This window comes from Orbicella faveolata, unplaced genomic scaffold (assembly GCF_042242905.1).
Source record: "Orbicella faveolata isolate gen_17 unplaced genomic scaffold, um_ofav_v1 contig_24, whole genome shotgun sequence".
Classification (NCBI taxonomy): domain Eukaryota; kingdom Metazoa; phylum Cnidaria; class Anthozoa; order Scleractinia; family Merulinidae; genus Orbicella; species Orbicella faveolata.
The window spans coordinates 16,462,501-16,697,500 of record NW_028301552.1 but is presented as its reverse complement, the minus strand read 5'-3'; the positions used below and the strand labels follow the sequence as shown (position 1 = coordinate 16,697,500).

General features: G+C 39.3%; 15 protein-coding genes, 2 long non-coding RNA genes and 3 pseudogenes across 34 annotated transcripts in view; 8 read left to right on the top strand and 12 right to left on the bottom strand.

Moving 5' to 3' along the window:
• The first annotated feature begins 3,706 nt into the window (after positions 1-3,706).
• LOC110069541 (uncharacterized) lies at positions 3,707-18,840 on the top strand. 2 transcript variants are annotated; one of them, XM_089291787.1, is made up of 9 exons: positions 3,707-3,792; positions 3,916-3,975; positions 6,490-6,591; positions 8,738-8,848; positions 9,823-10,071; positions 11,208-11,244; positions 13,790-14,077; positions 15,216-15,509; positions 16,657-18,840. In XM_089291787.1, the coding sequence occupies exons 3-9, from the start codon at positions 6,511-6,513 to the stop codon at positions 16,707-16,709; spliced, it is 1,113 nt and encodes a 370-aa protein (XP_089147913.1). In that variant the 5' UTR covers positions 3,707-3,792; positions 3,916-3,975; positions 6,490-6,510; the 3' UTR covers positions 16,710-18,840. The 2 variants fall into 2 exon arrangements, with proteins under 2 accessions (XP_089147913.1, XP_089147911.1); XM_089291785.1 differs by lacking the exons at positions 3,707-3,792; positions 3,916-3,975 and having other exon boundaries at positions 6,436-6,591.
• Positions 18,841-26,256: 7,416 nt separating this feature from the next.
• On the bottom strand, positions 26,257-31,034 carry LOC149110645 (uncharacterized). Of its 5 annotated transcripts, none has more exons than XR_016207974.1 (4): positions 28,508-31,034; positions 28,275-28,353; positions 27,881-27,961; positions 26,257-26,509 (listed from the first exon to the last, which is right to left on the bottom strand). It is a non-coding gene; the product is annotated as an uncharacterized LOC149110645 (long non-coding RNA). The 5 variants fall into 5 exon arrangements; XR_016207973.1 differs by having other exon boundaries at positions 28,275-29,972; positions 30,101-31,034; XR_016207975.1 differs by having other exon boundaries at positions 28,275-29,505; positions 30,101-31,034.
• Positions 31,035-31,087: 53 nt separating this feature from the next.
• LOC110069524 (uncharacterized) lies at positions 31,088-34,991 on the top strand. Its single transcript, XM_020777055.2, has 2 exons — positions 31,088-31,550; positions 33,937-34,991. Exons 1-2 carry the CDS (start codon positions 31,369-31,371, stop codon positions 34,901-34,903), a joined length of 1,149 nt encoding a protein of 382 aa, XP_020632714.2. The 5' UTR covers positions 31,088-31,368; the 3' UTR covers positions 34,904-34,991.
• A 996-nt stretch (positions 34,992-35,987) lies between these two features.
• Positions 35,988-44,966, bottom strand: LOC110069523 (endoplasmic reticulum membrane-associated RNA degradation protein-like). Of its 2 annotated transcripts, none has more exons than XM_020777053.2 (7): positions 44,359-44,803; positions 42,042-42,492; positions 40,052-40,309; positions 39,719-39,851; positions 38,038-38,703; positions 36,967-37,166; positions 35,988-36,241 (listed from the first exon to the last, which is right to left on the bottom strand). In XM_020777053.2, the coding sequence occupies exons 1-7, from the start codon at positions 44,693-44,695 to the stop codon at positions 36,088-36,090; spliced, it is 2,199 nt and encodes a 732-aa protein (XP_020632712.2). In that variant the 5' UTR covers positions 44,696-44,803; the 3' UTR covers positions 35,988-36,087. The 2 variants fall into 2 exon arrangements, with proteins under 2 accessions (XP_020632712.2, XP_020632713.2); XM_020777054.2 differs by having other exon boundaries at positions 36,051-36,241; positions 36,980-37,166; positions 44,359-44,966.
• Positions 44,967-45,072: 106 nt separating this feature from the next.
• On the top strand, positions 45,073-55,372 carry LOC110069526 (uncharacterized). Of its 3 annotated transcripts, none has more exons than XM_020777057.2 (5): positions 45,073-45,390; positions 46,719-46,850; positions 48,329-48,418; positions 48,818-48,868; positions 53,305-55,372. In XM_020777057.2, exons 2-5 carry the CDS (start codon positions 46,812-46,814, stop codon positions 54,214-54,216), a joined length of 1,092 nt encoding a protein of 363 aa, XP_020632716.1. In that variant the 5' UTR covers positions 45,073-45,390; positions 46,719-46,811; the 3' UTR covers positions 54,217-55,372. The 3 variants fall into 3 exon arrangements, with proteins under 3 accessions (XP_020632716.1, XP_020632715.1, XP_089147739.1); XM_020777056.2 differs by having other exon boundaries at positions 48,326-48,418; XM_089291613.1 differs by lacking the exon at positions 45,073-45,390 and adding an exon at positions 49,139-49,213.
• A 2,120-nt stretch (positions 55,373-57,492) lies between these two features.
• On the bottom strand, positions 57,493-67,946 carry LOC110069548 (uncharacterized). The gene is made up of 8 exons (XM_020777078.2): positions 65,343-67,946; positions 64,782-64,931; positions 64,058-64,140; positions 63,605-63,765; positions 63,080-63,165; positions 62,746-62,785; positions 61,104-61,942; positions 57,493-57,723 (listed from the first exon to the last, which is right to left on the bottom strand). Exons 1-8 carry the CDS (start codon positions 65,419-65,421, stop codon positions 57,611-57,613), a joined length of 1,551 nt encoding a protein of 516 aa, XP_020632737.1. The 5' UTR covers positions 65,422-67,946; the 3' UTR covers positions 57,493-57,610.
• A 146-nt stretch (positions 67,947-68,092) lies between these two features.
• On the bottom strand, positions 68,093-73,669 carry LOC110069528 (3-oxo-5-alpha-steroid 4-dehydrogenase 1-like). The gene is made up of 4 exons (XM_020777060.2): positions 73,298-73,669; positions 71,315-71,583; positions 69,433-69,583; positions 68,093-68,608 (listed from the first exon to the last, which is right to left on the bottom strand). The coding sequence occupies exons 1-4, from the start codon at positions 73,612-73,614 to the stop codon at positions 68,542-68,544; spliced, it is 804 nt and encodes a 267-aa protein (XP_020632719.2). The 5' UTR covers positions 73,615-73,669; the 3' UTR covers positions 68,093-68,541.
• A 1,049-nt stretch (positions 73,670-74,718) lies between these two features.
• Positions 74,719-96,346, top strand: LOC110069527 (CDAN1-interacting nuclease 1-like). 2 transcript variants are annotated; one of them, XM_020777058.2, is made up of 11 exons: positions 74,719-74,926; positions 75,232-75,277; positions 77,984-78,048; positions 78,567-78,627; positions 78,861-78,939; positions 79,489-79,571; positions 92,158-92,207; positions 92,838-92,905; positions 92,979-93,044; positions 94,906-95,011; positions 95,986-96,346. In XM_020777058.2, exons 1-11 carry the CDS (start codon positions 74,835-74,837, stop codon positions 96,119-96,121), a joined length of 852 nt encoding a protein of 283 aa, XP_020632717.1. In that variant the 5' UTR covers positions 74,719-74,834; the 3' UTR covers positions 96,122-96,346. The 2 variants fall into 2 exon arrangements, with proteins under 2 accessions (XP_020632717.1, XP_020632718.1); XM_020777059.2 differs by lacking the exon at positions 74,719-74,926 and adding an exon at positions 76,348-76,452.
• Positions 96,347-97,436: 1,090 nt separating this feature from the next.
• Positions 97,437-102,459, bottom strand: LOC110069510 (uncharacterized). Its single transcript, XM_020777040.2, has 2 exons — positions 102,318-102,459; positions 97,437-99,961 (listed from the first exon to the last, which is right to left on the bottom strand). Exons 1-2 carry the CDS (start codon positions 102,457-102,459, stop codon positions 99,663-99,665), a joined length of 441 nt encoding a protein of 146 aa, XP_020632699.1. The 3' UTR covers positions 97,437-99,662.
• Positions 102,460-107,481: 5,022 nt separating this feature from the next.
• Positions 107,482-146,628, top strand: LOC110069543 (homeobox protein Meis1-like). 6 transcript variants are annotated; one of them, XM_020777071.2, is made up of 11 exons: positions 107,482-107,560; positions 119,613-119,833; positions 138,330-138,529; positions 138,809-138,950; positions 139,146-139,196; positions 139,458-139,508; positions 139,879-140,040; positions 141,019-141,142; positions 144,236-144,384; positions 145,055-145,131; positions 145,446-146,628. In XM_020777071.2, the coding sequence occupies exons 2-11, from the start codon at positions 119,651-119,653 to the stop codon at positions 146,059-146,061; spliced, it is 1,755 nt and encodes a 584-aa protein (XP_020632730.2). In that variant the 5' UTR covers positions 107,482-107,560; positions 119,613-119,650; the 3' UTR covers positions 146,062-146,628. The 6 variants fall into 6 exon arrangements, with proteins under 6 accessions (XP_020632730.2, XP_089148983.1, XP_020632731.1 ...); XM_089292857.1 differs by lacking the exon at positions 107,482-107,560 and having other exon boundaries at positions 119,607-119,833; XM_020777072.2 differs by lacking the exons at positions 107,482-107,560; positions 119,613-119,833 and adding an exon at positions 129,104-129,350.
• On the bottom strand, positions 125,098-132,484 carry LOC110069545 (uncharacterized). Its single transcript, XR_002298906.2, has 2 exons — positions 130,091-132,484; positions 125,098-125,309 (listed from the first exon to the last, which is right to left on the bottom strand). It is a non-coding gene; the product is annotated as an uncharacterized LOC110069545 (long non-coding RNA).
• Positions 146,629-159,268: 12,640 nt separating the features above from the next.
• On the top strand, positions 159,269-197,722 carry LOC110069514 (WD repeat-containing protein 64-like). 2 transcript variants are annotated; one of them, XM_089290984.1, is made up of 35 exons: positions 159,269-159,549; positions 159,745-159,866; positions 162,170-162,278; positions 163,376-163,482; positions 167,281-167,310; positions 168,418-168,471; positions 170,119-170,175; positions 170,661-170,769; positions 171,451-171,562; positions 171,909-171,951; positions 172,711-172,808; positions 172,908-172,987; positions 173,883-173,936; positions 175,122-175,207; positions 175,702-175,743; positions 175,948-176,032; positions 176,489-176,577; positions 176,684-176,743; positions 177,456-177,579; positions 178,520-178,689; positions 179,026-179,110; positions 179,431-179,507; positions 179,784-179,905; positions 180,564-180,692; positions 181,723-182,101; positions 182,697-182,802; positions 183,353-183,477; positions 184,170-184,282; positions 184,943-185,060; positions 192,273-192,367; positions 193,120-193,207; positions 194,162-194,242; positions 194,561-194,641; positions 194,984-195,034; positions 196,736-197,722. In XM_089290984.1, the coding sequence occupies exons 1-35, from the start codon at positions 159,396-159,398 to the stop codon at positions 196,784-196,786; spliced, it is 3,486 nt and encodes a 1,161-aa protein (XP_089147110.1). In that variant the 5' UTR covers positions 159,269-159,395; the 3' UTR covers positions 196,787-197,722. The 2 variants fall into 2 exon arrangements, with proteins under 2 accessions (XP_089147110.1, XP_089147109.1); XM_089290983.1 differs by lacking the exon at positions 196,736-197,722 and having other exon boundaries at positions 194,984-195,178.
• LOC149110644 (uncharacterized) lies at positions 185,520-187,616 on the bottom strand. Its single transcript, XM_089290986.1, has 2 exons — positions 187,496-187,616; positions 185,520-187,376 (listed from the first exon to the last, which is right to left on the bottom strand). The coding sequence occupies exon 2, from the start codon at positions 187,368-187,370 to the stop codon at positions 186,513-186,515; it is 858 nt and encodes a 285-aa protein (XP_089147112.1). The 5' UTR covers positions 187,371-187,376; positions 187,496-187,616; the 3' UTR covers positions 185,520-186,512.
• LOC149110643 (uncharacterized) lies at positions 188,354-190,177 on the bottom strand. Its single transcript, XM_089290985.1, has one exon. It carries the CDS (start codon positions 190,173-190,175, stop codon positions 188,361-188,363), a length of 1,815 nt encoding a protein of 604 aa, XP_089147111.1. The 5' UTR covers positions 190,176-190,177; the 3' UTR covers positions 188,354-188,360.
• Positions 197,723-197,914: 192 nt separating the features above from the next.
• LOC149110642 (uncharacterized) lies at positions 197,915-199,364 on the bottom strand (annotated as a pseudogene).
• On the bottom strand, positions 199,262-200,240 carry LOC110069513 (uncharacterized; annotated as a pseudogene).
• Positions 200,241-202,123: 1,883 nt separating this feature from the next.
• On the bottom strand, positions 202,124-204,594 carry LOC110069521 (uncharacterized; annotated as a pseudogene). The gene is made up of 3 exons (XR_016207710.1): positions 204,139-204,594; positions 203,918-203,972; positions 202,124-203,467 (listed from the first exon to the last, which is right to left on the bottom strand). The product of XR_016207710.1 is annotated as an uncharacterized LOC110069521 (transcript).
• Positions 204,595-222,924: 18,330 nt separating this feature from the next.
• LOC110069529 (histidine N-acetyltransferase-like) lies at positions 222,925-224,756 on the bottom strand. The gene has a single exon (XM_089292854.1). The coding sequence runs from the start codon at positions 224,654-224,656 to the stop codon at positions 223,739-223,741; it is 918 nt and encodes a 305-aa protein (XP_089148980.1). The 5' UTR covers positions 224,657-224,756; the 3' UTR covers positions 222,925-223,738.
• A 4,485-nt stretch (positions 224,757-229,241) lies between these two features.
• LOC110069547 (uncharacterized) lies at positions 229,242-232,356 on the top strand. Of its 2 annotated transcripts, none has more exons than XM_089292856.1 (4): positions 229,242-229,465; positions 230,252-230,439; positions 230,725-230,805; positions 231,141-232,356. In XM_089292856.1, the coding sequence occupies exons 3-4, from the start codon at positions 230,749-230,751 to the stop codon at positions 231,837-231,839; spliced, it is 756 nt and encodes a 251-aa protein (XP_089148982.1). In that variant the 5' UTR covers positions 229,242-229,465; positions 230,252-230,439; positions 230,725-230,748; the 3' UTR covers positions 231,840-232,356. The 2 variants fall into 2 exon arrangements, with proteins under 2 accessions (XP_089148982.1, XP_089148981.1); XM_089292855.1 differs by having other exon boundaries at positions 230,670-230,805.
• Positions 232,357-233,949: 1,593 nt separating this feature from the next.
• The window catches only part of LOC149110641 (uncharacterized), a 1,493-nt gene continuing 442 nt past the window's right edge, over positions 233,950-235,000 (top strand). Inside the window, exon 1 of the mRNA XM_089292254.1 lies at positions 233,950-235,000. This exon is cut by the window's right edge and continues 442 nt beyond it. Coding sequence (XP_089148380.1) covers positions 234,143-234,964 — 822 coding nt within the window. The 5' untranslated portion in view covers positions 233,950-234,142 and the 3' untranslated portion in view covers positions 234,965-235,000.

The following is a 235,000-nucleotide window of genomic DNA, read 5'->3' as shown; positions in this document are numbered from 1 at the left end:
TTCGTTTTTTCTTCAGCGTCGAAAACAGCGATCGTGTAATCCTGGTGTTGGCCTGATTTACTTCCTTTTCAACTTCTCTATTGCATCTAGGGAATAAATATTGTCGTTTCAGTGACTACCAGAGCAGAATACGGACGCTGGTTTGTGTACGTCGCTAACGAAGAGACTTGAATATAACTATTCGCTCCTGATGATCAGATGAGAAGCTAATTAACTAGCGGAGAAACACTTTAACTAGAAGCCACAACAAAGACATCAGACTTCATAGCCAACTGGTCTGCCTCTTGCCAGTTGGGATTTTCAACAAGTTTCCGTTTAATTTACAGTATTTGTTTGCTTATTTCAGTGTCCACAATTAGTACAGCAGTAGTAAACCAATTCAACGCTTAAATAAAGTGATTGATTTATTTATTTTATTGAATGTAAAGCTTCATTACTTCATTAAACTTAAGCCAACTTTGCAATGTATTTTAGTCCTGTTGCCTTTGTCTCCACTAATTGTATCACCCGTTGAGAAGGGGCTTGAAGAGAGATGCATTTAGCAGAGTCTTGAGAAGAGAGCTCCAGCTAGCTAGGAACATAATGTCTATATCAAAACACCCTTTGGCACATATATGAGAATTAAGGAATGAAATGACTGCAAACCTTATGAAAGCCCCGCAACCGGTCCTTCCGCCTCGTGCTACCACCAGACATGGCTCCATTAAACAAAGAAGTAGAGCAAACAAAATCAAGAACTTGATCACACGCATGGCGATAACAGTTGTAAATGGTCTTGTTCAAAGCTGCTCTGAAATAAGACATTTTAAATTCGTTAAAGTCGTGGTCAAGACCCTTAAACTAATAGGACATATTTGCTGCGACTCCTTTTCATTACTGAATGTTATTTAAAACTGGAAACAACTTATCAGTGTCTTGGTCTGTGAACAACCCCGCGGCCAAACATGTCACTGAGTTTTCAGATGCCTGCTCCTTGTGACTATAATGTGTCTATAGTGGATCTAATCGTATGTGCTCACTTAGGAAAAGCGTTTGATATATATACTTACTGTGAGCGAATCCAAATTGAGACTAGAGACAACAGGAGACTTCACACAACAGGAGGGAGTAGCAACTGCCTCAAAATAAACGGCCTTACGTCATCCAAAAGTGCGAAAGCCAATCATATACTCTTGATATGAAGTGGGCGTTCTGACCGCACTGTAGCTATCATGGTCATAAATTATGTCAAAACAATGTCAAACTGAAAGCGGGCTTGGAGCCATGAGACGTGGTCAAGTGTATCTGCAGACTACTTGGACAATGTTTTAGTAGAATACAATAGCAGAAAAGAAAGAAGTGAGCAAGGCTTGAGATGAGACGAGAGAGAACGTTAGGTAAACGTTGGAGAGAACGTTGACTCTACATTCATTTAGGCAAAATGATCCCGAAACAGACAGTACGAGATGACCTCACATTCAAAGTGATTTTGCGTACCTTTGTGATTAAGTTACCAAATTTGGATACGCTGCAGCTCAAGTCCTTCTTGCGTGATCTGTATGAAAATAACTTTTATAGAGTTTAAGACAATCAAAAAATTATCTGCGCCGCTTTGCTTGTTTTATTTTGCTGTAAAACGTCGATCCACAACAGTTCTGTCGACCAGCGCTTCATGTAATACAGTTGTGGCTTCCTGTCCTAACGCCTCCACTAATTGCATATACACTCATTCCTTTTTATAAGAATATGTTTTACAAGAATATCGAGGTAAACTTTTTGTGCAATTTTAAGAATATTTTAAGAATAAACTCGAGGCAGCGATTTTGAAAAGAATATAATTTTGCGTCTAAAAATATTTGTAAACACAATACAATTATACGTTTTTAACCTAACCGTATAAAATTCGTCCTTGACCAAAAAGCAACAAAAACAGCACTAGCCGTATGTTTGATAACATTTCTCAGTGCGAGAAGCTTTGTGCGTGATATCAGGCTGCAGCTGGCTCCAAAATTAGTTTAACACCATCCAGACACCAAATACATTCCAAAACAGATATGTGATATGCTAGAATCTTAGAATATTCACAAGAATATTTTTAGTCTAAATTCGGCAGAAAAATCAGAATATTCAGCTAGCCTTGGCTGGGAAAACAATATTCTTATAAAAAAGAGTTTAACTCGCTGAGAGGGAGAAGCGAAACGTATCACAGAGCCGAGTTAAACGAGCTAGATCTAGAATAAAATATGTATATAAAAAAAGAAACCTCGGTACTTATATGCGACAAAAACCCATAAAATAAGTGCAAGCCTTCCTCAACCGAATGGGCCGCGGCGACCTCTATTGCGGAAACATTGCTGCCATGAAACACGGCTCCATTAAACACATAAGCAGCGAAAACACAAAGAAGAACTTGAAGCAATGCCTAGAGACTGAACAATCGTAAATGGTCTTGCTTGCTAGAAGCTGCTCTGAAATAAGACATGTTGAGTTCTTTATAGTTGTGGTCAAAGCCCCAAATCTAACTAAAAGATTTAGAATATATCATGTTTGCTGCTACTCCGTCAGTCATTTCCGTCTTAATTAGAGACAACACAGCAGTATCTCGAGCTGCAAGTGACCCCGCCAAACATGTTAGCTTTCAGATAGCTACTTGTAACTAAATTTATTGATAGCCGCGGAAGGGACCCGTGTGGGCTTACTTAGGAAAAGCATTTGAAATATACTTACTACGAGCGAATCCAATTTCTGGCTATGAAACCAATTTGAATGCTAAAAGAAGAAATAACAATGATCAAAAAGAGAATTAAAGCATAACCGGAGGCTGATGGTTTGATGTCAATTTCCATCACCATGGATTTATTTTAACCGAGTTGTGTCGTCTTCTATAACTAGCCAGCGGGTTATCTAGGGAGTGGTGAACCTTTTGCACCATCGAATGTTTTATAGCTCGGCGCCGTTCAGGAAATATATACAACGGTCCGCGCCTGAAGTTTTGAGCCTCACTCCGTTTAAGAAAATCGCTCGGATTTTTCTCCGCTTTCACGAATGAAAAAGGTTAAGCATGAAAGAACATAAGCTCAACAGCCAATATTTGTAAAGGAGCTGAAAAATGAAATTATGAACGCACAGCCACTGCTGTAAATAGCCTCAGTTTGGTGGAAATGTTATCATCGTGATGAAATGACCTTACAATGATTTCATAATGACGTCATAATAACATCACTGACTTTTTTTAATGTAATCTCACTCTTGGCCATTCGTGGTCATTCGTGGTCAGTCGTGGTCACTCGTGAGTACTTTTAGCCCCTATCCCATTACCATGGGTATCCATGTTATGGTTAATTGACAGCTGTCAAACCGAGCCATCCGCTGACCAGTATCACGTGACCATATCATGGGCTCAGGTTTAGAGACAGGTTATTGCTTTGGGAGAGAAGGAGGGAGTACGTGCAAAGGCAAAATTCCGACGAAAATCCGTGGCGAATTTTTGAGTTTTCTTCCGACATATTCCTTGCACAGTCGTCTCGTCAGTTTGTTAAAATTTAACTGGAAAAAATAGCGAAACCACGCGCTGAACAATTACATACTGACAATTGATCATTTTTTGAGTTTCTGATCTGAGAAAAACAAACCCATGCATGGTTAATTAGTTATTGCAATCAGTAGCTCCGCTTTTAGCCTTGGCTAAATCTGAAATTGATGACGTCACATGAAAACAGGCCAGTTCTAGTTCCCAGGTTATGCTGTGCCAACAAGACTCGAACGAACAACGCGAACACAACGAAGTTGGTGTGGCATGTATATGTGATACATGTAAGTACAACTGTCGTTTGTTACCTTCAGGGTATGGCCTTTCTACGTATTTCGTGTATGTCATTGTGTTGAGTACGAGATTTGTCGTTTAAGAACAGAAATATGCGGTCTGTTCCTTCACAGAAACGACGTGGCAATAGCACCTAGAGCTGATGTGATTGACTGATTTAGTGGTTTGTTCTGGTAAGTTTAATGGGGATTAACAGCAGATTTCCAAGACATTCGGCTAAACTACAGAATACAGGGTCACTTTGAACCATCCACCAAACGAGCCAGCTCGTTTGCCCCGTTCGCTCCTTTGTCACACTGCCGAGCCTAATGTATATTGATTTTCTTATTGAGTATTCCTTGTTATTAAAAACTGGATCATTGGATAAGGCAATTCGAGAGTTTTCATTGGCTTAGCCATCATGGGTTATGATCCATTATACCATGCTCTACGACTAGGTAGGCGTACGCGTGATTTTTTGGCGGGCGCCTTTATTTTTTATTGAATTTTGTTTGGTATATTTTGGCACTGTTATTGTTATTCCACTTGCGCTTGTTGGATATGAGATGATTATAGCCAACTCAGCGCTATGTGTCTTGTTGGCTATCTACCATTTCATATTCAATGCGTGCTCATGGAATAATTGTTATTAGTACAACTTCAGAGCTAACCAAAGAGTTTCCAGCAATCTGATTGGTTGAGCGCTTCCTTATATGACGCCATATTCACGGCACCAGGCGATATAACATTTTACGGCCTGGTTACTAAGCTCGCCACCGTTGTCACCTCAGCAAGTAAACATGGTGGACAGTTGCTGAATGAATTTTTCATTTATTCGGAAGACATCACTCCAAGTTCAGGATATTTGAAAGGATGCAGAATTTTCAAAATGATTGCAGTCTGATACAAGAGATGTTATGATGCTCAGTTTTCGAACTTTGTGATTTCTTTTTTCATCCCAAGTAACTCGAGATATTGAATATAACTAAACATTTTCAATTTCAGCAGACTATTTTGGACGCCCACTGAATTATTTTACCGTTTAAAAGCCTTGAGAAAAGTTCTCCCAAAATGAGTGGCCTTGAATATAAACTTGAAATGTCCAGGGACAAATATCCGAGGGTGAACATTTTCAAGCCAAATGGAGGTTAAAATAAGTTGACCATACCAGCAACACCACTTCTTGCCAAGTGTGAGAGCTTGGTTGGCAAAACTTTGTTAAGGATGACATTGCCTTAGAAAATTAGGGTTTTTGGTGTCTTAGGGATGCATAGCTGTTTACCAGAGGCAGTGTGGCTGAGTGGTTAGAGCGCCAGATTTGAAATCCACAGGTCCCGTGTTCAAATCCTGTTCTGACTGCTAGCTGATGTTGTTCTTGGTGGCCCCGAGGTCAACTTCTCAGCTGTGCTTGTAAATAGCCAACTGGTCTGCCTCCCGCCAGATGGGATTCATAACCTAGTTATGTTTATTTGAATATTTATTTATCATTGTTCATTTACATTGGTCCTGAAAAGCTCCAATGGGGAGTGGCCAATTAAGTATACACACAAGTATACAACTGGAAGCAAGCCCAGTGGAAGGTGAATCACTGCAGCAAAAAGATAACAGAAGGAGAAAAAGGAAAGGCAAAATAAAAATTAAAAAAAAAACGAAAAGCCTAATGATGTAGGTCACTTTCTCGTACAAAACTCTCAAAATTTTGATTTCTGCACGCACCCAAGCAAAAATGTCGTAAAACGCAAGGCTAGTGGAAAGAAAGGCATGCTGTCATGTTTCAAATGCCTTTTTGAGTAGATTGGAGTTAATTTGGCCTATATCCAGACTGAAAATCCCCAAAATTTTCCCCATTTTTGGCGGAAAGCTCTGGGAGTCAGTGGGTTAAGGAAAAGAAATAAAAACAAATTGTTCTGAAGGAAGAAAATACATCGCTTAATTAATAAAGTGTGACTGTACAAAACCGTTACTTACGGATGTAAATTATGACCTTGAAAACAACATTACTCAAGGACAGTTTGAGTCACTGTTGTTTTAAATGCTCAGATTTTTCAATAAGCTATTATTACATCAGTCAAAATAAATGTGAAAGTAGGTATTTCAAGCACTTTCCTTCATATTTGGGAGATTGTGTGACCCATATGGAGGACCAGGAGATTAGATCTGTGTCCCAGTTGGCAAAATTAAAAAATTATTTCAAACCTTTATCTTTGGAAGGAATTTGGGAAAAGGTGTTTGGGATGTTGAAATATGCCTTGTTCATACTGAGTAAATTAAGTAGTGTAAGCAAAATTAAATTTTGTCAAATTTCATTCATCATTTTGGCAAATTTTTGGCAATTTTTGGCAAATTGGGGACAAAATCTCACCTCAAACTTTATTCAGTGAAAATTAATAGTAGAAACTGCATGATCAACAATCTTGTTCCCAGAGTCTTCGTTCCCCTTGACCAGCGGTCGGAAAACAAGAGCTCTGGGAGCAACCATTTTGAAATGTAACCAAATTCTGGTGATTCTGCCCATCCGGTTTCACTGCGCAGTCTGCATCTATGGCACATGCCTGAAATGGAGCTCTCATTTTCCGACCGCTGGTCAAGGGGAACGAAGACTCTGGGAACGAGATTGCATGATCAAAGGATGATTTATGACCTGCCTGACTAGACGAGTGTAGATTTAAATGCTTAATTTTACACTCTTGTACATTTATTGTCTCAAGGTCAATTCATCACATACAAGAATGAGTGGTCCTCCCCCCCATCGGCACTATCCAGCTACTGGGCAGCATCAACCTCCACCCCCTGGACAGTATTACCCCCAGGTGAGTGGTAATATTGCTGTATGGTATAAAACATAAATCCACTAAGTTTGACATTGTTAAGAGGTATCTTTTGCTATGCCTAAAATGTGCTGAGCTTAATGATTGTTCAAAATGTACACAAGAGAGAAATTTTCACTGCTGTTAGCATGCAAGCAGGCTCTTCGCGTGGCAAGAAGAAGGCGAGGAAGCCAGCACTGCTTTGAATTTTGAATATTTAGGATGCAAAATACTGATTGGCTGCAAATAATATGTTGGCATGGTTACATCCAACTTTTACAAAGAATACTTGGACTACAGCTAACCACAACCACAACTATAAACTTTATGTAAAAGGAGCCAACCTAAACTGCTCTAGGAATTTGTTCTTTGTCTGGATAATAAATGCATGGAATAGTCTGCCAGTGAAGTTGTTCATGCTGGATCACTGACTCTGTTTAGATGAAGACTGAAGACCTATATGGACGTTAAGTAGATTTTAGAATATTTCTTATTGTAGTATGTAAATATCTTAATTCACAATTTTTAACCTGGAAACTTGATATTGCTTTTTATTATGGCTTGTAAATAGTTCTTATATTGTACATGTCATGTGCACTTTTTATTTATGGGAATTGTCATGTACAGGGCTAACCTCATGATTTCCATTTTAACATATTATTTGTATCTCTTGAATTAAGTATTGTATTACAATGTACTGTATATTGTATTATTGTTTAGAAAAGCAAAATGATGGCCCCGTAGAGATGAAGTGTTCAGAGCCCCTTGTGCCAAAATTTCAGAATATGTTTAATTTCCTACTTTGAATATGAAGGTTGAGCAAGGCAATGTAGTGGCCTCGCTGCTAGAAAGAAACAATGTTTTTGCTGTCTTACACTGTACCCAGAGGACTTGGGAAAAGTCTAATTTTCCAACGCTTTGTTATTGTGGCTGAAATTGAATGCCACATTAGTTGTCTGGCCTTTATAGAACATTATCCATGGGCAGATTTCAGAGGCCAGAAACATGGGTCCTTCAACTACATCAACTGCAGATTTAATATAGAAGGAGTGGAGGTTGGCATAATTTCAGCTAATGTTTGATTCAGCCAAAAAAGTGTGTGAGCAATGATCGCCGAATGTCCTGAAAGACAATTGTTCTTCGCTCCACCAAACTTTGGTAGCAGTTGTGATTTATGGTATTTCTTTTCTCTATTGGCGCACAGTTTACAGACTCCTTCTGACAGATGAGACTTTTTTCACTCACCCATGTACACTGATTCCCTTGTTTTGAAGTAGATAATGATTATGTGCCAAAACCCTTCTTTCTGGGTGAAACACATTTTCTCTGGAGACTATTTTCAGCAAGGTTTTACAACATTTGCAATAGTCGTTCAAATTTTCTGACCTAAGTTTTCTTTCTTTACATATTCTGTTTTACATTAGCCATCTCAAGCTCTATCAATTCTCTAGTGTGGCGTAAATGTTTACATCCATATCTGGTGCGAGTTGAGTGACTGATTTTTGACAACTCACTCCACGTCTTGATTATCTCTGAAACGTAAAAAAATATTTGAAAACAGTAAGCAGCATTTTCTTCCCCTACAGACTGCTTTTTATGTTTTAAAATGACTTACTTTAGATAGGAAGGATGCAAATGCCATAGCTGCACTTTAAATGGTTCAAGGTGTTGCTTTCTTTCCATTTCAACTGTTTTCAGAACCTCCTTAATTGGCCTTTTTTCGATTAGAGACAATGGCTTTGAATTAGCTAACATCTATGACACTGATTTAGCCCCCTCAAGACCCTAATGAACATGATATAACCCTCAACATTCACATTTTTATTGTGGCTGATCAAGTTTGGTTGAGCAGAATAAACATTCCACTTTTTTAAAACACTTTACTGAGCTCTGAGTGCAGAAAATTATTTTATATTTTAATCATGATTTCAGAGCAGGAAAGTAACATTTTTGATTGTAATTATAAAACTGTTTAAACATTCTGCTGAAGTATTTGTTATCCATTTGTTAACTGTTAATTTTTCCCTGTATAACAGATAAGCATTAGTGTATGTTTTTCCATGTGGTCACAAATTTATTTCACAGGTAGGCTTACCAGCCATTACTATATCATTGAATCAAAGTTTCCTTCATTTTTGATTATCTGCAGGGACCTGTGCCGCCACCTTACGATCCCTCTCAAGGATATTATTCAACCCATGCTCCGCCTCCTCAATACCAATACACCGGGCAGCCCAGTCCTGCACAGGCTGCATATCCGGTATGTTAAGCTACTTATTTTTCAATACCCTTATGATTATATTAAGCACATTCTGCACATCCTCTGACCAGTGCGTAGGGCTCTCATGGTCACTTGTGCACTGAGCTGTACCAGAGTCCATGTTTTTTGAGGTGTTGAAGTTGTTGAGGTGCAGATGATTTGTTTTTGTGGGCTTATGCATTATTCATAAAGCCCCAGGGTGGTAGGGTTGACCTTGTATACAGTATGACATGTGACAGACCTGCGGGAGCATGTTGTGCCCTAGATCATATCTGACCATGCTTTGGGAGAAATTAAATAAGTGCCCCTCTTGATTAAGTGCCTCCCTCAAATAAGCACTCCCATCCTGTCCTAATTTTGAAATATGCGCCCTGTGTGCTGATTCGAGGATTTACAGCATATATGTAGATTCTACCAACTAAAAAAAAAAATACTTGTCAATTATACACTTCAAATTTTTAAAAAGGAAACAACATTTTTCATTTTACAAAACATGTTTCGACATTCCTTTGTCATCTTCAGTTGCAAATGTTCAATGGTTGTACATTTGAATGTTCACTGTGCACATGACTACGCCATAAAATTCATGTTAACAATTTGAATATCGGAATACACTGGGAACAAAGGCTGCATGCACGCCAACAGCAGTTGAAACAGAAACAAAAAATTAAATAAAATAAACAAAACATGAAAAAGAATTTAAAAGAAAGAGACAAATCTAAGTGCCCCAGCTGTTTGTTTAAAGCTGGAATTTCCCACTTAATATACAGCACCTCTTTTATCTTAATTTGAAAACTCGAGGCTGCAGAATCTAGAATTGTGAAAGATTCTGTAGAGCATGAGTCACGACAAGGCCCTGATGACTGCAGTGCTTGTAAACATGAGAAGCATGTTTTTGTTTATGCAGCTCATTTAATGCATTGTAATAATTTACCTCATGTTTATGCTAGTGGTTGTATTTAATTGTTTCTCAGCCTGGCTATGCACCCCCTCCTGTGGCATCATATCCTGGACCAGCTGCAGGAGCTTATCCTCCCCCTGTTGGAGTCCCCCCTGGACCACCTCCACCTCACGGAAGTGCTTATCCTGGAGCTATGTATCCTCCTATTGGATTTCACCCGGGACCACATGCTGGACACCCGGGAGCACATACTGGACCCTTCTCACCTCACTCACATCCACACCCAGCACATTCAGAACCAAATCCTGGTCAGAAACATGTGGTGAGCATTGCTATATTGGGATCAGGACTGAAATTGTTTAATCAAAATGAAGGGATAGGTAACTGACAGGTCTCAGTTTTGGCCTGTCCGTAAATATGAATTAAGATTTTTATTTTAATTGGAGAAAATTCTACTTGATATATGTTCACATCCATGGTTAGTGCAGAATACATTATTATGATGGTTTAGTGGGTTGTGACTCACTCATCCATTACATGGTGTAACTGTCAATATTTGTAGTTCGTATAGTGTGATCATCCGTTTCGACAACCTGAGCGGAAGTGATCTTCAGCCTTGACTCTGAAGATGACTTCCGCTCAGGTTGTCGAAAGGTCAGTCACCAACAACAGTTCTTTTCAGAACTACACTCACCCGGATGATCACACTGTACGAACTACTGATACTCCTGGGTTCAAACCATTCACTATGTAAATATTTGATTAACTATTTGACATGAAATAATTATTCTTAGGAGCAGTGGGTGCAAGAGAGCACTAACAACATGAAGTGTTTCCCATGTTACTTCTATTTGTACACATATTTAAAAAAGCATACTTGCAATCTGTTTATTTTAGACAATCCTATGCTCTCATTGTAGTACTCTGTCCAAAAAAAAATTCTTTGTCTTATGTTTCCAGGTCTTAGGTTTTCATGTCCTAGGGTTTCATTTCTCAGGTTGCCAGATCTAAGGTTTCCAGTTCCTAGTTTTTCCGGTCTATTTCAAGTAGGTTTCCAGGTCTTAGGTTTCAGGTCTTAAGATTTGGGGTCTTTAAAAGTTTTCAGTTCTTAGGTTTTCAGGTCTTAGGTTTTCAGGTCTTGAGTTTTCAGGTCTTAGGTTTTCAGGTCCTAGGTTTTCAAGTCTTAGGGTTTCAGGTCTTAGACTTTTAGGTCTTATGTTTTCAGGTCATAGGTTTTTTAGGCCTTAAGTTTTCAGGTCTTGGGTTTCCATTTCCTAGGTTTCCAGTTCATAGTAAAACCAAAAAAGATGACCTGATTAAGACAAGAAACTTCGGATCATATCTTGTTTATTTATCCCCCCCACCTTCTTTTCCTAAGCAATCATTTTCATCTAGTGGTTTGTTTATATGTTTGTGAAAGGTCAATATAACAGTCATTGTATTCTGGTTTTATAACAGGACATAGAGAGTGAAGACAGTGATCCCTCTGAATATGGTAAGTTATAAATTTTATCTATTATGCCATTTGTGCTACATTCTTACAAAACATTGCTTACTATGAGCAACATGTGAACATTAATTTTGTGCTAGTTTGCATGTGTTATATGCAGGGGCAGATCTAGGGTGCAGATCTAGGTTGCAGATCTAGGGTGCGGATCTAGGGTGCAGGGGGTATGCACTCCTCCCCCCCCCCCCCCCCCCTGGGAAAGCCTTCTAGGTATTCGCATTTAAAGTTTGTTTACCTCACCGGTCAGTTATGCCATTCCTTAGTGGTGCACCCCCTCCTAAGAAAAATCCTGGATCTGCCCCTTATGTGTGCATATTGCTGATGTGTTACCATGTAAGCATGGTTGTGTATAATGTCTGAAGGTGTGGCCTTCTTTGAGAAGTTGGTTGATTTAGTTAAGATGAGTTTTATTTTTAAGCAACGGATGTTGTTTTTTTTTCCTCAAGAAGTACATGTAGTTTATTTTCTCAATGTTATACAGTAAACGTTCTTGTAGAATTTGAGGAATTGGAGATTTGAATAATAAATACTTACCATCTCCTTTTTTGGGCGAGAGGTTGACACTAAGGCATCGAGCTGAGTTTAAGTGACTGGGCTAAGAAAAAAATAGGTCCGCATTGCGTACAAGTGTGGGCTTAGAGTCCTATGGCGTAGGTGAATTTTTACAGCTCTTTAAGGAAGACTTGTTGGCAGTTTATTGGAAATGGGATTTTTTTTATCAGGATAGGATGCTGATTTTATTAGTTAGTTTGTTAAGTCTTTTGTTGGTAAGTCATTTTACCTGGAATATATTAACTACCAAAAACATATCATGGTGTTGTGTGAAGATTATTATTAGTTGCTGCTGTACTGAGTTTACGTTAGTTTTGAGTGCTGACAAACGCGATCGGAGCTTTACATCACGCACCGCCATAACTCTGAAATTCAAAATGTGCTGGTTTCCAAACCAAGCACTCTATTGAGCTGAAAAGCTGTAATCAGCACCTTTTGTGCTCGATGAGGATAAACTTTAATGGCTCTTTAGTTTTGAATTTTGAATTTGATGACGTCACATGAAAACGATCTATATCCAGTTCACGATGATGAATACAACTACCATGATTCCCTGCAGGCATGTTTCATATAGGGAGTAGGCCTTTTATATATAATTAATAACAATTTGCGCAGCGCGAAAATGCCTAGGTACGAGTTTGGCGTTATATTGTTTTACAGTACATGTTGGTAGAGGTTTTCCATATAAGTTCGCGTATAAAGAGATTGTAACAGGAGACAAAGATAAACTCTATTCGAAAAATACTAAAGTTGCAGCCCGGATTCATGATAATATATAAAAAGTGGTTTGACTGGCACTGACTTAAAAAACTTTCAAACAACCGTTTTGTTAAAAAGCTCTAAAAAGAAGTTTCGACCGAAGAACTTCGGTCTTCATCGGTTGTAAATGGAAAGTCTTTTAGTGTTTTTTTTTAACTAAACGTTTGTTTGAACGTTTTTTTAAACCACGGTCAAACCATTTTGATATATTGTAAACTATATTTTTTCTTTTCGTGCCTTTATTTACTCTCATCCTACAAAACTAGATTGTATGCTCGCTGTGTTTTCATGGCATAATTGTCTTTGCTACATGGGAATACTCGGCCGGCATTCAAACTTTGGTGTATCACTTACTCACTCGCTCACTCAATCCCGGTGTATCACTTAGCTTAGAAAAAAAGAATTGGAAGAGAAAAGATGAGCATAGCACTTGAAAGCACTTGGCAACCGATATCAATACCAGACAGTGAAATTATGAAACAAATGATGTAAAAGAACATAGAATGGTTACAAATCCCAACCGACAGGAAACAGAGCAGTTGGCTATTTACAAGCGTGGCCGAGGAGTTGAATACTGAACTACCTAGAACAATGGCAGCTAGTGATCAGAACCACGACCTTCGAATTTTAAGTCCGGCGACCTAACCACTCGGCTGGACTACCTTGCGGTTCTACAATTTCGGCCACGCTGTACAAAAGTACATATCTTGCGCGTTTGGTTTAACAGAGTGTATCATCAATGAGCATGATTCGCACCAGTCTGTAAATATTAGGACTCGACTGTCTTGTTCATAGAAAGATCAGTTTATAATCAGTATCGTACATGTATCATGAGCATAGGCTACGTGGAGCCTCTTGTTATTCTGTTTAAGTAAAGGTTGCATTTATATGATCAAGTCAGAAGGAAACTTCTTGTGGGAGATGAAGATGGCAAGGCGATTGTACAACGTTGGTGTTCGTTAAAAAGTTTAAAATATACGGTATCTTTTTTTGTCTTGGTTTGCTTTCTATAATTTCCAGTCTGCGGTTTGCATTTTACACATAGTCTAGATTTTATACAAACCCAGTGTGAAGTTTGCATTTTATAAACTGCAGACCGCTTATGGTACACAAACTACACAAGTTTTGTTTGTCATGCAGGGCGCAGCGCTCCCAGCATGGGACTGTATTTTGAAGTCATTTAAGTTGAATTGTAATCATTGTTTCGTTATGAATTTGCTAGCTCTGTACTCAAGGGAGGACAAGCATCCATTGACAGTGAAATTCACGAACAAGACAGGCAAAAAGATCCAGCTATTCTGGATCAACAAGAAAGGAAGACGGAAAAGAAAAGGAAAGTTGAAGGATGGTCAGTCTAAGACCATAGACACTTATGAGACGCACGTGTTCATGGCTGTCAACAAGAAGCTGAGTCGGGAGCCACTCTTGATTAATGGCAGTCCAGTGTTTTATGCATTCCCGCACAAACATGGTGGCAATCATTTGGAAGTTGAAATCAAGAAACCAACAGGTATGATGCATACTGCAACATGTTTCACTATTATGTACACGTACAGTTAACTAGAGTTTTCTCAACCAGTCTACACGGTAGCTCTAATTCGTCATAGGGAGAACACAGAAAGTGATGTTTTGTTTCTTAAACTGGAAGAAAATCTGATCCAGCACACAAAGAAGAGCACAGTTTACTCTTCGATAGCAGAGGGCGAAGGATAATGCATTACTGCAAAGCAATGAATCTTTTATTGTCTTAACCCAGTGTAAAACCCAGAGGACCCAGAAGTGGGACTTTTGAAGTGCGACAGCACTTAGTGTAAGATAGCAGGGCCATTTATACGGGAGATAATAAGACGCGACTTAAGTAAAACGCAAACTGATCGTTGAAACGGTACAAAATAAGTGTCTTGTTTTAGACGCGTTTTATCATAGAACAGGGTTCTCACCTGTTCTTTTTTTGTCCGCGTCTTAAATAAGACGTGATCTTTCTCGTATAAATGCTTTCGCGTGCAAAATAAGACGTCGAGAACTGTAAGTGCGCATGCGTAACAACATACGGGCTCTGGGTATGGGTTTGAGTCACTGACCACTCTCTCGCTGGCCTCCTACGTAGACTTTCGATGGGCTCGTCACGCAATCTTCCTGGGGAGGACGATTACGTGACAAGCCCAAAGAATATCTGCGTAGGAGGCCATTCTCTCGCTGGCCAACAAAATGATTTCTCAGTGCTCAAAAACACCAGCAAAGACACCAACAAAACAGAGGAATACATAGACTACAGTAGAGGAGAAAGAATTCCTTATCCGTTGTTGAAAAATGGCAATTGCAGAACAGCTTGGCAATTCTCTTTCATAAAATGCTCCGCCCTGCAGGATTTATATTGCATTCTTTCACAGCTAGTCAGATCCGTATATAAAGGCACCATGCGGTCAGGTGATTTATGAGGCAAAACAAGAGCTGCCTATACTCTAATTTGAATGGTTGTATATTTTTGGCAGGGGCTGAAATATGTGACAATTCATGAAAAAACCCCTAAACTTGAGGAAAAGTGACTTGTGAAGAAATGAAAATTTTCAGATCCAAATCATCCCATTTTATATTCTTACATGTCATGTTTAACATTTCAATAAGTATCGTTTTCCTTATTTTGACAGGAAGTTCTGTAAACAAGCTAAAATCAGATGCTCAGGTGAGCATTCCAGTGGAAGTAAAGTTTGTTAACCGTGCAAAGCAAGAAGTTCAGTTGGAGTGGATCACCCCTCAAGGTCGCCGTGAGAAAAAGAAAGTCTTGCGAAAGGGTCGCTGTTGGCGGACCAGTTCATGGGAAGGTCATTACTGGGTCTGCTGTGACCCTAAGCATGATGAGCATTTGTTTGCATTGAATTACGGCCTGCATTACAGAGTACACAAGACCAGACGAGCAAGGGAAAGGGTGGTCATCACAGCAGGTACAATGCTAAAGAGAATCTTAGCCTGCGTAGCAAGCGATCCCGTAGAAGAGCTTCTCTGCATTCTGGCCGCGCGTGAATTGGAGCGAGAGCAAAAAATTGACGAAGCAGGGAGTGGTGGACCCCACCAGCCCCTGCCTCGTTGATTTTTTGCTCTCGCTCCAATTTACGCGCGGCCAGAATGCAGAGAAGCTCTTCGTACGAGAACGCATGCTACGCAGGCTAAGATAATTTTTAATGTGAGCTCCTTTCAGTCACTGACCACGAAAACGTCAATGACAACTTTTAAAAGATTATGCGAAAAAACTTTGGAGTCGGTTTTGTTGTTAGCAGACAGTTGTAATGTAACAGTTAATATGACCTAATTTTAACATGTCAGGAGCACAAATTTTTTACTGTTAACTATATTGGTAATTTGATGATTATTGTCTCATGACAGCCGTGTTTCTCCGGGTATTTTACAATAATAGCGTTCACTAATTGAGATTTTGAGACGCCAGTTCGTAAAAAAACACATTTTTACTGTGTGTTAAACGAACCTGCTAAATTGCTCTATTGCCGGTCCAGTATTTACCAAGTATTGACTTGGCACTGTCCAGAATGATCTTATATTTTTTAATGCTAACTTTTCACAAAAGCTGCTCGGCCTCTCTTCATTCAGCTCGAATTTTCTTTTCCTTTTTGTTTTGAAAACGTCAGACCTAAGAAAATGGAAAGTCGGCTCTCTTTCTAGTGATCGCGGTGAGGTTCTTCTCAAACGTTTTCAGCCATGCTATAAATCTCGTAAAAAAAGCTTGTTAGGGATCATGCTGGGTGAATAATGGTCATCAGTCGTTTTTGTAGAGACTTCGTGCTGTCAAGGCCTTGAGCATTTTTATACAAATGTGCGGTATGGATCGCTTTTATTCTGCATCCTCGGAGACTCACAGGGGTGGTTTAGTGCGGTGGACATGAAGTAAGCGTAACACGTATGGATATCTGATCTTAATAAGCATGGATTTTTACGATTTTAATTCACGGTCTTTTGTGTTTGATATAATACACTCTAACTCGACTGCGCCTCGCTAACTGTTCACTTAGCGTAAACTCAGCTTCCCGTTTACTGTCCTTCACAGGCTGTGCAATGATTCTTTTTTTTTTGTTTCAGATATGAAGATCGCTGGCAGCAGTAGCAGCAGTAGCAGCAGTAGTAGTGATTGAGTGTTCATGGTAAATGTCCATCCACCAAGCATGTTACTGTATTGATGCCAACACTGAGAAGAAATAATTAACAATTAGTTCATACTTAGCCCGTACTCTTCTAGTAGACACTCGTCGTGGTCTTATCAGATTGCTTCTCTAATCGTTGGCTGTTTACCTTATTTTTACGAATTTTCGCGCGTACTATTTTTCGTGAATTTCGCTTTGTGGAAAAAAATCGCGAAAATTATATTCACAAAAAAATGGGTGCTCGAAAATTAAAAACGCTTAATTTGATACCAGATTATGTGAGAAAAATGCATGGATTTTAAATGCTCTTTGCCACGGGCTCGTTAGTAGTAATACTGTTCAATTTCTGTTCCTAAAAATATAGTCTTTATGGTTAGTTTTCAACTAGTTATCCCTCTTCCATCAATACCCAGTCATCTTCAACTTGTAAATCCGCCAAAACCCCTTCAGCATAGTGGTCAAATTTTCCATTCGTAGGCTCCTTAAAGTGAAACAAGGCTCTCGGATCAGGATTAGGCGGATTAAAGAAATGGCAAAACCGTGAAATTAAATCTACTTTTTCCTTTTTTTCTTCGGAGTCGCGAAAATTAATATTCAGGAAATTCAGCTCGCGAAATTTCGCGAAATGAGTACGCGTGAAGTTTTAAAAAATTCTGTACTCAGGGTTTAGAGCCACCTTAAATTTTCAAAACCTTAAAGTGGCTCTGAACCCTATGTACAAAATTTTAAAACTTTGCCAAAAGTTGCGTCTTATCATGCTTATTAAAATTTGATAATATAAAACAAATTCATCATGCCGTTTTTGAATTATAAGGAGGTAATATTGTTGCTATGGTAACCTATTGTGTCACGAAAATGATAACAATAGTTCACGAATGTTTGAGCAGTTTTTTGGTATCATGATTGTAGCATCAAGTGATAAAGAGTGGTTATAACGACCCATCAAAATATAACTGCTGGAAACTGCTCCCTACTAAAACTGCCTAAAGTTATGTTGTAGACGACCGCTGGCCAGGAAATTCGCATATCATGTCATATTCTTGTGTCAAAATACAGCAAACAACCTAACCTTTTCAATAATTTAAACTGTATTAAACTAGGACAGCTTTCAAGTCCCCTCCCTTGAATTGGGTGAAAAACTACGTCCATATAGTGGGAATGTGCAACGTTTTTCATCTAGCTTTAGTGTTGGTAGAGAGAAACCGTTTTGAATTGTTGAATAAGGTAGGTAGGAATAGTTCCTCAGTATTTTGTGACGCCAAAGCATCATGCACATGATTTGAGAATTCCGTGGCACAGAGACGAGGCAGTAATTTTCACGTAGTTCTCAAAATTCTTCAAGCAGCATTTAGTCCAATTCAAGTTATGCTATCCACCCTTTGCCGAATTATTGAAACAGCGCGCCGTTGGGGCTAGAATAACGTCTTTATTTAGTCTTTATTAGCCAAAATACTTTACTTGTAATACCTAAACTGAGGTTATCAGCGCTACCATTGAGCTGTGACGCGGGTGGCTGCGACGGAGGCCACTTCGTATCGCCAATAAATGGGTTGACTGCCAACCTCGTCTCCAGAGCCTTCTCCTCAACGATTTTCAAAATGGCGGCTCGTCTTCCGTCCCGTCCACTAACTATGTCACCAGTGTGTGGTCGTGCTGAACATGTGTAGAAAATGTTCTGCCTATTAGGGTTCACTGCAATGATTTCTGGATCCACCATTCCAAGGGAACTTTGTATAACATGTATAACACAATAACAACAGTAATATTAATAACATTTTGTTTGCTTAGTTTCTGTTGCAGTTAGTACGAATGCTGGCACCTTTGCAAATATGGCACCTAGCATACCTAGTTGGGCATATGTAGGCTAAAACTTCTTCCTGTAAATACAATGTATGCGAATGTTTGCTGATTTAACAATGATTATAATTATTTTGTGATCAGTGATAGCATACAAGTACCTCAGCCAACTAAATTTCCACATTTTGCATTAGTATATACTAGTGTATCAAATTGTCACAGACTAATTTTACAGTTTGAGAGCCACTCATACAGGATTGGGATTGTCTCAGTGCATCAATAAAATGGAAATGAGGATCACTTGATCCATGCCAGGAGTCAAAAACAAACGGTAATAACTGAAAAATCAATGACTTGCCAAAGCAGGTAAAAATTAGTGTCTTTCTTTTAAAACAACAATGTTCATTGTCGCCTCTTTCTGTTCAACACTGACGGAAACATTCTCCAAATTGATACCATTTACACCCGCTTTCAGTGTTACGTGCATAGGCGACGTCTTTCGACCATCTCTCGACATTCCATCTTTCGACATGCTATGTAAACGGCTTAAAGACCTTTTACCTGTGAAACTGGCAATTTTTCCGGTTATTAGCGGAGCAAATGACGAGTATATGAAAACACTGACCTCAAATGAATGAAGGAGACTGGGGACTCCCGATTTACGGGATAATTCAAACGATTTTAGTGTAGTCGATCGGCTCTCAATGGTGACCTCCGGTAGAATTGGGCCGCTACCGCTCAGTTTAATATTCGAAAGATGTGAACAATTTGTCTCTCACAGAATGACTTCTTGATCTCCTAACCTGAGTTTGATGTCAAATAAAACCATCTTTCATGACTAAAAGTTGAGTTTGACCATAAAGAAGTCCGTTGTACTTGCATTTTTGACGTAGGCAAGGTTACATAGCATGTCGAAAGATAGTTGCTATGCACGTAACACTGAAAGCGGGTGTAAGACCTGAAACAAAGATTCCTCGAATCCTGCTTCAAAGGCCGCCATTGTCCATCCCATACAGTATATAGAAACATCACGACTGCATACATGAAGACCGGAAGTCCCAGAATCTAGGACTCGGAAATCCTATGTCTCCAGAGCATTCTGGTTCCCATAGCCCTTTTCGCTTCTCTCAGCCGGCGGGGCCAGAGCCCTTCGACTCGTGCCAAGGCCGCGCCGGCTAAGAGAAGCGAAAAGGGCTATGGGGACGAGAATGATATGTCGCATGTTTGTTAGCTAATTAGCATATTTGCCGAGCCAATTTGGGATAAGGCTGATTGTCTCTTTCCCCCTTGAAGCAAGGTTTCTTACGTGTCACTATGGTTAGCACCCGCGTTTCAATCCAGTGGACCCAAGTTAGATTCCGGTATTCGTCGGCTTTTTTCCGTTTGGTTTTTTAAGCCACTGGTCTTTTTCTTTTCTTGTTCGACCCTATTTTTGGTGAAGAACATCCACAAGTAGCTTCATGTACTTATTTCAAGCTTGGAACCGATAAGAATACGCTTTTTGACGTTACGCGACCTTGCTGTGTCGCATAATCGACCTCAAATTACATCCGATCGTTGACATGTTGTGCATTGGTTTTGTCATAATAAAAAAAACTCGATTTCTTCAGGGCGCAGAAAGTAATTATTTTTTTCTGCGCCCTGATTTCTCTGAAGATCTTTCACAGCTACCCTGCGAACAGGGTTGCTTCAATTCGGTCTTATTCGCAACCTATTCTCACGCGATCTAACGGGGCTGAGTCGCGTAAAGCAGACTACGCTTTCGTCTTCAGGCGAGAAGAAAAAGATGTTGGGCAAGGCGACCAGAAATTTACAAAGTAGAGTGGCTCAATCGAGAATGCAGCTCATTTATGTATGTAGTGGAGGTTCGCCAGTTATTGTACTTCATGTAGTATGCACGAAAAGTATTTCTTTGTCTGTGGTTATAACAAGGAATCAATATGGTAACTCGTAATAAATAGATTTAGCCAAAGTTCCTGGGCGGCTTTGTTCAAAACCTGACCCCCCCCCCCCCCCCCCACCCGCGCGCGCATTAAAAATGGCGGCTTTTTCTTTACGGCTGGACCTCGCCATAGACGTAAATCGTTATTTTCTCGCAAACGAGTATGGTGACCTATCATTTTTTTTTTGTCGTGTTGAATTGAGTAATAAAGTTTTCTGTGTAAAATAAATATGGAACAATTCTCAGTGTAGAACAAAAAACAATCGTCGGAAACGTGAATTTAGCAAGCAATCGTGACTACAATCATGGTGCCATTATAAGGATTTATTGGATATAAACAAGGTGCTGTTGCGCCTAAACGAACATGGGGACCCCTCATTTTTATTTCAAAATTTAAGTTCCTATAATATAAACAATCAATAGGCAAAGTTTCACAAAAATCTCAGTGAAGGTTCTATTTCAGTGGAGTGACCTTAAGCTAACCCAGGATCGGCGAGAATTTTGATTTGAGTTTTGTAACTTTGCAGTGAGGTTTTCTGTTTATATTTTTGGCCTTCTGTTTTGATTTTGAATAATCTCAAATTACACCAGGAGCCATGACCCTAAAGCAGTGAAAAACACGTGTATAAAAGAAAAATTTATGCTTCGATAAACTTTCAAATTTTGGTTAGCGTTAACCCAATTTCCGAACAACCCGGCCCTGATAACAAATTGACCTGACACAAGCCCTGCCATGACGTCACGTGCTATCATTTCAGTTTCGTCCCTTGTCATTTTCTTAGAGCTGCAAGCAGGCTCCAAGCGATTTCCGTAATTTCGGCTGTCAATAAATGTAATTTAGGACGATTGAGTGAGAGAGAAATAGTCAAAAATTTCTGACGGCACCATGGAGAGGCTCGCGGGGTGTCATGGGACATTTAGGGAGTATTTAGGCTTTTGGCGGGAGATGTAGGTCATTCCAGGTTAGTCAGTCTTCGTGTTCGTAAGCTTTTGTTTATAACGGCTTATGTGTATACAATGGAACCTCATTTAACGAACCTCTATTTAACGAAGTCCTCGGTATAACGAACGCTATTCCTCGCTTAAATAATAGTAAAACGGCTTATGGAAAAGAACCTCAATACAACGAAACCTAGTTGCAGCGAACATATTTTGCCAGTCCCTTCGCCCTTCGTTATATCGAGTATAAGCCTGCTGTTTACTTCTCATTTTATCGCTTTTTTCATTGTTTGAACGGCCTAGTTCGAAGATAAAGAACTCAACCATAAAAAAAACCGTTCGACGATTTGAATGATTTAAACATCTACCGTGTGCGACTGTCATATTTGTACCGGGCCGAACAGCCGCAGATAAGAAAGCTTCGTATGTACTAAGCTGAGCTAGAATTGTTTATTGATGTTCAAAATGTATTTTATTAGAATCAAAAGTTTTGCTTTCGGGCTTATCACGTTGTACGAACGCCCTGCCCGAGCTGAAATCGAGCTTTTTATAAGCGTTATTTTGTTTTGTGGTTGGAATTACAGGTGGCCGTTTTAAAAACAGCTGAGAGGCAAATCTAAGTTCTGGGAGATGTCAGACGGGTACAGGAGGCGAAAATCCTCTACAATAATCAAGCCTGTGTCGTGTGAAAGTAGAATAAAATCCCTGGTTTCCGTGAACGAAGCCACTTTTGTAATACACTTATGAGGCTGCACACCCCGTTGTCGTGCAGGGAAATCTTAATCCGTTTGAGTTTTGCGGAAAAAAGGCGTTGTCGACCTAGTCCCTCACGGCCAAAGTAGCCGCCGTAGTGTATCTTAAAGTCCCTGAAATTAATACTTGTAATTTGTGGGGATACAGATTATCTTATTAGACGGAACAGATCTTTATTAGATGACTGACTGACGCAATAAACTGTATCACACTGAATGTCTCGCGATAGTGTGGTCAGAATCAACTACGTGCTCCATTTGACCAGGGCTTAAAAACTATACAAAATGTGATAATATTTGAAAAATTACCTACTGTGAAAAGAAAATGCAAAACATTCTCAGAGTAAAGCGTGCAAAGGCTATTGTCGTTAAAGTATGTGACGTATTTGTTAGCTGATTGGTCTAATCGTATTTTCCATATTCATGATGACTATTGCTAATCACTGGAGGTGCTTGTTTGTCATTTTGAGATGTTTGTTGTCGGAGTAAGATGTGTACAGTTCCCTTCTACACGAGAAACAAATTCTTACTTTGAAGAAGAAATGGCGACCAAGTTTGGGGTGGTCGCCACCCATTTCTTACAATGGTTAGTACCAATTTCTTTGCATTCTAACTTAGTAAGTAATAGGTAAAAAATACCGGCACCAAGAACTACCACACGCGCTTGACAAGCTCGGTTTACGTTTCGTGCTGAACTTAGAACAGCTTCATTCTTTTAGTGAAGGAGTAGAACTTACGGAAGAAGCTTGTTCAGGACCCGTACGGGACTCTTAAGTTCATGGCGGGATATTTCGAAGAGAGTTTGGCTTTCTTCGTGAAAATGGCGTTTCTTTGGTAAACGTTGTCCTGTAATTGCGTTTACTAATCCATTGTGAATTCTTTTACTACTCGTTTACTCGTTTGTTTCACACTTTGGGCCTGTTTCTTACGCAATTTTTATGTATTCTATTTTCAGCAAAGTCAAGAAAACACAAGAAGATCAAAAGCATTCAAGCAGGGAGGATGAAGACAAAGTTAAGAATGTTTAATAAGGATATCATTTGAGAATTTGGGTAAATCGAAATCTTTCCGATAAAAAAATGGCAGTTTTGCAACTAGCGAAGATATATTCGAGTTCAAAATTTCATAGTTTAATATCAGTTTGGTTGTTAAAAAGTTCAAATTGATTGTTTTTGTCGACTGAATATTTGCATTCGCGTGACATTCGGGCCCCACAGAAATTTCAATTCGGTAGTGAATGTTAACCAGTTCTGCCATTCTTACCAGAAGGGTTTCAATCGCTTTCAAGTTATCATTTAGTACATGATTTCAAATTGTGGGGAGTTTTATTTCTTTGATCGAGCGATCATCAACTTGATTGAATAAAATTTTGTCGGTCGGCATTTGCATGCACCGCATGTATCTTTTCAAAGTCGAGTATATTTTTATTTTTCTCAAAATTCCAAATTTTTGTACAATTGCTAACCTCTCCCAAGTTTTGAAGACATGTTACTAAGCGATGACATCTGTAGAGTATTTTATGGTGGCGCTGCATGTTGAAATCGTGATAGCAACTGGCATTTTGTAACTTTTGGTTATTGTGATCATGTCAATCATAACAAATTCTGTGAGAATAAATTAAAGACCGGGCCAACAATTCAACGTTAAACATTTTGGTTTGCCGTGTTCTATAAAATTGCATTAAGCACTGACGTTTTACCGACCTTGTTTTAGTTTATTATGTGGATTGTGTGTTAGAGGGCAATGCCCTTCCTCAAAAACAATGTTAAATGACTGGTCGTGGAAACTTGTTTCAGCTTGGAAACTGATCGTACTCAGTTTAGCTATCTAATGCTTTGCGTTATTGATATTTATTTCTAGTTCTCAGATCTTAGCATTTTCAGATATGAAATTAAAAAGTCTCGCGATCGATTCTTCGATTTATAATGAAATATACGAGAATTTACATTTTGAAAATTTTCCTGCAAGAATAATATATTGCAATTTATTTGAGATATAATTGAGCAAAATAGCAACTTTCCTGCTCGAAATTTATTAATGAACCAGTTCGTCTGACAATGCTGCCGCTTGAAGTTGATTAAAAGTGCTCAGTTCAACTATCAAACAATTGCTATCGTTTTTTCTAAGTCAATTGAAATTTTCAAACACTTAAAAATTATTCCAAAAAGAGTAGCAATCGTTAATAATTCGTGGGTAGATCTGAATGTATTGGCAACTTCATGCCTTCATGCATGTTAAATTCCTGAACATTCGCGAATATTTGTTGACATGATCACATCACATCTATCGCTTTCTTCCTTGTTTCGCTCGTGTTTATTTGGTTTTATGCATTATAGTAAAAAGCGCATGCAGAGCCACCTTGATGAATAATTCTAGAAGAGGATATTTGGTTTCTGGATTGATCTTCGTATTCTGAAACTATCCGGCAGACATAATTGTTTTATACATTTCAGTACGGAAAACGGTCGGTTTGTATTGTTTCTTCGCCGGGGAAAGGGGCACAGAACGTTCAAAAATCAATCGGAAACCAAATATTTCTCAACTTCCAGCGAGGCTGTAATAAATTCTGTCTGGTATCAAGCAACTCTTACCATAACTGCTTCTCAAAACTGTAAGTCCAATTGTCTGATTTTCCAATTTTTTGGGGCTGTCACTTGTTCTATCAGATCTATTGCTTTTTAGAAATGTAGCTTTAATTGTATGACTATTCTAAAGCTATCATTTGGACTGCCAAACATTTTTAATGAAAATAGTCACGATTAGATGTGCTACTTTTCAAAAATATAGCTGAAACTGTTTGTTTATCCTAAAATGTTATTGTTTTCGTCCGCAACTGACAGGAAGTTTTACTAAAAGTATTCGCTATTTAATAATACATTTTTGATATTGAAAATTTAGCTCCAATCGTCTGATTCCTCTAAAATTCTATCACTATCGTTTGCAATGAACAAACAGTTTCCAAACTCGATTACTTTTCAAAGCTTTAGCTTCAATTTCTGATTCATAAATGACAAAGTTTCACTACAAGTATTTAACAGAAGCCATAGGATATATAATGTTACATTTTGAAGCTTGATAACCAGACATTAATCTTCAACACCTCGCTGGAAGTAATTTCTAGACGATAACGAAGCAAGCCATAAACTGTTTCCTTTTAAATTAGCCTATGATTTGTCGGGTTTTGCTTTTTAATCTGGGTTAAAAGTGACGGGAGTTCTAAAATTTTCCAAACACGAGGACTAGATCGACGTTTTCCCTTTTATTTTAATTTCGTATGAGTAATTAGGTTCTCGGCTTGCCTTTGCTATCTTCTAGCCGCTTGTCGTTTTACGGCTCACTATTTAACAAGATAACATTATGAAAAATACCATCTTGAACACAAACAAATAATTACTGGATTCAAAATCTTAGTTTTTTGGCAAAAACTCGTTTGTATGTTTGGAATCAAATTTTTCCGTTCGTTTATGTGCAAGATGGTATATGTTGAATTTGTTTTGGCGGGAAAAATTGAAGGGGGTACCCCTTAAAATTTTTGTCAACAAAGTTGTCAGGGGAAACGCTGTGCAAAATTTTTCCAATTTTCCCGCCAAAAGTCTTAGTATATAAAGGGCAAATTTTTTGATGACACCGTTGTAATTAATTGAACTGAATTTTAATGAAGTAATGAGCAATTGTAAGTAGAAAATTAAAGATGAATAAAACAATCGAAGTGAAACACTTTTTGTGAGTGATTTATTGTTTGCTGATATTTTATTTACTAATAAAGACTACAAAAGAAAGACACGCCTGAATAAACTATTGCATTTATTGACTATTAAGTTAAGTGTAAGAGTAATAACGTAGAATTTAATGAGATCTTTTTTTAAAAAAATGGCGCATGCGTATTTTAGGCGCCGTATTTTTTCGAAGTCTTTTGGCGGGAAAATCAAAAATTTTCAAACAGATTTTAACAAGAATTTTTTTTAAAAAATTGGCGCATGCGTATTTTAAGCGCCAGTAGTTTTTCTAAGTTTTTTGGCGGGAAAATTGAAACTTTTTAAACTTAGTTTAATACGTGAGAGAGCTGAGCAAAAAGTTTCATCTTAGCAAGTAATCAAAACACTACAACTGGCAAAAAAGCTGAGAATTTATTCATCGAAAGTCTTTGTGGAAATAGGTTCCTTACAGAAAAGTCTCGGTAATTTGCATTTATCCTTCTAGAAATTCTCTGAATGTGGAGAATGAGCGAACTTCTCTTGGCAACATCGGGTTTTATAAAACGTAACTTCTACCTTTCGGAAAATTTATTGTTTGTCTTTGCTTGGCCCTCTTCCGTTCGATTAATCCTGGTTTGATAGCGCTCAAGAACGAACCCAGGCACTCTGAAAGAAAGAAATAAACAAAGAAAAATTAGAACGAGTAGACTAGATTAGATTGTACTAAAAGCAGTTTAGCTGCGCGAAAGCGAGGACATGAACGTTCAGAGCTACAGTCAAGGGTAGACAAGAATTTTCAGTATGCCTATACTCGAGCTTGCATTTAAACAGCGGTGAAATAAACATTTTAAGTTCATAACAAATTCCAGCGATGGATGTGAAATGCAAAAAAAAACATTCAGACAATTGCTCACTGTTGAAATATTTTTTCCAATCCCGTGTTTCCTTTTTTTTTTTTACTCTTTATAACTACATACTATTCATGCAGTCTTCTGAAGTCTTTAGGATTTACTATTTCAAAACGGGCACTTCTTCCCTGAAGAAATTTATATCCCTAAAGTCACATTTTGCTACAGAATCATATGTTAATTTTGATGGCAGTTCGAGTAAGAAAGAGCTAAATAAACGGAAAACGCATTGCCATTCTTTCAGGTCTTTAAGATTTGGGTAGAGCAACATCAAGTCTAAGCTAGTTTGTGGTCACGAACATTTTAAATATTTCCTTTATTAGCGTTTAACAAAAGAACAAAAGAACAAAAATATCGCCAAACAACTGTTTGATAAGCAGAACAATAGCCTTGAATTCATTATTACATCTTTTAGCACATTTTTCCTGACATACAAAACAAAAACATGCGATGTCTTCGAGTTTTAGGGCTTTTATAGTCTTTACCAGACATTGCACAAAAACACTTGAAGTTATTACAGAATTCTTGCTCTTTCTCTTAAATTTTCTTTTAAAATGTAAACTGTTTCAGAAGCTATGCCACGACATTTTGAGTCATTTTTTTCTCTTTATCACTGCAGCCAAACAGATTTGAGAAAGTGTCGCAAAAAAACCCAGAAACACATCTACATATTTCAATGGGCGTCGTCAAGATTTCCTCTAAGGCGTCTCAAAAGTTTCCAAACAAACGTGTTAAGGCTTCACAAAAATGACCTCAACTCTCAAAATCGTGTATAATGTTTAAAAAGAAAATCTCAAAATATCAAAAACTTTAACCAGTAACAAATGCAACTTCTCAAAAGAAGCAATCATGACTTTATTTAAAGCAGGATTAGACTTGCTTTGTTATTCTGGTAAATAATCATATAGTGGTTGCACGGTTCTTTTCTCAGACAGTCGAAAGCATTAAACACATTCAGTGAACTTCCTGGTGACATTGGTCCTTACAATTTGCGCACCCGCGTTAATACAACTGAACTGCTTAAAACTTTTTACTCATAAACGTCAGAAAAACCTCGATAACGTAGATATCAGCAGCCCCTCCTTTTACTACTGTACTACATTGAACTTAACAAAGTAATCAAACTTACCTAGAATTTTCATCATCCGGTTAATTCCATCTTTTTTTCCAATTTTTCAAGCTTTTTGTCCAAAAATGTTTTTATCTGTGCCTAAAAAAATATCAGAATTTTTTTCAAAAAAAAAATACGAGCACAAATGGGCGAACTTAAAAATTTGTAATAAGTTTCTACAGATCTAATTCCAAAAGACATGAAAAGGAAAACTAAATGAAAGGATGGTTTCGAAGTCTAAGAATCAAAATGTTCACTTGCCATACATTCCTTACAACTTACAGACTAAAATTACCAAGAAGGTGCTCACTATTTAAAAAAAAAAAAAAAAACTCCTCAAGTTGGGATCACTCATGTCTGGATGTACAAGTATCAAGACATTGTTTATACTACCATTAACAGTCATTGTTACCTCATAGTTTTGAGCTTTTTCCACACATGTGGTGCACAGTCCTCTTCGGCCAGTGTCAACATTGACATCTTTTATAAAACTGCAAAACAAATCAAGCAGGGACCCTTAAATACTTCTACCAGACACACCCTCGCCACTCTCTAAACGTAATTTCACCGCATGTCCAACAGACCTTCAGCCTTTAACACCCACCTCCTTCCGCTAAAGACTAACAATACAAATATGTTACTTACCTTTTGGCTTTGCGCTGGTTCCATAGATATAGCGGACAATCTGCTTCAGGCTTGAGGACGAAAATCACGAGTGTGATCGTCCATGCCAAATGAAAAAGTAAAACAAAGTGTTCTAAAATTACTGAAGGTTCGCCCTCGCTCTCCCCTTCTCGTCTCTGAAAGCGTTATCCTGCCCCGCTATGAACTAATGTGAAGATGACTGGAAAAAAAGAGATAAATGAATGGTTCGTCAAATTCCTGAAAGTATGCATCTCCACGCCTCCAACCCTGAAAATTTTAAAGTCTTTAAAAAATTGAACGTAGGAAGCACGTCAATAACGCACTAGTAAATTATTAACAACTTATCTGAACTAACACACTCATCAATAGGAAAAAATCAAGTCTCTGCCGGGTTAATGATGTCTTACTTGTTGAAAACAATGAATGACTTTTAAGTTTAAGAATCTAGCTTGCGTCAGATATAGTGAGGAGTGAGCAGTTTGTTCTGCGCAACAGTCCAAACCCGATCTTAGAAACGGAACTTTCATGTGGAAAATAATCACTTCAGTTTAAACACAAACAATTCGATTAAATCAGGGTTATCAAAAATACAAAAACAAAAACGAATTATGAATATCTCACTTTAAGACATTTTCACTGGCAGTGCATTCCAGGTAAATAATGTTTAAACATGCAAATATAAAGTAGCTAAGCGCTTTGACCACTATAAACAACAGCATCCGGTTTGGACGTAGTGGAGAGAACCGTTTGAATTCTATCACACGGTGCGAATATTAAAAAGTAAAGAAATAAACTTCTTTAAACAACATGCACAGAGAAGACTAAATGTAAGGAAGCCATGGTGAGTTACGTCGACACTATGGACGGTGTGCTTGAAAGTCTTCATCTCTGCCAATAGGTACATTAACCACTTGTTCACAGTCCTTTCAGTGCATGGTAAGACAAAGGCCTCCTTGCCGTCGTTCAAAACAGACACTTTCCACGGGGGAACTAGTTTCCTGAAGATTGTTAACGAAGAATAAACGCGAGTTTTACTTTCCCTTCACTTGGTAGTTACCGCGTGCGAAGGTGAAGATGAAATATGAATAGTAATAAGTGAATGTAATTTGAATTTCAAAAAGCTTCACCAAGCAGTAAATTTGCGAGAAGACTGGAGCGTTTTTTTTTTTTTGCTGTTTGTAATATCCATGTTTTTGTGTGTGTGTTTTTAGAAATTTGTATAAGAGTCAACAAAATTGAGGACTTCATGACGGGAAAAATAAACTTGTGGAAATTAGGTGTTAAGCTAACTCTTGTCCTTTACTTGTAGCAAAGCGAACTAACTTGAAGAGGTGCTTCAAGGTGGTCTAACCATGTACTTCAGTTAAAGTTTTTAAATCGTGTTTGTACGCCTAAGAACACTGAACCTGTTAAGATTAACATTAAAAAAATCTGTGTCAAGGTGCCTGTCTTCTTCAATGTTTACCTGAGAAAGAATGAGTTTAAAAATACGACAATTAAGTGTGTTCCTCTTCAAATCAAGAATTCCTTCTAAGATCAAAGCTAAGATAACTCGTTTTTGCAGTAAATGGGAATGACATTTGTGACACTCACGTGGTTTAACGAACAGTGGAGTGGCTCTGTCCGTGCGTAATACATCTTTGGTCTTGCCGTGTCATTCCTCTAAAAAAAACAACGTGAAATAACCAAAACCTGGGTTTTATTTCTTCTTATACATTTAGCTGGGAGGGACAACCTATATTCGTTTAGATAATCGCTAGCTTATCGTAGTTTCTTAAACTCTCTTATACAATTTTACTTAACAGAATAGTTCAAGTTTCAAACCTAGTTATACGACTAAGTGGGAGTCAGTATACAACATTTTTTTCTCCTTCTGGACCAGGCCTGTGGCCTGAAGCGTGTGGCCTTCAATTGAGGATTAGGTAACAGATAGTACGAGTGTCAAATTGTAAAGCCATTAATATAAAACTCAGTGTGAAGGTGTCGGTCTAAAAACAAACTAAACAGCATGAATATCGTATTAAACTAAGAAGGTTAAAGTAATATTATTTCAACCGTAAAAGGGTATTTTCGATGAATTTTTTAAGCAATAGACCACAAGTTCTTATGGTTTATAGGCTGATAAACCACGCGGGATGTTGGAAGAACACGAGAAGAATTCGTAAATCACGAGCCGCAGGGGAGTGATTTACGAATTCTTTGAGTGTTCTTCCAACGTCCCAAGTGGTTTGTCATGCCTCTAAACCATAATAGAGATATATTATTTTAAAACATCGTAATAGTCCTAATTTACAGACTGAACACCGTACAAAAAAAAAATTAGTTTCCTAGCATCGCTGCTTGATGACCATGTTTTACCGAGAATATTAGCAGCAGAGGTAGAATGGTAAGGAGGACATAACATTGAGCGGCATGAGTATTTCACCGATTCAGAGTCAAGATCGAGGACAGCACTCGCAAATAGGCGACGCACAACGATAGTGAAAGAAAATCTGACTACAAATGTCAGTTGTCTGTTAAATTTTTGGGTATTCATTGATTGTCAGGTGTTTGTTTGCTACTTGTCAGTTGTCAGTCAACCCCATCAGCCCCTCATAATGGCACTTCTCTGATCGTCTGAGAGAGGCTATGACACCCCATAGACGCCACAGCTTTCAGCACAACAGTGCTCTCATCGCACATTTCCTCAAGTGGTTCTTTTGAGCCAATCAGCCGTGTTTGTGGTCCAAATATCGAGTAAATCATTGGCTCGGTACTGTTCTAAGTGGTTTCATCGCAGGTCAGCTCCGAGTTTTATTAATAGCCGCCCACGGCCACAGATCGGTTGTTGCGTAACTCGCCGGCGTAGCTTGGCTTTCGGTATGGTTGTGAACTTCAAGGGTGCCTATCGGGATTCTGGTGAGGTCATGGAGAAATATGTGCTGTTTATAATACTTGTCTGGCTCGCTGCTTGTGTCGCTCAGAAACCAGATGTAAGGCCTTTGAATATTGCGCATCGAGGGAGCTCAGGTCGATTGCCCGAACACACACTAGCCGCATACAGGTGGGAACTGATCGCATGTGTGCGCGTTGAAACAATCAGAGTGCAAACGTTGTCGTAAACATCATATATGTTGGACTTGAATAACCGCAACTGAAACGAAACGAGATACATATGTTGAAATCAACGACACAAAATTCAACAATATGTTTGTGTTTGCCCCGGGGTTTGCATACTAATATAGCCTTAGCAACCCTCAGGGTTCCTGTGCTATCAAGCGATTGAAAGCTTTCAAGTTTTTCAAGTACGAAACAATTATTGGGAAAAAGCGGTATTCTGGAATCAGAGTTTCTGTGATATGGCTGAATTAGTGCAGGTGCTTGCTTTCTTTCCTTCGAAAGCGAATCGATATTTGTCTGTCTGAAGGCATGAAGGTTGACATAATTGGATCAGATTACTTACTATGACCCGAATAACCTGTTTTAGTGTAAACAAACCATTTTTCTAAAGTAGGCTTAGTTTTCGTCAGGGAAGCGAAACAGAAGTTAAATCACTCAGATTTGGCCACTAAACTTTGTCTTTCAAAATTCCAGTATCAGTTGTCTTCAAACCGGTTTTATGTAAAACATTCAAGACAGGAATGTGCACTTGTTTGTTTACGAGTATTTGTTTTTGTAAACAAGGTTTTAACCTGCACGAGAGCCGCCCTCCCACTACCGATAACTGCGGAAGGACTTTATTTACGACAAAACCATAGAAATTCATTACCGCAGTATAACTCCCTTAAAATGGGGAATTCGGACAAGACATTTTCACTTTCAAATTTCTTTTTTCTTAGTTGAATGCCGTGATGGCCTTACTATTCAAATTATTCTACTATAATATCTACCTCACCCGTAACATAAACGTTATTCTAATATGGCTCCGAGGTTTCCAGGACAAAATTGTATATTTTTAAAGTTTCTTTTGTCCCTCAATCCACCGTAGGAAAAGATGGCGGCTCTACATTTTACCACAATGCCTCGTGAACCTAACAGCCCAAAAGGCACAAAGAAAGCCTTATAATTACGATATTTGTCCCTGTACTAAGGACATCGAGTGGCCTGAGTTTGAAGATTTTATAACGTTTCTTTACGCTTTTACGAACGTTGTTTAGGTTTACGTGCGCTAAGAACTATGGGTAGATGTACCAGTCGCCATATTTTTTCCTACGGAGGATTCCCAATAGAGATTTGGATACAAAGAAAACACAACCAAATATAGAAGTTTGTCCTGAAAGCCTCGGAGCCATGTTAGAATATTGATATCAGTATCGAACGTGGCCTATTTCATCCAGGATCACCGTGTTTTCGCCTAAAACGAACAAAAAAATAAATACAAAAATACTAAACTCCCGTCACACTGCTTCCACTCAATAAATCACCTCATTGCTGCACATGATACACAGAAACAGTTCCAAAAGCCAAGGACTTAATTGAGCGTGATTGAATTCTCCTCATTGCTTTAAGTGAAAAGTACGTTGATTCTGAAAAAGTATTTCCTTGTTCCGAAGGGTGGAACATTATTCTCTCAAGAGAGAAGTGTTCAAACAAGCGAGAGACGTCATAGAGAAATCCTTTACCTCATTTTTTAAAGGCCTCATTTACATCTTGAAGCCGCTTTTAACGCATAATTTTTTATGCTGAGGAAGGTTACAATGTTTTAACCAAAACGTCCAAATCAACCCTTATTTAGTCAGTGACAACAAACATTTTAATATTTTTATCTTACAGTATTTTCAAAATCCTCTACCAATTCAGTTTTTTTTTGTCGAAGCTTCCATGTAAAGCAAATTTAGTCAATTTTGGTATTGTTCCCGGCTTTGTGATCTTAAATAAGGTAATATTTTCCCTTTAAATGTAAATTTGACCAAATCGTCAAAGCAGGCATTTTTAAAAGTTTCAAAAAACATATTTCGAAGTTGTTTTGACAAAAAAAAATATATGTAAAATTAAGAGAACTCGAAACCCCATCGGCAGGAAGCTATCAAAACTTGGAAAACTTGTTTTGTCGATAACGCAAAATTATGTCAAAAGAGAAGCTTTCGTCAAGCGGTTGCAAAGTTATTAGACCCAAAACTTCAAAAGTGAAAAAAGGATTTCGCTTGATATCTTTTTTGACATTGTCATGGCAACAAAGGCCAACCAAGAGCCCCAAAATTCTCTTTATGTATAGACTCTTCCAGGCGCTCAGTTAGTTGGAGCGCAGCGCGAAAAACGGCGCGCGAAAAAATAAAAAAAGCGCGGCGAGAGGAAGCTTCCATACGCTGCGCTTTTTTTTTTTTTTTTTTTTCCGCGCTGCGCGCCAACTAATTGCAGGCCTGGGAGAGGCTACTTTATGTACGCCTACACTGTGCTTTTATAAATACCAGGTGTAAAGTTTGATGTTACATTGTAACTGTTTCAAATAGGTTGGGTATCAAAGACGGCGCAGATTACATTGAATGCGACGTCTGCGTCACCAAGGATCTTAAACTCATCTGCCGCCACGAGAGCTGGCTGAATGAAACCAGCAATGTCTGGCAGAACACAAGCTTTCGCTCAAAACAGAAGACGTATAACATATCAGGCCATGGTGTGATCACTGATATCTTCAGTGTAGATCTCACTCTGGAAGAGATCAAAACCATCGGTGTCAGACAGAGGTACTCTTTCAGAGATCCAAACTACAACGACTTGTATACGATTCCAACTCTTGAAGAATACATCGAGGTGGCGAAATCCGCTGGTAGACCTGTAGGAATATACCCTGAAATCAAGAGCCCTGAGTGGGTGAATTCTCTAGACATTCTCCGCAATGCCAACACTACCTTTGAAGATCTGCTCGTTGAGGTTTTGCACAAGAATGGATATCGCGAGAAAGATTCACCTTGCTTTGTCCAGTCGTTCAGCGAGGCTAGCATCAGGTCACTGGCAACAAAAACAAAGCTTCCTTTGGTGATGCTGTATGAAGATCCCGTCCCCGAGGCCAAGCTGAAAAACTTATCCTCCATCTGTTATGGCGTGGGACAGTGGAAGGACAAGATCATACCAGTACGTGATAATTACCTTCAAAGTACCACAGATTTCGTCGCCAACGCGCACAAATACAACCTGAAGGTTCATGCGTACACCTTTAGGAACGAGGACAAATATTTGGCTTGGAATTACACTCAAGATCCGTTCAATGAGTATGAAACATTCTTGAACATTCCAGTTGACGGCTATTTCACAGATTTTCCAGCTACCCTGAAAAAATTCCTTGACATGGAATATCCCACACCAGCTGCTTCTTCGCCACCATGCCCAGCTGGCAACGCCCCTGGCTTATACAGGAGTGAGATTTCTTTGTTTTCTCTTGTTTGTATTGCATTGCTTTCCTACATGGCTTTTGTATAAACAATGATCCGCGGGTTAAAGCAAATATGCTTGAAGAGTCGCGGTGTACGTATCTGTGTAATTCTAGGAATTCTAGTTGAGTTATGTACCTTGTTTTGCCATGTTAAGTCTCTGATATTTCCTTATTAGTTTACCGCGTGAAGTTTTGATTGATATGTAAACTTAGTCATTGTGAGCTTAAGCTCGTAAGCGTTCAGATTCTTCACACAACGGAAAGTGAACCAGTGATAAAGGACCTGGGCTTTGTAAAGAATTGTTTACACATTAAACGCACGGAAACATGTGTGAATGTTATATTTGGGTATGCCAACATAGGGACCCCGCTGGCTCGAACTTGGTTCTTCGAATTCCCCGTTATTGCGTATTCAACCCCACCCTCCCCCCCATTTCCCTTAGATTTGCCCTTGTTTTTTCAATCATTTACCATCGACTATTTCGAATTCCCCGCTGTTTCAAACTGATTTCCGTTTCCTTGGCCTAAGATCAACCCTGTTCATTTCGAACTCCATCTGTAGAGTTGTAAAATAAACCGTATGCCGTGATAAAAATAAAAAAAAGTGTTGCAGTGCTAACTTGTGAATCAGAATGTTTGATCAGAAGAAACCTCGGACATTGAAATGAGGAAGCAATTCAAACTGAATCTTTTCAATCGCACCGTGCATAATGTCACGAATAATTAACGCGCGTGACCACCAAATCAACCCAAAACCGGTTTTCGTTGATATATTTGGTCCTGAAAGTTCGTGTTACATGTAAAAGAGTTCTTAGAAAGTTTCGTGACATATACACTCTTCTTAAGCCCTGTCCAAGCGTGAAATGTTTGGCGATCAAACACGATCAAACATCAAAATTTGAAATATGTCATTAAATATTTGATCAAACATTGTAGAACATTTTGTTCGGGGAACATGTTTGATACCGTTTGGCCACTAAGTGCAACATCAACATGTTTGATTGTGTTTGGTCGCCAAACATTTCCCGTCTAGACAGATACACGAAGAGTTAAAGATTCAAAATTGGATTCGATTAAATTGGATTAACAATGCCCAGAAAGATCCCTGCTAGTTATTAACTTATAAACATATCCATAGGCATCCACATATAATTTCAGTTCTCTTTCGTTTTAAAATATATCATATAATTTAACTTTTCTTTTTTTTAAACTTTCAAATTCTCCATGGTCATCACGAAACCATTTCGTGTCTACGTTTAGCATAATACTGTCCAACACACTCTACAAATGTTCTTCCTACGGTATCACATTCATCCCACTTGTTTTTTGACGCGCTGGATAAAGAGTCCATGTTCTCGCTGCATTGAAGGCATCGCTTCAGGAATCTGTTGCAAAAATAGCAAAACAAAGCGAAAAAATGATGAAATGATTCGTTAATCCGATATAACAATTGTGTGAATATTAGATTATCGGCCAACATTCGCTTAAATTTATTCCATAATGATAATGACTGATTCGCTAAATATGGAGAAATATGCGCGTTGTGAAAATACCAGTATGGCGGTAGTATGAGATTGAATACGTGACATCAAACCATGAGCCTGAACACGTGACCTCAAACCATGACCATAGCCATCCCAACCTCGATTCCAGGCTCTCACTCCGTTGTCTCCGTTGTCGTTGAGGGTAGAGAGACTGGGATCAAGGTTCGAACTTAACCGTCTTGAACCGCGCATAAGAATGAAAAAAAAAAGTCACTGAAACTCGGAGAAACAGAGGTAAATATTCAATTTTTTTTAGCACATCGGATTTTATTCAACTTCCTATCGAAGGAAATGATCGAAAATACGTTTCACTAACGTCAGCTTTTTTGATAACCCGCACTGCAAAAAATCCATGAAAGAAGAATGTAAGGTGTGTTCGAGGTTTAAAGAGTTCTCTGGTCTAGTCATGTGATTTACCAACACAATTGCGATTCCAAATATGGAATTTATTGAAATCAAGAAATGAAGTTCAGAAATCTCCCATAACAACAGCCTTCAGATTAGGGTTCCTCTTATATTAAATTGTTCAGAAAATTATTCAAAAAATTATAGAATAGTTTCAGTACTTGATGAAGTTACTTCTCTGTCCTTGTTCCCCACTCCTTGGAAGTCTGAGCAATTCTGTGATGACGACAAGCGCCATGAGCTGTAGAGTAGCACATATGGAAGGTACGTGGCACCATAGTCGTTTATAGTTGGCCCTCTGTCGCTGTCTTAGCTGCCTGTCTTTCCACTGCTGGTATCTCACTGTAGCTGCTTCACATACCTGGTTGACAGAACAAAACGTCGGGTACGAATGACTTAAAGAAGCTACGTCACAGTCTGCGCACCTTGAAAAGTTTATTCTTAATTTGTTAAGTTTGTCGTTTGTAATCCGTGTCAATCTTCTCCATCCTTAACCATCCTCGTTCTTTTATGGTTTATTTTTACCTCTTTCTTGGTATTTTTCTATCTTAGTAAACTTTCATTTTCAGGTTTCCCCTTCAATTCAAAGATGATTTTGCAAGAGGTCAACAACTCAAAAAAACGTGACCGAAAAGCAGATTCCATCCGAGCGAAGTTATTCATACAAAACGCACAAACAAACTGTGAATGATGTTTTCACTCATTTATATTGTTATGTCACCTCGATATTTTCACTCTCTGCCTCCAAAATGATCTTAGGGACATCAAAACGTCGGACTATGTACTATGATTTTTACAAACGTAGAGTGATTAATCATAGTGATGAACATCTTATTTCTCCTCACGGTATCATGACACTGTCAAGCAAACAGGTGCGGAGAAAAAAGAAATTCATCTAGTAAGTAACGAAATCTTGATGCAATACCAGTTTTTCAGAAGTAACAGTAAAGAATTGCATGTCAATAAGTTAGATTATTGCAAGTGAATTTTAAGTGTTCGAGTCTCAATTTGTCTTTCTTGTAGATGTATACTCTTGCATGACGTGGGTTAGCTGTTACAGTCCCAAATTTGAAAAGTAATTTTCCCTTACAGATTACCATCATGGTTAGGGCTATATGAAGACGATGTGGAAACGAGTTTCTTTCTTCTCATTAATTTATCAACACTGTGAGGTTACGTAAAATGAGATTAGGATAAAATAACGGCTAACAAAAAAAGAATGCTCTCCTTGCCTGCTCAGAAATCACATTGCCATGTTGTGCAATGCTCCTAAGCAACAGAGCTACCTCCATTTCTCCTTTCGGCCTGAACAGAGTTGGACACTGAGCAGAGTCCAAGGTTTGCACACAACCTTCAACAAAAGTTTCAAGTTGACCTAAATCAAACTGCCATTGTAGCACTTTGAATAAACTATCACCAGGTAATGAAAAAGATTCCATTAGCATTCGAAGGGCTTCCTTGAAATCTAGGAACTTAACACTGCCGTCACTCTCCAAACTGTCAAATTCTTCACCAAATGGTTTTGGTAAATCCTGCCATTTCAAGAATGATAGACAAAGTTCCCGCACTGTCTTTGACAAAAGAGAAATAGGATGAAAGACTGACTTGTATGTCGTTGCTGTTTCACAGATCCTTTCAACAAGAGGAATGCTATTGTCATTATGACTTTTATAATCAGTGTAGATATATAATCCTGCAAATGCAACACAAATACACAAAATGTGATTGGCTGATTGCTGTGATATTTCATGCAGATTCACTTCACCATGGCTGATATGGTCTCGAATCCGTGGTCCCTCAGAATGCACGAGAATATCAAGTAACATTTCAAAATAGGCGTCTCCTATTTCCTGTCTGAGAAGATTTTCAGAACCATCTTGCAAAACAGGTGAAAGGATCTGCAGAAAAGAAAATGGACAAATGATTCCTCTGCCAACTATTTCGTCAATACAAGAATTAAAGACAGCAAAATCAAGAAAGAGTAGTTGCTCACGCAATAACAGGTTAATTATAGCCAACTATCAAACTACTTCCCACACCAAAAGAATGTATGTTTTTTGCAGTGATTGCTATAACACTGTTATAAAGTTTCAAGAACCCCACCCCACTAACTCCTACCCCCTCCTGGACACAACTACCTTGAACTGACCACCACTGATCAGTCACTTGTTTTCCTTATCAACAACATTAACAAAGCTTAAATGTCACCACCCTGTTAGTTTAACCCTGTTTTGTGGCCAAATTAATGAGGTTTCACTGCATTTTGTGATGCCTCTCCCCACCAGGGTTGTCACAGTTTTGAAGGTTACTTTTTGTTCGAGCAGACAGCTGATTTTGCCAGATGAATAGCCTAGCAGAGTACCCAGCCAAGTCATAAGGTAGATAATGATTTTGCTTCCCTACTTTTGTCAATACTGCTCCATCAGGGCAGATAAATGGCTACTGTCAAAATGTTAACACAACCAGCCAAATGCTGGGAGGTGGAGTAATGCAGGAGTAACATGTGATGGACTAGCATCCAATCCGCAAGGGTCCAACACAGGTTTGGCAGGATGCAGGATGAGAGCTAAAATGGAGGAGGGATAAAGGATAAAAATACTTTGGTGGGAGCAGGATTTTTTCATTTTGATGGAGGGATGAGGGATAGTTTTAAAATTGATGGCAGGCTGTGGGATGAAAACAGAAAATCAAATGTTATGGACACTATGCAAGGAACTGAACTTTAACTGGGTGGGATTGGGAGAAACATTCTCATTATGGTGGGATGGCGAAATTGAACTAAAATAGAGGCGGATGCCAGACTGAAAAAGTCTATGTTGGACTCTTATCCATGGGAACAGTGACAGCTCTGTATGCTGGTTTGATCCACAAGTTTACTATTCTTACTATTACTCTGTGAGTGAATCTTTTTACCTCATCAAATGTTGTGTATAGTACCACAGATTCTGCTGTTAGCACTCTATGAGGACAGTTGTTTACGATGGCAAACACTCTCCTCAGGCCATGCTCCAGTTGAGGAAGCAACAGTATGATGCAGAAGTCAAATCTATAGCAGGAGAAAATTACAGATTGAATCATACTTTTAGATCATGTATGTTCCATCAACACTTAATCAATAAGTCAAGGTATCAATTAATCAGTCACTGTTGTACATGGTATTGGTCATTTGCTATTGTGCTGTAAGGAGAAAGGTAGAGTTCAGTGATTTTTGAAGTACACCAGTTGAAAATTGCAAACAAGGGTTACCTTTGTTGTTTAAAATATTCCAGTGCTAGAACCCACAAGGGAAGCATATTTGGAATAATGAAGAAACTTGAATGAAATAATTTGAGTATTTCTTCTGTAGTAGATGTCTCTAAAGGAGAAAATGTGTTGTAAAGGTGATCATCTGCACAAGTTGACAAGTTCACTAAAGGCCGTCTTTTGATTTCCCTTGAATTGAATGGTGGATCTCTTAACTTGGTACTCATAGATGCAGTAATAAGTAACAGCAGTGAGGCATACCTGAGGAGATAACAATGCCGTGTACAGTATTCTAAATTTACTAATGAGACTACATCGTTGCATAGTGTACTTCATTCTAATATTATTGCATACAAATCCAAAAGGGCAGTAACTGCTAAGTGAAATAGTGTTTGACATGATAGAAAAGTACAAACAAAATACCAGGATGGTACAGAGTAGCTTTTTACCAGCTAACTCTTACGCCTTAGGCACAAGTTTCAAGCTCGGAGGTTGAAAATTTCAATCTCATGTCTAGCTGACAAATGTGAGCTATTACAGTCTTAACTGACACACTTTTGAAAGATATATAAACTTGAACCAACTGAGGACGTCAGTCTACACTTCTCCCAATTCTGCGATTTTCTGAAAAGTATGGCAATGGCATTGTTTTTGGCAAGACACATATTGGGATCAGGACTGGGAAATGTTTGAAATGTATTCAGAAATCTTCAGATGTCTTTGGACATGTTTGGGTTGTCAGTGAAGATACTGACTCCCTTAGGATAAACTCTCATGCCTATTGAACTCGAACAAAGGTGGCATGTATAAGAGCACAAGACTGTAAATTATGTTGGAACGAAAAACGCTAAACTAGATTTCTGTAGCAAAGCTTAAGTTGCACTCAGGCCAACTGACTCACTCTGCCGTAACTTACTCTTGGCTGGTTTTTGCAACTGAGAGTTATTTTCACTTGAGTGTCAAAAGCAAGTGGTTTACCACCCTACATGTCATCCAATCAGAAGAAAAACAAAAACAAACCATGACTCATTTGCACATGTTTACCTGCACTTTGTATCAGCTATATTTTACTTACTTTACAGTAGTTCATGTTTACTTTGAGTCTTAACTGGTTCACTGGATTGTCATGTATTGTTTGTGATATTTGGTTAGAGTGACTCCTTTGGTTCTGGTTTAACAACACTCAATTGAAAACTGCTCTAAGACAATTAAGAGTGTTGTAATTACCCCTGATTACATTTTGTCAGGTTTTACTAGGTTTCTTTACAGGATTACCAGTACCCATTTATAGTACATACTCCTGAGTGGAGCAGAGGTGTGATTGTTCAGATGTGTCTTGCCCGAAAACATAACACAATGACCCCATTTTGGTCTGATGTTGGGTGCGGTTTTTAAGAAAACAAAATGATCTATTTATTTATCCCTTGTAATTTTCCAATAATCAAGAGTGACTGATAACTTTAAATAACTACAGGCTAGGTCTGAAAACTGCTGTGGGAAATACATGTAACAAATTTTGCTTTGAAAAAAACAACAACAAAAAAAACAAAAACATGATTTGGTGACCAGACAGCACATCTGGGATTTCATTAAGGGCCAGGCAACAAGCAAATTGGACAATTTTGCCTCTCTGGTTTGACTACCTGAAGGAAAGTTTTCATCATGAAGAAGTTCAGTTCAAAAAGTTTTGCCTGCATGAGAAAACCAATTGCCTTCCTTCTGAAAATCTTAGTGGAACCCCTACAGTACATCCTGACCAAAATGTCCAAGGTGTACCCTCCTTGTGAGAGTGTCTGGTCCTATACCCACTTGGGGTTATGATCAAAATCAATCATCACCCTCCTTGTGCACAGAGATCAAAGTTATGGAAAGAATCCTGTTTAACCACTAGATTCTCACAGCCTTTCTTCATGACTTCTTAAGTTAGTTCAATACTACAACTGGGGTGATCACCATAGGTAACAATGCAGAGAGTCATTAGCTTTATACTTACTGGAGAGGAACTTCTGCAGGAGCAGCAAATCCATGCCACAGGACATTTCTAAGATTAAGGCTGGAAGGAGGGCCAATTAAAATGTGCAGAAGGCTTATAACAGAGTCACCAAGCACTTCCTTCAGCTCTTGTGTTGCTAACAAGTCTTTCAACAAAGATGGGCACTGTGATGCAGAAGAGTACGAGAGATACACATCACCCAAGGCATGTTCCAGAGAGGACGTTAGAAGTAAAAGACACAAGTTATGATCAGCGGTGTTTGAGGACTTGAGAAGTGAAAAGCAGTCTAAAAATCTTGTGTCATATCCAGTCCACTGTAAGCTAGCTTTGAATCTCTGTTCAAATTCATGTTGTGAAAGACTGATAAACTCCTTATGAATAGCATGACATAATGGATGCAATCTTCTCACGGCACCATGATAGTCACAACTTGAATAGTTACTTATCATATCTAAAAGAGGAATGAAGCAATCAAGCATTAACAAGAATGGACTAACTATCGTAGTGAAAATAATTCCTTGAAGATTGTTATTTTACACTTACATGTCCATCTACATTTGGATTCTTGCAATCAACCATGCCATTGCCATGCTTTTTAGAAAATTGCAGAATTGGAAGAAGTGTAGAAGTCTTCAGTTGGTTCAAGTTTATATATTTTTCCAAAGTGTGTCAGTTAAGACTGTAATAGCTCACATTTGCCAGCTAGACATGAGATTGAAATTTTCAACCTCCAAGCTTGAAACTTGTGCCTAAGGTGTAAGAGTTAGCTGGTAAAAAGCTACTCTGTACCATCGTGGTCTTTTGTTTGTACTTTTCTATCTTGTCAAACACTATTTGAATACAAAAATAAATAGGGAAAGCTCATGCAATAAAATTAGAATAAATAAAAGTGGTCAGAGACGGTGGCCTTAAATTTTGTTGAAGAGTCTATTGACAAGTACTCAAATGGAAGACTGTTCCAGTCAATGATACATGTAGTTGTTGGCCAGAAACTACTTAGAGTTAGTGTCACAGGATGTCTGGGGTGGGATGAATTTCAATGGATGAGATGATCTAATAATCCAATACAAGTAATATTACTGTAATGTTGTTTAATGAGAGAACTCATCTTGCCATGGCAGTTTTCACTGGGGTCCTCAAAATAAATGAAAAATATTAAAAAGTACAGGAACACAAATGAACAGATATACACAAGAATACAAATGATGAAGCACATGTTAGCTGGAAACCCAGGGGGGGGGGGGGCACTGCCATATATGGGCTATATTGGTATGTGCCGCTGTGAAGGGTATGGTTTTCAAGTAGTTTACTCTAGGATAGGGTATATAAATCAGAGTGTTTGGGCCTAGAATAGTGTATAATTTTTCACAAAACTTACTAGTTGGTTGAAGATTTTATCTAGACTAAAGAAACAAGGAATTGCCACTCAAAAATATAAAAAAATCAAATTGGATAGTTTAAATTTACGCAAATCAGCCTCAACAGTGTCCATAGATGGGGGATTTAGGGAGTTTACTCTAGTATAGGGTGGCAAAATTCGGCTGAACTAACTCTGGTATAGGCTAAGGGTTCCAGGGTCCCAGGTTACATCCCCACCCAGAAATTCCCAAATTACCCCCGCTCCCTGGGGCGAGAAATAAGGGTGGCCTTAAACAATCTCCCACCAGCAAGTCTGAGGAAACACAGGAGTCATGAGGACTGAAAAGAGCAAGTAATGAGATCAGATGCCGAAGATGGAACTGGATAGGACATATAATGAGGAAGGACAGAGAGGAGTAATTTGTTTAACACAGCATTGGGAGTACGTGGAGGCCAAAAGGGAGGAGAAGACCAGGTCAACCAAAAAGAACATGAGGGAGAACGGGCCATTCCATTTAATATCTGTTCCCCCCATTGAGGAACATTGAATTTTACCCCTCAGAAAAGTAAACTTTTCACCCCACCAAGAAAGGAAGATCAAAGTGCCAACACACTTCCCCCTTCAGAATTTATAAGACCAAAGCAATGACCCACTTACCCACTCAGAAACAATCTTTAAAGAGCCCCCTTCCCCCTTAAATTTTATTAGACCCTCAACAGGAGGGGGGGGGGGGGGTGCAGATAAAAAAAATGGACTGGCCCAATGGTCAAGGATGAAGGACGAAGGGCGAACGGCAGGGTGGTAGTCACCCATGACTGGGGGGTCAGTCCTGGGAGACCGTGAGAACCCTGGCAGCATATCGAAGTGTATGGAAGGGGAATGTCTAAGCCTTATGTGCCTTATGACATAGAGAAATATAGCTCTACATGTAGGTAGGTTAACTTAAGTTAAGCTTACCTTCTCCAAGCACTTCCGTAATTTTTTCCCATATCAAATGTCCAGTTTCATGATCAGTAAAAGAGATTTCTTCATACTGGATACTGTCGAATCTTGCATCAGCGTCAAGTTGTTCAAAGTATTCGCATATCAAATAATGAACATATCGAGAAAGTGAGGTTTCGCTGTTCCTTGTAACTTTAGCAAAGTCTTCTAATGCATGTGACAGTTTGCCCGTCTTGTAGCCCTCCTGAGGTGATTTTCCAAGTCGAAAAGACTGGGCTAACATGCTCTCAGTCTCTAACTGAAGACTCGTCTGTCCCAGTGAGAAGTTATTTTTGAGAACGCTTTCCATCATTTTGAGAATAATGCCACCAAAAACGAACACATCCGATCAGATGCAAAGCTGGTGAGCGGCCGCCATGTTGGATTGATCGAAGGGACCTGGGGAGACTACCTTTCTCGTTTTTTCAGGGGTGGGCTAAATAGTCGTCGTCTCGATTCTTAATCATGTTTCACATCTTATGGTCGTTAATGAAAATCTTTTACGTATCATTATTTTTGGGAAGCATATCAGTATGTATTAACAATTATCAGACAAAAACTTAATTGCGTTATTTCGATATGTTTGTTGAGTGCATAAGTTATGATCCCCTACCCTACCCTAGTTTTCTAGGTTACCCTACCCATCACCAGCTTATACTACCCTAACTAAGTGAAAGTACATACCGTGATCATTCAGAAAGTACTCGGACTGTGCTCATGGGACGTCGTTTTGTAACTGGTATTTCCCTGGTATTTCTCAGATATAAACTAGAATATTTAACAGCATAACATGGTGTTCTTTCGTCGTAGAACAGCTACGATCGCAGTATTTGTACAGTTCCTAATTTTCATACGTTGTTGATGGCGTGTTGTTTTGTCGTGACGTTCTCGTGAATCGAAGAGGTGGATTTTTTTAACCGACTACACCAGCTGCACAGAAGTTACGCTTCCACGGGTTTTTCTTTCTCGCTGTGAAACAGTCAGAGGAGGTTCCTCGACGATCAAAAGGTACGAAATCATTTTGTGTTTTGTGGGTGACGACAAGCTTATATAGAGAAAAAGAGTCCTGTTTAAAGTCCACTCCTTTTATGAGAAGTGAAAGTAGCTCAACCGAGAAGATGTTTCCTGTTTGTCTGTAAGTCTAGTTACATCTTGTCTGGAGGCTTCCAAACATTTCAGACACTCAGTGGAAAATGTAAATAAGATCCCTACGAAGTTTAGCCTTGATCACCAGTACGAAAATTAGAGTATTATTGTGATCCCTGCGAGATTATGTGTGCATACAGAAGAAAGTGAAAGTGAAATTGAAATATTTCTGTTTGGAATAAAGTTTTCATCTGGCTGATGACCAACGCCTAACCTCGACTGTATAGTACTAGAAATTGTGTAATGACATTTTGCATACTCAAAACAGTTGAACATTCTTCCCATTAAACGTGCTTCTTTTCACTGTGCGTGGGCTAATAGTATAATGGGTAGTCTGAAGCCCAATGCAATGAATTTGAGTTAGCTTGAGCTCGCTGTAGCCTGTAGTCTCAAATTGCTGTAAAGTTTAAATGAATTGAGTCCTGAGGTCTTGTGAACAAACAGTTAACTAATTTAAGCAAGCCAGAACGAAGGGTAATAGAGTTAATCCCACACTTAGGTCTCAACTTATTGCCCAGATTATTTTTAGGTTACTCTTGGTTCCTGAAAATTATCCTGGAAAGGTCTAGAAAAATATTAGCCAATCCGGTGACATGGATTTTGCTCATGTAGATATCCCCAGTGGCGTTATACATGTTTTCATCCTCTACAAAAACACTCAGGCAATATGCAGGGTAAAACGAGCTGTGGTAGAACTGGATACTGCATCTAAAAATAACTTAGAGGGATTACCTTTGGAATAGGTTCTTAATATGAGGGATTAGCTCTCTTCAACCTGTCTTGATTTTAGTTGGTAATGTGGTAACCAAACACACAAGTTTTTGTCCCATTCATTGCTGATTTACTAGTCATCAGAGAAACCTAACTTTTATGCTGACTGTTTCCATGTGTTTGGAGAGTTGCTTTGGATCGCAGTTGATCAAAGAATCATCGGGCAAAAATTTGTCACCATGTTGAATCATAGATTTCTACAATTGGTTTAATGATCCATTGCCAATCATCTGCAATATGTCATGATTGCATGATCTCAGAAAATAGAAATGCTTGCTCAACTTTCACAATTATATGAAGTGAAACAAAGCGTCACACTTCTGCAATTTTAAACTCATTCTCTTACATTGTCATAATCTATGTAGGAGTTAAGCAATTCTTAGCAATAATGATTAACTGGTTTGTGCTATTATGCTTAGTTCTTATAAACAGTGACTGTGGCCTTTTGAGCAGTGAAGAATTCACAGTTGAAGTTATGAGATGATATTGTCTATTACACAATAGACAGCTTTATGACAGCAAAAGGCACCATGGAGAATCGGCCAGGAAAGGTAATGGTAATGATTAATAAGGAGCTGCATGGTTAATAACTGTTGTTCTTGTCCTCCCGTAAGCGACCACTTAAGAGATACCGGTAATAGAGCGAAAATTGGATAATAAGGTGCTGTAACATTATCACATTCTGGGAAGGGGTATCAAATGGTGCCATTCAATTTAAAAGTGCTCACAAAATTTGGCCTTTGCTTGAATTGTTCACAAAAATTCGATGAGTGCTCACTTGCTTGTGCTCACAAAACTTTTGCAACTGCTTACATGCTCGCATTCTGGTAGCTTTTAGCTTTTTCTTAGCATAAAACAAGGCATAAGTGACTGTAAGCTGCTGGATTGGCTGATCCATGATAAGATGTTAATGTGTTGCCTAGCTTTGCTTCTATTGTCCTATTTTGGAGGTGTAAGCCAGATTAATTGGTGCAAAACAACATTTCCTTTTAATAAAATAGAGATTCAGGCTAGCGGAAAATTTACAAAGTTCTTGCTGCTGCCATTTGCATTGTCTGTGCTCGCTGTTTGCAAGACAAACTTGATCACTGCTCGTGCACGTAAAAACAAACACACTGTTCGCATGCTCGCAAATGCTCACAAAGACCATTCGATGCTCCGTTGGGAAGTACAAGAGATGGAAATTTCTCAATGGAAAGTACTGGATTTTTTCTTGAAATTGACTTTTCACACGAATAAAACATTTAAGAGCATTTAAAACTTTAAAGAAAAAATGCAGATACACTGTAAGCTATCCATCATGAAAGAAATGAACCTTAAATGTCTTATTATTATGGTAACCATATGCCAATGAGGCAAAATTTTGATCCAAATTATATGGTCTAAGCTCTCTTAAGCGACCACCTCCCGTAAGCAACCACCTGGGCTTGACATTTTGGGTGGCCATGGTCGCTTATGGAAGGTTCGACTGTAATCAATAGTTTTCAGTAGAGTTAGCACATACACTGTACACTATATGCTTCTCTAGTAATCGCTGGTCACATGACTTTCAAATGAAGTTACTGTTTAATATTCAACTTTATTTTTTCTCTAGCTTCTCAGCGTTCCAGAATCCTAAAATATCCTTGAATCTGATTGGCTAATTGCATGTGCTCCAGTGGTCTGGATTTTCCCATTCGTTTCCCATTCGTTTCCATTCATCTTCTCATGTCAAATGCATGCGTATGCAAGATTTAAACCAAATGACGTCAATTAAAATTCAACACACTGAAAGCTACTTTCAAGGCAATTAACTGTTGAGAAAATAATAAACATGCTATTTGCTGGCCTTGGTCAGCCCATATTGGGAAAAAACTGTGCCCTTGTTCTTGATCACGGTGTGAGGCCTGTGGCCTCAGGCTGTACTGAAGACCTCAGGCTCAGGCCAGCAGATAATATAATTTACATATTTGAAGTCCAGTGACCAATGATGAAAGAATTGTAACTAACATACATGCACTTGTAATTTATAAAATTCTTGAACCAGCAGCAAACAAGTAATTCAAAACTGACTGAAAAATATCAAGCTGGACGTGGAAGAGCACTAAAAGAGTTGTCAAGGAGATCTCCAAAAGCAGAGGTTTGTAATAAAGATACATTGTTCGTGTTGTTTTTGTCATTTGTTATACAAACACCATGAGTGAATCACAGGAGTGCATCATAAAGGTAGGAACACTCAATAATTTATTTTTAAAAGACCCCTCTGGCCCAGTACTCACCCACCCTAACATTGCTGAAATTGGAGCCAATTTGGAGCCAAAAGGATGACAGTACACAATACATATGATACATTTACTTTTATCAGCAACCATTTGTTCATATTTTCGTGATTTTACACAATTTTGGGAAGTGTTCTACAAACCCCATACATTTCGTATAAAAATGTAAATGTGCACATTACACAGTTTGTCTGGGTTTCCTGTGACTTGAGTAGTGCTGACAACTACATTAATTTTTTTTGCCTGTTTTGTGTTTATAGGAGGTTGGAAGAAGAAAGCAATTACAGCAGTTAATATTCTCGCTGGACAAGGTAAATAAAATGTTTTTAAAATTTGTGTAGTATCATGATCAACAGGACTTAATTAGGGAGTCAGTTTAGTTTCTTGTGACTATGTAGCACTTCCTCTGTTCTCCTTCTTTCACTCACTCATTCCCATAGTACCAGGTGGTGCAAAGGGTGGCATTCCCCTTTGTTTGGCAAGTAAGATACAACAGTAAAGGGCATAAGAGGTAACAATCATTTTTCAAAATGCAATACAATGAAAAATGAAGGAGTTTCATTTTTCTGTGCATCTTGCAGCTGTTTTTTCCTCTTGCTGTTGTCCCACTTTCTTCTTGATAGACTCCAATGACGCTTGATCACCACAGACTTCAAGTGAGTGTGGTAAAACCAAAACCAAAGTTGCCACTCTAGCCAGTTGCAAGGAGTATAGGCAATCAAATGTTATTCAGCCAACCAATCATAACTCTAAGCATTTGCAAAGCACAGGAAGAATTGTGTGAGCCAGTCTTGATTGGTTATTCGATTTTACCCCTGATTGGATGAGAAAGTGACTTGAGTTTTCTAAGCCAATCTCTGAGCATACTAAAGCAAAACCGAAGCAAATGTAACACTTCATGGAGATCCATGACAGACAAATCAAAATTATTTGCTGGGTTGATGAAACAGATTTATGACATGATTTTTGAACCTTTTACTGTACTTAAGTTTATGGATCATGACAGATATCATGACTCAGTAGCTAAGCTAATATTGATACCAACAAATGCTTGTATTTTTTTTTTTTTTTTTTGAGAATGTGCAGTTCAGAAAATATCCATACTCCCCCCACAGAAGGGATTGGAATTTCCTGGGGGTTGGGTATGGGGCGCCGTTTGTAAATTTATTATTTAGACCGAATTTATGCCATTTTCCCCTTATTTATAAATAATTGGAAACGCCACAAAATTTGTTTATAAATAAGACACAAGAACTTGTCCGTTGATATGTAAATAATTATTTTAGGTACGTTCTGATTTATAAATAATCTTTTACCATAGAGTTATTATATATAAATAATAAACTAAACAACTTCAATTATTTATAAATCAGGTCATCTCTAAAATAGTTATTTACATATCATAAAGTTTGTAAATCCCATCATTTATAAATAAATTACTTCGCCGGGGGTGTAAATTCATTATTTAGAAATAATAAATTTCACCTCACCGAGTGTAAATTTATTATTTATAAATAATGAACTTCACTGAGTGTGTAAATTTATTATTTATAAATAATGAACTTCACTGAGTGTGTAAATTCATTATTTAGAAATAATGAATTTCTCCTCACCGAGTGTAAATTTATTGTTTATAAATAATGAACTTCATTGAGTGTGTAAATTCATTATTTAGAAATAATGAAGTTTCATTTTGCCGACTGTAAATTTATTATTTAGAAATAATGAATTTAACCGTGTGTGTAAATTCATTATTTAGAAATTCATTATTTAGAAATAATGAAGTTTCATCTCGCCGACTGTAAATTTATTATTTAGAAATAATGAATTTAACCGTGTGCGTAAATTCATTATTTAGAAATTAATTATTTAGAAATAATGAAGTTTCATCTCGCCGAATGTAAATTTATTACTTAGCTCTTATTAACTGAGCTGGAGGTCTGTATGGGAGAATCTTGACCGAGGTCTGTACACATGACCGAGGTCAAGATTCTCCCATACAGACCGACTTAGCTCGGTTAATAAGATGTTTATTATATGGCAAAGAAGAAAACTTTAATTCGTTTAATGTAACTGGTTTGCCGACAGTTTGCTTGCGAACGGCGATGAGCTTAACTTAAACCTGCCGAAATTTGCTCGTTCTTTTTACTTGTTTGTTTTGTCATCAGGCTTTTTGGCAGTGCCACAAATGATTGAGAAGAAAATAAAAGAAAATGGTGAACATTTTTGTATTTTAGTTTGCTACTTTGTCAATGCAAAATGAAACCGGTCTAGTTAGATGCCGGTCTAGATGGGAAAATCTAGACCGGGGTCAATATCGATTTCAGCCAATAATATTTGTGAATTCGGTAGTTCCTAGTGTTTGTGAGACACAGCCATATAATAATTAGAAATAATGAACTTCACTGAGTATGTAAATTCATTATTTAGAAATAATAAAAGTATGAATGACTGACCCAGCGTCTCTTGCCCGATCGATTTCGGAGGCTTTTTCTCGCGCTATAAGTGAGACAGTTAATGCTGCCCTTGCTCAGGTATGTATGCAGCCTGAAATTCAGCAGTGGCGGATCTAGGGGAGCCCCCCCCCCCCTATTTTGGTTAACTGAGTTTAAACGAGAATCACGCTTCAAATATCTATTATGTAGTTCTTATTCACTCAACAATTCGGCAGCTCACACTGCAACAGGAACAACGACAACGACAATGACAACGACAACAACTACTCAAAGGCTGAGGTAACAGGTAAATTTTAAGCCAAGAAATTGCTGCATGAAGAAAATGCAGAACTTTTAAAATCGGGAAATCGAATAATGTCTTTACATGTTTAGATAATTCTTTGTAGCCTGCGAACAGGCTCACGTTGGAGCACAAACGCGCTCGGCGTAGCTGAGAGCGAGAAATCCACGGGCGAGGCCACGAGAGGAGAAAGTCACTTTCTTGGCGCCTCTTTCCCGCCGATCGCTATTCCTCTTTGTCACTCGCGTGTTTGATTCAAATGTGAGCCCGCTCGCAGGTTAAATTCTTTGTGACCTTTGTGACCTTTGGACGGATAGCTGTGTGACACACTTTGTTTGGCTTGATGAAGTCACGGCTGGGCATGTCTATTCCAGGCAAGTCCAAAGATCGTACACGTGGAAAGCTAAATTCATTTACGTTTAAACCATTATTGAATTTCAATAGAAATCAGACCTTTCACTTAACATGCCAAGCGATTTTTATTTTCTTCATGCAGCAGTTTCTTTTCTTAAAATTCACCTGTTACCTCGGCCTTTGAGTAGTTGTTCCTGTTGCAGTGTGAGCTGCCGAATTGCTGAGTGAATAAGAACTCCATAATAGAGAGTTGAGGCGGGGGGTTGGGGGGGGGGGAAGAACGGGCTCCCCGGGCCCCTCCCCCAGATCCGCCAGTGCTGAATTTCAGGCTACATACCGCCGCCGTTACCTACTTGAGCAAGGGTAGCATTAACTGTCTCACTTATAGCGCGAGAAACAGCTTCCGAAATCGATCGGGTAAGAGACGCTGGGTCAGCCATTCATACTTTCATTATTTCTAAATAATGAATTTACATACTCAGTGAAGTTCATTATTTCTAAGTAACAAATTTACACTCGGCGAGATGAAACTTCATTATTTCTAAATAATTAATTTCTAAATAATGAATTTACACACATGGTTAAATTCATTATTTCTAAATAATAAATTTACAGTCGGCGAAATGAAACTTCGTTATTTCTAAATAATGAATTTACACACTCAATGAAGTTCATTATTTATAAATAATAAATTAACACTTGGCGAGGAGAAATTCATTATTTCTAAATAATGAATTTACACACTCAGTGAAGTTCATTATTTATAAATAATAAATTTACACTTGGCGAGGTGAAATTTATTATTTCTAAATAATGAATTTACACTCCCGGTGAAGTAATTTATTTATAAATAATGGGATTTACAAACTTTATGATATGTAAATAACTATTTTAGAGATGACCTGATATATAAATAATTGAAGTTGTTTAGTTTATTATTTATATATAATAACTCTATGGTAAAAGATTATTTATAAATCAGAACGTACCTAAAATAATTATTTACATATCAACGGACAAGTTCTTGTGTCTTATTTATAAACAAATTTTGTGGCGTTTCCAATTATTTATAAATAAGGGGAAAATGGCATAAATTCGGTCTAAATAATAAATTTACAAACGGCGCCCCATAGTTGGGAGGTTCTGGAAAACCAAAAAATTTAAAGAAATGTATGAAGCTTAACTGGAATTTCCAGAGGGGTGGGAAGGTGTTAGAAAAAATCCCTTGTGCGGGGGAGGTATGGATATTTTCTGGAACTACACAATATAATGTAATTTACTTTACATTGGTTTTAACAGCACTAATGTTAACATTTCTCTTATGTATAACTTAACTAATTTCGCGTAAGGTTTTGCACTTTTGCAAGGGGCATTTTTTCGTAGCTAATGACTAAAGCTTTCTATTCTGTACTGAAATAAAACTTTATTAACAAAGACAGAAAGGTAAATAGCTTGGTTATGCATCTTACTGGTGTATATGTAGTATTTTATAAATAGGATTGTGTAATTAAATTTCTTTAATATTTCTAATATTTCTATGAATGCATGTATAATGTAGTAAACATTATTAGGATGTTACATACATAATTTATTCTGGTTGTAAGCTGTTGCTGAACAACGATTTGCAAGTGATCAAGTGTTTTTCATTTTATTTTAGGAAACAATTGAGAAACACTTTCATTCTGGCCAAAATGGAAACACATTTGGGTCTGTATTGTCATCCAAAAAGTTTCAACTTGAAGAGGGTGACACTGATTCCTCTTTGGATTCAATTAGTGACACAAATTGTTCAAAAGTCCCTGTAGCAAGTGCTCAATGGCAAGGGGACTTTAAAAATGATACTTTATTTAATAATAACCTGGAAAAACATATGGAAAAAATAAACATTGTTGAAGACGGCAAAAATGCTGCTTCAAATAATGTTCCTCCAAGATTTCAGAACAGTCAGTGGGGCAGGAACTTCAAAAAGAATAAACCACGCCCCAACCAGCCGAAGCAAAATGGCAATAAAGGGCAATTTGAAGAGGAAGGTAGCTGCGGAGGAGGGAAGAATGATCAGGCAAAAATGCAGGAATTACCAGCAGTGGCAGCGACAGGATCTAGTAGTCAGAACCCTGAAACAAGTTCAGACCCATGGAATGACTGGGAGGAATCTGTTGTTGTCCAAGCGCCGATTATTGATGATAGAGATTTAGAGGAGCTTGTGGTTGTTGATGATAATGATACATTAGATGATGTAATGGTACAACAGTATGTTAATGCCCTTCACCAAGTACAGAAGGGTGGTGATGTATTACCTTCAAAAATAACTCCAAGTCGCATTCAGGAACTTGGCAACCTGAAGTCAACTACAAACGCTGACTCACTCAAATTACCTCCAGGCACTCTTCCAAATCCTCCCAAAGGCCCTGATCGTTGGGGTGGTAGTGAACTCAAGGATATTGAAACCCCAACAGGGTGGGGTGATATTGTTGAGGAGTCTGGCAATTGGTATGATGATGGGTCAAACCTTTGGTCCAATTCCAGCTTGCCATATGGGGCCAGTGGGGGATGGAGTTGGAACAGCTGACCTGGAGTGGCTCTAAGATAGCAAGAGGTACTTGCACCATATTAAATTAAAACTAGAAATAATGGCTGAATTTTTATGTTAATTTTATTGGGGATGTTCACATCCATTTGGTAGCTTTAAGGGTGTGATCTGCCTTTCACATCAGATTCTGTATTTCGTCCACTCTAAAGAGGATGGACATGTAGACATGGCATTGGAGACTGGCTGGCCATAACCATGTCTTGTACCTGGAGTTTTTGCTCCTTACGGCATGAGAAGGTTGATGAAGCAGACAACTATCAAAGGTTTCATTGTAGGATCAATATTGACTGGTTTTGAAAACAATGAAAATGACTTGAAGAAAACAATGGAAAGGGTTAGCCTCTTTTTGCAGCTAGACTGTAGACACATGCAAAACAACCTAAAGCCCAACTGCTGATCAAGGGAACAAAGATTCTATGCACAAGATTGGCCATGTCATAACTTATTATGAATCCAAAAATAACTGTGGCTTAAAAGCCATTTAAATAGAACTGAAAGATGTGGTTTAAGTAATTGGTTGCATAAAAGTTTTATTTTTTTATTTTTTTAAGAGAATTTCTTCAGAATTGCATCTGTGATAAACATTTGAACCCTAGTAGCTGCTGAATTAATTAATCCATAGCAACACTATAGTGGTGATCCGTGGTTAATAATTTGTTTTTAGTTTGCACAGCATTTATTTGTTGCAACTTTAACAGCACTGCTAGTACACTGCTAGTTGTAAGCAGCAACACTTTACAAGTCTTTTAATATGAAGGCTATCCTTAGTTAAAAAATTAGCTTGAAAAAATGGTAGTTGCATGTTTAATGTATTTAGTGGGACCTGCCTAGACAATAATGTGAAACTTGACATACAAGACTTTTGCTTAAACTTTAGTAACACACCAATGCTAAAGTGTAAGCACAAGTTCAAAGTGGTAGTGTACTAAGTACACACAATGCTGTGTCATTGCATGTCAAGACTAAAACTATGTTGATCTTAGGTGGGAATTTTGCAGAAGTGTTTCCATGTTTATAGCATAATATATTTTTTTAAAAAAAATAGATGAAACTAACTGAATGTCCAGAATGTAAGTAGTGTCTGCAGTGGTCTTCACAAGGTGAAGATGGAATAAAGTAGAAACTTATGTTTAAACACCCGACAGTCATCACTGACTATTGCCTTTATAAGGAGTCTTTGTAGAGGAGTAGCCAACACAGCCAGTGGCATTCTCACGTCATTTTGCGATTATTTTGCTTTTTATTTCTCCACCCCAGCCCTAACATAGCGGCTTTGACACTTGCATACTTAACACAAATAGTTAAAGGCCAGGGGCCCATTTCTCGAAGGTCCTGAAAAGTTTTCACACCCGAAAAGCCGTAGCAAAATCTCAAACCTTTTGACTACAGAGCTGTTTTATTCATATATTCTTAATACGAACAGAGGTTCTCTTCATACAAGAAGCTTCAGGCATATACACCTCTCTGCCTTTAAATACTGATCAACTAAAAATGGCTTTTCGGGCCCGAAAAGATTCTGGGTCTTTCAGGAAACAGGCCCCAGAACTCTTAGTGTTGGGGAGCCTGTTGGTTTGTGTACTTGTGATGGATCCCAAAGTTCTCCTGCTGTAAGTTGGTTCTATTTCAACCAAACCAATTCAATAAATATATGGGGGGGATACATTTTCCACTACAGTGAAACCTGTATGAAGCAGACACCCTTGGGACACTCTCTAGTATCTGCTTAATACAGGGTGTTTGCTCTGAACAGGTTCTAATATATATAATGTAGCACTGTGTAAGATCAAAGTCTGCTTGTAGCTCAATGTCCAGTCATTCAATGCATCAATCTGGAATAATCTTAGCTTTAAAATGACATCGCTGAACAAAGTTAAAGGAGTCTGAGCTGAGCTTTTAGAAGTAAAAAGCCCTTGAAGTGTCTGCTTATTGTAGGTTTTGTGCAACAAGATGGTTTAATAGTGGTGTCTGTGTCTGCTTAACAGAGGTGTCCGCTGAATGCAGGGTTATTTCATGGTAAATGTGAGAAGAAAATTTAGGGACTCAAGCTGGTGTTCATTGTTAGAAGGTATCAGCTTAATATGGGGTCTGCTAATACAGGTTTCACTGTAGAAACATTTATATCTTCCTAACCATGGCCAAGCGTAAGGACTGTACTAAGGTCACAGCCTAGGCCTTGACAATACAGATGAAGTACAACTAAGTCCATGCAGAAATGACGAAGTATGGCATGGTCCTGAGCAACTTTGGTTGATAAGACCTTTCAAAAGTATGGCTTTATGATGGAGGAGCTGATCAGAAACTATGGCCAATCTAAGACTGGATTGGAAATAAAGCAATCCCATTGATTTTAGTAATATCTGCCTCCTGGACTAAGTTGTGTAAAAAATAATTATTAGATGAGGAACACAACACTGACTGTACTTCTTTTTCTTCTCGCCACCACCCTCCACCCAAGAATAATTTGTGTAAAGGATGGCTGATTTTGCAGATGCCTTGGCATTAGTACAACCTCTTTCCTAGGGTCTCTCTTCTTCCCATCCCTGGAGTTCTCTCTTGCTCCAGGGGGCAGGAAGAAAAGAGACTGGGAATGAGTATTCAGCATGGAGTAACTGGTCCCACAGAGTAATATAGCCCTAACTGGTCAAAAAACACCACATGGTAGAGTGATTTTATACAGACAGGCCCTGGTAATTCAAACTCTGTTTTTTCCAATTCCCCAATTTCCCTTGGATTTGTTTTTCAGTCATTTACTATCGGCTATTTCAAATTATTTTTCGATTCCCCTGAGAGTTTGAAATAGTGAGGTTCCACGGTAGTTCAAAATGAAGTTCAGGTCAAGATGATTTCAAACTAGTTTGATTTGCATTCTTCTTTGAAGGATTACAGTTCTCAATCTGAAGCAAAGGGGAACACAAAATTACTCAAACCGGTCTATACTCATTTTGACCAGAAACTGATTCTAAAGTATAACATAGATGTTACTTAAATATCCACTGACTGTCTTGTATTTTCTGGCTCATGCAACCAGTGCCCTTGATGTATACTACCTACCAAACAGGATTTATCTCCCCTGAATTATTTCCTAGATGTTCTTCACACAAGGGAATAGGCAAGAGAGAACACCTAGAGACTAGGCTGCATCTCCGCACCCCCCCCCCCCCCACCAAAAAAAACTGTCTCCCTCTCCTACTGGAGTTATATTACCAGTAACACTTCTGTTATGTGAAAAAATGGAACAAAATCATCAAAACCAAGTCCTTTTGGATCAGTTTTATTCACTGTTATGTGTACACTGAGAAATGAATTTAATTCTTTGTACATGTAACAAATCACCATGGGAACAGAACTAGTGAAACAACATGTTTATTTCAAGTTAACTCTGATGCTTCTGTTGGGTTTGTGCCATTTTCTGTCTGCGACGATTCTGTGCCTCGAGCTTTTTTCTTTCTATGTCTTCTTTTGAACATTTGGTAGTCTTAGATCCCCCTTAAAAGAGAAAATTCAACAAAAGCAATTAAACTACCATTATTTTGTAATGGATCAAATTACAGGGTAAGAGAGCAGTTTTCACATGATTGTCACATAATTTGAATTTTTCATTTCATTCTGCATTACTGCTAACAGTGGGATTAAAGAACTCACCCTGTGCTGTCAGCCGATCAGGAGTACAGTTGAACCTCTCTACAACGGCCACCTTGGGAACAGAGGAAAGTGGCCCTTGTAGGGAAGTGGCTGTTAAAGGGAGGGGGGGGGGGGGGGAAAGAAGGGGTGTAATATGATACCTGTTTTTATGGGCAGTGCAACATTTTTATGTTTTTTTTTAAATGCTTATTTTAGCATATAAATACGTAACACAATCAAAGCATATCACAGAAAAGTAACTAGACCGAAACAGAGACCAACAACGCCTGGGGTGGATCAGTTTTGTGACCTTTTACATTAAAAATTGGGTTTTGTAAATGCCGTTCATTAGTCAATGATTAACTGGCTGCTGCTGCAAATTTATTTTGGCCATTGAGACCCACTCTAGTGGCTGCTGCTGTTGTACAGAGGTTAAAATCTGAGTGAATGTGTGGACCATTAGCCAAGACAAATAAGTGGCCACAAGTGGAGGTTCAACTGTAAAAACAAAACCAATCATAAATTGGTCATAAGTTTGTGCTTTGGTGTTGCATCAGCTTGGAGTTTTGATTAAATGGATTGTCTGTCTTTAGATTGTAATTGGCAACATTGGTTTTGGTTTTACAATACTCTAACTGCTCTCAAACAGTAACTACTAACAATGTTATCTCAATTTCATGAGCTAACACAGTCCAGAATTTAGTTTGTTCTACAAGGTATGTGTCATTCATGTTACAAAATTCAGTCAGCGTTGTTAGTGGCAAAAAGAATAGTTCTAATGGGTTGCTTGTTATATACATAATATTATTATACAGTACAGAGGTTTGTGATAGCTACATTATATCAGGTTTCCACAATAAGAGAGTTTTCAATCGAGAGTGACTATAAAACCAAAAACAGTGATGATGACCAATCACAACAATTGCAACATTGTGTACAAAAGAGCAATTTTCAATTGAGTGTTGTAAAACCAAAACTAAACTACAAGTAACTACTTGCCAATAGCTCGTTTTCACGTGACGTCATCACTTTCTAAGATCCAAAACTAAAGAGCCACCAAAGTTTTTATCCTCATCAGGCATAAGAGGCGGTATATTTATATCTGTTTACAATTTTACAGCTCAATAACGTGCTTTGTTTGGAATCCAGAGCATTTTGAATTTCAGGTTTATGGAGGTTCGTGACACAAGGCTACGATCGAGTTCGTCGAAAAATATATACTTATCTCATGATTTTGAGCCTTTTTAGAAGTTAGAGCATTAGGAAAAGTGCTTCTGTAAATGCTTGTTTGATCAGTACTGATAATCAGTTGCCTAGATAGCCAAAGTAAGTTCCAGATGTTTACACTATTTTCTGGCTGCCATATTGGTGTACCACGGAGGTACACCAACATGGCGTTTTCATACTGGGCTCTGTAAATATCTGCGAAACATTTCGACGAATATCTGAAGTTTGGGGAAACGCACAGGCCTAAAACTTGGAGAAGTGTCTTATTTACTGATCTTCTATAATATCATAATTTCATAGCTTTTTCCAATGGATGGTTTTCGATTTATTTTTTATTGCATGACAGTGAAACAACCTATTAAACTTCTCAGCCAATCTCAAACTGTAGTAAAACCAAAACCAAAACTGAAGTACATGTAATTGCCTGATTGCTTTTGACACTCAGTTGAAAACTGCTCTATGAACCAATGCGCACCCAGAGGCAAATACAGTTCAGTTTCACCTTACAGACCCTTTTATAATGTGGACACCTCTATGAGGGTCTCAATGGGTTTTAACCGTTAGCTGTAAAAGGGCCAAAAAATTGAACTGAATTGAATTTAACCATTAGACGTAAAACAAATTGAAAACAATTAACCGTAAAAAAAGTATTAGCACAAATGAAAGGTCTCAAATGTCTTGTACAGAACTCCATTTGTGTATCATGATGATCGGAAGAACTGGTCACTAGTACAGAGGTGATAACGGGTCAGGGAGGCAGGTCAAGGCATGGACATGTTTTGATGTTTAAGGGGGCGTAAAGCGGTAAGCCTCATCAAAAATGTATAAAGACGCATGATAATCCTAATTTCAAAAGAACAACATGTTTATAGTACCTAACCACATGCAGGCAAATATACAGTTGAACCTCCTGTAAGCGACCACCCAAAATATGAAGCCTAGGTGGTCACTTATGGGAGGTGGTGGCTTACGATTGCTTAGACCATACTGGGTCAAAATTTTGCCTCATTAGCATATGGTAACTGCAGAGACTTACCCCATGCACCAGTGCCAATCTAAACCTATGTAATAACTTTTATTATTATCCAGCTGCAGCGAATACCGTCCAAATAACAGTACAAATATACAGCGATATTGTACAGTTGAAAACCTGTTTGTTGTACAGGTTGGGGCATGCATGCAAAACTGTCACACTCTCCCTCTTGTTTTGGTGTGTAGTATCACTTTATATTTTTACTCGTTGTTTGTATTTTGACTCGCCCTACGGGCTCGTCAAAACATGGCACAACTTGTAAAAATATACAGCAATACTACAAACCAAAACATCTAATAAGATATATGTAGCTACAAAAATATTTAAGCTTTCCAAAGTATTTATTCAGAGTATCATGGTTCACTTCAGATAAACTACCTAATTATCCTAACACCTTATTATCCAATTTTTGCTCTATTATCTGTCAAGTGGTCCCTTATGGGAGGTTTAAAACAAAAGAAAATTTCAGACTTTTAGAGCTCTCTAAAAGTGGTCGGACTGACTTGGAAACTTTTGGTATTTTGGAATACTGGTCAGTGAGGAGAGGTGGTTGCTACCGGAGGTTTGACTGTACATGTTATTCCTTGTTCTATTTATTGGAAGTTAAAAGTTCCAAATTTCTACGTCCTGCAGTACAGGACTTATATGCATTGGTGGACCAGATAAATTTAATTTTTTGTCAACCCAGAATGTTCCCTATACTTTTCATGATTTTGCCATGCTGATCCATACCAAATTATGGAAATAAACTATCATATTTCCAGTTAATTATTATATTATAATGTAAAACAATGGTAATTAATCATTAAAATTTCAGTTAACCGTAACGGGAAAGAATTAACTGTTAGTCGTAAAAGGGCAAAAAATGTAACCGTTAAAATTTAACCATTAGCTGTAAATTAAAGCTTCTACCCCATTGAGATCCTCCTCAATATCAGGGACAGCTCACTTGGTCCCAAAAAACAGAATTCATCTGGATACTTACTTTGTACTATACTCTGCCCTGTGCTGTCTTGCTGTCTGTTGACATTTACTTCCACACTGTTGTACTGGCTTATTCTTTTGTCATTTATCTGTTCTTTCATTGTTCTTTGTGGGCCAGTTTGTGGCAAGATAAGACTGTCGGTTTTCTTTAGGTTACATTGTTTTACTTGCTGCATGGTGATGTTTTCTGACCTCGCAGAAGTACAGCTTTGAAGAGAAGAGCGTGGTATAAAAGAAAAGTTTTCTTTGCTTGAGCAATTGGCCCCTACTCTGTTATCTTTCTGCTTTGTAGAACAGTGGCTCGTTGAGCTGGTCAAAGCATAACTGCTCTTTCCCAGTGGATTTAGTGAGCCACAAAGTTCTTTCTTTTGTTTACCACTAATATGTGACAAGTCAGGTTTTATGTGTAAATGTGTCACCCTTCTGACGGTTGGAATAGAAACCTGCTGGGATTTTTCAAAGTCTTCAAGAGCACTCTGAAGCACATTTTCATCGTCATTATCACCAAATCCGTCGACAAAATCCCAACTCTCTGTCACTATACTGTCATTTGTATGTGCATGAACATCTGCAGCAGTTCTGTGGTCAGATGTTTTAAGTAATGGGTGCTGTGTCACATCACTGGTGTGAGTATCTTCTCCACTGCCCAGGTACTGAGTGTTGGTCATCACTTGAGTTTCTGGAATGTTCGTTTTAAAAGTAGGAATATCTACTTGACTCAAAATCAGGTCATCTTCATCATTGTCCCAGCCATCAAAGAAATCTGAATTTTCAGTTCCTTTCAGTTTTATTCCACTGCAAGCACCTTCCAAATTTGAGGCAGGATCTTGTTGTTGCTCCCTGTAACCAATCAACAACATGTGAAATAATATCTTAAATTTTCTTTAGCTAACTGCAAAGAAAGATTGCTCAAGTTACTCAACAAGACACATTTACACCAGGTGCCGTGGTGTGCATCTCATCTCACAACAAATTATGAGACATTAGGGAGCTGAAGCAAACCATGACGACAACAGCAACAAGAACATCACCAAACAAAAGGTAAAACAATAGCTGTGCATGTGCGTTATAAATATATTTGTACATTTCTTTGCCGTCCCAGGGGTTTTATTAATATTTTCAGTGGGAGGGCAACTGGTTCTCACAGGCAGGCAAAACTATTTGAACTGAACTTCTTTATCTCCACTAGATGGTCAAACCAAGTGGGCAAAATCATCCTTACAGCCACTCAATTTGCCTGGTGCCTGCAAAACAAGAACGTAAAATGACCAAGTGCTGCATATTCTTGGGAATGCGAATGATGGTGGTTAATTTTTGTATGCATATTTAGCCTCAGCACGGTTTTAAAGCCATTGTCATACTGAACAAAGTTTGCCGATAAAATATAAAGTTAAATTCATTTTTGACAAGGCATTGTCCTTGGCAATGCTGTCACCATTGCTTAAGCTCCCTTATGTCCACAGTCATTGTAACAAAGATGGCTCAAGTTACTCCAGTTACATATTTGCTATGCATCTTGTCTCACAACAGGTTTACATGAAACAATGTTCACAATAATTGCAGCAACAGTAGAGTACAGCAGGTAATTAGACATCTCCTTAGTCATGAAGACAAATGAAAACCAAAGCAAACACAAAGTCTACCTTGTCTTAGGCAGAGTCTCTTTGCTGACTGGTTTCTCTTCTACAAAGGAAAACAAGAAAACAGCATTAAAAACAAATTCAACTTTGCTTGCTAACTAAATTAAGAAGGAATCATACCACAGTCATAATATTAATTTTGAACTGAGCTTGAGTTGTAGCAACTCTTTGACCTTGGCACTAATCAAAATTGAGTAAAAGCCACTCAAGCAGTAACCTTTACAAAGGTAGTGCCAGCTGCAGAGAGCCTCCAGGCCAATTCTTTACTAGGAGAACAGACATTTATGAAAAAGTTACTCAGTAGCATAGTCCAGAAAAGGAAATTGAAAATCAATACCTATTTTCTCAACTGGGTGGACAAGTAGTTCAATGTCCTGTTGCAGAAGTTTCATCTTTGATTTGTTACATTTTCTAAGAACTCGCCTATAAAAGAAACAAATTATCAATGACAACAGGGTTCGTACCCTTTTTCAGAAACAAATTTCCAGGACTTTTCCAGGACTTTTCCAGGACTCAGACTGTTTCTTTTCCAGGACTCTAAAATTCACTTTAACCCTTTCGCTCCCAAGATCTTAATGTTAATTCTCCTAACTGTCTGCCATACATTTCATATTTTTTGACTTGAGTTTAACAGATTTCCAGAACTTTCCAGGACCAGTAGTCCTTTTCCAGGACTCTCCAGTCCTGGAAAATGCCACAATAAAATTCCAGGACTTTCCCGGTTTTCCAGGACCCATACGAACCCTGTGACAATGTTGTTCAAACACAACCAAAATAACAGAATGATCATACATTAATTTTATGCATACATCAGGCCACAACATTAAACTTTTACATGTATGTACAATATATTTACACCAACCTTGGTCGCCGAGATGGCGTTTGGAATTCCTTGCTCTTCTGTTTGTTAGAGTTGTTGCCTTCACCTGTGGTGTCATCCTTGTTAACTTGAACAGTTGTAGTGTTTTCTCTCGACATCCAGAATGCCAGTAGTGGAGGATTTGCTTCTGGAGTACTACCAGACTACAAGAAAAGTTTTTATAGCATGAAAATGTTGCCTTCACTGATTGTGAAGAACAGTGTCCAGTAGAGAGTTATGTCAAATTTTGCCTTCTGTGAAGTCATTAGAAGAAGAACTGCATGGTCTCCTAGTATTGATGAAGGTTTTCCTAAACTGAGGAAACAAAGACTCCTCTGTCAAGAACTTTGTAACTATTGAAAGAGATTCCTGTAAAAACTAGACCTTAAAAATTTGATACAGAATGGCTACATTCTAAATTCAACACTGAATATGGACTATTGGTCTGCTAACTACCTTGTCAGCTAACTTTTGTACCAAATCTGAAATTTCACCCCCACTGCTGCTGCTATCACTTCCATGATGTTTCTTCCGTTTTCCTTTGAAGACAAAATAACGTTCTGGTGAGTATTTGAGGCAATTTAGCTCAAGCAGACAAGACAGGGAACTTAGAGAAATTTAAGCAGAAAATTATGTTGTTAGAAAATGCTACTTCACAGTGAATTCGTTGTTGAGTTTGTGGTATTGCTGTATATTTTGGCAGGGTATTTTACTGCCCAAGCAAATTCCACAGATCTGTGTAGTCAGTTTCATGCATTTAAAGGTTTGCTTGCCCACTTGCCTAGGTAAATCTCATCCTTTTTGGGTCAGTACAAGTTGTACATTTTGGTTGCATTCTTGGGTCACTCGTCTAGATGGCATGAACTGTCAAAAAAATAAGTTACCGAGTGTAGGGCACAGTCTCTACATTGAAAACTTCTGTCAATTTGCAATTATTTTACGTCAGACTACAAGATAGAGAGGAGATATTTATTACTTTTTTTATTTCCACCATTTTGTCACTGGCCATTACCCAGTGGAAAAACTTGTCCAATGTTTTGAAACCATCTAGTGAAAATTGCCTTCACATTTGAACAGATTCTGCGCATTTGTTATGAAAGAAACCAAGAACGAGAAGTTGCACACTGAACATGTACTTTACTAATTTAACATATATTGGAACGATCAGAGAGGTGCGTACCAAGAGATAGAGTTCTTGTTGGTGATGGAGAATTATTATCCCACACAATCTCTAAGGACTGATCCAAAAGGGAGTTATTACAGCTGCTGCCGGTAAGACGACGAGGAGTGCGCCGTAATCTGGCAGTAGGAGAGGACCGGCGGGGAATCACTGAAAGAAAAATTATGGAGAGTTGAGAGTTTTTACATAGTGTTCCTGCAATTTATCTACAGCTGATATGATTGATGTTTGGTTGACATATGGGATTGATTTTACAACAAAATACCACCAAATGCGATTAAAAACAGCCTTCTACTCAATGCGTTTATTTAGTATTGCGGCAGGAAGCCCATCCATTCATATCTTTACTGCTTTACTAAACAAGCTTACATGTTCGCGCACGACTCATATAAGACAGATAATTTTTTAACTCGCTGGTCACCAAACATGCAAAGCCGAGAGACGAACTCTTCAAGAAGACAAGGTAATAATTTCCAAACCTTAAGTAACCTAATGACTGGAAATAACCAAAACGGCAAATGCAACCAAGAAAAAAACATTACTAGCAAACGTAAACTCAACCTGAAGCGTCATGGGTACGTCCGGGCGTCTTGTCGATGGATCGTCGTTTCCTCATTGGAAAACACTCTGTGATATTCATAGCACCGTTCTAAACCTCTCAAACTCCATCATATTCCTCCAAACAAACAAGAACAGAGAGACCTACGGACGAGAAAAGTGACAATTCACGCTTTCATGAAGTCTCGTCGTAAACATGGCGGCAAATTTTCGAACCACTTGCCTCGCTTTCGTACCGCGTTTTGGTTGGTCGTTCGGGATTACAACGCGAAAAGCGGGCCGCAAAGCGTGATAACGCGCGTTCTCGCGCGTGAATCTGCTGAATCCCTAGGTTTTTGTTGTGGTAGGTGGGAGGGGGGCAAGGGGAGAAGATTTTGAAAGGAGATTCCGTCTCGGACTGAAGAAGGCACAAACCAACAGCAGATTTCCAGACTAGGGTTGGGGGGGGGGGGGAGCGCAGTTTTTTTGCATTAGAGAATAAAAGATCTTGATTTTTCTGGTTGGTTGGTTGCACTCTTCAGAAAGAAAATTTCTTCTCTGTGGGGAAATTTGAAGCCCTCCTCAAAGTTTTACACACATGGAAGCCATTCCCAGATATTTACTACTTTCAGAGAGCTGCAATAAGGTATATGATTTTGAGTGAGGACTGAAACTGTGTGTTTATTTTCTTATATTTTGGTCTGAAATGCAGCAAGGCTTTTCAGGAAGCTGGTTACCCAACCTGCCCAGTTCCCCAGCTGCTCAAAGTACTTATGACCTCGTAATTGAAGACATTAACAAAACAATATTGGATAGGTTGTTCATTTTGCCCTACTTCAGTTTTCTTTCAAAAAGATTTGAACACTTTTGAGTAAAAATGGCATGTAAAATTTATTTCTCTTGACGTTGGGTAGCAGCACAAGACTGTGGAAAAATCAAGACAGTATTATAAGGGGCCTCACTCCCCTTGGTAATTTTAGAAATCAAAACAATATACAAGAAATGCATAGATGGGTACCACAGAATTAAATATAATTATTATATGCATTAATTATTCATGATTTGAATTGTATGTTGTTCTTTTGCTTTGTTTTTTGCTATTACATGTAAGCAGGTGCACCTGAAAGGGGTACTTTTTTCAGGCTTCAGGTATATAAAAAGGCAGGGATTTTACAAGTTTTAGGTGTATGAAAGGGTAGGGAAATCTACCACTTAGTCATTTTAAGGGTCTTTATAAAAAAATATTTTGAACAGACTGAATCATTTCATTATCATTATGGCTCACGAATCATAATGACTGAATCATTTAATTTATTAAGCACTGCATAAAAATGACATGAGGATTTCCTTCTTTGGCAGCTTATTGATGACACAGGCCAGTTTTGAGAGTATGTGAAAGGGATACCTTTTCTCAATTCAAGGTATATGAAAAGGGTATCTTTTCTGTCTAGATGGTATGCTAAAGGGTAAGTGCTTGGACCTCGGAGCGAAGCCTCCCTGTATAAAACTTTGTAGAGTAACCCCTGGAACTTGCGTGTCTGCAGCATGAGGCAATTAGGAATATTTCTTCTCTTCCTGAATGGTATGCTATCTCCAAAATTAAATTTGCTAGTACCTATTTATTCACTTGAGTGGAGAGAGGAACACAAGAACAGCATAACAAAATGACTGGCTGGGGCTGAGAAAAGTTTTGATCAACTTTTGACATCTTTATAGCAGACACATTATTATCAATTTAAGGATGGTGCCTACTTAATACAAAGGTTTTTGCACCAGACTAGGACCATGTGGAAAAAGTAGATATTTGCAAGGGCTATTGGAATCCACAAAGAAAAATGGGGGTAGCCATGCATTTTTTTGAGATAATTAGCCTTGACTCGCAGCAAAAAAGCTGACATCAGCATTTTTCAGAAAAAAGAAGGAAAAGAGGGCATTTCTTCACAAATTTCCTTAGAATTCACCTTTACATTAGAGAAAAGCAAGCACAATTGTTAAGATCTTAAAACTACTTGGTAAAAGGTAACATAAAAACCATTTTTGGTGATTTTTATAATGACAAAATCGTCGCGACAGCGCTTTTAGCATCTCTGACAGCCTTCCTCTAGTTCAGCTTAAATACAGTCTAGATAGCTTTTCCTCACAACCAGAAACTAATCACATGTTTAATAGGCTTGCCACTTCCATTTAGTAGGGGTAAACACACATTTTTTGAAGTTATTCATCTTTTTTGAAACTTTTAAGGTGCCTGTTACATTTTTTCCTGTCACCTACCCTGTAAGTAAAACATTTGCACCTCTTGCACTAGTTATGTGTGTGCACTTCGCCATCTGCAGGTACATCTTTACAATTAGACTTCAGTATAATTTTCGACAGATAAAAGCTAGTTTTTCAGCTGGAAGCCGTTAACAGATAGGGGTTAGTGATACCCTGCTATTCTGTGGTATTCCTGGTTTTAGTACATGTTCATTAAACTTGATTTGGTCACAGTAGAAAAATTTTGCTTTTATTTCAGTCGTGTACCTGGTAGCGTAGTTGATTATGTCAATGCCAACCCTAGCATGCTCTTGGTGGTTAAACTATGCATTGTGTGATGCGCAGAACATCTGCGCACTAACAATAGTAGGCACCGTCGTTAACGGATAGTAAAGATGCAATACTAAGAACAAAACTCTAGAACTTGACACAAACTCCAAGTTCATCTCCAACTAATTCTAGTCAGAGCAAAAAACAGTTGTGTAGCAAAGAAAATGACAGTCAACCTCAATAGTCCAGTCTTATTGACAAACCTGACTAATCTTCACACTTTATTCTTCAATTGTACAAGTAATTGGTTATTCACATGAAATATATATTATCCCCCACTATCCAGAAAATACTGATTAAGACAGTATACATTGAACATTCGAACAATAAAGGCAAAAATAAAGTTACCAAAAAAAACCCTCATAACATTGGCTCACAACAGAGGCAATTAACGAGCTTGACTGACTAGTTTCGTTGGAAAGGCGACGGCAACACCGTCTTTCTTTTGTATTTAAGGTCCAAAAAAGAAAAAGAGAAGAGCATAAAACTTATCGATACTGCTGAATTTACTAAATTAATGCTGCCAATAAAAAGGAGAAGAAATAACAGAAGATGATTCACCTAAATAAAGAGGAAATCTGAAAAAAGGTCAAGACAGAACCTAATATATCATTGGAATGCGTTGTTTTTTTGCTCTTTGTTATAGGACAAATGGAATCAGAGCTTTACGAGACTTTGGATAATCTTCAAACTTCTGAAGATACCAACTGCAAAAGAAAATTAAAACCAAAAATCACTTTCAATTGTATACTCAAACGAAGGAAAATACAGATTGAAATGATGCATTGACACTCAACACTCTTCATTGCCCAAAAGGATTACCAGTAATACGTCTGGGTGAGAGTTGACATGTGGGAATAAAGTGTCCTGTCCAATAACACTACAAAATGACCCCAACCAGTTGCTTGAATCCAGACTGCTGGATCTGGGGCCTGTTTCTCGAAAGCCCCGGAATCTTTCCAGGCCCGAAAAGCCATTTTTAGTTAATCAGCATTAAAAGACAGAGAGGTGTATATGCCTGGAACTTCTTGTATGAAGAGAACCTCCGTTCATATTAAGAATATGTGCATAAAACAGCTCTGTAGTCATAAGGTTTGAGATTTTGCTATGGTTTTTTGGGTGTGAAAACTTTTCAGGACCTTCGAGAAACAGGTCCCTGGAGTCAAAATTGCCCAGATATATTATCTACAAACAAAAATAAGGAACTTTCAGCCTCAGACCAACTGGTCCATACTGCTGGATCTTATCCTAGTTTCTGTGGATTTAAATGGCTAGCAGTGTTTCCACTGCCCCCTAGATAGCATTAATTTTGCCGGTATGCCTGGGTGGAGAGAGGCACTGTAAGCGTAAAATACCCTGCCCAAAAGCACAACACAATGGCCCTGACCAGAATTTGAACCTAGGCCACTTGCTTTGGAATACAGTATGCTAACCAAATAGGTTACCTAGTCCTCTGTGAAAACAAACCAACGAGCAAACAAACAAACAAAGAAACAAACAGAGATTAGCAGAGTTTGATTCACATACTTACTTGTGGTGTTGAATTGCTCTTGGACCAATATTAAAAAGAGTAAAAAAGAGGAAAGCTAAGCCAGGAATCGACCAGCAGGCTAATGCAAACCCACTCCATTCAACAATTTCACCCAAAAAATTAGCTCCGGACACATAAGTGAACATACCACCTGAGACAGAGAAAGAAGTTAGAACAGTCATGAGCTACTGAAATGTTATAGAGTGACATTTAATTGGATCATGTGTACTTAAGGCATCTGTCGGTTGGGTATCGGTCGATACTATTGACCGATACATTGACTGACAGTTGGTCAACATGTTGTTCAAGTTAATAGACTGTCAGTCGTCAATATTGGTCGACACTTGGCCGACACCTCGACTGACATGTTGCGATCAACAGTCGCTGGTGTATTGGTCGACTGTTGGTGGTATTGGTGTACTGTTAACCGTTGTTTTGCTGAAATAGCAGCCGTCTTCTTACCCACAGGAGACGCGAAAGAAGAATCTCTATCGTCTATGCTCACATGTTGATAGAGAGAGGATGCAGCTCAAACTGCGGTCATTTCGAATACATATTTAATGCAACTTGAGCTCTCAACAAGCATAGCTGGAAAAAACAGTCTTCGAGATAGATGAATGTTGCCAGTAAGAAAAGTCAAAAGTGGACGAGGGCTGCTGAAAGACCATCTCAAGGGGCTGGAGAAGATTATTCAATATTTGAGTAGAGAGGAAAGAAGTCAGTAACAAGAGCTGACCAATTGAGCATAGTGTTAGCCGAGTGTCGGTGAAGTATCAGCCAAGTGTTGGCCGAGTGTCGGTGAAGTATCGGCTGAGTGCCGGTCGATATGCGTGTCAGTTAATGTCGGTCGATATGGTGGCCGAGTGTTGGTCGAAATATCAACTGAGTATCAGTTGATATGTCGGCTGAGTGTCAGTCGACATATTGGCCGATACTATCGACCGATAGTCGGCCAACAGATGCTTTAAGTACACATGATCCATTTAATTTATGAAATTCTTCAGTTCTCATTTGTGACCTAAATTTAATTTCTCCGTACAATATAAAATATATCATCAATTAAGAGTAAAAGTAATGATGGTAAAGTCTTCAGCAGGCTAAGGTTGTTTATGATTTACTCTGAAAAACTGGTTGGTCGACAGTTGTAGTAAATGGGATGCGTCAAATCCTGAATGGAAATTTCCATGGGGATTCGCTCATTCCATATCCATGACTTTTTCCCGGAAGATAAGATCAAAAATGATCTAACCCAAAAGGCCTGGAACTGGTAAAAACTACCTTACCCTGGTTTTAAGAGCATAAGCAATTGGAAGCATTTGTACTCCCTTCTTGAAAGGGAAAAAAAGACAAAAAAGAGAGACAAAAATTTAAAAGAAAACAACGAAATGAAATATCATTGGAATTTCCAGGCGTTTAAAAGTTTAAAACGAAAAACCTTCTGTAGTAAGGACAAGAACACTTTGCAGAATCAGCACAATTGTCGCTAAGAAAGAGAGGTTCCCTTCTGGACTACTCCACTTCATTTGCAGGTATATGTAAGTTGGAAATACATTCAAAACATGTTAAGGTTGCACACAATTAAATTTCAACCATGACAAGCAGTGTTCGCTGGGAAAACACTCTCTGCAACAAGCCAGAGAAAATTGAATGGTGAATTAAAAACATATGTGATCTTGTAGGATATCCCTTGCAGCAAGTAAAAATAATATGTCTTGTAATAGAGTACAAGTACAACTAACAACAAGCTTTGCATGCTTACTGAGTTTACAGAGCACAAAACAAGTGTAAGACTTGCCACCGGCACAGCCAAGAGCAACTCTTACAACTCTAACTGTAATAAAACTGGATAAAAAAGTCACTAGTTATTTAATAAATAACAAACCTCTTGGAATCTTATAGCCAGTTTCGCCAGGTTTTCTCAAACTGCGTAGAATATGATCTGAGTGAATATTAATGGCCATTCCAGTGAAGAAGGATAATACACCAACAACAAAACACGGATTTGTCAGCCAAGACATCTCATAATAAGCATATCTTGTCAAATATCTTGCCTGTATGTATCCATTTATTGCGCAAAATGAAAATGCTAAAGATGCCAGGAATACTGGAGTTGGCTTTCCTCCTGTGATCAGCCAGGGATAAATAAGTGACCTGGAAAATTACAACTGTTAATCAGAGTAAAGTACTGAGAACAACTCCAGGTAGCAGTAGTGTGGAGGATTTAAACAAGGGACCTCCAGATTATGAACCTAATTATAAACCCATCTGGAACCTGAGGTCATCCAGTCTCTGCCAGGATTCAGGTTCATGTACTCCAAGTCTATCATGTATTCTAAATAATATGCAGTTTGGTTAAGGAGATTGAGAACATCTTTTGACTGATGGGCAATGTTAATATATAGATTTAGCCAAGCCTAAAAGTGGAGCTTTTGGGTCGGGTTGTTCAAAGCCTGATTAAGCTAACCCAGGATAAGGGAGAATTTTGATTTTAGTTTTGTAAATTTTCGGGGAGGCCCTCTCTTTTGAGTTTGAATAACCTCAAACTATACAAAACATAAGCAGTGAAAAATACTTTTATACAGGAATAATTTCTACTTCAGATAACTTTTAACCCTGGGTTAACGTTAAGTGGCTTCCAAAAAACCCGGTCTGATTACAACAAATAAACATCGGTTGAGCCCGCCATCCAACAGAAACCCAGTACTTGCTCAGTGATTAACTTCAAAAACATGTGACCTCGATGAGCTCTAAACTTGAGCCCATAATATGAACACGTGATACTGATACTCGTTTGACAGGTGTCAATGGATAATAACATGAATGTCCAATATCAAAGATGTACGCTCTAATGCATCAGTCAATTCCAGCAGTGCCCATCCCCCCCGGGCAACTGCAGGGTATTTGATCACGGTGTCAGTCCCCAGGGTGGGGCATCCGCAATTTTATTGCAGCCTGGGGGCTGGGCATTTGTGTACCCAGGGGCGACCTCTGAGCATTCGACACACGTGTTCTGGAAAGTGCCGTGGATGAGTTCATTGGGAAAGACGAAGGTGAACTATATTTTGTTTATCACAAAACAATCACTGACGTGAACATGACTATTTCGCATTTCGCATTCAAAACTAGCCTGCATTTTTTAAATTCATGAAAGTGGAGTTAAAATACTTAAGGTTTGTGAATTCAAATGATGCAATCTTCAAGGCAGATCTTGCAAGCTTAAAATGCAATGCATCATCATTTAAAATGTCTTGATTCTTCACAGAAAAAGTAGCCTGCCAATACAGGTGCCTATCATCGCTCGCGGGTGGGGGCACGTCCGACACAATCCCAGCTATCCTCTAGCAAACTGTTTAAAAACAAATATAAAGAAATAAATATAATCAGAATCAACTAACACGTACTGTTGTCCTTGAAGTCTTACCATTGCGTTAAAATACTGAACAGTTGACCGTTTTATTTACTGATCAATAAACTGCAAGGGTGTTCGAAGGTGACGATTCTGGGGGCGGGGCATTTGCCCTCTTTCTTTGTCCCCACCCCAGGGCATTTAGACAGCTTATGTGTCCCCACCCCGGGGAATTTGCCCATTTCTTCAAAAAAAATGTTAATGCCCGGGGTTAGCCTGGGGGGGTGGAAATGGGCAGTGCTGGAATTGACTGATGCATAAACCAAGGCTGCATGACTTGGTATTAGCTGGAGTGTGGCCGCCATTTTGCAGGATGTCTACTTTTTATATGGTTCTGTTCCTACAGTTATGGTGCCCCTCTTGGCGGCCCATCGGGGCTCCGCTATTACGTAACACCCTCCCTAGACCCACCACTAAACAAACCCCTCACCACCTTTCTGTTCCCATTCACCAACTTACCTGTGACTATAATGCAAAACAAATAACGAAAGGAGTATTGTATTAGGAGTCAATCCCAAAGTATCTTTGCGAGCGTAAAAGAGCAACGCACAAGGTATCACAAAGGCAGGAAGTTCTTGCACAAACCAAGCGAGCCTTGCGTCCGCTGCAGACAACCAGTTTTGCCATGAATTCGACCTAAAATAACGTCCATAGTCGGCTTTTAGAAAAATCAAACATATTTCAACGATAAATGCTAGCAATATGATTGCCCATGACAAAATGTTGATGAATTGGAGCTCATCAAGTGTTTGAAGAAAGGCGACAGAAAACTCCATGTTTCCTCGCGACAAAAGAAGTGTCTGCACATGCTCCCCAAGCTCCCGCCTGTGAAAAGTTATCTTGCGTAATAGCGGTCGTGGCGAAAATCCCAAGGGGCGGGGTAGGGGGGAAGCGGTTGGACTTGCCCGTATAAAACTTTCTAGAATACCCCCGATTGCGGCGAATATATAAGAGTTTGTTTAGGAATATTTACGATCGCTCCTAGAGAGTAAAAATACTGTCAAGTTCTCAATGAAATACTTCATCTTACTGTCGCTCATAGTGTATCTCTTGTTGTCTGACTGCTTGCTTTGCTTAATCGAGACCATTTTAGCGAGTTTGTTACTTCCTAGGTTTCCCAGTGGTATTCCCAAGGGGCGGCTACAAGAGGGCACTCGGACTCGTTCTCCTAAGGAGTAGGAAACGTAGAAAGCGCCGAGGAAGCGGCAACTCGCTAAAATCGCTAAAAATCAGCAGAAAATTAAGAGTGACCAGAGCACTGTAGAAGTAAGATAAAACGTTTTTTATAAAGCGTTGTCTAGTATTTGTATCTCCAAAAACCGATCGTAAATATTCCCATACAGCGTTTTAACAATTCCCGGGGAATACTCCCAGAAAAATTTGGTGGGGGTCTGAGGCCCGCTCCCTAAGCCTCTAACCCTTTTTATGACCAACTGTCTGCGATTTTCCCCTACCCCATTTATGACCAGACCCAGAACTCGATGCCCTACTTATGACCACTGCGGCTGACACAGTTGCCCCAAACAGTAAGTTTTGAAGGGCTTTTGCTTATGGTCTTATCGATAATGATGAAAAAGTAGCTTCTTCCAAACAACATACCTAATTCATCTTCAAGACTAGAGCACAAAAACTATACCCTATATAAGACCAAAATGGCCAAAATCGATACCCTATTTATGACCAAAACGGCTGAAAAACCATACCCTTTGGGCCGCACATACATATAGAGCCCATATAAGAGAGCACCCCCTCCCCCCTCCTTCCCCGCACCGGGTAAAAATTTCGCCTATTACGCAAGATGGCTTGAACTTTGGATTGAGTGCTTGCAATTGAGCTTGGACTGCCTGTGGTGGCAGGTTCTTTGGCGCAGTCCTGGGAACAAATCAATCGCGCGGTTACCAAATTTTCGTTTGGTCTCTTGGCGGCAAATGGGTCGATTCAGGCTGGGTTAGATTGATGCAATTTTCACAGTTTTAGCTAGTTGAGCGTTTTAGCCATGAAGCAGGAAATTTTTAATCAGATACTAACAATGATGCGTAACGATGGCTCTCGGGATTGTTTGAAGACCATAGCTTTGCAGTTTCCTGGGTAAGTATCGTATAAATACGGTGGCCCACATCTGTCACGGCAAAATAAAATTTGTCACGGCAAAATAAAAACTAAAATTCGAAACTACCGATCCTTTACATTGAATCCAAGATAAAAAACTCGAACAGTCTTTGAATTTGTGGAGCGATTTTACAATACCGGGCCACTTATTAACATATCTCTCAATGCCTCTAAAAACGAAGCTTCAAATTCAGTGAGATGCAAATGACTGGCCCGGCATTCTACAATCTAGCCGAAATTGTTTTGTGTACTTCACATTTTGTATTTTGCGTTTTATTTTTCAGTGTAACATATAACACTCTTGTTAGTATATACTCACAGGACTACCAAGTAAGTCAAAGTTTTAGACTTGTAGATATAAAATAAAACTAAAAAAGGGAGGATTGTTCTGTGGAAGTTTGAGTATCCAGGTACAAAACTTAGGGCCTCTTCATATGAGCCCGGTAACGGGGCTGGAGCCCGTTTCTCGAAAGCTCCGGAAACTTTTCGGGCCCGTAAAGCCATCTGTATCTAAAAACGGAGAAGTGTGTACGCCTGAAACTTCTTGTATGAAGGGAACTTCTCTTCATATTAAGAATATGTGAATAAAACAGCTCTGTAATTGTAAGGTTCAAGATTATGCTATGGCTTTATGCGCCCGAAAAGTTTCCAGGGCTTTCAAGAAACGGGCCCCTGGCCCGGTTACCGAGACAAATTTTGTTGTCTGTTCACATGGGAAATTTTAGCCCGGTCTACCATGAAAAAATCCAAGAAACACAACCAAAATGGTGGAACATAAACTTGTATCGTTCATGGCTGTCACAGCTTTGTGGACTCTTGTAACTTTACTAATAAAGCTAGTTCGCCTACTCCTAAATTGGAAATACATACAAGCAAAAAATTATGCCATTTTGGCCGCTATGTTGCAAAAGCGAAGCTATTTCGTCTAAAAAGTTTCATCCTGGTTACCCGGGCTGGAGTGTTCATAAAGGAAAATTTTCATCCTGGTTACCGAGATCTCGGTCGCAAAACCCGAGATCTCAGTAACTGGGCCAGTTACCCGTGTGGGAGGTGCAGTGGCCTCATGGTTAGTGCGCTCATCTCTGGATCAAGCAGTCTGGGTTCAAACCCTGGCCGGGGACATTGCGCTGTGTTCTTGGGCTAGACACTTTACTCTCACAGTGCCTCTCTCCACCCAGGTGTATAAATGGGTACCGGCGAACTTAATGCTGGGGGTAACCCTGCAATGGACTAGCATCCCATCCAGGGGGGAGTAGAAATACTCCTAGTCGCTTCATGCTACAGAAACCGGGATAAGCTCTGGCCTGATGGGCCACTCAGCTCGAATGCAGACTTTACCTTTTTACCGGTAACTGGGCCAGCCTGGCCTCTCATATGAACACATCGAAATTCTTACAAAGGAAAGAGTGGCGAGGCGAGATCTCGGAAACCGAGCCAGCCCAGTTGACCGGGTTCATATGAAGAGGACCTAAATCAGACTTCACCATATGGCAAGTGTGACTCAGGTAATTTTCTTATTTCTGTGCTATTACGGTAACAGAAGAAGACATGTATAACAGAATGAGAAAAGTTGCTGTTCAAGCCCAAGAAAACAAAATAGCCTGTTGTTAGCACATTTGCATTGGCACCCAAATTCGTTTTCTGTAGTACTGTCTATGGAGGAATTGACCACTTTAACAATATAACGCGATGTCAGGTGCTTTTTCTTATGAACAGAAAACCACCTCCATCAATCAATTTATCAAACAATTAAAAGTAATGAGACACTCTGACTTTGCCTCAGAATGCTGGAAATCCCATTTCCAAGGACCTCAATTTTAAAAAATTTCCAAGTTAGGATGCCACTGGACCCCCTTACAGGGGACTACCTTTGGTGGTCCATGTCTTGAACCCCCTACTCTAAATTCCTGAATCCACCCCACGTTTGAAACAGTAAAACCTCTCAATCTGCTAGAATCCAACATCTTGACCACTTGGCTGCTGCACCTTCCTCTGTGTTACCTTTCCTTAACATTCTGGTTTTTACAAGCACTTCAATAAAAAAAAAAAATCACCATCATTGCTCACTTATCATTTCAGCTTACATGTAGTAGCCATTTGTGTAGCTCTCTTCTTTAGTTAACTGGAGGAATTACTACTACTGGTCTGAAATTGGAAGTTTTGTTACCTAGACAATACTTATGGGAACCATTGTGAGAGTAAAGCATGTTCCCTGTTAGAACATTCAAACATTGGCCATGTTAGCCCATCATCCCTCCTTTAGTTATGTCTTAGTATGTCTAAAAACATAATTCTCAAAAAGTTGAAAACCCAAGTTAGGTAAACACCATATTAAGGTACTATTTGATTTATAAAAATATGTATAGGTATTCATACAGTTTTGAGTTCAATTTGGAAATAATTTGCATGAGTGAGTTTTTCAAAAAGCTGAAATTGCATGACCCACTTCGGTCACATTTAAATATTTTTTGTGACTGAATTGATAGTACCACTGTTACATTTGTAAATTACTGTACTTTAGATAATTTAAGATTGTAAAATGTATTCGTTAATTCAGTTGTTTTACTGCAAGAGAGTTTTAATAAACTACTTTACTTTTTGAAAAACTCACAAGTGCTAATTAATTCCAAATTGAAGGAGAAAAACTGTATGATTACTTATTAATAATATAAACATGAAAAAATTTGCGTGGGGGAAATGCCGGAAGATCTTTCTTGAAGCCACTTTTTCTCATTCAAGAAAACTTTTTTCAAAGTTTCCGCTCTAAATTTTCGTCATCATTTTATGCGAAATCATTGACTTAGAAAAATACCTATTTTCTTTCAGCCAATCATAATCTAGAATTACGATGTGCAATTTGCACTGGTGTTACACTTGAACTGCACTGCTCTCAGCCAATCAGAATCGAGTAATTTTTTTCATGTATATTGTTAAAAGAAGAAACAGTACTACTGCAAATTCAGACTTTTCACGATCTTCACAAACTGTTAGTGTTTCAGGTTGTTTGCTGATATTTTAATTATTTTTCTTTGGCAGAAAAAGACACGAAAAAACCATCATAAACACCACAAGCCAGATGTGATGGAGAATTACTATAAAAGGTTTGAATTTAGAACCCTTGAAACTATTATTTATATTGTGCTTGGCTACGTGTACTCTCTAATATCAGCAAAGTATTAATGACATTTTGAGGACAATGTACACATCCTCTATATATACAGGATTGCAATGGGCTTATTCCCGTTACCTTGGGAGCGGAAGTCTTCTGTACCTTCAAGGGATGGAAACCTTAACACCATCATGCCAACATTCAGTTCAATGATGCTTTGTATGAATGAGTAGTTTTAGAAATATTGATACACCCCCCCCCCCCCTATGAAAGGGATTTTTTTTTCTAAGGCACCCCCAAGACACCCCCTAAGACACCCCCAATTCTGATTAAGCTTCATACATTTCTTTATATTTTTTGGTCTTACTGAACCCCTACCCTCCAGAAAATTCCAACCCCTTCTGTGGCGGGAGTATGGATATTTTCTGAAACAGTGCACAGAATATGAAAAATATTAATAACATATCAATGATTTTATTTGGAACCTTACTTTTCCAATGTTGTGTTTAGATATTTGGCAGGTGTAGCTCAAGACTCTGGAGAGCCTGCTTTATTAAGGATTGCTGAGGAGGTAATGATTTTAATAAGTTGTTGAAGATAAGGAGGGCTATAAGGTTTTCCATGGCTACTTCCTCCTTTCCAGGGGAGCAGGATTCTACAGTTCAGCTGTAATGATAGCCTCCGTGAGATAACTGGACGACTAAAAGCAACTGGTGTCATCACATTGAGAAATGTTACGCTTTGTGAACATTTTTACTTGTAGTTAGCTACTGGTAATTTTATTATTGCTTTTTGAATCTTCAGGTTGATTTGTCTCATTCACTTCTGGCAAGAATAGTTCTAGAAAGGCATCTTTCCCATACTTGTTATGAAGGACAAAATCGTAAGTGACCTTGAGGTGCTGTCAGTGTATTGATACCTCTGAGTAAATGCTGTACATTATGTAACACTTCTAATTTCCCCTGTAATGCAGGGTGAAGTCAGTAGTAATAGAAGGGCAATGATGCTGACCACGTTTTCTGTAAATATTCATTCTGACTACTTTTTTGTTGCAACTTGGTTGGTTATGTTAAACTTTATTTCTAATGAGTGATAGCATAGCTAGATGGAGTTATAGCAGTAAGATTGGAAGAAATAAGTCACTAGCTCCCTCGGTTGGTCGGTTGGGCAGTCAGTCAGTCAGTCAGTGGGCCACAGACCTTTTTGGGGGTGATATTTCCTGACCAGGATATTTTGTGAGGGGGGAACATTTGCCCAACCACTGTGAGCAAAAAGGCTGCTAAAGTGATGAACTGATCTTTCACGTTTGTTGTTGAACAAGGGAGGGAGAGGGAAAGGAACTCATATGGTAAACTGCATGCAGAAGTGTGTTTCTGTCTCTTTTGGCTCTCTGCTGATTACTACTTACATTATATTTTCTATAATATAACAGCTCCAAGAGGTGTCGTCAGTCAGATGATGAAAGACCCTCTTTCTCTTATAGAGGACAAGACACTTGCTAATGAAGTCAACCAGGTATATGTAACCACGCAATAAAGAAATGAAGAAATGGGCAAATGAGGGAATGAGCGAATGAGGGAACAAGTGAATCAATGAATGCATGAGGGAACAAACAAAACAGCAAGGACTAAACAAATGACTAATGTGTCTTCCTTCAATAATCATGGTGACAGACAATGGTTTTGTAACTAAGCCTTTACGCATAGATACATTCCATTGGCAACAATTATTTTCAAGCCCCGACCAAAGGTCGCCAAACCATCCCAACATTTCAGTATAACATATCACAACATTGTTGGCCCAGCATTTGCAGCCAGCTCCGCCCAAACGATCACAACATTGTTGGCCCAGCATTTGCAGCCAGCCCCACCCAAACGATCACAACATTGCTGGCCCAGCATTTGCAGCCCTGGCCAAACGATCACAACATTTGAACGCAACATATCACAACATTGTTGGCCAAGTACTTGCAAGCCCCGGCCAAGCGATCACAACATTTCAATGCAACATATCACTACATTGTTGGCCCAGTATTTGCAAGCCCCGGCCAAACGATCACAACATTTCAATGCAACATATCACTACATTGTTGGCCCAGTATTTGCAAGCCCCGGCCAAACGATCGCAGCATTTCAATACAACATAACGCAACATTGTTGGGCGCAACATGTTGCGCGCGTGTTTGACAACCCTGTTGCGATGTGTTGCAAATCGAACTAGAACGTATGGCCTGGCGTAACAATGTTGCACGAACCTGGCCAAACGAGTATAACATCATGCAACATCCACTAATGTTGCATGAAAAATGTGACCATTTTCAAATTTGAGCCAACAACACCCAATACAGTCGAACCTCCGGTTGCGACCACCTCTCGTGAGCGACCACCTCTCCTCAGCGACCAGTTTTCCAAAAAACCAAAAGTTTCCCAGTCAAATCACTATATTTGGAACCTCTTGTAAGTGACTGTGACCACTTTTAGAGCTGAAAGTTTGAAATTTTCTTTTGTTTTTAACCTCTCGTAATTATAAGCGACCACTTGATAGAAAATAGAGCAGAAATTGGATAATAAGTTGTTGTGATATTATCGCATTCCTTGGTAGTACAAAAGATGGAAATTTCTCATTGAGAAGTCCCAGATATTTTTTCAAAATTTACTTTTTACATGAATCAGTAACACATTTAAAAGTTTAAAGAAAAATGGGCATACACGGTACTCCATCAGTCTTAAAAGAGACGACCTTTTAAAAATGTCTTATAATTACAGAAAATTAGAACTGATTTACTGTTCACTCAAAAACAGTTAACAGTTAGTCAGTTAACATGTAGATCATCAGCAACATCAGTAATCCTTAGTAGTTGATGTTCAGTTCCCTCTAACGTTTAGACAACATTAAAGATCTAATTTATAAAAATCGTGAAACTTGTACTCTAAACAGGAGCCATAATTGGGGACGGAGACCGTAAGCGCGTGCCATTTCTAGTATTGGGGCTGTCCCTATGATATGGGACAATTTTTCTTTTTTTTAGAACAAATTGCGCCATCATTTGCGGCACACGAGCGTACATGCTGCGAGGATTTCTGCGGATATAGCGCGGGGAAATGGCGCCCGAAATTCCCGAAATGTTTGGTGCTTTTGGTCCACAAATCAATACGTTCATGTCTGTTGGAATTTTACTTCAGTATATTCGTCGTAAGCTGCTTCAGTTTGAGTGAAGTAAGACAGTGTCGAATTTAGTTATGTCCCGCTTTATATCGCTGACCAAGTTGTGTTCCGCTGCTTCTTTTACAAGAGCTCCACATTACTCCACTCTAAGTTTCACATATGTTGAAGATTAACAGCTTTTCCATAACACAGCAAAAAACTAGTTGGATATATTTGGATATAGCGGCGTTTCAGGACTTCAAAGTTTCCCTCCTCTTGCCACACGCTCTCGAGGATTTCGCCAGAGTGTATCACGACCGAAAAGTTAAAAAAAAAAAAAAAATAATTGCTAGTTTGAATTTCGCCTGAATTGTAAGTAACGCTTGATGTTTTAACAAGGCCCAATAAGTGACAATAAAGTTTGTCTGTAGATGCTGCTCAGTTTTGTTTGTGTAAAAATCCAATAAATTGTCTATGAATAAGAGCGCCCGCCGATGCGTGCTTTGTACAGTCAGTAAAACATGACATATTGGACTTCCGCACTTTCGTGTGAAAACTTACATAATATAATATCTCTAGTTTTTAAATATGTGAATACACCAGAAATAATCGGCGAAGTTGCGATGACGCTTTCTTTAATCAACTCGAATAACGATTTCGATTTCGTTGGTTGAGTTATCAAAATTCCTTGTCTATTTTATTTTCGCAGTTTAAAATTTCACCATGTTAAAGAAACACACATAATGTCAGTAGCCTTTTGGCGTTGGTGAAAATTGTTGCAGCATCTCAGCACAAAAGACAACGAAAGATATCTTCGTCAAGATTTGTTGACAATTGAAAACACCGACTCGGATTTGAAAGTTCAAGTGCTGCACTATGCAAATGAGCTACTTAATGTACGCGTCAGACTTTCCTTTCAAAAACTTTTGCAAACTCGCCAAACAAACAGAAACAATGAGAAACTATTAACAACAGGGTTTGGTTATGCTTAAGCTTTGTTTGGGAAACTCACAAATTAACTCGATACCAGAGTAAAGAGTTTTCTTGCATAACTTTACTTTACAGAACAAACGCAAAATCGTACTCGTTCAACTAGCGCGAGCAGATATTCCTTCACAGCGCGAAGTTGAAGTCTTGTTTTCGATCCTGAAAAACTCACCCTTTCCATTAGCTCAGAGCATAAAACTACATGTAAGAGCCCTGGTTCTTATTCCCTGCCTTATTCCCTGCCATCGCTGTGAAAAATCTGCAAGAGAATCTCGCAATTCTCACCGTTTGATCAAGCAACGCTACTACATTTACGCGAGAGCCTCTGACATGTGCGTGGATCCGCGCGGATATATGACGTCAGGATGGCGCAGTTTGTTCTAAAAATAGCAAAATTGTCCCATTTCATAGGTGCGCGCCTCTCTCTCCCGCAGAGGCCTCTTTCGTGTATTATTCAATTTCCCATATAGGGAGCCTCTGCGGAGGAGAAAGGGTGCGCGCGGATCCCAAGACTTACGGTCTCCGTCCACGATTATGGCTCCTGACTCTAAATAAATACTTTGGAAAGCTTATTAAATATTTTTGTGGCCACTAAAAGTTATTACATGATTTAGATGCCCGTTGGCACATGGGGTAAGTCTCCGCGGTTACCATATGTACAGATTTTTTAAAACTTTGCCAAAAGTTGCGTCTTCAGCTTATTGAGATTAAATTAAAAAAATTTACCGTGCCGTGATTTAATTATAAGCTCCTAAAGCTGTAATTAAGGGTGTTTTAGCAGGTCATACTGTTGCTGTGGTAACCTATTGTGTCACAAAAATGATAACAACGTGTTCACCAATGATTGGGAAGTTTTTTTGATACCATGATTGTAGCATCAAGTGACGAAGAGTGGTTATAATGACCCATCAAAATCTAACAACTGGAAACTGTTTTGAGCTACCTTAATACTATTTTAAACGCACTCCTAACTTCTTTCGTATTACATATAGAACAAAGACAACACAAACAACTTCTTCTGTTTCAAATAATTTATTAATTTAAAGAAAAAGCGTGTGTCATACAACATTGAAAAAATAAAGAATTGAAAAGATGATTTAAATTCAAGATTGATGTACTTGCCATCTCATTAGTTCGTGATTTACACACATGAATATTTCACCTGAATTGAACAAGTTTATTTGAAACATCGATATGAGTCAGTTAAACTTTAATAACAAAGGAGAATACTCTATAAAATATGACTTCAGAAACAGATTTCAGCTTTAATTATAAATAATCAAACCTATTTCACACTCAAGAAGGCAAAAAGCTGTGTTTTTATAAAATTGCTAGTTTATAAGTTGAAGAAACGAAGCTGAATTCCTTAGTTACATGTAACAGTTAATTTCCTAAGACATGAACTTTATAAATTACCGTGAATGGCTGTTTTCTTAGATAAATTTCATAGATTACAGTTTGTTTCAATCACATGGGGTGACAACTTTAATAAGCTCTGTTTCCGACGAACAAAATATTTTGACCAAGAATTAAAGGAATCGTACTGGATTAGAATTCTGCTCAGAAATTTTGAGGTAGTAGATAGTAGTAGATATTACTTTTCAAACAACTTTCATTAGAATTGTCACACCCCGTGCTCATATTTTTATTATTCTAGCTTTACCATAAGGATTCAACTCAAAACTAAGTACGCTCTCTAATGTTACTGCTAAAACTAAGTTGGTTTTTATTTTGTACTTTTACTTTACTTTACTTAAATAAGAATTTTACAGGCCACTGTGTCTTATGATTTTGTATTTTGTATTTTTTTTACAATTTAGATTAATTACAGGCCAAGAATTTACACTTTTATTTGCCCGGGAAAACCTGAAAGTAGAATAATCAGCAAAACCTGATTAAAATGTTATGTAATAAATAATTCATCAAATAATTCGCTCGCGCACGATTGGTCTAAACTCGTCACGTGACCGAATATTCCCCAGCTAGCTAACACTGGGGAATATCCGAAAATATTCCGCAATTTTTAAAAGTGCGCGTGTTGCGAAAAATATTTAAAGGATAATAAACACAATAACCTCCATTTGACTTTGAAAATATGCTCGGATATTTGTCCTTGGAAATTATCTGTTCCTCAAAGCTCAAAGTTTCATCGAGCTACGCTCTTGGTAAACTGTTCGCTTCTCGGAACAGATAATGTCCGCGGACAAATATCCGAGCATACTTTCGCGCCAAATGGAGGCTATTGTTTATATATACTATAAAATGTATAATTCATTGAATTAAAGTGCCTGATAACCTATCAATAAAAATCGTTTTGTCCGTAAACTAAAAAAGTTTGTGCTGGTATGAGAAAACTGGCAGCCTTTTTAAAACTTGCATGACATAACTTCCATGAACAGAGTCACTGTTACCAGACAGGAAAAGAAACATTGATGATTAAAAAAATCTGTGGAATAATGGTTACCTGTCAGTTTGGCGAGTTCAACTGGATTCAGCGTGAATACAAACTGCTCCATCGCTGCCACGCTGAAATGAAAAGAAAACAAATAAAAAAGGTTGATTAGTTTCATTTGCACTTCATAGTTTAGTTTGAACGATTAATGCCAGGTTTCGCCAAACAAAATGAACAAAAATGACACGATTAACGAAAACGCAGCGTTTTGTTCCACTTCGGTTTAACGCACTACATAAGGCAGAACACGTTCATACGAACGAAGATGTGTTAGTACAATGAACAGCAATTTGACTTAGTTCTTGTCAATAAATTACTGAGATTGAAACTTTGCAATTACATGTAACTTGTAATTATATCTGCATAGAAAGCGTATGCATTGCCCAACACGTTCACTGGCACATTCCTTCCTACTTGTAGCTACTTTTACTCGTTTCGTTTACTCATGTGGGTCAGTGTGGTGCCAACTTTAGGATTATAAGAAGGCCTTGAACTTAATTAGACAGTCACCTAAAAAAGTGTCGACTTCTCCTGCTTTGTAGGTCAATGCAGACCTGAACATACCAAGAGGGATTGTAGAAATTGTAGAATACAATACGCAATAGTTGCTCGCCAAGCCTGAGTAAAATAGATAAGGAAAAAAACATAACAAGTTAATAAAGTATTAAAGCCGTTTTTTGGCAGGTTTCTTGAAGTGGTCCCTTGGACACAGGACCATTACATTCACTGAGCACAGTATTACAATATATAAAATACATGCATGTCCCTGGAAAAAATAATTCTTGAAGCCACTTATTTATAATTGATCTAATTTTAGAGAGGAAACTTGGGGAAAATAATCACAGAGGTAACTATGCTACGATTATATTCTTCGTTTGAAACTGGCGTTAAAATCAATGACAATTTTTACATTACAAAGATCGCCCTTGGGGGTAGAAGAGGTTTTGAGTGAAGACATTTATTTCATGGAAAATGACTGAAAAGTTCACATAATAACTGAAAACCTACCGGGTACATAGAGTGTCAAAAAGATCCCTGGCATAGGCGGATTGATCGGGCAGGTATGCAGTGTAACCAAGTCTGAACAATCAGGCAACTTATTGCCTCTGGTATGTAGCTGTGGAATGAATAAAAAAAGATCAACATGAAATTATAGCGGAAAATAGCTTTTGAACTCTTAACAAATCGATTTTTTTGTCATTGGCTGTTTGTAAACCAATAGAGAGCTTAAGCAAACCACGACGGTAACAGCAACGAGAACGTCACCAAACGAAAGGTTTAATGAGCAAAACAATGGCGGTGCACGTGCGTTACATTTCTTAGCCGTCCTCTGCACAACAACAACGTGAAATAACTAAGGCCCGAGTCAAACGCCGTACTTCACATGAGCCGAACCCAATGACAGTTTGGGTCGACTCAACAGTTTGGGTCGACTCAAATAATTAAAAGAACGCCTGTTTGAGTCAAACGTCGAACTTAATTCAGTCGAACCGATCTGCTACACCAAACAAATAACAGAAGCGGTCTTGTTCAGTGGTTTTTCAAGGTAAGGTCAAAATGGCGCCTTTAGACATTTGATTATGCGTTTGGATTGACTCATGTGACAATCGCCGTTTGACCCAAAGTCGGTCTTCAGGCGTTATTCACGGCTGGCCAGGCGTGAAGAACGCCTCAGCCGCTCCAAATAAAATCAGTCGAACTTAATTGGGTCAAACGCCGAACTTCACATGAGCCTAATTGGTTGAATTGGGTTCGGCTCATTTGAAGTACGGCGTTTGACCCGGGCCTAAGTTCTGCGTATTTTGGAGAACGCGAACGACGGCGGCTAATTTTTCGCATTTTCATTTGGAATTAAACGCTGGCATTACAATTTTAGTTTGAGCAAGTTCTGAGACCAATAGGCGCACTGAATAAATCTAGACAATTGCGAAATTTAATGATAAAATATAAATTGATTTTTTACTAGGCGTTGTCCTCGGGGTCGCCGTCGTCATTGCTTAAGCTCCTTAGTAGCTCTGACTAACACAACTACAATTACAATTTCCTTGGGCTATCAAATAAAATTAATATCTCCATTATCATCTAGCAAGGTCAGAAAACAAAAAATAAAAAACGAAGCACTTACTCTGAGCTCTCGACGGAGGTACAGTATTTTTCGGAATCGACCGTAAAAAGGTGGAAGCCATATTCATGAAGACCTATTAAGGCAAATAAAATGATTAGAAATTACTTATGAAAATAAGTAGGTATTTTTCTCGCAGCATCTCACGAATGCAAATCAGATACTGGTGGTGGCCCTGTGATGGACTAACACCGCATTCGGGCGGAGGGGGGGGGGGGGGTGGGGGCGCAGATAAGCACCGGCCTGATGGGTCACTAGATTCGAATGCATTTTTTCTTTTTACTTATATCTACCTTCATAAGTAAGACAATCCGGTAGCTTGACAGAGGCTGGGATTGTCTCAGGAACTTCATGAATGGCTGGAATGGATAAAAAAGAAGTAAAATTACACGATAAGTACAGTATGAGTACTCTGACAGCAAGAAATAGTTCTACATGCACACTTAGCAAAGTCAATGCTTGTACTTACAAGGACATAAAAATGCGTAGTTGAGGCTTAATACAATGAACAAATTAAAGATAACCACGAGCTAAATTTCTACAGCTAACTGACAAGTTCAGCGCGATTTTAGTAATCAATGTCAGAAAATTATTTTTTTACGATAACTGCAGAAGTTCCTGCGCGCTCATTGGCTAATTTTCATCGTCAATATGCGGACAGACACATGAATTTACAATTTATGCGATGCGTCAACGAGCGAGAGCGGACAATTTGACAATCTGTTATCGTAAAAAACGATAACAGATAGTATTAGTCTGCGGATCCACTCGGCCATCGCCTCGTGGATCCACAGCTACTTTGACAATGTTATGACAAATTCATCATCAATAACAGGACAGACGCATGAAAATCTGACGTCAATTTGTTAAATTGATGTTTTATATGTGATATTGTTTACCTGCCTGGCTCGTACAATCACCAAGTACAGTGTTGGGTGTATCAGTTGGCTGAGGAAGAACTTCAGGATTTGCTAAAAGAAGTACCACACATAGCAACATTAATGTCGATTTTAGAGAGCAAGAAATATTACAACAGATAGACTTAGCTATCAACAGCTGTCTGTAAATAATGAAATAATTTTAGGCCTTACGACCGGTGTGCTTCAAACAGACGCAGGCTCAACACCTGTTGGTGTATTTTGTGGTGTAAGTAACAGTTTATAACTAAGATTCGTACAATTACGGATAATTGCGGACATAGCCTGTCACAAGCGGATCTTCGGCGCTTAGTCCATCGAGCTACGAGCACTCAACTTAAGATATTGGAAAAAAAAAAAAAAAAAACCACATCGGAAAGTATTTTATAGAAAATCTAGGCTCCCTCAGGCGTGCGGTTAAGTTTTAGTTCTCAGTAATAGCTCCTGGCAGATAAGATAAATTATTTTTAAGTAAAGTGGATACCTTTCATTGTCGATGTTGGTTTGCTGAAAACCAATTCCTCGTCCGGGAAGTTCTTCCCCCCCGTCAAAAAGCCAAGCAAGGAATATTCTTGATGAATATTCTCATAAATATGTTTGATGTTCGTGACACCCTTAGATGGTGTGGGGTGATTTTCGGTTTTTTTAGGTGGTATGGGGTAATTTTCTATTGGCTTTTTGACGGGGTGACCGCCATATAAAGATGTTGTAAGGCGTTCACGGCCATGGTGTATCTTTGGTATCTAAGGATCGAGAAACAAATTTGCAAACGTCAGCACTTTAATGGACGAAGGAGCGTTGTATAGCCTTTTATTATATGGCTGTGTCTCACAAGGACTGGGAACTACCGAATTCACGAATTTGATTGGCTGAAATCGATATTGACCGCGGTCTAGATTTTCCCATCTAGACCGGCATCTAGACCGGTTTCATTTTGCGTTGAAAAAGTAGCAAACTAAAGTACAAAAATGTTCACCGTTTTCTTTTATTTTCTTCTCAATCATTTATGGAAGTGCCGAAAAGCCTGATGACAAAAAAAAAGGAAAGAGGACGAGCAAATTTCGGCAGGTTTAAGTTAAGCTCATCTCCGTTTGCAAGCAAAATGTCAGCAAACCAGTTTCATTAAACGATTTAAATTTTTCTTCTTTGCCATATAATAAACATCTTATTAACCGAGCTAAGTCGGTCTGTATGGGAGAATCTTGACCTCGGTCAAGATTCTCCCATACAGACTTCCTGCTCGGTTAATAAGAGCTAAGTATTATGAGCTGGAAATTTAGATTTAAGATAAAATCACAGGGAGCACACAATCGCGTTGAATAGGAAGAGAGTAGGTGAAGGAATGAAAAGAACGAATAGTTTACCTTTGTCTCCTGTTGTTATTTCTTACGCGACCTTACAGAGAAAACCGCTGCTTACAAGTCCTGCGTAACACTGTAGCGCTAAACTCGTACCTAGGCCTTTTCGCGCTCTGCAAAAAATTTTTTTTTAGCTTTACATATAACATTGACAAGGGAGGCAACTCTCAGCTCTCAATTTTAAACGCGGAATCTCGCTAAAACGCTTCAGGTATTTACCCGCGACATTTCATTTCCGTGCGGAGATCGGGCGACTTCGGACGCGCAAGAAAAACTGCGAACCGGGGGAGGGGTTTGTAAAGATTTGTCGTGTCAAAAAAGCATGTGTGGGAGATGGAGGGGATCTTGGGCGCGTGCTGGATGACGCAATTGGTACCGGTTCAACGGTACGATCATGTTGCGAAAAGCGATTTGAGAAAAAAAACTTTGCAAAAGACGCTAAAATTCTCCGACTGTCGTGAAAGTATTCGAAAACAAATTCGGCCAAGTTGTAGAAAAATCTTTCGACTTCGTTTTGCGTTTGTTTGGTTTCGTGGAAGCAACGCAATTTAGAGATTCGAGCGAATATTCGGATTGTGTTCAAAACGTTTGGGCAATGAGTTGCCTCCCTTGTCAATGTTATATGTAAACCAAAACCATGTTATAAACTTAAAGTTGTTGTCCATTTCTTTTTTGCCATTACTTGTATTAATTCAGCCGAACTTGTAAACGAATTCACAACTGAAAATGATCGTTGAACGATCGAAACATGTCTTGTTTTAAACTTAAGTTGTTGTCCATTTCTTAAAAATAGTCACTTGCCTGCTATTATCCAGACCATTTAAACCAAAAAAAAAATTTTGCACAGCGCAGGCCGGAATGCTTAGGTACGAGTTTAGCGCTACAGTGTTACGTAGGACTTGTAGGTAGTGGTTGTCGCGTAAGAAATGACAACAGTAGACAAAGGTAAATTGTATATTCTTTTCATTCCTTTATAACTCTCTTCCTACTCAACAAGATCGTGTGCTCCCTGTGCGTAAACTATTAAGAAGAGTAGCGTCCTCTAAATACAGTCCATGATGTTTGAACAATGTTACTACGGAAGGCAGACGTAATAAATATTATGTATTTGGTGTGATCAAAATGCAGACGGTTTTGTTTTATGCAGTGAACGTATCTTTTGTTCTGTGTTCAACAAAAGTTGCACGCGGATGTGACCGTTGGGTTTGAATTTATTTTGGTCACTAGGTTGCCAGCAAAACATTTTCGTCCCAGATGTCGCGCTAATTTCAAATTTGGATGGCGTGTGCATTGACCTCACAAAGCCTAACGGTTTTTTTTTAAAAATAAAAACCGTTTGAACAAACAGTCGTAGAAAAGCCCTACTTCTTCACGAATTCTGAGAAAAGTTCAGATTTATTTGAACTTTGCTCACCTTTCTCCTTTTCCGGAAGCTCAAAGCTTTATTTCTACTGAATACGCAGCCCATAATCTCTAAATTGCCAAGCGAGCGTCGTAAAGTTAACCCTGCAAGAGACAACGCCGAGAAAATGACGATTCTTGTCAACGCGCGTCCTTTTATACCTGAATCCATTGTGACGTAATAGAGCGCGCTGAGCTGACGACAACCTAGGTTTAAACTGACACAACAGGCGGCGATTGGTCGAGAAAATGCCTCCATATGACTATGACGTGAGACTGCAAGCCAACCAACGCTTTCACGGCGTTTCACCATGGATACTAACCTTAGTCTCACTTTGAATCCTATTTTTAGTTTTATTGCTTTTAATTTTGTAATAGTCTGGGTGTTTTCTAGAATGAAACACCGTACAGACAACTTTGTGTTGTAAAGCGAGTCCTCGATAACTAACGGAAGAACATGTGCTCTACTGGCATTCATTTTGGAGACTTGTAACTGTGTTTCAGACATGCATTTTGTATTGGTACGTACTCCATAAAAGCAGAAGTTTGACAAGATAATTGACACGACAGTCCTGCTTTTAGTTCTCTTTTAGTGTACTTTGCCGCCTTTCTAGATATTCTCCGACGTGTTTTAAGACCAAAGTCACTCTTAAAGAACAATCTCGTAAACGGACAGCTCTGCTTACGACCACCGTCACAAAATCCCGTTTGAACTCCCTATTTCTCATTGCCGTAAGCGGACATCCTCGTGAGCGGCCGCGGACACTTGGAGGGCTTACGATCTAGACTTTTCCTTTGTTTTTAAGCTCCCATAAACGGACACTTGAAAGGAATTGGGCGGATTTGGGCTTGACTTTGAAAGATAGTTATAAACATTTGTAAACTCTACGAAACGTATCACTGCTTTTTGTTGCAGCGAAACTATTAATATTAATGTTAATGCTGGTTGCAATTATGATTGCTTCTTTAATCACTAACGGCCAGTTTTAGTACTGCAGAACACAGAACTGTATACAGTCGAACCTCCGGTTGCGACCACCTCTCCTCAGCGACCAGTTTTCCAAAATACCAAAAGTTTCCAAGTCAAATCACTATATTTGGAACCTCTTGTAAGCGAGCACCTCTCGTAAGCGACCGCGACCACTGTACTTTTAAAGCTAAAAGTTTGAAATTTTCTTTTGTTTTAAACCTCCCGTGACAGATAATAGAGCGAAAATTGGATGATAAGGTGTTGCAACATTGCATTCCTGGGTAGCACAAGAGATGGAAATTTCTCAATTGATAGTACCGAATTTTCCCTCGGAATTGACTTTTCACATGAATAAAGCATTTAAAACACGGGGTAAGTCTCTGCAGTTGCCATATGCTGACGAGGCACAATTTTGACCCAGTATCGTCCAAGCTCTCGTAAGCGACCACCTCCCGTGTGACCACGTAGACTTGACATTTTGAGTGGTCGTTTACGGGAGGCTCGATTGTATGTCCCAACACGTCGTAACAGGGAAGCCAAACGCGCGCAACATGTTGCGCCCAACCATGTTGTTTTGAAATTTTGCGATCGTTTGGCTGGGGCTTCAGTTGGTTTAGTTGAAAGGGCTTTTGATTTTGATCCACCGTTTCACCGTGCTATTTTGTGAAGCTTCCACATGGTAGCACTCACTTGCTGTTGTATAGCAACAACTAAACAAGTTGACAAATTAAGCTTCTCTGTGTCTTTCAGTGTATACTCAATGATCCAAACTATGGACCCTTGATGGACAACATAAAACGGTATCCTTTACACGTGGAAGCAAAAGCAATCCGCATAACAACGGCTTGAAGTTACCTAATACTTTTTCCTCTCAACCTGTCAACCTCTTCATAACAGTTTCTAGACAAGTTCTCGTGATTGAAGGCAATATTTGAAAAGTATGCCCTCCAGCAAACAAATAAATAAATTTAGAAAACAGCCCTAAAACAGTGCGCGCGCTGATTGGTTAAAAATCGTGTTTCGGTAACTTGCAAGAAACACAGAACTAGCACGAGCTGTTGACGTGAAGATGGCGCGAGCAAAGAGATTTTACATTTTGATGATCAAAGTAAACAAATTGTTTTCATTTGCTCGTCGCAGCGTTTTCTAAAAGACAGAAAACATTCTCTGTGTTTCTATCAAGTTGTAGAAACATTCGTGGAAGTTTGAGAGAACTCGAAAAAGCTGTGGAAACACTCGCCTTTCGGCTCGTGTTCCCACAGCATGATTTCTCGGAAAAGGTTCTCTATTTCTTAAAAGCGGCATTAACAACACGTGAGAATAAAGTCAAGTTGCCTCATAATACTAAAAATAGTATGAGAAGAAAGCTTTAACCGGACAACTATGCTATGTAAAAGTGAAACACAAGTGTTCCTTGACTGTTGCTACAGATCTATTGGCTATGAATATGAGTTAATCCTCCGAGAGAGACTTCAAAATCGTGGCATACCTTTCCTTGGTGAGAATGGCTTTGTTTGAAACCTTGTGCGTATTCGATGCTTTAATATGTTTTCCGTGTTTTCATTTGAAAGGTGAGGATGACATGAGAAGTCGCGGGTATGACAAGACACCAGACTGCAAACTAGAAATCCCTATTGGTAAGTGTGAGCAATGTTTTTCTGAAGAAATTCTTGAGCTGTGTTGACAAACAAGCGAAAGTGGTTAAATTTAAAATGGGCTGGTACAGTAAAAATCCACGTGTAAGAATCTAGTCGGTTAAGAATCTGCTGGCAGAAATTTGCCATTTTAATACCCTAAAATGTAAGAACCTGTTTAGCTCTCTTGGGAATTCTTGAACTGGAAGCAAGCCCAGAAGAAGGTCAACTACTGCAGCAAAAAGATAAGAAAAGGAGAAAAAGGAAAGGTGAAAAAAACTGAAATTGAAAAAAAAAAACAGAAAGAGCCAAAAGACGTTGGTCACTTTCTCAAAATTCTGATTTCTGCGCATGTCAGAGCAAAAATGACGTAAATGGCGATGCTAGTGGGAAGACAGGCATGCTGTCATGTTGCAATGGCTTTTTATTTTAGTAGATTGGAGCTAATTTAGCTTATATCCAGGTTGACAATGTCAAGATTATCCAAAAAATGCGTTTTTGCCAAAAAGCTCTAGGTGTCAATGGGTTGATCGTTGGGGACTAAGCGGCAAGGCGCTAATCGACCTGGGGGCTAAACGACAGGTAACCCATTTGGCACGTGGTAAAGTCGTAATGAAAAATTCTTGTTTTCATTCCTAAAAGTAGTTTGTAAGCATCGTGCGCTAGGTGTTAAAGACAAACATGCGATCTCAGAGGGTTGCCACAGGTCGGGTAATGGCCAGGAAGAAATACTTCAAGGTCAAGGAATTTATTTTGAGTCAGGGAAAATTGGCATTATAACACTACCATTGCAGACTGGAAGAGACATTTCAGGTCACTGTGATCTCGGCGATATTTTTTCTTAATGACGAAGGCGAATTTGTTTAGTTGAAAACTTATCAGTCTTAAATAAATAAATGAGTGGAAAGGACCGCTGTAAGGGCATGTGTATTCATTTGGTCAGGGAAATTTTTTTCTTTTTTTTTTATCAGGAAAAAGTTAGTTCACCCTCACAGCCTCATATTATCGTCAATAGGCATGTTCGGTACATCAATATTTTAACATGGCTCTGAGGCTTTCAGGACAAAATTTCACATCTGTTAAGTTTCTTCTGTCCCTCATTTCCCAAGAGACTTTGATACAAAGAAAACAGAACCAAAATGTAGACGTTTGTCCCGAAAGCCCCGGAACCTCGTTAGAAAACTGCCAAACGTGGCCTATTGCTGCATCTAAGTGCAATTGCATACTGCAGTAAACATGATCTAGATGATCAAACGTAACAATATTTGCCACCATACAAAATCTTTTAAAAGGTCTGAATGTACTTTTAGCGAACTGTTCACCCGTAACGCTCCGCAACTAGAAACGAGGTCAGTTACAGACGTGTTTGGCAATGAATTAAATTGATCTATAGCTACTGTTAAGCGCAGTTTAATCCAAACTCCTGTCTCAGAGGCGGATCCAATATTTTTCTTAGGAGGGGTGCACCACTAAGGAATGGCGTAACTGACTGGTGAGGTAAACAAATTTTAAAAGCGAATACGAAGAAGAACGCTTCATCTCAGTGGGGAGTGCGCACCCCTTGCACCCTTCCCTTAGATCCGCCCCTGTTGTCTGCAGTACCTCCGTGCGCAAACGTTCGCATCGTAACTTTTTAAAAGTTTAGGCATCATTTCATTTGACTACTCAGTTAGGTTTGAGGACTGGAATGCAATCCCATAATGCACTTAGATGGTGTTTCGCGCCATTTGTTCACGTCAGTACTGGTGTTAGGTTACCTCTACTTCATTTAAAGTAGACACATCTTCAAGGCTGATTGTTGATTCTGGTTCCGACCGTGCCTATCACAGAGAGAGTTGATTGTATATTTTTGTTTTCTTTTCAGCTGTTGATGGTTTCGTTGTGAACTGGATTGAAAGCAAGGCGTCCTTTGGCGACGAGTATAATCACCAGACTTATTTAAAAGATCAGTTCTGGAGCTACTGGAACAGGTAAATGAGAGACAAGCTGAACTTCTTTACTCTTAGTTCGTCAAGCAAGAAGGGAAGTAACACTAAAACACAAAAAAGAAGAGCAAAAGTAGCTTCAACAGGAAACAAATAACAGCGCGAACGCTAAGGTACAAAAAGCGCGTCTTGGCCCTTGGCGCTCATGGTTTTTTTTTTTTTACTATTTTGCGTTTATTTCACTCCTTCTTGACGAACAAAGAGAAAAGAGGTGAGTTGATTTACGGATGAAAAGCTGCACAACGCACCATTGAAATAGAAGATGTTCTTTCAAGGTGTTGGAGGATAAACTAGTAAATTTTTTCTGAACTTCTGAGCTTTAGCCCTTGAAAGGAAATGAGAGATCATACAACGTAAGCCGGAATAAATTTTTTGACCTCGGTGGGATTCGTTGTAGCCTCCCATTTCCTTTGTAGGGATAACGCTCAGGGAAATTACAGGGCTATTTTCAAGCACGTTAAATTGGAGAAAAGCGGGACTGCTTATGGTGTAGAATTAGTTCACCGCAAAACAGTGCGGCAATAGGATGTACCGCTGAGATTTCAAAATACATACCTCACCCCACCTGTACCAACCAAAAAAAAACTGTCGTTTTGTGTACCACATTAAAAAACACACCCTCTGAACTAGCCCATTCCAGTTTGACGGGGCAAGAGAAACCTCTTCCGTATTTCGCACCTGAAGGGATTGAGGTGGTGTCACCAACTTGATATTGGTTTCTGTCTTAAGCTATGTCATCTTTCTTGGAAGTGCTCCTAAGAAATGATGAATGCTGTTTACATTCACGCATTTCCGTTCGTGTCAAAAAATCGTAACGTTACGTAACGTAACGTAACATAACATAACAACATAATGTAACATAATGTAATGTAACGCACCGTGACATAACGTAGCGTTACCCCAGCCTAACGTATCAGTTGTCAGTAATTCACAGTTTGATGGTTCTGTTTATATTCCAGATTTGGCCCAGGCATGGTAATTTACTGGTTTGGCTTCATAGATGAACTGGATTGCAACCGAGAACGAGGAATCATTTTGAAAGAAGACTTTCCTACCGACATCGTGACGTTGGAATCTCTTTTGGAAACTCCGTGAAGGGCCGGATCACGAGGCAAGAAAATGAGATCACTCTGAGAATGTAGAATGGAAAGAGATCCAGGTTAGTCCGCCTTTGATCTGAACCTTTGTTATAAAACGAGCGTTGACTCGCGAGGTTCGCGAGAAGAATGTGATAGCGTGACGGCCGCGCGTGGATGTCACCCTTACTAGCATGGCATGAAAGGCTATTAAAACGGCAAAGAACTTAACTGTGAAAAAAAAGACGAGGTTGAAAGAAGTACAACAGAAAAAACGTCCTAGTGACACTTGGTGCATTTCCAGGATTTTTTTTTTTTCATTGAAAAACCGTGGCTTGGTTCGTCGTGTTGGTTTACAGCGACTTCCTGTATTAAAGAGAATACTGTTTCAGAAACAAGAAAAGGATACAGAAAATATCTAAACTTGTGAAGTTTGGATTTACGTGGATCCTAACTGAAGCGCCATTGCGACGTAAATAGATTCCAGGAACAAACAACGCCAGGCAGTGTTGGCATAGAACAATGGACAGAGGAAAAGCTGCCTTTCTCGATACACTTCTGCTCACTATGAGCGCTTTGAGGGCAGTTTAATTCTTACATCTTTAAGTGGATTAGAGACAAGGAAACTTCTAAGACTGAAATAATATCTGGTTTATTGGCCCAGCAAATGGATTGGGTGAGCGACTTACTTCTAGAGAGACCCAGATATCTGAACACCCTATTTTACGCTGCACGGTAGAATATATTTTGTTATCTTGAAGCTCTTTCTTCAGAGTTTTGGGTTTGATATCAAGATTATCAAGTTATATTCTCTGATATTTTAAACTGAAGGATAACCCTGCTAACAGTAATTTTTCTACGATAAAATGACAAAGCATAAAACGTCTCCGAAGGTTGCTATTCAGTTCCAAATCATTAATCAGTTTGCACAAATGAAAACAGATGCAGATGTTTGAAATTCTAAATGGTAAATCGAAATACGCGTTTGTTTGTTTGTTTGTTTGTTTGTTTGTTCAGAAATTGGACTTGGGGTAAGGCGATGATGAACTTAAAGTCGGCACGTACTAAAACCATCCAACCATGCAACCATCCAGGAAAACCTTAAAATGAGATCGAGATCGCAAAAAGAGATCGAGACAAGAGTGCAAACTCTCGCTCCCGTTCGGCCGCCACCAGCTTTAATGCTTTTTAGGCGGTTTTTATGGAATTTGAACCAGCTCACATTTTTGCTCGTGAGTCGTCAGAGTTTTTTCTTGATTGCCCTCGCTCGCTGAATTAAAAATGAATAAAACTGTCATGCAACACTCACCCTTGAAATCGCGGCACTCTCGTACTCCGGTTTTGGTGCTCTTTTTATTATATTCACTATATATACTCTACTACAGCAGTCCAGGAAATAATTACCTAGACCTAGACCTAGACCTTGACCTAGACCTAGACCTGGAATCCAAGCAACGTATGACGTCTCCGCAAGGTGTCTTGCTGAAGTGACAACTTTGACAGCACTCGCTGTGTTTTGTTTGGATAAGGATCAAAAACTCGTCTTTATCAGAAGCCTTTTGGCAACGTGTTTACTCCCGACCGCGAAAAAAAAATGTTTTCCACAGACAAATTCCACAGTGTAGTTTCAATCTACCAGTCCGGTACAATTTCTTTTTTGGATGAAATGCGGGAGAGTTTGGTTCATTAAATCAATTTAAACGCTTTCTCTATCATAATTTTTAAACACACGGCATTCATGGAAATCAGGTTTATAAGTAGAATATTGTTGTAAGTTAATATAATATTAGGATTAGAATTTTAGGTTTAGGATCTTAGACATTTTATTGGAATTTATTATATGGCTTTGGTTTGTGGCCGATATAACGCGCGCTCTGATTGGCTAAGAGCGAGATCTGAGCGGTCATTATGCAGCCGCAATGCCCACGGGCCGATTACGGATTATGCAAATTAGGAAGAGCCCGGCTCGGAAAATTCAAGCGCATTGAAACGATGAAAGCCGATTAAAAACAGTAAGAGAAGTAAATTTAATTCCGAGTAGCTAAAAGTTTAGGGATTTTTTCCTAAATAAAATTTATATAGAAGTCGTTTTTGACTTACTGGTAACCTTGGCGAGCACTAGTGAAAAGCAATCAAAGTTTGCCGAGTGTTGAGTAAAGCTAAAATCGCTAAGTGAAAAACACCATCGGCAGATGTGTCACGTATCCTGAGCAGAAAACCACGAAGAAACTTATAAGTTATCATCTTAGTCACAATAATTACCGAAATATTGAACTCGGTTTCAGTTCTCATCAAATAGATTCCCTCGCTTCAACACAAGCAAGTGAAAATCAGCTTCCAGGATCATCAGATGTAAACAATCGAGCGGTTTCTGTCGGTAGCAGTGTTTCTGATACCTGCAGGAAGTTTTAGACGCTCACAAGGCTTGAAAAATTCATTCATAAGTCCCAGAATGAAGAAGGCCAAGATATGTTGTCGAAAGCGAATGCGAAGATCGAGTTATTCTGAGCAGTGCATTCTGAAGCATTAGTATTTTCTTTCACCGAAAGACCGTTGGTTTGGACCATTTTGAAGCACTTTCTGTCTTTTCTATATGCGTTGACGTTTCGCCACAAAAGTTGGAAAAACTCCCTCATCAAGTTGTGGCTCCACGTACTAAAATACCTTTTTGAGGGCTGTGACAAACATTTTTCCCGTAAAGAATTACAGTAGTGAAGTTCACTGACTGTGTAGTTTTGCCCTGAGGTTGAGACGATGAATGAATCGGTAAACGCGCGCATCGCCGGATGTAAATTGACGACTTCCGCTCGAATATTTTTTTTTTCTTCAATTCGTGAGCCATATAATAAACAACATAATAACCTCGACCGTTCGGTCGTTACGGGAAAATCTCAAACCTCGGCCTACCGTATTGACCTCGCTGTCGCTCGGTCAATACGGCAAGACCTCAGTTTGAGATTTTCCTGTAACGACCTCACTCTCGGTTATTAAGTAGTTTTATTGCACGTGATGAATTTTTTTTTTCCGTGTATAAATAACAATTAAAGATTAAAGATTAAAGAAAGAAACAATAGCGTAACGTAACAACATGGCGGTTGTCAATTATATTATCTATGAAACTCGTACAGGTCATATAAATTGAAATCAAGAAAACCTCTTATTATATGGCTAGCTCCGTGAGCGGGCAAGATGAATCAAATCCTGCGCTGTGATTGGCTACCCGAGCGGGCAAGATGGAGCTATCTTGCCCGCTCGGGACTACCCGCCGTGTCCCGCAAGAAAATTTTCGCCGAAAGCCATATAATAAATCCTTTATTGACCAAGCTTGTTTGGTCAAGATGGCTGGATATTGGCCTCGTTCTTTTTTTGCGAGTTTATGGACCTCGACTCCGTCTCGGTCCATAAACACGCAAAAAAAGAACGAGGCCAATATCCAGCCATCTTGACCTCACACTTGGTCAATAACCCGTGCTTAAAACTTTCTAGAATAGCACCAATCACGTTGGCCGATAATCAAAGACAATTCGAAAATGTTCTCCACTTTTTGATTGTTTAACAGGTCACGTTGTTTCCACTATACTCTTTCTTGATCTCAGTTTTCCCCTCTTTCCTCTGCTAGCAGTGTTTCTGCCGGCAGCTGATTGTTCATGCCCGGGCCTCTTCTCGGCAACTCGAGCTTCGTATCCGTGAAATGTTTCGTTGGGTCTTAGTAGAAGTGGTACATATTGGACTTCCTGCGAGAGCCCCGATTCTTTTGGTGCTGGGACGGTCCGTTTTTCCACCAGAACGTAATATCCTTTTGAGGCAAGGTACTTGCTTGCGTATTCGTTTTTATGGCTGCTAAGATCCAAGACTAGACCTGAACACAAGGAGCGGAAAAGAGGCACTGGATTAAAGTACCATAATGATTCATTTTAGCGCTCGGCTACTTTTGGTAGCTCAAGGGAGGGCGTTTATTAGGGACGGCGCTTATTTGCTTTTCAACAGTTCCATCCGAATGAGGTAAAACACTTCAATGAAATGGAACGGATACTTTAACTCAAGACCTGTAACAGAAGGGTGTGCAAGGTTACGTTCAGATGTGAAAGCAAACTTCTCAAACGCATTCATAATTGATCAAGGTAAAACAAAGAAAATTAAAACCTTGAACGAGGTTTGGATATTCGGTCTTAATTAGCAAAGATTTTGACGATTTTACGTCTCCGTTTACTCCTTAGTTTTTGTTTCGATTGAGAAGATATATCAAACACTTGAGACAGTGTTTCATCGGCTATCCAAACACCTCGAATTTCGTCAAAAATACTTCGCTGCGCGTCATATTTTCAATTCTCTTCTCGGTGTTTGGATATCCCGATGAAACGCTGTCTCTCGTGTTTGATATATTGCTTCATAATTCATCCATCCAATCAGTCTATTCCATGTCAATGTCTTGAATGTCTTTTTCGCTATGGGACGCGCATTGGAAGAAGGGCGTTAAATCGAATCACTACGGCATATAAAGAGTAGAAGTATTCCGGCAATGCAACGTTGTCACACAATTCCCTTATGATGCGTTGCGTGACAAAGCAGATTTCGAAGAGACTAAACTGTCTGCCCAGGGCTGTCTACCATTAAAATCACATCGGCGAAAACACGCGGACAAACAGAACAACACCGTCGTGATCTTCAACATTTACAATAACTGGGCCCTTTTTGCTCAGGTCCTCTACACTGTGGTCGGTACAGTTCATTGCATTGTTTAATTACTACTGCAAGGACGTGCCGATATTGGCCAAGCCGTTGAACGATAATTGCCCTGTTTGTTTTTTTGTTACTGAGGGTACTTAGCAGGGTTATTGGCCATTAGTTTTGTTAATCCAGGATTTTGTCATCCTTTCATTCATAATCCTGTCTTTCTAGTCTTTGTTTATGTCTGTTTGTGTTTTGTTGGAGTGTAATACGTTGCTGATCAGAGAAAAATTATTTCTGTGAGCTGCTATCATTGATAAAAGCTGTTAAGAGTGAGAACAAAACGACGATCCAAAAAAGGTAATTAATTCACATTTTAAGCAGCTTAAAATACCTCCGAGTTATGCTCTGGTCGCTTGTATAATTAATTTGCAGTAAATGTTCCTAAGCTGTTAAACTGACAGCCAGACGGTTTTGTTCGAGGAGGACAGGGCTTTCTGTTCTTTATACATATGTCTAAACTGCAGGTCTTTCAAAGATTAGATCGGACGACTGTAATTAAAAGAGGCTGTGCACGTGTGTTTTACATGTAAGATTGTGTTTTAATTGCCGAAAGTGGTTCGTGCTTGCTCATTGGACCAAGTCGTTAAACAGCCCACGACTCCATGGCAACTCTATGGGTCTGTAAAGATCTTTGCTTGGAAAACGAATAGGATCTTCTACTTTCCTTTTAGGCAGCTTTGAATTACCGTCTCTGTTTTTTTTAAACAGGCGATGGCTATTTTGTGCTTGCCTCGTGCTTTAGTTCCGCAGACGGAGAGACGTTTTTGCGTTTTTCATTAGAAAATGCATGACCGCATAAAACAAAAATCACCTGATTTTGCTCGTTTTAACTTTGCGGAAAATTAATAAACGTGTCATGGATACCTGCGATAACTTTAGAAACAAAAGACGACCGGGATAACGTTACGAATTTTTTCCTTAATTATATGCCTTGGTCATATAAAACCGCTAATATACATTTCAATAATTACTTCAAGTTTGGCAGTAATTCAAAGACTGACATCGGCGACGGTCAGTGTATAGAACCGAATCTCAATTTACTTTACCAGTTTCCACTTTCCAGGATAAAGTTTGTAATGCTGTTATCATACTGTTACGAGGTTAAGATGCATATTTAGGTTTGAACTTGTGTTTAATATGAAAATCGATTAATGGCCCGTAATTTCAGCTTTTGCTATGACGTTTGTTAAAATTTTCCAAGCCTGGGGTCATTTCTATAAGTTTTAAGATGTCGGTTGAAAATAAGCCTCATCTTGGTTAATTAACTTGTCGGTTAATCAAAATTCATTCTGAAATCTTGAAAATAAAACTGAGCTGAGAATTATTATCGGTTGTGGTAAATTTTCTGCGATGATAAACCAAGCGCTTCCTGATTTGAATTTGAATAAAACTAGGATCTGTGAGTTTGCCGACGATCGAGAACACCAAGCATTTGTGAATCCGTACATCGTGTTAGAGTGTGTCGAAAGCTGTGTAGCTATTACCTGTTTCGTCGGTTAGATCCAGCACACGGTCCGAGTCACCATAACCGCATCGTTCCTTGATTGATTTCAATAGATTTACCACGGAGCAGCTTGGATTAAACAGAAGCGACTTCTGATCGCCGTAATAAATCGTTATAAACATCTTAAGAGAGCCTGCTAGAACCTCCCAGAGGCGTCAAAACGTCCCCGAGTCCTTTCAACAAACCGTAGGACTCGATGGAAAGTTCTTAGACGAAAATAAACGAAGGTCTTGGTGAGGCGAACGCGGTTTTATCTCGCGCGGGCAAAATTCCCTGCGCTCTTTTGCCGGAGACAGCCAGACAAAAGACTTTTTACTTTTTACTGAAACCGCTTGTCAGTGTCGTCGGATGAGTGGATTTCGTCCCTGTAGTGACAGACAGGTGATTATCAGCGGATATTTAAGAAATTAGATGATAATCGTTTGAATAAAGCAACCAACTGTGTCTTCTTATCTTGTGCGCATTTCGTTTGTAACGTTTTCTTTAGTGCTGTCCAAACTGATCGAACCCCGAAATTTGAAAAGCGTGTTTGTGTTATTTATTAGTTTGATCATGTTTATAAACCACTTATTATTATGTTATTTGTTGTACTTCCGTTCCACGAAATCTTGCTTCCGTAGAAGTCGCAAGAGATCTGGGAACTAGCACTTTGTTCGTCACGCAAAGAGGAGGGCTGCGTGACAAACTAAATCGAAAGACTGGACGTAAAACATTGATTAATTTCGACCCTCTCCTTACCTGTTGAGAACAACTTTAGGTAGGAAAGTCATGAGAAGTATATCTGAATTTTCAATATCAATCGTATTCCTGTCGTAATACAGAATTTTGTGGTTCTGACTTTCAACTTTTATTATATATAAGTCTCGATGAAGCCATAGGCCACACCGGGGCTAGTCTCCTTCGCAACCATTATCTTAGTCGTCACGCAACGCTTCTCCGACCCTAATAACGGTTGGGAAGGAGACTAGACCGGGGTTAGAGTGGCGAACATTACTGAAAGCTACTGAGCAGTACTTTTATACCGATGTACAAGGTAGTTGAATACTACTATTTTAGTGTATGACCATTCAATTGAAAGTTACCCACCAAAACTTTCATGGGATACTATTTGATAGTTGTACAAAGTTGGTTTGAACTTTTTGATAACTCAGAATGGTTTTTGAGTTGAACTTTCATGTAGTACCGTTTATTTAGCAGTACAAGCGGTGGAGGTGGTAAGCCGTAAGTACAAGTTGAATCTGATGAAGCTTTTGTAAGACCATCCAAATTGAACCCCTTACAATGATGTAGTACACTACCACTTACATGTGGTAGTGTTTATTTAGCGCTATAAGATAGTTCTAACTTTTTGATCATTTAAATAAAGCTAGTATTGGGCAATATTTTATGCGATACTGTTTATTATGCTGTACCTATAGCCTAAGGTCAAGATTTCTGGATATTGGCCAAATTCGTTGTTTCATGTCTACGTGCCGAGACACAGTCGAGCTCCATGAACACGCAAAAAGAACGGCTTCAATATCTAACCATCTTGATCTCGGGCTTGGTCAAGAAATGACTTATTTTATGGTGTAAAGAACACCATTTGAAATCTTGGGAAAACCGCTGATAATCCCGAGCGCCTAAGATAGCTTGCGCGCTCGGATAACCCCAGTCACATGGTAGGGTTTGCGCCTTCTTCTTATGCACTCGGAGATAACCATACAATAAAAGATGATTCTAACTCCACCCCAGTGGCAAAACCCGATGCTATTGAGCGGTATTTTCACGTTATACTGTTTATTATGCTGTACAAGGTGATTCTAACTTCAAGTCTGTGGACTCGCAGAACGAGATAAAGACCTGCTCTTTCAAACCTCGTTCCCATAGCCTTTTCCCCTCAGTAAAGGGGAAAAAAGGTGAAGTCTGCATACGAACCATCAGGCCGGAGCTTATCCCGGTGTCTGTAGCATGAAGCGACTAGGAATATTTCTACTCCCCCCTAGATGGGATGCTAGTCTCTCGCAGGGTTACCCCCAGCATTTGGGTGGAGAGAGGTACTGTGAGAGTAAATTTTCCTGCCCAAGAACACAATACAATGTCCCCGGCCACGGCTCGAACCCAGACCGCTCGATCCGGAGTCGAGCGCACTAACCATGAGGCCACAGCGTGTCCACAAGTAATGGAAAACCGGCATGGGAACGAGGCTGCTTTCCTGCCTCTCTTCAGCCACTCTTGAAGATTTCTTTAGTTGTATGAAAAATGACGTGTTGCTTTTTTTGGAACTGAACATTCTAGGGAATAAAACTGCTACCAAAAAGTTGGTGGTGATGGTGGTGATTATACTCTGGTCAGGACGCAGCCGATTTGATTTGCTTTTCTGGCGTCCACTCGCGTGTAACAACGACGTGCGCGTTGTGCGCGCGAGTCGTTCGCGTTGGGTGGTGTTGAGTTGGCAACGTAGCTAACGATATCAGTTTTTTTTACCCTTTCTTCAATCCTATGTGTTAAAAGCATAAGTCATTCCATAAACACGAGGAAAACAGAGACATTGTCGCGGTCGGAAATTTTTAACCCTTTCTGACGTAAGTCCCGCGTGTTGTTCTTAAATGGGTGTTGGGTCTTTATATTTAGCTGCATAGATGTGTTTCATTGTAGCGATTTTCTATATAACTGAAAGAATTGTATCGTGCTGTCTCAAATTTTCGCAAGATGTGGTTTCTGGAAGACTTGACGTATCATTTCGACGTAAACATTAGCTATTTGGCTAGTATCGTAGCTACAAAGTAATGTTTAAAGAATGTTTTTAAAGCAGCAAAAATAACAAGACATCTGCATTAAACTGCATTTCTATGCCTTGCATCTAGCTTCTAAAAGAACATGTTTTCCAGCTGTTAATAAACAGTACTTTAGCATTATTTTGAGCTTCACATGAGAGAGAAATAAAAGTCTTTCTTGATAGCAAGGTGGTTTTTTTTCTTTTCACTGACGTTTTAGGGAGTTTGCGGTCTCCAGGAACAGGCGAGACGAGAGCTAAGGAAACCGAATTTTTCCTTGACAACCAACACGGCTAATAGCGAATTACGCACGTAACGAAAATAATACTCCCAAGCACTCATACGTTGCTTTACCGCGTGCAAAGGCTTAGAATTTCCTTATTTTTTGCTTGGTCATTGAGGTTATTTCCTCAATTAAACCAGATCAAGTTCAAAATACATTGTATTCACAAAGAAATACACCTTTTAAACATGAATAAACCACACGTGGTGAGATTAGCAGTGTTGTTTATTCTCAGTCGGAGCCCCGCGGTGTTTTCCATTTTAGACTTTTTTTTAAATTTTGCGCACAAGAGGGCTTGTTTGCCTCGAGGTATTGACGCAATTCGGTCCTATTCAGTCCTGGAGTTCTATGAGCAACTGAATGAATTGGACAATAAGGTTTGTATAGAAGATTAAGAATGACTAGAGGATGAAGCTTTTCTTCTTCCGTTTAGAAAATCGATTGTTAAATGATAATGAGGCATTTACGTAAACAGAGTGAAAAGAAAATTTGCCTTTGATTGAAACTTCAGCGTATAAACCGCGACGGGTTATTTCTATCTGTCTCTAGTTTTGCTGGCATTTGGTTCAATTCTGTCAAGAGATGTGTGCTTAAAAGATTCTAAGAACAAATTGGACTTTAACTAAAAACGCGGTTTATCATCAAAACCTGTAATCAATTTCAGTTGTCCCGAGTAATAATGTTTTCAATTGCAACTTCGGATAGGCGGAATTGTTTTAAGCCGTAGGCAAAATTTGGAGAACTTTTCCACTCGGGTCGATAAATCAATAGGTGTCAAAAATATGTGCTCAAAAATTAAGACCTGTACCTCAAATTTGAATTTCCATGCAAAACATGGAAAACACCATCACGAATTATTTTCGCATTACTTTAATAATCTGCTTTAATGCAGTGGCAGGTAGTCAGAAACAACGAAAGCGATTTTATTCAGACTTCCAATATATAGTATATTCGATATTAAAAGTTTGAAGAGCAAAAAAAAATATTTTAAATGATTGAAAAATTTCCATTGTTTTACGCTCGCGTGATGTCCTTTCCGTTTGAAAGTAAGGATATTAATTGTACGCGAGTTTCAGTCGGAGATAAGGCCAATATAGGTGTGTAACAAAGCACATGTTCAACTCTATTGCACGGCACTTAAAAGATGTCGGAGATTGAACAAGTCTTGTCTGATACTTGATTTTCTCGTGAACGCTTTTAAGAGTTATAAATCACATTTTTACGGGAATTTCCAAATCTTTAGTAGCCAACTTTTTTCGGGAACTATAGAAGTCTATCGCATGTTTCGACTCAGCCTTGTTTGTCCTTCCATGTAAATAAATACTGTCAATAGTCGTGCCGCCTTTTTGCTAATAGATTTTTTTCGCCTCTAGAGGGTAAATGCCAAAGCGCCATTCAACCTAATACACTTAAAACACCCGTTTCGACTCCCCCATAAATGTATCTTCTATTATTTATGTTCCTTTGTTATCGGTAACAGCGTCAACTCATTTTTCCTGCTCGCAAAAAGTAACAGATTGTCAATTCTGCGTTCAATTTTTGTGACAATACAGACTTTGAACGTGAAATCCGTAGAACTGTTTGAATTTGACGTAAAACGTTGTCTTGATACCTCACTATCAATACATGTTTACCGCCCTAAAAGCACAAGCGCCATTTTTTTAAAACATCTAAATTGACCGCATTTTAAGAGAGCGTTGTGTGTCTCGGTTAAGCTTTTTGCATCTATTTCTTGGTGACTTAAGGATGTGTATAACACACAAACAACATACAACTAAGACCCGACATTATCTTCACTTCTTATTCCATGCTACTTGTCTGATGTCCAAAGAAACCACGTGAAATTGTTTGAAAAGGTTTTCTGAACCGATATTTTCATTAACCGTTATGTGTTTATGAATTATCCATTAACTAAGGTTTTTAAGCAGCCTAGCGTGATAATAGCTAAATACACTTTTGAAGCTTTTCACGCGATCCAGCCTTATTTTCGATTGTTTTGATTGGAAAACAATGGGGACTTTTTGTTATGTAAATACGCCAAATATGCGCGACAGGGCGCGGACAGGCTAAAGGAAGTCTGACTTTGATATCACAAGTAATAGACAGTGGAACAGCTCGACAACTGAAGCAGGACCAGATTATCACGTCGGGGTTTACAAGCTCCTAACAACAAGAGATCCTCAGGTAGGCTTGTTTGAAAGCTATTGGTAAAATTTTAGACAGTTGTAAAGATTTTAATTTTGCAATCCGTTTTTCTGGAAAGGAGGCCATTCCACGAGGCTTTTAAAGTCAATCCACTGCTTTTAGCGACAGTGAAGTGATCGACTCAGGTGAATATTGTTTTTCGTAAACAAAGCATATTTCGTCTCCGCTCGTTACTTGGCTCCACAGAGTACCTTTTCAGAACAATTTTCACATCCAGTTTCAATAATTCCTGTTTAGTGCAAAGAAAGAAAAACAAATCTGTAGACAGTCATTATAAATATTCTTCACCTGTAATTTTGACCGCGAAAGGGAACGAAGTCGTATTCCTTTGGTGCAACAAGTTAAGTAGAAAAAATTAATGAACCATTTGCTTATCTGAGCATTGAAAAGCAGGACCATTAAGGATTGATACCGTAGACCTTCGCTGGTTTCCCGTACAAAATCTCGCAAGCGCACCTTTCTGAGCTACGTATCTTCCAGAGGAAAGATTATCAACTGTGGATTTCGATGAAAGAATCGCATTTTAATTTGATCACATTGGATGGAGCGAGTGGAGAAGTTTTAGGACAGTAATATGTCAAGCTTGTGACGTACCAGTCACTATAAGTGATGGGATTCAGAATTAATGCTGTACTCTGCGTTGAAGGTTTTTTTTGTTTTTGCTGGCCTTGTCTTTCACCGAATCAATGATATTTCACTTTCATTTTGTGTTCTGATTGAAGTTTTCAGCTATGAATGTCAATACATGTCTTCAAGTATGTCTTCAACGCTCAGTGATAACTCACTTGCACAGATAAACAAGTAACGTAGAAATACGTTTCTTTTTAAGTCGTTAAATTACTGACACTGGGGAGATGTCTAAACTGGGTTTTCTGTGGGCACTCATGGTGGGTGGATCATTTCCGCGGAGTATGCTTGAGTTCGAAAGCCAAGGCTTATGTTTAGTGATCTTAAATATTTGGATAAAAGTGAGTGATAAAAAGTTGGAGTTTCCTCTTATGAACGAGAAGAAATACGAGCTCCAGCAATCATTACTGAAATGGAAACAGATTGATGGTTTCGGTGAGATAAAACAGTTGGTTTGGGTACCCAAAAAAAGGCAAGTAAGATTTTATGAAAGATAACAGCAGCACATAAATTCGGGGACAAGAAAAAAACTAAACTAATTTCTGTCACTGTAACATTCGGGTGAAGAATTCCAATTAGAATAATCTGTTACTTTACACAAATGTCCTTTGAAAAGGCCACAGACGTTACGGGAAAACGGAGAGACCGCAATCGAAGTCGTAGTTAATTTCTTCAAGAATGCTCTTGAGTTTGCTACACCAAGAAAAGGTTAGTTGAATGTAGAAAAGCACTGAGCCGCTGCTATATACATAGGACGTAGGCTGAAATCTTTTTGAAACTGAAAAGGCCGAGGAAGTTTTCATGATTCGTTAGGCTGTATGGTACAGTGCATAATGTATTTGAGGAAAGTATCATCCTTATGTTGTTTATTCCCGCAGCTCCACGGTCGTGTTAAGAGAGTTTTTTGGTTGAAAACTTCTCCGGATACGTATTTACAGCTTCAACTCAAGGCCAAGTTAAAAAGTTTTGTCTTCAGTATTTCACTCAGTGGAACAGTGACCGTTTAGGCAAATTCCCGTAAGAACAGAACACACACCCGGAGAGCTTCCGATTTTAATTATCGAATAAGTAGATTGCACAAGCATTCACGAGTTCGCTGATCTTTTTCTTTGTGTGCGTCAGCTTGTCATCATATGAAAAAAATACGTTATTATGCAGTTTCTAAGCAATCGCTGCCCTGTTACAAAAACCGCGCTTTCGGATCAATCGATGACATGAGACAGTTTGTGATTCATCACAATACTCTTTCATCCGACAAGAATGTAACTTTTGTAAATCCTCAGTTTCAGCTTGGAATCCTGGTTACAAATCTTCCCGTGTCGAACTAACCAGGGAAAACTGCTACTTTGAGGTTTCCTTGAAACAAACGGTTTACTCCTTCCGTCCCGTCCGCAATCAAAGGCTTTACCGCGCCACAATGTCTATCAACTTCATGACGGAAGACATCCTTTAGAACGCCATTTGTTATTTTTATTAGATTATTACGCAAGTGGCTTCAAGATATCGTGTAATTGCCACGGTGTTTTGCGAATGCTTGCCGCGAACATGATTGGCTATTCCATGCATCTTTGTCATTTCTGTGACTAACATTCCTCGCACACGTGTGTTGTAGCATTCTGAGTATACTCGGGAATAAAACAAATTTTCTTATTAAATTATGCATGGTGGAAAAGTAAATAACATTTGTTTCTTGTGATATAAAACCACAAAAAACTGACCAGATGCAAACAAGTACACGATTCTCTTGTCGTTTGGTATAAACTGATAGTGGTAAATTACGCCTGTTGACATCCTCTTTTTAAAATGCTTGTTAGATGTGAAGAAAAACAAAAAAGTTCAGAATCTTCAAAAATATCTTCACGTGCAATCTCGACAAAGAGTTTCGCTCAATCGCTGCAAGAAAGTTGTAGTTTTTAACTAATTCAACGCATAAATAGCAATTTGCTTCTGACCTAAAAAGCCTATCCAACGCATCTTTATACCGTAAACTGTAGCAAACTTCAGAGAGCTTGATCATTGGTCCGCACTTTGAGAACTTCATATCTGCCAGAAAAAAGCTTATTAGCTTTTGAATGCGATGAAATTTTTGTATTTTAATTTGATTCCAGTGCAAAGCGGGTGAAAAACTCCAAGGTGAGTATCATTCGTTGGAGCGCTTGACAAAGCAGTCACGATAGGTGATACGATTTGGAATCAAGACTCGGACTCGGGCTAACAAGTTCCCTTGATCCCTTGAAAATTCCACTTTTCTCTCATGTCCCCCATTGATAAATTCCGTCGTTCTCTAAAATTTTCATCCCTTGTTCCCTCAAATTAATCCCAAAAATATCTCCTTGAAATAAATTATTATGTTCCTTTGTTCCCCAAAACCCCTGGGAGGCCCTCGTATGGGTTGGAAAGTCTTAAAAGCACCTCGTTGAGATTAAAGTGTGGTGGGATACTGGAGTTTTCTTTTATTAGTGATTAGAATTAGATAGGCCATTTGGAACTATCATGGTATGGATATAGAATGATGTTTTCGGAGATAAAATTGTAGTTTTGGCAGGAGCCCTGAGTTTTGAGTATGAAGAAAGATCACGTACAATTTTCCGATAGGTAACAGCAGTTCCCAAATTTAGCACTGACACTGTATTCAGCTATAGAAACCGAACAGATGAAACTAGGTTCAGGTCTACACACATCCCTTGAAAATGCGTTTTAACACGAAAACGACATTCTGAAGTATTGCTGTCATGTCTTTGTTGACTGCCCCTGAGATTAGGAAGAAAGGTAACTGCGACACTTCCATGAAGGAAGGCGAAGTTCGCATTGAAAATATAGACGGCATACTGACGCTGCTCTGTGCTGAAATCTCTGTAAAGCTTGTAAACTAAAAGCGCTAGAAGTTTCGCTAACGGGTTTCATGATTTGCTGGGCTGTTTGGTACAGAGGGTGATTCTTTACAGCCGGAAAAGTTGCATCCTAAAATGTTTATTTACTTACTACAGTCCATTTGAGACTGTTCAAATATTTTGTTTTCTCCAGCGCAATTCCAACGTAAAGAAGACATGAGTTAAAAAATACATGGTACAAGTTGCTATGCAAACTTTGCTCTCTTATGAAAACCGCGCTTTTGTAGACCGACTAGAGACATGCGATGTTTAGTGATCCAAAGTTATTCATACACGGTACTTATTTTAAGGCCCTATTCCCTCTGAGGAGAGCTAGGACTAATGATGATGATTTTTTTTTATTTTTTCACTTCCGATGCCTTTAAAAATCTTCCTGGGTAGAAAAATCATTTTGTAATTTCATATCATGGTAAATGGTTTGAGCCCAGGAGTATCAGTAGTTATTGAACTAATAATTTCATATGTTGTGTGGAGGAGTTTAACTGCGCCCTGTCCACGATAAAAGCCTGAGGTGTCTTCTACCTGTCTCCATCTCGGGAGACTTCGTTTAGATCGCCGTTTGTCATTTTAAATGTATCATTCTGAAATGGCTTCGAGATATTATGTAATTGCATCTGTTGGAAAGTTGCTATGGTCATTAGCGAATAGTGTTCGCGAATATGATTGGCTCTTCTATGCATCCTTGTCATTCAGCGATTGGCAACGCTCGCACACTCATGTCGTTATATTCGGAGCATAATCAGATTTAAACAGCAAAATTCTGCGGTCTCTTTACGATGAAAAAGAAGTAATTCAATTTTATTTTATTGTGATAATAAGGAAATTAAGCCTGGCAAAAACAATTGGACTGTAATTCGCTTCTTGTTTTCTACAGGCAAATAGTCAACTCTTTGTTTATTTTATTTCTCTTGTGTGTCTCACAAACTGCGGCGCTGGAATAAAAAACTGACTTGGATAGTGAGCTTATTCATCTTATTGATTTTGTTTAATTTTCATATGTAGCGGTTAATTTTTCCAAACTAAGCTGACAAGTTTAGTTAACCTGCCTTGCCGCCTTTCATCCGGACGTTATTTCAACCAAAGTTCAGAGACAAAAAATTACCAAATTCATTTTGCAAAAGATTGAAAAACAAGTACATATTACTGATGGTTAATACTTAAATGTTTAAAATGAAGACGTCCATGTAAAGACCTGAACTGAAGTTACTGAGTGGAGTAATTATTTACACTGAACTTGGGAGTAAACAATTTTAGGTAGAGCTTTCTTGACTTATGTCTTGACTAATGGAAATGACGCTTAACAGGCACATTGTGGATTTTTTGCTTTTGAGAGAAAGGGAGCATGACAATTCGGATAATTGGTTGCTTTGCTTGGACATTCGATTCAATTGAACTGTCTTCATTGTCTGCCTTTATCAAAAGCTCCCTCTCTCCGTGCATTCTTTGTAAATTACCTTGTCAGGTTGTTATACAATAAACCGCCTTGTAATAGGCCCATCTACCTGCGAACAAAATGTTACTTTTCTCCGGATATAAGTTCCCCTCTAGTTTAAAACGAAATGAATTCTATTATTATTATGCTCTAAAAACCAGTATATGAAATTGTATGTGTATTTCGATCAACACTATTGTGGGGTCATTTCGAAAAGTTTTGTTGTTCCGCTCATAAGGCCCCCCTCCCCCCAATTCAAAGATAAGCCCCTTTGTTTATGAGCCCATCCAAAACCCCTTACGAAGTTGTATAAGCCCAAAGCTTAAAAGCTCCAATTAATGGTATCCCCGCCTTTGAGTGGTTAAGAAAACACCTTCACACAAGCAATAATGACCGCTACACAGATGATCAGATAATTTTGTCACTTTTCCGACAGATATATTCTAGTGCAAGCAGAATTTCGCAACAAGGTTGATGAGGGGAGAGCACTATTTTAACACTCTAGTCAATCCTACTGAATATTGAAATAAATGAACATTTCTGACTGATTTTGCGGTACTTCTACTTAGATAACATAAAAAATTGGATTGCTTTGCCTTTGTCATTAATTTCTATGTGGCAATGTAGTGATTTTGGCGGGAATGTTGATTCATCCAGGAAGGAAGCGCGAGAGTATGTAGGGTGTAATAGGCCGTACTTCACTGTTTATATTCTGTATAGTACTTGAGACCAAGTTTTTGAAGTGTAGTGCATCTGAGGGAATTGTGCCGGAGAGATTTGGACAGGTTTCAACAACAGTGTGTTGCGGCTTTTTTTCGCTGAAAAAGAACTCCATAGTGATGTAAATAACAGATTTAACAATGCGCGAAGTAAAACTGATTTGACAATTTCAGTCAAAACCAGTAGGAACTGATATGGTTTACGGAACTTTTAGTATTTTTTAAGACATATGGCGGCCTAATCTAGACTCTTCTGCTGCACTCCGTATTAACCATTGGGCGAGATCTAGCCCTAAAAACAGCCAAGCTTATTCGTTCATTTTCTAATCAAAAGATATATTTGGACATTTTAGGCTGCAAGGGAAACAATTACAATGACGTTATTATTTGGAAAGCCTTGGGGCAAACGCGTCACTACTCACACAAAGTCGACCACAACGGAAGTCTAATATTAATTTTATTCAAAATCATTAAATATTCTTTTCACAATTGTCATGATGCAGTCATGCCTACGTATAAAGTATCAAATGACTTTCTTCCTTGGTCAAATGTTGTGACAAGCTGTTCTGCAACAAACGCTTTGATCTGGGAGAAGCCATATCAGAACATAACAACCTTCACGAGAGTGTTACAGGACGATATTAAGGTCTGTTCATTTTTTTTTTTTTTGACATGTTCTAAACAGTGGCATTCCTTTCGGGGTAAGAGAAGGAAGTATACGCAGAAGAATTTACTGTCATCAGTGGCCACCGTACAGGAAACAGAACATTTCCTCTCCCCTTTTTTTCAAGGATGGTGTATTCTTTTGAATTGAATGGCGATGGTCAAAACGTTTAGCTTATCTTTACAATTTTAGTGTGTACTACTCTAGGGCGGGTGATTTACACTTAAACATACCGCTGTAAAACTCAGAAGTAAGCTTCTGAAGAGGAATTTCTAAATTAGGCGAGCGAAATTCTGTCCTTCTGACAGACAATATTCATATAACAAAGAGAAAAGTGCCATGAAGTTTCCAGCCCGAATTTCTAAAAGTTACAAAGTTGGGCCTGGTCTTTTAGTTGACTGATTTTCAACGCAGTAGTCCTAACTTTCTAGCTTTACGAATGTGTGTGTCTTCATACTCTCGATTCCCATCATATAGTTTATTTGTGCGGTCCGGTGGCTAAAGATATCAGAAAGGTAAAAAGGTCGTTAAAAAAACTGAACCTAAGCTTCTGACGCGTGTTTAACAAGCCTTTTCCTATTTCCTGTTGATTACACTTTACGTTTTCTAAATGAAAAAAGATCATCTTCCCTTAAAACCGAACGATTTTGGGGAAGTAGTTATGAAAAATTCTTAGCTTAATTTCTTCTAACAGCATCAATACAATGTTAAGCGGACAATACAGTTCACAAAGAAAAATTGAAAATTCTCATCTAAGCGATGTTATCTCATTGGGTCTGACACCAAATTTGTAGAATTAACACCAAAAGAAACTGCATTTTAATCAGTACTAAACTAAACTTATTAACCTTCGTTGTTTCCTTAATATGACATTTTTTCTTCAAATAATGAGAGTTGCAGGAAAAAAAAATGGCAATTTACGACGTCGAGATTTTAAAACCCATCTATCTTATGGATTTCATTTACTCATTCCAGTCCTGCAGTCGACCACAGCGTAAATATTTAACACGCTCATCCGAGCAGAATTGCATAGTAATGCACAGGCTCAGATCACGCTAGTTTGGATTATTAAAGTGAGGACTCTACTGATTGTATGGCGACAGAACGAGGAGCACTGCGGTATGAGCAGGTGATTTTAGCGGTGTTTGTCGAGCAAGTGCTTGTACAGATGGAAGCCTGTCAGCAGGGAGTCCGGCGCAGAGGCATTTGTTCCGGGTTGTCATAAAACTAAGAAAACGAATGGCGACGTTGACATCGAGTTTCATGGAAAATGTTCTTAGTCTACGCACTCTAAATAAACATAGGACCAATTTCGTTTTGAATGACTGTCCATGTTATATCGTGACTTTTTAACGACATTGCATAAGCATTTATAACGTTAATTGTGAACTATTTACATCCTTGCCATCGCTCGAAATCCTCTCACTGCTTTGCAAAAATAAACAATTGTCGTTGAAGTTCCTACTGCCCACTGTCTACAGGTATGTTTTGGAGCTTTTCAGCGAACCGACAACGATAAAAATAGACGTAGGGACTTTTTCTTTTGCTTTGTTGGTGGGTGTAACCGTCTGCGTAGGAGGCAGGGCTTCTCCCGGTACCATTTAAAGTTGTGGGCGGATGAAAACAAAAGATAGTTGTCGCTTGGGAAGGCAGAAAGACTCGGATTTGTAGGCTTTGTCCAATACTCTCGCCAGCGTGCCTAGCTTTTTTCTTTTATCCCTTTGTAACTTTAAGTTCACGCGAAGAAAACGCACGTAAAGAAAACGAAAGACTAAAATACTGAGTTCTGACTCCATAAACCGTGACCAACCATCTTTAGATAGGAAACGCAGTAAAAAGTTGGCTACCAGTGACATTGTCACTAAAAGATAAGAGCTTGAAAAATACAGCGGAAGAGAGGTAAGCCAAGAGTTTTTCCCATTTTCTCTCATTGTAGAGAGTTCTTCGCCACTTCTCGGTACGTTATTTGAGATTCTGTCTCAGAAACACTTGTAGAATATTACGAAAAATGCTTCAAGGCAGAATACTGTTTAGTCAGTTATATCTAAAGCCAAATTTTTCACAGGGAACGTTTTAGATAATTAGGGGTGAGCTGGTAATTCCTAATATCGCCGCTATTTTGGATTAATCGTGTACTTTCAATAAATGTTTAACTAACTGTCAAGAGGTCCCGTAAAGGTGTGGCAGTCAGAAACTATCGAGACGCGAGTCACTTGAAAATCAATTCGTTTACGAGGCTTTTCGTGTTCAGAGCGTCTTCCATGTAGGCATGTCAATCATGGAATTTCCTCCAAGTTTTATTGTGAATGTAAAGGATGTTCTTGAGACAAGAATACTGGAAATTCTTGAAAAAATTCGGCTTCATCTTCGGGAATGCAAATTCAAGTTGTTGTTCAAAGACTTGAAAGGCATGATCTTGACAAGTTTGAATTCACACACACAATACCTCATTTCCTTCTTCAATTTATCGTCTGAAGGGAATGGTAAAAAGATCCCTCAAAAATAGAATCACAATTTATTGAACATGTGAAATAAATTTCAGTCAATCAACAACTCTTGTTTCTATTTTGAGCTATGTGCTTTGCTAATCATCCATTCATCGACCTTGGATGACCTCACGTAAGAATCCTGAAAACCACCCAATCAGAGCGAACTTTAGCATCTTGATATGTGCTTGCTAAATTTGGCCACTGTCGTTTGCTCTCACAGGAGATAGACTACAGTGCGACATTTTGTCCGGAATGTTTTCTATTCCCTCCCACCCACCCACCCAAAGCGCTTGCCCACTCATAGGTCGTAATTATATAGTTCGCCAAAGGGCTTTTCCAATCATCTAGGATATTTTGAAATACCACTTATATCGTAGGGCGACATCAGTTTTACACCTAGGTTTGTAATGTACACAATTAATAAAAACTCCTGGCATAACATGTAAATCTTGAGGGTTCAAGCATCACTTTTAGTTGTATTCAATAGATGCGTTAATTGTTAAGATGAGCAATGGGACTCTTAGAATAAGTACCTCTTTTGAGGTTTCTTTGTGTACACTCGAATTAAAATTACCAAAACGAACACTTATAACTTTTAGAGGAATAACATACCACATTTGAGGTGGTTTAGACATGTCAATTTATTGAAGGATCTTTACGATTCTCAGAGACACTAAGTATGTTACTTATCTGAACGAACTATAGAAACTAAGTACCTCGCTTAAGTTTTTTTATGTAGATTAGAACACCCTGCCAGTCTAGTAATAGATACTTGGGATCATAATTCACAATTTATACTTTTATATTGTTACCGTTCTTTGCAAGTTCTGTTTAGGTTGGTCAAATAAACATGGGAATGGGGATGAAGTGCTCCTCTCGTCACACTCTTACCCCCATAGACTCGACTTTCGGAGCCCAACTCCCTCCAATTTTCCCCCCTGGAGTTAGGTCAGTGGAGGCCCACTCCCTCCTCTCTACCCAGGAATGTTTACAGTGGCCCTGGGTGAAAGCTTACTCCCTTCTCTCCATCCACTGTCTACATCTCCTTGGGTTGTAGGTTTTGTTTTCTTGACACTCCAGGGGTCCATGGGGCTAAAATATTAACTGAGCACTCTGTTACCCACTTCCCCATTTTCAGCCACACAAAGTTGTTGTTGTCCTTATTTTAAAAGAAGCAAGGGGAGGTTGATTAATTATCTAATTGTTTAATTAAACAGATTTTCGAACCTGCAAAGCCTTAAAAAATAGCAATTACGCCTAGTAAAGCGTAATTGATAATCTATACAAACGAGGTTATTATGTTATGAAATGTGGTAGAATTTGAAGCCAGATTAAGATAAGACAATCTTAAGTGTCTAAGTACTTGAACTTGTAATCAAATAAAAGTCTGCCGTCTATCAACGCCCACTTTACAGCGATAGTGTGTATAACTTGCCACGGGCAGAGTGCAAAGTCGTTTAAATTATCGACGCAAAGAATTTTAGGATCTTTCGTCCTACTCCTTTCCCTAATCTGCACGCTAAGCTGGACCTTAATTTTTGTAATATAAATTATGTATGTTATTTATATACTTATTTATTTATTTTATTTTTTCGGAGATTCTACCATTGATCATTGTGCTAGTTTTGAATCGGAAGCAAAATTAAGTTCATGTATGTATGTAACCTTATGTCGAGCACTTCAGCTGTTTATTAATCGACCTTGAGCTGAATATGGAAAATCATACGTTCATAGTACCCAGACAGCCTGACTAAGCTTGCGATTTTCGACAAAGATGCAGCGGCGACTTCGGAGTGTTCGTACTAGGTTCTGATTGGTCAACAGAAGTCGGAAATTCTTCGGTACTTTACGAGGATCTCCAAAAACCGGCAGTTTCGCAACGTTTTATTTGGTGGTTGCGGCAACTCGTCTCTGGTGGAAAAAGAAACGTTTGTATTGGCAAGGTTAGGTTGCGCTCTGTTTGCTTTTAACGCTTAGTTGTAGTCATGTAACGTGGGTTCTGTGTATAAATTCATTTCGTTCTCCTGTATCTACTCAGTTTTCTGACTGAGCAACTTACTCGTGTCGGTTGAGCTGTTTGGTTAGTCAAAACGCCTTGTAAGATCAATCGGGATTTTTCTAGCACCAATTTATTCGTCAAAGGAAAGGATTTTTTCATGGACGACTGCGTTCACATCGCGTGATTCGATTCCCCCAGTCGACCTCAAATTGCATTGTCCATGGATAATTTCTTTTAATGGTTTTGAAAACATCGCAGCTTTTAGAAGGATAGAATATGGCTGGTAAAGGCAAAACAGGACGTGTATGCTATTAACGAAATAGTATTGGACCCATTGGTGGCAGGTGCTGGTAGATATTGGTCTTGCGTATTCAACGGATAACAACAACGTAGATGAACGAAAATGAAAGGTTTCTAATTCTGTCTCTAGTAACATGTTTAGTAGCTGCACTCAAACACAACAGCACAGAACAATGCCTGTCGCAAGAAGCTCGGAAGTTGTAGTCGAGATATGTAGATAGATGGGGACAATGGAGCAGATATTGAAGCCTGCACGTGGAACCAGCATACATTTGAGTTAATTTAAAATGCAACTCTAATATTTCCCCATCGACAGGATAAATATATGACATATTTTCCACGTGTCTACCGACATCCATATTTACTCGTCAGTCTAACAACAGTGACGGTCATGTATTTGGACAGAAAGATTCCAGATCATTCCTACGTCGTGGAGTTGATGGGCGGAGGTTCGAGTGCTCAGTGTTTTATGCTGCTTAGATCACTTTCAATGACTTTGCTTAATTTGCTTGAATTGTAATTCCGATGAGCCCACTGTTTCTTGTTCAAAAAGCATACAGTGTCTTTCCTTGGTACTGCAGGCTTTCTAAGTCGATAGAGTGGTTTTTATTTTGAATGACGAAAAGAAATTGGTTTTGCATCAACTATGCTACACGATTGGCTTAAAAAAAAAAAAAAACTCGCGCCACTTTCTCACCCAATCAAATGTAAAACCAAAACCAATCGAGACTCGCTCGTACTCATTTTCCCGCGCTTTGCGTCAGCTACATGTAACTACTTTTTCTGTCTTAATTGGTTCACTGTTTTGTCCTTGTCCTTTGTGATTGACCAGGATGATTACTTTGGTTTTGGTTTTACGACATAGCCAAGGTTTCACTCCTTTAAAACTCTCTTTAAACTCTTGTTTCAGCTGAAGGCGGTAAAGAAGCAGTTTTTCGTTGTTGTGCCATGTTTCTGAACGTCCCTCCCGCATGCCCTACAGAAGTGTTTCACTACTTCAAAGAACGTCCTATTCCGCTAACAAAGTGCCGCGATTGGCTGGATAAAGAGTTTTTTCAGCGTTGTGAGGAGCTACTTCAACATCAGTGGACGTCCAAGGGATCCTTTGTTACTAAGAGCAAAGAAGAAAAGGTAAATCCCGATAATTAAGACGAATTCCGCTTAAAGTTCGAACAATAAGTGCAAAAATTCTTTACTGAAAATCTACTCACAGCACGGTTACTTTTAAAATACTATTTAAAACATCTCGCTGTAATTCATTTCTCTAGGTGACCCCGCGATTAAATCCCCAAGCATTCTCGAGAAATTTAATGTCAAACCTCGCAAGAATGCTTAATGCGTGTGTTATTGTGTTTTCAACTAACGCGAAACGTCCGTTTTTATTGAAATACGGATAACTCCAAGCTCAATTTTCTTTCGCGGGGTCAGCTTGAGAGCTTACGTCTCGATAAGATCTTCTTACCTTTATTCAAAATTTTAGCATGTAATGGTGTTTTTTTGGCAATTTTATTTTTGCCATTATTGCTCGAATGTTCTGCGGAAATCATCTTAATTATTATAGTTACTGTAAAGCGAGACCATCACCGAATAATCCATTCGGCTAATTTAAGGTGTGAAACTGATGAGCACCTGCTGCGTTGTATCACACAAGTGATACCCACAGTCAGAAGAATAGACTAACAACGGAGATATTTGCGTCATTGGAGGAAACATTGCCGGATTTTATCACACATACAAAAAACATGGAAACCAAATGTGGATTCTTACCTGTCGCACTATCAAGTGACCCTTTCCTAGGCGTCATGACAACGGATACTGACTAGCCTGTTCTTTTCCCTTTCTTCTACAAATAAGGAAAAAGAAACAATCAAAACCACTACCAGTTTGAAAAAACTACAATGAACTGAACGATTCTGGTTCAAAAAGCATCTAATAGAGAAGGCCTTTTGCTGCATTTTTGGTCAAAACGCTGCTAACATTATGACGAAGTACCTTCTCTCATACACAAATGCGACCTAAATGCACCTAGTTAAAAGTTAATTCTTAAAGTAAATTGTGTTTCCTGTAGCTTTTCGAGATTATCCGGGAAACCACGGCAGTTTGAAATAGTCTCTCCGACGTGTCAATTTCAGATCAAAACCTCGCGCATGCGTAGCTCATGATGACACTCCTATAATAGCTTCAGTGTGCTTGCATAGTCATTTTTAAGAAACATAGCCCCTTAATTTTTGGTCTCCATTGACGCATACCGGTATATCTTTTGACTTGTTCGCTTTTCAAAGTCCTACCATGGTATGGTTGTTGTGCCGGGTCCATAGCACGAAGTAACTAGGAGTATTGCTGGAGTGCTCCTTGTCCTGTATGAACTGCTAGTCATCGTTGGCTATATCAGATCACCGGTACTCTTTAATACCTCCGGTTTGAGGGAAGCGCTGTGAGAGTGGTGTCTTAACCACTAGTTCAACAACTTTTTTCCCAGTTCTATCTCATTCATTTTAGACGTGGTGCAATACATTAACAAAAGTTGCTTTCATGCCACCATCAAATCTCACTCACAAATCCTAATAACTAAAGTGGTCTCAAAACTGGCAGTCTTCCTTATTTTTTCTCACTCTTTCTTTTGAATGTTATGCATTGACTATCGCATGAAGCTTCACTCCCTCCTCTTCTCCCTGGATGAGACATCTGGCGATATGCACAGGTGCACTCGGTGCTTGCCTTTTTTTAATTCACCTCTGCTCTTTCTCTAAACAGAACACTAAATCAAGACTTGCCAGGCCCGTCAAGGCTTGAAATCTTTTTAGCTAAATTGACGTTTAACTCCAAACATAGAAACTTGAAAAATAATTTTAGTTGATCTATCACTGTCTGGTTCAGTTAGTTGAAAGAGTACCAGTTGAAACTCTATCGTGCTTGATCTTGTAATTACATATTCATCCTACAGATTCAAGTACCTTCGTTTACCTCTTGATTTCATGGCATGTTTGTTATGCTGCTGTGCTTAACTCCCATTCAAGCAACTTCCGCTTATTTTCCATGAGGTCCATGGCACGATATACATGTAATTAGCAGGCAATAGGACAAAAACACTTGAGACATTTGGAAATAATTGAAATCATACTGAAAACTCCTCTGGCTGGCAAATTTACTTGGCGCTCAATCTCGTAAGTTGGTCAATTGTTGGAATTTTATTCCCTTTAATTAAACAACGTATAATCTAATTAATATCCCAATCTGAGAATCACTTGTCTGCTTTACTGTATTCTCATCACATTTCGGTCCCTTTGGGTTGACGCATTTCGCATCACGCGGCATTAAGATTTAAAATTGGGTGCGGGAAAAATTTCCTCAACAACGTCGAATAAGGGAGCGAAAATGTGTAAAAATTTTAAGCAAAAAGCCTGAATCGCTAACCACGCCCAAGTACTTGCACTATTCTCGTAGCCTATCGGGTGAATGGACCTTTCAACCAAAGTGGCCAGCCTCAGGAAAACCGATTGCTACGCGATTTTTGTTGTTCTTTCCACACAGCAGCCTATTTCGATACTTGTGTGCTAATGCTTTGGGGAGGACAACAAGTGGAGCTATCATCCAGGGCAGGATATAGGAGGCAGAATGGCTGGGGAATAGGAAGACAAATCGAATTACACCGAAAAGTTAAACGATTTCCTCGCGTAATTACGTGCGACTGCAACAAAATCACAGATCACGGAGGACTCCTTTCACGGCTAATTATTACGTCATTGTTAAAGGTTATTTAGTGGGTCACGTCCGTTTACGAGGGAAAAAGTGATTTCACAATTCACGCCACAAAATCTTATGTCAATTGACGAATCGCAAAAGTGCTCTTTACCATTTTCACTTTAGCGAGTTCCTGCGGGAGAAACAAACAAAAAAAAACGTGAACCTTTAGCATTGGAATCTACTTCGGCTGAATGAAATAGCGGATTATTAATTTCGTTTTTTTTCCCTCTCGAGTTAATCTGCTGAAGTATTTAAGACTCCGTGTTACGAATACCACTTTCAAACATTGTTAAGTCGAGCGCTTTTTTGTTTTAAGTAAAAATTGACGTTTTCACCGCGCATTTTATAAATTCGTGTCTAATGTTGGAGCGTTGGCAAGGAAAGACAAACTTTACTAGAAAAGGAAATGTTTTTCCTTTTTACTGAAAACAGCATTTATGGATTCTCAGTTCTACTGTCGACAAAATTATTTCTGATGTGAGCGACATTGTAACATATATTGTTCTCAACTCTATCAGTATGATCATAAGACGGCCGTTTTTCAAGTAGAAAACGTGCCTGATGAATTCAAATAACTTACACTCACTTGACAAATGATTGTCTCGAGACCAAAACATTCATTACTTTAAAAGAAAATTATGATCTTTCATTATACGCAAGACAAAACATACGAGTTAAGCATTATTACAAATCTGCACTCATTTGTAACAGTCAATAAAGCAACGTGGTCCAAATTGTTAGCAGTTCTTTCTGTCAGGTTGCCCAACGGCAAAAATGTCTAGAAAGATGACAAAAGAAAATGAAGATAAACATGTTTTTTTTTTTATCTGTTAAACACGAATTAATCACTTGTCAAAACTTAACTCGCGTAACATAAGTATGCAATGACGGGTAACGGTTAGCAAGTGGATAAAATATAAAATAAAAGACAAGTTTTAAGTTTGAGTTCTTTAAACTCTTTCACCCCACGCGGTATATCACATAGGTCTTCCAGCAACCCTCTTCATCCCTTCTATCTTCTGCTTCTCTTTGTCAGTTCAAGCTTGCCTCTCTCTCAGCTCTCTTTCCGGCGTCCGTCGCCAGCTGTTCGTTGGCCGCCCCCCTTGAAGACAGCGAGGGCAGTCTGGGTAGCGTCTTGGCCCGTTTCGTGTTCCATCTTTTAAAGTCTATAAAGCTACCGTCCCCTTGTTGCAAATTCTTATTTTAATACTCTGCGGCATGTTTTGTTTGTTCCGTTCGAGACAATGGACCATAACAGCCATGATCTCAAACACAGCCTGTTGCGGTTTTGAGCAGATGGTCCGGTGTAGTCATAACATGGCGATAGGCGGAGCAAGTCGAGTGCATCTCTTGAGTTACTTTCAAACGGCTCGTTTAGTTACATGACGTTAATATTTTTGCCCACTTGAAATGACGTTTGTTGACTCAAATTTTTCACGCTGATTAAAATTTATCTTCTTTACGTCGTTTTCATCTCGATGGCTGTCAGTTTCCCATCTTGTGTTAACAGTTGTTTCTGTTTCAAGCTGATCAACGCCGTTAGCCATATTCTCGGAATAGTGTTCTTTTGAAAATGTGCACACGTTACCCTAACATTAAAAGTTTAGAATTCTGTGTTAGATAGTTTGAATTTTCCTGTAGCAATGATAGAAAACTATTGATATCATTCCTATTAAATATTCATTAGCATTTCTACGCCATCAGTGTTTTACTAAAACAATGTGGCATACTACAAGAGCTCAAACCAGGCTAAAACAACCAAACTTCCACAGTGTTCCAAAACAAAAAGACGGTATTTCTTTTATAGGAAACCCTAGTCGTTTCCTTTATAATTAAGGTAACAGGGTGATGCATAATTTTCTTTGTCCTCATAACCTATATCGGTTTGAAGAACATCGATATTGTAACGAGAAAATTAATGTTCATCATTCCTGTGAAATAAATTATCGAGTAAAATCCTTTGCTTTAACTGAGAACACGATTATAACCGACTTGGCATCAAATTAAACCGGTAGGAAAAACAAAAAGAATCGATCGAGTGATTTCCCTCTCCTATATATTGATTACAACTTTATCACACTCACAAACCAATGCAACGTGGATTGTTGTGGTTCTCGACTTGCTGAATGCCGTTTATTTCCTTAAATGATAGTTCAGACAATTTGGTGGACTCTTGGCGGTCCACCTAATTCAAAGCCCTGTAATCCTCCTTTGTGGCAAGTCAAGAAAGTCAAAATAAGATAATTTTCAGAAAGAACAAATTTTCAGACATAATCCTCCTTTAATACTTCTTCAAAATTCTGACTCATTACAAACTATATACTGCGAACATGGTCAGATTTTTTGATCTTCCAAGGAAACGCTTCCCGTACAAAGGGTATATATAATCTTATATCAGAGACGCTTCAACAAGATAAGTGGGGGAAAAGGGTTTATACAAATGATTTAGTTTAAAGTGGTGTTCTGGGATTAAGGCGATGATTTCATTCTTTGGAGATGAAGGTTGAACTGTAACTTGTCTTGGAAAGCCAAATATCTGGTCACATTGTTGTGTATTGAAAACTAAGCTTTTGCTCTCCACAAAAAGTCTACCGCCGTGTCAAACAGTTATAAGACGGTTATAAGTGCGTGTTAAAATTTGAAGACATACATGTGGGCAAGTTTTAACTTTATTACCAATTTTATTTGAGACATGTTCTGGAAGTGGTCAGTGCGAAGACGATACGTTCCTTTTATGTTACTCTGTCATTTGCCATCTTTGTAATCAGTTTTCTTCGCCGCCTGTGTCAGTTCAAAAACGGACGCCCCATAACCCAGAAACGTTTTCTGGGCTGGTCAAACGGTAACCACGCATTGGCGTTTACTGAAAAATAAAACACGACAAAATGTTATCTTCCTCGCAGCAATATTTTTGTGTTTATTTTTTAGCTTACAAAGCCACGCCTTCATTGCTTTCGTATATTTGTTCCTTGCGCCAGTATGTATCGATTGCAGCTCGGAAACGTTTTCTTCAACCACCGAAGAGTGTTTACAAGATCAAAATACAGGGCAAGCTAGGCTGACTTTCTTTCGGTGTGAGATTAACAAGTAAACAAACATTCATGCTATGTAAAGAAGATATTATTCAACGCCATGTTGACATACCTTCTAGGCAAACCACTGCTTTGAGAACTTTAACCTTTGGTTTCAATATCCCCTGAGATTGTACTAGTTTTACATTCATTTTAATCGCTCGCAATCTTTCACATACTCCAAATAAGAATGAGGAAAACTGTCCTTAAGTCCCTTGATCTGATTTTCATCCATTACTTTTTACCACTTCAAAAATTATGAAAACCAACACAACGCGAAAACATTGCTACAAAAATAAAGCGTCGATAAATCGGTTGAGCTTGGAGAGAACCTCTGCTTACCGTAAAGCTTTCGACATAAAAGCTCTATTTTATCAGTGACATTCGTAGCTCACGTGCGTTGTTTTGATATTTAAAGGAATTTCTTGATCATATCGCTAGCGCGAATAAAACGACAAGAAAATGGGGCTCTCCTTGAAACTGCTCCTCCCAGAAACCGGTCAACCACAATAACAACTGACTTGTTTGAAACAGCGCTCAGAGACAATTATTTTGAATCTTGCACATTGCTGTGAAAAGTGTATTTCTATACTCTGATTTTTTTTTCTTCAACACGATAAAAAATGTAAAATGTTGCGACTGAATTTCTAGATTACTGCCGCGCTAGTGGCACAACGTGGCAAAATTCAATTGTTGCAGGTTGTCTTCGCTTGGATCATATAATAAATTGATAAAACACCGAACACTGTGTTTGCAGTTCACCGTGAAACTTTTATCTTAGCACTTCCAGCAAAAAGGAAACTTTGCTTACCCGGTAAATTTCAGGTTCGTTAGAAGCGCTGGCAATAAGCGCTTCAGATGTTGTAAAGCAGAAGGCTATTACGCCTTTTCTTGCTTAGTTTACGTCTATATTCACACGAATTCTCTTCGTCTAGAGCACACCACGTACCTCATCACACTCACTGAGCAATTTTGCAAAAAAGTCGTAGTGATCGAAAGGAAAAACAAGAAAAAGGTTACCAGTGAATGTTTACCACAGGGCCGCGTCATTTTACACAACAAATATCAAGACGTCTAATTCAGTGTAACCGTCCCGAAGAAGACAAGCAACCCAAGCAATTTCAACACTAGAGAATTCCGAAATGATCGGTTTGAAATCAAACGCCAAGACCAGTGAAAATTCGTTGACATGTTTGAAAAACAACTCAGTTATCTTCTGATAAGAACAGAAGTGGTTTCTTTTTATTTTCTATAAAATGTCATTTGTTGGAAACAAAAAAATAAACTAAACCCAGCGACACGCTTTCAAATTATGACAAAAGCAGTACTCTGATAAGTGTATATATGTTCTTCTAGATGACAAAATGAATTTTCGAAGACAAGCAGTTCAGTACTGATCAGAATGAGACATTGATTTTTTTTTTGCGTTTGTCGAGATAGCTGTAAATGTGAATACGGGGGAACTTTTAAGACAACAAAATAATAAAAAAATTCTCAGCTGATGGGTGGATTTTTGCCTCCAAAGGCTAAAATCAGTATGCAGAATGACAGAGTGAGAAACATTTTCTCCTCAACATTTGTAACAAGATTCTTCAACGTTGGGTAAACCCGAAACAACAGGCTTTGAACTGAAACCCTATCAGCTTCTCCGCCACTACTGACTTCTTACTTTTGTGGGGTCGTGATCTTATTTTTGTTGTGAATTACAATGAAACAAAACTTTTGCTGCTAAAATAAATAACGTTGTCAGTGTCAGTTAACGTCGTTACTTGAGGTCGTCGGACTAGACTGAGTGAAGCAGTTCAATTACGCTTTAGTCGAAGCAGGCTACCGGTAAAATTAGACCGCGCCACTGAAGGAACTCAGAAAAAACTTTGGAGTCTGTTTTTTTTTCTATGCGAAACAGAATGGCATTCATGGACGAAATCAGGCCGCGGACAGAGATAACAATCGGGGTGTTGTTCCTGTACACGTGGTGACCAGCTAAACACACACTAGCTTCGTTTTGTTTTCGAAGTTTCATCTAGATATACGATCCAAGCGTTGTACCTCAGCACAATACACTCGAGCCTTTGAAGTGTTTTTATCACCTCAGTTGCCAAAAACGTGAACCCTGTAAACTCATCCCTTTGAGATCGATTTTTCAATTTACAAGTATACTTCAATTAAAACGTGGAATACTGTGGACCTAAATCCGATACCTCGGGAATTGCGGTAGCCGCAAAGCTCCTTTGTTAGCGATCGAGAGCTTTATGATTTCGCCCAAGCTAAGGCGACGAAAACTGTATAGGTGTCTGTCGGTTTGTATTAGTTCTAGCGTCATTCTCAAAACCGGTCTGTCGCTTAAACCTAAAGCAAACCAAGTAACATACTCCACAATTAAACAGCACACACCACCAGCAAAGGTTAACAAAACGAAGACAGACCCAAAGGTTAAATGTAAGTCTTTATATTACTTGAACCAACTGGTACTAGTACACTATAGTCGTCTGCTTAGTTGAGGCTGTTAAGCCCTGCACGACAAGAAATTAAACAATTCGAAATTGCCTCTTCGCTGCTGTTGATTTGGATAAACTGAGGTTCACGTTCAAGGCACACGGCAGTTCACTGAGAACCAAAATTTTTCCAACAGCTCCGATTAATATCACTAATGCCAACAAGCCATCTTTTATTAGTTCTTCAAAACTAAATCTGCGAGAGCAAAAAAATCGGTTGATTTGTTGGGAAAAAATGGTGAAATGAGATGACGCTCTTTTGATGAAGTTTCAGACTGGATGATGGTGACAAACATGTATGATTCTAAACTGTCCAATACTTTAAATTTTTTCTCTTCCCTTCTTTGCGCTTCCTAGTGTGCGACATTTGTTCTAGCTAGTTTAGAAAAATACTGGTCTCTTGAAGTTCTCTTATTCGAAGACTTTAACCTAACGTATCCCAGTCATATTCCGCACGGAAATAGACTCCTTCGTGAGGCAGTTCAAAAACCTGGATGATTTTCATTTTATGCGTCGACTGGAAAGCTTCAGATTTTGCAGTGAAAATTTCAACCTAGACTAATACCACAATGTATGTTTTGCATGATAACTCCCACAGTTGTCCTTAAATAATTTTAGGAATTCAAACAAATTGTGCAAAGTCTCAACAAAAATAAAACTCTAAGATCATTAGTACAAGACACTCGAGTTCTTCGCACATGATTTGTCCATGGACTCTTATTCCCAATTGCGGTTTTTAAGTTCGTGTAAAGAGCTATCAGCAAAAAGTGTTTACCAGAAGAAACTTGCCAACAGCTAAAGTAAGTTATCTTGGTTATTGACCTATTTTAAACGAAAAAGATATATATTTTCTTTTATTGAAGTAGTCAACCAAAATGTAGTGTTCAGAAGCTTATATTGAAAAACCAAAATCAAATGTGTCCTTATCAAGCGCGCGAAATCACTCCTCGACAATGTCGAAACCAAACACGTTAAAAATGAGATTCTTCAGCGAATCTGTAGGATATGAGGAACGCATAGCCGCAGTGAACTATATAAGTCCGTCGAGATTCACCTCCTTCATGAGAGTTCAATCGGGCTCTTAACGGGGATTCGACAGGACCCAGCAGGGCCTTGAATCAAGCCACCCAATCGCCTCTTGAGTCACGACAATCTACCCTCCGTGCGTTGCTACCGAACGGTACTAGTACAATTGGACCTCGAATATTACAGCTCTCGCAGAAATACCAGTTCCTGTCTCAGAAAAGCTAAGAGGGAAAGATGTCGATGTCGCACTTTCAGGATCTTCACGCATTGCAAAGCCTGGCACTGTCCCCGGTACAGTTCGACGACAAGGGGGTAAGGTTCTGTATTGTATATCTTGCCAATATGGCACCCACTCGGCAAAGCAAAAATTGTTTACATGATACGTATTTGGATTACGAGAAAAAATTGCTGAACACGAGAGGCAATTACCTTCCTAAACTACGTTCGACATTATAGGTTGTTGTGGTAACTGTCGGGCGTCAAATATCGAAGTTTAACCGTTGAGAACATTTTAATAACAGTTTGGTGTCTGATAAAACTGGATCACAGTTTTTGTACTCGGTGGACCCATTACACACTTGAGCATACAATTTTAAGTACAATTCTCGAAGTATCACTTAGTATTGTATGGCAAGGCTTTCGCGAGAAATAAGTCCGTGACTATTGGCACAGTTTTCTTTTTCAATTGTAAAGAAGACAAAATGGCCGTGGAAAAATTAGCGAGTTGAGCCGCGATATCCGCCGGATTACCTCAAGCAAACTAACAAACTAAAATAGAAATTGACTTAAAACTTTACACGTTTACAGCACACAAAGTGAAAACTAATAAACACTAAGCTGACAAAGCATTCACAGATGATTAATGTTCGATTGACTTGCACTAGAATACCGTTCATCATATCTGAACTCAGCTCGAGGCATTGTAATCATGGAAGTGGATGTTCTGACAGCAAAATCAGTACATACAAGAGCGAATGGCACGATCTGCCGGCAATATTGAATGCTTAGACCAAACAACAACCCATTATGGTTGAACTGGAATTCTTATTTACCTGATATCATAGCTTTGCCTCCGCCACATCAGTGTCACTGCAATTCGAAGATGCAGAACAAACTTCTTCGGTGGTCGTCATTTCTCAAAGCATCATGATCATGAGCATCTCAGGTTTGACCCGTTTTGAAGAAAATACCTATCTACACTGTTTGAAACGAGAGCGAACTCAGAGTTTTCTGATTCTAACCTTGTAATGAGCAGAGGAGTTGAAGAAACGCGATGTATAAGCATAAAATATATTTTCCACATTTGCCTAGTGTTTTTGGTATGTTAAGTTTGTTTTCGGTCGCCTTTCATCCGCTTTCCTCAAGCCCGTGTTCTGACAGACAGATGTGGACATTTTAGACAGCTTCTTCGCTTTCCATCGCTATCAAATAACCAACCTCTCGAAATAAAGAACGTTCGGACGCGGCTTATCCTCAACACTTAATGAAAATGAAATATTCGGCATGAAATCAGCTTCACGCCTACTATGAAGCGAATAAAGTAGACCTGTACTTCAAAATAATGAGTCCACGTTTACGATGCTCTGAAGTGTCCGACGTCCTTAAAAAGTGTCTTGGCAACGAGCTAGTCGATGTTAAGGCAAGAAACACAATTCGCCACCGGCTCGTGAAATTCCCAAAGCACCAATGCAGTCTGCAGTAACGAACAGAGAATGTTTATGCCATGAAAGAAAAGCGTGATCACTTCTGTGAGTGTTTTCTTTTTCCTTTCTGTAAACATCAGTGGCGTCATTTATTCTTCGATGTCTTTTGAAGTTCCCCTTTGCTTCTTTCCGCTGAGGCAAAAACCTGATCGAATGCCTTTCGCAAGCTCATCATTCGTTTGCCGGTACAAATCCAAGCTCGGATTGCTGTTCGGCCCACTCTGTAATTGTGCGGTAAATGTGCATTGATCGCTGCTCTGAAGAAATGTCACAGCTTATAACTCAAGGCCTTTTCAAATTAAAGTCAACACAACCGACACACGGCATATTAATAGTCATGGCGGCATCGACAGTCGCATAAAAGAATAAAACTACACTTGTAAAGTGAACGCTTACGCTTGAAAAGGACCGCGTGCTTTTTATTTACTTATTTCAAGTTAGTTTCTATAACGCACGGCATGTTAAAACAGTCTGAGAGCGACATAGAATGAAGGTAACCGGCAAGAAATAAACGCGAAGGGGAGCGAAGAGGTTTCCAATCTTTAAGTGTCGACCACGTTTTTTATTGCCCAGTGTTCGATTTACAATGAGGAATTCGGCTTCAAATGTTAAGTTAATTTAACACCATGGACGTTATTGGCGCTGGACCATGTACTTTAGAACACATTGACGAACAATCACTACAGGAAGGAAGAGACTGTACCTTGCGAAAAAAAAAAGAAAGAAAGAAAGAAAGGGGAACATATCCACAACCACCTGCTCGGCCGCGTGAAAAAGCTAAGGACACTTGAGACAACTTTTCACTGAATCGTCCGATTTTCGCGCGTGAGGTAGATTGCCTCGGCTCGTCAAGCTCACCCTTGAAAGGCTTACTAATTTCCACCTTCGTTTGATGTCAACAGACTTTTATTTGAAACTAATTTCAAATAGTGTTTTCCAAAGTAGTTTCAGAACCATCTTTTGTTGACAGACATCTACCACAAAGATTAACAACGACAGAATGATTATTCAAAAAGCAGAACCCCCAAAAAGCCTCTAATACGATTTTACGGTAGCAAAACGGTTTATGAAAAGAAACGTGACTAATACTGTGCATTCACAAGGCAAATTTGGACGAACTTAAGACTTGGGTTTGAACAACAAGACCGGATTGGAGATTCCTTCCCAAAGCGGGAGAGCGTTGAAGTTTTGGGCGGGAAGATTATTGTTTGGTTATCCTAAATTTACACGAAAATTTGCGCTTTGATCTTTATTCTTGACGTAAACATAGCAATGGCACAGAATAACCTGGTACCTCGGCCAACGACAAAGCACTCCGCGAAAGGTCGACAGAAAATTCAAACGTGAATTGTTATCGTGTCACTCGTGTCTAGGATGCTCCAAAGAGAGACTGAGGCCGGTATTTGTCACGGATGCAATATCCACTTCTCATGCTTTCCTCCCTAAGCTGTTTAGCAGCTTTATTGATGGAAAAGTAAAGTTCATTAATGGTATTATAGTATGTTCTACAAAGCGTTTTCCGGTTTCGTGGACGGCTAACGTGTTTGACCGCACTACTGCACCCCGACCTGAAACTGACGATCATAATCGTCTGGTGCTAAACGTTCCCGGGCAGCAGAGTGACAAGTCCAAAGCTTTCTTAAATAAACCCAGGTTAACCTTCGGTTTTCCGCCTTTGCTCGCTGAGATAATTAAAAAAAGACAGTGGAAAGCCATTAGCAGTGCTGAGCGGTTTAGCGACGAAGTTGTCAAAATTTGACCAGTTGATTGAAATGGACTGAAATGGACTGAAATGACGAGCTATGGCAATAAATAACTCGACGAATAAAGAGTAACTTTGTTTCCAAGAAAAGATTTCACAAATATATAACCACTGTTCTTACATCAATTTATTTACACAACTTGTTTAATACCAGCAGTATGAATGCTGAGTGGTTTTAAAACCTAAAGCCACTCTTTCTAACGAAACTGCGAATTTAATACTAACCTACATCATGTAGGACCTTTTTCCACGAGTTCATACCCGATTTTGTGAAACTTAGATGCTGTCAAAAAGTACAGTTTTCTAAGGTTAACCTTTGTCCTACAGTTTAATTTGAGCAAATAGGATTTGTATGCAAAGATCCAGCGCAACGATTAAATTTAACATGCCTCTCTTGCGAACAGGCGAAACCAATATGGAGGGCAGATGTCAACATGGAAGCGAAGGCAACCGCCAGAAGTATAAGTAGTCTTTTCATCACCATGACACACATCTATGTAACACAAATAGGAGTGGAAAATAGGAGTGAAAAATTTCTTTTGCTGGCAGAGTAATTCCATGTTAAATCCGTGATGACTGACTCGTTTCCACAAACGGATGGGCCTACCTATGGTCGATATTGGCCGAGTTCTCACTCGAGACAAGGCTCATCTGTCTATTCATGTCTAATTTTCGCACCAAGCTGCGGCTGCAGTATTGTGTTAGTACGCCAACAGAGGTTCTTTAAGGCAAGCGAAGCTGAACGTACACGCGCAGTACAAGTAGCTTCGCTGGAGAGCAAACTTCCCTTTCAACTCAAATGATGGCACGAATATCACACAAGGAAATACATGCCAGTCTATGAACCCTTGCCTGATGGCCGGTCGAGCTGAATTTCAAAAACCTCTTCCTCTGAGAGCACTTTACCATCTTCGATGACTTCAGGCTGCTTTTTTTAAAACATAAGTGGTTTATTTTTAGGCGCGTGAATAATCTCTTCCCGAAAGAAACCCAGTTCACGGATCGTCGAGAAGTCGAAAAGTGTAATCCTAAACCGAATCTCTTGTCTGCAGAATATTGAAATCATATGTCGCTCACAACAGTAGTCGTGTGAAGTACCAAGAGGTCGATTTCGAAATAAACTGCAGACGTTTAAGAAGATCAGAACGCAGGCTGATAAACGTAACGAAAAGCCCAGCTGGCTCTTTGGGGATCGAACAAGTGATGAACTGAAGGTGAGGATAGTTTTATTGGTTCATTTTGTTTCAACAAGGGTTTTACCGCCTTCACTCGTTTATCCGCCATTAATATTCAAGGTTCTGTGGCAGGGTCACAAAGTTGAGATTGAAAATGTCTGTGGTAAATAGCTGCGGCTGGCTTTCCACGCCATAAGAATTCACAATGAACACAGGCAGGTCGCAGGGAAACTCAAACTTTTAAACAAACAAAGAGAAAAACTTGGACGATTCGCGAAAAGTGATTACAGTGTAAATCTTGAATCGCTTCAAAGCGGCAGAGTTTATTTGATGTTCGTATACAAACAAGCCAAGCAAGCTTTCAAAAAGCCACATCGCATGCTAAAACACACTTCCTTACCAACTGGACAAAGGCAATACAATTAATGGCGGCTTTAGCTAGTCGTCAGTTTAAAATCAGTTGAAGGCGGTAGTTGCCGGGTCGCTATGTTCTCAAAATGATGCTGTGTGGTGATTTTGAAAATAAAAGCACTGCTATTCTACGTTACTTATTAAAAGCTCAACGTGTGATAAAACTTCCTCTTTCGAAACCAGCTCTCATTTTTTCAAGTTTCCAGTTTAGATCAGTTTTCACTCCAGCATGACCTCCGTCGCCTTTATTTTGGCACGACTGAGCCAAAAATTGCGTATCGTGCAGATATGTTTATACACCATCACAACACCAGTTCCACCCTCTTTATCGATAGTATATACAACAAACCTCCAGAGGTCTCCTACCAGGGTTTAGTAACTGACCTACTGTCTCGTAAGAAGTTCCAGATCTTTCTAATACTCCACATACAGGTTATAATTCCTAATATCTGCACTCCAAAGAAGGCTGAATTCGTTCGTAAAGTGACTTTGAAGCGCATTTGATTGATGCCATAGTTAATCCTAAAATACTTAACCCATTTGCTAACCGCCAAGAGTGTTACAAAGCGTCCTAATGGACACGACATAGTTGTCATGCCTTTGTTGTGAAATTGAAGTATGGTTTTATTTTGCGACAAATCAAGGCTGTTGTGTTGAACACCGTCCTCACAGATACCATATCCTAGAGATGTAAATAAATCTGGTGGCAGTTTTAATGCCTATTAAAGGGGCAAAGGTTTTTTTAATCGGATAACACAAACACTCTGTTTTCCCCCCACATAGCGGTAAAGAAAAGCGTAAGCGAAAGAAATAAACAGCAACATGACATCCTGACACTTGGGCCATGCTTGTAATGACAGATTTTATTGTGAATATTGGAGAGCCATTCTAATTTCATGCATGATATACAAACTTCAAACAGTCCTTTAAAAGCCAGCCGAGTGTGGACGTCGCCTTGTCACCAATCCAGAGGCTGTTCGCCGATTATGCCATTATCATCCATAAAAGAAAGATGTACAAGAGTGTACAGCAGGGTGAGAATACAGGTTGAAATGACTGTGCTTCAAACCAACAACCCCCTTGGTCTGGCATTTAGAAAGGAAAGCGCAGGGAATGTAAACATTTTTAAAGCCTTTTTATTATTTGTCAGATAGATCTGTCAGAAATTTCGAGTATTGAGGCATAACTTCATTAAAGCAAAGCTGCCATGTTATTCAAAAAGAACAGAAACGAAATGGAGACCGCGGTAAATTTGTGGCGCGAAGGAAAATGCAAAAGGTCCAGTGATGCGTGACCAGACACCTCGAAGGCATCATATCAGACTGTGTGTTATTATAACGTGTCAAAACTTTCGTAGTTTTCAAGCCTCGCTTGTCACATACATCAACCTTTCGCGGTTTTAATAGTCGAGCAGTTATCACCCTGTCGAACGCTCTCATTCGCTGTCTTTCATTCTGCGTTTAAGCGAAACAAGATGTCGATAAAATAACAGAAAACAAGCCATGAGATTTTGATCAATGAAAATAATGCGTTCAATAACAAGGGTCCGCAATGCTGAGCAGATAAATTATTCTGATGCATAGCTTTTTCTGGAATGGAATGCCAGTTGCGGTTTTGCTTTGTTGATTAAAAAAATGCGTCTGTTTAGGCCCAAGTTAAATTATTTACGTTCCAAGCTCGTCGGCAATCTTGGTTTCTTGATCTGAGTATATTCTGTTTTATCTGTATTTATTTGAAATTCTTTTGCAAAGCAAAGCGTAATGATTTTAATATTATTTTCATGCGGCTAATCATTGTCGTGCGCTGGGTAGATAAGTACGAGGATCTAATTAGCAGATGTCAGCTTGGAGGATGAAGGTTTTCGCCAGAACGTCACTTGCTTGACTGAATGTTGAAATGTACGACAAGCCGAGTGACAAACAAATTTTCGTTACAGTTATTCGGTTCAGACGTACACATCTCGCGCGCTCCGCGAACAAAAACCACATCTTGCCAGGCGATAGCAAAAGCTGATTATGTTACACCGCGCGCTGTTTATCGTGCAAGTGAAACCCGAGGTGGATGCCAAACTTGCCAAGCTACGCCAGCATGTTTTTAAATTGCGTAAGGTTTGGTAATCGTTATGGAGATTGGAAACTGAAAAAAGTCACCTCGCATGGGATTAATTTGATAATGATTAAAATTACGCGAACAAATTTGTCATAACTTCGTCTTTTAATGCTAATGTTTACGCCATCTGGCCGGGGTGCCTGCAGTGTTATTGAGTGTTTTTTTTTTGTTGTTCTCGTTGCGTTTAGTTCTGCCAAAGGGCAATCGAAGGATCGCACAATCAGATGAATACAGTGTGAAGACTGATTTCAAAATTCAACTCTCGATTTATTTGGTGATCGCGCAAATTTTACTCGCATGGAGGGAGCACATATACAGCAGTGTCCAGTTTCAGTTGCTAATTATAAACTAAACTTCGGTCCTACATTCACCTCTCTACGCCCGCCACATCACGTATTTAATTTGCATGAATAAATCAGAGATTTTCAAGATTACGCTAAACCTGAGCGCTTAGTCTAGGGCACTTGCCTTAGTTGTAAACGAGCTTTTCAAAGTGCTGATGATAATAGTTTGCAAAACAACGGGAAGACGTGTACGGACAGGCGCGTAAACATTGCTTGGCATGCTGTCAGTAAACACACGAACACGATCGCCGCGAATTGTTTAGGATTACGCGAAGGATCAGCTTTTGAAAAGAGCGCAACTTTAGCTCACTTTAATGACAATAAACCTCACAGCAAGCCCTGACAAGTACACAGTATCTAATGCGGTTTCAAGCATGTTAGCTTGGATGTGTTGTTCTCAGGTGAATGTCGCTGTTCTCCGCCTTTCTGACAGCTTTTGACAAAAGGCGTCACGTTTCTTCGTTATCAAACAGACAAGGAAATTGATAGTGAAACACAATCCGTCAAAATTACTTTCAATTTACGACAAATTCAATAACGGCCACCAGAACGAGAAGGCGCAAATTTTTTGATAGCGCAAAGTCCAAATTGACCAGCATGTTCTTTCTTTTCCTTTGTTTCAGCTGTATTTGAGTTTTAAACGCATTTATTAAAGTTCATTTTGTGTTGTTTTGGGAAGCCTTTCCCAGTCAGGAACACTACAAAGCCAATTAACAGCAGGTGTTAGAATGCTGTCAATCAAGAACGACAATGGGTTGTTTTACATACTTCCCAACGCATCGAGACATTTGTAAATTGTTTTGTGTTCTAATTAAATGGGGGTGTGAAATGTGAAGCATGCAAGCACGGAAACCATGCCTATGGCAAGCCCACAGCGTGTTTTTAATAAACTGCCATTCAATCGGGGCTTTAGTTACACGGTCAAAATTGCACTCGATTACTTTGTTATAAGCTTTTGAAAAGAATGACACGCCCCAGATACTGCGTAAAGAACCACGATGGCGTAGACAATGGAGATTGAAATGTTTAGACACATTATTTGGCTTGGCGGATGAGATGGGCTCTGATTGGTCCGTCAAGCTAATTGGTTCCACCAGGTATTATTGAAAAGTGGCTGGTTTTTATGAAAATACCCAGGAGAATTGACTAATGGCTTTGCCTCCGCTCCAAAGTACTTTGCGTTGTTCTATTTTAAGGGAAAAAGCTTATTAATGTTTGAGACTCCTTGTCAAGTCTAATACAACCTTAAGTCCTTCCTGAATATATTTGCTGGTTCATAAAGCCTCCTGAGAGAGAGAATTCTCTCCGAAATCTGCTCGGCGAACCTGATCAACTGTCGAACTCTCTCACGCTCATTACGTGACAAGGGCCCATGGAGATTTTGAAAGGTGATTGACAGACTTGTGGCCAAAAGCCACGAGACAGGCTTGACAATTCGTTACTAGTTGTGTTGACGGCCGTACACATCTTTTCCTTACATTGAGTTGACGGGTTGTAAGTTTAGAAAGCTATCCAACTGTGTTAGCCCTAAACTGATTGTCAGAATTCAGGATTAAACATTTGCAGCAATTTTACGATAACAATCCTCCACAAAGCGGCTCGTAACCCTGGAGTGGAGCGAATAAGCAGCGTATGGCACAACGGGTCAGTAACCGAGCGTTCCGTTTACCCGTGATGCCGGCTTCTGGTGGTGTGTGTGCATCATTTTGTGCTTGTTTAGCGCTGCTGTTCCGCTCTGATTTGCAGGAGGCTTACGCAACAGCTGACAAAATCGTTTAATTTTGCAGCCTTATGATGAAGTGGGCCCTTACGCGATGGACGTTGCAACCTCAATGTACGATCACAGTCGCTCAGCTCGGATACAACACATGAACCATACGAGCGCCACTTCGCCGTACCATCACACGCCAGCCTCTGGAGGAGGAGTGTCGAATGCGATGAGCGCCGTTTCTGATATTCATAAGAGCGATAAGGAGTTAATATATGGGTACGTACGTTACGATCGGCTCACAGCTCAGATTTGCATGTCATGCTAAATGTATCACTCACTCACGATCGACTGATCTATCCGAGAATCTTAGTGATCGCTGTCAACTTCACATGCTAAAATAGGTAGAGTTACACATGACGGTAACAAGCGCACGTCTTGGCTATTTTACAGCTAGACATCCTGCAGGATCATGATCGCAGGCCTTTTCACTGCACCACACTAAATGGACGCTTATTAACTGAACTCTATTCATTAACATGAATGCTCTAATTCCAGGCATTCACTGTTCCCTCTTCTCGCGCTCATATTCGAGAAATGCGAGTTGGCAACGTGCACTCCTCGGGAACCGGGAGCTGTTGGAGGAGACGTGTGCTCGTCCGCTTCATTCAACGAGGATATCCAGGTATTTTCGAAGCAGGTATGTTAACAGTTTCTAGCTCAGTAGTTACAATTTTCCCCCAGGCCTTCAGGGGACGGGCACCCAGTGATATGCTAGTCTGACGTGATCGGTCAAAATCGTCCTTGAAGTGCTGCAGTTTTTATTCTCGAGTCACACACTAAGGATGATCGGCCGAAATCTCATAATGGTTTCCGTTTGTTGTTGTGTTTTCAGTTCAGGAGTGACAAGACGCTTTTCTCGTCCAACCACGAAGTCGATAGTTTGGTAAGTGTTGTTTTCGTTTACCCAAACCGTAAGGTATCATTTCAAAGGTGGACGTGTTAAAATATTAATACGAACCCGGTTGATTGAATTTAAATAACACAAAATGTTGCCACATGCTTCGACGCCTTTATACGTTGATTTATACACGCACAGCAGTCAGTCAGTGCTTTGTATCTTCTCGGTGTCGCGATTTGTAGCATGAAGGAATCTTGTTTTTTCTGTGCGGATTTTGGGCCAATTTTGGGGTTATTTTAATTCTAGATGATTCAATCGATCCAAGTCTTGAGATTTCACCTCCTGGAATTAGAAAAGGTAAGAAAATATTTATTTAAGTTTGCGATGTCGCGGGTGTCATCTTCTAGTCAGCCATGAGCAGTCAGACAAAAGCTAGCTCTGCAAGGAGATAGGTAAAGGAAATTTTTCGAGTTCTGTGAGGCTCTCAGATCTGTGTATATAGGCAAGAAGCTCCAGACATTTTTCAGACGAGAATTTGCATAATGCATACATTACGCTTATCTTTAGTTAGAAATTTAATCTCGCCCTGTCATTTGCTTTTATTCGATGGATTTTAAAGGTATTTCTTCGAGCTAACACTATAGTCAAGTTTAAATTGGGGGAGTTTGTTTCCGTTGTAAAAACAAATTCTATATAATCCAATACAGCTCTTGTTTTCTCGCTCTAGGTGCACGAGCTGTGTGACAACTTTTGTAAGCGCTACATTTCCTGCCTTAAGGGGAAAATGCCCATTGATCTTGTTATGGACGAGAAGGAAAACATAGGCAAAAGCAGAAGCGACAGCGATGCTTTGGACATCGATTCACCGCCAGAAAGCGCCCTGCCACAGGTACTGTAACCCGATGTGTCATCCTTTACGACCGAGCGCCACGCTAGGGCGCAGTTGTTTCTTTGGCAAATTTCTCGTCTCATGGACGACCTTCTTGAAGGTGTAAATTTCTCTCACAACATCACATTATCATCTAAGTGGATGAATGGCTATTAATAAGTCTCGAGAATGATACCGCAGTGTTACTGTCTTGGCGATCCCGCATCAAGAGCGAACTGCCTGCAGCGAGTGCGGCCCAGGGCGAATGGTTTAAGTGTTCAGGACACATTGCTTGATTGATAATTACTGACTGCAGTATTTACGTTGCGCCCCGCGGCGATGTTTTAAAAACTCTCATTGTCCAACAAGTTGGATAGAGAAGTGAAAACAATTTGTTGTGTGGTTACTGTATTTAAGACGGCCCGTACAACGAGCCGTCACAAGAAGTCACAAAAAGTCATCTTGTAAAACATCAATTGGACACTTGTGATGGCGTTGTATTTTGTCAAGTTGTTAGGAGTTTTTATTGCGCTTAGACAGCTCTTTTGGCGGATTGACGTGTTGAAAAAAGGTTCTTTCGTGTCCCAAACACTAGGCATTTATCTAAGATCAAATTCACACCTCTTCGTTTTGAACCTGACAAAATCACTAACAAATGAATGGTTACCTGTTTTCACCTTAGACAGGTAAAACAAGCGCGCACTCAGACAGAGCGCGGGGATGAAAGAACGAAATGGCAGATTAACTTGTAGAATTATTAGCACGACGGGCCAATTTTGTTGTAGGTGGGATTTTGTCAATTACCTCTTCACAATCACTACTGACAAAAAGTTTGTTAGATGTCGAAATTTTTACACCTCTCGCTTTGCTTTTCTTATTCACGCAATGTCAACTTTATGAAAGGATTTCAATTGTTTCCTCGTGTTTCGCAAGATAACACGAGCAGTTCTCGCGATCTATCTCTCATCGTTGTGCCTGTTTTTTTTTCGCACTTTGCAGCCACCGAACCCTCCGAACTGGCAACCCGGTCAAGGAGATGAAGCCACCGGTTCGGGCTCCAACTCTCAATCGTCTTCTCGACCACCGTCCAACTCTGGGGTCGATGGGCCCACAACTCCGGAAGGTGAGGAAATGACTAAAGCTTTTATTAAAAGCGACATTTCTATCACTTCTTTATTAAATTGTTTCCGTATTCGATGTGTTTTTAATAATGTCTTCAATAATATATCACTAAAAGGAGAATTTATCGGGGGGTACTGTTTTATCGCGCCTTTATTATGCTAAATGAGTAGCTCTTGGCCATTGTTGTAATCCACGTTGGCAATTATATAAAGAGTGGGATTGAACAGTGAAATTATTGGTTCAGCCCTACGTCTATTCTTGTGGGCTTTTATTGAGTTGAAAGCTTTATGTCTCTGTTGACACAGCTGCATAAAGGCTTTCTTTCTGTTGGTAATTAAAAAGAATATCACTTTACGCGTTTTACGACGCGAAAGGATAAGGCATATGCAAATTCTGCTACGTTTCCCTCATATGCATAAGGTTGTAGTCATTAAATGTCGTTTGCTAGCACAAGCAAAACATTGTACACGGAAGACGTTTTCCTGAGCGCTTTCGATTTTTTTTTTGTGTCTGCAAATGACAAACAGACAGGGATCGATAATGAGGCTTCGAAATGAGCCCTAAAAAGTTCGCGGATAGCTTATCGCGTGTTTTCCATTCGGTGAACGCCTTCTTTTGATTGCGAGGTGACAAGAATATTTTCTAGTACAAACATCACTAATTGTCAAAGAAAAGTTACAATTAGGGCGAGGCGAACGGCAAGAATTTTTTTCCTCCTAATACTAGTTCGCTTTGTGTGACAAAACAAAGGAAAAGAAAATCGTTTGGAGAAATTATTTTGACAATAAAGAGACGATAAAATTAACAGCTAGTAACAGATGTGCCATCTTCGTTTACAGAGTGTCAAACATGAAGTCTTCTGAAAAGCGAAAACTGAAGAAATCATTTATAATGAACAAAAGAATATTTATAAAATAGTCTTCGCCTGTCAGAAACGAAGGCTCTTTCGAGAATTTCGGCTTCTCCACTAATCAGCAATTTTTCTCCCAGGAATGGAGCCAAATGTTAATTAACCGCAGGACCATGTCAGTTATTCGGGCAATTTTGACAAGAGCTTCTTGTCTTTATACGACGTAAGCCTTCGTTGTCAAGATTTCATATAGCTCACTTAAGTTGGAAAATGTGTGTATTTTAAAAATATTGAAGCCGATAATAGCTTGCCTTTCATTTAAGTGCATGTGTACCATCCCTTTCTGTCATTGTCTCAATTCTTGACAGTATTTCTTGATTCTTTGATAAATCTGACAAGATAGCCTCTTGCAATTTCCTCCAGTAATTTCCTGAAGTAGTGTCAACCAATAATTCATTATGCTTTTGTCGTCACTTATATCTACAATCTCCGGGGTTTAGTTTCGGGATTCTAGAAGTGAAAAACAAAGAGGAACGAGCTCTCGCAAATTAGTGCGCGCCACTTCTCATCGAGCTCGCCTCGCTTCCACAATCGTTAACTTTTTAAAGACTTTTGTGGCTTTCAAGTGGTTTTGGAATTCGTACTTTCTATGCCCTCTCGAAGATGCCTCACGGAAAACAGTTTCAAGAGCTTTATTGCTGTCACGAGCGAATACCAGGTGAAAGAAGAGTAACATGAATTAGTATGACTAAGGGCTGTTGTAAGTATTTAAGTGAACCTGATGGATTTTGTCAGCATCCAAGTGCTGGGAGTGTCAAATTTCAAGCATCTAGCTGTTGTAAATTCTTCTCATGGTGGTGAAATTCTAGTCTTTTATCTTGGCAATGCCCCTTGACCAAATTAATTAAGCTCAAATAACGCGGGTTTTAGGCTTGGTCGGCCATTCACTGTCTTATCAACTTGTTGAAGTTAGTTTAAATCGTGCTCAAATTTCCCATCACGGTTTTGGTGCTTTTAGAGATAGGAAACAAAGCCAAAGTAAAACGCGGTGATAGCGTTCGATTAACTTAATTGCTTCTTGTCAAAGGATTTTAAGCAAGAACTTTCCTCGAGAACAAGCGAGAAGAGATAAAGATTTTAGTTTTTACTTCGGTGATAAAATTTCAACAACAAAGTCAAAGCCCTCGATTGAAATGTAGAAAATGATCTTTTGTTAATCCTTCGTTGATGTATGACGAATGTTTCTTATCGAGTGACATAAATGCACGCATGTACGCTAAGAAGGATTTAGTTTTTACTGCCACTAATAATCCGGTAGGCTTAGGTACCAAATTCATTGCTCCGCAGCATGCCTCTTATTTAGTGAGGTGAACGACCGCGTTTCCATGTTATTTTTCTCTTTCCTTCAGGTCTTTTCAATTTCCAACCAGATGTTTGCTTGCGTTTCGCCTCATTTTCATAAAGATGTCATTTTGAGAGAAAAGGAGTTTGACTTGGAGTATTTAGCATTCTTTCGTGATGTTTACTTAATCCAAGACACTGAGCTAACATTTCCTCCCTTTTCCACCCACTATTTACACTATCGCTTCTTAAGGGGCATAATGTGGCATACGTTGTTGTGAAAAAAAGGTGACTGGGGCAAAGCAGTTGAGGTACTTGAGTGTAGGGTGGTGTCTTCGCAAAAGGAAAATATTTTCTCCTTTTCTAACTGACAAAGGAAAACCGTTCCTCCCCATTGTTTCTCCGAGAAGTGCATATCGCGGCTCTCTTATCGCAGTCATCTATTCGATGGGAACTTGGAGTGTTTTCACTAATATGTGTTTGAAGGAAATAGGTTGTCTTGTCTTGAATGACACCAATAGCGCTATTGCGAAAAGTTCTGGGAATGTGTCAAGTAGGTCTTTGTGATTTTTGACAGGAAACTAGAGTAGCAGGTGTTGCTGTAAACCTCTTCTCTTTGGCAGGAGCCAGAGAGTGTTAACCTTCAAGCCTACACAAGAAAATTAGGCTGTCACATCGAGCCTAATCCTGCCTGTATGCAAAACTGCCTGTCGACGCTATTAAACCCTTTCAAGTGAATGAGGGGATAAAACTTGCAAATGTGATCGCCTTAACAACGTGTCGTATTCATTACTGTCTGTTTCAATATTCTCTCAGTGCTACGTGTAACAGAATAAGGTCTTGAAGTGGCTCTCGGTAACGACAGTATTTTCTTAGAAAACATGGCGTGCCTCTTCATTTCAGACCCATCGTTAAACACGTCTGTTGGCTCGGAAGATGGCACGGGAGACAACACCGACGACGAACAGTCGAAGAAAAGCCAGAAGAAAAGAGGGATCTTCCCTAAAGCTGCCACGAACATAATGAAGGCATGGCTTTTTCAACATTTAACGGTAAAAAATATTCCTTTATCCATGTTTGTTCCGTTTCTTTTAGCATTCACTAGAACAGACCCTAAGCGATAACCAAATTGCCACAGTTCATAGTTTGCGACAATAAGCAGCAGGCCTGTTTGCTTGTTTGGTGCTGTGCACTAACAGAACCAAACAAGCTGGTGGGAAAAAGCACTACATCGCCGAACGGGCATCTTTTACTTTGTACCAATTTGAGAAAAGCAAACTTCTTTTAATTCTCATTCTCTCTTTGTAATCTCAAAGAACGACTGAACCGTAGTAGGAAATTCTAATAGTCTCCTTAAACTCCAGGGGTCTTTAATTCTTGAGAGCAGAGGAACTCAAAATAAACTGGTGTAGGCATTGATCTTTGTGGCACCAGTTTGGGCCCCTTGTTTTTCTGAGAACCTGTCTCACGCAATGTAACTGCTTAAGAACCTAAAACCTAAAAGTTTCAAAATATTTTTTCACTTCTCGTTTACGTCTGATCTTATCAGTGGTATCTGTCTTTTAAAAACGGAAACGAAATCTGTTCGGGTGTCGTGTTTTTGTTAGAGTAATAACAATTTTTCCCTTTGTACTTACTTCTTGTAATTCCGATTGTCCTCCATCACAATGGATGGATGTAAAGCGTGGAATAAACGAGTTTTTAATATCTTTGCCTTTTTAGCATCCGTACCCATCTGAGGAACAGAAGCGATCTTTGGCTCAAGAAACCGGTCTAACTATCCTACAAGTTAACAACTGGTGAGGGTGCTTGTTTTTGTGTTTTATTTTTTCCAAATTTTTTTTTTTTCAGTTTTCATGCCAGCTTGACTCAATAAAGCCTGTCAGTGATAAAGGACATAGGAGTGAACAAAGCAAGGAAGCTTTAAATGCTGTTGTTCAGCAGCAAAGAAAATCAGGCAATGAAAAGAATTTTGCAAGTCTAATATTTATTTTCTGTGCCTTTTTCTTCTACCATCCTGTTCGTGTCTTGCCGGAAAGTTTTGTCACTGCATTTGTTGATGTTTCCCAACATCCAGGAGCAAGATGTTAAAACTGTTTCATTAATTTGGCAGGTTCATCAACGCCAGAAGACGTATTGTTCAGCCGATGATAGATGCTTCGAACAGAGCAGGAAAGTCACCGGTTGTCACGGTGTTCAAGTCGAGACGGCGCAAAAACTCGTTAGGACAAGGTCTTCCTTCACCGGGACCAAGATTTGGCCCTCCGGGAGCACCCCCAGGATATTACCCAGATCAGCACCACCCTCCTCCACATCCCAATTACCACATGGATGGTGGAGTCCCACAGCCGCCACATTTTGGACCAAGAGGGTACATCCAAACAGGCGATCCCTCAGTGAGTGGAGTTGGTACAATACCTCCTATGTCAGCTATGTCTGCAGGACCACATTCAATGCACGCTCAAATGCCCGCACACGCCTACAGATCACCTATGCCTCCAACTTCAGTCCACCAGGGTCAGCCCATGTATATTCCTGGTCACCCACATGCTATGATGATGCCCCCACCAGGGCACCCACACGCTCATCCTCATCACCCCGGTCACCCGGGTCATCCTGGACACCCGGGAGCACAGCTTATACCTTCCACACAAACATCGCCCACTTTAATTTCGTCTGAAAATGTGTTGACAATGACACAGCCCGTCATGGACATGCATTCGAGTTAAGGTTGAACGAAAATATGAACAAAGTTTACTGATTTACGCCTGACTTGTTTTGTTTCGCGTTGAACGTCGATAGCCCTTAGTGAAGTATTTTTAGACATACAGAAATATAATATAGAATTATTGATTATATTCGCAGAAAGTTTGTAAAACTTTCGGTTTATGAAGATTTTATAGGAAAAATTCAATGAATAGATATGCCGTGTTATTATAGAGTTCTATTAAACTTGCCCACTGTCGTGTGATGATTCCAGCCTGTACTCTTCCTTTCAAAAAGGACATTTTAGAGAATTTTAGACAATGAAATCAGTTTTTGTATGATTTTAAAAACAGTTTCTTCCAAGAAAGGTGTTAATGTTGATATGATGTACCATATTTGAGTAATGACGACAGTTTCGTAGTATTTTGTTTATATGTGATGCTATTTTGTAAATGCAAATAGATAGCCTTTTAAAATTAATCCAGATATATATATGATCATGATTCAAAATTATGTATTTGTTAATGAGAATTGAAAGAAGAAACATAAATATAATGCTCGCTCAATGCATCGCGAGACTTGTTCTTTTACCGCGTTTTCAGTGCTTTCTTTCTCTTTATAAATAAACAGTCGGGACTTGCCATTGCCACGCCTTTTATCCTGCCATAAACACCCTTAGTTCTAATGATGAGAGATATAAGGGCTCTCTAAACACGATAGACCACTTTCTTTGTGGTCGGATCGTGTTTGCCAACCGTCCAGGCTCCCCTTTTATTCAATGATTCTAACAAACCAACCCACGGAAGAACATATTTGGCACAAGAACCAACGATTCACCCAAGAACAAATCAAAAGCGAAAGAAAATTAATAGAACAGGAAAACCCCTTTGCTTTATAATAATGTGCAATATTCTCAGACTCACTAGAGTAGACAAAAATGCATCGTTTTTGTGAGTAGCAATGACACCAGTCAAAACATTTTGGGAAAGTTGCAGTTGCTACTTGGCAGGATACTCTTCGATTTTGGTTCGTTTAACAATGGTCAATTTTAACAGATATCATTTTTCAAAATAACTTCGCGCAGTAAAAAGTAAACTTACGGATATCAAGTGATCAGTGTGAGCGTTAAGTGATTGTGAAAATAAAGCGATCGCACGGTGCGCCCACAGCAAAGGAAGACCACATTTATGGGCACTAGAAACGGCGTAAGAAGCAGCAGGAAAGCAAGAATATTTGTTTCTTTTTTCTAAGTCTAGAACAATTGCACCTGTAGCTAACCACGATTCACTGTTACAAGTTTGAGAAACTTAGCACGTGAAGCGAGTAGGGAGGGATTGGATAGTAACAGATATTATGCCTGAAGTGACATACGTGACAGCAACCCAAGTGGAACGATTATTAAAGGCAAGCAAATAAGACAGTTCGACTTTTCAATGTACATTTGGGAATAATTGAAAATATAATCGTGACAGCCTCTCCAGAAAACCGTCTGTTTGATTCCATAATACCGGGAGTTGTTTGTCACAGACCTAGCTGTTTTCGTTTTTCGTTATTTGCATCCCAAAGAGACAATGATATTTCCCTACACCAAGAAAACGACGAACTTTTACACAGGAAACTAAAGAATGCGTTTCTAGGCAGAAATAATGTGGCCACAAGTAGGGTGACTTCATGAAGAGGAGGCGGTTTTGCTTCGCAGAGGCCCACAAGTCTTTCAGGTGGAACACTGGTGTTCTAAACTGCCTTCTTCAATTGTTTCACTTAAGAAACGGACACCTTTTATGACTACCAAACAAGAAGACAAAGAAAGGAAATTGCTTTGTTGACAGGCCTCGAACATAATGACAGTCTGTCAAAACGCAACACTTTTGCACTTATTAAAAACGACAATATACCACGCATGAAGGAGTAGAAAGGAAACAGACGGGCACGCAAGCGTTACTTCTCAGCATTAGTAAAAATCAACCTGAAGACTTCTTAACATTTTTAATCATAGAGTTGCCACCACTCTGTTGAACGAATACAGATAAATCAGAAGAATCTTTAAGAGTTCTGCCCACTACTTATTATAATAGCGCTTGAACAAGAATATTATGACAATTAATCAGTTTTGCGTGCAAAATTATTGACCATTATTACCTTGCCGATGTCAGCTCTGACAACTTTCGAGCGACGTGAAAATATTGTTGAAATGTAGAATTTGCGTCGGTGCTTTTAAATGAACGGGAAAACGAACTATAAACAATTAAACATACATTCTCGACGAATGCTGGATCAAGGCACACGAAAACTATACTATTCAAGTATTGCAGGAAATGTTTCCTTTTGTTCGCCAGACAATTATTGTACAAAGTCACTATATGCATGGAGGTTTAGGGGCTTTGTGAATCAGTGGAAACTAGTAAAAACTCCAAGGGCGTGGCTGAATCAGTCCTCTGCGCAGAATAGAAGAAAACTATCTAATTCTTGTTTCCCTTCACCACTCATTAAGCTTTTCGTGAATTTCAACTGCTCTCTAGAAAATGCTCTAGGCTTACGCTAACACGCTCCTTGGCCAAAGCACCTCTTGACAGTTGTGTTCGCTTAAGGCGGGTTGTTTCCCTGGGAAGTAAAAGTTCAGGGTAGTATAACAATGTCCTCGTGCGTGGGGTACCCTAGCGAATGGATGACATACAAAGAACATTGAAAGAAAGTGAACCATGCACGAATTTTCATATGAGAGGCGGAGCTGCAGAACTTTCCACAATTGTAGGATGCTGTTTACGACATTTTGCGACAACTGCACCGTTCCTGAGCCGTGAATGGTTTCTCCTTCCATAATCAATAGACACGACAATAGAAGACACTAAGAAGCCATTTTACAGCCTTCCTAATGCGAAATGAAAACTACAAAAGCCCTTTCACCATTTCAGTGACGGATAAAAATAAAGTCAGGCAAAATATTAGTATCATTTTGCAAGCTTAGCTCTTGGCGCTTTATTTGTTCAGCAATTAACAACCTGTTTTTTTCAAAATCATAAACACGTTTCCCTTCCAGAATAACAGACTTAAGTCCCATAGTGATAGTAAAATGTGGGAATTCCTAGTGTCGAGGCTTGAAATCGGTATTAAAGCATAAAATTTGTATCAAGATATTAAAGTAGAGTTGAGATATCACATCACTAAGTCGCCATCTGTTCAGACAATAAATCCCCTCCTACATGGTACCGCGTGCGATAAAAATGAAAAGCATACCAAAATTTCATTGAGCAGAACTACAGGGAACCAGCTGCGTAATATTGCACCTGTTCCACCAAGGTTTGTCAGTCTGATGGCATGTGGGCTCTGTGAAATAAATGCTGTGTACGCCAAAGTAGTTGCAAATCCATTTTTCTCCAAATTAAACTGCCCAAGTTTCTCTTTTCACTTCTTCATCCGGTAATCCCATCGACGCTTAAACAAACGTTAGGTGTATCTTAACCGATTTGCGAATCCTTTTTAAAAATAAACTTCTTTGTCTGCGTCTTTCTCCGCCCTATATTATTCTTTGAAGATTTGTCGGTTTATCTGAAGAAAGAAATACTTTAAATGTGAAAACAGTGTACGCAGGCCCTTTTATTTCGCTAAAAAACGGTTTTTTTTTGTCGAAACTTGAAACTTCAGAGTGTTCTTGAAAGTTTGTGTGGTGGCATGTCTTGTCTGACGGCACACGGTGCCGGGTTGAAATTGCTTTCGTGCCATTACATTGGCAAATCCTTTCTCCTCCCATGAATAAAAATAGCTTGAATATGTTTTTCAGTTCAATTCTTGTTCTGTACTGTAAAGATTTTTCACAAAGTACGTGGGTGTACTGGGAAACAAATGCATCCAACACGCCATTAACGGTGAGATCGTTTGCCTTCAGGCCCCCAGAAGTAAAAAAAAAAATCATCTCTGTTCACGCGTTCAGCTGATAAACACCAACAAGGCTTTACCAATAACTGAAGCTTTCCTTTACCTTTTGCTTGTCCTGTATCACACGGGAAACGTTCCTGTGCACCTAGTACAAGACAACCACCAGGTGTACGGAAACCAACTTTAATCCACTCATGTAACTTGTCTTCGCGAAATTGACTAAGGAGGGCTGTTTTTCAGTCAGGTTTTAATGAAATGTTTTAACGTCTTAGTTGCTGTTAGCGAAGCTACCTTCGCTTATGGTAAACAGGGAGTATTTTCATGGAACTACATTTACAAATGAATCCCTTTAACGCAGAGATAAAATCAAGGTTTTTACTTTTAATTTGGGTACTGAAAGACTACATTTCACCAGCTTAATGCAAGCTAGTATTGCTGAGCTATTAACAAGCCATCTTTTGAACTGAAAACTGGTGGCGTTGTGGATAAAGGCAAGCGTGGAAACAAACAGTCGACAAAAGAATTAGACGACGTTGAAGAGTCGAGAAGAACAGGGAAAAGAAAATCGGATAATACTATCATAATTGTGGAAGATTTTCTAACGCCAAAATTCTTACATGCCTCTTCCACTTCTCAAATCTTATTTGAACGATTGATTCGTTCTTGGTAGCTTCTGCTCCGGAAGGAAGAGACTGCAAAGGTATGTCTATTCTTTTGCGATAAGGCAAGTACTTTGTAAAGGCTATTTCACTTCCGTTTATCCAAAATTCAATTTTATACATTGTTTAGCGAATACACTGTTCAATAATGAACTTCTTTAAGGTCTACAGTATGCCTTGTCACAGACCCTGGTTCTCTTCGTGCTCGTCGAAAATTTTAAATTGTATTCTTTTTACTCTTTGTAAACGTTTTTGTAATTCTAATTTATATCCCCAGGTCTTTGTCATTATAATTTACATCCCACCTAGCGTTTGACAATGACTGTATCAAGTGAGAAATCGGCAAGCTCTCGACAAACGACTGATTGTCGAGTCTACGAATACACTGAAACATAACGATTTACGGGTCTGATGCCATTAATTTGTACCCGATCCCTTTGGGCCACATAGTGTGTTAATGTTTTTGCACTAGATTAGTTATACTGCTCACTTCTGTTCACTTGAAAGCCCTCGCGTTTTTCTTTGTATATGTACTAACCTCTCATTGAAGTTGAATGCTATCTGCGCGAATGCAAGTTGTGCCACTTCTCTACATTTCATCTTTATTTCTGAGCCAGTCTTAAATAGGCTGCAATGGAATTAGTCACCGAGAGGATCTCAATGTATGTGGTTTCAACACTCTTTACCGTAAAACAAAGCCCTTCACTTATTTCATTAACTCATTAACCTACTTTCACTCAGGTCTTTGGTCATCGAAAATCATACGATTTCCCAACTAAAACCTGATGCTGTTTTCATCCACTTTTGTTTCATAACTATGGGTGATTCTTTCATAAACTAGCTACAGCAGAAAATGAGAAGTGAATAGATTTTTACACATTAGTGTATGCCAATACCTGCCACTATCGAACAAACCACAAATCTCTTGAAAATATACTAGGCTACTTCCTTCTCCAAGAAAACTGAAATCTTGTGAAATTTGTGTCTCGTATTATTTCCTTGTTTTGGGAGAAGTCCGGACTGCAAAACTGTTGAAATAATTTTGGCTTCAGTAATGTCCCACCACACTACATAATAGCTCTCCATTTTTGATGTAATTGGTCTTGTTATAAACGAATTCTGCTCTACTCAGGAAAGCTAAACACAACTTGAAAAACGGAACACACCAATCTGCTCGAATGTTAAACTTTTTAGGTCATATAAGGGCAAGATTTCAAGCATGATTAAAGTTCTTGTTTTACAGTCTTAAATTCGTGAAACGTTTGCTTCGCGCGTCTTGCAGATTCCCCAACTGCCCCAGTCAAAACAAGGACGTTCAATTACAGTGGCCAAGCTATAACACTGTTTCATACAGTTTCTTTTTTCGGTGTCACTACTTCTCAAATGCTCGGAGGGAAATGCTTTCTTGCACTCAAATGCATTTTCGTAGATTTTTTCGACATAAATACCTTGGGGGTTGACGGACACAGGCAACTGTTGTGTAAACTCGACATTCTTTTGGTTGACGGTTACACTGGGTGGCACTGTTGTTATTTTCGAGTATGTTCTAGTTTCAAATTTAACCAGTTTACTCTTTATAGTTGGTCTTTTCAGAACTAGGGCGAATTTGCCTTCTAGGCAGAACACATTTCTAATATGAATAACTGTCAATGTCAAATGTTGCTCCTAAATCAAGATGAAAAGAACTTGAAAGATTATAGTGTAGTATGCCATTGCCTGTTAGCTACCACCGAGATAAAAAACAGAAAGAGCCTTTATAACCTGTGTACAGCGTGTCTTAAGTATAACAATGCATCAGTCTCAACAGTTTTCATTAGATTAACCATTAATGGTACATGGAAAAAAGAAAGAAAGGAAGTCAATAGTCAGGAAGCTAAAACGGTGAAATAGAAAGGACTCCCAGAATGGCGCAAATATTTTTGTAAATCATGTTCACTCATGCATCATGTTTTCCCCGTTTTCACTGCCAAGTGACAAGTGCTTTGACTAAACCACTCCATAGAATGAGGTAGATACTTCTACCAAGCAAGTTGCTTTCCAGACAAGAAACTTTAGAACCTTTTACTGGGTATTTCTTCGACAGAGAGAGAAAAAAAGAAGTGGAGAAAACTGTTTTCAATAGGTTTAACCAACCCCCACATCTAAGTTTGTTTAATTAGTTTTCCGCAAAACATTGCCGTAAGGACCTGGCGTTAAGAAGGTTCCTTAATTATTAATTTACCACGTTTTACACTTTAATTCAAGAGGATACTTGGCAACAGGGTTTCCCCTCTACTCAATCGGCTTGTGATAATTTTGTGACGTGGAAACTTGCATTTCAATGATTTTCTGTTCCTGGGCGTGTTCTTTGTTCCTTGTTGCTTGCTACATCGTTTTCCTCCTAATATATCAATGCGAACAAACACCAAAGGCATTGTTTGTTTCATCGGTCTATACTACTTAAAACTCCTCCCTGTTTTCTGGTTGGTAAACAAACTGTCAAAGGTGAAAACATTAAGACAAAGGTTCCTTGCTAGTCTGGTATCAAGATTCCTTTATTGCAGCAACGTAATCCGATTTACACCCTATCCAAAAAAATAAACTGCACGTCAAGAAACTAACACCAGCTTTATGAGCTTTCTGAAACCCATCGTTCATTGCAGAGGATATTTTTAGTAGCGACGACAAAGTGGGCGTATCACTAATTTCACCAAGGTCACAGGCATGTACCAGATCGACAAAACGAACTAGAAACTATTGTGGTTTATAAGCTATATATAAAAAAACACTATCAGCGACCGATATTCAATATACTGCGAAAAGGCTCATTAACTTGAAGACACGTGTTAAGTCTTAATGAGTGCATTTCGCATGCTGCTGCTTTGCCAAATATATTTTAATTAAAAAATTATATAAAGTAAACATCCCAAGTGCCTTGTCCAGTGCTTTTGACTGTGAAAACCCGTGTGTTTAAACAGTAATTATGCCATGAAAAAAGCAACATATAAGGGAAATAATTTTTATGTTCTAGTACGGAAAGTCTAAACGGAGTATGGGAGGAATGATGTACACTATTCTTACATTTTTGACATAAAATGTAATGAACGTTTACAGCATTAGCGAAACAAAAATGCAGAGATTTTAATGTGTCTGTCGTTCCGCCAAATTAAGCTAACTCATTTTTACATACCAAGGGAAAGAACATTGATAGTGTTGAGACATTCATAGAAACTAGTGTTAAAGATTCTAATAGAGCCTTACAATGGCTGCAATAGACGTGTAGAGCTGTTTGCCTTTATTAGGGAAATTAACTGACAACAACATATAGCGCATGGCGTGTAGGTTTTCCTTAATGTCGCACAGTTCAACGGTGGGGAGTCTCGTTTGTGTGAACACTGTTTTCATGGCTGCAATACGATTGACTATATAAGTTGTTTAGTATTCCCTTGACGTACGCTGGAATCCTTTAAAGAACCCCCAATGGACTGACCGACAAACGGAAAATCAAACAATAATGAAGCATGCTCTAGTGACAAAGGCGGTCAATCGTAGTTCTCCGTGGAATGAGGTTTGGCCACCATAACGAATGACCGAAAAGAACTATCTCTATGAAACCTCCCGAGTCCATCACCAGAACGTAGGAACGTACAAATGTTAAACACATGCCCAGATTGACTACAGATTTTTACGTGTAAATAGCGCACCAAAGGCTCTATTGTTTTGTAAATAATATGTGTATTAGCAAAGTTTCGATTCTAATGTTATAACCACATTAACAGTAGCAGTTTCCAACCCAAAATGGCGCATGTACGCGCAGAGTTTGCTCAAAGATCTTGCCAAGATATTTGAAGATCTTGGAAGATCCTTGCAACAATCTTTACAAGATCGTCCATTAAGGATCTTCCAAAGATCTTTTATGGAAGCTTTACTTCTTCATCCTTATGGATATCTAGATCCTACACGGTTTTTTACCAGGACTGGTTCAAATATAGAAGTATGCCGAGTATCCTAGATCAAGAAAGCGACAACTTCATGATGTTGCGTACTGCAATGTTTTCCCATGGCTGGACATTAAGCAGTGGAGACTTGGAACCTGTGAAATATCGCTGGATGTAGATAAATTGCCCAGTCGTTTGCTTTAGTGGAAAGAGAAAATGTGGGCATTGTCCAGAGGCAGGTAAAAACCATTCTTACACTACTAACCAGCCAGACGTTTGGACCACCATAACATGTGACGAGCTTCTGTTGTAAACATTCTCTTGGCTCTTTAAGGTATAGATCCTTTAGAGGTTATGTAATCCTGCTGCAGAGGGTGACGCCTGAATGTTACTACGCATTTTGATAAAAAAAATGAAGGTAGTATTTAAAGTTGCAAAAACCTCTCGCAAAATTCGTTCACAACGATTACTGTACGAGACCAGGCCAATTATTTTTCTTCCAGGCCCAAGGAACTCCCAAATGGTCTCATCATTAGATGGAATCGAATATCACCAGTGATGGTGAATAAGCAAAGGAAAGAATTCTCGACCCTCAAAGAGTCACTAACTTATGTCTCCTATGATGAAAGAGATTTTATGAGGCGGCAAGGCCAATTAGTTTTCTTCCAGGCCCTAGTTAATCTGATGTCGTGTCAGCATTAGATGCAATCGTGGCATCACCAGCGATGGTGAACAAACAAAGGGAGCAACTCTTGACCCTCAAAGAGCCAGTATTTTAAGACTCCTATGACTACAGAGATGTTACGAGGCGACTAGGACAATTATTTTTCGTCCAGGCCAAAGGAACTCTTATGCAGTGCCACCATTACATCCAGTCTGAGTCGTAGTATAACCAGTGATGGTGAACAAGCAAAGGAAACAATTCTCGATCCTCAAAGAGTTAGTAATTTACATCTCCTATCACTACAGAGGTTTTATGAGGCGGCTAGGCCAATTAGTTTTCTTCCAGGTCTAAGGAAATCTGATGCGGTCTCATCATTAGATGCAGTCGTGGTATCGCCTATGATGGTGAACAAGCAAAGGAAATAATTCTTGACCCTCAGAGTCATTCCCTTGAGCATCTTATGACTGCACAGGGTTATGGGGAGACTAGGCCAATTATTTTACTTCCAGGCCCACGGAAACATCTATGAACAAAGTAAAGAGACCAAGTCCATCAGCTTTTTGTCTTTCTGGTGCATTTTCCAAGCATTTGTTTTTTAATCAATTCTGATCCACCTTAGATCGTTTAAAACAAGCAATGAGACCAACTTTAGTCTGCTCCTTAGTTGGAGTTTCTCAACTCTTCACACTAATACCAAAACCTCCCCTACCATGCATGCTGCCTTAGACTTGGCGGCAGTTCCTAAATTTTGTGACACATTTGTATTTACTAAAAAAAATCTAATATTTACAAACAATTTCTCAGGCTTATTGTGAGGAGTGCAATATAGTTCAAACAAGACATTTCAAAACTACAAAACTTAGCTTACTGCATAACACTACTTGTATCCAAACACACTTACATGAATGCTTCAAACAATACGTCCTTTCGTCCATGTATTGACTCTATAACCTCATTATCTGAGCGCATGAAACTCCAATCCCTGAAATTTTAGGGGTTCCACTGAAATTACCACACTACTTATATATTCATCTTCCTCTAAAATTACCACCAAGTGTCCCAAGCGGCAGGAGGGGGCACTACCATATGGAAAGGTCGGAGATGCTCGTTATCTCGCTTAGGGTGAAGATCACGGATTTTTATCTCACTTAGGGTGTTCAGGACGAAATCAGGAGTTTGATTACGGGCAAGGCATTGAACTAACTGACGGGTTTTGAGGCCGATTTTGCCTGTCTGGTTTGACCATCCAGAGGAAAGTTTTTCTTGTAAAGAAGTTCAGTTCAAAAAGTTACACCCACCTGTGAAACCCAAACAAAAACCCAAACAAAAAACATGAACAAAACTCCTGCGAAATGCCACTATTTTTAGCCGTTAAAGAATCATAAGGGTTGCACTCAAAAACTAATAAAATAAATACTGTCGTGTTTGTTTTAAAGAGGAGTGAAGTAAAGCTGGAGCCCCGCCCAGATTGGTATGCTCCAGGCGGCCGGACAATAGTGTAAACATCTGGAACTTTCTTTGCCTATCTAGGCGACTGACTATCTGAATTGATCAAGTAAACATTTAAATTAGCACTTTTCCTAATACTTAAACACGAGATAAGTACACATTTTTCGACAAACGCGTTCATAGCTTTATGTCAGGCACCACCATAACTCTGAAATTCAAAATGTGCCTGTTTTCAGACGAAGCAAGCTATTGAGCTGAAAAGTTGTTAACAGATATAAATTTACCCCCTGTTATGCCTGATGAGGATAATTACTTTGGTGGCTCTTTAGTTTTAGATTTTAGAAAATGATGACATCACGTGAAACCCAAGAATATCATGCCCAGAAGGATTCAAGTACTTTTTCAATTCATGCCCCACAGCGTGTGTTCAAGAATAGATCCACTACCATTACTATATATACCTGCCAACTACATTTTCTAGAAGAAAAAGTGTCGCAATAACTACCCTGTGTGTGCGACCAGATGCATCCTGACATTAGGGCTTACAAAAGTTCAGAACCTCTTTGGAAATCCTAAGATATGCTCAGATATGGGTACATTCTCTTCGAAGATATTGGCACTCCTGGGCTAAAAATATCAGACATTTGAAGAAGTTGATAAAAATGTTCTGTTTGACTTGGATAACGGAAAGTGTTCCTGGTTGCAATGTGAACGGCCTAGTGCGCCAATACTCAAATTTTAACCCTTTTTAAATTCTTTTGGGCTGTGTCAGTGGGCAAGTTAATCACTTAGCTATTTATCAACTTGGCATTCAGAAAGGTAATTTAACTCTGTGAGGGTCTCTTTTGAGAAGGGTTGGGGATACTTTTAATCAATCACTTAGGGGTGTAAATCACAGATTTCAGTCTCACTTAGGGTGTTCATGATGAAATGTCACTATTTTTGCAATCAAGGTATCTTTTAGAATTGAAAATAGCAGAGGATAACAATTCAAAATAGCCCACAGGCCTGTTTACTTGGTTTTCCTTGTTTGAAGAAATAAATAATATGAAAACTACTGCCATAATTAAAAAAACCTATCTACTAGTATAGGAGAAAGTATTCAATGACACTGTGTATACAATCTTTAAAATCATTGTAGTCTATTGTAGCCTGGCTGTTTTAAAGTGTATCTTTTCGCGGTCAAATAAAACACTAGCCACCCCTAGATTGGTCTCCTTCAGGGATTTAATTCAAATTTTCCAACAGGCATCCCTGACCCTTTCACCTGAGGGGGATAGCTTCTTCCATGCTCTCGGTCAGTGGGAACAATCAAAGAAGGAGGCGGGCAATGAGCGGGGTCTAGGATCAGACCTCATGTGTCGCCTGCTTGCCTTTTTTGATCTCCCACTTCCTGTACCTTCATCTCCCAACTCCGGCCCTTTTATGTCCTGCTCCCATTCCCTTCAAATTAAGAGACCCAAAACACATCCTTGTCATTTAGCTGTGCAATTCTAAGGTATTTCCTTTGTTTTTAGATAATTTGTATTCATTCTTGCTTGTCTTGCTCACCTCTTTAGGCACATGTGACTCATGCCGCTTGATATTTTATGACCTATGACGTAACCACCATAAAAGAGTTTACAATTGCTCTGGAAGTAAGCCTGTTTTCAGCCCAAGTGCGAATCTTCGTTTGCTTATTGTCTCAGATGTCTCAGAAGACACTAAACGCAAGTCAAACAACATATTTGGGTTCTTGATTTGAAAGTATGCTAATACGCTAATAAAAATGACAAACATTAGTGTTTTGCATTTCTCTCCCTTTTCCTGCCCTCTTAGAACTCCTGCTCCCCACCCTTTCCCTTCCCACCTCACGCAGCTTAGCCGTCCCTTATTCTCCCGGGCCTGTGCCTTATTCTCCCCACCTACCTTCTCAAGGGAGTTCCCCCCTAAGAGGAAATTTAACCGCCATGTATACTACAAAAAATGTATACTTAATGCCATGAAGCATTTGCTGAGCTTCACAAACAGACTACTACAGTTTAGTTACCTTTACTTTTTCATCTCCAAGTTGATAAATAGCTAAGTATTGAACCCTCTTTGTCTGTAGCTAGTGTAATTTGTACAATCCTGGGTGTGTAACAACTACTTGTAGTCGGTTGTCATTCTGTAAATTCATTCTGGCCCCTACTCCAACAATCAAGACAGTTCCCGTTTACCCTTTCATCAATAAAAAGTGAGACAGGAAAACCAAGTAAACGTTCGTATGAGCTATGTTGTATTGTTATCCCCTGCTATTTTCAAGTTATAATTTAACCTTGAACAGTTGCCAACGGCCCCATTGCCGTTGTTGAAGGAAGGTTTCCACAACAGTAAAGTGTAAATACCCGGGTAATATCACACAAAAAATACAGTAGATAATAATAATTACCAGAAAGACTCTTTGGCTCCTACAACGTCTCGAGAAGCCTTTTTGACGCACTTTGTGACGAAAAAGCAACCAAAACAATAGAGAATATTCACAGTTCTCACTTGCCGAAATCATTTCACACCTTTGTTGTCAGACGTCTTTTCTTTCCCGCCGAAAAACACTTTTAATAAACGGCTCTCTGATTGGCTATTCTGGTGCGTTCCTAACAAAAGAATAATTTTAATTGGTTGTTTGTCATTTACCGTGTTGCTGTGGTAATCAATCCTTTGAACTGCGGTTTGTGCCTTGGTGCTAAAATATTGAACACAAAAGGAACGAAACCATGTTGTTTTGTTCCGCAATAATACCAAACGGGAAGGACAGCTGAACATTTCACCTCGACGAGATGCTTTCGAGGCAGAGTTCACGGCCTTACACCGTGGGAAGCTTTCGCATGAAACTTGCCTTGTTCGAGCAGTTTATCCAAGAGTTTACTTACGTCGACGAAGAACTCAATCCTGAGGAGAGACAACAGATTTTACAAGCTCGTTTGACAAACGGTAAGAGTATTGAGATTATCAGCATGTACTATCGTATATATCACTGATTAATTTTTTAGCGTGAGTTAATATAGCTAGCGGAATCGGAACGTCGAACGCACGTGGAAGCTGCGAACGAGAGTTTTCGAAGATCTATGTTGTTTTTAAAATCAGGCTTCTAACGTAACTAATCTTATCAATGGTTTTAATTTGTAGGTTATGAGCCTTTTTGCGAAGCGATCCGTAAACTGTTTGGCAACGACGTTAGCACTCAAGACCTCAAGGCCTTGTTTAGGAAGATAGCCTTGAATCCTGATGCTGAAGTGGACTGGAGTGAGGTGAGACTGTGACTTAGATGAGCTTAGATGGCTTATAAGCTTATCATTGCTACATGTGTTACTGTACATACCAGGGCGCCATTTACAGTGGGATCTCTTGAGTTGCTTGACAGACCCATAACACCTTGAAACAATGGCTATTGACTTGATGTTGATCTATTTTGTCGTCGTTAACATACAACTGTAGTCTGAGAGTAGACTTCTCTTCAGTTCCATGCGAATTTATTAACTAGCTGATTTTTACAGCCAAATATTATTGTTTAAAGACTTGGCAACTGTAAATCCAGTATTGTCTGACCCCTTCACAAATTACAATATTGTTTATGTCTCACTTAGTTACACTGTATGAATTATGTAGGCTAAAAGCAAGTCCTCACTAGAAGAATTTATTAAAATATTGTCAGAAGTTTCAGCAACAAAGAGAAAATGTTGCATCGTGGGACTTCATTTTCCTAGATGTATATATGTGACTTCAACTTAATACAGTACAACAAAGTAAGGCTTATTCCAAATGTTGTGCTGCTGCTGTGCCGAACGAAATTCAAGTAGCACGATGTTTGAAACCACTCAGTTTGGTAGGCTGAATTAACTTCGGCACGACTACTTCACACGGCAAGCCTTGCCGTGCCACACAGCAGTAGTGCAACTTGGCTTCAAACAGTGTACTCTTGCATGCCTAACTTTGAAAAATTCATAGCCTGCTGCATTGGCTGCCATTGCTTTCATTATTTAAAATGGTCTTCAGCAAAGCAAACTTCTTCTGATCTTTGGTGCAACTGAATTAAATTTGACATTGAAACCACTGCTGTTCTATTGTCATGCCACTGCCGGGCCAAATTCATTTAAGTTCGGCACAACAGTAGCACAACGTTTGGAATAGGCCTAAATATGATTACCCGTGTTGGTTGGATTTAAGGCGATTTATCTGTAATCAGTACAGCAAGGACAGCAATGTATTGGCTAAAGTGGTGATTCAGGCATTTGAGACTCCCCACCCCCTTGGAATTTCAAACTGACCTTCCATGGGACAAAACTAGTTTTTCACTGGCTGAGTGAAACAAAATAAATGAGCAAATTTTTTTTTCTCATACATCGCTGGCTATAGGTCATGTGATCTGTGGGACAGGTTGTTGATTCTGTTGCATCTGCAATTGCCGACTTTCCCGTCCACCCACCCGAAGATTTTAACTTTTTACACAATGCCAGTATAATGTACAGTAAGCCTTAAACTTTTTTTCATTATTTCCAGTCTCAAATATATGTAGTGGAATTCTATTTGTATTAGCTTTGATTTTGTAATAAAGGTCAAGCAGCAGCTGTCAGCTTGACATGGCTGCCAGTGGTGTGTGAGAAGTATAGATAATATATATTTTATTTTTTGTGGTGCACATTACCATACTTATTAACTCTAAATACACTATTTGTGACCAAATGGGCTTGCCTGGAATGTAGGACATTTAGCCTCCAAGTCAGTTGGCCCCTAGCCTGTTAGTCCCTAACCAGAAGTCAATCAGCCCTCAAAAAACAAAATTTTCTTTTAAATTCAGTAAATAAGTTTATTGCTGAGCGTGTATGTTGATAGAGGAATAGGTTGTATTGTTGAAATGGGCTTTTAAACTACATACAGTGGTCTGCTCAACTATCAAACTTTTCTGGTTGGGAGAGTGACAGAAGAATAATTTACTAATTTTAAAAGAGACATTTTATTTAGGGGCTAATCGACTTAAGGTTGGGGGCTAACAGGCTAGGGGCTTATTGACTTGGGGGCTAAACAACTGGATACGGCTTGCTTCACATCAAGCTACCAAAAGATTACAGACTTTGCATCATGTACATATAACTCTGTCTGTAATCAAACTTGTGATCAGCAAATCAGGCTCCTACTCTACAGAAATCTAATTTTCTTAATCGCTGCAGTCATATGATTAAAGCCAAATTGGATGGATTCCTTTCCCATAAGTTGAAAATCTTTTTTCTTAACTGCGAAACTCAGAAAACCCATGAAAACCAGAAATATCTATGGAATGTTATTGTGTTGCACTCAAGGGAAAAGCAAATTAGGGGTGAGAAAACTAAACCACAAACAGCAGCAGTAATTTGGTTTGCAGTTTGCTCATAAGAGCTAAATTTTATCATGGTTGGTCAGTACATAATTCACCTGTCAAAATCAGATCAAAGTGTTCACAGTTTTTTGACTCACACAGTAACTTTGTCACCAAAAAAACATTACACATGCCTGGTTAATTATAGTTGTGCTGTATCTTTTTCATCACACCTTTTATTATTGTTGTCAAATCTTCTAGCTGTTTGGTATTGGTGGTTCCACTGATGAAGTCCCTGACTTACTGTTAAACGAAGACACATCGTCAGTTATAACCACAAGCAAAAGAAGATCTGTAGGAGAGGCAGGAGGTGAGGACTTGGAAGATTACATATAATGGAGAGGGTGTCCTGGGGTCCATTTTCTTGAAGGTCTCGGAAAGTTTTCACACCTGGAAAGGCATAGCAAAATCTCAAGTCTTATGGTTACGGAGCTATTTTATTCAGTGCACATATTCTTAATATGAACAGAGGTTCCCTTGTTTCAAGAAGTTTCAGGCTTATGCACCCCTCTCTTTTTACATGCATATTAACTAAAAGTGGCTTTGTGGGCCCAAAAAGTTTCCAGGGCTTTCAAGAAACAGGCCCCTGATCTGATGCATTGGATTGAGATGTCTAGGTTCAAACCCTGGCTACAGCTCATTCATTGTGCTCTTTGTCAAGATATGTGACTCTCAAGTTGAATCTCTCTCTTCAAGCCTATAAACTAATGGGTAAAGCTGAATTTGATACCGATAGTAACCTGGTGATAGTCTAGCATCCCATTCGCATCCAGGAGGGAGCAGAAATACATGTAGTGTTAATTTCTTGAATCTGGTTATTGCAACCAGATATACAGTCACTGTAAACATTAGTCTGAAAGCCACTTGGCTTGCATGGAGACTTTACCATAATGTGGTACATACCATATGATGGTTCCCAAAGACAATCGCCTAGGCAAATAGATGTACCTGATGATGTTCTGTATTGTGAGTTCTTTTCACTTGTCCAATGGACTAAATCTTAATTACAACAGGGGGAAATTTACTGAATTTTGATTTGTTGAGATGGAGGATGTACATGTAAGTTCTCTGATCAAGAGCAAAATTTCTCACTTATGATTAGCTGAGTGGCAAAATCACTAGCTTCTATTGGCTGAGCACTCTATTTACTTTTACTCTGAATACTTTGAAATTATGCTGTTAAATTTCTTCGTTATCATAATTTGTTCTTTATGGTAACAAGATTAAACCACTGTATTCAAAACATTTGTTTGTAACTACATCACTTCGGACAAATGTCAGACACTTTGCTGAAGCATAGCTAAAGTGAATTTATGCATAAAAAACACGAATTACAGACCAGTAAGTACCTTATAAAAAATGTGTACCAAGAACTTCCTTTCCTTTATTTTCCTTCATACATGATAGGGGACAAGAAAAGACGTGATGTTGTGCAGTGTATTGTTCATGTTCCAAAGTATGACTTCTACATCATTGCCTCACAGAAGGGCATCATTTGTCAGTGGAGTAACAAGGTACAACTTTGTGCAGATCACAGCACTCTTATTCTTTGACCCTTATTCATTTAATTGCTGCAGCTGTTTTAATATATGAGTGCCAAAACTATGCTTGAGCTAGTTTTCAACATCCAACAGAGCAACAACAGTTGTCTCCTACTGACGTTCTCCCACTGTCTCTGGTAGTTAAATGCTGCTCCTGAAAAACTTAAGACTAATTTTGCAGGGCAAAAAGGTAGTTTAATACATGTATCATTCTAGAGAAAGTTAGAAAAAAGCTGAACAAAGGACTACTTGCACAAAGGTGTTGTTATGATGGAATATGGACATAATTTGACAGTGACCAGTGTTTCTGCCAGACCGCGCCATTGCGGGAATCCCGCATTGCAATCAAAGATGGCCCCCAGAAAAACAAAAAAGGTCCAATTTAGCCCTTTCCTTTTACAAGGCTGCAGGCTTAACACAGGCATAGCATTTTAAAAGCCATCCCAGGGCTTGAAATTATAGCCTGTTCCAGGCTCTCGGTCAGTGGGGACAATCAAAAAAGTGGGCACAGGACAAGCGGGGTCTGCTTAAAAAAAAGAGAGAGAGGGTGTAGGAAGGAGAGCCTGAAAGCATTGTTTTAAAAACCTCATTCCGCCCACTTTTAAGAAGATACCACTTCAAGGATGTCAAATGTCAAAATGTCAGTGTCTTCGGTGTTGAGTTACTCGCGCATGTATCACCACTTCACAGCATGTTTTAATCTTCTTGCGATCGTTATTTATGTCTTCCTTGTCGACTAAAATCTTTTCGAATGTTGAAGCTCATCCCTTGAAATGCTGTAGATTTTGCAAGAAAAATGTGACTTGCCAAGGAACGAAAGTTCCTAGAGTTTCGCTTTTTAACATCATTCGAAACAAGGAATTGCTGGCTTACAGTGGCAATGAGTATTTTTGTGATAGCCGATGTTGTGGATTCCCTGGGGTACAAGCTTGTGCAAAACGAAAAGCTTTCTGATGTTAGCTGTCTGACTTGTGTGAGGACTTTGGCCAGAATTTACAGTACTTTCAAGAAAGTTACCGCACTAGCAAACGTGGACACCGCTAGAGCGAAGCAAATTTCACCCAACTCCCCAACTGGAATTTCACCAGCAGCAAAAAGAGCTTGAGAACATTTGTCTACCAGTTCAGTGTCTTCGAGAAGTCCTCAACGCTCGTTAGCCTTAAGTGATGTCAACAGGGAAAATGTAAAATGGGGTTAACTAGCCTACACGACTTCTATGGTTCCTGACATTTGTACATTTGCCGTTCTCTGTTTGGTCACTGGACCTTTTTGTTGCTTCACTTGTGTTTATGAGGGGCATTTCATCTTGTGTTATAAGGAGGAACTTACAGTAGAGTTGAGCCGTTAGACCGTGCTATGGCAAATTTTTAGAGGGCATAGGTCTACATGAATTCCTCTGTTATCTCCATGTCGTTTCGTAGAGTTTTTCACCACTGTAATTTGCCATGTGTTTATGTATTGTTTAGGCTCATTTCTGTTGCAAGATATGCTTTTAAGTCTCCACATATTTGCTTTCGAGGGACAAAAATAATGTGAAATTTACTGTGAACATGTTTGTTTACTTGCATTCGAATTCTGTATTGCGATGGCGGGCCCAGCTATGATTAGAACTGTTTGCAAGTACAGTAGGTTGATTCTTATCACGGATAACATACATGTATTTGCCTTCATACATTTTTCTTCGGAGATGCCGTAGCTTTACTTTGAGAAAGCTATACGTTTGTCTAGAGACATTCTTATGTTTCTTGCAGCTATCTGATGGGGCTTATGTTTCTCTTGCTCAATGTATAGGTTCATTCCTCCTTTGGTCGTTCTGGTACCACATGATTCAAATGTAGCTGTTTACGCGCAAGTCTGTTGACTGTTTTCCGTGTTGTATATGCCATTGTTCAGCTTAGTTCCGGCAATTTTGCAATTTTGCAACTTTGCTCCATTCTGAGCACTTTTACGTTTGGGTAATCCTTAACACAACTCTCCACAATCTGAGTAAATTGAGAGTCCTCAAAATCACACATGCATAATGCACTCGCCATGCTCAACGTCACTTGGCGTTAGACAAAAAGACAAGGTGTTGATATAAAGTGTCAAAATTAACCAATCAGAGGGTATACTGTAGCTGGTATACTGGAAGTTTTTAAAACAATGCTAAAAGGCTTTCCTTCTCACAACCTCTCCTTTTTTTACCAGACCCGACTCATCCCGTGCCTGCTTTTTCGATTGTCCCCACTGACCGAGAGCCTGGAACAGGCTATTGAAATTGCTATTGAAATCTACACACAAACAAATTATTTCTGCGTGAATTTTTCCTGTTTTTCTTGGGGCTACGGACTGAACAATGCTTAATCCTATAAAACTTATAACTTATTACCTTACAAAATTATAAGGTTTATTGGACGTTTAAGTCTTGTTCAGTCCATTGCCCCAAGACAAATACGTGTAGAAATAATTTGTTTGCATGTTTATTTGCTTGCTTTTGGGGTCATTCATGCATGCGAATGGCTGTTGAGAAACCCGACGTTCCCGTCTTCAGTTATGAATTTCAAGGAATATTGCCAATGTGTTTGGTGAGCTAGCCATTCACACTGAAAGTAAAATGATAATTTTTACCAGTGGACCCCTGCTAAATCGCTCGGAAGCGCATCCAAGTCAACATCGTCTATTTTCCCACGAGAATTACTGACTTTACTGTGAAACTGATATGGCGTCTATATCTTTTTGATGAGGTGTGAGTGACATTTGATGACAGGTTGTGTCAGTATTAAACCAATGGGAATTTTCTGTTGCTGGAAGAATGGGTAACTTTGAACAAATTTAACATATGCATGGCAGACAGTCGTATTTTTTAGCGCCTCTCCCCATTCTTCCTCAGCATTATGACACTCACTGCAGACCTTTCGAATATTGACCATCACCCACGGTCGCAAAAAATATGACTTTTTTGCAGTAAACACATATTATGTCCTTCTAGAAAACCATATTGAAAGATCTTTGCTTCTAAAACATTCAACATGAGAAAAGAAGTCAATGCATCCTTTTGCTTTGCTGTATTGATTCTCTCACACCTGAAAACTTCTAAATAGCTGATTGTGCTTGAAATCGCCCTATATAGTGTATTGCAAACCCTTGATCTTTGACTAGGTCATGTATGCATATGGATTGTTCTCTTGTAATGCACAGATCCTTCATACTAGTATGTGGCAACCAAAAATTTGCATTTGGCGACTTTTTTTTTACCAATTGTTATTTATTGCCCCCTTTCTTAAAATAATGGCCCCTAAAAACGGTCTTCAGGGGCCACTTTGACCCTCAACTTAAATTTTCTGGCTGAAACACTGAGTGATAAAGGTACATGTACTGTACCTTTGATCCAGGATGGGGGGACCAACATTTTACATAACATGAAAGTGAGAGGGATGCTCACTGGAAAAAAATTTTCAGAAAATACCAAAATAAGTACATGGACAGCTTTAGAAGTTCAAGATAAAATGCCTTACTGTAAACCTCTACATGTACAGGCTAGGGTATGACAGACATTCCAGTAAGTGCCATGTCAGTAGGAATCTCCTTCTGATCAATGCCTCTGATGCACTGGTACTGGTACTTTCATTGTGCAACAAAAAGATTTCAAATCCTGGTATAACCAATCCAAAGTACATATATGTACAATATATGCAATCGTGACTTTTGCTACATGTGTATTTGGCTACTGTACATGTATGTTGATCTTTGCATATTTGGTAGTTGGTTAATTGTTGATGTTCTATTTTACAGTTTCGACTCCAGTCCTGCATTGACTTGAATGTGAGTTAATCACTAAGTAATTCTTATACTAATTGACTCATAACTACCTACATATACATCTATAGCTTATTTTACATGGCAGTATTTTAATGCAAAACAATCACAGATGAGATGGAGACACTTGCATAATTATATACTGTAGGATGCTGCTAATCTGATAGCAACTGTCTTATTTCTCATCCACTTACAACCCAAGACCTTTGATATATTATTTTGTAGAGTAAATTCAAAAATGATATCACAATTCATGCCACCAGCATTGAAGCTAGCATGTCAGTGTATGTGCAATAGCTGATAGTTTTTTGTTGTAGAAAAAAATCAAATTACAACTGAAAGGTAAACGGCTCTGGTCAAATCAAGTGTTTACTAACTGTGAAGTAAAAATGTTTTTTAACCATGCAGCTTGATGCAACATACATAGTGTTTTTGAACTACTGTAGTGAGAGAGGTCCAATATGGGGAATTATTGTTTGAGCTGTTTTGTATTTTATTTTTTACAAGTTTATGGACCGAGTCACAAGCAGGGCTCATTTACAGTGTACTTGCAAAAAATAAATAACAAGGCCAATCTTCCTCAATATGGACTAAACAAGCTAGTCAAAAAAATTCTAATAATGGCTCGGTGAAAAATTGACCGATAAATTTATGCATAGCTTGGTCAGTTTTTGGTAAACACTTGTGCTAAATTAAGAATTCGCATTCATTTTTCAAGCTCACTTCAATAAAAATGTACATGTTGCTCAAGGTATCCACCAAACTCAAAGGAAAAAAGGCGAACTCTTTCTCTTTTGTGCAATGTTTGCATGGAAAAAGCAATTTGCAGTCTGTACTGCGAGGTTCAGACTGCTCAGGGAACCAGTCAGAATACTTCTTTTCATTCTGGACCAGTTTTGCATGTCATAAACTGTGCTTTACAAAATTCTTGCTCCATTTTAACTTCATGTGGCATCAGTTACCTAGGTTTATTAGAATATAAAACCCACATAATCCAGCCTTCTAACTTCTATCCTCACCTGTGTGGTATACAATTTGCATTGTGAATGCTGAATAGAATTGTTTCCTTGTGCAGTGAATTATTTTAATGTTCTCTTTTTTCCCTTCTGTCAGGAGTCATCATGGGTTACAGGCTGTGGCTTTTTGCCAAGTCTTAGGAGGATAGCGGTAGGTCACTTCCAGAAGCTGTCAAAGAACTTTTTGGTCATTTATTGTAACTGCACGTGCTACATGTACAGTACATGAAAATTGAACTCTAGGATAAAGACTTGTTTGCATAGTTGTTAATTCTCTTATTGATTTCCAACTGATGTGTTAACCATGAATTACATTGTTATGCACCATACCATTGCCACTTTTGATTTAATTTTGACATCTTTTTGACAACTTCTTACTGGCCTCTACATGTATTTGCAGCAGCCAACCAAAACTTGGAAACTGTCATGGGACGAGATGTTAAATTTTGAAATTCATCATTCACTCTCATGGAAATTTTAAAAGTTTCAACCTGTGGATGCTCAAAACCAGTGATGAGTTTTTGCAGTTTGATTGGCCATTTGAAACGGAAGCCATTAGAAGTTGTCAAAAATATGTCAAAAAGTTGTCAAAAACTAATCATTACAAAACTTTCCTGGGTGGCAACAGTAGGGTGTGTAGCGCTGTAAGGTAAGGTTAAAGTCTGCATACAAGCCAAGAGGCCCATCAGGCCGGCACTTGTGTCCAGTTTCTGTATAGTATGAAGTGACTAAGAGTATTTCTACTCCCCCTGGATGGCAAGCTAGTCCATTGCAAGGTTACCTCCAGCATTGAATTTGCCGGTACCTATTTGTACACTTGGGTGGGGAGAGGCACTGTAACCATGGTTAAATAAAGTTTTGTTGCTTTTTGTAATGAATACTCTAAAATTTACGTTACATGCTTATGGTGTTTCGTTGCAGACAAAAACAAACCTAAAAAAAAAAAGAAGTAACTTACTTGGAGAAATAAACAGTGAGATTAAAAATATGTGGTCGAATAAATAAAATTTTACTTTAAAAAAAATAATGGTCCACGAGAATAAAAAATGTGGTTTTAGGTTTAAGAATTGACGAAAAAATATGGACAACACAAAAGTGCAGTGAAGCGGACAGATTAACACAGAAAAAAAAAACTAGTCAAGAGGAAGCTCTCCTTAGGAAGGCTGATAGAAAGTTCTGAAGAACAGTTAAATTCAGCGTCTTGTGATACCTCAGTCTTTTTGGTCCGTCAATCAGAAGAATACCAATCAACACTGTCAATGTTGTTGTCGTCGTCGCAAAGTAGCCTAAGTACCACTTCCTCTGATGCCATGTAAGGAGATACCCTCTTACATCCAGTTGAGGTGCTAATCAGTTTCTGCTTCCTCTTGACTAGTTTTTTTTATTTTCTCGATGTTAACTTTTCCGCTTCACAGCACTTTTGCTTTGGCCATATTTTTTCGTCAATGTTTAAACCTAAAACCACCTTTTTTATTATCATGGACCATTTCTTTTTTTTTTTTAAGTAAAATTTTATTTATTTGGCCACATATTTTTAAACTCACTGTTTATTTCTCCAAGTACCAAGTAAGTCACTTCTTTTTTTTAGGTTTATTTTTGTCCGCAATGAAACGCCATACATGCCTCTTGATATCATTGACATTAATTTTATAACTTTCTTGAACTACGACAACTGTGGTAAGACTGAAGATAATGTTTCAAGAAAACATAACATGTTGATGTACAAAATGTAGCTTAATGTTGTAAAATAGATTTACTGGTATAAATAATATATTTTTGTTTTGTTTGGTGACATCAGGTTACATCTGAAAGAGCATTGTCTTTATGGGACTACAGAGCAAAGAGAAAGCAATTGGTTAGTGTTTGAAGCAATTTAAGGAAATTTTGATTGTAAAATAAATGTGTGCACTTCTGACTGAATTACCTTCAGGATTCCCTAAACAGTACTTCCCCTTTCCCCTAGCTTGTGGGGGCTAACAGATTTTATCTTTCACTAAACTGACAGCCAAGTAGAAAATTTGGACATGCAGGTGAAGTAAGGCTGGTGCCACTACACAATGACTTGGGACAACCTCAAGGAAAAATGTGTTTTTTGTATCCTGTCTTTCTTTGCAAAAACAAACTATACACTATCACTATGCTTGTGCAGTGTTGTCTAGGCTTAACCACTTCTTTAGAAACACCACTGATTGCTAAGGTGGCTACTTAGGCAAAACAACAAACCAGAACCTAAAACTGATGTTTTTTTTTCTTTCTATATTGATACTTTTAGATACTTTTACTGAAATAATTTTTTTTTTAACTAAACAAAGCTTACTATTTTTTTTTTTACCTATAAAGACCATTTATCAAATCAAGCCAATGGAAAACTCCCCTCAGTGTATGATCTATATTCCATGGAAGACTGAATCAATGAATGAAGACACAATTCTTTTTGGAGATGACCAAGGTACTGTAGGTTTTAAGCTGTTTTTACAAAAAACCGTGTGACCTTCATGAAGAGACAAGAAGTTATTTTGACATACATGTATATATTTTTGTCCTTTATTTAATTTTGTCCTGGATTTTCTTCCCCAAAAATCTAGCTTTACTGCCACTGTACCTTTTTGAAGTTTAGCAATAGCCATTGTATTTCAGTAAAGCCTTCAATAAATCATATTTAACATATTCTTCTTTTTGAGAAGACTTGCAACCAAGGTGAACACAGTACAGAATGACTGTGTCAGTTTGTTTTTTTTGTTTTTTTGTCAACCGCTGAGAACTGAAATAACAGCCATATTTGTTTTTTTGTGCTATCCAAACTGGTCAAAAAATTTGTCTATTGGCTGTTGTGTGATGCATGTGTACTTGACAACAACATCAAGTTTTTTGGTATTTTCATTTACAGATGGTATTACTTCGTATAATAAAATAAGTAATAATATAATGGTATGGAAATAACAGAAAATTCTCAGCAATAAATGTAATTTTATTAATATAAGTTAGAGCTTTTAATTCTGCAAGTTTAAGATTCAACTTTGTTAAATGAGAAAAGTTCTTTTAGTTTAGCTTTGTCTGGTACATGTATTTGTTTTGTGAATTATTCTTTGATACCTTACTTTGCTATGTACTTGTATTCTTTCTAAACAAGGGTACGTAAACATGATGACAGTGTCTTCTAAGGACCTTCATATGAAGAACGCAACTGCACCTGGGAAAACAGATTCTCAGCTTGTGACTATTGATCCAAGCAAACTAACCTAGTAAGTATAAACACCTGTATAAATAATGGTTTTATTTTATCTTTGTAAAGCCTTACAGTAATTTTTATCACTATCGAACATGTATTTGCAAAGCAGTTCAACACCCCGGAGTGGAAAGAAGAAAATTAAATACACACGTTATATTAATAATGTAATAATTATTAATCAATGATCAATTATTGATCAGTAATCAGTGTGGAAAGAAAGTATGCAATCTGCAATATGCTGTTAAGCACACTTGATTGCTACATTGTCAGCATGTGTACAGTGTAGGTTACTTATTTGGTGTTAGAGGGTTAGCTGTGGCTTCATTAACTGACTTATATACCTCTCTCTTTCTTCATAGTGCAATACAAGGACGAAAATTCCACGATGACTGGGTGATCAAGGTTTGGGATATGTCTTCTGTGTGTAATGAAATTCAACTGTAGGAAACCTTAAGTACAATATTAATAACACCTCTGAGGAGACTAATCATCCTAAAATCAAACCTGTATATTTTGTGGACAAGTGGTGCATATTTGTGTGTGAAAAGCCACACATTGGGAGCAGGGCCTAATTATTGTGAGTTTCACCATCAGTTCTTGTAAAAGGTGTATTAGTGATATGCATATATTTATGAATGTGTCATCTGAACTGTAGGTTTACCTACCCAACTATTGAAAACCATGCAGAATCTTGTCCCAAAGTGACAAATGATGCATCAGGAGTATGTACATGTAATTATGACAGGCCTGTATCATGTTTGGTGACAAGAACAAAATGACACGTAGGAATGGAAAAGTCACATACTCATGAACCTTGTACATATAGCTGAAAATGTACACTTTTTTGTGCAAAGTGTAGAGACCCCTCTCCACTTTGGTTGCTCTGACATCCCTTAGATGGCTTGTGGCCTTGAATTGTTTTCCTCAAAGAATTAATGAACAAAGCTTGCTGGGCTCTAAATATATTGTCAGTTATGACCCAGCATGGTCATCATCATCATCAGTCCTAGCTCTCCTCTGGGAGACCCAGCATGATACTTATCTACATTTGTTCTTATTGCTGTCACCTGTGTGTAGCAGTACATGTATATGTGTGAGAGTTCCCAAATTACAAAAAAAAAATGAGAGCTTAAAATAATCCTTCTCATTACTTTATTTTAGCTAAAGTATTTTCCTCAACTGGAGATGTTTGGATCTTGTTCGCCAAGTAGCAGTTGTTCTTTTATCTTGGGAAGCATTGAAAGAGTTTTGGATAACAGGTGAAATACTTTGCACTACCAGTGTTGTCTGTGTGTGTTATTGGCTTGCCAGTATAAGTAAAGTCCACATGAGATTTCTGTACTTCTCTTGATTTTCAGCCCTGTCAGAGAGCTTGCTGTTCCAAAGGGAGTCAACTGCTTTGATTACTGTACAAAAGCTAATGTCATAATCACAGCTGGTGAATATACAGTTTTATATTCATTGATTTTAAAATACCTGTTTTTAATCCCAGGCTATGGGAGGCAGGGCATATTCAATGAGAGCCATTTTGTAGGTCCATTACAATCATACATTTCTATCTACTCGCCATTTTGTGCCACATCTGTAACAGTTGTCTGTTGTTTCAGACCCGCAGGTTAGCCCTTTCAATACTCTGAATTTATCAAGGCTTTCTTCAAGTTTGAAACTTTTGAGGTCTTAAAGATCAGTTTAAGCAAACTTTACATACATTTATGGTCTATAAGGACATCATCACACATGCACACCTTCTAGCTCTGATGGAGATCTTTGTGTTACATTCTAGACTTGTTGTATCTTTTGGTACTGTTTAAGGTGTCCATTTCAACTTTTTTCTGCTGCTACATACAGACATCATATCTGGTGTTATGTTGTTCTGGCCCTACTTGTAGTTGTCTAAAGGGTGATTTGTATTATCCATTAGATAGTGAGTTATCCACTGTATAGTATTTTACATGTTTGAACAACTGTGTCCTGAGTTTTGGGGAGGGGGATTCCCACACAAGAGACAGAGATGTTGCAACAGAATTTTGAAAAAAAACCAAACATTCTAAAATGTAACAGAAATTCATAACTGAAGTTCATCTTTATGCCTAAGAGATAATAGAGAAGATTGATGGTGATACACTGTAAGTGATGCTGGCACAGTTACAAGCCATGACCTTACCGAAATTACGGAAAAAAGCACCACACATACATTTACTTTTACATGTAGGTGTCACATACATGTACTCTATAGGACAGGTTACATATAGTTGCTTTGACCAGTGGATGGATGTAAGATCCAACTTGGATTGAAATGCTCAGACTCAAGGATTGTTGTTTGCATGTACCAGGGGCAGACAAGGTTATCAGAGTGTGGCATCCCCTCATATTCACAAGGCCAACAGGTAAACTGAAAATAATGTATAGATTTAGGCCAGTCTAAAAGCGTAGCTCCTGGGCCGGGTTGTTCAGAGCTCAATTAAGCTAACCCAGGAAAAGGTAGAATTTTGATTTCATGTAACTTTGGGGTGAGGTTTTCTCTCTCTATATATATTGTTTGGCCTTCTGTTTTGAGTTTAATAATCACCATATACACAAAACAAAGCAGCAAAAAACATTTGTATAGAAGAAAAAGTTGTAATTCGGTTAACTTTTAATCCTGGGTTAGTGTTAACCGGCTTCCAAACAATCCTGCCCTGTTTTCAACAAGTTAACCTGACATGAGCCCATGATCCAATCGAAAACCAGCACTTGGTCAGCGGTCAACTTCAAAAAATACGTGACCTGTAAACTTGAGCCCACGATATGGTCACGTGATACTGGTCAGCAGATACCTTGTTTTGACAGGTGTCAATTGATCATAACATGGATTTCCGATGTCAAAGAAGTTCACGGTAAACCAAGGCTGCATGTCTCTGTCAACCTATTATTTGGAGTATGGCCGCCACGTCGTCGCCATCGCTGTCGTGCATACGCGCCCACGAGCAATACCGCTAGCCATGATAACCATGAGAAAATCAACTCATTGGTTTCCTTTTCTTTCCTATATGAGTATGGGGCTCCGCTTGGCGACCCTTCGAGCCGCCAGAGCTCCGCTATAATTTCTTTTGCCCAGAATGTAATGATCATAATGTGCATTTCCAAAATGTCAATTCCCACCCCAATCTAATGTAGGTCATGAAATATTCCAAGGTGAAGGGGGTTTCAAAAGCCAAAGTTTTAAGGCAAAGTACATGTATGAAGCTAAACTGGGAGATGCAATTCAAAAACCTTTTGTGGGCAGGTCATAGATATTTTCTGGAACAAAACAATGTTTTGTTCTGAGAATATTGTGGTGTATCATTTGACGCTGCCGTGTGCAAATTGGTTTTCTTTGCACCCTGCGCTGTACCCTCTATCTGATGATTTCTCTGTTCACATCCCCCTCAACCCCTGCTCTGGCCTTTTGTCAGCCTCATGTTCAGGACGGAGAATGTAGAGTAGTTGATGGAAGACTCTTAGGAACTAATAGCTACAGCCTACTTGATCTATGGATGTCTTCTTCCTCAATGTATTTCTAATAACGCCATTGAATGGATCTTCACTTGCAGGAAAGCTTCTTGGCCATCTGTTCACCATTGTTGATGTCGCAGTTAATGAAAAGGATCAGCAACTCATCAGCTTATCAACAGCACGAGTGAGGAATGCTATTAGTATTCATCACAAATGCAAGTTGTAAAATGCAGTTAATGCAAGGTTTTCAAAATAAGCCAGTGCCCGGCGCAAGTCACCGGTTATTTCAAGCATTTTGGTCCGTTACTTTTTGTCACAAAGTTTATTAATGCACCAGTTTGTTTCACCAACTTAATCATGATCTGACCTTTCTGAGGAAATAAATGAACAGGTGAAAAGAGATTTCCTCCTACTATGTTATTTCAATTTGAAATCCCTGTAAATGGTGCACTTTTTCTGGGGTTCCATGACTTGAACTTGCTTTGCTTTCTTCAGTGTATACTATCCAGTTGTCCTGTTCCATTTTTCCATTTTTTTAGCCCTCAGACTTGCATGAAAATCATTCCCCTCCCACTAATGTACAAGGCGTCTTTAGTTTCTTTTCACTAGCCACACATACATGTACATCAATGACAGTATTACTTCACTGATTGGTGTCATTTCTTCCCTTTAACTCAGGTGTTTAGGGTGTGGGACATCCAGACTTTGTCATGTCTACAGGTATGCTGGTTTGAAAAATCGTTACAATATTTTTTGATTTTAAATTATTTTACTTGTATGTATATGTTTTTATCAAGTTTAATGCGTCAAAGCAGGAAATGTCACTCTGAGATACACAAAATATATTTGGCAAAAGAAAATGAATGATTTGTGGTTGATACGTACAGTTATTTGATAGGGTATTGCTGTAAATTTTATTTTTAGGTATTTACAGACAATGAAGTGAGGCCAGGAGAAAAACGCATCTCTTGCATGCTTTTTGATGCTAAGCATGACAGACTCATTACAGGTATGAAAACACCCACCCTACCCCACCCCCAATGGATACCACCAGACTTGCTGCTGAATGGTCTACCCTGGTAAAATAAAGTAAAGTTACTTACCTCAAGTTCTGCAAGGCTGGGAGTTAAGTTACAGACAGTCGTTCAGTCAGTCATTTGATCAGTCAGACAATCATTCAATCAGCACTATTTATCTGAAGGTCAAGTGCTCTACAGTAGCTGATCAGCAGTGGTACAATGGTTGAATATTCACTCCTAGAAGGGTTGATACGTGCTTTTCTTTACTTGAAATGGGTTCTTTTCTGCACCTGATGATCCTAGTGCATGATTAGAAGGCCTGCCCATCTCCCAAAATGGTGGTATAATAAATCATTGTTCCTTCCTCCCAATCTGCAGAATGGTGTTCACACAAGTGTTTTGGTGTCATTATTGAATCTCATTTCTTTAAAATTATGCATTTGTAGGTTGTAGTGTGATTGACACCTGGCCACTCACAAGAGCCATCCAGGACTCCCTTCAGGTGCCACACACTCATGACAGGCCCATCTGCCAGGTACGATTTAAATTCTGTGTTTTTCTTTTCTCTCACACTACACCCATGCTTGAACATTTTGCAAGAGGCAGATTCTAATGAAGTCTTAATCCTTTTTTTTTTTCAGCTGCTGTATAATCCCCAGATGAACCAGGTCATAAGTGGTTGTACTGAAGGAATTCTCAAGGTAGAGTATATGATCATTATCATTATTAACAAAATTTACTTGTCACTGCTAAGGTCAATTAACATGATGAACTGCACAAGCAGTGTAGGAAAATAGCATGTTTGTACATTCACTGATTCCTGACAGAGCTGTGCCAATGGTTTTGTTGAAGTGGCACAACTTATCTTCACTTGCAAACTCTTGGAATTCTTTCAGATTTTTCAATGAGTTTGTAAGCACTTTGGTATGCACCAAAAATTACCAAAACGTGCCTCATCCACTTGAGAACTCACATACAAACTGAAATTCTCTTTTGTTTTGTTTTTTCGCAATGTGAAAGGGTACCCTCCTACACAGACCCTCTTTGACCTCATCACGCACGTTTTTAGGTGAGGAGGGTTTGCCTGACAAGACCAAAAAATGTCTATGTATGGGGCTAGTAAAAAGTAGAAGACCTAGCAGGTTTTCTGCCACTACAGCTGTAGGTCTTACAGAGTTGGTCTTGTGGTTCCCTAGGCACACAGTTGTACAACACAAAAGCATTGCCATGTTTGTAACTGTTTGTCTGGCTAAACTGAGACAGGAGAAAAAAAAAAGAGAAAAAAAAAAAAACACTAAGCACCAGGGCTGCACAATCCGTTTTGTAGTCCTCGTTATTTAACAACATCTTAACAAATTTTTGTGATACAACTATAAAAAGTCTTTTTTATTTTGTCTTTTCATTATTGTGTAGGTTTGGGAAATGGAGACAGGTCAGTTTGTATACCAGGTAACTGATGCCCATGGCCCATCCACTGAGATCACAGCCATGACAGTTGACAGCTCTGGCTACAGGCTCGCCACTGGAGCATACAATGGTTAGTAACATTACTCCGAACAAAGTGCTACAGTCAAGGATTTCTTCAAATTTGATCACTTTTACTTTTTATTTTTATTTTTTATGAAAGAAAACCTGCAAATTTTACATTGGCACACACTACCAGTGCTCGTCCCTACGTTTGTAAAATCTCATTACATGGTTACAGCTTAGTTTAAAGGCAACATGGTAGTTACGAATTGCAATGGATTAACAAGTATGATTTTCGCCAAACCACTGGGCGTTTTTTATTTATTTGTGGCAGGTGTTGACAAGAGACCCCTCTCTCATTAGAAAACAAGACATTGTTACATACATGTAATTATACTGTTACTGTACAGATTTACCTTACATTATGTATATTGCATAACTAACTGAGATTAGATACATGAATAATACATAATTATTAGATCATGTACAAACAGTCAACATCCCTTTAGACATTCGCAAGAAAGACTCCATTGGCTCCTTTAAATCTTCTGTTAGGAAATATTTTTTGTCCAAAAACTCTTAGCTTAGTTTTTAGTTGCGCATATCTAGTTTTAGATTTTTTAAATTTTTAACTTTTATCATATCTTTAAATTTTAGCTGTATTCTATTTTGTAATTTTTATTATCTTATAAGTGTAAATAGTTTTTAATTTTTAACTTAGGATAGAAGGCCACTGGTTCGTCAGTTTTTTACTGTTATGTGTTACCCTCTATAAATAAAGTTGTTACTTACTTACTTACTTACTAACTGTTAGCAAGAAGCTTCTTGGCGTTTTCAAGCTCAATGAGTCACTGCTCAAGTGCATGAAAGTAGACAGGCCTGAAGTAAGCTTGATTTTTGAATAATCATTGGCCAGGAAACGTGGTCAATGACTGTGTATTGTTTGTTTTTCAATGAGTATAACTAGACCTGTAGATTTTCATACAAGCAACACCTTTTTTTGGAATTAGGTTCTATAAAAGTGTGGGATTTCGGCAGTGGGCAGCTGTATAAGAAGTATCCAGATGAACAGACCAAGAAGCGTCATGAAGACACTGTAACCGGGCTGGCTTATCACACAATCTACAACAAGAGGTGCTTGCTGGTCTCCTCATGGGGGAACAAGATACGAATCATGGAGGTTAGAGAACGTTTTAGACAAGAACAATGGACCCGTTGTAATAAAATCCATAAATTAACAAGCACTGGGTCGTATTTTGCTTAAAAGGCTTTTTTTAGGGTACCCCCGATATTTCAGTAGGGGAAGGATGAAAGATATGTTTGAGAAGTGTACATACAATGTAACTGGAAAGTGTCAATGAACATGTTGTTTTAAGCAACATTTAAATATCCATTGAGTAACACCTTGCATTTCTCATAACTAACGGAGTGGATATCCTTTGCTGCTGCTACAGTTACTCTTGTTTTTGCTTCTGAGTTAAAGTCAAAATTTGATTTTCACCTGCTTTTTCCACAGGACCCGGCTGAAGTAGCAACTCTTATTGAACTGAAGGTTTTGAGCGATCTCTTTATCCCACCAGAACCCTCGCATAATGACAAAGGTAATACTCTATACACGCGCGTAGGAGACACTTTTCGCTTCATGTCTTTTGGTCATCTACATTTACCTCCTATTTCCTCTATTATTCCTTTAGACAAGTCTTTCTCGCCATGAGGAAGCCCAAAATGAGCGAAGCGAAATCATACACTTTGTCTTGCCATTGTTTTTGTTGTTAACGAGAGCATTGATCATAATCTTGAACTCTTAGTGTAAGTGGTCTGAACTCTTTGGCCCCTGGAGAACTCTCTGGCCGCATTTAGTGGCCTAAAAGGAGCAGCCCGCATGTTTACGTGAAATATTGCTTCTGTTTGATGTTTGCAGATGAACAAGGACCTTTTATTTCAAGAGCTCCGCTACCCACCATTGGAGAAACCCAGGAGGTCAAATCAAGCAATGAAGTAAGCCTTAATTCGTTAATAATGTAGCTTTCTTTTGCCAATAACAATTGTTCCTCTCGCTCAGTGTAACATTAAACCTTGCAGTGCATATGTTGAGACTGGTTTTGACTCATTGAAGGTGACACGTTTTAAGAAGCAGGCCGGCGGCAGTGGCATATTATCAATTCAAAACATGGATTTACCAGTCACTTAGCTAAACATTTGGCTGTCATCGTAGATTTAGTTGTCTTTGTGCTTCGTTTCAAAGTCTCAACTGTTTTCTGGTACTAATTTCAGGAACATGTCCTTTCGCTCTGTGAAGTGACTTGTCTGGAACACGTGTCGCCTTTGCTCTTCGCTGGTACAACTAGTGGAGCAGTGATCATGTGGAATTTGGAGACAGAGAAAATCGTCTTAAGGTTAGCCAGTTCTTCAGTTGACTTTGACAACTACTGCAAACTGAAAGTCCCTTCTGCCTAAAGCCTCAAATACGCTCCATAGCCTCAGGGATGTTACGTGTTAAATATTGTCCGAAACAGCAAAACGACCAACTAATAGCCTTACCTAGAAAGTGACCGCTTTCCAATTGTACAGAATAATCAACATCAGTAAGAAAATCCCATTGGACATTTTTTAGGTTAAAAGGAGTACCTTCAGATGTATTTTCTTCTCTCTTTGATTGGAATAACGCTGTACCATTTCCGTCGTCTTGCGGGAGAAACTCAACTCTGACAAATGGTTCCGTCCTGTTCCATTTTCAAACATTTCCATGTTTGTGGAAGAATAGTACTGTTCCGTTTGGTGGAAGTATTTAACGGTGATATCCACCCGATTACAAAACATATGCGTTGTTCCATGTTTGGTCCTCAGACATATGCAGTCAGTTCCGTGCAGCACTTTCGATTTTGAGTGAACATGAATACAAACAAAGCGTCGTTGCTTACTTATAGGTCTTTACATTTTCATTTTATGTAGACTCTTTCTAGTTTTTTTCGATGAGGTCGCTGCTTTCTGTAGTACTTCCTTAGTATCGGTTTATCAACTCTTCAAGAGTCTTCCTGTCCACTTTGTCTGCAGGTGTGAACCGCCAAGATCTAGAAGTGCAAACAATAGCAAGCACAGGCGCAATCACCGAGATGATCAGCTGGTGTACCGATGCCTCTACCTTGTTCATCGTGTCAGGAAACCAATCATATATGGCAAAGGGTATAATTTTTTTTTTATTGCAATAACATTACATTACATACAAAAATTACCTGCTCTTCTTACAATGTTAACGTAACTTACAGTTTAACGATACTAACAGAACTTACAAGAGGGAAGATATTTGTTTACAAACATTGTTTTTGTCATTTACTTGTTCAAAACATTAAACAAAAGAATTCTTTGTTTCACCAACCAATAGTTCTCTGGTTGGCATATTAATAACAATAGGTGACGTCACTGATATCTTTGCTATACTAACAGTATTTACAATATATTAATGTCTTACATTACTTTCATGTAGGGCGTTAGCTACAATAGGAGGCTTTCTCGCATATTAATTTGTGACTTAGGTTTATGTTTCCCAATTTTGATTTTGTTTATCAAAATCGCTAAGAAGGCATCGGAATAAAACGGGGTTGTCATATTCGAATCTTAATAAATTGGTTTGATTGAAATTGGAGAATTTTTGCAGTAATGTCAAAGCTACCGGTGTAACTAACATTAGAATTTGGGTATATAAATTGTTATAAAATCTTCTGTAGTTGGCTGTAAGAAGAAAACTAGTAGACCTAATTGGGTACTCATTCTTGATATGTAAACGAAAGTCGACGCTTAAAATAAAACCACCCTAAACACAAATAAATGAAAAAGCGCCAGCATGAATTTATCGGGTATAATTAATCACTGTAGACCATATGTACATTATAGATTTTACACACTGTAATAATGTTTGTGCTTTAGAGCTTCGCCAAACAGGTAAATATTTCTGTTGTACCAGAGAAAAATTGAACATGCCAAGAGAGGGGCCTATTGTCGCTTTGAATTTAAAAAAAAGACCGACTTAAGCCCGGTTTATGTATAGGTAAAGTATAGGTATGGGGTATAGGTAAATCATTTATAACCTTTTAAGAACCTATCTATACATATACTTTACCTAGACATAAACGGGGCTTAAGTCGGTCCTCCATAACTACTTTAACATTGATCGTTGAGAGACTTCATTTTTATATGACCCTTCTCTTTCACACAGCAATACCAACTACCAAGTGTTAGATAATCAAAGAGATCAAATCATTGCTAATGAAGGAGAGGCGAGTGACACTCGTACTGAAGAGCAGAATGGAGTTTCAGTCAAAGACGGAAGAGTAAAGACTGATCATACAAATCAGGAGCAGATGGAAGAAGAGCGCGAGGATAAAGAAAACAAAGAAAATGGCGAAGACGAGGGGGAGCACAGAGAGGAAGAGACCGAGGACCATGTCAACAAAAATGATAACGAGAATGCGCACGACGACGAAAAGGGAGATGGAGTCAATGAAGAAGCTGTGTTTGGCGCGTTTTTACAAGTTAGTGAGCCAGCGTTAGTGTCTTCTCATCATGACGGGTTTCTACGCTTCTGGAATTTATCGGTGAGTTTGTAGCGTAGCAAACGGTCGTCATCAACCGACCGATAGCGTTTTTTTTTTTTTTTTACTAGACTCTAAAGATACCTTCCTATCCTAAACGGTTTAGCGCTGTGCTCATCTTTGCTAGCTTGTGTAAATTTACAAGACTTTCTTCACCACTAAGACAATTATCAGTACGTAACACGAAATACTCTAGTACGAGCATTGTTACATGTAAGAGTTCTAAGAATACAGGAAAGAAATAATTACGAAGCTTGTACCACCTATTCCACCATTCCAAACCACGAGTTTTCGTTCTCGGAAACTTCAAATCTCTGGTTTTACCACTTAATCACAATAGAAGTGCAAAGTGCTTATGCCTTTCAACACTAAGGTCTCTAAGTATCGATTCTCCCCAGTGGTCGGAATTTTAAATGTTGGTTCTGAGAAGTTGGTGGTATACAGGTGCGTCAACACGATACACGCATGGTTAATTGATGTTTTTCTGTATTCTCATTAGCTATCTGCTTGGTAATGATATTGATATTGTGATGAGAAATAAGATGTTGTTGAGACTCATTGCAAGCCAAACGACTAAGAAGTGTTTGCTATGTTTTAGGGAACTCTGTTATCAGAGATACGTGCGATAACCAGAAGGCAGGCATCAGCAGTGACAGCTATGTGCACAGATCCAGACTGCAGCTTTGTTATCAGCGGAGATGCAAGTAAGATAAGTAGCATGTCAGGGCCTCTAAAGACTGTTTTGTTTGTACTTTGAATTTCTGACCTTGCTGTGATGTTCAGTAGATAGTAGGTTAGGTTTTCGTGTGTTTAGGGGCATGAGAACGTGTTTTTGTCATAAACCACAAATCTGTTTATTTTCATGGAATAGAATGGAACCCTAAGAATAGGCTAAAAAATTGCAGTCGAACCAGACTTACCACGATAGTGCAGGTTGGAAGTTGCACGGGGAAGGAGTTGCCCTTGGAGCCCTTGAGTTCAAAAGTTGCCTTGAGATCAAAAGGAACATTTTTCTTTGACCAAAAATAGCAGATTATGTTGGTAACAGCGGGTTTGAAAGAAAACGAAAAATTGACCATTTTTTGTCAAGACGTGCGCTCTGAGTTGTCTTCTCTTTGAGGTGGTTGAACTCTACGTGCTTAGTGCGTTTATCTATATTTCCTCCCTCTATCATCCGTTCTAAAACTGTTATAACACGCAATAGCTAATCCCTTTTTAGAACTGTTGAGGTCGCTTATCGTATTTTCTGTCCAGGGGGCTACATCACTGTGTGGGATGTTGGCAACTTTCTTCTCGATCCTCCATCCGAGAAAAGTGATGGAGACCACCGGGAAGATGAACAGGAAAGTAACAAGGAGGAAAGCAAAAAAGAACCCAAGGTAAATTGCTTATCACATCTCTCCGCTCCTTTTTTCCCCCAGTCACAGTGGCAAAAGGTTGGTAAGGAAACCACAAATTTTTTGCAACACAAGCTTTACGAAATATTGCCTGCAGAAAGGGTTACATAAAGTAGACTCGAGTTCTTCTCTCCGCTTCGATTAGTGCCACGAAAACGTTACGAGGCATGTTAACTGTAGAAGATGTTAAACGAGGCAACGTCTCGTGCAACGTGTGTCGGAACAGTGCAACAAATTGTAAGATACGTCGCAAGAGCAATTGCTCAGTGTAACGGCACCTCACTTAAGCAGCACGTAAAGTACAGTTATACAAGATTAATAGATGTCTGAATTGACCACTCCTCCAATAGGGCTTTTGAGGGCCAATAGAAACAAACAGGGAAACAAATAATATGAATAAACATAACGTGGTTAAAAATCCCAATTGGCGGGGGGCGGATCAGATTTTACAATAGTGGCCGAATAGCAACCTGTCATCATCAGAAGCTTTAGTTACCCTCGAATTTACAGAGTAACATTGCTGAACCCGCGACCTCCGGATTTCAAGTCCGGCGCCCTAACCGCTTGGCGACGCTCCTCTTACAGTTCTGACCGCTTTCTATGTAGTACTTTCCCTATTGAGCTATTTCACTCATTCATTACTGTTAACCTAATACTTAACCTTGTGTTTCTAGAATGTAATCAAGCAGATCGTTTGCTGGCGAGGGCACCTCACTCGTGTTGTTGGACTGGAGCACGTGCAAAGTGCTGACGTCATCGTGTCTGCGTCAACTGACTGTTCTGTAAGGTACATGTACGTTCATTGAGGTCAAGCACTCTGCACAGTTGAGAGCTTTAAAGGCTTCCCCCACTGACCAGCGTACTATCTGTATCAGTTATCGGTAGCTATTCATATACTGTAAAAGTTACCTCTCATGCCGTGGCTATTGTCCTCGGCTATTGTCCTTGGGTTGTACTCTCTTACTCTGACAGTGCCACTCTCCATCCAGGAGTGAAGAAGGAGGAGGTGCGAAACGTGTTCATGTTTTCATGCTACAAAAACTGTCGCAACTGTAGCTGACCAGATGCTACGTTTGGCAATAGACCAACGGACTAAGTTCATTGGTTTCGTTCGTTCGTTCGTCCGTTGTTTCGTTCATTCGGTCGTCCGTTCTTTCGTTCGTTCATTCGTTCGTTTATTCCTGTTCTCGTTTTTTTTTGTTTTTGTTTTTTGTTTTTACTTTTTTTTTGTTTGTTTTGTTTTTCTTCTTTTTCGTTCCAATTGGCAACGCTTTTCTACGCTCAGTATGGACTAGCGCGTCTTGTTTCGGTGGTTGATAGTGATGAATCATGTAGCGAAGCATTGAGTTTACCGAGCTAGGAAAATCCCTGAGAACGTAAATAAGCGGTTAGCTTGACAGCCGTGGCTTTTAATAATCAATCGTCGTTTCTTTGTTTTTCTCCTCAGGGTGTGGTATCGTAATACAGGTCATTTTATTGGCTTTTTTAGTCAGCCTCGTCTGTGGCATATGCCATCTTCCAAGTCTGTTCCCTCCACACCAGTCAAACCCTACGACATCTCAGAGGTTAGCTGTTCATCTCACAACTGTATTGAATGTCTCAGGCATGCATACTCCTCACAGGGAGGGGAAGGATAATGTCAAGTTTTCAATTACGCCAGTGTGTTCATGTTACTACAAAAAAGGTGTACTGTTATGAGCGGTGTAATCCGATTGAGTGTTCAACTTCGGATGCTGATCTCTTATGAATAGCATTTTCAAGTTTAAAATCCTGTTAGGATGCGTTGTTGTGACATGTAGTCAGGGAGCATATGTAATCCCGTGGGATTTTTATGGTGAAAGCAAACCACCTACCCAGATGTTTTAAGGGGACCCTAAGGAACACAAAAACTGTTGTCGGCAATTTTGTAACCTGCACCGGCGGCTGCTATGGGGGGTCTATTTTTAGACCCGTATGGCTCAACATGGAATCGAGGCTCGAACATAAAATGGCGTGTAAATACAATTAACTACAATAAATTTCCACAAAATTACCAGGAATCTTTAATATAGTCTATCTAATACACATTCATAGACTTAAGTAGTAAATACTGATCACGTGATCAACACTGCACGAAAGCGAGGCTGGTCGTTTGTTGTCTTCAAATAAGCATTAAAAGCATATTTCTTTTTCTCGAGTTGTTGAGAAAAATGACTACAACAAGTGAACTACATGATATTTTTTGTTCACGTGAATTAAACTACATTTGAATAGGTTTTGTTCACGTAAGACGACATGAAAGTGAGGCTGAGCTCCTCGGCACTTGTTAGGCCTGTTCTAAGCGTCGAGCCAATGTCGTGCTGAACCAAATTCCTTTCCGAAAATTAGGGCTTTCGGTGCGAAGAAGAAATACAACTAGATGAAAACAGAACTAACCAAATTGGCGTTTAGAACCACTGCCGTGCTAGCGTCGCGCTATCATAAAACCAAATGGAATTAGGTTCGGCACGACGTTGGCTCGACGTTTAGACCAGGCCTTATATCAGCTATTCGATATGTTAGCGATAATTAAGGTTGCTCCGAGGGCGTAATGTTAACCATAGCAGGTTTACAGGTATATATAATTATTACTACCCAGAACCTAGTCAGGCTTTTGGCGATAATAACTGCTTTAAAAATAACACAACTGAGCCCATAATGCATTGCAGTCTACAGAACATAGATGCCAGGTAAGAATCATTCATCATCCCGTCTTCCTTGTTGTCATCGTCCTGCTCATCCGATGTTTCATCATCACAGCTATCATTCTCAATCATATCGACATTGTCACACGCCTCCCCTGCCTCGTCATTGCTGCAGCTGCATAGATCTGTGCAAGTGAGACCCGCCCTTCGACAGCTGCACCTGTTGTTTCTGCATTTGTCCTTCCCACAGCCACACTTGACAAGATAAAGAACAGCGTCGGGTGCCGGCTGCAGTTTCGTCATCACCGGCATCCATTTGTCTGAAATATAAAAGAATAAGGCAATGCATTAAAGTCATCTCGATCTGCAGTGTCGAACTTGAGAGTCTATTACTATATCAACTGTTAATTTATAATAACCTTTGTCTTTTTTCCATCCATAGTTCTCTGGTGATGGAAGGTCTGGATTAGGGACTTTGTCATTGGCCCAGATCATGGCTTGGTAATGCGCTCGCTTAATGGCCTCTCGGAGAGCAGCTTGTGTAGGCGGTAGTCGTTCTGACTCGGCCTGTTTTCTTCGAAAGAGGAGCCACCTTAGATCTTTCAGGCTGGATATCTTAGTCTTGGGCAGGTAAAGTTGGCACACTAGCTTCTCTATTGCATAGAACATGCCCACTGTGGGAACGACGGTAGAGCCGAGATCTGCAAGTGCAGTGACACATTCTTCATCAGCTTCAAGAAACGCTTTCCAGCATTCCAGCTTTCCTTTAAATGCAAAGTTTCCAGTGACATCAGCTCCGCTCCAGGCATGAAAGCCAGGTAGTGCTGCCGTTCTAGCTGCTCCTAAAGCGTGGACAATTGGACAAAGCTGGATAGTTCGGTGGCGCTGTCCTCTTCCAGTGACGAATGAAGTGTCCGCACATAGCTTCGGGTAACGTCTAAGGGCCAGTACAAACACGTCAGTGTCCGGTGAAAAGATCTTGATACTCGTAGCTCCTGATGTGGTGGCATCTACTGCATGTAGCAGTATTTTGGTATCTGCCTCCTCTTGGTCGCTATCGAGGTACGCCATATCCTTGTGTGTTGCCCTACACTTACTGCTCCATGCAACCACCACGTGCAAACCATTCTGACGCCCCTTCTCTAGAGTCTTGCTGGCAAGATATTGCGTCAGTTCATCCTTGGTGCTGACATGTGCCAAAAGTCTCTTCATCGGTACCTGCATAAGAAAGGGTGTACTAGTTCTAGTGTCTTTACCTCTATATCTGGCCCTAATCTTCTTGTAGTACATTATATATAGGATCATTGCTTTTCTATGAAAAATCGTTAATAGTATACCTTGGAAATCTGAGTGGTGTCAGTAATCTTGTAGCTGATAGGTTCCAAGCATCCCTGACGAAATTCGCGAGTTGCGGTCTTTAAAGACAATGGTACATCATACCTAAAAGCAGAATAACGTGCCCACTAATGTAAGTAATTATATCTAATATAAACACAAAGGTTACAAGGTAAATATCAGCGGGAGTGACAAACCTGTCGAAAATAAGACGAATTTCATCTGCCTCCTTGTACTTGTCGAAGATCGTCACAGTGAAATGATTGGCCAGATCCAAGCAGGTCTTGATCCAATCCGGTTTTTCCAGAGCTTGTACTTCGGCCATACCATCTACAATGGAAACCTTGATCTGCACATCTGCATTAGCGAACTGGTCAGTGGGTTCAGCCTGCTCAACTGATCTGTCACTTGGCAGCTTCTCTAGAATACTCATCAAGGCGCTCTTTGCGGAACAGTGCAGCATATTGCCATCGGCGGCAAACATTGATCGTGGAACTACCGAGAACTCGTACGCTCCCACTGCCTCTTTGATGTCTATCTCTGGACGGGACTTGCAGATTACCATCATCCGCGCGAAGAGACATCGATCTTCCTTTAGCTCGATGATCTTATCCTTTGTAGCCACCCTAACTGTTTTCCCAGTAGTCTTCCACGTTAGGAGCTTGCGCTTCTTCATCACGTCCCAGATGCTCTTCTCGGCTGTCTGTATCCGTTCCTTAACGAATGTTCCGAACAGCTTGTTACCAATGACGCTTTGATCGCAGAGATCTTTCTTCACTTTCTCGGGCATGCGCACTTTCGTCACGAGGTTGAACAGATCAGGGCCTTCTACTGTGAAGGGGTTGGTGAACCGTTGAATACTAGTGGTCAGCTGCTGGACGTTCCTTTCTTTAACCTGACAGCAGTGGTGAGGTTGTGATGGCTAGTCTGTGTCTTAGAAGAAGTACCTGCCATCAGCTTGGCTTGTTCTGCCAGTCTTGCTAACTCAGGTGCAATCAAAAAATACTTTGTGCGTGCAGTAGGGTTCAGCGTGATGCCAATCAATCCACCTGAGACTTTCATTGATCTGTTGACGTGTTCAAGCGCGTTGTCAGCGCCAACGGCACAGAATGCTACGTTCGCGTTCTTGTTCACCACCCAGTTGCCATTCTGGAACTCATGGTAGATTTCAGGATCGGCCTCCTTTATTATCTCCATCTCTGCCAAGTCAGGAATCATACGAGCGTAGTTTAACATGTCATGCGCAAAGAAGTACTTCACAAACAACTTTAGGGCTCGTAGATGAAGATCCCAGTCTCCAGTCCGCACGGCTCTGATGAACGTCATCATCTCCAAAACCATTGCCATGTACCCTCGGGTGACCTTGAACAGTGGACTATCCTCATGGTCTGCATCAAACTGCTCCATCTTTGCAGCAAGCTCTGTTGAATTGATGGTCTGTGCCAGTTCTTCGTGCTTTGCTGTAATATCTTGGTTTTCGCCTTTTTTACACGCATCGCTTAACTGGTTAGCCGACTTCTCCACAATCGTGCGTACAGCTGGGTGTCTCACGAAGAAGGCTTCCTGGTAGAGGCTGAATAGAGCTTGTAATGTAACCATGTGCGCTGCCTCTCCTCTCTTTACGTGGTTCCCACCGAGAATCTGCTTCACAGTGAAAGGCCCATAGAGATCCGACTCTACCCAGCACATGTCCAGCCCGCTGTTCTCGATGAATGCACCGATTGTGCGAAGTTGGGCCATCACGATGTGTAGCTCACCAGGACGAAGTATTATATTCCCAAGATCTTGACGGGTCATCTGTAACTTCTTTGCCGGTTGATACAGTCCCAAATCAAGCGATATCACAGTCCTCCTGTTCTGCTCTACAATCGCCGTGTTAATATTCTGTGCTTGCATCAGAATGGTAAGCAGAGTCTGCCACTCGTGTGCTGGTGCAGCGATCAGGGGAGGGGTGCCAACTCGTGTCAACGGCATGGAACTACTCATAGTGGAGTTATAGCCAGACCATACTGGGATGTTGGTACTAGGGGGCTGATTGTCTTCAACTTCTCCATTGGTGATCGTTCTGGTCATACTACGTCCGAGAAGCCATGTGAAATCTTGCTTTTTGATGTACAATGGAAGTTGGGCTTGGGTACACAATCCAAACTGGGGGAAGGTGGGACCAACAGGCCTTCCGGGTGGTGCAGGGCATTCTAGCAAGGTTGTCACAGATTCAGGAAGCTCTCTGATTGAGCGACGACACTGATCTCCGGGGTCCACGGTCAGCTCTGGTGCTACATCGCCTGCTTCCTGCCTTTGGTAGATTGCCATCGCTGTGCCGTGGAAGGTATTCTTGCCATCAGGAGCGTCCTCAGCGAAATCCACATTATCGACTGCAAAAAAGACGTGCCTACCCAAAACTACATCAGGGGGTATATATAGACCATCATTCAGCTCCATGCGCTTTAGAACGCTAGCTTCGATTTGGGCCTCTACTCTCAGCATCCTGTTGTAGTCCACTGACATTTCGAATCCATGAAGCATGGTTATGAGCTGCTTGCTTCTCACGGCCTTGTGTACAGCTATCCCAACGGCTAACTGCAGCGGCATCTCCGACGAGGATCTTACAACATCGGACTTCTTGTTTTTGACCTGCCTCTCAGTCAAACACATTGATACAGTGGTCTGGGATAGAGCCATTGCACGATTGTACACTTCGTCACATTTCTTTCAAGCAGAAAGCTCATGTTTTGGGCCTTGTATAGTCCATCTATAAAAACTAAAAAGCTCTGCTGGTACGTTCTCGTCAGGCAGGTTTTTCAGTGAACCTGTAAACTTCCACTTCCTACATTTGGTGATAGATTTCCTAATTATTGCAGCAGCATCAAACAGAGTTTTCATATCGGAGTCTATGTTTGCGGTCTGATCCTCAGCCATCTGAATTGCTTGATCTCTTGTCTTCTTGATACTGACTCGCTCGGACTCATTGACACGTTTAGGTGCATGAAACTCTATATCTGGTATCTCTCGGAGTAGTAACTGCTTCAAGGCCTTTCGTCCGCCCCTCGAATTTTCCACATTGTTAGATTCTAGTATGCTTTCAAACGCATCTTGTAATTCAGACATAGTCGCCACTTTTCCGCTACTCAAAGTCATCTCCGTCATTGTCAGGAATTCTATTTGTGCTGCAATCTCACCAGCCAACTTCTCAGATGATGATTCGGATGTTTCTCTTCGTAAAACATGCGATACATGGTTTGCCCAACAGTTTTTGTGGTACTTTATATCTATGGAATGAGCATCATCTAGAGCAATGGATGTGTTGAGTTTAACCGAGAGCTTATCATTACCCGACATCCCAATGGCAGTGCGAAGGGACTCACCAGCAGAAAAGGTACTGAAATTATGCAGGCTCTTACGGTAACCGGGTGGGCCATCGCAGAAAAAACAGACATTCTTATTGTAGGGAGACGTTTTCGAACGGGTTAGTTGAGGAATTTCTACTGATGAATCTGGTCGTGATTTTCGCCTGGACTCATTGGGGCCTTCGAGCTGCCTCTCATACCTTTCTCTTGCTCGTCTAAGCATTCCAGCATGTACTGCATCTTTATAACATGATCTATGCCATGATGCCCGCCCATCCTCGAGCTCTTGGACAGAAGCAAACCTCAACTTACTCCACGCTTCTGTGTACTCAAGATTACCGTACTTACTCCATTCCTCGATCGATACCAGAACTTTTTCGTGAGCCTCGGGCTTTTCAACTAGATTTTCGTTTTATTTTCTTTGACAAATTATACATAAGTGTAAATCCAACCCTTTGGCCTCAGTTTCGTTTGTTTTTGAACCAGAATCCGTTTCCATATCATATTAAACACCAAAAAACATGCCGCTCTAGATGGACTGTAAATCCAACATGGCGGACCTCTAAAATGATGAAAATGACCGCTGACCAAAATCATTGTTTTTTCCTGATTTCAGTGAGCTATTGATTTGAATACAATCCCTTTAATAAATTTAACTCTCTGATCAATTTTCAGTAGCAAAATATATGCCTTCATGCCTTTGATGCTTATTTGAAAACAACAAACGACCAGCCTCGCTTTCGTGCAGTGTTGATCATGTGATCAGTATTTACTACTTAAGTCTATGGATATGTATTAGATAAACTAAATTAAATATTTCTGGTAATTTTGTGGAAATTTATTGTAGTTAATTGTATTTCCACGCCATTTTATATTCGAGCCTCGATTCCATGTTGAGCCATATAGGTCTAAAAATAGATCCCCCATAGCAGCCGCCGGTGCAGGTTACAAAATTGCCGACAACATTTTTTGTGTTCCTCAGGTTTCCCTTAACACATTTAGGTAGGTGGTTTGCTTTCACCATAAAAATCCCACGGAAATATATTTTAAGACATATGCTCCCTGACTAATGAGTGATTTACAAAAACAACTTACTTTGGGTGTTTGAAAGTATACATTGCAGTTTCTGTTTTTTTTTTTTTTTTTTTACATTTTGTTAATCATTTTTACAGAATAAATTAAAAACAATAGAAAACAGTTTAAGCTAATTTAGTTGCAAAATACGGTAGTTAGTTGTCGTATCATTGTGTGATGCACTTTGAGCTCAAATCAAAACAAAGAGTAAAAAAGCAATGCGAAAAGTTAAGCTTTTATAAGAAGTCAGGGCGTTTCTTTCGTAGCAGAAACAGTCGCCTGAAATTGGAACAATAATTTTGATTGTAACAATTAGTTTTGTTTCATTCTAGGTTTGACTAACTGGTTTAATTTTCAGGGCCCTATTAAAACGTTAAAAAACGTAGCCACCAAGGCAGTCCAGAAGACAACTGACAGCGGTGTGGATTGCCCGCTCATGTTCGATGACACAAGGTAGCACAGTTATGTTGTGAACCGTTACCCGTTTCCGCGTGTGACCTCTCTAAGAACAGAGTGAGGCTGCGGACTGCCTTTTTCATTAGGGTAGTGTCTAAGTAGCAATCATTATCATCAGCAACATCTTTTATTTGCCACACAGTAAATACGTTTTATGCAATTCGTGATTTATGCTAAGGGAACTGCTTTCAAATGTAAAGATTGTTTTCACCTGCCTAACTAACGACAAAATAGAGCACCTAGGAAACAGCTGAGATAAAGGGACCACATTGGCAGCAGCCCTTTGGCTTTTTGTGATTTTGTTTCTTTGTAGTCATGCTTGGATCATGGGTGAGCGTGTTGCAACTTATTGGAGTTCTTTAAAGCCTATTTTGGTGGTTTAAGTAACTTTAGTGGGCTTGGTACAACGGTAAATTTTTTTTTTCTTTTTTTTTTTTGGCGTTCTTACTCGTCATACTTGACTGACTACGGACAAAGACTGGCTGCTCGTAGTGTAATTGACTGTCCGACCGATTAACCGACTGACCGATCAACCGATTCACTGACCGAGAGGCCGACGAACTAACCGACTGACCGAACGACCGACTAATTCATGCTTTTATCGTACTATTCACTGATGAATTTTTCTTTTAAGAGTAAGTGATTGATTAAATTTACATTAATTATTGACCTACTTAGTCATTGTATGTCTGCTGATACTGGTACATTAAAATGTTTAATAGCTTGTTCAATATCCGATTACTCTGCAGATGGCTGCCGTTCAGACATTCCGCCCAAAAAGAAACAAAACCCAAAGGCGACAACAAGAAATTCTTTGATTCTCTATCAAAACCAAAGGTATATATAACATTTCGATCTTCCCAGTTGTTCCCTTCATTTCTGTACAGCCCTCATTACAACTGTCTCAGCGTTTTGATCCCACGTCATCTAACACATTTTAGGGTGGAAATTTTGGAGCTGTCTAATTACCCTGAAAGAACGTGTTAGATGAAAGTTTGCCTCAGGTCAGACTTTTACTCATCATGTTCCAAATTTTGAAAAACAGCATTGCGTTATAACAAGGCCCAGTAGGAAGGGATCGCAATGTAGGAACTGTCTAACCAGTGCTTATGGCGTACTTTCCTTTATCCTGCAGTGTCGCCTTTAAGTTTCCCTTTCTGTCCCGTCATTTTCCCACACTTCGTTAACCCTGTAACCAAGGTGAAATGTTACTTATACGATATGCAATTACACTTTCGAATCGCGATTTCAATATCCCGATTCTCCTATCCAGTGATCGTACATTTCTTCTGGTGCTACTTGGGGGGATTGAGTTCAACGTCCTCTTGATGATTAATTCCTATATTCTTATGTACCTTACTTTCTTTCATAATGATTTTCGCGGAAATTAAATGTTGATCAAGGAGGGCTGGAAGATTACTTGTGGTTCAAGAATTATTTTAAAGGACGTCACTCCATAAAACGTATATTTTTTTCAACGATAATAATAACCTCGCACTAAGTTTAGCCACTCACCGAAGGTTCAGCCTCTAAAGTGCAGGTTTTCCTTATGAAATTCGTCTCCTAAGAGGCCCGACATTCGTTGCCGCCATTTTGAACAGTACTCAGCAGCCAGGCCGCGTTTTCGTGACGTTATTCCGTCCAATAGATTTTGTCCGAATGGCTTCCGACAAGCCTTTTAACTACCACTCTGGGGTTACGGCTGCTCTTGAACCGTATTACTTTGAACTTTTTGGAGTGACCTTCTCCTTATTAAAAACAATTCACGGTTCACGTGCTATTTTTTTGCAGCATTACAACTCTCACCTGGAGAGTACGAGTTCAGGATCCCCAGAGACTGGGGCGGTGTACAGAGCACTTCCGGTGTACAAGGTAGGTAGTGATCAGTTGAATTATAGGCATTTTTGTGCTCAGCCAGAGGTTTTATTTCTTCTTATCAACTGCAACATAACAGATCACAATTTTTTGAGTGGCCAGTTGGTCTAGCGTTCAGGCTAGCCAGTCAGTCTTTTTGTCAGTTATGCCATAACTGACAAAGAGAATCTGTTAATCTGTCAGTTGCGCGGTTGGGTGAGCAGGCGGTCAGTAGGTTGTTAGCCTCTTTTGTTTGACTGTCTGTAAGTAGATGGTCGGTTAGCCAATCATTAAGAAGACTGTCAACTTTGTTAATTATTTTAGAATGTTTTGTAGATTGAGACTCCAGAAAGACTTAAGACACCGGCCATTAACATGCAGTCATCATGGCTCACAAATCAGGCACAGAACCAAAAGGTAACTCTTCCGCTTTTGTCTGACTTTTCATTACGTTTGCGGTACAGTCTGTTATATATAATGTGAATTTATAGACCAAAGTCTGTGACTCGGGTCTGGCTCTGGCTCTGGTTCTGTGAAGGGTAAGGTCAGAGCAACATCAACAATAATGAAAACAAAGGGAAGGGAAATAAGAACTAAAGAGAAAAAAGAAGTATGTTAAATAGATCCCAATTTTGGACTTGTAAACAGAATCAGCTTGTACTTTTTCATGTGTACTGAGTAAGTAATTGTTTTAAAACAGTTGCTGCATTTGATTTGTTGCCTCTCTCTCACTGTTCTCTCGTTACCTCATTCTAACAGGGGCATGGTAACAAGTCCACATTTGCTTATAGATCATCGTCTTCAACTCGGGTAAGTTCATGTAATGTACTCAGAAAGACGCCTGCACAAAATTCGCACAACTTGTCCTATGATAAATGCATGCAATTCTCTAAGGTGAATTCGATCCCAAGTCAGTCACGAGTGCTTCATTTATGTTAATGCCACTTACACGAGAAAAGTAAGCCGCGGCTTACATAAGACTCAAACTGGACCATTTATACGAGCGCGGCTTATGATAAGACGCGAAGTGATCGTATAAATGGTTCACGGCTTATTGGTGACTAATTAATGCCTCGCTTTTGTGTTGGTTGTCATAACAATTGCGGATTTGGGCGAGCTCTCGCGCGAGCGCGGGAAAAATTGAGCTTGCGCAGTGCGAGTTCGCGTCTTACGTAAGCCTCAAACAAGCCGCGATACCATTTATACGATTGGTTTCGCGTCGTCTTATATAATCCGTGCCCATCAACTGATCTTTTTGAGCCGTTGCTAAGGAAAATTTATTCTCATTTAACCTCGTCATTTTTAGTTAGTTCAGAGTTATTTTATGTGTTTTACCTTTTTCATGATCAGTAACACTAGTGATGATGTCATCAGGCCACGCCCATGGTCATTTAACTAATACTGAAAAAATGCAAAGGCTCTTAGGCAAATTACTTTATCGAGATTTTTTTCAGTGATTTAATATTTTAATTTAACTCTTCATTACGCTATGGACAGATTTTGTTTCATTTCTAACAAGTCAGATTTTGAGAGAATTTCAAAATATTGAACACTTCGTAATTTTCTGAAAAAAGCATGATTTCGATAAAGGAATGCATAGCTATGTTTCCAACCTTGGCTTTAATCGAAATTCGTCGTAAAAGGCTGGATATAATGAAAAACTGCGTTTCTTTTAGCATTTAAAGAAACCGGAAGAGCGCGCGACATATATTGGAAGTTACCCCTATCAGCGCGTGCACAATTCACACTACCAGTGCACTTCGGTAAGATCGAACGAAACCACACGGAGTTAGTTTTTCTCTTTCTGTTGCTCTTGTTTTTCTGTCTTGCTTTTATTTTGTCTTTGCTTGTACTTTTTTTTACTTTGCATTTTGTGAAACACAAAGAAAAACATCTAAAATGTAAGCGAATTTGCAAGTTATTGAGTAAAACCCTAGTCTTACACAAGCCGCGGCTTATGTTATCCGCGGCTTGTGTGAGACGTGAACTGGTTAAAATGTACCGTTTATGAGATAAGTTCGCGTCTTATGTAAGCCTCGGCTTGTGTAAGCCGCGGTTTATTTTCCTCGTATGAATGGCCTTATTGTGTTCAGCAAAGGATAAGTTAATGAAGAGAACGACAACGATCAAGTCTGGCATATTTTCTTGATGTAACGCCAAAATCTTACAACTAACCTAAAAATGATGTGTAACAATCAGTAACGAGAATTTCAACATCGAGCTCGGAACTGAAGCATTAGATAATCCTGGGAATGGACTCCTTGTAAGGTACCCTTTCACGCTTTCACACATCCGCCACGAGGAATAGACAAAGGGATGGACAAATGAAATTGAATTTGATTTTACTCCTAGAAACGAGTAGCCTTCTCATTTACACGCCCATTCTCTAAACTCTAACATCCTCCCCACTACTCCTCTTGATATTCTGTAAATGAGATTAAAAGGTGGATCCAAAATAGTAGTCCCTAAGATAACATTGACAATCAGGTATCCATGTTTTATTCCCATCAGGAGCCTGTGGTGTCAAGATTTCCACACATTGTGCAAGGTCACAAGAGATAACACAAGAGCAGGGGGGCCTCCCCCTCCCCCGCCCCCCAGCGCCATTGCCTCACCCGGATAAGAGACATGTCATCCCCAGTCTGCTAAGATGGTCCGTTTCACAGTCGTTTTTTTATCGTAACGTCTCCGCTTGGGATGAATCATGATAAGTGATGTTTTAGAAGGAATCTCTGTTATTTATCCCTCCTCCGTATCGGCTAAAGATATTTAGTAGAATTCTACTTGTACGTTTATGCAAACGCTGCAATCTGATGGGCCGAGCTACGGTACACTATCAGTCATTGGTTTGAAGTGGCTCGAGGTCGTCCACATAGCAATGATGTTTTCTCGTTTCTGCAAAGTTTTGGTGGACGATTTAGAAGAAAGTACTGGATAATTCAATTCTGAGAAGACTAAAAGACGGACATTGACCCATAATGCTCCTTGGAAAACTCAAAAAGTTCTTATGGCATTGATGATACAGATGGTTGACAGGCCAAACACGACTCCTGTTGATCAAGATAGGAGAACTTTGACCTTCAAAGCTTTGCTCTAACGAGTACATTTTTCAAAATTTATTTTTAAAGTTGGCTTGATAGCTTCACTGGATTCATTGGCTAGCGCGACACCTGTACCACAGAGGTCGTGGGTTCGATTCCGTTTAAAACTGCCGAATATCTGTAAGTAACTACATTGATCTCTCATGTCTTGGCAAGCTAGAAAGGAGGCACCCAAATATCCTAAAAAAAGTGTGTAACCTTTACTGAGGAATATATGAGTTTTGAGGTGATGTAAATTCTAAAGTTGTAAATCGACATGTAAATAGTTTGTAAATATTGTACAGAAATGTGTTTTATATTTATGGAGAGATAGTTTATTACAGTTTGTCACAGGTTTTAACAGTAAATAGGTAGATCACCTCACTGTTTCTCACTGATTAAAGGTTTTTTTTTTTTTCTCAAAGCCTCCCATTGGCCCAATCATTTGCGAACTTAGACGTACTGTTTTAAAACAGGTTTCCGTACTTTATCTTTTACAAGATTACGAATCCTAATCCATACTTTACTAAACAAGTTCCGAGTTTCCTGTTGGCTAATAATCACAAACAAATTAAAACAAAAATGTGTTTACCGTGTTTCTATCATAAGAACGACTTTACCGTCAGTCATGTAGCCACAGAACCACCATTGAGTTGTCCCATCATTATGAAGGGTGCAGCTAAAATCTCGCTTACAACTTGATTGAAGCCGAAGTTGTCCTCACTTGGAACAGCTCCAGCTTATGGTCTGAACGCGCAGTCAGTGTGATTACTGTCGATGTGAAGAGCGTAACGGTCACGCACCTGCCAGAACGGTGCTGTGGTAGCACTCGCTGCATTTCCACGGATATTTACATAGTCCACTGGTAAACACTGACCGTGACCATGATATGTCATGATATCAAAGTTGCTGAACTTGCCTCTGAGGTAATCTCTGTAACTATTAAACCGTTCCCATTTTGGACATACTCCACTGCATTTTGTCAAAGCTGCAGGTTGCTTGCCAGTATGTGGATCGACTGCGGATACTCTTCATGCTAGCCAGAGTCTGGCGGTAACTGTAACAGTTTGGAGTTGTGTGGTTGATTGGTGCGGCTTGCATAAAAGCCTTGCATTTAAACTGCGGTATATCTTTGGATGTTATGTCCCAAGACATGACTAGGGTCCAGGCTGCGCCCGGCTCAGATGCGAGATCGCAGTAAGCTACATACCGCTGATCTGATGCATCAAAAAGCCAGTAGAAGCTGCTTTCGAAATTGCCTTGTTGTAGGTAGTCCAAACAGGATCGGGCTTTAAGGTTTCTTACTTGCAAATAGATACCATGACGAAACTGAAATTTAGAAATTGACAAAACTAAATAATTAATCTATGTTAAAATCTGCCTCGTGCCCAGGCGTCCCTCCTTGGTCTGGGCGCGGAGCGTGTGGAGTTGTCGGACAAGAACCGCCTTGCTAGTTACCGACGAAATGCAACAGCGCCTGAGGTTTAGCTTGAAAGCATCCACTGTCTGCAGTACGTACTTCTCAACTTCTACTGATTGTCCGTGAAGTTGTGGAGAAATGCTAACATGGAGCTTAGTCAAAATGTGACGTGAAAACGACAGTACGGAAATTGAGAATCAAAGGGCTGTTGTGCTGTCTCGAGTAACACGGCTGTTTGGTCAAAATACCCTTAATTTTGGAAAACGTTGAAAATTAAAGCGATCTTTTGGACCACTGTACATCTACTTTAAAAATGAACGGTTGTCGATACTTTCTTGTGGCATTTGGCGTTTCACTTGAAAGCCACTACGTGACATTTGCCTCGCACAGCTTGCAGCAAATCGAGTGGATTTGATATCATTTGTATCCAGTATTGGAGGTAATTTTTATATGTTATTACAAACAAGAAACTCGTTAGTGACAGAGGGTCTTCAAGTAAGTAGATAAAAGACTTCAAAGTTTTTCATTTTTGAAAGACGTGTTTATTATTATTTAAATCGTGCACCGCTACTTTTAAATCAACGTTGCTACTTTTTTAACTTACAAAGAACACTGCTTAATGTCAGCTTCTAACTTGCATTTTTCCTTACTTAATGTTACTTCCTCAGGGATCGCGATTCTCTATATCTTACTAAATAGGGCAAATTACCAGTGTCTAGAACCAAAGTAGACTCGACAATGCATCTTCCGCATTTACCAACTAACTGAATCGCCTAGTTAGCCATGTAGCCACCAAACCACCATTGAGTTGTCTGATCATCTCCCATGGCGGAAATTCTTGTTAAAGTGACCGTAGTAACCAAAGTTATCTTCACTTGGGGCAGCTCCAGCGTTAGGTTTAAAGGCATAGCCAGTAGACTGGCTGTCGATGTGAACGAGGTAACCGTCCTGAACCTGCCAGAACTGTGCTGTGGTAACCCTTGCTGCATATCCACGTATATTCACATAATCCACAGGGAAACATTGACCGTCACCAAGAAATGTCATGATGTCAAAGTCGCTGAACGTGCCTCTGAGGTAATCTCTGTAACCAATCTTTTGTTGCATTTGGTTAAAGCTGCAGGTTGCTCGCCAGTATGTTGATCGACGACGGATGCTCTTCATGCGAGCCAGAGTCTGGCGGTAACTTACCAGTTTGGTGTGTTTTGATTAACTGGCGCGTCTTGCATGAAAGCCTTGTTTTTAATCTCAGGCAAATCTTTATTTTTCCGGCTCCATGACATGACTAAGGTCGAGGCTACCCCGGGCTCCGATGAAAAATCGCAGTAAACGACGTATCGTTTGAACTGCTCATGAAAAAGCCAGTAGAAGCCGTTTTTTGAACTCGCCATGCCCTAAGTAGTCCAAACAGGATCGGACGATGAAACTGTTTATTTGCAAGTGGATATTATCGGGGGACTGAAACAGAAAAAGAAACTTGTAACGAACCAAATCAGCATTGCTCTTCATTACCATTATGTTTTAGTGGAGTTGGGGGATTTAGATGCATGTGGATACAGATAAAAAATATTACCGATTTTATTTTGCCCAGGGTGATTAAAATCAGCAGAGAAAACAAGTTCAGTTTCTCGTGAGATTTGAGAAAGGTAAGTTGCTGAATAAATTGTGTCGGGGTAGTTTGGTCCTACACAAGGTATCTCTGGGTTTCTGGGTGAACTCAAAACGACGGAGCTTTGTATAACAAGAGAGCTCAGAGAGTTTGTGAGCGATGTATTTCCTGTCTAGGAATCAGAGTTCGCGAGACTTTGCCATGTCAGATTTAACAGAATACAAACATGGCAAGGGACCGCAAACGAAAATGCTGTTTATAGTACGAAGGATCTGTGATAGACCTGATAGGCTAAAAATAGAAATATAACCAAGAAAGGCTGATATGGTGCAAAGCCAAGACGGAACCGTGGACAACTGTTTCGAGACCCAACCTGGTCAAGTTCCATCCTGGATTTATAAGTTTGGACTCTCATCCCTGTTAGGTTGTAAATAATCAGCGTCCACTAATGGTGTGTGCAGCAATCACAATATCTTACGAGGAGTCTGTTGTGGAGTACATTATATATCAACCTTGGTAATAAGTTCTGCGATATGGAGAAATTTCCTCAATATGGCAAACATCAGTTCGTACGTTTTTTTTTTCCTTCAGACTTGTGACTCTTTTCGCCACCTGAATTTTAGATGAATTTTCAACTAAAAGTCATGTAACGGTGAAAGAGAAGCTACAGAAAAATGGTCTTATCAGTGGAAAATCGAGTTTATCCTCGCTAGTACTTCACGTGCAAAAATACAAATTTGTAGTTTTCCTCTCCATGGACATGCAAAATTCCCGGCAATGAGTGCCCAGACCACCATTCGATCTTGACGCATTGGCTTGACGCTTTCATCCGACATCCTTTCTCGAAACAGGTATATACGATTACTAACACACGTCTACGCGCTTTATCCAGACCGCAGCCGTGATACTTGTTTCTCACAGCTTGCAGTAAATTAAGTGGATTCAATGTCATTTTCAGTATGGAAGACAGGTAATTTATAAACGTTGTAAGATAGAGAGCAAATTGCTGAATTCTCATCGGCCGAGAAAGAGAGCATATTTTCTTAATTTTCTCTTCTAGTGAGGGCAAATTTACTTTACAATGATTTGTTTTCTAGTCGCTTGGCAAGGGAGAAGAACCTTGCTTTGCCATTATTTTTCAAGGTTTATTGAAGAACTAAGGGAAATGCCTAAGCGAAAATGCACTGGAAGAGTGAAGAAGAAATTTGGAAAAGCGACCAAAAGAACACAAAACGAATGGCCCGTTTTTGTCTTTCCGTAATCGATCGATTGATACCAGGCGTACAAAAAAAATTCCCTTTGAACAAAAATACCATCAACACTATTAAAATGAGGAAACTGAAGGAGCACTCACTACTTAGATTAGCAATCACAGTCATAGGAAGCCGGTCGACCGAAATGCGAAATAAAGAACTTCACGTACCGCAAATTAGCGCACTGAAGAACTCCATGACCGCGACTCAGGAGAGGAACGAGAAAAGCAGATTCAAGAACAATGACTGCAAAGTTCCGCATTCAACAATAGCAGATTTGCACGTTGTCGTCATTTGACTACAACTACCAGAATTCCTTTCGTTTTTTCTTTATTATTTAAATTTTAAATTACCAGTGGGGTTTAAATGACAATTGCCCTGATTAGCATAAGAAACAGAAAAAATGAAGGATTCTGGTGGTTGTAGTCAAATGGCGCCATCATGCAAATCGCCTATTGTCTTGATGTAGCTGTACCCACCAAAGTGATCCGCGACATGCTACTCGAGAAAAGTCTACAACTTCAGACTGGACACAAGTGATATTAATCGTTAATTTTACTCAGCTGCATGTGATCACCTAATTAAAAAAATGAATAAATCACTTCAAAGTTTTTCTTTCTGGAAAGACATATTAATTATTGTCATTTAAACCGTACAGTAGTAGTAACAGTAACTGTAACTTCATTTTTACATAATTCAATTACAAACCTTAGTTGCTATTTGTTTAAATCTGTTAATTAAACGAAGGAAAAACTTCCATCGTTGGGACTCAAGATTATTTTAACCGTATTATATGTTTGGTTAGAAAAGAGAATAAGAGAAAAAAAGGAAATTTGAGAAGATAAATAAAATTAAACAAAAACATTATTAGAAATTATTAGAAATTAAGTAGCGAAACGTGGTTGGCAGGAGGGCCGTATACTAATAATGCATCACTACCTTTAGATCAACGTTGCTGGCATATCTTTATTGGTCAAAGAGCAATGCTCAACGAGTCAGCTTCTAACTTGCATTTCAGTTTTCCTTACTTAGTGTTTTTACTTCCTCAAGGATTGCGATTCTCAATATCTTACTAGATAAGGCAGTTTTCTATCAGGCTTAAGTTTTACATTTCCATTTTTAGTGTCCAAATCCAATGTAGACCCGACAGCACGTCTGCCGCATATACCGACTAAATCAATCGTGCTAGTCCGCCATGTAGCCACCAAACCACCATTGGGTTGTCTGATCGTCTCCCATGGTGCAGCGGAAATTCTTGTTAAAGTTTTCGTAGTAACCAAAGTTATCCTCACTTGGAACAGCTCCAGCGAGAGGTTTAAAGGTACAGCCGTAGGATTTATGACTGTCGATGTGGATGGGGTAAATGTTTTTGCGCTGCCAGAACTGTGCTGTGGTACCAGTCGCTGTATGTCCACGAAGATTCACATAATCAACTAGAAAGCATTGTCCGTTCGCATCATATGTCATGATGTCCAAGTCGCTGAACTTACCTCTGAGGTAGTTTCTGTAATCAAATTTTTGTTGCATTTGGTCAAAGCTGCAGGTTGCTCGCCAATGTGTGGATTGGCTGCGGATGCTTTTCATTCGGACCAGAGTCTGGCGGTAGATGTACCAGTTTGGAGTGTTGTGGTTAACGGATGCGTCTTACATAAAAGATTGTTTTCTAAATTGAGGCAAATCTTTGTTTGCCAAGCTCCATGACATGACAAGCGTCCAGGCTGCTCCCGGCTCGGATGAGAGGTCACAGTAAGCCACGTATCGCTTGTCATGGTCGGCATCAAAAAGCCAGTAGAAGCCGTTTTCAAACTTGCCACGTCTCAGGTAGTCCAAACAGGATCTGGCCTTGACATGGTTTGTTTACAAGTGGATATTTTCGCGAGACTGAAATAGAGAAATTGAACAATTTTTCTAGGACAGTCACTAAGGAAATGCTAAGTGAAATGAAAAGGAAAATGATCAACTGAGTTTAATACAAGCAAAAAAAATCCAAATAAGAAATTGTATCTCCAGCTAAAAAAAAAAGACACTGTTTGGCCAAGAAGGGTAATTATAACAAAACGAGAAAAAGGAGCGGATTAGGAAAGTTAAATGAAGCGTATTCCAAGCAAATTGTACATGTGGGCTTTGACATCTCGTCTTCAGTCTTCAGTATTGACGAGACTTCTAAACATTTTTCTTAAAACTGAAGCTTTACGAAAAGCCATTTCGTTCAACATAGATTTGCTTTCGGTCTGACTTTTTGTCTTTAGGCAACAGGGGACTGGCTAGTAAATATTAACTAGAGTTGAATAGAACAATACTGTCATACAATTTACTTACAGATGATCTTACTTGACTCGCGGCAGCCAACACCAGCAGACAAAACAGTCTGAGTTTCATCACGCCTCTGAAAGGAAAGTCAACAACGAAGTCACAGAATCTATGGAGATGTATGTTATGTATCGCAAATAGTAATACGTAAATATGAAAGTTTTCTAGTTGTATATCACCACTGAATTGTACTGAATTAGAAGGTTTGATTCTTCCTACAAGTCGTTAAGGTTTCCACTTACCTGCTCACCTTGGTAGGTTGAATCACTTCTACAGTATGACTAAGGCCGCGAATTTGCTCAATATATACCCGGCAGTATTTCATCGGTAGATCAGATCTTGGCTACATTCTGTAAACATCCGCTATTTTTGCAACACGTACGTGAGGACTTCTGGTGCTTCTGAGGGTCAGGGGATCAGATATTTCTTGTTGGTACCATACCACAACTGAAAAGTGCTTTTCGCGCGTTCTGATTGGTCAACTCGGTGGTAATTAGCAAAGAACTTTGCACGTCCTAACAAGTGAAGGAAAACAAAATGCCTTCCCGTTTAGCTTCGTTTACCGAAGAGGAAATTGTTTCGATAAACGAGAAGCTAGCTTTTCAGCTTGTGTGGTATATATTAAAACAATCATTCACCTTAGTGTCAGTGAAAGTGGTAGATATTTACCTAGCCGCTTTGCGAATCAGTAAATATCCACCACTATTCACCTCCACTTCGGTGATTAATTGTTATTAAAGCTATCTTTGTAAACATCCGGTTTGTCTACAGCACGTGCAAATCTCAGGTAGAGATTATGGTTACCGATTTTGCAGACATCCGCTGCGCGCTGTCTAAAGCGCTCATTTCTCAACTTCGATTGATTATACGTGGAGTTGAACAAGAATGCGGAACACCATCCTCAAACTAGAAATTCTCTGTCACGTGTGCAGAACAGACTTGAACGCTGTTTATAAATTCACAACAATTAGATGATGATGAGACACTTTCGAGTTGCAAAATATTAATTTGACTGACATTTTGTTTCGTAATCTGCTCACATTATCATTGCTCGGTTTTAATTTGAAGTTGTATAATGTTATGCGAAAACGTCGCTTAACAAAAATTGAGAATCAAGGCTATATACGGTCCAAATGGTGCTTAAAATATCGAAATATTGCAACGCTGAATATACTATTCGCCAAAAGAACGGGCTTTCCCTCGGCTAGTACTATTTTGTCCCAAATGTGCAGTGAAAATGAATGCACGAATTCATTCATTATCTTACCAGATAACATATGATCGTGTGGATCAGTCAGCTACAGGCTAGTTAACATCCGTAACCCCTTATAAACTGTGGGCTGTTTTGTTCAAATAAACGCCTTAACCGAAAATTCTAACCAACGTGAGCATCAGCTATGGACCATTTTGAAACTCAACATCCGCTATGTCTGCGACCTCTAACCCACGTGTGGATCAGCCGCCTGAACTAGTGTGTAGTTCTCGCCCACGTGCAGATCAGCAGCCATTAGCGATTTTTGTACCCTTTCCTATTCCTCTGCAAATTTTTTAAGTCACGGAGTATTTGGGTAATATTTTGTAAATGCCCGCTTTTCTGCAACTTTCTACCCGCGTGAGGATCAGCCCTGACTATTTGTTGTAACACGTTGCCTTGTCTGTAACTTCTTATCCAGATGTGGATCACCATCATCAGCATCATCATCGATTCCTTCTTACGCATGCGCCTCGTGGAGAAAGGGGCCTCGTGTGATTCAGATAGAGTTTACTTTCAGCTGAAAAAGTGTCGCACTTGCTCACCTATGTGAAGTATATATGAAATAATTCATATTTGAACTGCGGTAGTAGATGAAAGTGAAGTATGATCATCGCAGTAAATTTTCCAATTTAAGCAACTGGAAAGAAGAAGCCTGAAAAAAAAAATCAGGGCTTCAACGGGATTCGAACCCTTCACATCATTTCACTCACGGGAAGATATGAACTCAATTAATTGACCTCGCTCCCAATGTGTGGCTTCATAGCTCAGTTGGTAGAGCATCGCACCGGTATCGCGAAGGTCACGGGTTCGAATCCCGTTGAAGCCCTGATTTTTTTTTCAGGCTTCTTCTTTCCAGTTGCTTAAATTGGAAAATTTACTGCGATGATCATACTTCACTTTACTTACCTATGTCTGTAGCTTCTCGCTGACGTGAGTTTCAGCTATAATCTACTTTTTCCTGAGGAAGCGGTGTCATGATATTTTAAGTCATCTTTTTAAAAGTCTTTCTTACGGAAACAAATTACTTTCAAACAAGAAGGAAAAAGTAAATTAAACAAAAACACCAAACTAAAGGTTATTATTGAGGAATATTAATACAGATTGCGAATGACAAAGATGGCCCGTCCGCTACGTGGATCCTCTACTCTGAGACACGCCGATCGGTACTTCTAACCCATATGTGCGTTTAGAAAACGAGCATAGACAACTATCTCTCCAGCGATCGATCGAAGGGAGCATAGGGAAACCAGCCTTAAAGGAGCTACGTCACGGTATGCGCATCTTGAAAAGTTCAGCCTAAATTTTTCAATTTCGCTATTTGTAATCCGTGTCTATCTTCTTTATCCTTATCCATCCTTCATCCCTTATGATTTATTAAATCTCTTTGGTGTTCTTTTATCTTAGTAAAATACTATTTTCAGGTTTCCTTTAATTTAAAAGCAACTTTGTACTTGGCCCAAAAAACTCAAAATGTCGTGAAGTGAGCAGGAAAACAGTGGGTAACTATGTATACTTCTGTGTTTATCGCTACTTTTGGGCGATCGCTGCTTTCGCGGGTAGATAAAACACGTGCCGATTTTAACCATAGTACGGTGCGCATCATACATAATTTGACATTAACATATCTATCAGTTGCCGTTCGATAGTCTAAGGATTTGCTTGCCGTGAAATTTTAACGCCACTTTCATGAGAGCTCTTCATTTGTCAATAACAGAGCATGGTTCCATTTTATCTACTGTTGGTCCGCTGAGGAGAATTGTGAGCCAAGAGAAAATGAGGGGACAGAGAGGGACATTGAGGGCGTTGGCTGGGATATGTCGATTCCACTAAAGTTATTTTTAGTTTTAGACGGAAACGGAAGCCTATTTCCCCAGACGTCCGCATGATACCTTTCACCCGTTGATCAGGGAATTTTTAAAGGGCGGTCTGCGTGGAAATACGTTTTTGTCAGTAGAGTCGCGTAAAGAACCACAACCTATTAGGAATAAAAACGCTGGGCGAAAGAAATATCAAAGTTTTTCCCCTGAAAATTTGAATCAAAGAAATCAGCGGTGACAACAAGAAAGAATTTATTTGCTTTCATTTGTATAACAACATGCAGAGAGGTATCGTATTGTTCGATATTGAAAACATATATAACATGGAATACTGTTTCAAGCTGTAGCGATCCTGATACCTCTAAACGCATCGACGAAAGAAATCTTAGCCCACCGAAGAAAACTATTTTGGTTCCCACGGCAAAACTATTTTTGAACCCAGAGGCAAAATTACCCTCAACCCAGCGACAGGAGAATATAATTCTGGCCGAGCTGCAAAACAGTTCGGAGGGTAGCTAAAATATTTTGAATCTAGGAACCAAAACAACTCGAAGCCTAGCGATTAGCGACAGAAGTCAACTTGAATACTATATCACAACAAAGCAATTCCCAACCATACGACAGAAGTCTATTTGAACCTCAACAGCGGGGATAAAACAACTCGGAGTGTAGCGATCAGCCTAGAAAATAACTCAACAAAACAACAGCTCAGAGCGATCAGTGATCAGCGACAGAGATAATGTTGAATAGCGGTACAGTGACAAATTGAAAAGAGCTCGCCGTAAAGCGACCTGCGACAGAAATAACTTGGACTCCAGCAACAAAACAGCTCGAGGTGGGACGACCAGTGACCGTCAGAAATAATTTTGAATACAATAACAAATACCTTAGAGTAGCGCTCAGCGAGAGAAATCATTTTGAATGCCGGCACAGCAATTAAACAACTAGAAGCATGGCGATCATGGGAATGTACCAACAGAACTAGTTGTGAACACTGATACAGCGACAAAACAACTCCTGTAGCTCGGAGCGAAGCGATAACCGAAAGAAACCCGGGCAGAAATAATTTGAATTCACAGAGAAGCAGAACAACTCACAGCGCGGTAGTGATCAGCGACAGAAACAATCTTTCTTTTCAACGACAAAACAACTCGCATTCAAGCGACAAAAAATGATTTTGTACCAGCAACTAAAGTACACTGAACTGAGCGAAAGGGACAACTTCTTCTGACTGCTTTTCCAACAGAGAAAACCAGAAAAAACGGAGGTGTCATCTTCGTTTGATCATGTTCATGCCACGTTTTCTTCACCTTCGGTTAATTTGCACTAATGTAAGCTTTCTCTCTTCGGTGTGGGGAGAAAATCTCATTGTCCTTGCCCACATCAATGTCGCAGTCCATCGGCTTGTAAACTCCATTTGAAAAAGCCACAGTGCATAGTCCATAACAGCAGCCACGACCTTTATAACATGCTCCGCCAGAATATTTTTTTGACCACTCAGAACTACATTTCCGCCAGTCTGCATGTGCCATTTTATTCCCAAGGAGATGTAAAAATATATCTCCCACATTGATTTATCCAGCCAGAAATACCAACAGTCTCTAATGTACCCGTAAAAGGCGCTTCTATCCAAAGAACGTATTTCCCCGTGGACCGCCGTTACTAAATTGCCTGATCACCTAAAGAATAATGGTATCATGCGGGCGTAAAAGGAAATGCACTCCCGCTGTTTTCGGCAACCCTAAAATAACTTTAGCGGAATTGACATATCCCAAGGCCTGGACTGGGAGCCTCCCTCTCTGTCCCTCATTTTCTCTTGTGTGAGCCTAATTCCACACTAGCCGACAGTGCTTGGCGCTTACAAAAGAACTTTCCGAGAAATATAGATACCATCAACTCCCATCAAGATTTGTATAAACAGCTGTAGAGCTGCATACAATATTTTTTCTCGGTGCCATATTCAATTTCCTGTAAATGATCTGATACAAAAGGAAACAGGAGGGCACAAACAATTTGGCGGCAAAAAGTATACGTGTAACTTTGCGGGCCCTTGAATAACAAGACTCACACGATGATTACAAACAATCAATAAGCCACGAAGCTAAGACATACAGAAGTCTAAAATCTCATATCAAAGTACACATGTGTAATGTCCTAAGGGTAAGTTTTACCAGCCGCTTTTGGTCACGTACATTCGCCCCTCTAAGAATGGTTGTGGTGGTGGTGACGGGGGGAGTGGGGGGTGGGGGGTGGGGGGTGGGGTGGAAGGGGGTTGCGTACACGAGACTATAGTCTGCTGGCAGCCGGTTTTTTCCTTAAGGGTCAGTTAGACGAGTCTTTAGTCATTGCGAACGCAAAGGGATGTAGCGTTGCACTTTCGTCCTGCGTGGCAGACATGTCTAACACCTTTTGACCAATTGTATGTGTTGTTGTTTCTTCCAATGAAAATGCGTTGTGACCGTGTCCTATGAGATTATTTTACTAGGGGACGGGACGGTGTTTGCCAGGTGAAAGCTCGAAACCCATCGATTGTGACTTTGATCGTGAGGATGTTTTGCCGGATCTTTCAGCATGTTCCGAAACAGATTTACAGAGCTGCCTTTGAAGCTTAATACTGTTGGTAAGAAGCTTTGCGAAGTGTAGTGTATTGTATTATGTTGACTATGTTGTTTGTAGAAATGGAGTGAGTAATTTTAAATGGCTCAAGTTTACGAAGCCATTTCGACATGTTCATCAGCAATCTTAGGGCCTGATTACATGGCGAATTCCAGCCCGGGCTGAAATCTCAGCCCGGCTTGGGGGGGAGGGGGTGGGTGAAATTTTGTTGCGATTACATAACGAACTTCAGCCCGGGCTGAAATATTAGCCTCAGCGCCAAATATGAAATTGTGTGCGAAAAGTCTCCAGAGTATCAAAATGGCGCCGATAACACGAATAGTGAAAATAGGCGCATTGCTTCTCTCGTAATTTGACCTTTTGTTGGCGCTCAATTTTTAACTTTTTGGGATAGTAACACCCTACAATGATGATGGAACTGAAACGAAACCTGTCTCTTAGCCAGAAAGACGTACTTGCATATAAAGAAAATATGTCCTCAAGCTTGCCGAGTTCATGGCCTCCCTGACAGCCTCGTGCTGTTTAACCTTGTCTCGATGTTCTTATATTCCATCTGAGCTTTAAAATTAGAGGGATTCTCTATTTTATCACCTTTATTCCACTGAGATAGCTTCTACTTCGGAACGGCAGCCATCTTATTTCCTGCTTTTCAGCCCGGGCAGAAATTCCGTTTCGATTACATGAGATTTTTTCAGACTTTTTAGCCCGTTTGCCCGGGCTGAAAATCCTAGCCCGGTTTGAAAAACCGGGCTAGGATTTTCAGCCCGGGCTGAATTGCGGCCCGGGATGAATCCTTCTCCATGTAATCGCCAATTTGATTTCATGAGAATTTGTTTCAGGCTGAACCAGGCTGAAATTTCAGCCCGGGCTGAAATTCGCCATGTAATCAGGCCCTAAGTATTGTTCATCGTGTTGCATTCAAGAGGCACGAACTAAGCTGTACTAGTTTGTATAGTCCACACTGTTGTGTTTTGCATTTTGCAATTAAGATCTGCCTCCGTCACGGGCATAAAGAAACGCTGTCATGCCGACAGAGCAAATTTTCACTCAGCTTATTACCACCTGGTATCGCCAAATGCCACCAAATATATCACAGCTTAGTTGGATAAAAAATGCTATAGAGCAAAGCAAAAACAGTAGTTTCGAAATAAAGTGCAGGATTGCATGGATTGAAACTGGTTACAGTTCAAGAAATTTGAGTTAAGTTCAGGATGTCAAGAAATCGAGTTTACCATTCTTGTGACAGTTTGAACTTTCGAGCCTTTATTTTGTGTGATATTTCTTTGCTTCTATCAGTATTGGGAATGATTTCTACCGATTTTAAAGTAAGCTTAAAGTAATCCCCTGGGCACAATCATGAAAACAAAGGTACAATACACTTCCCTGAATGTTCCCTACCAAGCACAGTCTCTGAAAATAAATTAAAATAGGTCACTATGCTTGAAAAAGAGATATGATGTACCAGTCTTACCCAATTTTCCCAGGTCTTATAAATAGTACTATTAATTTATTTCATCACTCCACATTACATTTTGCAGTGGCTGGAAGGAGCAGTTTTTTGATGAACTTTGATAGGCATACTGTACATGAAGTTTTGAGCATAAGGCTAGGAACAACATAATAAACAACTTATGCAAAAGAATCTAAAATAATCCAAAATTAATGACATACAATCAGAGCGTTCCTCAAGTTGTTGGATTTTAAGATCTTAATTTGTGTCCACGATTAATGATTTTGTGAGGTATATATGAAATAATTCATTTTTGAACTGCGGTTGTAGATGAAAGTGAAGAATGATCATCCCAGTAAATTTTCCAATTTAAGCAACTGGAAAGAAGAAGCCTGAAAACATCAAGGCTTCAACGGGATTCAAACCCATGACCTCCGCGATACCGGTGCGATGCTCTACCAACTGAGCTATGAAGCCACATATTGGGAGCGAGGTCAATTAATTGAGTTCATATCTTCCCGTGAGGAGTGAAATGATGTGAGGTATATATGAAATAATTCATATTTGAACTGCGGTTGTAGATGAAAGTGAAGAATGATCATCGCAGTACATTTTCCAATTTAAGCAATTGGAAAGAAGAAGCCTGAAAAAATCAGGGCTTCAACGGGATTTGAACCCGTGACCTCCGCGATACCGGTGTGATGCTCTACCAAGTGAGCTATGAAGCCACATATTGGGAGCGAGGTCGATTAATTGAGTCTTCCCATGAGGAGTGAAATGATGTGAAGTATATATGAAATAAATCATATTTGAATTGCGGTTGTAGATGATCATTCTTCACTTTCATCTACAACTGCAGTTCAAATATTAATGATTTTGTTTTTGATGCTATTGAATAAGTGTAAAATTCTGCACTTGAAGGGTTCGCAATATTGTGCTAAGGAATCACCAGTAAAGGTCAGGGTTGTTTGTCCTTCTTTTCTTCTTTTCCCCTGTTGTTGACTGGCTACCTTTAAGCTGTTTGTTACAAAGCAATGTTTTGTAGACACGCAGTGTATATAGTCATCACGTGAGGCTGCTTCAAGAAGTGCTTGCCTAGGTTTCCTTTTCTATGCGGCTGGTCCAGTTAGTACATAATAGGGATACGTGCCAATGCCTTGTCATGTCTTCATTAGGTGGCATTGCCATTATCTCTTTGTGCCAGCTCTTGTGTGAGGAACATTGCCATTCTTGTGATCTTCTGGAGAATTTATTCATGTTTTTTGATACTTGGGGTTTTTGTTCTTTTAATGTAAAAACAATTAAAGAAGGGGAAAACATATTTTTTTTATCTACTTGTATTGTTATTCTCAAGGATGTCTTTTATTACTTGGTAAATATGATGTAGTTCTCACCAACTAAACTTTGCCACTAGAGATTCAGTCTGTTCTGTTTTGGTTTGCATTGTCAGTTGAAATAGACTTTAAAAACCTAGGTCTTGTTAAGATAGTTATGCTTTTGCAGTTGTTTCTGCTTGAATTTTGTTTTCTTTTCAATTTCCCTTTACTGAGGAACAGCTTTAATCTACAAGGCTGTATGTTATTTTAAAACAGTCAGTCTAATTTAAAATATAATTGCATTTGTGTGATTTTGTGTTTAATAATAATGCTTTGAATTTCTGTTTTTGCAGTAATGGATGATCATCATGGGTTGGATGAGGGAAAACATACACAAAGCGAAGGAAGTCTTAGTAGAGAAGGGACTAGGGATGGTGAGCATTAGCCCTTACTATGATATGTATCAGTTGCCTTGTGTTGATAACTTTTTTAGAGTTGTGTCTTGCCAAAATAATTCATTTTTTTGTTACCTGTACGTAAATGGGTCTTGATTGTAATGGCAGCACCTTCTCGAGAATTTTAGGGCTTATGTCCTTATATTATGCTTCAATATCTGGTTAGCTTATGAGTTTTTTCTTGTACACTAAGTACTCCAGCAATACCGGTACTAAGAAGAACATTGCAAACCAAATGTGTTAGAGAAAGCCAACTTATAGTTTTGGCTATTATTTTTCAAAACACATCTTCTTCAAACCTGGATAAATTAGCCAGTTTCTAAATTTTAATTCCTTTTCATCCCTGCTATGAAGGCTTAAAATTTAGCACAGGGAGTGTTCAGTAGATGGAGTTTTAAAATCTTAAGGAAAAAGTGATTGTACAGTACCACTTTAATGCATAGCTTAATATCATTGTGTATCCATTAAAGTAGTCAACAACCCATTGTCCCCACTAGAACAAAATAATTTTGTTTTTAAAATTGATATAAAATGAAATCTCAACTTACCGGTAGTTTGGGAGGTTCTAAGGTATATTATAGGTTAAGGTATAGATGTATGGCAGTGATACAAGCAATTTTTGCTGCATGTTACACAGACGGTATTTGCATATCATATGTAGCTACTTAAGCATTTGTCGCAGTGCACATATTTTTATTCTTCTTTGTTGTGACTCTTATTTAAAACCCCAAAAGCTGTGAACAAGACAGCTTGTAGGAAGTTGAGCTTTCTGTGTTAACAAATAACAACCTTAACTTTTTAAGTGCCATTTACAAAGTAACCAACAGCGCTTAAATGACAAAACTGGTAAACCATACACGTACAATTTCCCCTACTGTATTCTACATGTATACTTACAGCCTGCAAAGCACTCACTTTCTTTCCTGCAGTGGTTTGGGGCTTAGCAAACATAAATGAATTAAGAAAACTTTTGGATGCCGCAAAGCTCTTAGAATGAGCTTGACGGCTATTAATGCAGTGTTCGACACTAACTTTCTTGCTAATTTGCCCTTTGGGTAACTAGTTCTGTTTTTCTTGGTTCCCCAGGTGTCTCTTTAATTAGTTGCCTACCTAGTAGACTTTTGTTGCCCATTAGCACTCGTGAGAAAATTTCAACTTGCAGAAATGCTCAACTTTTTTATAAACTTGCCTTCTTGTTTTGGTGTCGCAACAGTGGTTCATTGGGTGATTAATCAGTCATAGAATACATCCCTCCCAAGATTTTAAACATCCACGAACTGTGCCCACACATTTTGATGACACTCCACTTTTCTGATAAATGGACCCAGTGAAGCACTTTTACTGGTCAAATACGACGAACAAACTGTCATGAATGAAAACATAATTCATTCCCTGAAGCACATCATTATCTTTAAAATTATTGTTATTATTTTTGTTGTCATCGTTGTTGTTGTTTTTATTATTGCTATTTTTATTTATTATTATTGCTGTTATTAATAATTGTCTTTTTAACTATATATTAAGGAACTGCAAAAAGATGGCTCAGCCTGTACTTGTAGTACCCATTTTGTATTTGTAATCATAGATTAACAAAACTGTTTAGAACTCTGCCTCACCAGAGATGAGTCAGGGAGTAGCTTACAATCCTGACAACAGTGCCCCATTTCTTTTTGAGTCACAACAGTAAAACTTGTAGCCAAAATATTGCAGTACCGTGCAATTTGTGTGGAAAGACTTTGACACAAAAGTTATTTCCAAATACTGTTGCAAAATGCATCTTTGAAAATTCAAGGTTATCAAGCATTTTATAGTGTTTTTGAACTAGGGATTAATGCTTTTTATGGTTGGCACGATCACTAATCGACTAGCCACTTTGATTTAGCAAGCTTTGGGGCAAGCTTCTCACGAAATTTGGGTTCATGGCTTGTTTCGGAAATGAGAGTCAATTGTATAGAAACTTTCAGTGAATGTTAGAGTTGAGTTTACATTTCTTTGACGGTAATACTTCCGAACTTCTGCTCAAATGATTTACTCGAAACTTGGGCATGGTTTGTATTAAGTCAAAATAAGCTGGTTCCAGAAATTGAGTAAAAGCATGCCAGCAAAATTTTTTTTACTGGTAGTGTTGTTGTCCAAAAAATAGGGTCCAGTCAAACACCAGTAAGAATAAAAATATTATCCCCAGTAAATGGAACTAAGTAACATTATCACCGAGTGAAAGACAAAATAGTCCCCAAAATTTCTTAGCCAACACTTAAAAGCCCCAAAATTTATGTCGCAAACTTTGACATGGGTGAGTGTGCCCAGAATAACTGCAGAGCCACCTTAAGTAATGATGAAATGGAATCAATAGAATAACCATGATAAGAATGGTGTCATCCTTTTGATACAATATTAATAACAAACAGTGGGGCTTGACTTTTCAAAATTACAGAAAAACTTAAATTGCATCCAAGGCCACCAGATCACAGTTTTCAAGCAACATACATTTAAATAGCAAGGAATTGTTAGCCAAATTAACTTTAACTAAAAATAACAGACACTTTTTGAAAATAAAGTGGTTTGCTATTAAATAGTTAAAAAACAGTTCCTTTATATTGCTATATGTGGAAACAAAAAATGAAAACGGTTTGTCAAACGCAACTCGATACACCACCACCACCACCCACATAAATTATGGTACTCTCCCACGTAGATGTGGAAGGAAAACAACTTGTTTTCACTCTAAGAGGAATTGGAGTTTGCAAGCCCTGACAGTTGTTCAGATTGTTTTCTTTGGAGTTAATGACGATAAATTGATTAACACCAAATTAATTAAGAGAGCACTCAACAAGCAAATTGATGGCATTTTGTTGGGTTCTTCATTAGGCCGTTGTTGTTTGTTTTTTTTTATCATGACAGAACTAAAAAATGATATTGTCGGTAAAATGCTTGACAGTAGCCTTATAAATGAGTAGTTTTATGGACGTTATTTTGAAGATATGCTGTTGATGGACAAACCAAATAAATCTGACATGTTTTACGGTCAATAAATTTGAAGATCGCATGATCCATTTCCTGGACATTTCTCTGAAAAGAACATCCATTGACATTTATAGGAATCACACAAACACTGGACAGAATGTCTTGTTTTCTAGTCATGAACGTGGACTTCGCAAAATTGCTTGGGTTAGAGCCTTGTTGCACCAGGCTTCTCGTATATGTGAAATAAACTCTCTCTTTCAGGAACAAAGAACAATGATTAAAACGTTCCTGTTAGGGAATGGCTTTCCTAAATCTGTGGCTTCTAATCTTGTGAGGTGTTTCAGACACAGTAGCTTGGAACCTAGAACATCTTATCCCAATAACAACAAGACTATGAGTTTTAAGGATTTTAAATTCTAATGTGGGGTTTGGGACTGGCATTAGTTTTGCTAGCCTAATGATATAATTTTGAAAGCAGATGGGAGCTCCTCTGGGGGCCTGTCCAGGAATCCCCATCAATGTCTCAGACCAAAAATGACAGGTACTTTTGATTATTACTTCATCTCATACAGGATGGAAGTGATGTCTGAACAGTTTTCATTGAAGTGCATTGAAACCAGATCCAGAGTATTAACAATATTACATACGACACAACAAAGAAAGTACAGGATGCAAAACAGAGCACAGTGATGCAAACCCAAATGCAAGTTAATTTTGAAACCAAATTGAAAATTGCTATGTAGAATGAGATGGGTAACTGCAATCACAACTGGTCGTTTGCTATTTGCATGAAAAATTAGCAGACATTAAGTTGAAGGAAGTGAGTTTATAGAGAAGTCCATTTGCATCATATTAATCAAAAACTGGTTTTCTTATTTAGGTATAGAAATACAGTATATTAATAAGAAGTTTCTTAGAAATCGATTTTCAAATAAAAACGAGCGCTAAAAAGTCACGACGTTTCGACCTCTCCGAGGTCATTTTCAAGTGAGTAGAATTTTCTAAATTAGCATAAAGCCATAAATATGTTAAAAACAAGTTATAATAGATAAAAGTGTGGCGAACGATAAAATGTGATAAATATGTGAAAAAGTGTTAAAAATATACAATGGAAAAATAAAATAATCTTAGCAAGAATTGCTCTAAACAAATAATTTGGCGCGAATTGAATAGTACTGTTTGTTTAGCGTTGGTTTCAGTTCTTCGATAAAAAAAAAAATCAAAAATAAGGCAGTCAAATTTGTTCTGACACTTGCTGAAGATTCGAAAACTCTGTGCGATGTCTTCTGGCTCCATATCGTGCTGCTCTCTGAGGTGGTTTCCGATTGCCGATCCTTTGTGTTCTTCGATTCGTTGGTGTAGGTGTCGGCACGTGTAACCGACATAGCCTGCATCACACAGGCCACACTGGAATGAATACACCACACATTGTTGACTCACTGCCTGTCTTCCCTGACCTTAATTTCATCCTTGATCTTTCTACTTGTGCAAACTGGGCTAATATCTACGTTGATCTTCCGACTGAGGTCAGCTGTTTACGTACTACGTTGGCAGACTTCTGGTCCTTGTAGGGCAACACGATTCTGACTGGGGCTTCTCTTTTATCGGCCACTCGGGTATGTGAATCTTCGCACACTTTTGATTCAATAAATCTGCGAATGGTTGACTGCACAAGGTCGTCAGGATAGCGCAGTCGGGAGAAGATCTCTTTAAGGCGTTCACAATCTTCGTGAAAAAACTTCCCTTTTCAAGATACAGTATGCATATTTATAATTTGAATTATACTAGTTAGACTATAATTCCAAAGCTCTTTTTAAAAACTGATTTCAGTTTCATTAGGTAGTTTGGTGCTTTGGGCCCAAAACAGCAGCCTTGAAAACGGTCCTTGTAAGTTTCAAGAAATGGGCCCTGAAGAGGCAAAGGGCCGACTTCAGACACAACTTAAAGTGATTTTCAATTTAATAGTTCAACAAATTTATTTGACTTCCCGTAGGAGGAAGGTAAATTCCTAAAGATAAACATGAAACGAATTACTACAAATAACTAACCGCAGACGGCAGAAAACTAAGAGGAAAATACAAACAGACGATAAACTAAACGGCTTACCAAAATGCTGGCAACGGGGTTCAGGGAACCAAGAAGATACAAGTGTACCGGACGATAATTTAAACTAGCACTAAATGAACATGAAAGGATAACACAAATATATACGCAACGAAATTTGCATACGACGCATGCAGAATGTGAAAAAAATACATTTACATACGGAACAAAAAAGGACACAAAGAGAAGACGAAATAGCCGTAACAGGCCCCTAACAGAAAGTGTCAGTTTTCCACAACATTGTTGTGTCTATTAAGGAAGTAAATCCCTCTCCATATTTTTAATAGCCTGGCCAAATCATACCTGGAGGCATTAGATGATATGATCAATGAGGAGGAGGGGGAGTTGGAAGAAGACGAAGAAGAAGAAGAAGAAGGACAAGAGGATCAAGAAGAACAAGAGGAAGGGCAAGAAGAACAAGACAATGACGATGAAGACCTCTACAGAAAGTTAATAGAGGATGAGTTTAGTGACAGTTATGTAGAATAATCAGTATTTATTTTGTAGATTTTTTAAATTTTTATCACTATTTCTTTCACAGATGTATTAATAAGTAATAATTAAGTAAATAGAGGATGAGTCTGAAATTGTTTTGATTGTTCTACATTTACAACAGCTTATTCAAATCAGCCCAAGCTCAAAGGCTGAAGAAAATATGTCATTGCTTTTTCTTACTAAATGAACCACAAATCACTGTGTTGTCTGTGACTAGTTTGTTGGATCTAGATTTAAGGGACAAAAGAGTGACAGAACTTTTCACCTTTGTAATAAGAACCCAGTCACAGTCGTGCATGACTAACTGTGGCCACCTTCCTTGGTTTAAATAAGCTAATCAAAATGCATGAACTAGGTATGGTGAAAATATCAAGCATCATGTAACCTGTTGATCAGTCGACAACTCCACCTCTCACATTTCTTTTCATAATTTTGGATTTGCCAGGTGTGAATGGAAGCCATAGGAAAGTTGTTGAAAACATGTCAAAAAATGATGAAAAGAAATTAGTTTGGTGGCCTGTGTTAGAAGTGCACCACTGTAAATGCAATGATAAGTATTATATTAGTATGTCCAAAAGGCATTTACCTGTCAAAAATAGAATTTATCAAACTAATTCTAACTTTGGTTATTTTGCCGTTGTAACAATACAAATCTCAAGATTATAGTGGTTTTACAACACAGACTAAACCAAGGCCCTAAAATATAATTTTCGAAAATGTTTGGATAAAGCAACGGTTTGTATCATCCGTGAGCATTGCAGATAATTCAAGCCAATTAATTCAAGGTAACAAGTCAGATTGTTTTGGTTCTCCCGTGTGTAGAAAGATCTATAAGATTCCAGTTGATAGTGATAATGGTAATTATACCTGTTCATGAAAACACCAGTTGTATAAATTCCAGTCTAGCCATAAATAAAAAAAGATTTGTAATCTTTGTCATAACTGAATTATGTTATTGAACTAGTATGAGGTCCGTGTTGGTAAAACATTGGTCGAGTTCTTCACCTTCCAATGTTATGGCGAGATCCATAGACTTGTTAAAAAAAGAAATACCCATATCAGTATCCGACGTAAGTTTCATTCCATGTTCAATGCTAAATTCCTAAGGGGTGTACCTACAAACGAGGACTAACAATAAAGCTATAAATCAATGAACATAATAAATCCCTCTAAGATTCTCCAACCGAAACAAGTGATAGGTTGTTGAGGTATCACTGAATTCCTAATTTTCAACCTTCTGCTTTCATTTCATCGTCTCTCCCGGTTAATGACAGGCACCCGTTGTAGCTAGTTCCGGCCGATCCCAGGAATGCAAATCTCATTAGCAGTCAGTGCTCTGTCTGATAACCATAACGAGTACTTTTAAGGGTATCAAGTCTTATATCGGAGATTCGGTGATATTTCTTTCTAACAACGAAAACTGAAATAGTGTTCAACATAACCTGCCTCAGCACGTTTGCGAAAATCTATCGGTTCCTTTCAGAGGTTTCTCTAAGAGCACTCGGCTAACTTCCAGGTACGATTTCCGTACAGCGCCATACATTAATTTTGTATGCAACTGTCTCAAACTATCACATTATACTCAAACAGCAATCGTGAAAAGAACGAGTCAGTCAAAAAATTGCATGCATAATTAATGTAAGGGGTAGTGCGAAAATCTTGCCAACCTCCCTGTCAAAATAAGAGAGCCCCTCTGTCAGTTTTGTCCGCATAGTATAACTTCCACTGACAGAATCGCTATGATTACGATGACGACCACAAAGCGCTTTGTAGTGTATTGAATGGGCCACAAAGCGCTTTGTGGTGTTTTGAATAGGCCACAAAGCGCATTGCGGTGTTTTGAATAGGCCACAAAGCGCTTTGTGGTGTGAAAAATTGGAAAAACCAAATTGTTTCAGAAAATAGCTGTGAGATATTTGCGAGTCAACGAGCCAGGCAGTTTTCAATGTTAAACCCCCAAATAAAACACCACATAGCGCTCTGTGGTGTTTTGAACAGGCCACAAAGCGCTCTGTGGTGTTTTGAGTTGGCCACAAAGCGCTCTGTGATGTTTGCAATAGGCCACAAAGTGCTCTGTGGTTTTTCGACTACTGCTGCTGTTTTGTAAAGCAAAGCGAACTAGGAACAGGTAGAAAGCACTCCGGCCATAAGATCTACTCGAGAAGAAACTTTCTGTAATAAATGTTCGATGCTACAGGTGACAGCTTACCCAAAAAGGTTCAGTTAGCCTCAACAAACTTATACTGAGAACAGGGCTTTCGCGAACCGGATTTCTTGTGAGTAACAAGATTGGGAATAGAGAAATATTGCGCAGACTGAGTGGTAGTTTTACAGCACCGAAACTAAAATTGGTTACACTGCTTCTCAGAAATTTTGTTTTGCCTCTGTAATATCATTGAACGATCTGAACGATTTGAGGATAATCAAAGCGCGGAGTTTAATATATTGGCTGGCCGGGAACACGCGGTTCGCAAACCGGAGAGCAACCACTGTTTAAATCTTTGATTGAATTTTCATGTTGAATTTGAAACTGAAAATACACTAAGCGGTCAATTTCCGATAGAAATCTTGTCAGGTAAATGCAATTCTTGCAAATAGTCGCTGCATATTCACGTTCAGAGTCACTCTGGTTCAGAGTAAAGACATACAAAGTCAAATACTGCTTCCGTACACTACCCCTCGAAAAATCAATTTTGCTCGAAGACCGAACTGCAACGGAGTTTAGAAGAAGGCGGGACAAGGGTGATATGGCCGAGCAGGGAAGAAGGCGAGACGAGAAAAAACCGTCTGCAGAATCTTTTTAACTTTTCAAACCCTCCGTCAGCCCAACAACGGAGTACCTGATTGGTCAATATGTGCCCGACGACAGATAGTTGACAGAAGGGTGAATAAAGCGTCATAAGTTTCGCGCGAAGCACAACAAAGAGTCTCGAGCGATGCAATGGCGGATCATCCCGATTATCAATGTAAAATGGGGTTAACCAAGCCTATACAACTCCTACGGTTCGTGACATTTGTACACTCAATTTGCCGCCCTCTCTTCGGTCATTCGACCTTTTGTTACTTCACTCGTGCTAATGAAGGGCACTTCATGTTGTGCTGTAAGGAGCAATTTTAAGCAGAGTTGAGCCGTATAAAGACCGTGCTATAGCAAAAGGTCAAGGTCTGCATGATTTCCGCTGTTATCTGCATGTCGCTTCGTCGAGTTTGACACCTCTGTAATTTGCCATGTGTTTATGCATTTTTTAGGCTCATTTCTTTTGCAAGATAGCTTTTAAGTCTCCAAGTATTTGCTCTGGAGGGACAAAATAGAGATTTACCGTGAAAATACTGCTTACTTGCATTCTATATTGTGACGCCGGGCCCGGCTGTGATTAGAACTGTTTGCACGGTGTAGTAGGTCAGGGTGAGTAGGTAATTTCTTATCAAGAATGTTTGTCCTCGTGCTTTTTATTTTCGGAGACGCCGTAGCTTTATTTAGAGAAAGCTATCACGTTTTTCTAGGGACATTCTTGTGTTTCTTGCAGCTATCTGATCGAGATTATGTTTCGATGTATAGGTTTATTCCTCCTTTTGGTCGTTCTGGTACCACACGATTCAAATGTAGTTGTTTACGCGCAAGTCTGTTGACTGTATTGCGTGTTGTATATGCCATTGTTCGGCTAAGTTCAGGCAAAAATCCTGGCAGAATTTGGTTTTCCTGCGGACGATGGAGATTTCGACATTCGCTTCCAGCGTTGTCGAGTTTCGCAGTCATCGAAAGTTACTTCGATATCGGTTGCGACGGGGTTTAAATTCGCCTTTGAAAAACGGACTTGCTCAACGGCGTTCCGAATTTTTAACGCACACCTCGCAGACTCTGAAGGAATAATTTGGATTGTTGGAAACGGGAAGTCCCAGATCTTCAGATAAAAGTTTGTCCAGAGGGCCGTTTCGTAGACTTTCTGAAAAGTCCTTCGTCTTGTTTATTCAGTACCCGCCGGACGACCTCTCGCGACTTCGTGGCTTGCTCGGCCGCTTCGCGACCTTAAAAACAGCCGCTTCGCGGCCTAACATATTCTACCCTGAAATTCATGAGGTCGACTTGTGGCAAGTCTAGCCGTTTCTCAACACCTTTCTTCCCGGGAAGTTTAAATAAGTTCTCCGTGGATATGTGTTAAATTTTGTCGCCTTTTTGTACTTTACACCCACAAAGTCGACAGCAATCCCTAGAGCACGACGCGTTTTTCGGTTTAAGTACGGAAGCAAGCTTGTCAGGTGTTTCTCTTGAAGACGACATCGAAGAATGACCTTAGCTTTGCTTGCGAAATTCGCCCGACAAAAGAATTTGGTATTTCGTAAACATAACATAAGAGTTTGAGCAATCGGTTCATGTTACTGCAGTACTCAAACTAGTTTGCGTTTTCACTAGGCCGATTAACTAGCTGAACATTCTTTCTAGGTGTTTGTTTACAGACCATCATTTGCTAGTTAAACGTGTCATCTGTTTTCACTGGAAATTAAAACCAAGAATTTAACCCGCTGACTCAGAAGATTCAAATTACAAAACCGCGCAACTTTCAAAGATAGCTGAGAGAGGAAGCGCTTTTAACGACTTCTCTTGTATTGATTTAGGAGATCGAGAAGGCATTTTTTTTTTCCAGAGGATACGGGTAATGTCCCCAGAACTGAGGAAGATGCGACGAAATGCTGTAATGCAGGAACTTGTTCTGCACGTCGAGCGACGCCGTGTCCTGGCCAGGGAACTGGAGAATCTAGCGGGACCGTAGGAATGGTAAACCGGAATAATTGAGAAGGACTATTGAACTCGTCTGCCGCTTAAAGTTCTGTTTCGCAAATGAACCGCGATACGAGCGTCTGGTAAATACTATTGCTAAATTCTTTGCAGGCGTCTGTCACTACGCACAATGTGATTGGCTGCGGCATTTACCGGGACAAGTTATACCATCTCGCGAAGTAGTATAACTTGGCGTGAATTTCCGGTCATATTGGCGAGATAATCGCTTCTTTTTTCTGGTGAAAACAGCGCGCATTTTTAACTCGCTAAACTCACGACGAACTGTTTTCACTGAATTTCCGGACTTTTCCGACTTTATCTAGCCAAAATTGTCCTAGTGAAAACGCATTTAATTAGTTAATTGGTAAATGAGATTATTTTTGAGATTATTTTTGAGTGTCCTCAAAAACATGAGAAGGGTCTGTGGTCTGCTTTTCTTCTCGTGCGTGCCGCGCTCATGTCTCGTCCCATTTCCTTTTAGCCGGAACATCTCCCCTCTTAATCCCTACTGAATTTCGAGAGAAAAACAGACTGCCAGCAATCCAACGAAACTCAGGTGGGTTCTCCATCCTGGGCGCAGTTTGTATAGTAAAGCTAAGGCCGTGAAAACTTCTTTTCATATAGCTTCGCTGACGTTTTCGACGTCTCTTCGTCTAACTGTTGTTGTAATTGTTCTTGTAACACTCTTTTTCCCCGGTTTGTCAAACTTCTGTCTTGAAACGTGTCGAAACTGAAATCTCCTTTTATGACTTCCTGGGCTTGCTGAAATTGATGCAGAAGATGTGCTTCGTACAGAACTGGATCACTGGTGTAAACATTCACCGACCAGTGCACAAAGTTTACTCTTGGCGACAATACTCCGAAGCTGACTGATCTTGGAAAATCATTATCGCTGCATTTCTCGACGGCGAAATACAAATCGATCTCTTGCTGCAGGTAATCGATATTTGATCTTAGAGGCTCTATAGGGAAATGCTCGATTACTAGTAAATTGTTTGGAAACAATTTATGTGCTACAGGGCGAGAAAAGATAACATCGCAAAGGTACTCTTTAGTACAAGCCTCAATCTGGATGGTTGTGGAAAAGGGATGTAAGTGCAAAGCGTTCTTGTTACAATACGAGCTCAAAATATCCAACTGAAGAAGTTTTGTTTGCGAGGAATAGCTTTTCCCAGTTGTGAATCGTTCTCGATAAACGCTCGGATAGCGTCCTTGTATGAACTCATTCATTGCTTTTGATAGCTGGGTATAAACACCCTGTCCGCGAAATTCCGCGAAAGTACGGCCTGCTCGACGAATCGCTGTTCTTCCTTCATCGACGACGGAACACGCAACCAAACCTGCAAGCTTCTCACCAATATAAGCGAGCATAACGTCCAGCTTGTCCATATTCATCCATGCTTGGTATCTTAATGGCAGATAGTCGTGTCCATCATAGATTCCCTCTGACAATTTCAGAATTTCGCCGAAGTCACTCGACCTGGCGATACGAAAAGTCAGTTCTTGATTCATCGTCGACTCCCAACCGAACTCATCAAATACTCATCGACACAGTACACTATACACTTACAAGGAACATGAAAGCGAAACTACAAAGCCTGGTTTTCGCCAGCGCCTGAGAATAGAGTGTGTTCACGTGACGTCATCAAATTCTCAAATCCAAAACTTAAGGTTTTATCCTCATCAGGCATAAGAGGTACTAAATTTATTTCCGTTTACAACTTTCCAGCTCAGTAGGATCCTTCGTTTGAAACCAGCACATTTTGAATTTCGGGGTTATGGCAGTGCGTGACATGAAGCTAAGATCGCGTTTGTCGAATAATATACACTTATCTCGTGATCTTTAGCCCTTTTAGGAGTTAAAGTATTTGGAAAAGTGCTTGTGTAAATGTTTCTTGGTTCGGTGCAGATAATCAGTTGATAATCAGTTGGTATCTAGATACCCAACGTAAGTTCCAGATGTTTACACTATTTTCCGGCCGCCACATGGCGTATGGCGGCTCCATACTAGGCTCTATAAGACATTTCGACGAATTTCTTAGGCTCGATTGCTAGCCGCTGTTCGGGAAAGGAGCCCGCGCTCCTCCCCCGAACTCTTCTCGGGGAGGAACGTAGACCGGACTCGAGAAAGCGGCGGAAATCGAGCTTACGAATTTCTCAACTTTGGGACAACGCACACACCTTATTTATCGTCTATAATATCACAATTTCTTGACTTTATCTACTGAATGGTTTTTGATTTTATTTTTTATTGCGTGACAACGCACACACTCTATAAGCTACATATACACAAGTAGTAACATGCTTTTAACCGGTTAGTTGTTGTAATGCCCGGTTGTAATGCTAACCTTTTAGCGCCGCGAAAATTATTTGTATATTTTGTTGACGTATGGTTGCAAATTTGTTTCATTTCTTTCATTATTATAAGCATCAACTGAAAAAGAGTGGTTATATTGATTCGTCAAAAAGAAGTGCGGAAAAAATGTTGGAAACCGTTGTGAGCTACGCTACAGGCCATTAGACTGCTGGTAGTCTGTTTGTCTTTCGAAATTCAGTAGGGGTTATGAGGGGAGATGTTCTGGCTAAAGGGAAATGGGACGAGACATGGGCGCGATACGCACGAGAAGAAAAACAAAAAAACTACTTGATTTTAATTAGTTAATTGGTTAATTCGATTATTTTTGACAAATGTGAGTGTCCTCAAAAACATGAGAAGAGAAGATTCTGCAGACGTTTTTTCTCGTCTCGCCTTCTTCCCTGCTCGGCCATATCACCCTTGTCCCGCCTTCTTCCCTACTCGGCCACCGCCATACCTTCCCTTCGCGTTCGCGATGACTAAAGACTCGTCTAAATGACCCTTAGAGAAAAAAACCGGCTGCCAGCAGACTACAGGCCATTAAATTTCCCACGAAATTAAAAAATGGTAAATATGGTGGCGGGAACCAGAGCGATCAAAGTGACATTTCAAGATTTAAAATATATTCCCAGAAGATTTTCCCAGAGAGGTTATAGAAAATGAAAGTGAGATTAGGAAGCAGTCGGTACAGAAACTGAAACTTTAGTTGAAATTTTAACTCAACAACAATAAGCAAAATAAACGTAAGGGCTGATGACCCGTTCTTTATGTATGGTCATGCACGCCTGAACCGGCGTAAAAAATGCATTTAGTTTATCTTAATTCTGAACAGCTTTCGTGAGTGGAAACTTCTCCTACAGCTAGCCGTAATGTGGCTCTGAAATAATTGTTCCAGATTTTAAACTTCAGTATACATTGAACATCATTGTATTCGTCCCGTAATAAGTAAAATAGTGGACTTAAACACAGACCCTATAAAACTAAAATCGGCGAAGTTGCCCAATGAAATCATGAAAAGGGACACAAAGAAAAATTGAACTTAGTTGATTTCAATGGCATTTCACGACCCTTCGCTGATTCGTGTCATTACAAATAAGCTGAAAATTCTCTCTGCAAAGATTTCTGATTTAAAACTGAAACGTGCAGTGAACTACGTAACTATTATTTGGACATATCTTTATTCTGTCAGCGGTTTGGTAAAGTTCATCCACATCTACTTCCCGTCTTTGCCCCTGCGATTTACGAATTCCAGAAGATCCTTGAAATGAAGACATGATCGTAAGAATATTTACTCGTCATATCAAACACTAAGCGATGCATTGTAATCTCAGTAAAACGATTCAGAAACCTCAGAATAGACTCTATTTGTGCTCAACTGCATAGTCATTCAACTAGGTTTTTAGTTCTACTGCACACGCAGACACCAGCTAGATTATCTCGAAAGGAGTATAATGAACTATGTCTGTAACCATAGCTCAAGCATCGATCCCCCATCTGTATGAACTGAATTGGCGTGGAAAGATTTTCACTCTGATACAAACCCTCCTGAATTGCGCTGCCCTTAAATCATTATGAGGGTCCTAAAGGGGTGAAATGGAAACCGGGATTGGCCTGTTTTTGCCCCGGGAAAATGGGATTTAGGTCACTTGGGACTGGGATTTGATCACTGGGAATGGGAAAAATGCCAAAAATGGAAATGGAATAAACATTTCGTAACCATCCAGTCGAGACATCACTTATTTCAGGGGATCGAGAAACGTCAAAAAAATGTTTCAAGCACCTTGTTTGTGTCAACTTTGAGCATGTTTATCCAGATCCAGCATGTGCGGGACGTGTCACTATTTCCTGGATAGAAAATGAGATCTAATGTGGAGGCACCCGATCTTAACCTTTCATGTTGAAAATCATCATGCCATAACACATTTTTAGAGAGACACTTTTACACTGTGTGAAATGCAATTTATACTCTAATCACCCTGAAACGATTATAAAATATTTTGTAACTAATCTTAATAAACACAAACACAGCATCAGGGGCGGGCATCTCGGTTATTGATGGCCGCTTCAATGCCCGCTTATTGATGCCTGCCTCGTTGAGTGGAGCATGTTTAACCTGTTATTCAGATCCAGCATGTGCAGCACTTGTCGCTACTTCCTGGTTAAAAAATGAGCCCCAATGTGGAACCACTCGATCTTAACCTTTCATGTTGAAAATCAGCACGCAATAACATTTTTTAGAGAGACACTATTACATTGTGTGAAATGCAATGATGTTCGACACATCAGTTGAAGAAGCTGTGAAAAGGGTTTCTAAGTGGGCAGCAGCGTACTACATATACACACATCCAAATTCATATAACAAACTGCCAACATCACATACAGTTTCCTTGCCTCGCATCAGGAGATAACCAGAAACAAGCAAGCTGAAACGAGGACTAGGGCTAAGATGCATGGTAAATCCGTCCGACAACGAAATGTGAAATAGGATAATACAATGGACTGGGCGGGCACTTTGCAACTTATAAAAAACTGAAATAGTCTTGGAACCAGTCAATTTGAATTTGCTGTAAGGTGTAAAAGTTTCAAGCGAAAGTAATGAGCCGGCTTATTTAAATGAGGATACCAATCTACCACCAGAGTCTCCTATTGAAAAGGAAAACAACTTTAATGTGATTGACAATGCCACTGACTCAAAGGAAAGGTAGATCGCCGTTGAAACAACACTAAGTTTGATTAGTCCGCCCAAGCTCGGAAGAATAAGAACATTTACAGGTCGGAAAACAGATTTCCTGCAGGCAGAAATGACAGGAATGTGGAGTTGCAGGAACTTGTAACCTAACTAATCGCGATAACTTCTCTACTTGCACGTTTTCGTACTATCTAAAAGTATCCTATCGTCTTCAAATCCTCGTGCATTTTTGGATCTTTGTTGGGTCGTTTTAAGAAGCCGTAATTTTTCGGATGCGAAGAGAAAGAGCTGGTATGTATAACACTGTGACTTTTCTGAATTCTGGTTGTGGGAATGGGATTTGAGCACTGGGAAGTGAGATTTGGAAAAAATATGGACTGGGAAATGGAATTTGTATCCCCCTTCAGGACCCTCTATAATGTGGTAACAGTAAAGTAAAAATAATGATATATATACGCCGTTTTTACATTGGTGCGTTAGATGAGCACTACTGAGACCGGCTGATGTCCTACTTCTTTCCATAACGTGTGTACCTTAAAGTGAGCCTCAGTGACTAACAAGCTGCCGAGTTTCAACACATTTATAGTGGAGCCCCATAACTATACGAACAAAACCACATGCATGCATAGAAATAGGAAACCATGCTTCCCTTTCTTGATGGTCAACATGGTTAGCGGAGTGGATCGCGCGCACTTGCACCCTACGACGAAAAGCAACGACGTCGTGCAACATGGCGGCCATATACTCTAGTTAATAGGTTGACCGAGGTATGCAACCTTAGTTTACAGCGTCCATCTTTGATATTGGACATCCAAGTTATGGTCAATTGACACCCGTCAAAACAAGGTGTCCACTGACCAGTATCACGTGACCAAATAGCAGGCTCAGGTTTAGAAATCATCGAGGTCACGTGTTTGTTTTTGAAGGTGACTGCTTACCATGTACTGGTTTTCGATTGGATCGTTAAGTTTTTGTAATAAAAAGCTCCGCATTTAGGCTTGTTTAAATCCATATATTATTTAGAAAATGTAATTTGTTTGCCGGTGATTAAAATGATGTTCCGCTTTCTGCTTCTTCCCATGACGATTAATTTTAATTTGGACTATCATGTCTACTCGTTTCATGCAGAGAGAACTGAAATTCATTGAGAATGAATTTTTTTGTGGAACAGCTCTGCCAGTTAAAAGTTTGTCAGGTGCCCTTTTTTGTAGTAGCAGGTGCCAGGAGAACCTCCTCAGCGTGGCGTTGCCTGAATTGAGTTAATTCCCAAAGTAAGGTAAGCACAAAAATTATCGTCAGGTGTCGAAATAAGAGTAAAGCCTGGCTTTTACTGAAAAGGCGAGCATAAGCACAAACAGGACCCATCAGAACACGGAATAACCCATGTAAGAGCATAACGATAAAAAAAAAATGCGATGCTCGTGTTTGCCCTAATGTTTCGTACTTCTTGTATCAACCCTGCAGTTGTTCCTATGAGTCCTATGAATATGCAGCTGGTAAAAACAGGGCTTAACTCATTTACTTTCTCGCTTGTGGAACTCTGGAATCTTAGTGTATAAGGTATGAAAGAGTCAGCAGCTGAATAGTGCTTGGCTGTCATTGCCAACTACAAAACGTCTTACAAACATTAGGGGCGTCCAGGTTTTAGGCTTCGTACTGATAACTCATCTCTCTCACGTAGTACACTTTTACCCACTCTAACGAAAAGAAGATGACCCCAAAAAAATTGGTTTTTATTCTGTAGTGTCTAATTCTACATTTCTAAACTACCTCATCTATTAACATACAGCCTATGACATTTTGACATTGCAAATGTTTATACTGAAAAGCAGCTTTCAGCTGCTTTACACTAAGACTTAGTCTGTATAGTGATATATTGACTAAATACCAAGTTTAAGGATTATTAGAATTATTTATGTTTGAATTGTTAGCTTATTTTACCTCTACACGTAACGTAACTTAAAACTGGAAAACCTTCTCGTTATTGTTTGCTGCTTTGAGTAGCTATGTACGTATCTTCTCTTTGAAACACTTTTTGTTTAGTCTTTTCTTTTATTTACAGACCGGCGTTCTACACTGAATAACTTGTTTAACCAGAGGAAAAAAACAATCAGTTTGTGAGGTATATTGATATTTGAAATGTTTACAAAAGAAAGCCTGTTGCTGTGCGACACGATTAAAAGATTGCCTCGCAGACATTTTCAGTAAATATACTTTTCTTCACCCACACCAAACCACTGAGTCTTCAAGGTAAGTAGATGTTCGTAGTTTCAACTTTCAAAGAGAGATTTCCTTCTAATGAACTGCAGCATTTCTAACAATGGTAGAATCGGTTCATCGCAAAAGCGGATCTCGCGTATTACATTTCACAGAAAAAGATGAATGCGAGCATCATTTGAACAGCATTGAATATCTCTATACACTAAGTGTTTCTCATTTACCCCACAGCCTTTCACCTCACTTTAGCATTTGTACTTAAGCCCTCAGATTGAGACGTGCACCTTCATAACTACTCGCCGTTTTTCTCTCCAAAAGCTGCGCTTCTCAATTGTGACCGAAATGAAACTGATCCTGTTTTATGTGCTGTTTTTGACTGCCGTGAGTCAAGAAAAATTGGTAAAGTATTTCAGTCGACATTTAATAAACATTAAGTAATGTAGAGTGCTATTTTGAAAAATTAATTTTCTAGTTGGAATGATCCTTCTCCTTTCTTGAAATTTATTTTTTATCATTCCGCGCCTCTTCTCAAGTTCATAACAAGCTATATATCCTTGGAGTTAATTTCCCACTAAATTAGCTCTTATTCTTCCTAGTTTTGGAGACATGTGAATGCAAATAAATATCAAATGGTCTTTTACAGCTGATTTACCAACATGAATACGTTCCGGCTCATGGAAAAGTCTCTCTAATTCAGTGGCACTGATCTTGATTGTTGTTTTGCTTTATTTCAGTCCTCTAAAGCTATACACTTGGAAATGAAAGGCTTCATCCCGCGATCTTGTTTGGATTACCTACGAGATGGCATCTTTGGAAGCGACTTCTACTGGCTCTTTGATAGCCACGATAAGCGATACGTGACTTACTGCGATTTCTCGTCTGAGCCGGGCTCAGCCTGGACGCTTGTCATGTCCTGGAACCGAGCATCGAAAGATCTTCCTCATTTTCGAAGCAAGACATTTCTGCAGGACGCACCAATCAACCACAAGACTCCGAACTGGAACTCTTATCGCCAGACTCTGGCTCGAATGAAGACTGTTCGCAGCCAATCAAAGTACTGGCGAGCAACCTGCAGCTTTGACCAAATGCAACAAAAGATTGATTACAGAGACTACCTCAGAGGCAAGTTCAGCGACTTTGACATCATGACGTATAATGGTGAGGGTAAATGTTTCCCGGTAGATTACGCGAATATCCGTGGACATGTGGCAGGGAGTGGTACTACAGCAAGGTTCTGGCAGGTTCTCAACACTTACACCCTTCACACCGACAGTTTTCACATCGGTGACTGTGCCTTCAAACCTAACACTGGAGCTGTTTCAAGTGAAGACAACTTTGGTTTCTACGGCGTCATCAACAAGAATTTCCGTTGCACCATGGCAGATGATTCGACAACCCAATGGTGGTTCGGTGGATACTTGGATGAACTATGAAGTCGTCTGTATATAGACTCCAGAAGCAGTGATATGAAGCCAAGCTAAATTATATGATCATAGACCCATTCAAAAAGAGCTACAATTGTTTTAGCTACTAGAGCTTTATAGAATACAATGGATGGCACTTGGAAACATGTAAACAATTATGGTATTTTGAGAATTTCTGAAGATTTTGACATAAGTGCGGCAAGTTTGTCATCTATTTAAATCGGAAAATCCCACATGTGGCCACTTCTGCTCTGTTGTTATGTTCCTGCTGTTTCTCATTAAATAGGAATACCGTCTAAATACCCCATAGAGTGACAGGAGCGGATCAATCCGACTTGATCTTTACGTTAAACTAATTTAATTCTGTTGTGAATTTTCGCTCTTTGAAGACACAATTAACGACGACAATTCTTGAATGGGTCTATAGGACTATAATCAGACTGGACCATCCTGTAAACAATTTGTTAGAGGTAGTTAGTACATGGAGGACAAGTTAGACTGATATAATAAATCTGGTATACGAAAACAGGCTCTCTAAAAGTGACCACAGTTTTAATATGAACATGAATTGCAAACTTTTTTCTGATGGCTTAATACAGTTTTGGCTAGACTCGATGGCTCTTAAACGCAATGGTGCTAAAACCTTTTACCTGGCTTCATGTTAGTCGCGCGGCAAAAATGACGCAAAATAACTATAAACCATATAAGGATAGAGGAAAACAAGTTACGTTTATCACTTAGTGAGAGGCACGGGGCATTGGTCAGTTACTCGTTGCCATCTCTCGCTGCAGTTGACAGTGCTTTTAGGCGCTAAATTCAGCTGAACATTGTTTGCTCCGTGTATTTTTGCAGTTAACAGTGCTTTTAGGCGCTAATTTCAGTTATACACCGCGGCACGGTGCAGTTTGCATAATCAAAAAATGCCCCGTGCCTCTCGACGGTTGGACGCGACTTTGTCACGATGGCGAGGTCGCTAAGCTAGAAATTCAAATCCTGTGCCCAAGATAATCGGTTACGGATCGAAATGGAGCCGAAATGGAAAGCAAGAGCTGAAAAACCAGCGATTCTCGGGCGGTTAAGATAAACTTTGAAACCTTGGGAGAAACCGAATGGGAAGAAGAGTTATCGAGGGCTACCATGAGACAATTCTGACGAGATTAGACCATTTTTGTGGAATTTACAGAGCTTTGAGTGCCGGCCGTCGGGCCAGTGGGTCGCCCGCCTTTCGTTTCTCTTTAGGGGAAGGCAAACCGCCAGAAAGTAAAACTCGCCTAAATGGCTCTAAACCACCTCCAGGAACCCAGAGACATTAAAACAACGCAATGCAAACATAAGGTAAGCCATTTTATTCAAATTATTTTCTACAGGTAGCATTTAGAGTAATTTTCGAAGTATTCTCATACATTGTCTTATAAACGGCTAAAATTGTAACGTAATCGCCAACAGCATAATGTCACGTATTAATCGTATACAACGTCTGGGCCGCCTGTGGTGTAAGCTTGCAGAAGCTCCACGAGACGAGATATTTGTCTGTGTCGTAATATTTTTAATAACTTTTTACCTTGAATATTTGCAGACTGGCACTCTTAGCTGAATAGCTTGCTTAACCAGAGGACAAAACTGATCAGATTGTGAGGTCTTGCTGTGTGAAATGTTTATAATAGGAAGCCCGTAATTGTACTACGAGATTACAATATTGCTTCGTATATAGTTATGGTAAATATACGGTTCTTAACTAACATCAAACTAGGTGAAACGAATTATCATGATAGTTGCGACAGATCAACTTTCGTGATCGCTATTGAACCTCTACATTTAGTAAAATAGTAGTAGATTGGGTTCCTTACACAAGCAGATCTCGCATAATATAGATGAATGCAAATATCACTCCCGCATTTGAGTAGTAGCATCGAATCTCTACCGACATATACTGAGTGTTTCTCATTTGTCCTACAGCCTTTGACTTTTTCCTCTTTAGTAGTTTGATCAAACTTTTAGGTCAAGACATGTTCCTTTATAGTTACCAATCAGTTTCTCTCTCCAAAGGCTGAACTGCTCAATTCTGACCGAAATGAAACTGAGCCTGTTTGCTCTGCTATTTTTGGGCGTAGTGAGTCAAGAAAAATTGGTAAAGTATTTCAGTTAACATTTAAGATACATTTAGTAACGTAGAAAGCTTTTTAGTTTAGCTAATTTCCAAGATGAAACGATTCTTTCCCTTTCTTGAAATTTATTTTTAATCAGTCCGCTCCTCCTCTCCCGTTGATAAGCTATATGTTTTGGGGATTATTTTCCAACCAAATTTGGTTTTTATGTGTAGTCAGGCTATCAAACGCGTATACCTGTTAATGGCCCTTTACCATCATAAGTACTTCCCAGCTCATGATGTCTCGCTAAAACAGTGGAACTCTGATTGTTGTTTTGCTTTATTTCAGTTCCCTAAAGCTATCCACCTGGAAATGAAAGGTTTTATCGCGCGATCCTGTTTGGATTACCTGCGACATGGCGTCTTTGAAAGTGACTTCTACTGGCTTTTTGATAGCCATGATAAGCGTTACGTGGCTTACTGCTATTTCTCGTCTGAGCAGGGCGCAGCTTGGACACTTGTCATGTCTTGGAACCGAGCATCGAAAGATCTTCCTCATTTTCAAAGCATGACATTTCTGCAAGAGGCACCAATCAACCGTAAGACCCCAAACTGGAACTCTTATCGCCAGACTCTGGCTCGAATGAAAACTCTCCGCAGCCAATCAACATACTGGCGAGCAACCTGCAGCTTTGACCAAATGCAACAAAAGATTGATTACAGAGATTACCTCAGAGGCAAGTTCAGCGACTTTGACATCATGACGTATGTTGGTAAGGGTAAATGTTTCCCGGTAGATTACGCGAATATCCGTGGACATGTGGCAGGGAGTGGTACTACAGCAAGGTTCTGGCAGGTTCTCAACACTTACACCCTTCACACCGACAGTTTTCACATCGGTGACTGTGCCTTCAAACCTAACACTGGAGCTGTTTCAAGTGAAGACAACTTTGGTTTCTACGGCGTCATCAACAAGAATTTCCGTTGCACCATGGCAGATGATTCGACAACCCAATGGTGGTTCGGTGGATACTTGGATGAACAGTGACGTCGTCTTTATGTGGACTCAATAAGCAGTGATATG

Bases quoted from the DNA above. Each gene is read 5' to 3' on its own strand.
- LOC110069510 (XM_020777040.2), bottom strand. From the start codon at position 102,459: ATGTTTATAACGATTTATTACGGCGATCAGAAGTCGCTTCTGTTTAAT. The intron at 99,962-102,317 runs GTAATAGCTACA...CCTTGTGTTCAG, and splicing joins GGATCTAACCGACGAAACAG to GTCTAGTCTTGGATCTTAGC.
- LOC110069541 (XM_089291785.1), top strand. From the start codon at position 6,451: ATGCTTAATTTTACACTCTTGTACATTTATTGTCTCAAGGTCAATTCA. The intron at 6,592-8,737 runs GTGAGTGGTAAT...GATTATCTGCAG, and splicing joins CTGGACAGTATTACCCCCAG to GGACCTGTGCCGCCACCTTA. The intron at 14,078-15,215 runs GTATGATGCATA...TTATTTTGACAG, and splicing joins TGAAATCAAGAAACCAACAG to GAAGTTCTGTAAACAAGCTA.
- LOC110069524 (XM_020777055.2), top strand. From the start codon at position 31,369: ATGGTTGTGAACTTCAAGGGTGCCTATCGGGATTCTGGTGAGGTCATG. The intron at 31,551-33,936 runs GTGGGAACTGAT...TGTTTCAAATAG, and splicing joins CACACACTAGCCGCATACAG to GTTGGGTATCAAAGACGGCG.
- LOC110069548 (XM_020777078.2), bottom strand. From the start codon at position 65,421: ATGAATATCACAGAGTGTTTTCCAATGAGGAAACGACGATCCATCGAC. The intron at 63,766-64,057 runs GTAGTTAGCAGA...CTTTTCTTGTAG, and splicing joins TACAAAAGTTAGCTGACAAG to TCTGGTAGTACTCCAGAAGC. The intron at 63,166-63,604 runs GTTGGTGTAAAT...TTTCTTTTATAG, and splicing joins ACGCCATCTCGGCGACCAAG to GCGAGTTCTTAGAAAATGTA.
- LOC110069526 (XM_020777056.2), top strand. From the start codon at position 46,812: ATGACAGCAAAAGGCACCATGGAGAATCGGCCAGGAAAG. The intron at 46,851-48,325 runs GTAATGGTAATG...TTCTTGAACCAG, and splicing joins TGGAGAATCGGCCAGGAAAG to CAGCAAACAAGTAATTCAAA. The intron at 48,869-53,304 runs GTAAATAAAATG...ATTTTATTTTAG, and splicing joins TAATATTCTCGCTGGACAAG to GAAACAATTGAGAAACACTT.
- LOC110069547 (XM_089292856.1), top strand. From the start codon at position 230,749: ATGAAACTGATCCTGTTTTATGTGCTGTTTTTGACTGCCGTGAGTCAA. The intron at 230,806-231,140 runs GTAAAGTATTTC...GCTTTATTTCAG, and splicing joins CCGTGAGTCAAGAAAAATTG to TCCTCTAAAGCTATACACTT.
- LOC110069529 (XM_089292854.1), bottom strand. From the start codon at position 224,656: ATGAATCAAGAACTGACTTTTCGTATCGCCAGGTCGAGTGACTTCGGC.
- LOC110069543 (XM_020777071.2), top strand. From the start codon at position 119,651: ATGTTTCTGAACGTCCCTCCCGCATGCCCTACAGAAGTGTTTCACTAC. The intron at 139,509-139,878 runs GTAAGAAAATAT...TTCTCGCTCTAG, and splicing joins ACCTCCTGGAATTAGAAAAG to GTGCACGAGCTGTGTGACAA. The intron at 141,143-144,235 runs GTGAGGAAATGA...TCTTCATTTCAG, and splicing joins TGGGCCCACAACTCCGGAAG to ACCCATCGTTAAACACGTCT.
- LOC110069514 (XM_089290983.1), top strand. From the start codon at position 159,396: ATGCTTTCGAGGCAGAGTTCACGGCCTTACACCGTGGGAAGCTTTCGC. The intron at 177,580-178,519 runs GTTAGTAACATT...TTTTGGAATTAG, and splicing joins CGCCACTGGAGCATACAATG to GTTCTATAAAAGTGTGGGAT. The intron at 194,243-194,560 runs GTAGGTAGTGAT...AATGTTTTGTAG, and splicing joins GAGCACTTCCGGTGTACAAG to ATTGAGACTCCAGAAAGACT.
- LOC110069523 (XM_020777053.2), bottom strand. From the start codon at position 44,695: ATGATGGAAAGCGTTCTCAAAAATAACTTCTCACTGGGACAGACGAGT. The intron at 40,310-42,041 runs GTAAGTATAAAG...TTATCTCCTCAG, and splicing joins CCTGCAGAAGTTCCTCTCCA to GTATGCCTCACTGCTGTTAC. The intron at 36,242-36,966 runs GTACTGAAACTA...TTTTTGCAACAG, and splicing joins CAGAGAAGTAACTTCATCAA to ATTCCTGAAGCGATGCCTTC.
- LOC149110644 (XM_089290986.1), bottom strand. From the start codon at position 187,370: ATGAAGAGACTTTTGGCACATGTCAGCACCAAGGATGAACTGACGCAA.
- LOC149110643 (XM_089290985.1), bottom strand. From the start codon at position 190,175: ATGGCTCTATCCCAGACCACTGTATCAATGTGTTTGACTGAGAGGCAG.
- LOC110069527 (XM_020777058.2), top strand. From the start codon at position 74,835: ATGAAGCAGGAAATTTTTAATCAGATACTAACAATGATGCGTAACGAT. The intron at 75,278-77,983 runs GTAAGTCAAAGT...TTTCTTTGGCAG, and splicing joins TATACTCACAGGACTACCAA to AAAAAGACACGAAAAAACCA. The intron at 95,012-95,985 runs GTAAATGAGAGA...TTTATATTCCAG, and splicing joins TTCTGGAGCTACTGGAACAG to ATTTGGCCCAGGCATGGTAA.
- LOC110069528 (XM_020777060.2), bottom strand. From the start codon at position 73,614: ATGGAGTTTTCTGTCGCCTTTCTTCAAACACTTGATGAGCTCCAATTC. The intron at 71,584-73,297 runs GTAAGTTGGTGA...GTAATTTTCCAG, and splicing joins GTTTTGCATTATAGTCACAG to GTCACTTATTTATCCCTGGC. The intron at 69,584-71,314 runs GTTTGTTATTTA...TCTCTGTCTCAG, and splicing joins TGGCTATAAGATTCCAAGAG to GTGGTATGTTCACTTATGTG.